This window comes from Balaenoptera musculus, chromosome 6 (assembly GCF_009873245.2).
Source record: "Balaenoptera musculus isolate JJ_BM4_2016_0621 chromosome 6, mBalMus1.pri.v3, whole genome shotgun sequence".
NCBI lineage: Eukaryota > Metazoa > Chordata > Mammalia > Artiodactyla > Balaenopteridae > Balaenoptera > Balaenoptera musculus.
The window spans coordinates 101059450-101342812 of NC_045790.1; the positions used below are offsets into that span (position 1 = coordinate 101059450).

Below are 283363 nucleotides of genomic sequence, written 5' to 3' on the forward strand. Positions count from 1 at the left end.
TAGTCTTTCCAAAAAACCAACTTTTGATTTCAGTGATTTCCTATATTTTGTTCATTTAAAAAATATTACCACTCTTTATTATTCTTTATTTTTACTTTCCTTGGGTTTACTTTTCCTCTCTTCCTCTAGTTTCCTAAGGCAGAAGATTAGATAATATTTTTAGACCTTTTTCTCTGATCTAATAAATAATTTAAAACTATAAATTTCCCATATAAGCACTGATTTCTCATATGTCATATCTTCACAACTTTTGATATTTTGTATTTTCATGTATATTTGAATTCAAAATATTTTCAAATTTTCTGTGTAATTTCCTCTGTCATCCATTGTTTTTTAGAAGTGTGTTATTTAAATTTCAAGTGTTTGGAGAGCTTTCAGATTTTTCTCTGTTATTGATCTCAAGTTTTATTATGATCAAAAAACATGCTTTGTATAAATTGATTTATTTTAAACTTATTGAGACCTTTTATGGTCTAGAAAATGATCTATCTTGGTGAATGTTCCATGTGTGCTTGAATAGATTGTAATCTCTTGTTTTGGGACTGAATACTCTAGAAACATCAAGTAAGTTCAACTGATTAGTAATGTTCAATTCTTCTATATCCTGGGCAAATTTCTTTCTGATTGTTCTATCAGTTAATGAGAGACAGGTATTGAAATCTCAAGTATATATATATATATTTTTTTAAATTTTATTTATTTATTTATTTATGACTGTGTTGGGTCTTCGTTTCTGTGCGAGGGCTTCCTCTAGTTGCAGCAAGTGGGGGCCACTCTTCATCGCGGTGCACGGGCCTCTCACTATCGCGGCCTCTCTTGTTGCGGAGCACAGGCTCCAGACGCTCAGGCTCAGTAATTGTGGCTCACGGGCCTAGTTGCTCCACGTCATGTGGGATCTTCCCAGACCCGGGCTCGAACCCGTGTCCCCTGCATTGGCAGGCAGACTCTCAACCACTGTGCCACCAGGGAAGCCCTCAAGTATATTTTTTGTCTATTTCTCCTTTCAATTCTGTCAGTTTTTGCTTTGTAAATTTTGTGCTTTGCTTTGTTGTTAAACATATGTAAAGGATGATTTTATAGTTTCCTATTATAGTCACCCTTTTATTATTATGAAATTTCCCTCTTTTCTCTAGAAATACACTTGTTTTAATGTCTGTCTTGTCTGATATTAATACAACCACTATAGGTTTCTTATACTTACTGTATGCATGATTCCTGTTTCCAGAAACTTAATTTCCACCTATTTGTTTCTTTGTATTTAAAGTATGTCTCCTGTAGGCAGCGTATAGTTGAATCTCACTTTTGTATGGAGTTTGAGAATCTGTCTTTTGATTGGAGTATTTAATTCATTTACATTTAAGGTAATTATTAAATAGTTCGATTTAGATCTAACAATCTAATTGTTTTCCAATTTCCCATTTTTTTTGTTTTTGTTTTATTATTTATTTCTTATTTGTATTGTTTTATTCCTTTCTTGTTAAGCAAATTTTTTTTAGTATGTCATTTGAATTCCACAACTGAATTTTTGGCTACATTTTCTTGCATTGTTATTTTTGTTTGATCTGGGAATTACAATATGCATATTTAAATTATTACCTTCTATTTAAAATCAATCTTGAATTTCTTCTGGTTAAAACAAAAACAGATGGTCTGGCTGCAGTAAATTTCCAATTACTCCACTTCCATCCTTTGTAATATTTTGCCATATATATTATCTTATACATAGATAGATAAATAGATAGATCACTTGATAGATAGATAGAGATAGGTACTATAGATATAGATAGGTACTATCTATCTATCCATAGATATCTACATAAGTATATCTGTCTATACCTATATCTACATCTATATCTATATATTACACAGATATGTTATACTCAACAACACTTGTTGCATAATTTTTGCTTTAAATAGCCATATGTCTTTAAAGGAATCAAGCACGATGACTGTGGAGATGCACTGATTGGATCTCCTTTAGCATACATGCTGAGGGTAGCGTAGTTAACTGACATTTCCAGGTGCTGTTCCCATAAACAATGAGGTCATGCTTCCCCCAGACTGCTCATAGCCAATGACTGAGCAAGCTGGAGATAACTACATTCCTGCTCAATGTGGGATTACTCTGACAGGCCCTCTGGCTGAGATTTTCTTAGAAATGTACTGTGGGCTGAAGCCTTTCCTACCCAATCCATCTTTTGTTCTCTCTATTCACCAACGTTGGACCTGCAATTTAGTTTGAATGCTCTGCCTGCTCAAATTCTCTCCCCAATAATTCTTCACGTACATTTCCTTAAAGTAATCTATCACATTTAAACCCATCTAAGTGTCTCATTCTTGGATGACTTAAACTGACTTGAGAAAAATAATATACATATAGTTGACCCTTTAACAACATGGGTTTGAACTGAGTGGGTCAACTTGTATGTGGAATTTTTATAAAAATATTTTAAAATAAATATGTACAGTACTATACGGTCCGTGTCTGATTGAATCCAGGGTTGGTTGAATCTGTGTCTGAGGAACAACAGATATGGAGGGCCAACCGTGGGACTTGAGTATCTGCAGATTTTGGTATATATGGGGGTTCCTGGAACAAATCCCCTGCTGATACCAAGGGACCAGATGACTGTGTATATGATTTACAGTGTTCTTTATCCCTTCCTGTATATACAAGTCACTATCTGATTTTACTTCTTTTCAGCCTAAAAGATTTCCTTTAGCATTTCTTTAAATTGTGTCTAGTAGCAATGGATTCTGTCAGTTTTGTTTCTCTGAAAATGTCTTTATGACACCTATAGTTTTTTTTTTTAATTCTTTCAGTACTTTAAATCTCTAAATCCAATATCTGGCTTTCATTCAGATGTTTATCATATTATTGTGCTCTTCCTTGTAGTGTGTTGTTTTTATGTTGATGCTTTTAATTTGTTTCTATTATTTTTGGCTCTCAGCAGGTTTACGAGCTTATGTGTTTTTGGTTTGTTTGTTTTTGTTTTTTAAATTGTTTACAGTTTTACTGAGTTTTTTTGTTTTTCATCCATATCCTCTTTGGGGGTTGTTGAGCTTCTTGAATCTGTAAATCAACAAATTTAGGGGAAATTTGACAATTATATCTTTAAATATTTTTTTGCTCCATTCTATCTTCTCATTCTGGGAGTCCAATTGTTGGACTACTTGACCTTGACCATGGGTCTCTGTGGCCCTTTATGTATTTTTTCAACATCTCTCCTTTCTGTTATTTGACTAGAAAATTTCTAGAAATCTTTCTTCAAATTCACCAATTATTTCTTCTGCCATCTCAAGTCTATTGTTGAACCCATCTAGTAATTTCTTTTTTCATCTCAGTTGTTACGCTTTTCAAATCTAGGATTTTAAAAATTCCTTTTCAAAGCTTCTGTTTCTCTGTTAACATTTCATTTCTATTCACTCATGAATACCATCTTTTGATTTTTCAAATTTATTTTCCTTTAAATCTTTGGAAACATTTGTATTAGCTGCTTTGATATCTTTGCCTGCTAAATCCAAGAGCTAGACATACTCAGAGTCAGTTTCTATTGACTGGGTTTTACTAGTTTGTTTTCTTGCATAAGGGTCATACTTTCTTGTTCTTTGTATGTTTGGTAATTTGGGGTTAAAAACTGAACGTTGCAGATAATATGTTATAGGCTTCTGGAATCTGTTGTGTCAGTTCTAATAGGCGGTTAACTTGGCTGTACTCACACTGAATTCCCTCTCGCTGTGGTGTACAGCAGCTGATATATCTTTGTTCAGTTTTTTGGCTTCAAGCTGTTGCTTTTTGAGACATGTGTTCTGGATATCTCCCATATCTACATAATTTAGTGGTCAGCCAAAGTTTGGTGCAGACTTTATACTTAGATTTTGTTTGAGGGTCACTCTCTGTGATTCCCATAGATTAAGCTTTCTTCCTTAATCTTCTGGTTCTTTTTAACAGCTCTCATGCCTGCCCTCTAATACCTTGAGAGGCTTCCACTTCTCTGCCATCAGAGATCTGTGTGGGGTGGGGTGGGCAGCTCTCTTAGGTAAGAAAGTCCCAACATCACAGTTCTTTTTGGTGCAGTAGCAGTCTTTGAAATACAACCTCTTCTCCAGTTTTGACCTGCCTGCTCTTTGTTATTTTGCAGTGTTTTCAAATGTTTTTTAAATAATTTTGTCCAGTTTTTATCATTGTTATCTGTGTAAGAAATCACCTGTTCTCATCATGTGGCCATTACCAGAAATCATGGTCCTGATTTAATAGTATTTTCCTTATGCTAGTTTCCATTTATGTGTAGGTAAAATTATATGCTATATTTCTCACATTTTGGCATATAGTGTTCATTACAAATTAGACAAATAAATTAAAAAGCATCCCTTCTTTTCATGTGCTTAAGAACTATTAAAGTTACTTAGAAACAGTGTTTCTTAAAGGTTTAAAAATCTCTCCATGTCCTGGCTATTGTAAATAGTGCTGCAATGAATATTGGGGTACATGTGTCTTTTTGAATTATGGTTTTCTCAGGGTATATGCCCAGTAGTGGGACTGCTGGATCATATGGTAGTTCTATTTTTAGTTTTTTAAGGAACCTCCATACTGTTCTCCACAGTGGCTGTATCAATTTACATTCCCACCAACAGTGCAAGAGGGTTCCCTTTTGTGTTTGGAGGTTGTACCTCACTGCATAGCCTCCAGGTTTTGCTCTTTCCTCCTCAACAGAGTTTGTGAGCTTACAGTTACTTTTAAAAATAAATTCCTTTATTTCTATTAAAAAAAAATCTTTCCATTAAACACTCCGGGCTCTGTACTGTTTCTGTATTATTATATAATACTTGGATGATTTTCACGTCACATTCATGATCACTGTGCATTGTAGACTTTCAACATATGCTTATATCAATCTTGATCATTTATATTTATTTAGAAAGCAATTTTCTACATATTTTAAAGTTTATTGGCAAAAGTGTACATCATATTCTTTCATCTGTTTAAATGACTCCTCTCGGAAAATGAAACTCTCATGCACCGTTGAATGAATGTAAATGGGTGAATGAATGTAAATGGGTGCAGCCACTATGGGAAGCAGTATGCAGGTTCCTCAGAAAACTAAAAATAGAACTACCATATGAACCAGCAATTCCACCCTTGGGTATATTTCCAAAGAAAACAAAAACACTAATTTGAAAAGATACATGCACCCCAATGTGCATGGCAGCATTGTTTACAATTGCCAAGATATGGAAGCAACCCAAGTGTCCATGGACAGATGAATGAAGAAGACATTTTATATATATATACACACACACACATATACACACACATTACTTAACCATAAAAAAAGAATGAAATTTTGCCATTTGCAACAATATGGTTGGAAATGGAGGGTATTATTCTTAGTGAAATAAGTCAGACAGAGAAAGAAAAATACTGCATGTTTTCACTTTTATGTGGAATCTGAAAAATAAAACGAATGAATATAAAACGAAATGGAAACAGACTCACAGATACAGAGAGCAAACAATTGGTTACCAGTGAGGAGAGGGAAGAGGAGAGGGGCAAAATATGGGTATGGGATTAAGAGGTACAAACTATTGATACTATGTATAAAATAGATAAGCTGCAAGGATATACTGTACAGCGGAGAGAATATCACCTATTTTATAATAAATTTAAATGGATTATAATCTAAAAAATATAAATCACTATGCTGTACACCTGAAACTAATATATTGTAAATCAACTCTACATCAGTAAAAAAATTAATTAATTAAAATAAATAAATTAAAAAATAAATGACTCCTCTCTGTCCGTAGTCGTAAGTTCTTTTTGTTTTCTAATGTGGCTTATTTGGGTTTTCCCTAGTTTTCTGTTACACTCACTTAAGTTGGCTATTTATGTATCAACCCTGCTCTTTAGGCTCTGACCACCTTGAAGTCAAGAATCCTGCTTTGCTCACCTTTGTGCTTAAAACACCTAGTACACCTTGTAGGTCTTTTCTGATTGTGTACTTAAACGAACTGCAAAGACTCTGGGTTATTTATGAAGAAACTACCAATTAAACCGATCTAAGAATTTCATTTTCACCGATGGTGAAACTAAGAGGAAAGCGGACTTGCCCAAGGTTACATAGCAAGTTTGTGGTAGAGCAGAAATTTCTTCTTCCCAACAAACCATGCTGTCTTGCTAAAATGGATTAAACCGAAGACAGCTTCAATTACCACCTCTTCCACACACATATATTCAAGTAAAATATGTACTTATTCCAAAGCAATTTAAGCTCTAAAATTGTGAAAGTCTTTCCATTAATATTCTGCTTCGTAAAATCATTTTTGGTTATTAATGACACCTAAATTCGGGGTTTCTTGTTCTTGGTGTTATGTCATCCCAGGAACATGTCAGTGTGTGATGGATGTTGCTAATTTAGTGATTTTTTGCAACTTTGTAGAGAATCACCCTGCCAGTTTTTGGCAAGAAGATTTGGTTTATTCAACTTGGAATGCACCATCCAGGATAAATAATGTCTAGGTCTGTCCCACTTTAGGAATGTGTTCCAACTGAGGAAAATAAATAAGCTTTCTCTTTTCTCTCAGCTGTAGCTATTCATTTTCGTATGACGATAAACATAGAATATTGAAGGAAGGATTAAGCTGGCAGTCAGGAGACCTGGGTTCTTAACCAAACTCTACCATTAACTTTCTAATGACTTATTTCCTTTCTAGGGATCACAGATCCCTTATCTTTAAATTGAAGCACTTAAATGTGTACACAGAGTCTGAGCATACCTCAGAGATGCCTTAGAGATCTCTATTTAATGCATAAGGCCAGAAAAGCTTTCAGAAGCCAAATCTTTGTCTAACCCCTGAATATAAAAAGGACGCCCAGTTTTTTTAGAGAAGCATTTCCTTTATTTTCTGCCATTAATCAGGAATTCAAAAAATTGCACCCTTATTGCGATGGAAGCCAGCCTCCAAAACCTTCACAAGGGAGATACAGAAACTATGTTCTAAATAGTCAAAAGACTGAGAAATCACTTTCAGCACTTTTGTTTTAAAGTTGTGGGTTAAAGGAAGCAGAAGACAAAGACTTTATAGGGGAGGTGGCATTAGAGATGTTCCTCGAGGAATGAATAAGATTTTCACATTCATTCGTTAATCCTTTTATTCCTCTAGTACTCTGTTTATTCAGTGTGTAATTCTTGGGATCCTACTGTGGACCAGGCACTGTGCTAGTCACTGAGGAGACAATGGTGAGCATCATTAGGGGGGTTATTGTCTAGGGAGGAGGTAGACATTAACCTGGTGATAATCGCATGAAAGTGTCATTACAACTTACTGTAGCTATTATGCAATAAGAAAGCACAGTGTGACATGATATAATTCAGGGAGGGTAGTGAAGGATGTCCAGAAAAGGCCTGCTTGTTGGATGCAGTGACCCTTGGGCTGATATCTGCATTATAACTGGGTTAAGGGGAGGTGTGGGAGGGGTAGAGGAAAGGTTCTGAAGAGGGAGGGAAACTGGTGTCCTTATAGAATGGAAACGAGGTCGGTGAGGCTGGTGCTGAGAGTCAGGAGGGGACGTAGGGAAAGGATATTCTGGGCTAAGAGCAGATGTGGAAAAAAGCACAGCCTGTCCTGAGAATTACAGGTAATTGCATTTGGTACGAGCTTTCCATACCTGAGGAAAGGAAGTGGAAGTTTTTGAGGGAAAAGTAGGTTGAGTTTGTATTATAGAGAGGTTTAGCTGACAGGTTAAATAATCCCTGCTTAGGTACAATGTGCTAAAGAAAGTCAGAAAAGTTACTGTCCTTGGAGCATGCTTTTACAAATGTATATTTTTTGCTAGGTGAGGAGATTTAAAAAAAAAAAAAAGGAAAGAAAAAAACCTCACTCTAAGAAAGGGGGTCTGCGAGGGACACCATGTGTGTAGACAACGGGATGAGTGTCTGCACTGATATTACCACACATCTTGCGGGCCCTTTTATGTGGCTAGTTGCAAAAATGTGTGAGGAATGGAAGCCGAGCCTCTCCCTTTTCATCACCGATGCCATTTGTTGTTGCTTTCTGCCTTTTTTCTTCCTTGAGGTGTCACCCAAACTGTACATAATGACACGGGGAAAAATAAAAGCATCTCTTTTTCATAGTTGGGTTATAGTAACAGATGGTCATGTTCACTCTGCAAAGACAAATAGCTCAAGTGATAATCACAACAGGGTTGAGAGGTGCGGGAGGAAGATTTTTGCTGGGATCCCCATTCACAGCTGACTCTGGAAAGAGAACAACGTGCTTTGACAGCTTTTTAGCCCCTGCAAAGAAGAAACACTTAAGTACCTGCCCTGGAAGGAATAGAGGGCTGAGGAGCGGGCTAGGATACAGGAGTCATCACACCGTGGGGGGCAGCACCCACTCACACCCCCTCAGCTTCTACACCAAACTCTCACCAAGTCCTGTCAAGTTTGTTTCTTAAATTGCTGTCTGTTTCTCCCATCTTCTACCTATTTATTCAGGTCTCTATTATCTCTTGTCTGTGCTATTTCTTTTTTTTTTTTAATTTTGAATCTCTCCATTGTTTATTATCTTTTTAAAAAAATTTTATTTATCTATACAGCAGGTTCTTATTAGTTATCTATTTTATACATATTAGTGTATATATGTCAATCCCAATCTCCCAATTCATCACACCACCACCTCCTCCGCTTTCCCCCCTTGGTGTCCATACGTTTGTTCTCTACATCTGTGTCTCTATTTCTGCCTTGCAAACCAGTTCATCTGTACCATTTTTCTAGATTCCACATATATGCGTTAATGTATGGTATTTGATTTTCTCTTTCTGACTTACTTCACTCTGTATGACAGTCTCTAGGTCCATCCACGTCTCTGCAAATGACCCAATTTCATTCCTTTTTATGGCTGAGTAATATTCCATTGTATATATGTGCCACATCTTCTTTATCCATTCATCTGTCGATGGACACTTAGGTTGCTTCCATGACCTGGCTATTGTAAATAGTGCTGCAATGAATATTGGGGTGCATGTGTCTTTTTGAATTATGGTCTTCTCAGGGTATATGCCCAGTATTGGGATTGCTGGATCATATGGTAATTCTATTTTTAGTTTTTTAAGGAACCTCCATACTGTTCTCCATAGTGGCTGTATCAATTTACATTCCCACCAACAGTGCAAGAGGGTTCCCTTTTCTCCACACCCTCTCCAGGATTTGTTGCTTGTAGATTTTCTGATGATGCCCATTCTAACTGGTGTGAGGTGATACCTCATTGTAGTTTTGATTTGCATTTCTCTAATAATTAGTGGTGTTGAGCAGCTTTTCATGTGCTTCCTGGCCATCTGTATGTCTTCTTTGGAGAAATATCCATTTAGGTCTTCTGCCCATTTTTGGATTGGGTTGTTTGTTTTTTTAATATTGAGCTGCATGAGCTGTTTATATACTTTGGAGATTAATCCTTTGTCCGTTGATTAATTTGCAAATATTTTCTCCCATTGTAAGGGTTGTCTTTTCATCTTGTTTAGAGTTTCCTTTGCTGTGCAAAAGCTTTGAAGCTTCATTAGGTCCCATTTGTTTATTTTTGTTTTTATTTCCATTACTCTAGGAGGTGGGTCAAAAAAGATGTTGCTGTGATTTATGTGTAAGACTGTTCTTCGTATGTTTTCCTCTAAGAGTTTATAGTGTCCGGTCTTACATGTAGGTCTTTAATCCATTTTGAGTTTATTTTTGTATATGGTGTTAGGGAGTGTTCTAATTTCATTCTTTTACATGTAGCTGTCCTTTGATTTCTTTCATCAGTGTCTTATAGTTTCCAGGTTGTCCATTTTATTGGCATAGAGTTGCTTGTAGTAGTCTCTTATGATGCTTTGTATTTCTGCAGTGTCCGTTGTAACTTCTCCTTTTTCATTTCTAATTTTATTGATTTGAGTCCTTTCCCTGTTTTTCTTGATGTGTCTTAAAGGCTTTCTTGAGGCTAAAGGTTTATCAGTTTTGTTTATCTTTTCAAAGAACCAGCTTTTAATTTTATTGATCTTTGCTGTTGTTTTCTTTGTTTCTATTTCATTTGTTTATGCTCTGATTTTTATGATTTCTTTCCTTCTACTAACTTTGGGTTTTGTTCTTTTTCTCTAGTTCCTTTAGGTGTAAGTTTAGATTGTTTATTTGAGATTTTTCTTGTTTCTGAGGTAGGATTGTATTGGTATAAACTTCTCTCTTAGAACTACTTTTGCTGCATCCCATAGATTTTGGATCGTCGTGTTTTCATTGTCATTTGTCTCTAGGTATTTTTTGATTTCCTCTTTGCTTTCTTCAGTGATCTCTTGGATATTTAGTAACATATTGTTTAGCCTCCATGTGTTTGTGTTTTTTACGTTTTTTTCCCTGTAATTGATTTCTAATCTCATAACGTTATGGTTGGAAAAGATGCTTGATATGATTTCAATTTTCTTAAATTTACCGAGGATTGATTTATGACACAAGATGTGATCTATCCTGGAGAACGTTCCATGTGCACTTGAGAAGAAAGTGTAATCTGCTTTTTCCAGATGGAATGTCCTATAAATATCAATTAAATCTATCTGGTCTATCGTGTCATTTAAAGCTTGTGTTTCCTTATTAACTTTCTGTCTGGATGATCTGTCCATTGGTGTAAGTGAGGTGTTAAAGTCCCCCACTATTATTGTGTTACTGTCGATTTCCCCTTTTATGGCTGTTAGCATTTGCCTTATGTATTGATGTGCTCCTATGTTGGGTGCATATATATTTATAATTGTTATATCTTCTTCTTGGATTGATCCCTTGATCATTATGTAGTGTCCTTCCTTGTCTCTTGTAACATTCTTTTTTTAAAGTCTATTGTATCTGATATGAGTATTGCTACTCCAGCTTTCTTTTGATTTCCATTTGCATAGAATATCTTTTTCCATCCCCTCACTTCAGTCTGTATGTGTCGTTCGGTCTGAAGTGTGTCTCTTGTAGACAGCATATATATGGGTCTTGTTTTTGTATCCATTCAGCAAGCCTGTGTTTTTTGGTTGGAGCATTTAATCCGTTCACATTTAAAGTAATTATGGATATGTATGTTTCTACTACCATTTTCTTAATTATTTTGGGTTTGTTTTTGTAGGTCCTTTTCCTCTCTTGTGTTTCCCACTTAGAGAAGTTCCTTTAGCATTTGTTGTAGAGCTGGTTTGGTGGTGCTGAATTCTCTTAGCTTTTGCTGGTCTGTAAAGCTTTTGATTTCTGCATCGAATCTGAATGAGATCCTTGCCAGGTAGAGTAATCTTGGTTATAGGCTCTTCCCTTTCATCACTTTAGACATATTGTGCCACTCCCTTCTGGTTTGTAGAGTTTCTGCTGAGAAATCAGCTCTTAACTGTATGGGAGTTCCCTTGTATGTTATTTGTCATTTTTCCATTGTTGCTTTTAATAATTTTTCCTTGTCTTTAATTTTTGACACTTTGATTACTATGTGTCTCAGCATGTTTCTCCTTGGGTTTATCCTGCCTGGGACTCTCTGTGCTTCCTGGACTTGGGTGGCTATTTCCTTTCCCATGTTAGGGAATTTTTTGACTATAATCTCTTCAAATATTTTCTCAGGTCCTTTCTCTCTCTCTTCTCCTTCTGGGACCCCTATAGTGCTCATGTTGGTGTGTTTCATGCTGTCCCAGTGTTCTCTTAGGCTGTCTTCATTTCTTTTCATTCTTTTTTCTTTATTCTGTTCCATGACAGTGAATCCCACCATTCTGTCTTCCAGGTCACTTATCCGTTCTTCTCCCTCAGTTATTCTGCTATTGATTCCTTCTAGTGTATTTTTCATTTCAGTTATTATATTGTTCATCTCTGTTTGTTTGTTCTTTAATTCTTCTAGGTGTTTGTTCTTTAATTCTTCTAGGTCTTTGTTAAACATTTCTTGCATCTTCTCGATCTTTGCCTCCATTATTTTTCCGAGGTCCTGGATCATCTTCACTATCATTATTCTGAATTCTTTTCCTGGAAGGTTGCTTATCTCCACTTAATTTAGCTGTTTTTCTGGGGTTTTATCTTGTTCCTTCATCTGGTACATAGTCCTCTGCTTTTTCATTTTGTCTCTCTGTCTGTGAATGTGGTTTTTGTTCCACAGGCTGCAGGATTGTACTTCTTCTTGCTTCTGCTGTCTGCCCTCTCGTGGATGAGGCTATCTAAGAGGCTTGTGTATGTTTCCTGATGGGAGGGACTGGTGGTGTGTAGAGCTGGATGTTGCTCTGGTGGGCAGAGCTCAGTAAAACTTTAATCCGCTTGTCTGCTGATGGGTGGGGCTGGGTTCCCTCACTGTTGGTTGGTTGGCCTGAGGCAACCAAACACTGGAGCCTACCCGGGCTCTTTGGTGGGGCTAATGGCGGACTCTGGGAGGGCTCATGCCAAGGAATACTTCCAAGAACTTCTGCTGCCAGTGTCCTTGTCCCCACGGTGAGCCACAGCCACCCCCCGCCTCTGCAGGATACCCTCCAACACTAGCAGGTAGGTCTGGTTCAGTCTCCTATGGGGTCACTGCTCCTTCCCCCGGGTCCTGATATGCACACTACTTTGTGTGTGCCCTCCAAGGGTGGAGTCTCTGTTTCCCCCAGTCCTGTCAAAGTCCTGAAATCAAATCCCACTAGCCTTCAAAGTCTGATTCTCTGAGAATTCCTCCTCTTGTTGCTGGACCCCCAGGTTGGGAAGCTTGACATGGGGCACAGAACCTTCACTCCGGTGGGTGGACTTCTGTAGTATAATTGTTCTCCAGTTTGTGAGTCACCCATCCAGTGGTTATGGGATTTTATTTTATAGTGATTGTGCCCCTCCTACCGTCTCATTGCTGCTTCTCCTTTGTCTTTGGATGTGGGGTATCTTTTTTGGTGTGTTCCAGTGTCTTCCTGTCGATGATTGTTCAACAGTTAGTTGTGATTCCAGTGCTCTCGCAAGAGGGAGTGAGTGCACATCCTTCTACTCCACCATCTTGAACCAATCTCTCTGTTTATTGTCTTTTGATTTCAATAGTTAAAAGTTCAAGACAATATCCAACACATTCAAGTGAGCACAGATAAACTGTTAAACCTAAATTACTTCTTTTCCTAAGTCTGTTCTAAAGACAATTCCTTTAAGTTTCAGCTTTATTGTGGTATAATTGACAAGTAAAATTGTAAGATATTTAAAGTGTGCATCATGATGATTTTGATAGATCTATACGTTGTGAAAGGATCCCCCCGATCTAGTTAATTAACACATCCATCTCTTCACATATTTATCTCTTTTTTGTGAAAACAGTTAAGTTCCACTCTCAGCAAATTTCATTTATACAATACGGTGTTATCAAGTGCAGTCACCATGTTATACATCAGAACCTCAGACCTTATTCATCTTGTAACTGCAAATTTGTACACTTTTACCAGCTTCTCCCTATTTCCCCCACCTCCAGCTCCTGGCAACCACTTTCTGCTATTTTCTACTGTTTCTATGTGTTTGACTTTTCTCTTTAGATTCCACATATAAGTGATGCCATGCAGTATTTGTCTTTCCTCTCTGACTTACCTCACTTAGCATAATGCCCTCAAGGTCCATCCATGTTGTCACAAATGGAAAGATTTCCTTTTTTCTCATGGCTGAATAATATTCCATTGTAAAAAAAAACCCCACATCCTCTTTATCCATTCATCTGATGATGGACACTTAGGTTGTTTTCATATCTTGGCTATATTGTAAATAATGTTGCAATGAACATGGGAGTGCAGCTATCTCTTTGATATCCTGCTTTTATTTCCTTTGGATATATACCCAGAAGTGGGATTGCTGGATCACATCTATGTTATTTCAATAGCCTCCTAATACTTCCTTCTCCTTTCTATTATCTGTTCTGCTAAAAAGATATCTTTCTAAAATACAAATTTGACCATTTTACTTTACCATTTAAAACCCAGTGAGGATTCCCTGTTGGTTTCGATCTATTGTACAACCCAAGTTCTTGAATTTGGTGAAAAATAACCTCTAGGAATCAGCCCCTTCCTAACTTGGAGCCTCATCTCTGCTCAATACCTCTCCATCACAAGCACATTTTTACACTTCTGTTCAATGACTGATGGCCTTATTTTCAGTTCCATGGATGTTCTGAATAATCCAAGCCCCATGTTTTCCCTTTCCGGTTTGCTCTTACTGGAGTAGTTTTCCTTGCTCCTACTCACCCATCAAAACCCTATTCAGCATTTCCTCTCTATGAGGTCTGCTTAAAGCTTGCCTTCAACAGCACTGAATAATTAACTAACTACTCTCTTTTAGCATCTACATATCTTTTACAGATCTCTGTGATTTCGCCATTAATAATTGTAACATGTTATAATTAACTATTAATGTGACAATCTCCCTATTATTTGGGGGCTTCCTGGAGAAAATGGGGATTCTTCATTAGTCATCATTTGTCCTCAGAGGCCATTATGAACTCTCCAAGCAGCAATACTAGCTAATGTTTATAGAAGGTTGCTATGAGCCAGGAATTGTGCTAAATCATCCTTTCAACAGCAGGGTAGTAGGGGCTCAATACAGTCTTTTGGATTCCAAGTTCCTCATCAAATAGAGTTTGATCCAATTGCAGATTCACAAATAATGGGGTAAAGAAATTACGTCCTTAAAGCACAGACTCAGCTAAGGACCTGAGATGGAAGGGACAATTAGGTGATGGATGAATAAAAGAGTCATACGTTTGCTATCCAGGATGTTCAGTTGGACTCAAAAAGCATTGATTAAATACCTGCTGCATACCCAACCCTGTACTGAGCAATTTACCAAGTGTTTGCTTCAATAGAGGTGCTCTACCTTATTCCAAGTCAATTTTTCTAATCTGTAAATGAAAATATATTAGTATTTTGATCATTGTGTTTAAGTTCCATGTGCATAAAAGATCTCACCAGGGACTCAACGCTGAGCACATAGTGGAAAGAGCGAGCGCTGGCTAGGAGTCAGCAGGGCTCGGGCCCTGCTGTGTGAGCTCAGGCCAGATGCCCCCTCTCTGTGTCTCAGTTTCACCACCTTGAAATTGAGAGAAGTGATCTGGTTGGGCTCTTTTGTCTCTTCCATCTTTGATGCAATCTGTGGCTTTATGGCTCCCTCCTCAGAAGTTTCTCTAAAAATTCTGTTTTCTTTACTTCCAGTTGAAGGAATTCCCCTTCTAGCCTTGTAGGTATAAATATCAAGAGAAGCTGCCAGTGGCATTAGGGCTTCTCTCCTCAAGCTAATCGTAAGGGTTTTTTGGAGGTTAAGATATATCCCTAGAACTAAGAAACAGACCAGCAAATAGCCTGTTTCTGGGCCCCATATTATTCTGATGCCATGTGTTACTAGGTAAGGTCCTAGAGAAGGTAGAGAGGCAACCCTGAAGTTGCAATGTCTGATATCACATCTCAGCTCTGCCAGCGGTGTGACCTGGGATGAAAATCTCAAAATGGGGACAACGTTGTACTTATTGCATCAGCTAGTTTTTTAGTAAACCCATGTATAATGTTTAGAATGGTTTTGGCATATAGTGAGAGCTCCTTAAATATTATTATTATTGTTCATATCATTAATCAAAGTGCTACTTCAGGGCTTCCCTGGTGGCGCAGTGGTTGAGAGTCTGCCTGCTAATGCAGGGGACACGGGTTCGAGCCCTGGTCTGGGAAGATCCCACATGCCGCGGAGTGGCTGGGCCCGTGAGCCACAACTACTGAGCCTGCGCGTCTGGAGCCTGTGCCCCGCAGCGGGGGGGGCCGCGATAGTGAGAGGCCCGCGCACCGCGATGAAGAGCGGTCCCCGCACCGCGATGAAGAGTGGCCCCCACTTGCCGCAACTAGAGAAAGCCCTTGCACGAACCGAAGACCCAGCATAGCCAAAAATAAATAAATAAATAAAAATAAAAGTAGCTATAAAATTAAAAAAAAAAAAAAAAAAGAAGCAACCATCACTCATATTGGCTGGGAGAGGGGGATGGCTGGTATTTAAAAAAAAAAAAAAAAAAAAAAAGACAAAGTGCTACTTCATTTTACATAGAAGAAAACTAGGACCCAGGGAGGTGATGTGACATTTCTATGGTCACAGAGCAACTCCTTCAGTAAGAAGAAACTAATAACAAATATAAAAGAAGGATCACTATCACAGCAACTGATATTTGTATATAACATTTTAGGTTTGCAAGGGTCATCAGATAGGAACACTTATCCTCACTCTGCAAGAGAAGAACCAGGCGCAGAGAGGTTAAGTGATTTGGTTACAGGGGTAATTCATAGCAAAACTGGGATATGAACCTGGATAATTCAGCACCAAAGCTTCCTCCCATTGCATTAAATTCACGAGGTTGATAATCAGTTTAAGCCCCTAGCCCCTTGTGCCTCCCTAAATTCTCGGCACTTGAGTCAGTAACATAAGAAAAATTCTGGAAGTTTGGAGTTGAGAATATACCAAGGTCAGTGTATCTGTCAAAGTGTCTGTTCAACTGCCTATCAATCATCTGTCTTCTGGTCACTCCCAGTGGATGGGGGGGGGAGGAGGGAGAGGGGATGTTAAGCCCCCATTGGACTTGACTTTGCAGACATGCCTGTTCTTTCTCTCCAGAGTCCTGCTAGAGTCTGCCTCCCCAAGTGCTCCTTTGAGCCCAGTGGGAAACCTTGAAGTTTCCTTTGACACTCCAAGCCCCAGACCCCCAAGCAGATGGGCAAGGACGTTTGCTCACTTACTTAATGGCCCGCTCAAGACGTTTGAGGATCCGCACTCTCTTCCTATCAGCCTCCCCGAAACATGCATTATCCATCCGTCCTTGAAGCAGGTCCCTTGGTGCAGTGATTAAAACAGTCCTGTGTTGGATAAACCCGATGCAATTTTCCAAAAGTCATCATCTCGGCATTTCCCCTGCCACTGTGGAGCACCCCACCTCCAATGTGGGGGCTTGCTCATTTGTTTTGCTTCAGACAATCTTGGAGACACTCTTTCCAGTGACCTCTGCTAAAGGAAGAGAACAGTACACTCTTATCCTGATATTATGCAGACACGGTGACAAATTGGTCTATTTTGTATGCTTGACAGAAATGGTAGAGGTAGGAAACAGGAGAGACATATGAACTCACTGTATCTTTGACCACTTGTAGATAGAGTTTGGAAAAACTTGTTTTTTCTTTTTTTTTTTTTTTTATGTTTCTCTCCTTATATCTGTTCTCATATATTCTCCCTTCAATTCGTCCTGGAATGTGACAACATTTCCAAAGTAGGCTGCAATTTGAGTAGATTTTTGAAGGCACTATGACCGTGAACAAATTTGTCATGATTTTCTTGAAACAGCTTCCCCTAACCTCTCTCCCCTGCCCATCCTTCTTAGAGACACACTCTCCAACTTCTCTGCTAGTCAAATGCTGGATTTGTTTTTACTCTACCCTCTTTTTCATTGTTCATGTCATTAAATCTTATCAAATCTCCCTTAAAAATATTTAGTTTGTTCACCTCTCTTTGCATTTCTACCGTGTGTCCCTTGTATGGGTCTATGAGAGGGTGACTTTCCTACCTCTGCGTTTGTGTAATTTTTGTTACTTCCACCGCATTTTCTTACACTGCATCATCATCTATTGTTTTGCATTGAATTGTAATGAATGTAAAGCATGGTTGCCTCACCCATGTGAGTGTTGTATTGGTGTTCTCCCCTGAGCATTCCCTGGCACTCAGCGGGTCGTTGTCTATCTACTATGTCTCTGAAAACAGAAAGCGACAAATGAATGAGTGATGGATGGAATGAGGAGAAATTATCTCTTGATCATGGAGGGGGTCCAGGTGGCTGGAAGATAATTCTACAAAGTGAATTGTAAGATGGAACTGTTCACTTAGAAACAGATCAGGAGACGCAGGGAGAGAAACCAGGAAACTGACCTGCTGAACGTCTCCTTCCCCCAGCTGCTTCTCTTCCTTACTACCTGTACTATTCCTGGACCCATCCCTCATGACCTCCTTACTCATCTGTCACCTACACAAGACTGTAATCTCCTTATGAAGAAAGAATTCTGCCTTTACTCTGAATGCACCTTCAGCCCCCAGCAGAGTTCTCAGTGTTTCTTAATAGATGCTTAATACATTTGAGTTGAATTATGACAACCTTTGGGGCTGGAGACTTTAGAAAAACTTTCATTTGAAAATATAACTTTTTCTCTTCTGTGTTGATTTTCCATTCATTCTTGCTTGGTATTTTTAAGTTTCGTTTGTTTGTTTTTGGTTTGTCATTGTTGTTTTTAATCCTAACCAGTCTAATCTCTGTTAATAAAAAGCTGAAGGAAGGAGCACTGTCTGTCCCCTGGTAGGCCAGGGAATTAAATTGGAGGAGAATATTGCTTGGTAACTATTGCATTCCAAGCAAGAGAACCCATAAAATAAGGTCAAACTTCTGGATAATTGTGAGATCACTTGTTCAGGGTTTTAGTTGGTATGAATTATGTTGGCAAGTGAAAAAGAAAACAATCTGATGTAAACTGACATACACAAAGATGGTATTTATTACTTCACATCATGAAATTTCCAGAACTGGGGTAGATTTGAGGGTGAATAGATTCAGTGTCTTCAAGAACCTAAGTTATTTTCATCACTCTTCTCTGTTGTCTTTGAAATATATGCACTGTCCTCAGATTCATTCTTCTAAAGTTCACAACATCGTGGCGGCAGCAAATGGGACATTGTGTTTCCTTATTCACATTGAGCAGGAAAATGAGATTCCCAATCCTGAAATTTGTTCTTCCTTTTAGCCAATTTAGAATGTATGAATAATAGGATGACTAATAGGCACCAACAGAATGTGATACACTCATTGGCTTGTGGCTAGATTCCTGGACCCATCAGTGGCTAAAAGGGAAGAGTTACCATGGTTGGCTTAGACAAAGGTTTCCTAACCTTTGCATTATTGACAATTTTGAGGCCAGATATTTCTATGTCCTGAGAATGTTATCTTGTGCATTGAAGGAACAGCATCCCTCCCCAATTGTGGCAACCAATAGTATCTGGACACATTGCCATTTGTTTCCTTGGGGGTAAAGTCACCCCCAGGTTGAAAACCAGTGGCTTAGAACAATAGATTTGAATATTTAAGAATCAACCACAATGTCTGCCTTAATCAATTACCCCTCCGCAGATTTTTCCTTTGAGAAATAAACCTTTGAAGTTGTTTTATTTTTAAATATATGCTTTACTTACAAGATCTTCATCATACTATGCCCAGACTATTACACATTCTAACAAGTCTCTCTCATATTTGCTTCTTAAGAGTCAGAATGTATGGGAATTCCCTGGCAGTCCAGTAGTTAGGACTCTGCTCTTTCAGTGCCAAGGGTGAGGAAACTAAGATCTCACAGGCCACGTGGCCAGAAAAAAAAAGAGTCAGAAAGTAGAATCTGCACTGGCTATGTGTTAGCTGACTGTCTCCTTTCATACTAACCGTGCTATTTCTTTTCTTTTTTTTTTTTTTTTAACATCTTTATTGGAGTATAATTGTTTACACTGATGTGTTAGTTTCTGCTGTATAACAAAGTGAATCAGCTATACATATACATACATCCCCATATCTCCTCCCTCTTACGTCTCCCTCCCACCCTCCCAGGTGGTCACAAAGCACCAAGCTGAACTCCCTGTGCTATGCGGCTGCTTCCCACTATAACCATGTTACTTCTCTAGTACGGTACCTCTTTATTTATTTATTTATCTATCTATAAACGGTACCTCTTTATTTGTTTATTTATCTATCTATTTATTTATTTATTTATTTTTTAACATCTTTATTGGAGTATAATTGCTCTACAATGGTGTGTTAGTTTCTGCTGTATAACAAAGTGAATCAGCTATACATATACATATATCCCCATATCTCCTCCCTCTTACGTCTCCCTCCCACCCTCCCTATCCCAACCCTCTAGGTGGTCACAAAGCACTGAGCTGATTTCCCTGTGCTATGCGGCTGCTTCCCACTAGCTATCTATTTTACATTTGGTAGTGTATATAAGTCCATGCCACTCTCTCACTTCGTCCCAGCTTACCCTTCTCCCTCCCCGTGTCCTTAAGTCCACTCTCTACATCTGTGTCTTTATTCCTGTCAGTATCCAAATTGGATAGGTAAGATTTAAGGAGGATAATTGTGAGATTAAAACCTGATTTAAGGTAGTTGATATTATTGTAAGAGAAAGGAGAGGGAAGAAATGTGAAGTGTGGTAACGAGCAAAGTTCTCCACACTCAGAATAGCTACATTTTCTTGTCTTTCATTCTGTGAACAGGCATTGTGCTGAATCCGTTATGTGCGTTATCCTATTTAATCCACAATAATACATGAAATGTATGCATTTGTCTATCTATTTTACAAGTGGGGAAACTGAAACCAAGAGACATTTTATTCTTGCCTAAGGTTGCATACTATGGCTTTCATGCAGCAGCTGGGACATAAAAACACAATTTGAACCCAACCCCTTGCCACTCTGAACTCACTATTTTCTAGCCCAATGTCTGTCGATATCTATGTCACTCTTCTTTTATGAGCCCATCCCTCGGATCTCCAAGCTTCCAGGATTTTTTCCTTCATGAGGACAAGCATACTGGACACAGGAAGCAGGAGGAGGCGGGGAGTAGGGGGTGTGAAAGGAAAAGGAGGTTATTGAATGAAAGCCTGAATCTGCCTTACAGACTCATTCCACAAGGCTGCCTTCTGACTCATATGATAAATCTTGCTCCCTCAAGTCACTTTCTTCAGCCACAGCTGCACACAACACAGTAATCACCATCAGAAGGGTCATCTCCAAATTGCGAAGGACAGCCCAGCAGAGGAAATTATAACAGATAACAAACACCGCCTGTATATATCCATCACGCAGACAAGGGCTGCATGCAGAATTCTACTCCATCCCCTGTAGCTCTCCACTGCCTTCCATTTCTTTTGCAATTGCACTGATTTGAACCACATTTTTCAAAAGTCTCCCCACTGGTCTCCCTGCTTTTTCTCTCCCCCTTCCAATCTATTTTACTTAATTGGATTACTTTTATTTTCTTAAGCCACTTAACACTTCACTTCTCTGCTCCTAAAAATGAACAAACCAACTAATAAAGAACTACAATAAAAAGAAACTAAGCCGAAGCTTCTTGCTCACTGTTGCCCTGGCATGGCATTCCATTCCTTCTGTGATCTGGTCCCAGCTTAGATCTCACTGCTGGTCTTTGTACCTACCAGATTCTACCCTACTGAGCCTCTGCATCATTCACATCAGGACTGTCCCCTGCTGTGTCTTTGCTCATGCTATTCCTCCTGCTTAGAACGCTCTCTGATAACTCTTTGTGTCCAGCTTGCCCTGTTTTGGCAATGCCACTATATTCCCAGTGTTACTCAGAGAGGCTAAAGCCATTGTACCCATTTTATAGGTGACCAAAAGGAGAACCAAAGATGTAAGAGACAAAAGTCCAAGTCATGAAGTTTGTAGGTTGTAGAGCAGGGACTGAAATCTTGGTCTTCTGATCTTCTAATTCTTTGCCTAATGTAATAATATTCACTATTTTTCACACACAATCCAAGAGCGAATTTGTATAGCCAAAACCACACCCAGCCCCCTTTCTCACAGCTACTTTATCTTCAGATTTCAGCTGGTAATATCAGCACAGCCCATTTAAGAACATTATCAAGGAAACTACTCTCCTGTTTCCTTTGTCCTAAACTCAAAGGAACCATCTCCATGAGATTAATTCTGAAGCTGCTGTAACATTTGTATAGGTAATGCCATCTGCATTTATCTTAATTGCATATTTGGGAAACCCGCCCTATGCCTGTTTCATATGGCATGCCATTTGGTGTTTATGACCATCATACTGGAGCTAACAGCATATGGGGAGCTCACCCACTCTGAATACTAAGCTGATCCAATCTCTCTCCCAGAACTGACATGAGAAATAACTAATAAAAATGATTATAATAATAGAGGGTCATATAAATGCCAAATGCAATAGCTATTCTTCATTATAACGTTCCTTAATATCTCTTCTCCACCAACATCATAAAAGTAGGGGAGGGAGAAGGCAAGATATTATACATAAATCATGAGAAATATTTCCTCAAGCTTTACTTCAAATCTGTCCATTTAGGGTTAAGATTCAATGTTGGGGTCAACCTGAAGGTGAGACAAAGTTTCAGGGATAATTGAACTAGAAATTGTGTGACCTTTCCAAAGAGCTCTCTTTGTATTTATGCATTTTTCTCCAACCAGCAGTAATAATAATATAAAAATATACAAGAATAACACTTAACTAAATCAGATGCAGATGGCTGTTTTATCAAGCAGAGGCAATTTTTCTCATTTTAAAAGCTTTTGTTTTTGTAAAGGAAAGAAAATGGGCCATGTTCCCTTGCTTTTTTTTAAGAGAAGAAAAAGCATATGTTTCTTAGTTTGAAATGGAGTATTAATGGTGTTATCTACTGAGAATTGCTGCACTAGAGTGAACTGTAGAAAATGTATTTACTTGCAAGCTTTCTGGTAAATTCTTCTCTGACTTAGAGAGTTAGCGGTATATTACATCAGCCTACCTTTCCAAGATAATACTGTACACGCAGTACTGAGAGTCAATTTTCTGAGCCTTTTTTTTTTTACTAGATCATCTTGTTTTCTTTGTTTATATTATTGATTTAGGGAAAATCATTTGGTGAATATTGAGAGTTCATCTAAATGAGAAGATGATAATATGCAGCAAGTAGACAGAAAGGGATATAATCTAACTGGGATAATAAAAACCTTGTTTCTGCACTGCAATTTATGGTTTGCAGTATCCTATTTGAACCTCACTGTACCACCTGAGAGTTATGGGGACAGAGACTATTGCTCTAATTTTATTTTCGGGAAGTCAAAGCGTGAAGGGTTTAAGTGGCTTTCCTGTGGCCCCCCTCCCCACGTGCAGCTACAGTCAAACCAGGACTAGAACCTTTGCCAGTAAATCTGATGTTCCCTCTTCTGCACAAAGCTGCCTCTAGATTAAAAATCAACCAATCTATGCAGAAGCATTTATGGAGCACCTATTGTTTAGCTGGTACTAGAGTTGAATCAGTGACAGACATAACAGTGTTTTCAGGTGCTGTCCCAGCACACAAGGTGCTTACTATTGAGTCTAAAAGACAAGAAAGAAATGTCAGAACTATTTAGTGAGTAAAATATGAGTATGAACAACTGCAGGATCAGTATAGGCTGGTAATGGGGAAGGCCTCATTCGGGAATGAATAGAAAATTAATGATGTTATTAGCTCACGTTTATGGAACATTTACTATGTTCCAGTCACTTGAGTGATAACTTCCTTCACTCATCCTAAAAACATTTTCCAGTTTTGACCCAAAGAAGGTGTTTTGGAAACTTGCAGGAAAGAAAGTCTAGTTCTGATACTTTTAACTAGGAGGACCAGGAGGATGTGACTTCACCTCTTTGGGCCTCATTTTAATCTGAAAAAAAAAGTCTGTTTAAAAAAAGTACCCAATTTTAATATTTCTACAAATAGATTGTAAAATAAAATATTGGCCAATAATAATGACCTTACAATAATTTGGGGTTTTTTGTAATTAGTATAGTTATTTTTATTATTATTACTCTGTGGTAAGGACTGGAGATACAGAAATGAATAAGAAAATGTCCCTAGTCTTAAGAAACTCCATCTAGTAAGAAAGATTTCCATATTCCTCCCTCCCTCCCTCCCTCCCTCCCTCCCTCCCTTCCTCCCTTCCTTCCTTCCATTTCTTTTTCATTTGTCATTTCTCCTTTTCCCCCTTCTATCATTATTTACTGAGTGCCTCTTCTGTGCCCGACAAAGCACTAGGTCCGTGATTTTCAAGAACGTGTTAGGTGCTGACCAAGCCCTGAAGTAGGTCTCTGTCTAGAGGGGGAAATAATTCACAATAGATAGTTACAATGAAGGGTTGGAAGCACTGAGATGGAGTACACCAAGATGCCAGGGGGGTACAAATCAGTGGCAGAGAGGTTAGAAAAAGTTATAGAAAGCTTCTCCGGGAGTAGGAGAACTGTAGTGAATCCTAAAATGCAATTGGGAATTGGCCAACCACATGAGCATTTGCTGTTTCACTAGGAGGGTGAGGCTCAGGGCAGCTTCATGCTGTTCAGGGTCCTGCAGTGACTAGATGACCAGGCAGGATTGCTCTGACTCTACATCCTCTCTGTCTAATCCAAGGGTTATGTTCCTTTGCCAGTTTAGACCAGTTTAGTTTCTCTAGCTGCAAAATCACAGGATTAGTCTAGAGTTTTCTAAGGTATGTTTTACTGTGAATATTAAAATTTTTATCGACTGTAGCAGTCACATAGAGATCTCCATTTGGGGGGTCTCTTCACTCTTTGTATTGCTTCCTTGGGGATTGCATTTTTATCCCAAGGTTTCAAAGATTACTGAAGACTCCTCAATTAGGTACTCAGCCATAAAGCTTCTTGAGTTTGAGACTCATCTATTAGACTCAATAAATCAACCTGAATATTTAACAGACATCTCATAGGTAACACCTCCAAAATCAAGATCTTTATTTTTTTTTCCCCTCAAAGCCCTGTCATCCCCTTATCAGTTAATGGTGCCAACAGTCACCGAGTGGCTCCACTTAGACGTCTCTGCTCCTGCTCCCCTCTCCCATCTAACATCCAGTGCATCTCTTCTCCAGAATGTCCTCTACTCTAATGAAACAATATGGATCAAGGCAGAACACAACCGTGGTAAGATGTTGGTAGGAAACTTCATAAAGAATGAGTCAGAAAAATAGCACCAGAGTGCAAGGATCAATCTTACTATCATTTAAAGAGCAACCACCAAACCATGTGTCCTCTGGGATGCAATAGGAAGTCCCAATCACCATCTATGAAACTGAATGTAATCAACCCTCTAGTATAACTTTCAGATCTTAGGAAATACAGGGGATAGAGGAACATGCATGATGACACTCTGAATATACAATCAGGCAAATACAGAATGTGGAAGTCTACATGACAAAAGACTCAGTCTAAAAAAATAATGTTAATTTCATTAGAGATGGAAGAGTTTCCTTTTATAAGTAATTCAAAGTCAGGCAAAACCAACCTATACTACAAAGGGTAGAATTGTGGTTACTTGTGAAGGATACTGACCAGGAAGGGACATGTGGCTCAAAATTATCTGGTTTATAATCTGTGAGGTTTTTATATGAGTAGGTAAGATTTATTGAGCCGTACACTTAGGACTTGTGTAAATGATACCTCAAACAAAAATATTTTATTAACTAATTTACATAAAGAGAGACAGAAAAATGTTATAAAGTAGACTTAAGAAACATATTAACCTCATTCAATGTGAAAAACTTATTTGGATTCTGATTTGGGAAAAGAAAACACGTAAACAGGAACTTTGTTTTTAATTGAAGTACAGTTGATTTACAATGCTGTGTTAATTTCTGCTGTACAGCAAAGTGATTCGGTTATACATATATATACATTCTTTTTTTTAAAGAATATTTTTTTTAAAGAATATTCTTTTCCATTATGGTTTATCACAGATAGTGAATATAGTTCCCTGTGCTATACAGTAGGACCTTGTTATCCATTCTATGTATAATAGTTTACATCCACTAAACCCAAACTCCCGCTCCATCCCTCCCCCAACCCCCTGCCACTTGGCAACCACAAGTCTGTTCTCTATGTTAAACAGGAACATTTTAGATACAATGGGGAAATATTGAACACAGATTAGACATTAAATAACAATAAGAAGTTCATAATTCTGTTATGTGTAATAATAGTAATAGTAACAAAAATAACAATGAGGAGAGGGAGGGAGAAGAGGAAGAGATTGTCCTGATGTGGTAGAGATACTGAATTAACTGCTGGTAAACATGATAAGATGTTTGATATCAGCCTCCTAAGACTCTAAGCAGGAGTCAACAAACTGTGGCCCACAAGTTAAATCCAACTACCACCTATTTTTTGTGAATAAAGTTTTATTAGAACTCATTCCCATTCATTTACATATTGTCTAGGGATGCTTTTGTATCACAATGACAGAATTGAATAATTGTAACAGTAATCCCTGCCTTCAAAGTTGAAAATATTTACTATGTGGCTTTTACAGGAAAAGTTTAGCAACCCCTGAAGGGAGTGAAAGAGGAGAAAGAAAGAAGGAAGGAAGGAAGGAAGGACAGAAAGAAAGAAAGAGAGAGAGAGGAAGGAAGGGAGAAAGAGAAAGGAAGGAAGGAAGGAAGAAGGAAGGAAAGAAGGAAGGAAGGAAGGAAGAAAAGAAAGAAAGAAAGGAAGGAAGGAAGAAAGAAAGGAAGGAAGAAAGAAAGAAAAGAAAGAAAGAAAGAAAGAAGGGATGGAGGGAGAGAGGAAGGGAGGGAGGGAAGGGAGGGAAGGGCGGGAAGGGAAGGAAAAAAAAAACTCTAGAATGCTGCTCAACTGTGTGATGGCTATATGCAAATTTCTTTTTCTAGTCTCTCTAATTTTATTAATATTTGAAGAGTTCTATAATATTTTAAAGTATATCTTAAATGCGGACATGTCCCACCATGAGTCAAACCATCACCATCACCTAGAATTATTCAGTAGCTTCTAACTGTTCTTCCAGCATCCTCTCCTCTCCTCCCACCCTCTTTTCACTATACTTAAACCAAAGTGATCCCTTTAAAATGTAAATTGAATCATTTCACTGAGTGTATTAAAATCTCTAGTGGAAACATTAAAGTCTGAAAAAATTCCACATTTCAGTCTATAACATGGCCATAAATGAACTGGCATCCCCCAACCTCATGGGCTTCATTTACTAACACTGTCTGCAACAGCCTATTCTTAATATTCTTGGTAAACTCCAAACTTATTTCAAATTCAGGACTTTTTATAGGCTATTTATTTTACCTGGAAACACTCTTGCCTGGCTCTTTGATTGATTTCTTCCATCATACAGGTCTCATCAGAGAAAACTCGTACCTTATTAAAATGGCATCTCCCCCAATTAATCTATATCCCCTATTATCTTATAGTGCTTGAATTTTTCAGAGTATATATATTTATTGTAGCTTTGTATATTGTTTACTCATGTACTAGAAAATAAGCTACATATAAATGGAAACTAACCTCTTATTTATTACTTTGTTTTTACCCCTTAGAGTAGAAGCAGAGCAGAGAGAGTTAAAGAAAAGGGGGAAAAAAGAAAAGAATAAGCTGAAAAAATAATAGGCTCATAGTGAGTACACAGAGATACTATAAAACAAAAAATTCTAAAACATAGAGATTCATGTGAGGTCAAAGAAGCAGAATGCTGATAAACACAGGAAGCTCTGCAGAGCAGAAGTCCAAGAGAGGTGGAAGAAACAGCAGTTCACATGATGCAGCTCACCAGACACCTATGGGAAACTTACTGGGTAAAAGATGTGGTCCTAGGAACTGGGAATATAGAAATGTCTAACGTAAATTCCTTTATACTCAGTCAAATGGGATTCCTGGTGAGGATAATAATAGCTCATCTGCTAACCAGGATGGATCATTTCCTGTATTTCAGGCCCTATTCTAAGGTTTGTGGATGTATTATCCCATGGGCATTTCTCTCTCACAACAACACTCTGGGATAAGTACTATTAGAATCTGCATTTTATGAAAAGGAAATTGAGATGCAAAGAAATAGAGTGACTCACTAAGAGCCAGTAGGTGAAATAAACAGCTACCAATGTAAAAGACAGTATTATGGCAGTATTGAATATTTGCCAAATCCCTCTATTGTAGGACTAGGAGTGATCTATCAGGACATGTGAGAGAAGGCTTCATAGATGAAGCAGGCAGCATTCGGCCTGTGCCTGGTGGTATTAGAAAGGCTTTTTACCTGGAGACTAGGGTGATGGCTCTCCAGCTTGACCAAAGGCCATGAGTAACACTGTAGAGATGTCAAAATACAGTTGAGTGCTTAACTTAACTCCAGAATCTGACAGTGCTCAGAGCTGGAATCCCATTCTGCTAGGTACCAGCTCTATGACCCTATGATCAAGATCATAGTTCTAATTTCCTATTCTGTAAAATGCCACCTGTCTCATTGGGTTATATTGAGAACTAAAGTAAGGCTTACATTTGAAGCACAGTACCTGATGCCTAGCAGTGATCAGAAACTTTTTCAGGTCTTACTCATTCCAGTTTAGAAACAGTAAGTATAGGAAGCATATCACCAAAGATATCTGGTGTGATATGTCTGTAAAAAGTATTCTGAGATCAGTTCGCTGACAGCTAGGAATGTGAGAAGTTTGCAAGTTGATCCATCCGAGGCTTCAGACACACATAAAGGGGTCTGAGTGCTTTAGGCAGGAGATTCTAGGAGTTGTGGTTTTGAGGTGAACTCAGCAGGGCATCTTAAACTATCTTTATTTTTATGATTATTAATAAGCACAGTTCATGCCTAAATAAGACAAAACCTCATTAAAAGTCAAAAGCAGCCCTCTGGCAACTAATTTGAGACTTCTGTAGAAGCAGTGGTGATCTCCTGAAGAAAAGCACACCCCAGTTTATTTCTGGAAATATCACTCCTGCAACAGTGAGAGAGTGCATGGAGGTGGCTGAGATTTATGTTGGCAGGTCATTTGGAAGGTTATTGAAATCAAGTGAGCACTGAGCACCTGAACAAGAGAAGTTACAGAGGATTTTAGAAGACACCGGTGATTGGACAAACACTGCTCAAAAAGAAAAAGTGATGGCAGAACCAAAACTGAAAATTAGAAAAAGAAAGTGCAGACATTGGTTTTAATAAGGATAAAAAAAGAATAAGAATTAGTCCAGAATTACTTTAAAGTCATCCAAAGCAACTGTCAGGGCAACCGGATTTGCTTCAGAAGACCCAGATGTTGCTCAGGGCTCAAAGTTGGTGATGTTGATGATAAGAGTCTGAGAATGAGAAGACCTCCTGTCCCAGGGTGATGTGAGTGATTTTGCTGTAATACATCTCATGTAATTAAGGAGACAGAAAATCAGGCATTAGAACGTCAAAGTTGAGTGTTAGAGATTGACATTCAGGAAAGGTGATGGAGTAACCAATTAAGACTTTCTTCCATAGCAATCAGCTTCTTCTACATCACAACAGAAAAGTCTGTCTTTGAAGCTTTATAAACCTGTGTCTTCCATGGAAGCATTTATTGAAACAATTCTTCCCAACAAAGTACATTGAGCACTGTTGTGCAAATGATTATACTCTGGGCAGTGTGGGTGATTTCAAGGAGAACAAGGTCCAGGCCTTTTAACCTACATGGTCTAGTCCTGCATTGTCCAATATGATAACCGTTAGTTACATGGGGCTAGTGAGAACTTGAAATGTGACTAGTCCAAATTGAGAAGTGCTGTAAATGCAAAATACACTCCAGAATTCAAAGACTTAGAGTGAAAAATGTAAAATGTCATTAATATTTTTATATTTATTTATTATATGTTGAAATAATAGTATTTTGGATATATTGAGTAAAAATATATTGTTAAAATTAGTTTTACCTGTTTCCTTTTACTTTTCTAATGGGGCTACTTGAAAAACTAAAATTTGCAACTGGCTTTCATTTGTAGCTCACTGTATTTCTGCTGCATGGTGCTGCTCTAGGCCCTGACCGATTAGACTTCCGGTTGCCCCCTAGAATAGCTGGCATTTAATGTCCTCATTCCTCAGCCTATGGTCGCTTTTGAAATCTTGCCCACTCCTGAAACCCATCTGAAAGGACATTGCTTCAATTCATCCTTTTCTGAAGTCTCTTCAGAATTCTGAATTTCTGAATTCTCTCTTGAACTTCTAAGGAATTTATTTACAGGCATACCTCATTTTATTGATATTGCATTGTATTGATATCTGCTTTACAGATATTGCATTTATTATTATTTTTTTTTAACAAACTGAAGGTCTGTGGTAACCCTGCATGGAGCAAGTCTATCAGTACCCTTTTTCCAACAGTATTGGCTCACTTAGTGTCTCTGTGTCACATTTTGGTAATTCTCACAATATTTCAAACAGTTTCGTTATTATTATATTTATTGTAAATATAAAACTTTGATGCATGAGGAATTGCTTCTTATGGATGAGCACAGAAAGTGGTTTCTTGAGATGGAATCTATATCTGGTGAAGACGCTGTGAAGATTGTTGAAATGACAACAACAAACTTAGAATATTACATAAAGTTGGTTGATAAAGCAATGGCAAGATTTGACAGGATTGACTTCATTTTGTTTTTTATTTATTTTTTATTTTAAAAAAATATTTATTTATTTATTTTGGCTGCGCCAGGTCTTAGTTGCGACACGCAGGATCTTTGTTGCTGCATAAGGGATCTTTAGTTGTGGCATACAGACTTTTTAGTTGCGGCATGCATGCGGGATCTAGTTCCCCCACCAGGGATTGAACCTGGGCCCCCTGCATTGGGAGCATGGAGTCTCACCCACTGGACCACCAGGGAAGTCCCTCCAATTTTGAAAGAATGTCTACTGTGGGTAAAATGCCATCAAACAACACTGCATGCTACAGAGAAACTGTTCTTGAAAGGAAGAGTCAATTGATGAGGCAAACTGCACAGTTGTCGTATTTTAAGAAATTGCCACAACTACCCCAAACTTCAGCAACCACCACCCAGATCAGTCAGCAGCTATCAACACGGAGGCAAGATGCTCCACCAGCAAAAGGATTACAATTTACTGAAGGCTCAGATGATTGTTAGCATTTTTAAGCGATCAAATATTTTAATTAAGATTTGTACATTGTTTTCTAGACAATGATATTGCATATTTAATAGACTACAGTGCATATAGTATAAGCATAACTTATATGCTCTGGGAAACCAGAAAAATTGTGTGACTCACTTTATTGCAATATTCACTTTGTTCAGTGGTCTGGAACCAAAGCTGCAATATCTCCAAGGTATGCCTGTGTTCATATAATGTGTTTATCTTATCTTCATCTGTATTTTTTAATTTATTTTTTCCAGAATATAAAATTTTTTGAAGACAAGCATTTTATATAACATATTTTATGACCCATAGATCCTAGCATAATGCTTTACATATTTTTTTCTTCTGAATTTAAAATAATTCAGGGATCCTATAATCTGTTATAGAGTCATGATGCTTCAGGGATCCCAGAAACTCTTATATATATAAAAGGGAGACACATTCCCTTGCTCCTGCTTTTGTGATATTGTAGCTACTAATGTAGATAACAGCTTTGGACAGGGAAAAAATAGGTAAAAATGAGTTTCTAAGTATAAGAAGCTGAAACATGAAATAGAGGCCATGAGAGAGGTTGATAAAACATCTAATCATGTACAAGACAATTGAGAGAGAAAGAGAGACAGAGATGGAGAGACAAAGAGACAGATAGACAGAGATTGGAAAATCTTGATCTGCTTTTCCGGCTAGGGAATATCACATAGTCCAAGTGGTCAGATTTCAGAAGTATAATCCAAAGTAGGCTAATTCCTGTAAAATGCAACCCTCAACTTTCAATGGCTTAATGAAATAAAAGGTTAAAGTTAGTTTTCCTTCACAGTAGGATCCGATGTGGAGAATCAGGATTCTGGGGTATGCTGTACTCTGCAGAGTCATTTGGGGACCCAGACTTCCCTCATTTTGTGTCTTCTTCCCCCTCTAGTTCATAAGAGAGCTCTCCATTCAGCTAATACAAGAAGAAAAATAAAGATAAGGAAGTTGATTCATGTATTAGTCCCAGAAGTGTCAGATGTAACTTCCATTCACATCCCATTGAGCCAAACTTAGTCACTTGACCACACCTGAATTTAAAGGAAGGGGAGGAATCATGGTCTAGGTGTGGGTTAGAGAAAAAGGGGAGAGCAAATATGCTGGTGAACACTGGAGTCTTCAGCCCTAGAGAGTACATGTAGGATGGGGCTTTTGATCATTTGTTCTTCCATTCATTCCTTTAATACAGGATTTCTCAACTTTGGCACTATTGACATCTTGGGCTGGACAAGTCTCTGTTATATAGGGATATCCTGTGCCTTGTAGGATGTTTTCCAGCATTTCTGGTTTCTACCTTCTAGGTGTCAGTAACAACCCCCGCCCCAGTCATGTCAATAAAAAATGTCTCCGAATATTTCCATATGTTCTGAGGGGAAGGAGATTGCCCCTAGTTTGATTTACTATTCCTTCCTTTATTGAGTATTTTCTGTATGCCATGAAATATCTCCTATTTGCTAACATGGTAAAATTATACAATTCTTGATTCAAAGACATCAGGAGTTTATTTATTTTTTTCCTGATCCTTTATTCACAGAAGTCCCTCAAGCATCGCATCAGGGAGAAACGAATCAGAGACAACAGATCTTATCTCAGTTTTCAGCCCATTTATATGCCTGCGCATAATATTTACCTCTATGTTCATCTCCCTGGCTCTCTCATCTTATGATCAAAAATTTGTCTCTAGATTATCTTCTATTTTTAATCTCTATTCAGTCATCTTATTCTGTAATACTGAATTCACCTTCCCACAACTCTTGAATCTACAGGCTTAGTCCAAGATTCAGCCTTTCTTCTCTTTTGTAACAGGGAGCAAGAATCATACAAGAACTAAAAGTATCATATCCCAGAAATGTCAAAAAAAAATATGGCACTCATGCTGTAGTTACCACATCCTGCACTCTTGGTAGACATCACTAGTCAATCATGCTAATCTTTCCTCCTGAGCCTGAAGTCCACCTCAGAATCCAGGAAGCACTTAAGGCAGTTACTATCGATTGAACAGGATTGGAACAAGAGATTAGCATTATTTGGTCTACAAGATCTGGTCATTTTTAAAGCCATAGAAACTGAGAACCAGGTGACAAAATGAAGTGCTCAGGCCACACAGAGTTTTGGTCTTCTGGCCTCATGCAGTTTCTTCTTCTGCACCTGTGGTATGACTTAAGGAGGCTTGCCCAAGCCTGGTGGGACTTGCTTGAAAGCAGAGCCTTGAAAAGGGTGCTAAAAGCAAGCGTATTGCTTGGAACAGTGGTTGGGTGAACTTGAGTTTAACCAGATTCTCTTTTCTTTGCTTTTTGAGCAACAAAGAATACTCCAGTTTATTGCACAGAGATTGGAGGGCTGTAATAATCCCCACCACCATGATTTTTAAGAGATCAAAGAAAAAAAGAAGATTCTGAATGGTACCTAAATGCCTGAATTTAAAATTCAAGAAAAAATTAAAAGCATCACATAAAAAATTAGGTTAACTGCAGCAGAATTCATGGTGAATATGGCATGTATATTTGAATGATAGAATTTGACATTCAGTCTTAGCCAGCCTTTTTTAGAAAAAAAATTATCAGAGTCTGGTGGGAAATCAGAAGCTGCTTATGCTTTATTGTTTGTATACAATAAAATACACTGGGAAGAAAAATTGATCCTGGCTTCATTTTCTCATCTGGGTTTTATTTCTCTACCCTCAGCTTTCCTGACTGAGGCTCATACTGTCCATGTTTATGTGAAATGAGCTTATGCTCTCATCTTGCCTTTTGATAATTATAGGTCTCCCCAGGAAAATGGCTTTACAGAGAAATTTTATAAATGTTTTAAAGATTTTATTATGAAGAATTCAGCCCTTCCACAATTATTAGTTTTAAAAGGTGCTCTTGTAGCCATTGCTAGTAGAACAGCTATTGATCCTTTCATAAAGGGAAGACCAACTCTCGTACACCCATGTGAGTGCTGTACCTTGGCATCTTTTAAACTCATACAATAATGTGGCAAAGCAAAACAATCATTTTTCTTGTTGGAGGACCTCTCATTCCCACTAATGGGAACACAATGAACTTTAGGCCTATGGGCAATAATAACCGCAAGTTTCACTTTTGTTTTAACAGTTATATTGGAGGCTGTAATGAACTTCACCTTGTTTTTCATGAAGTTTGCTCAAGAGGCAGTTGCTAACCTTGTTAAAGAGACAACCTTCCAAATATCTCTTGCCTCAGTCACCCCTCTCCATCCTCTTTGCCTTAGCCATCAACTCCCTTCACTACTGAACACTTCCCAACGGCTATCACTCTGACTTGCGTGTCCTCCTGCTGTAATTATTGAATGCCTCTCCCTTGACTGTAGGAGTAAGTCCGAACTGTACTATAGGCGTGCTAAGCCCCTGGGGACCTGGTTCTTACATACTTTGTCTCTTCACTTGCTCTCACACGAACCTCATGAACCAGTCTAACAAATCAGTGATCATATCATATCTCATTTGGTGGAATGGAGAATTATGGCATGTCTTTCAAGGCAGCTGTATAGTCTAATCTATGGCAGAGAAGTTTTACTTTTTATTTTTTTTATTAATTTTTCTTGGAGTAGAGTTGCTTTACAATGTTGCATTAGTTTCTGCTGTACAGCAAAGTGAGTCAGTTATATGTATACATATATCCCCTTTTTGGGGGGTTTCCTTCCCATTTAGGTCACCACAGAGCATTGAGTAGAGTTCCCTGTGCTATACAGTAGGTTCTCATTAGTTATCTATTTTATACATAATAGTGTATGTATGTCAATCCCCATCTCGTGGACCTAGAGATTGTCATACAGAGTGAAGTAAGTCAGAAGGAGAAAAACAAATATTGTATAAAATCACATATATGTGGAATCTAGAAAAATGGTACAGAAGAGCTTATTTGCAAAGTAGAAATAGAGACACAGATGTAGAGAACAAACTTATGGACACGAAGGGGGAAAGTGGGGAGGTGAGTTGAACTGGGAAATTGGCAGAGAAGTTTTAGAGCCAGACAGATATGAGCTTTAATTTTCTTTTCTTCACTTAGTAAATGTCTGTGAGAAAATCATTTAACCCCTGGAATCTTGTGTCCTAAAATAGGCATGATGATAAGAAGAACCAGATGTGAGGGGCCAGGCACAGTTGCTGTCCTATCATTGTTATGCCGAAAGAAAAGGAACTATATTTCCACAGGTTATATAATATAATGGGAAAATATATAGGTGTCAGAGGCAAGCAGATCAGGTTTTAGTTTCTCTGAATCTCAGTTTTATCATCTGTAAAACAGAGATCAGGAAATGGGGCTAGCTGGGTTATTAAGATGAAATATGACAATAGATATAAAATGTCAAGTACATTGCCCAGCATGAAGTCAGTGTTTCAAAAGATGGTATATATGATTACTATTATGCCCTCTATACAATAAAATAGCACTAAAATCATTATTAAACTGCATTCCAACCACACAATGTTAGTAGTGAGTTAGAGGTGAATTCATGCTTGCAGCCTATTTATTCACTCACTTTATTTAATGAGCATTCTTTTAAATTACCATCTTGTTCCAACTATGGTTCCAGGTGACAGAAGTACAAAGATGAATGTTATAGCTCTTGTTCACAAGGAGCTCCCAATCTACTGGAGGAAAGAAGATTTTTCAAAAGGCACGGTGCAATATATACATGTGAGAAATATCCAAACAGTGTTCTGCAAGTATTAAAAAGTGAAAACCAATTGCATCAAAGAAAGTTTTAGGGAAGTACTGGCAATTTGAGCATGAAGGAGGAAGTGATATCTCAAAAGGCAGTGTTTAGAAGCAGGATATTCTGGAAGCAAGTAACACTTTGAGCACAGACACAGGGATGGGAAAGGTCTGGAGAATGCTGGCGCACATTAGGGAAATGTAGGGAACTCGGATGCCACGGGACTGGAGGAATGCTGGCAGGAGATAGGCGCTTAGCTTGGGGGTAACGGGAGATGACCCCCATTCAATGGAAGATTTTTTTGAATGGCAAAGTGACCTGGTTAGAAAAATGCTTAGAAAGATGATCAAATGGAGATTTGGAGACCAGTGAGGAGGCTGCTGTAATAATCCAGGTAAGAGTTAACAAGGGAACTAAGGTGCTTATGACAGAAATAAAACGTCCAGATGTGAGAAAGACTGCGGCCGTTTTAAGGAGAAAAAAATTTAGTTAATTATTACCATGTGGGGAACATTGTACTTTTTGTTAATTATTGCTGTGTTCTGGCTTGTAAACCCAATGGTTATTCTGATGTTTAAGCAAGAGAAGATTGTCTCATCAAAAGCAAATTTCATTAGCAAATAAGGTCACGTGTATTTGCTATGGCCACACCACAGTGGGCGTTGGAACCCAGATTAGAACGTAGGTCAGTCTGGGCCCAAAGTTTACATGCTTTCCATGCCTGTGTTCTACCATACTGCCTTCTGAAGGCATGTGCTTGGGTACTTTGCTCTGCTGGGTAAGGTGTGAAGAGAGCATAAAGTTCATGGAGGAGTGTGATGGGAGATAAAGCCACACAAAGAAACAAGGATTAGATTACACAAAGCCTAGTGAGCCAGAAGGAGTCAGATCCTGGGGCCAAAGGGGAATGCTTGAAGAACTGTGTGAAGTTAAGAAACATGAATATGGGAAAGAATGGTGGCAGGGAGATAGGTTAGGGGTGTTGCAAAGATTCAGGCAAGAGAATATAGTAGCTTGAACTAAGGCATGGCCATGGGGATGGAAGTCTACTTATTGATATAGACAGTATTACCAATGTACTGCCAAGGAGTAAAAGCAGGTTTCCAAATAATATGAATCTCACGTTGTGTTTAGAAGATAAATAGATGTCTGTATTTTCACCTGGGTCTATATCTTTCTCTCCCATTCTCTCTCTCATCTCCCCATACCCCATTCTGTCTCCCTCTCTCTCTGTAATGTCTTCATGGGTAATCTCAGAGTGAGAGGATAGCTGGCATTTTTCGGCTCTTTTCTATTATAGCTAATATACTTTAAAGTAATTACTTGTGTCAGAAATTGTGCTAAGAGCTTTATGGTCATTTGCTTATTTAATCCTTATGATAGTTTTATGAGATAGGTATTAATGTAATTATCACTATTACTACTGCTACTATTTTTATTATTATCCCCATCCTAAAGTGAAATTGAGACCCATGGAAAAAAGTAAGCAGCCCGCCTAGAGCGTAGTTGCTTTGTTGAGTGGATGAATAAATACAGATCGTGCATATTTTAGTAACAGGGTAAGAACCCCAACTAATACTTGCATGCTTCCATGGATTAATATTTTAACCACCATGAAATATTTTATATTTCATCTATTAGTTCCTTTTATTAAAGATAAAATATATTTAATATATTTATAAATTGATTCACATAGGCTATAAAACATTCTTCACAAATAATATTGTTGTCTAGCTCTCACTCATAGGAAAAAATGACCATTTTGTCTCTTTTAAAACTTTTATTACAAAAGAGATACGTGTATATGGTAAAAACCTTAATAGTTTAAATGGTACAATAACAAAAAACAAGTCTCCCTGAAAAGTCAGCCTCACCTCCACACCCCAAAGAACACTACTGTGAACTGTTTGTGTGTGTGTGAACCTTTCCATAAATGCTGAAACCACAAGCAAGCATAGGTGTGTATCCTTCATTTAATTTGTTAAAAACAGATGAGGTCATACTATATACTGCTCTGTGCAATGATTTTATTATTTTTCTCTAAATCTGTATTAAAAATTCTTCCATAAGTGCACATAAGAAAATTCTCAATCTTTTGAATGGCTATAAAGTATCCCATTGCATGGATATGTATACCTTAATTCATTTGAGTTGTCCTTTTTGGACATTCAGAGAAAATTCTTACACATATGTGACCAATAATATGTATAGAATAAATTCTTAGAGGTCACATTGCTGGATAAAAGAATCTATACATGTTTAATTTGAATTGAGGTAGCCAAATTGAATACATATATCCATCAGTAGTTCATGAGAATGTCTGTTTCCGTATATACTTGCTAATGCTTTTTGATCTTTGACAAAAGGATAAATAAAAATAATATGTAATTATTTTAATTTGTTTTCCTTTAATTATGAGAAATTTTGGTAATCTTTTTCTCATATATGTTTATTGGCTATTTGTGTGTGTATATGAGTACATTTTTCTATAAACAGCTTTTTTATGTCCTTTCCAGTTTCATATTGGGCAATAGTTATATTTCCTTACTGATTGGTAAAGGGCACCTTATATATTTTAAGGATTAGCTATTTTCCCTGTGTGTTGCATATCAAATTCTCATTTTTTAAAAATTTTGATTATGATTGTAAAGATTGCACAGGAGTATTTAAGTGTGTATATTAATAATCTATATTTTGGTAGTTTGTGGTTTTAGGTCAAATATATTAAGGCCTTCCCACTTCAAGATTTTTTTTAAATTATTTTTTTGTCCTTATGTTTAGAGTTTCACACTTCAGCTTAAATCTTTGATCAATCTAGAATTTATGTGAGTGTGAAAAATGAGATTGAAATTTAGTTTTCACTCCTTTGCTCATACCAAATGGCTAGCCTGTTGTCCAAGAAAATGTATTCAATAAACTGTTCTTCTCCCTCGCATTTGAAACTGTAATAATCCATTTGTTCAATATACATTTGGGCCTACTTGGAGAAGTTTTATGATGTTCCATTAATGCCATTAATGTGTTAATCTATTCTTGCTACAGCAACACATAGTTTTAAATACTATATCTTTGTAATACAGTTTAATATCTGATGGTGCTAGGCCTCTCACTTTCTCTTTTTGTTCAAATTGTCCTGGCAATGTCTTCATGCTTATTTTCCAGATAAATTTTGGAGTCATATTTTCAAGTTCCAAAGTGACATATTATATTGATATGTTGGTTGGGATGGTTGGGATTATATTTGTTTGACATTAGATTAAAGAAGAATCCTTTATATCTATTTCATATTTTGTTAAGCATCATAAAAAATCAGGTATAGGTAAATTTTATCATTCATCTGTTTGGGTATTAATTAAGATAACCACATTCTAAGTCTTTTTTCCTTTGATTTATTAAGATATTAAATAATATGAATTTAATAGTTAATCTTGAATAGTCCTTTCCTTCCTAAAGGGAAAAAATCCACTTCGTTATAATGTGTTAATCTATTAAGTCACATAAAGATGTATTATCTTTGCTAAGACTTTAGAGTTTTTATATCAAAAACCAGAGATGGGATATATCTGCATTTTTCTATTTTACCCGAATTTTCTCATTTTGGTATCAATATTGTCTTTTCCCAGTCACCTCCTCCCCAGCCCCTGCCTCAACACAAATGAACACAAATACACTTTTTTGAAGTATATAGTTAATGTAGAGTCAATTTTTGTTTCTGAAGCAACTTTGTTTCATTTTATTCATTAATTTTATTGTGTTCTGTTTTCAAAATTGCTAATTTTGGTTTTTACTCATTAATTCCTATCTTTTGCCTTCCTTTTATTTAATTTTTCACTTTCTAACCTTTTTAGTTGGATGATTAATTCACTTATATTCATGCTTTTCTATATAGTAATATGCATACAGCTATGAATGGTTCTGTGAGCATAACTGTATCACACAAGACCCAATCTATGGCATTTTCACTATTGTTATTTTCTAAGTATTCAGCAATTTTAGCTATTATTTTCTCTTTGTTCTAGGGGTCATTCAAAGAAGAGGGTGGTGTGGGTACTCCTTCTGATTTCGTTCCTGTCCTTGAAATCTTATTATGATTTTATTGTGATCAGAAAATATGATCTTTCAATATCTACATTGGATGAATTATTGAAGCTTTATAATAGTAAACAAATAAAAGATTGAGATATGTAAATGTTCCATGGACACTTGTAAATAATAAGTATTTGCTGTCCTCTGGTATAGAATTAATAATACCTATCATGGGTTATGTTATTTAGGTAATATCTCATCTATTTTTTTTCTTCTACTTGATATGTCTTTTTTACGCTGAGAGTTCGAATAAAAAACCCCACCAATGTTGTTTAAAATCCATGGCCATGAGATCTCCATTAATGTATCATTAGAAAGTACCCTTCTTTGTCGTATTTATTTACTCTGATTTTAGTTTTATCTCATGCTTACAACTTACTCCCTGATTTACTTTTGTTTTAACAATATGACTTTATTCAGTATTTTACAATCTTTCGAAGGCACTTGTTTTAACTGCTTCTAACTCCATGTTTTCTTCTGAGTCAATGCAACGGACTTTTTGAATAATCTTTGGGTTTATCCCATTGCAATTAAATAATATGTCTGATTTTCATTTTAATTCTATTTCTTTATTTTATATTAATTTCTTATTTTTATGCCCTTTTAGATTTTCTTTGTTCAGCTTTTGGATACATGCTTCTTTGATTCATTCTGTAGTTCTGATTTCTTTCTGATAAGTGGGAAGGCTCTTTGACCAAAAAACAAACAAACAAAAAGCAACCTATTTGTTACATTTATAGTTAGCAATAATATGTCCAAATATAATTTTCTCAATCTAACAATATAAGTAATATTTATAGAATCCTCCCACCACAGTGAAAGATAAGAAGATAGCATGCACATGCGCACGTGGACACACACTCACTTCCTTCCTATGTCCCTACTTCCCGTTTCTGTTAGTTTCATTTTCATATATATATACTTTCATGGTTTATAGCAGTTACATTTTGCATAGTAACCAACATTCTCACCATTCCTTAACCTTAGTTCTACATTAAAATAAAGTCAGTGCATAAGAACTTTGTTTTCATAGTTCCTCTTTCTATGCATTTTATTTTGCTTCATTTCTTGGTTGACTGGATTTTATGACCAGGCTTTTTTTTTTTTTTTTCAAGAAGGGCTCATGGGTGACATTTCATCTGAGTTCTACCATGTATAAAAATGGCTTTCAGGGACATGTGTGTATGTATAACTGATTCACTTTGTTATAAAGCAGAAACTAACACACCATTGTAAAGCAATTATACTCCAATACAGATGTTAAAAAAAAAAAATGGCTTTCGGTTTCCTTTATGCTTGAACACTGACTTGGCATGGTGGAAAATCCTTGAGTCACACTTCCTTTCCTTTGGATCATTGCTTGTACACATTGCTTCACTGTCTGCTAGCCCTGAACCTTGCCTAGGCAAAAACAGGAGGCTGTCTGCTCCTTATCCCCCTCTTTGGAGGGAATCATGTGTGTGTCAGGAGTCATTCTTTGTCTCTGAAATTGAATAACCTACACAGTTACGTCTCACACTTGATATGATTTTGTCTGTCTATCTGTTAAATCAACTTTCCCAGGATTTGTCGCACCCTTTCACTTTGCATGTGTAGGTATTTGTTTAATTCTGCATTTTTTGTTACATTATAAGAAATATTATTCTTTTGTCTAATTTGTTCTCTTTTTTTCAGGAATGTTAATCATCCATATGTTTGCTCTCTTCTGTATTTCGTAGCTATATTTTTTTCAATCTCTTTTACTATTTATCCTTTTTCATGTTATTTTATATTATTCCTCTAAACCTGTCTTCCCTAACTTTGTTTTGATGTTCAATGAAGTCTTAACTCTACTTTTTTTTTTATACTTCTCACGATTTAATTTTTATCATGGTTTGTTTATTCTTGTCTAATTATTTGCTAAGTCCTCTTCCCTGGGGTCATTCCCCTCCTTAGTGATCGATTTCTCTGTTTCTGCAAGAATAAGTCTCTTGTGCTTCCCTGGAAGCCCTATATGGTCATGGTTTTCTAGGTGACGATTTAGACCTGCTTAGCTTTCTTCAGGTAATTATGCCATGTGAAGATCACAGAGATGATCCAGCAGCAAACCTATGTTCTAAAGAGGTATGCAGGAGATGAATTCAGAAAAGACCACTGCAAAGGGCAGGGTTGCAGGTGCCTAAGAGACGGATCAGGTTGGAGTTTTCACCAGGTGATCTCTCAGACTCTAAAGAGTGAGGATTTTATAGCCTAACTCTGTGCACTATATGATGTACTTTCTCTGAGTTTAAAGATATGTATCAGTCTCAAAGGGAGTTATCTGGTCAATCCAAACCCATGCTTATCTCAGGAATTAAACACTGAAATTCAAGAATAACCAACAAACACTAAAGGTTCTTCAGAGTGCCCACTGCACTGCCTGGAAAGATATCTGAGATAATCAGAATGCAGTCTGGCTGTTAGGCTTGTGCAGATGGTGCTGCATGGTATTCAGGGGCAGGAGACTTGTGTTGGTTGACTGGGCTTGAATATTACCTGTGTCACGTATCAGCTGTGGGAACCTGGGCAACTTATTATTATTTTTTAAAGATTTGTTTTTTTAAATAAATTTATTTATTTTATTTATTTTTATTTTTGGCTGCATTGTGTCTTTGTTGCTGTGTGCAGGCCTTCCCTAGTTGTGGCGAGCGGGGGCCACTCTTGGTTGCGGTGCGCGGGCTTCTCATTGCAATGGCCTCTCTTGTTGCGGAGCACGGGCTCTAGGCGCGTGGGCTTCAGCAGTTGCGGCTCGCGGGCTCAGTAGTTGTGGCTCGCAGGCTCTAGAGCTCAGGCTCAGTAGTTGTGGCTCACGGGCCTAGTTGCTCCGTGGCATGTGGGATCTTCCCAGACCAGGGCTTGAACCCGTGTCCCCTGCATTGGCAGGCGGATTCCCAACCACTGCGCCACCAAGGAAGCCCCATGGGCAACTTATTTGATATCCCTGAACATCCATCTGTGATTATCTGTAGCAAAAAAAGTAAATTCTGTCTGGAAAATCCATGGAAAATTACCTGGCACAAATGAAATATTCAATACAGCTGCAATGATTGAAATGTAACCAGAAGTAGATGGTGGAGTTTTATTGGAGGTAGTTCACACTTGTTTTGGCTTATAAGGCATTGGTCACAACGTCTGCTGTGCTATGTGTCAGCTGCCTCTGTTTGAACATGACACCTGTGAGCTCCTGGAGAACACACACAAAGACCGCATCCACTTCTCCTCCTCACCCAGCACAGTCCTGCCCACAGAATAATAGAGGGCTGCTGATACGTATTCTAACCAGATTTCAGGACCCAGTGGCCTCCAACAAAGGTGGCAAAAGATAAACTTCGGCCCTGTGGTAAGTGAGCTTCTCACTCTACCCACCAAGTGTTTTTATCCGTATGGATAGGATTCTACTTTATTCTGTATAAACCATTTGGGGAAAAAGACCTGTTAACTATTATAAAATGTTAATGATATTTTTAACATTTTGATGTTCATGATAAAAATGAGTTCATTAAAGAAAATACTTACAAATATGAAGCAGAAAATAAAAATCACCTTTCATCCTACCAACCATAATACGCCACTTTATTTTAAGATGTTTCCATTGCATTTTTAATGCATACACACATATATTTATGTCTAGGTACAATATGTCTATAATATATTTAGCGTTATGGAGGGGAGTGAATTGGGGAATATTTTAAAAGATGTTTAGCCGTATTATTTCCCAACTCGACAGAAGAAAAAAACTAAAAGAAGCATTTGCCAAACAGTAAATTATTTCTTGAAGAAAAAGTCTTTAGCTTTAATGAACAAACACAAAGGCAATTGTTTATATGTTGATGGCCCTTCTAGAATCCCTGAAGGGGTTTGGAAACACTGCCTTTTAAACAGGTGAAACCTTCTCCTCTCTCTGCAGTCTTATTCCCACCGTTAATTTATTTAGAAAATCTTTTTACTTCTAGATAACACAAAGTTATGTTTCAATCCAGCCTGAATTAGTGGAGTCTGAATTAATGAGATTTGCCTGTATTTAATTCAGCTTCTTCAAACATGTGTTCCCCCTGATAAAATCACCTCAGGATGCAAGAACAAAACAGTAACAGTTAAAATATGCAACGGCAGAACGCCAACTCTGAGTGTACCTTAGGAAATCAATGAGACACCATTGAGGCTTTAAATCTTGCCCCGCGGCGGGGAAGGGTAAGCTGGGACTAAGTGAGAGAGTGGCATGGACATATATACACTACCAAATGTAAAATAGATAGCTAGTGGGAAGCAGCTGCATAGCACAGGGAGATCAGCTCGGTGCTTTGTGACCACCTAGAGGGGTGGGATAGGGAGGGTGGGAGGGAGACGCAAGAGGGAGGAGATATGGGGATATATGTATATGTATAGCTGATTCACTTTGTTATACAGCAGAAACTAACACACCACTGTAAAGCAATTATACTCCAACAAAGGTGTTAAAAAAAATTTTTTTTTTAAATAAATAAATCTTGCCCAGGAGTGAGTGGATTTTCAGTTTGGAGAAGCTCTTCCAGGGCACAGGCTTGCCATAGAAAGTACTCCACATGCTCGGGGTCTCTGGAGGTACAATTTGGGTTTTGTTAGCAAGAGCCTTGCAGCAAAAGATGCTAAAGCAAGCTGCAAAGCAGGCCCAGCTCAAACCTGAATGGCACTTGGATTTGGTACAGATTGAGCACCAGAATGGTCTTTAGTGGAGCATCTGGTTCAAGCCATTGTGGTTGGTGAGGGATCTAGATACTGAGCATAGTGGCCAAATCATGAGAGGATGTTAGGAATAGTTGGGGAGAAGAGCAAGAAAGAAGCAAATGAAGGTTAGGGAGAAAAGGGGACTGGATGGGAAGGCAGAACAAGAGTAGATGTTTTGCATATGCAAATAAGGATGATTGACCCAGAAATAGACCACTCCCTCATTCCTACCTGACTTTATCCTGAAAACGCTTCTCTCGGATCCATATTTGCATTACTTTTGAACATGCCCCACTTCCTAAACTGAGACTAAACGCTTTGAGGCAAATACTTAGTTGTATCCCCAGTAAATATGATAGCATCTGACACATAGCTAACATTAATGAATGTTCATTTAATGAGCAAATGAAGGAATAAAACTGAGACACAGACCCGTATGTCTCAGAACAGCTTTTTTAGGTCCATAAAAGGGGAGAGAGGTGAAATAGGTTTAGGAAGTGTTTGATATAGCCAGGCCTGAATATCTGGCTGCAGTCTGATGTGATATGGAGCAATTTGAGCTTATGCTTATCTTAAGCATCAGGCTTTGGGAAATAGTCCTGGGTCTGAAGGGAGGGGAGTTGCTTTCCTTAAATAGGTGGTGTTAACTAAGTTCAACAAGGTTACTTAGGGCTTTTTGCATTTTAAACATCTGCAGTACCTTACACCATTGAGACCCTGAGAGCTGCAAGTCAACAATCAAAAGCACAGTGTTTGCAGTGAAGTCAGTGTAAGATGGTGTCAGGAGGATGTGTCCTGGGCTCCAGGACCACTGGGAATTCCATCCCTGGTAGCATCATTTACTTCCTGCAACCTGCAGGACACTTTCTTTCCCCAACTCACTGAATCTAGACAGACAGACATTCATTAACTAGAAGCACGCTCCAGACCGCACGCCACCTCCTCACTCCTCACCTGGAAGTAGAGTGAGAGCTCCAGCAGTTGTGTTTGGAAGAGTGAGTGACGTTTCTTCTCTAGGGTCTGCCTACTTGCAAAGTAGTGCACTGGTCTCCTCCCCGATGTAGGGGAGCAAAATTTGCCACCCCAAAATATGTCCTTGGCATGAGGATTGTTTGGAGCTGGTTATTTTTGAGAAACAGATGACTCAGGAAGTTTTTCTTTTCACCTCCCCCTTAACTGCCTAAAAGAATTTAGATAGGGAGCCTGTACCAGAAAGAGAGCTATTACCAAAGATAACTTCTTTTTATATCAGAAAGATTTCTCTGAATGGCAAGGCAAACATCTGTTTTCTAAACAGTTGTTCTTCCCCTCACCCTGTGAACTGTCTGTCTCTCTTTTGAAGCCCCAGACCCCTATCTCATTCTCCCTAGCTCAGGATGGCATATAAGCCTCAATTGCCTGTTTATTTATGGTTTCATATTCTTATGGGGTCCTTGGACGTACATGATTAAATTTGTTTTTCTCTCATGAGCCTGTCCCATGTTGATTTAATTCTTAGACCAGCAGGAAGAACCTAGAAGGGCAAAGGAAAGCTTTTTTCTCCCCAACACTGATATGCCATACACTTGAGAGGGAAGTTTTATCTTCAAGGGGAGAGACCTATAGTTGTCTAGTGCTGTCTATGATTGGGTGGGCATATCTGTAATTTGGGGGTTTATATTGTCACGCACACCTAAACCACATCCTCCAATCTCTCCTTTATCAGTGTGACAGGTGATATTTAGATTTTTAACACCCTAACCACTCTCACTCTCCACTGGTTTAGAATGCAGGTGACATGGTGTCCTCAAAACATTATCCAGGAAGGCACTTGACCTCAGGGAATCTGAGATTTCTCATTCACACAATGGATATGCCAGTGCAGGGGGGTCTCCCAAGTGTGATGAGGAATAAAGAAAATGATCAGTAGAAAAGTGGATGGTTGTTTCAGGGTCGCCCAAGATGACCCCAAGCCTCAATGATTCACTAGAAGAACTCACAGGACTCAGAAGTTGTTACCCTCACGTTATAGTTTATTACAGCAAAAGGATGCAGATTAAAATCAGCAAAGGTAAATGTGCATAGGATGAAGTCCAAGAGAATCAAATGCAAGCTTCCAGGTATCTGCTTCCTATGGAGTTGCAGGGACACTTAATTCTCCCAGCAATGATGTGTGACAGTATGGGTGAACTGTTGCCACCCAGGGAAGCTCACCTAAGTGCTGGTACCCAGGATTTTCCTGGGATCAGTTATGTAGGCATAATGCAGCGTCCACATGACTGACCTCAGGTACTCTGGCTCCGGGTCCGCAGAGCAAAAACAGATAAAAGCCCTACATCACGTTTGTTAGCACGAACTGTCTGATCAAACTGACAGCATGGCCCAAGGCCCCAGGCGTATAAAAACACTCTTCTCAGGCAGAATATTCCAAGGACTTAGAGCTCATCTCTCAGCAGTTGGCCAAGAGCCGGTCCTGAAGACAAGTCTTGGAAATTTGCAAGATTTGAGCAACCCAAGTAGCTAAGTTAATCCTTTCTTGCATAAAGGTCAATCTTAAAGTACTATATTCATCTATAACATTAGGTTTCTTAGTGTAAAGGAAACGTACTGATAAGAATGAGGTCTATATTTCAACTAGAAGATTGCTACACTAAAGAATACTGTGAAAGCTTTCTGATTGGGGAGGGTCCACCTTTTCTTTTTGAGGCAGCTAAGTACAGTACCAAGTACAACAGCAGGTTGCACTCAAGGTTTGCTAGATGAAAGAAGGAATGAATGATTTCACTAACACGAGCTTGGCTATGAGAGGTGATGTGAATCCAGCTCTTCCAAAGTCCCAAAGCCAAAGACATTTTCTTCGACTCAGTTTTCTCCTCTGTAAAATGAGGATGGCTATGCCTATCTTTCTTTCAGAGTCTTTTGGAGAATTAGAGATTTGAACAGCTTGATGCCAGGCACATACGTAATAAAATGGTCCTGCTTCACTGAGGCACAGTCAGAAGTCAAGCCATCCTAGGGAGACCCACTGCTTACCCATAACTTTATCCCTCATATGCTGAACTGGCATAAAAACAAACCAAGGAAAGGTTTAAATGAGATCATCACGCCAGACCTCTGCTCTGGCAACCGTGAGAAATGTGCCACGATCAAAGCATGAGCATCTTCTAATACAACAGGATTTCCGCTTTCTACACTCAGCGTGATGTTTCTGTTTACATTGCTTCTTATCAGATGTCTGAAAAGTACATATTACGGCTTCAAAAAATTTTATTTTTTAATCAGCTTATTAGAGAGTTCCATGTACAGTAAAGCCGTTATATGGCAGCAAATCCCAGCTGCCATGAAGGGTTCCTTGCAACATGACAGATTTAGGTCAGTGTCATTAACAAACATCCAGACTGATGTTGCCAGCTTGATGATCACAGAAGATGGCAAATTCCCCTCACAAGAGGACAGAGGGAAAGAGGATTTGTCATACTAGATCATTCTGCCCATCCGTTGGCCTGTCCCAGGGAGAATCCTGAACCAGATGCTCTGGAAAAAGGATGTTAAATATCTACATAGTCTTTGAGCAGAACACGGGAGTGAAAGTCAAATGTTTTCATTCCTGCCCTGTATTATGGACTAAATGTTTATATCTCCACCCCTGCCCAACCCCTCTGACCTCAATTCATATCTTGAAACCCTATGTGAAACCCCAGTGTGAAGGTATTGAGAGCCGAGGCTTTTGGGAGGTAATCAAGTTTAGATAAGGTCATGAGATGGAGCCCCCAGATGGGATTAGTGTCCTTATAAAAAGAGAAGTCTGGAGCTCTCGCTCTCCTTCGTGTGAAAAGACCCAACAAGAAGACAGCCATCTGCAAACCAAGAGCAAGTTCCCACCAGGCACTGAATCTCTGGCACCTTGATCTTGGACTTCTCAGCCTCCAGAACTGTAAGAAATAAATATTTGCTATTTAAGCTGCCCAGTTTAAGATATGCTGTTATAGAAGCCCAAACCGACTAAGACACCTTGTGTCTGCTAATCACTGTGTGACCTTGGCTAGGCCTCTTTAACCTCTCTGGGCCTCTGTCTGTGCATGTCTGAAATAAAGAAAGCAGCACATGGGTAGTCCAGTTTTTTCATTCAACAAATACTGAACACATACCTGATGCCAGGTGCTGTACTAAGACTAGGGATACAACAGAGATCAAGATAAATACAGTGTCTTCATAGCTGTTCTGCCTACTTATATATAATGGATATTAGTTTATTTCATTACGTACAGATGTGAGAAATGTTACCTATTTTTTTTCTTTTTAAATTATATGTTTCTGAGTTATCATCTACCTGATTAGCAGAATGACCATCACACTCATTAATGAAATTCCCTCCAGCCCTCTCTTGGATGCTGCTTTAATCCTGCACACATATGGCCGGAAAGAAAATGAGGCAGAGGCCTGGTCCTTGGTCTCTACTGACCACTAGCTTGCAGCTATTACCCGGAGATGTGTGCAGGAATCCTGCACGCTTCTTCTACAGAGAGCATGCTGAGGTCACTCATGGTACAGTCTCATGCCTCGGGGTCTTCACAAGGCAACCTGGATACTTCCCTCAAGGCCACGCACCAGGTGTTCATTCTCCAAGGCATCTAGGCCAGCAGTTGCATCAAAGGTCCTCCTCCCCATGGGGAAGAAAAGTATAGTCTCCTTCTCAGAAAATCCAAGCTACCATGCCATCTCTCAAAGAACCTGTTCTCTCTTCTCATTCAAGTACCTGTCTCTCTCCACCTACTCCATAGTGACTACAGCCTAATTCTTTGATGGACCACTGTATTAGTCTTCTCAGGCCGCCATAACTAAATATCACAGACTAGGTAGCTTAAACCACAGACATTTATTTTCTCACAGCTCTGGAGGCTAGAAGTCCAAGTTCAAGGAGTCAGAAGATTTGGTGTCTTCTGAGGCCTCTCTCCTTGGCGTACAGAAGGCCACTTCTCCCTGTGTTCTCACAAGGTCTTTCTTTGCATACTCACATCACTGGTGCCTTTTTGTGTGCCCAGATGTTTCCTTTTTATAGAGACACCAGTCAGATTGGATGAGGCCCACCCTAACAGCCTCATTTTACCTGAATCACCTCTTTATTTCCAAATACATTCACATCCTGAGGTGCTGAGGATTAGAACGGCAACATATGAATTTGGGGGGATATAACTCAGCATGTAACAGCCATCCACACTCTCGACTACTCCGCAAGATGCCATTCTTAGACTATGATGAGGATGGTCCCCATGCAGCTGTGCAAAGCAACCAGTCTGCTGACCTCCCCAGAGGGCGTCTTCTGCAGGATAGTCTCTGAAACCAAAGGAGCTGCTGGCCTTTCCCAAGGGTTCAGAATTGTCTTGAAGGACAAAAGCTGCATTTTGTGGGTAGTACGTGTGAATTCTCAAAAGGACAGTCACGATGGATGGTGACTTCTGTTCTTTTGGATGATCCCGTATTCAAGTAAACAAGACAGAGTTAATCTCTTAATCAGGATATTCTGCTTCATTAATGATAATAATTAATAATAATAGCTAATACTTATCTTGTGTTTGCTATATACCTGGTGCTTTATACACATAAGCTCCTTTAATCCTCCAATCTTAGGAATCATTGTAAGGATCAAAAACAGAAATGTAAGCAGATAATGCACTTTCAGAGGAAGAATAGAGAGGAATACATATTTATTTTGCTCCTACCATGTGCAAGGTGCTATTCTGGATATTTTATCTCCATAGTCTTTTTTAATCCTCATAACAGCCCCATAGGTGGGTGTTAATATCTTCATGTAAGGATGATGAAACCAGCCTGAGAGAGATGAACTAACTTGCCACACAGCTAAGTCTTGGCCTGGACCAGTGTTCACTTTCAAGGGAAGTTGACTCCAGAGTTTGTGCCCTTAAGCACTATCCTAAAGAGGCCAGTGGGTCAGATGAATTTCTTGCATCATCACTAAGGCTGACCAGAACTTTATATGAGACAAGTTCTTGGAGTGAATCAGTTCCTGGGCAAGTAGTTGGTTCAGACACAGCTGCTGCAGGCTATGGGATGATGACGATTTAGTTGAACTTCACCTGGTAGCAGTGGGATGAAGAAAACAAAAGTGAGTGATAGAGAGTCCAACCAAACAGCATCAGGTCAGCCATAAGGACATGAGGAGGGGCAGGAGGGCAAGCCCTGTGGCTGAGAGTCAAAACAGGCAAAGTCAAAAGGGGGGGCAGGGAAATGGATGATACACGAGTTCAGGTGCAAGAGCAAGACTCTGTGCATTAAGGAAGGGGTGGTGATGTATCCCCTGCCTCCCCACCTCCCCACCTCCAGAGAATGCAGCCTCTCCTTTCTTCAGGGACCGGGGAAACTACGCAGAAGATCAAGCCAGGAGTTCAAGAGACTAGACCAGGGACCCAGGTACTGGGTTACAAGCATAAAGTGGGATAGCCGAAGGGCTGACGGGCTGCTAGTACACTTGATCACATGTTGTCATGCTTGAAGTTCTGCAAGGGCTGCTAGTTGCTCTTAGGATAAAGTCCAGAATCCTCATATGAGTTGCAAGACCCTTCATCACGTGACTATGTAATACTTTTACCTTCTGCTACTCCTTCCCATCCCCATGCCCAATTCATTCCTCTCTCCCCTCTCTTCTTTCCCTCCCCCTCCCTCTCCCCTTTTCTCTCTCTCATCTCCAGCTGAACTGGACCATTGCATGAACGGCCACTCCACATGGAACAAATTTCCCTTCCTCTTTGTTCAACTCTTACTTATCGTTCAAGACTCTCATTAAACATCAGATCTTCTGGTGCTTTCCACGACTTTCCCCCCTTCCCTGTCCAATCTAGGTTAGGGGTTCATGTTGTATACTCCCATAGCATCTTACACTTCCCACTCCTTAACACGTATCACACTTCAAAATGAATGTCTATCTTTCTCTCTAAACTGCAAACTTCAAGAAATATATGTTGAATGAATGAATATAGAGTTGAACTCTGACACCTTCAATCTCGACTGACTAAGAACAATATCCTCTCCAGATCTGACTTTGAGACTGAACTTGTAGGTGGTAATCAAGTGGCTGCAGCTGTAGGGAGAGGTGGCCCACATGAGCCAGGAACCTCGCATGTCCTGCTGGCCTCCATTGCCACATCAACATGCAGTGACGCTGACTCACCAAGCCCTTGGCTTGGCAAATCTTTCTTAGCACATTGTTTCTGCAGTATTTGAAAGAAATTTTTAAGAATATTCGTTCTGTATTTTTTCCACTAATTTAGACTCTTTTCCCCTTTGCCAGCCTTCTGTTCCACCGAACCTCCCAGAAAACTCTCCTCCCAGGTGCTTCCAATTCGCAGGTGTCCCTTGTGCTATAGGCGGGATTTTAAGCAAAAGTTTGGTCCTTTTCAGGACGGCAGTAGCAGCCCTAAATGTACCAGCACAGAGCTCTCTCTGCTGTTCCTGGCTGGGTTGCTAAGCAACATCCCTGCTTGCTTGGAAATGGGGTGAGGCTGTACCAAGCTTTGTCAGAGAGGACTCTGGGAACAGTCACCACTCTTCTTCATTACTTCTCTTACAAACTCAGTATTTCATTCTCTTTTTCCCCAATTCCATTTTTATCATTGAAAAATGATGTCTTCTTCCATTCTACCCTCCCCCTGTGTGTTTTGCCTGTGAACTGTTGGAAGCTAGGAATTTGTCTACCTCTTCCAGTTAGTTTCTGTGCTATAGATGATTGCCAGGGAGCCACATACTCAACGGGGGAAGCCAAAGGGCATAATGGGGCCATGACTTCAAGCTCCAGTCTTGATCCATGCCTTGCCCAAAGGAATTATGAAAGCTAACTTTTATTGAGTGCTTCCCATGTACCAAGGGAGTTCTAGGCAGGCCCTTACCTGCACTAAAGGGTGTAAATCTGTAAAGGGTGTAATGGGTGTAATGTAAAGGGTGGAAATCTGGCAAGAGACACATCCTCATGGCAACTGGATAAACTGGGAGTTATTATTCTCCCCAAGCGACAGATGAAGAAACTCCACAGAGGTTAAGTAACTTTCCGAGGTCACAGAGTTTATAAGAATTGAACCTCTTCAGGCCCCAGATCCCATGCAGCTATCCACTTCATCTCACTGTTTAATTTTGTGCTAAAAAAGTAAATTGTGAAACTGAACTTAAGTTACCAACCTTTTTGGTGCCTAAATTCCTCACCTGCATGATGTCAATAATAACAACTCTCTCCTAGGCATTTATGAGGATTGGATTAGATACATGCTAAGTACCTAGGGCATCATAGAGGAGCAGTAAACATTACATGCCTTCTTTTCCTCTTCTGTAAATGTATGCTGAATCCCATTTCCTAAGACCTGATTGACCTTACAAGGTTAGAAGGTGAAATAGGCATTTATATGCCCCTTTCCATAGACATTGCTTGAAAAAGCACATGTAGAAGTAATTTTTTGGTAAACATCTAAAATTCTTTAATCACAATATAGTTTATTCATTCTGCCTTTCTGTCTTTGTGTCACTGTAAGAGAAAGAAAAATTGGTTTGCATGTTATGGTCAAGAACGACAATTCTGGGACTTCTAGGATAGGCGAGATACAAATAGCTTGAGAAAGTGGGGTGACAGCAGGAAGCTGAACTAGGAACAAGGAAGATATCTTTACACAACCCCCCCCACTGTCTACAGAAGTCATTCTCCATCCTCCCCAGTTATCCCAAAGATCCCATCCAGCTCTGTGGGGGGATGGGCCAGGGATAGATTTCAGGAGCCTTGGATCAGACTGGTTCCAGCCCATGTTGAAATGTAGGAACAGGCCCAGCTGGAGATCAAAGGCCTCCTCTTTGTATGCTAGGCATGGAGAACAGACTATGGCGTTCATCTCCCGCTCACCACCTGCATATTTCACTCCCTCAGCACTGCTTTCCCAGAGAAGAGCAATGCACAAATCAATAGCACTTTGCCCAAAGAGATGGTGGACCTACCTGGAGCCAGTAGGCTTCCCTGAGGTGTTTGAGCAGGAGTATGAAAGGTATCTGGGCTCTGTGCCAGATCCTGCTCTTCCGGATGGAAAATCTGTCCTAGACAGCCCATTCCTCCTGGGCCCCCTGCTGAAGCTCTGATTCCAGGAGTCAGCACATTTAAAGCTATCTGGGTACACTTGACTCTGGCTCACAGAGGAATTGAATGGTTCTGTAATAAAATAGTGGTGCCAGATGCCTCTTAAGGTCTGGATTATGCTTATAAATAACTTTGTTAGGCCACTTATTTTCACTAATTGGGGAAATCGTGCAGCATACTTAAGAGACCTATTTTTGGAGACTGGCAAATCATAATTCCATCACTAGCTGTGTGACCACAGACAAGTTATTTCATCTTTCTAAGACTCAAGTTTCTTCATGTGTAAGCTGAACTGATAGTTCGACCCCCTTCATTGGGTTGCAGTGAAATTAAATGAGTAACTTGCATCAAATTGTTACTGTAGTGTTTGGCTTGTAAAATGAGTCCAATTGATGTTAGCTAGTATTATGAAGAATATTATTTTGCATATCTATCTATCTAAAGTATATTTTTATTTATGTCACCTATTTAACTAACAGATAGGCTTCCTATATGCCAGTCACAGTTTTAGGCTCTCAAACATATGTAATTCTCATAACCAACCATGTTAGAGAGAACCTGTTAAGAACCTCATTTTCACAGAAGAAGAAATTGAAGCACAGAGAGGTTAAATATCTCAGTCAAGCAGCATGGGTAGTTAAGTGGATGAGCTCTATTTTCTCTTGTCTCCAGGCTGTACTCTTAGCTACAGCCCTATGCTGCTAGTTATTTTCTCATGTCAAGAATAATGTTGACTATAATGGTTAAATCACTCACCTGGAAGTTGGGGGATCTGAGTTCTAATCCGAGGTGTCTAATAATTCAGGAAAACCCAGCTCCCGGGTCCAGGCTTTAAGCACAGCAGGCTTTTGCACACTAACAAAATGCTAGGTGATGTTATTATTAACTTATAATTATACATTATGCAATTAACACCATATAATTAGCGATCCCTTGGCAGGGTTTATAATCACCCTCTAATTTGTAAGAACATTACAATTTCCTCAGTGATGCAAGCCTGTGGCAGAGTCAGACCAATCTTGGGTCCCTGGTTAAGGTTTGCAGGGATCACTTGACAGGGAGAGCACAGCCATCCCCGGTGACATCAATAGGAAAATTTATACCAGTAGCTTAGGAATCCTTTCTTTCCCTTATCAATCAGCTCTGAAGCTCTTATTTAAAATTTTTGTCAAAGCCATTTTCTTCTTGGCATAAATGGCTCCATGTAGAAGTTTTATGGAGACTGTGAAATCTTGACTGTGGACAGGCTCCTTGTTCATTCTTAGGATTCTTAGGGAAATATTGGCCCTGGGGTGGAGCCAGTGCTGTTTTGGTGTGGACACTTACCAAGCAAGGAAGTTTGGGAGTGGAGGTCAGATACTCAAATGAGAGAAAGTCAACTTGTGACTCATGAAGCTCATTTGTTTATTCCAAGCTATTTAATGGAGGTTTTCGCTTAAACTGATTTAACACTGTTATAGAGTAAATATCTGTGTCCTCCTAATATTGATACATTGAAATCCTAAGCCTCAAGGTGCTGGTATTAGGAGGTAGGGAGGTGATTAGGTCATGAGGGTGAAACCCTCATTAGTGGGATTTGTGCCTTTATAAAAAAGACCCCCGGAGAGCTCTCTTGCCCCTACTGCCATGTGAGGACACAGTGGGGACACAGCCCTTTATGACCAGGAAGTGGATCCTCACCAGACAGTAAATCTGCAGGTGCATTGATCTTGGAATCCCCAGCCTCCAGAAATGTAAGAAATAAATGTTTGCTATCTGAGCCACTCCATCTGTGGTATTGTTGGAATAGACTGAATTGAGTAGGACAAACCCTCTCTCTTTCAAACTTCATGTACTATTGTACCAGGTTCAGTGAACCAGACTCTCTCTCCACTGATGATGCAATACTTACCAATGCATGCCTGCTCATCCTTTAACCAAGCTCATTACTTTCTGGTTTAGAGACCTCTTCCTTTTAGTTAGTGCTTATACAGAATGTATCTACTTAATACATTTGGGATTTAGTATATTTTGGGTTTTATTAATGTGACCATAACTGTCATTTCCATTAAGGTGTTTACCTGTATGTTAAAAACTGCCTTCCCTAAGGGCAGGATTCAGCTATCTGAACTACATTACCTTGATATGAGATCCTAGGCCAAAATATGCTTGAGATAGTGTAAAGGGAACTAAACCCATGCTCAGTGTTCAAGACTTTTAGGATAACTTTGGGTCAACTCCTCATCTCTGAAAGCTGAAGTGTTAAATTTCGTAAAATAAAGGGTCTAGGCGAGATCAGAGGCACTTACTGAAGGTTTGTAGTATTCTAGAATGTTCAAGAAAGATCATTAAGGGATCTGTGAAATATTATTCAAAAGTGTATGTGAAGGTACATTTTTATTGGGAAAGAGTCCAGAGCTTTCACATTTCTCAAAAAGATCCACAATTCCCCCAAAAGTAACTATGACTTTTGAGTTGATTTCCTCCCCATTGGTTCAAAACTGTCCCATCCCATTCCCTGCATCTGTCTTGATCTGTGAGTTATTCAGAGGAAAGAGGGTTCCAAGCCAGTCAGAGAATGTACCATATGCCTTGATGCAGAATGCTTACCATTAGATCCAATACTGAAAAGTGAGGGATGACCTTGCACTTGTACCTTCAGGCCCTGATAATGATTTGGAAAGACAGGGATATTGAGAAAGGAGAGTTCATTCAGTTAACTTCTTCCATCTGTAGGTTCTCAGGTTGGCAGAGCTGGAGCCACTGGTATTACTCTGTTCTTAGGAAGAGAGTACTTTCTGCTCAGCCTGAGCTCATTATAACCAACCAAAGATTTGCATTGATCTTCAATTGGAAAAATGCCTATATAGAAGATTTTGGTGACATAGAAAAGAAAGATAGAGGAGAGAGAGAGAATATTTGCGTATGAGTTTCTGTACATTATTAGTTTATTAGTTTAAGTGTCATGGAACTGATTCTTGTCTTGGTTAGGAGGTTGGACTGGACAGTCTTTTACTTGGAGGTAGTGAAAAGAGAACTGTAATCATGGTAAGTGTTCAAAACTTGTAGAATAACTTCGAGTATAACTCTTCATCTCTGAAAGTTGAAGTTTTACAGATTTTTAATGACCCCTTTAGCCTAAAGAGTCTACGGTTCTATGTGTCCACTCTTCTCTCCACTTTCCCTGCTGAATTGACCATCTTTAATCCTAATAATGTGTTCTGCCTTAAAGTCCACTTTGCTATTAACAGTACTACACCAGCTTCCTTTTAGTTAATATTTGTCTAGGATACCTTTACGCATCTTTTTATTTTCAAACTTTTCCCCCATTACTTTTAAAAGTTATAACTTGTAGTCTGACCACCTCTGTCTCTTTACTGGCAAGTTTTGTCCAAGTACATTTATTGTGATTATTTGTGTGGCAAGTTTTGTTATTATGTCTGTTTATGTATCCAGCTATTTTAATGATTCTTTTGTTTCTCCTTTTCTGCCTTCTTTTTAATTAAAAAAATTTCCCCCTATTAATTTCAAAGTTACACAATCTCCATCTATTATTTTAGGGGTTAATTGCTTCTCACGCTTTGACTCTCTGATAGCTTCCCCCAATCATTTATCACCATCTAGTGGATACATATTATTCTTCTCACTTTCTTTCCACAAACAGAGAATAGGAGAAAATGTTTGTCATTGAGATAAGTTTATCAACATAGACAACCCAATAAGATACTCTACATTTAAAATATATCCTTGGAATTGGATAATCCCAAAGACTCTTTCCTTCTATCGTGTCAATTTGTTTTACTTCCTAATCTTTCTTCCACTTTGTGACATGTAGTGCCTGTGCAGCTATGATTTTAATCAATGAAGGGAGACTTTGCTGTTAGTATGAACACTTCTTGTCCTCCTCTTTGAAGGGGGCAGATATGCCAGGGCCCAGAATTTTCCAATGATTTTATTTGATAGCTAATTAATGGCCTTCTGTGGTTTCCATGGCAATGCCATGCTTTGCTGCCAGGCTTATCCAAATAGGTACTCTGTTTACTCTTTTACCTTAGCATCAGCCTATTAATCAGACACCATAGGTCCTTGGTTGCTGCATCAAATTGGTAAACACTAACTGAATTAAAATCTCACTTGAGGGCTTCAGGCTTCTCTTCCTCCCAGCTGGAGGGGAACCTTGTTAGCTCAAAGAGCTGGACCCAAGCAAGAGATACTTGGAAATCCACACAACTCTGTGTCCTTTTATAGAAAAGTATTTTCATTTCACCTTTGAACAAATATTTCGATGTTTGAATCTCTGAATCTCTCTGTCCTGGAAAATTTATATATTTCCCTTATCTTTCCAATCATTAGATATTGCTGTATTTTCTTTGTAATATAAAGTGATGTAATTACTATTGTTACGGTAATGGGAAGAAACCTTTCTTACACACACATACACACACACACACACACAGTTGGTGAAGTCTGGGGAAGAACTTGGATTGAATGCTCTAATTGAATTCGGATGAGGTTTAGGTAGCACAGCGCGTATGAAGATTGCCCCGTTATCTGTAAAGCGCTGTGTAAATATAAGGGGTTATTACATTATGAGTATTTGGAACTTGTTGGAAGGTAGAGATGAAAGAGAAAGGAAGAGAGACAATTGAATTCATTCTTTAGGTTATAAGGATTATGGATGGTTATTTCAACTTCTCATTTAGAGTCGAAATCCTCACTTTCCTTGGAAGGATTACCATTTAAAAGGATACCCTTTAACACTATTATTTTAACTATTTTAACTGACCCTCAAATACCCATGCATATTTATTCCTTTGTGCTTTTGCATTCTCTGTTCCTTTGGCCCTTCTGCTCCTTGTTATTTGCCCAAGTCCTATTCATTTTCAACACTCAGGATGAACATGTCCATATAAAGCCTGTACCAACTGCATGAACAGAATTAGTAACTTCTTCACGTCTCCTCCCTGTGTCCGACCCCACAATAGCACTCATCATAGTGTACTGTAATTATTGTTTATTTTTGAATTGGTTCATATGTCTTTGTCATTACTGTGTGAATGGCACAAAAGCACGGACCATTTCCTTCCAAATCTCATTTTTCTGGCATGCCTCATTCATCTACTAGGTGTTGAAGAGATGTTTAATAATTTACTGACTTTCTGCAAAATCTTGTGCTTGATAAATAGCTGCTATGTGACCTCTGGCATGAAGAATTTGCAACCTAAATGAACACCGAATCCTCTCAAAATCTGAGGTCAAACAACTACGTTGGTGTGAAGTGCACATTAAGTGTTAAAGTTCGTATCAAAATATATGCTAATTCATACTAAAAACTGGAACATTACATTTGGAATTTCACTATGCAAAAACCAGGATATACCTTCCCCTCCACTCCCCCCTGCCCACACACACTTAAGTAAACTAGATAATTCTTTACCTCTTCTACACTGAAGCCCTCTCCTTTCATCTTAAAATAAACTATAAGGGGGGTAGGTATTCTCTTTGAGTCATATTATTACAGACTCTGGTGACCCCTGAGATAGTTTTTGTATTTTATCTACAAAAGCATTGACATGAGGAGAAAATGCACATTCTAGAACTGGAACCCGTGAGTGGAAGGTACACAGAAGCTGGTAAAGGTACAGAAGAACCATCGAATAACTAGATCTGTTTTATAACACAAGCTGGAATGAGCACTATTGCTCCCCCCCAGTGAAAGGGGAATCCAAGGAATGTGGACGATAGATCTAATGAGCTTCCTGTTCCTGGAATGGTGCAGTTAGCAAACAGGGGTATCTCCCAAAGATGGTAAAGAGATTTGCACTGGGCAGACGTCGAGACCAGAAGAGTCCTATTTTCTCTTCCAACCCTGAAATGTGTGGTCCTGTTTCTCTGCCAGTTTGGAAATGAAGATTCGAAGCACCTCTGGCTAGTACCACCCTAGCAAAAAGATAAATGCAGAGTTCCTGGAGAACTGGTAAGAAATGGTATTTGCCCAAATCCTCTACAGAAGTGCTTTGAAATGAGTTTTCTTTCTTGCATCTCTCCTTTCAATTTAAACCCCAAGTCCCAGACAAGGCTTCTCAGTTTTCAGCGATGCCCAAGAAGTGGCAGTGTTAGTGTATTTGTGTGTCTGTGTGTATGTGTGGTGTGTATTCTGAGTTAAAGGACCTTTTTTTAGATACCTACTTGGGGAAGTCAGCCTGGCAGACCAATGCAATATTAAAACCTACCCTATTTTATTTTGGTTATTGATTTTTAGTCAAACTAAAGTTTAATATGCAAAGCATTTCTAGGAAATCTGACACCATTTCTTTTTGGAGACGGTAGGTAAAAGGGGTTTCTTGATTAAAAGAAAAAGAACTATCAAAACAACCTGAGACTGAAAAACACTCATCCCTTGGCAGTTTAGTTGGAGTAAACACAAAAGTGGCCGGCATGATTTAGAAGGAGTCAGAAGGCAGGGCTCAAATCGCTATTCAGGCAGTAACCATGTGTAGCCAAGGGCATGCCATTTCTCTCTGAGGCTATTTCCCAAACTGAATCAAGGAGGTCACTAAGCTGATATCCAAGGTTCCTTACTGTTTTTAACACCCTGTGATTACGTGAATGCCTCTCCCCCACAATCCCACCTATTGTCCAGCTTCAATTAGCTTCAGTTTATTCAGCGTGAAAGAAGCTATCTATCTGGGTGAGACAGAATTGTCATTGCATCCCCACCCTTGTGTGCAAATGAATCAAATGAACCACAAGGAATTAAGGATAAAGAGGGAAGAAATCATAACCGAAGAAATATCTTCTTTATCTATGTCCATTTCCTCCCACAAGGAAAAATGGCAGTGTCGGTTGTACATTACATATATCTTTCTTTTTAGTGTTTAATCTTAGCACCTGCACAGCAGAGATCTTTACAATTCATTGCATATGCTCTCTCTCATCTCCCCCCTCAATACAGCACCTGAGGCCTAAGAAGCAACTCCCTCCAAGCTCCTCCCAAGGCTGAGACCCTTCTTCACAACAGAGTATAGAAATAACAAACATGCCCAACGGTTTTATACAGTTGCTAGAATGTTTTCGTTTCCAACGAATGAAGATTTTTCCTCCTTTCCTTTGAATATTAATTACATTTTACAAATCTGTGTTTGTTTTGCTTTGCTTGGTTCTGTTCTGTTTGTACAACAAAAGGGAACGTCCATGGCAAAGAGTCCAGGTTAACAGAGCTTGGCTGTCATCTGGTCTGACTGTTTGAGGATCTCGGTGTTGTAGAGGTCCAGGGCGTGGTTCACCCTGATGATCTCGCTGTTGGTCAGTTTCAGGCGGTGTTTCAGCATACACGAGAACAAGTCCAGCTGCGGCTTCCCCGGGGCCACAGGGGGGGCCAGGCGATTGATTCGGTCCCGAATATCTAACAAGAGGAGCATCACAGACGAAGAGGAGTAGAACTGGCCGCCCTGCGTGTAGGACTGGTTGACCTGCTGCACGGCGCTGCGAAGGAGGTCAGCGTTGAACCTCAGGCTGTACCCGAACACCTGCACATCCGAGATCTTGATGTAGAACTGCCTCTTGGAGGGATCGGACAGGTCCACAGGGCCCTGGCCAGTCTCATTCCGCAGGAGGGTAGGTAGCCGAGTCCGACTACGTAGGTAGATGTGGACCGTCTCAAAAAACGTTTTCCACCGATTGCCCAGCAGGAGAGTCCAGTTGTAGCACTGGCTGTTCTGGAGACGGATCTTCTCCCAGCGCGGGTAGCCGAACTCCCCGAAGGGCATGTTCCAGCCCTCCGAGTGGCTCCCACTGAAGGGGTTGACGTAGACGAAGAACATGGGGTCCAGGCTGCTGTTGCGCATCTGGCAGATGTGCATGGACATGCCAATCACCATGTGGATGAAGTCCATGCGGTTCTTGTTGCTCTTGAGAGTGAGGGACATGCGCTTGCGCCACCGGGGGTCAAAGAAGGTGTCGAGACGGATCTCGTTGCTGATGAAGGTGGTGTGGACGTAGAGGCGTGAGTCCATCTTCTGCAGCAGGTACTTTAGCTCCAGGTCCTGGAAGTCCAGGTCGGTCTCGAAGCTGATGAACTGCTCGCTCCGCTCCGAGTCCACATTCTGTGGCTCGCAGCGGCCTCGGTATAGCTTGTAGCCCTTGTTGCAGGAGCCGCAGAGCGAGATGTTGGCCAGGCTGCACATGGCACAGCTGTTGTTCCCTCCGATGATGCAGGGGATCGGGCGCTGGCACAGCGTGGTGCTGCCGTGGCACACGCAGCTCCTCTGGCTCTCCAGGAAGGTCCCCCAAAACCCATTCTCATTGCAGTAGAGAAGCGACTGGACCCTTGCAAGCCACTGCTGAATTGTCCTGGGGGGTAGAGGGGAGATGGAGAATGTTAACCATCATGGGTGGGCTTGTGGTTATTCAGCTATTAATGCAAAGTGGGGTTATGGTTATCCAACTGCTAATGCAAAGTGGAGCTGCCCAAAGAATGAAAGGACTGGGTAGAACAGTTATCATAGGAAGGGCACCGAACATCAATGACAAGAACTACACTGTAGTTCCTGGTAATGCCACAGAGCAGCTACTTGACCTTGTACTCTACCCTTCTAATGTTCAATGTCCTCATCTGTAAAGGGAAGGGGTTGGAGTGAATGTTCTTTGAGGCCTTTACAGCTCTATAATTGTATTATTCATTCGTCCCACGGAAGTTTGATTCAGAAAATTAAAACGTATGAACTCAGAAACCCCTGCTGGATGACAACAGATTGTAAAAGATCGGCAATAAGAAGAATTAAGGGGTTATTTCTTTTAACCTGCACCAGATGTTTCAACCCTCTTCACAGATTCCTCCCATGAGGTTATATAACATCCAAAAACTTCAACAAAAACAAATTATAGGGCTTCCCTGGTGGCGCAGTGGTTGAGGGTCTGCCTGCCAATGCAGGGGACACGGGTTCGAGCCCTGGTCTGGGAAGACCCCACATGCCGCGGAGCAGCTGGGCCTGTGAGCCACAATTACTGAGCCTGCGCGTCTGGAGCCTGTGCTCCGCAACAAGAGAGGCCGCGATAGTGAGAGGCCCGCGCACCGCGATGAAGAGGGGCCCCCGCTCGCCGCAACTGGAGAAAGCCCTCACACAGAAACGAAGACCCAACACAGCCATAAAATTAATTAATTAATTAATTAAAGAACTAAAAACAAAAACCAAGTTATATTTTATATGACTCTGGAGATCAGGAAGTGCTTCCATATTTATGATCTTATGTGATCCTCATAGTGGCTTTTCAGAACAGGTAAGAAAGATGTTATTTCCCCCATTCTTTCCAGAGCTCCAAGCTCTCAGGTCAGTGAAATTTCCAACACAACATGTACCTCTAGGCCCCCCTCTCCACAGCCCCTCAACACGTTTATAAACAAACCCAAGCCTGTCCCCAGATTCCAGCCTCTGAAACATTCCAGTGAAGGTACATACTAGATCAGATAAGAAGCAACAGAAGAAGAGGTAAAAAGATGTAAGACAGTCAGCTTAGTGGCCTCTCATCTTTCCTCATTTCTGTGCAAGTCCCCTCTTGGCTGTCTTCCATGCTACGAATAATCCCTTACATGTGTCTAGCACTTTTTACCCTGCACAGGGTACATTCACTCCCATTTTCTCACTTGGGCTTCACAATCACATCCCCAAAATAGCTTGGGACTTGAGGTCAGTCCGAGATTGCTTCAAATCCTGGCACCTCCACTCCTGAGCCAAGGGAATGCTGGCAGTTTCCTTCACCTTCCTAATCATTCCCCCCACACCGGGCTGTGGTGAGGATGACATGAATTTTTTTGTGAAGTCTTTGCCCCTAACTTGGTAGGTATAAGGGACTCCATAAAAGTTAGTTCTTGTTATTCCTGCCAAGGGACTCTCAGCTCCATTTTCTAGACATGGCAAGAGGAGCTCAGAGGTGAAATCATACAGTGAGTGAGTAGAGGGATCTCCTGGCTTGTAGCTCTTCAAACAAGAGTCAAGGAAGCCTTTCTTAAGGCTCTCACGTGCTGTGGTGATGTTGATGATGATGATGACCACGGTGGCAGTGGTTCCTGATCCCCATTTTCGAAAACTGGAAATGGAAGCCCTTTTGCATTGTACTGCATCTAGTAGGAAGTGCTAGCGATCTATCTATTCTATCATTTCCACTGCCAAGCCACAATCACCAAGCCCAAGAACCATGAGGTAGGCAGTACAGCCTGATATTGAAAAGCATGTACGTTGGCCCAAGCAGAACTGAGTTCGAGGCTCAGTTCTGTAACCAGGAACAAGATACTTCGTGTCTTTGAGCCTCAGTATCCATATCTAAAAGCAGAATAATAAAGCCCATCTTAGGCAGTGAGGGAGAGGATTGAATGAGATGGTGTATTTAAAGCATTGAGCACAGAGCCTGGCATAGACCAATTATTAAAAAGGTAATAAGAAGTACTCTCATCCCAGACAATAAGCTCTTCCTTTGAAGGTACTGAGACACACTTTTTCAGGGATTTCACTATCTCTCTGGGGTTGGAGGGAAACCATTTGGTTACTTGGGACATTTGAAAATGGATACTGTTGAAACGGCTTCCCAGGATGCTGTGCTTTAAAGGAGGTGCTTATCCGCTGAGAGAAAATGGAGGAATAATTAGAGCGCTCTTTGAAACGGCTCTGCCTTTTAACTCCACAGAACGATCCTGGCTTTGGCAATGAAACCTCCCTCACAACATTCAAAACACTGTAGTGAAACCCCTGGTTTTTTGATCAGTTTCCCCTCCAGACTCTAAGGCTTGAGAGAGGGGACCCCCTCCTTCCCTGAGCATCTAGCTCAGAGCCTGGCTCTAAAGAAGTGTTTGCTGAATGAATGAATGAATACTGAATGAATGAACAGACAAAAATTAATATTTTTCTTATTTTTCACTTAAAAAACAAACAAACTCCTCTTCTCTCTCCCGAATTGCAGAATTAGTTTTCAATACCTTCCACCCACACAGCTCCAGGCCTCTCGGTCTCTGCTTCGTGGGACCAATCCTATTACAGCCTGGAGAACAGCAGCGGGCCCAGCCTTCAGGAGACGAAGCTGGAATGATAATGAGCTACGCGGCTCCTGCCTCCCCAGCCAGAACGTTGACTGAATATCGGCTATGAGTCATCGGGTATTTTTGTGAGCCGCAGGGGCACGCCACACGTCTCTGATTGCGTGGTTCCATCTGACGAGAGCGTCATTTCAAAATGCCTCTTTCAAATGGCCCACACTTGCCCCGTCACTCCCTCTCCAAGTGACAGGACAGTACCCCATTTAGAGCTCCTCTGTTCCCATCTGCAAGGCATTCTATAACCCCGTAGAGCGCCCCCTTTCTCGTGTCTCATCATTGGGACCCTTTGTCAGGACGGCATCCCCCCACTCCTTGAATCAATGCCTCATTGTGGCTGAGCTCTCAGCATCCTCAGGGAGGGAAAGGGGACGATGAACGTTCCCGGTGAGGCTGCCACAGCAAAGGGGCGAGTGGCCAATTAGGATTCCAGCCCTGTCGAGCAGGAGGGACTGGGGACAGAGGCCCTCTGAGGCGCAGCAGAGAGCTGCCTGGCACCTGCATCTCGTGACCTCAGAATAATCGTGAGGTTGTGGGCTGTATCAAAGAAGGCATTAATGATACTGCGAGAGGACTGAGAAGAGGCAGGGCACGGGGAGGGGGGCTGGGAGCGCGAGGCCCAGGGAGAGAAGAAAGACAGAATGGAGGAGAGAGGTGGGGACTGGGGAAGCGGGAGGAGATGGGGAGCGGCCTCAGTGATGGAGGTGGCGGGGGAAACGGGGAGCCTGACCCAGGTGAGCAGACAGGGGCTGTGGCGGAGGAGGAGGGCTGGAGAGGGTAAAGGTGATGGGATGAAATTAGTGTGGGTAGGATGGAAACGAAGACACTCAGCCAAGCCTTCATGTGTCGTAACTCCCAGAATCAGGGAATGTGGACCCCGGATGGGCCACGTGAGGGCAAACCATCCTTTTCTGAAAGGGGGGTGGGGGTCAGATGGAGAGCAATGTTATTGGTGAGCCCCGATTCCCAAGGTCAGTGAACGTTCCTTAGATTTCCGTCCTTCATTTTGAAGAGAAGAGCAAAACCAGAAAAACCAAGTTCATCCCAGTGTTTTGCACGCTTGTCCTTAGCACAAGCAACTTCTGACAATGAGGAGTCCACCTCAATCAGATCAATCTCCTACACCTTCTCCATCTCCAGCCAGTGCTCTGGGTAGTAACTGCCGATATTCAGAAAGCCTGCCATGCTGGAAGGCATGCAGCACCTTAAACCAGCCAAGGGAATCAATGGCTCACAACCACCGAGCACTCGCTGTACACCAGGCATTGTGCCGGAGCTCTCCCGGAGCAGCATGGATAACCGTCCACGGCACAGGTGAAGAGAGTGAGGCCTTGAGAAGTGGGATAACGCGTCTGACATCACAGAGTCACTCCACATTCAAATACCAAGTTCTCTAACTGCAGCACCAGCGCACTTTCCGATGTACCACAATGTAAAATTATAACGACAAAGCCAGCAAGAAGAAGGAAGCAGGCCACAAGAAGAGAAATATATTGAAATAATGGAAAAATACTGACCCTTTGAATGTGTGAAGGGCCTATTATCACATTCCTTGCTTCCCCTGGACCTGCCAGGATCCCTGTCCTCCATTCACAGATAATTGGAGCTCACCGACAAGTGCTCAGGGAGAGGCTGGGGACCAGGGGTAAGAGGGACTGCCATCTATAAATACCATTTCCCAGGCTAGCTGGTGACAGCCCACCTCAACTCTGGCAACAGAGGAGCGGCTTAATAGGCCAGCTCCAGAGAGATGGGGTGGGGGGGGGTTTTCACAAAGGGCTGACACAGACCCACTGCAAGGCATTCAGTGTGTGGCAGTGAGGACCAAGACTTAAGATGCTTTTCTCTGTCCCTGGGGATCCAAAGCATCTTCTCTTTGCAGCCAAAGCTGAACTCCAATACATCCAAATCAGCATCTTTCTGCTGGATGGGATTTCAGTTCATTATGATGGGAGGGGTGGGGGGGAAGCAGGGCTGTGGGGAGGGCAGGAAGCTGCATTTTTATTCCTAAAGCTGGAAAACCCTGGGGCCTGGTAAGTAGGCTCCCACAGAGGCTACACATGAAGCAACTTGGACCACAGAAGCAGAAAACCTTCAAGAAACAGCCTTGGAAATATCCAGCCCATCTCCCTCATGTTTAGACCTGAACATTGAGATTTAGTTGCTTAGGTGGAGGATCGATGTTTCTTGAGTGCTTTCTCTATCATGGCAGTCAGCCTTTATCCTTACATCAGCCCCATGAGAAGACAGGACCCCTCTGAGAGGAGGAGAGGGCATGAAAGACCAGAGAGGGACTGTGACTTTCCCATGGCCACACAGCATGGACGTAGAAGATCAGAGCTCAGGATTTCTGGATCCAAACCCCGTGTTCCCTCCATTCCCCGCTGTACTTTTCCTACCCTCTCAAACCCAGGCTGGAGGAGAAGCTAGGCTCCGGGCCATGGGGACACCTCCGCTGCTCCCCTGCAGGCTCTGTCTTTACCTCAGCCAGGATTTCCTGGCGACCTGACAGGCCTCCTGGTGACACAGCTGGAGTCGCTCATCATTTGGAGGACAGAGGCTATGCCACCCAGGGCTTCCCATCAGTGCTTTCAACAGGGCACGCCTCCCTTTCGGAACCACCCGGTGGGAAGCCCAGGCTGGGATTCCTAATTCAAGCAAACTTCCTGCTGATTTTAATTGGAGGTTTTGCCCAAGACAGGAATGCAGTGCCAGGCCAGTGGCATTTTAGGGAAGATCATACAAATCGAGTGCCAAGGAGAAGCGGGGAACAGATTTAGGCTAAAATAGAAAACTATAATCCGAAAGTCCCATTTGCCTACCAGGAGTGTTTATTTAAAAGGGAGAGGAAAGTTTAAAAAATGAAATTGGAGTTCTGAATCATTCATTTATGCCCTGTGCTTCTTCCTTGGCGTTTCTTTGACATTATAATGGGTGTCTGAGTAATTCTGTGAGACTCTATACAAATTGTGCACTCTACAGACCAGAGACTAGTACTAGACTGGGAAGACGAACAGTTGTTTTTAGGTTTCTGATGATGCACTGTTTAGGGGGTGGGCTGTGTATGACTCTGTGTGTGTGTGTGTGTGTTACAGGAATAGTGCTGATAAAAGATGAATATATCAATGGTGTCAGAATGCTTGGGGCTCTGCTGAAAGAAGCCTCGATTTATGGATGTGCTAGGGTAAATTATAACTGGCCATCAGACCCAGTCTGTGTTCATCATTTTCCCCAGATTCATATTTAGCTTTAATCATTCCCCTCTTTGCGTTTCTATCATTGACTTAATAGTTTGTTTTCCTTCCTTCTGTCAATTCTTCACATGACGTCAGAGCCTCATGGGACAGCTCGTAGCAATGGAAGAAAAAACCCAAAGAAGAATTGTGTGGTCCCTTGCCACGATGAAGATGCTTTCAAAAGGTTTGGAATTGTGGAATGAAGGCAATAGGTCTTATTTGTGGAGGGCAGAGGCAGAGGGTAGAAGGAGGGAGAGGAAGAGCAGCAAAGAGAAAATCCGATGGAGTCTTTAAAATGAGGTTGTCAGGAGTTTAACTGGGGAGGATTATGAAACAATTTTTGCAATTATATAGTCCTGTGTCTGGAAAGAGGTGCCAGGCAACATCAGCTACATGTTCAAATTCAGCATTTTGCTTTGGGGCATGGATGTGCTGAGGGTAAGGAGGAAGGATCCAGAAGCTTCTTTAGGGCTGGCAGAAATGCTAAAAGCAGCAGGAAGCTCCCAGGTGGAGAGCTGCCAGAGGGTTTTATTCTTCCTGGGCGGAAGTTAGGCAGGAGAATGACACACAGACCAAAGGCGAGAGAGTGAGGAGGGGCTAACCAGGCGTAATGGACTTCACCCCGAAGTACAGTGATGGTCATCTAGATCAATGATCTGGGCAGTGAGCGGGGGGTGAGCCAGTTAATAGACATGGGAGTCAGTTAAGGAAACGCTGGACCTGCTCTACCACTATTTTGTTGTGGATATTTGACCTTGCTATTTGACCTTGGATAAATCACTTCACCTCTTTGATCCTCAGTTTCTTTATCTGTCAAATGGGAAAGGTAATACCTTACACTTTATCTTCAGAACGAGAATCAGATACGTGAAGCTCCTGGGAGGTCCACAGTGAAAGGAAGCTATCTATGACTGACCATTAACTATAATTATTACTGAGGGCAGAGGAAAACTGTGTTTTATATTCCTCTCCTCAGTTACTACAACAGCCCAGTTGATTATAGCTTAACGTCCTAGCCTCCCTGGTCACTCACCCTCCACAGTTCTAATGAACGCTGTCACCGTGATGCTTGAAGAAAGAGCTAGATGTGGGCTTTGGAGTCAGAAAACATGGGGTATTGAATCATAGCTCTGCTCCTCATGACTTCACCTTGAGCTAATTGCTTGTCCTTTCTAAGCTTCAGTTTCCTCAACTACAGAATGGAATAATAATACATTACTTGCAGGATTGTTTTGAAGATCAGATAAGATAACGTATGTAGAGCTTCTAACATCGGTAGGTACACACTGTCTCTCATGAAAACAAACTATTGTGTTCCTCTTGAGCTCCCAAAGAACATGGTCCCTTTGAAATAAGTATAGATTTAAAAATCCAGGGAAAGAATTCAATAAATATTATTGGGTCCATTGAATATTGATATTAAAACAGCAACAACAACAAAATCTCTCATTGATACTTAATCTCTTCTGTACCCCAGAATCATTAACAGATGGACTGCAGATCTAAAGGTGAAAAGTAAAATAATAACATCAACAAAACACCTTTTAGAAGAAAACACAGAGGAGCGTCATTATGACACTGGAGTAGGCAAAGTTTTCTTAACACAGCTCACCATAAAGGAAAAAAACATGTTGATTAATAGGGATATATTAGGATTAAAACACATGAATCAAAAGATACCATTCAAAGAGTGAAAAGACAACCCTTAGTTAGAAAATATATTTGCAATATCTTTACCCAAAGACTATATTTATAGTACATAAATAACTCCTACGCTGGCTGGATGCTGGGCTAGTCAAAGGCATTTCATGCTGCCTGAGTTTGCCACTCCTTCCTGGGTCTCTTTAAACCACAGTAGATGCAATTATCACAATTTATATTTTTCTTCAGAAGGTTCTCACTAAACTGTTTAATAAATGTGATTTGTCCCAGAAAAGAAAAAAATGACCAAATGGGAAAGTAGGCAACTGATACGATGATATGAATGGGCATGTCATAAAAGAGGATATTCAATAGGCCAATAAGCACATGAAACTCCATGTCGTTAGTCATCAGGACCGCGCCAATTAAAATTGCGATGGGATACTTCTGCAGCAGGATGGCTAAAATAAAAATAAAAATAAAAATAAAAATAAAAAGGATGAGAAACACTAAGTATGGGCAAGGATGTGGAACAATCGAAACTCTTCTATGCTACCTGCAAGACAGATCATTGGTTCAGCAAGTTTGGGAAAGTGGAATTATCTACTGAAGTATCTGTAAAGCTGAGCAATCCCACCCTTAGGAGATAGATACCCAACAAAAATGCACATAGAAGTTCACTCATAGGCGTGTGGAAGACAGCAGCACTCTCTGTCACAGCCCCAACCTGAAGACTGTGTAAATGACTATCGCACTAGAATGGATGTCTAGAAACACAGTGGAATACTCTTGAGAATGAATGTGCCAAAACCACACAAAACAATATGAAAGAATCTCACAGAAGAATGAAAGGTGAAAAAAGCCAGATACCAAAGGGTCCACACTGCACAAAAAGAGGAAAAACTGAGCTACAGTGTGTGTAGCCAAGAGAGGCATAATTCCCTGGGAGAGAAGGCTGATGGTATCAGAAGAGGACACAGTGGGTTTCTGCACTGCTGGTAACGCCCTGTTCTTTGATCTAAGTGCTGGTTACATGTGGGAATTCATTCTGTGCAAATTCATCTTGCTGTACACTTAACGATATTTTCACCTGCTATATATCTCTAACACTTCCATAAAACATTTACCCCCAAAAATCGTCCTTTAAAACAACCAGAAAAATACTATTAAGGCAGCAATATGTTACATTTTTATATCACTTTTAAACTTTCTAAAGCTCTTCTGTTTGCTTCTCTGATTTAGATCTTCACGACTTTTCTGTGTCGTAGGTTGGGTTGAGGGGTATCAAGGATTTTTAAGGACATGAAAAACTGGGCTCAGAGAGGTGACGTGACTTCCTGAAGGTCACCAGTGAGCTGTCACATCACTAAGATTACAACTCACCCGGGTGTGAGTCTGTTGGTCGATTTGGAGGGTGGAGGTGGGGAGGAGCATAGGGAAATGGTGCTGGATAAAGAGCTACAGAAATCGTAAGAAATTAGTTCTATTTCTGACTCAATCCTCTAAGCCTCTAGATTCTATTCTGAGCAGGAAGCCACTTCTGAGCCCCAGGGAAGAAAAAAAACCCTGAAAAACTAAAAACAACAAAAAGGGTCTGGAGATACTTATTTTCTTGCCTTACGTCAACCAAGGGAGTCAATTCCCTACTTGCTACAAATGTGCAATGACAAACAGGGATGGGCATGGAGACATCCCTGGTAGCGCTGAGTTGAACAAACCCTGCGTATCACTCATGGTGAAGCTCAGTTGCCGGCGTGCAACTCCCTGCCCCTCACCCTGATTGTGCATCCTTGGGTTGCCATGGGGTTGGGCCTTACTGCCTTCTTTACCTCCGTAAATAGAAAAGAAATGCACAAGATACTCTTAGTTAAAAGCTCCATTGCCCCACGGTTGGGAGGGTACTTCCAGGCTCCTGTGACCGACAGCAGGCTGCCCCGAGCTAGCCAGGGTTACCTGCTGGCTTGTACCTCTTCCTCAATAGGACAGTTTAGTACACGCTCAGAAGAGGTCCTTGCCACGAATCTGCCACCCCTCCCAGGGTGCGTGCACCCGTGTGTGCACGTGCACACACACACACACGTCACTAGGTCAGGGACTGTCAAAGTAGCAATTAACTCTGGTAGGTGGAGCTGTCTGTATGTTTAGCGTGGCAGATTTTCAGAATTCTGGAGTGGAATGATGCCTAGACAAGGCTTGGTCCACGGGAAGCAGAGAGGTTATGTGACTTGCCTGAGGTCACACAAATAGTACCCGGAAACCCAGAGGCAGAATCTTTCCCTTGAGGAAGGAAGGACCCTGCACATAGCCACAAATGTAGACCATTCATCTTTCCCCAACCTCTCCCAAGGGGACCGACAGCCTTTTACCTGGGTGACTGTGCACTGGGGGAAAGGAAATAGTCATACTTTTCAAGGATTACTGGACACTGGCTTTGAACTGATAGTATTTCTAGGAGACACAAAATGTCACTGTGGTCTACTAATCAGCACAGGTGTTTATGGGAGGTCAGGTGATCAATGGCACTTTGGTTCAGGTTCTTCTCACAGTGGGTCTGGTGGTTATTTCCCCATTCCAGAGTGCATGCTTGAGATTAATCCATAATTGGAATACTCTGCAACTGGCAGAAACCCCTTCCTTCCCACTTCTGGTATCCCCACCAAATAATAAAACTTATATTATGGAATATTCTCTCCCTTTAACCAGCTTCCAAGAAAACAAAACAAGACAATAAGAACAATAACAAAACATGTACCTAGGCTGAAGCATGTTGCAAGGGGCATAAACCATACGATAAATCCACTAAAACAAACTTTGTCTTGATTGACAAAGGTTCAAAAGGGCAATTTTGTATTACAAGATATTTCTTCATAAGGTCTCTGAAGAGCGCACTAACCTCTGTACTAAAATGTATCACAATGGAAAAATAAACAAATGACAAACCCACAATGTGCAGCGGGTGGCCACGGACCCTTTGACACTCCTCCCATAGACAGGAGATCTGTTCCCCTCCCTTGAATCTGGGCAGATTCCGCCACTCCTCTGACCAATACAGTAAGGCAGAAGTGATTCACTTAGTTTATGGACTCAGCAGCAGCTTCTACTTCTTGTCTCTTGGAAAACTTCCCCTTAGAGCTCTGAGGCCACTTATAAGCAGGCAGACCACCCTGCTGGAGAGACCACATGAAGAGACCCTGAAGAGAGAGCGCTGCCCAGCTGAGCCCAGCCTTTTGGTCATCTCTGCTAAGGAACCAGATATGCGAGCGAAGCTTTCTTAGAACCTCCAGCTCAGTCCAGCTGCCACCTAAATACCAATGAGTGACTTCAAGTAACCTCACGTGGAACAGAAGTGCCCAGCCAATTCTGGCACAAATTTCCGACTCATAGATCAAGAGCATAATATAATGATTGGTGCTTTAAGGCCCTAAATTTGGGTCAATGTGTTAAACAGCAATAGATATTCAAACTATTATATACCATGAGCCCCCAGAAAGAACTCAGGATCTCTCTTCCGCCTTCCATTACTACCAAGCTATGTAACTGTACCAGGCAGAACTTGAAAAATGTCCTCCCTCCCCAAGATTCCAGGCTCTAACCCCCAGGACCTGTGGATGTGGTGAGATATCACTCCCAAGACTGTGTCCTGTTATTTGGCACAGTTGATGTAAAGATAGTGAGATTATCTAGGTGAACCTAATTTAATTAGAGGTGCCCCTTTAAAAGCAGAGAGTTTTCTCTGGCCGTTGGCAGAAAGAGAATTCAGAGAGATCCAAAGCCTGAGAAAGACTTGCTGCACGTTTTTTCCTTTGAAGATGATGGAGTGGTCCATGTACCAGGACTGGAGAATAGTCTCTAGGAGCTAAGAGTGAACTCTGGCCAATGACCAGCAAGGAAAAAGTGACCTCAGTCCTATAACCATAAAGAAGTGAATTCTGCCAACAACCAGACTGAGCTTGGAAGTGGGTTCTCGACATCTTCATTTCTGCTTGTGAGACATCAGCAGAAGATCCAGCTATACCAGGCCCAGCCTCCCGACCCATGGAAACTGAAAGATAATAAATGCATATTGCTTTCAGCCTCTAAATGTGTGGTAATGTGTTACAGAACAATACAAAACCAATATAGTTACTCTGGCCAAGACACACTCTGTTCTATTTTATTCTTTAATAAAATGACAGGAATCGATTAGATGATCTTTTAGGTTCCCTGACAGCCATGACATCTTATGATTTTGTAATTTTAGGCCATTTAACCTTCCTGAGCTTCAGATTCCTAAGGTAAAGCACAGGTGCAGGCCCAGTCCTGTGCTGGTTTTATTTTACCTGCTAGAGCTCAAGATCTCTGTAAACGGAGGCGCCCCTGTCTTAGTCACCATCTACCAAGACCTTATGCATAATGCCTGGCACTTAGTAGGTGATCACTAAATATCTGCTGGATGAAGGAATGCATGGATAAATGAATGAAGATTCAGTATAAATATTAATGTACATATTCTTTGACAAGAACAAAGGGCTATGCCTATATAGGATTGCAACAGAAGAAGGGGTATTCTTTCATAATGTTGGACGAGTCATTAATTTCTGTAAGCCTTAGTTTTCTCACCTGTACATGTGGAACCTAATACTTGTTCTAGCTCCCCCCAACCCCCAGGTTATTATAAGAATCAGCCCTTTGCAAAATAAAATAATCTATACGTAAGGTATCTGTCTTATACATAAGGTATTTGTCTTAGTAATAGTTTACTTTTTAGAACTGGGAATATACCTAAGCCAAATGGGGTAAATTTATTCTCTAATTATACCAGAGACTGAGTACCTTCCTGCTGTTATTTTGGCCGCTGCTGGTTAGCAGTCTTGCCACCTCTCAGCAGGAGTTCTACCTGCTGGGATACAGAGCCATTAGCATCTGTTTAAGCAGAAGTGTTAGAAACTCAACTCGAAGAAGTCTGGCTGAACGATGAGGATCTCTATTGTCAGGAAATCACAACCTGTGGTAGCACACCAAATAATCTGGGTCACTGCCTCTTAACCTGGAGTAAATCATTCTTTTCCAAGGCTGTGTGCTGAGGAACCCAATCCCTTAAAAAGAATTCAAAAAGAATGGTTCTATGGCCAAACAAGTTTTAAAAAAAAATGCATATGACCCCTTCTCTATTTAATTTTTTTTTTAATTCAACATTTCCTAAACTTATTCAATCAAAGACACCACTTCCTCCCCTCCCCCCATCCCTTCACGCCTTCCCAATATCCTATCAGTTCCCTTAAGGGAACTAACTTTTGCCTGGTTTTGACCAAGTGCACATATTGTGAGATGAGGCCATATTTATGGCAGTGAAGAGAGGCTTCTAATCCAAGGTTAGTTCGGTCCCCAGACCAGCCACATCAGTATCACCTAGGACCTGGGACCCATCCCAGGCCTACGGAAGGAATCAGAAACCTTGGGGTGGGGTCCAGCCATCTGTGTTCAAAAGGCCCTCCTGGTGGCCCACGCCAGTTTGAGCACCACTGCCCTAACCCGTAGATCTGCGGCAAAGCTCGTGTCAACACAGGAAAGAAACACCGAATCCCTTTACACCTGGGAGAGCAATTCCATTGATTCTCTAGGTCATATTTGGAATGGCTACCAGAGAGCACTCCCTAAGTGCATTCCTTACATATTTTTTCCAATGGCTACTCATCACCTAAATGATAATATACAAACTCCACAGCTAGGTATTCAATCCCTCCATAATTTCATTTCAAAATACTGGTCTAATCTCATTCAACAACAATAAGGACAATTATTTAATATTTGTTGACCATTTACTATATGCTAAGAACACTGTATATCTTTTTCTTGGGTAATCCTCGCAATAACTCTGGGGAGAAAGTACTGTTATTATCCTCATTTTACAGATGAGGAAACTTAGGGCCAGCAGCTCTAGCATACAACTCACCAAGATTTTACACCTGACTGTCTGGTTCCCAAGCCCATGTACTCGATCTTGATTTATGTGCTTTCTCTGATCTTCTGATTTCTCATTTCTGGATGAAATTAGTCTCACGTACAATTCATCCTAAGTATCTGTTGCTTTCTTAAATGGAAAACCATTCTCCCTACCCCAAGTTCAAAGGTTCATCATCCCTCAACTTCCATCTCAAATGGTCCCTCACTTCAGTTCAGCAAATGCTGTGTCGTTCTATGCCAGGCACTTTACCTGTTACTGGGGCGGGGGGGGGGGATGCACTGGTGAACAAGAAAAACAGAATCCCTGCCCTCACAGAATTTGTCGTCAAGTAGGGGAAGTCTAGGATCAAACACACAATTGCAAACGTGCCGGGTGGTAGAAAAAACTTCCACGCAGGATGCAGTAAAGACGTACTGTTGACAGTGCAACCTGGCCAGTGTGTCAGGACAAGCATCACTAAGAAATGGGGGTTTGATCTGAAATTTAAAGGATGAATAGAATAATCCAGGCAAAGAGAAAAAGGGATTCTTATAGTCTTCCCGACAGGAATTCATTTCTCTCCTTTCTTAGCTTTACTGCTATTCAAATTCCATGTTTATACAATGGGAAGCATAACAGCATCTATTTTACAGGGTTTTTGTAAGGATTCAGTGAGTAAATTACGTAAGGCATTTAAGGCTGTGCCTGGTACATAATAAATAGTCATTATACGTTAACTATTATCATCATTATTTATTATTATCGTGGCGAGTTAGTAGGAACAAGAGCTGCTGTCTCAGGACAAGCTCCGGAAATTGACCTGCCTGTAAGTGACTTGGCACACAGCTGGCACTCTCCCTTCCATCTGATCAGAGTGGTGTGTGATGCTCTTGGCACACTGAATAGTCATGGCGGGTCGGTTACCCTCCTACAAAGCCCACGTGCTTCTGGTCCCTCCAAGTAACAAGCACATTTACCAAGGGTCGTTTTGTTTGTTCCCAAACCTGCTTATGCCAGTTGTATTTGCTATTATGTTCCTGAGACCAAAGTATTCTAGGAATGTGTCTTATACTTTATGAAAAGTACGTTTAGACCTCTATTTTTGTGTTTGGACAATAATTGTAAAACACTACACAAAAGCATAAAAATGTCTAGGGTGAGAAATAATATTAGCTTATAAATTGTATTTGCTTAAACACTAAAGATGTAAGCAAATTAGCTTTAAGTACGCCATTTAACTATTGCTCTCCTTTTTTCCAAAGCGATTAAAAAATTAAACTTTTTGAAATAAAAAAGAAGTCAAATGAATCAATGAAATGCGAGCTTTTTTCTGTGGGAACTCATTTGAATTCTGTGGGAGAGGGCGCGCTTGGGGGACGCCGCGCCGCGCGGGGACGCCGGCCACGAGGGTGCCTGAGCTGGAGCTTACCCGAAGATTCTACTACAGGCTAGAATTTGTATCTTCAACAAAGAAGAACAATCTCAGAGCCTCATGGAAAAGGACCGTACCAGCTAATCCTTCAAGATTCATCAGAGGTGCAAGTTCCTCCAGGAAGCCCTTCTCTGACCCTTGTAAGGTTGGTTATGTTTCCTGACCTTGGAGAAGTGGCCTTTTATAAGGTACATCCTATAAGAAACCTTACCTGAGTTTCCTGCTGGCTGGCCTGCCCTGGAGATTTCAGACTCAAGACTGCAACATTAACTGTTACCTGAATTTCCAGCCTTCCTGCCTGCCCTACAAATTTCAGACTTGCCAGGCCCCACAATCATTACATGTTCCAGTTCTTCCTGTGAGTGAATTGATAACTAGGAGTGCTTCTTATAATCCTTTAAAGAAAAACCCTTTTGTGGCTCTTGGTGCTCCAGCCAGGCATCAGGGCCGTGCCTCTGAGGTGGGAGAACCAAGTTCAGGACACTGGTCCACAAGAGACCTCCCAGCTCCACGTAATACCAAACGGCAAAAATCTCTCAGAGATCTCCATCTCAACACCAAGACCCAGCTTCACTCAACGACCAGCAAGCTACAGCGCTGGACACCCTATGCCAAACAACTAGCAAGACAGGAACACAGCCCCATCCATTAGCAGAGAGGCTGCCTAAAATCATAATAAGGCCACAGACACCCCAAAATACACCACCAGACGTGGACGTGCCCACCAGAAAGACAAGATCCAGCCTCATCCACCAGAACTCAGGCACTAGTTCCCTCCACCAGGAAGCCTACACAACCCACTGAACCAACCTTAGCCACTGGGGACAGATACCAAAAACAACGGGAACTACGAACCTGCAGCCTGTGAGAAGGAGACCCCAAACACAGTAAGATAAGTAAAATGAGACGACAGAAAAACACACAGCAGATGAAGGAGCAGGGTCAAAACACACCAGACCTAACAAATGAAGAGGAAATAGGTAGTCTACCTGAAAAAGAATTCAGAATAATGATAGTAAGGATGATCCAAAATCTTGGAAATAGAATAGACAAAATGCAAGAAACATTTAACAAGGACGTAGAAGAACTAAAGAGGAACCAAGCAACGATGAAAAACACAATAAATGAAATTAAAAATACTCTAGATGGGATCAATAGCAGAATAACTGAGGCAGAAGAAAGGATAAGTGACCTGGAAGATAAAATGGTGGAAATAACTGCTGCAGAGCAGGATAAAGAAAAAAGAATGAAAAGAACTGAGGACAGTCTCAGAGACCTCTGGGACAACATTAAACCCACCAACATTCGAATTATAGGGGTCCCAGAAGAAGAAGAGAAAAAGAAAGGGACTGAGAAAATATTTGAAGAGATTATAGTTGAAAACTTCCCTAATATGGGAAAGGAAATAGTTAATCAAGTGCAGGAAGCACAGAGAGTCCCATACAGGATAAATCCAAGGAGAAACACACCAAGACACATATTAATCAAACTGTCAAAAATTAAATATAAGGAAAACATATTAAAAGCAGCAAGGGAAAAACAACAAATAACACACAAGGGAATCCCCATAAGGTTAACATCTGATCTTTCAGCAGAAACTCTGTAAGCCAGAAGGGAGTGGCAGGATATACTTAAAGTGATGAAGGAGAAAAACCTACAACCAAGATTACTCTACCCAGCAAGGATCTCATTCAGATGTGATGGAGAAATTAAAACCTTTACAGACAAGCAAAAGCTGAGAGAGTTCAGCACCACCAAACCAGCTTTACAACAAATGCTAAAGGAACTTCACTAGGCAAGAAACACAAGAGAAGGAAAACACCTACAATAACAAACCCAAAACATTTAAGAAAATGGGAATAGGAACATACATATCGATAATTACCTTGAATGTAAATGGATTAAATGCTCCCACCAAAAGACACAGACTGGCTGAATGGATACAAAAACAAGACCCATATATATGCTGTCTACAAGAGACCCACTTCAGACCTAGAGACACATACAGACTGAAAGTGAGGGGATGGAAAAAGATACTCCATGCAAATGAATTCTGTGGGAAAATTCTATAAAGACCAGTTGATGAAAGAATTGCCATCAATTTAAATAAAGGAGAAGTACCTGAAAAAGATTGAGATGGCTCATAAAAATCTACAAATGTTTAGGTTGCTTCTTAAGAGTCTTTAAGCTATTGCTCCACTTTAAATAAACCAAAGTTGGAAATACTATACAATTACCGGTGTGGTTTATGCAAGAAAGCCAGGAAAACGTCAAATGGAATATATTATACAAACACCCTCAAAAAAGATTTTGGCCCTACCTCAAAAGGCTGGCCAAGAAATATATATTTATATATTTTAAGTTAAAATAAATTGTGTTTATACATGTGCAGCATTGCATACATTTTAGTGTTCCTTATTTTAACTTTTTCTATTAATTGAGAAATTATTGGTTTCGAAATTTGTCTGATAAGGAGCCTGTGCTTGACTTCTTACTATGTGCTAAAAGTGGCATATATGTTCTTTTGTTGATTTTCCAATGGTAGGTATCATTTTTATCCCCACCATGTCAATTGGAAAAATTAAGTTCAGATAATACCGTACCAACGTTCCATTGTTAGTAAATGGCAGTCTACACCTTGGTCTGTCAGATTCCAGAGTCCAAAGTCTTAAGTATCTGAAATTTCATTGCCTCTCTACTACGTTATTACATTTTGTTGGGCTGATGAATTATTTTCTCCAATGGAAAGATCTGTCTCTTAGAAGCAGAAAGTGTCTTCATCAAACATCTAGCATCTACTACAACTGTGCTCTTGATTATATTAACATTGCATCTGTGCATTTCTTTATAGGTTATGAAGAGTTTTCACATATAGCATCCAAACTGACTGAGACATCAACTCCATAGGGTAGCTTTTCTTATTATCCTGATCATACAGATGAGGAAACACAGGGCTCAGGAAGGTTTCGAGATTTTTTGAGGTCACACATCTAATAAGTGGGAGAGCAGGGACTGTCAGCCTAATAAACTGACACTGACTTCAGCTCAATAAAAGATAAGAAGTCACACCCCTCTGCCCCACAGCAGGAGTCTGCGGAGATTAAATCCAGAGGCAAGGAAGTATAGGGTTCAGAGAGAAGAATCAAAATCAGTGTGCGTACTGAGGGTTCTCATAATAGAGATAACGATTATCCTGGTAGCTGGACTCTTTCCATAGACACCAATTAAACATTGTCTGGAGCAGGAAGTTTGTAAAAAGCTGACATGGGCTCAGAAGCTACGGCCCCAGGATTGAAGCCTGAGGTGGATGCCCCCAAGAGATTTTCATCTGAACGATGCATAATTACACTGTGCTTGGCTAAAGCCTGGATGCTGGGTCAAGTCCATGTGAATATGAGAAGTAAAAATAAACCGAAGACCAGGAGTCACTGGAAAAATGCCAATAATTGTACTGCCTGCCCTCAAGTTCAAGTTCCATGAATCTCCTTTGTCTTACAATACTATATAACCTCTACAAAAATCGGGACAGGGTGTGGGGAAAAATATCAAATCACACTGTCCTTAGGCACCTAGTTGGTGCTAGGAAATTTTTTTCATTTCACTGAATTTTGTAAACTCTTGGAAGTGTCTATTTTTGTCCTTTTTTTTTCACTAGGGCGCATTTCCCAAAGTAGTGGACTTAACAACAGATCCTTGCAGAATTTGGACACAGGTCAATTAAAGACAATCTCAATTTGCAGTTTCCATTTTACTGCCTGGACTGTCACAGTCAGAGGGCCTGAATTTTAATCACGCTCTGTTCACACATTCCCGGAGTGACCTTGAACGCGTCACTTAACTCCCTTCCGCCTTAGTTTCTTCCTTCGTAAATGAGGAAGACAATTTGAACCACATACAATGTAGTCTGTGAAAAATCTGTAGATTATTTGTATGGCAATGCATACAATTTAAAAATACTGTGTCAACATGTTTTTGGGACCCCATTCCAAGTAGAAAATAATTTATTTGCCCATTCATTGAGCACATTTTTAAAAATGTGTGCCAATCACCATGCTAGGAAGTTATACTGCTAAAGTGATAAAAAAACATGGGTCCAGATGCGTACATGGGGCTGACGGTCTCACAGGAGAGACAGGTGTTAATAACCAGGTAAACAAAGGTACAGTGGTAAACTGAGATTTGGGCTTCATTTGGGAAATCAGATTGCTAGGAAAACATATTAAACAAGTCCCGATACAGCCTTTCAAGGCAAGGAGCACAGGCTTTTGAGCTGAGATCTGAGGGATGCATAGATACTACTGCAGATAAGGAAGAAGGAAGAAAGCTTCAGGGAAGAGCCTGCGTGAAGCCTATGGGGTGGGAGGAATGTGCACACCTGGTGAGCCGAAAGGTTAGTGAGTTGCAGCTGAGCGAGCCAAGAAGAGGTGTGAACACAGAGTAAGAGGCAGGCAGGGGCCAGAACACGACAGACCCGTAGGGCATCTTAAGAGTGCGCCCCTCTCCTAAGAGCAGGGATTGGTCACCAAAGGCTGTCAGCAGGGCTGTGACAAGATCAAATTTGCTTCTTAAGTAACAATTCTGACGGCCTCCTGGAACAGAGATTGGAAAGTGATTTGAGGAGATTTTGGGAGGCTTAGCTAAAAGGCTATTGTCATTTGGGGCAAAAGAAGATCTTCGTTTGAACTGGAGGCTACTCATGAAAATGGACTAGCTTCATCAGAAAGCAATATGGCTCAAAGATGCAATGACCGTTCTTGTATCAATATCTTGGAGTTGAACGGTTACTCTCTCATTCTCTGTGAGTGATATTTCTCCTAGGAGTTGGGAAGGACCTCAGAGATAACTGAGTCCAGTTGTTTTCAAATTGTTCTAGCAAAAATTTAAAAATCGCCTTATTGTCCCAAATGAGTTTTAATGCAGAATTCTCATAAAGAAAACGGCTAAAGAGCTGCTCTGGTTGAAGGTGAAGTGCAGCTGTTCTCTGCTCAGCCTGTACCCACCCCTGCAAGGCTCCTTTTTTGCACCCAGCCTTCTCATTCTGGAATATATGCTACAGACCCAGTGTGGACTTAGTCGGGCTCACACAGGGCCCAGCCGGGGGGGACTTGAACTCAGGTCTTCCGGTTCAAACAAGTGTCCTTCTCAAAAGCACATCCTGAGGCTAGATAATGATGCTTTGAAGACAAAGACCCCTTCGCTTGTATCTTTAAGTGTCTTACAGTGTCTGGCATAGGACGGGAGACCAGGTAGTTAGTAAACATTTATGGAATTGCACAGAAGCCAGCAGAATTCACTGCTCAAGCTGATTTTGTGCTTTTCTTTTTTCTCTGCCTCTCTCCCTTCCTTTTTTTTTTCCTTTCTCCCTCTCTCTTTTCTTTCCTCCCTCCCTCCCTGCTTCCTTCCCTCCTTTGCAATGAGAGGTGATTTCCATCACATTGCAGTTTGTAGTTTAGGCAGGTCATCTGAACACCTTGGATCATCCTGCCTCGGGGGCAGGTAGACTAGCAGAGATGTTACGGGAAAGGACTCTGCCGGGGTTTGAATCCTGCCTCTTACTTGCTGTGTAACCTTCAGCAAGTCAGTTAACATCCCTGGATCTTAACGTCCCCATTCATAACATGGGATGAGCCGGTGCAGCCAGAAGAGTTGTCGTGATGATTAAATGAGGTGAAAGTGTGAGGGCGGTGCCCGGGGCAACAGAAATGCCTTAGAGTGTTGCCTTGAACCGAAACTCAGCCCCATTCTCTCCCTGATGAATTTAATTCCAAGTTCACCCTGCTTGCAGAGCCCCCTTTCACAGAGCACTCAGAGTTTACACAGTGCTGGCAGACATACCATCTCAGGTGAGCCAGATAGAGACCCTCTGAGGCAGGAAGAAGAAATTATGCTGCCCGTTTTACAGATGAGAAAACCAAGGTTCAGAAAGTCTAGTAATAGTAGTGACCAAACTCAAAGCCCACTTCCCAGTCTTTCCGCCTTTTTAACTGCAAAACATAAGGATATCCTGGTAGCGAAACAATCCACAGGAGCCTTCCCTGTGGGTCCCGCCTTTCCTTGACCTGTCTGACTGAAGTCCTGTGGTCTGACTCTCGGGCCAACTCCTGCACAAGCTAAAAGAAATCCACCACAGCACCCCTGGGACCCCCCAAATTACCTAATACGTGATGGAAACCCAATCTGGTTGGGTGTTGAATTCCCCATTGGCAGGTGTGGTCTGGAATGAGTCCTGCTACCATCATCCCAACAAGCACTGACCCTTGGGGGTGGGATGGGTCTTATTTATCTTAATGCTTCCAGAGCCCCACACAGAGTAAGTTCTCAGGAACTCCTTGCTAAGCTGACCTGCACTGAAGCTGACCTCGTCTCTGTACTTACAGGGGCTGTGTCTGATGTGTCTGCCTGGGCTCCAGAGTTGACTCCGGGTTGTACAACTGGTGCCATTTCTTGACTCTCAGCACACTACATTAGGGTCTATACAACTCTGCTCTTGGTCTATCATCACCCACATGACCTCGAGGAGCTAACCCTGCCTGTGACATCATCATACACTCACACCAAGGTGCCCCAACCAAGCACAGCTGTCCCTCCTGCCTCTGCTCACCTCCTAGAGCCTGCACAGGGCTCTTGACCACCACACCCACCCATGGAGTCAGCAAGACCATTGCAGTCCTGCTGCTTATCTGCCCTGTGACCTTGGACAAGTTAATTCCATCTCTGCCTCAGTTTCCTCAACTATAAAACAAATCCAATCGCATCAACTTCATAGAGATAATGTGAAGATTAGACGAAAAAAATATACGTCATCATTATCATCAACACTCAGACTCACTGAATATTACTGTGGGCTAAGCAATTTGTATGCAAAAATCAGTGCCTGGTAAAAATAAGAAAAATAGCTTAACATGTATTGAGTGTTTTCTATGTGCCAGGCCCTGTTCTAAACAGTTTATGTGGGTTCAAGCATTTAATCCTCAAAACAACCTTATGAGATTGGCACGATTATTAGCCTCATTTTATAGATGAGAAAATTGAGGCTCAAAGGAGGTAGTAACTTCCCCAGGGTTATAAGGTGAGCAGGCAATAAATCTGGGATTTGAACCCAGGGAGTCTGACTCCAGAATCTTCATATGTAGCCAGCTCTATTGCCTATTATAATAGCTGCTCAGTTAAGTGTTTGTTATTGCTCTGTGATTGTGATTATTATTATCATTCATCTTATTTGCCCTACATATAGGATAGTCACCTCTACCTCCAATTATACTCAATTCATCCTGTGGTGCTTAATCTCCAAAAAGATTCCCTCTGCCCCCAGTGACCTACACCTCCTAGTATTCACCCGCTTGAATCTGGGCTGGGCTTTTGGCCAATAGAATATGGTGGAAGTGATACTCTCTGACTTCCAAAGCTAAGCTGTAAGAAGCCTTACCGTTTCCTTTTAGTCTCAGGAGGCTGTCATGTTTCAAGAAGCCCAGGCCACCTGGAGAGGGTACGTGTAGAGCCAGCACCCTGCCAGCCCTGGGAGTGAGCCATCTTGGACGTCCAGTCAAGGCCCCCTGTGACCCCAGCCCCAGCCAACCTGAGGGAGCCCCAGCTGTGCCCAGTCAGTCTACAGAATCCTAAGAGTTGATAATAAGTGTTGTTTTGAGCCCAGAAGTCTTGGGTGAATTGTTTGGCAACAACTGATAACCAGAACCCCCCTTTTGCCGTCCAGCTCAATATTAAAGTTCCAGTATGCCTTCAAACCAATTATCTATATTTGACTTCTCACTAGATTTTATAGGTAAACACCTCTTTGAAGTAACCATAAAATAATATTTATTGCCCTTGGGTACATTATTAAACTGTCTGTGCCTCAGTTCCCTTATCTGTAGAGTAGGAGTAGTAAGATAGTACGAGTACCTAGTTCGTAACGTTGCAGTGAGGGGGAAGTGAGCTCATTCATGTGAGATGCTTAGAACAGCGCCTGATCTTTCGAATCCATATACAGGTGTCCCCTGCTTTTCAAAAGTTTGCTTTATGCCTCTTCGCTTTTACAAAAGATCTTACAAGAGACATGTTTTCATTAACCTAAAGAAATCCAAAGATTTTAGCTTTTATGAAAAAAGGTAATTGCTTCTTTGCTTTATGGCATTTCAGCTTATGAAAGGTTTCACAGAAAAGCTCTATTTTCGGATAGCGGGGTAAACCTGCACTAAGTGACAACTCTCTATTAACTGAGTCAGGCTTTTTGAATTTTAAAATCTTAATCCTCATACTTAATCTGAAGGCTAGCTTAATTATCCCACGTTGCAAATGAGGTGCAGGGACTTACAGAAAGCCTTGTGGCTAGTAAATGCAGCCAGGATTTGGATCCAGTCCGTGTGCTGCTAAAGACCCGGGCTCTTTCCTTCTCCCACCCCCGCCCAACAATGCCACCCTTCTTGACACAAGTGATGGCATCTGCTTGGTGGACTCAGCCCCCATGGAGCCCAGGACACAGACAAATCGCAGCAGAGCAAGTGGTTCATTTGCAAATTCCAGCTTGCTCAGCTCAGGTGGCCCAAGGTCCCCAGTGTTAGCACCTCTGTCTGACACTGCTTCCTGGCAGGGAGGTGCCCTGCCTGCTGGTGTGAGAAACGCTCATTCAAGCCTCTGGTTCAGATGGCAGAAGCAGCCCACAGCCAGCAAGGAGGTTCAGTTCTCCTGGGAAGGCTTCAGACGAATCAGCGCAGAGCTGCATTTCTGTGTCTCCTGCCCACCCCAGTATCCAAAACATACTAAATGACATGCCAAAGTGGAATTCCAGGCACCCTCTCCAGGTGAGTGAAGGAGGGATGTAATGATCAGGGCAAGTTTTCTCATCTCAGGAGGAGAGATGACAACACTGCGAGTTCTTTCTTTGCAGGTCCCAGCGCTGGCAGGATATTTCTAGCTGTCTGTGCCTTGCAGAGGAAGAGCAAATTACAGATGTGGACAGATTTTGCACTCAGAATAGTGAAGCGACCTGCTCAAGGTCCACAGCTTGCTAAGGTTAGGGTGCAATCTCATCTAACCCCCGATTCTGTTCCGTGTTCTTCCCGTTACCCGATTTTGTCCCTCCTGCCTCCCTTTCTAAGGCCTGTCCAGCTCCTCTCTCCTCTGGAGCCCTCCTGAGCCTTCCCGAGACCCAGTGTGCCCAATGGTGCTCTCTACTCTGTGCCCTGGACGCTCTGCTCACCTTTAATAAATGTGTCTTCCCCGTGTCTTTGGGCTTCTGGACTTTCCACTTCATTCTCTGGAGTGACAACCAGCAACACTGACAGGTGCTTTTGTTTAAAGTCTGGTCATGGTTAAGTGTTAACTCTTTTGCCCAGGTGCACAGCCAGTGTGCTCAGCCTGGGGATGCACCATTTCTTCACTTAGGGATCTGATCAAAAGCCACCTCTTGTGGTGTCTAGGCTCAATTATATCCCCCCAAAATCCATACATTCAGGTCCTCACCTGCAGTATCTCCGAATTGACTCTATTTGGAGATAGGGTCTTTAAAGAGGTAATTAAGTTAAAATGAGGTCATTGAGGTGAGCCCTATCCCAATAGGACTGGTGTCCTTATAAGAAAGGAGGATTAGGACACAGATACAAAGAGAGAAAAGACCCTGTGAAGACACAGGGAGAAGATGTCCAGCTACAAGCCAAGGAGAGAGGCCTCAGGAGAAACCAATACCTCAGTCTCAGACTTCCAGGCACCAGAACTGGAAAAAAATGCATTTCTGTTGTTTAAACCACTCAGTCAGTGGTAGTTAGCTATGGCGGCCTGAGCAAGCTAATATACATGGGGAGCTCTTCCTGACTGCCAACAGAACCCCTCCTCACTCCTCCTTTAAGAGACATCTTTCACGGCACTGTTACCGTGTTCACTTCCGAATCTCCCCCAGTGCCCGATGCAGGTCATGTGACTGATGCCCAGTGGGTCTAAATGGAATCCACTTCAGACCCTCACTCATGGTGGCAGTTTGGGCAATTGTCACAGATGACAAGGGAGCTATTTTGTGACTGGGCCCCTTTCCTAGTCCCTGGTTCTGCAGCATTTCAACAAGTAAGCCACTGCCGGCTGAAATTCCATTTGTTTCACAATGATCACAAGCTAGATGAAAAGAAAGGGGCTCCAAGTTGGAGGGAATGGGGAGAACAGAGATGAGCATGGATGAGTGCAAAAGGAGAAGGTTTTATTATGGGAAATAGAAGAAAATCTGCTGACTAATGTGTGGGTTTTAGGTTAATGGGAACTTAAAATAAGGGGCCCTCCATATTGGCTGGTGTAATCAGGAAAGACTTCCTGAAGGAGGCAGCATTTGATCTGAGTCTAGAAAATCAAGAGGAAAATGAGTGCTTGGGTGAGCGTGGTTGGGATAGAGGAGGACTTTTTAAAGAGTTTGGTGCTTTTTAAATTTTGAGTGCATGTAGAGCAGGGTGAATAAGAACACAGTACTTAGAGTCAAAGAGTCGGGGTATCTTGTCTCTTCTTCTTATTTCAGCATTGTCGACTTTTGGGGCCAGATCACTGTTTGCTGTGGGGACTGCAGTAGCACTCACATGTGTTATGACACTCAGAAATGTCTTCAGACCTTTCTAAATGTTCCCTGGAGACAAAGCCACCTCCATTAAGAACTACTGACTTACACTGCTGTTTTGGACCAATTCCTTGCCCTCTCTGAGCTTCAGTTTTCTAATCTGTACAATGGGGGTAGCAATTGTGGATAAAATATGTGGCTGACACAGAATCTGTTAAGTGAAGGTGACTTAGCCTCAGTCTTTTTAAGAGTGGATCTGTTTTCATTGAATAAAGTTGAATGTGGAATCCCCAAATATGAAACAGATGAAAGCATCACTGCTCTGGCAGAAGCAGGGTGGATAGACCCCAAGCCTGCCTTCTTGTTCTTCCATGATGCCTTCATGGAAACCCTGGAGACACAAATACAGAAAACCCCCAGATGTAGCTCGTGAATGCCCTGGGAGAGTGGAGTCTGAGAGACTTGGATTTGAATTCTAGCTCCTTCTCTGTGGGTCCCTGAGAGAGTTGATAAACCTTAGGTGCTATGAAGGCATGAGCCCTGTCTTGTTCACCCCTGCGTTCTCCATCATTCTTCAGAATACCTGGTACATTGAGAGCAGCGCTGGGACTAGGGTGAGGCCAGTGAGGCAGGCAGGCCTTTGAGGGGGCACGCCCTCTCAGGTGAGGACCCGGTCCTCGCGTGACCGGGGAGGGAGTGCTTCCTTCATGGTAGGTGCCTCCTTTGCTTCACTCTACTCCAGCCCCTGAGCAAAGGCCCTCAGTCAATAAATTGTTTGATTCATCAATTAACCCAGTTTCTGCACCGTTAAGATGGGGATGCTAAAATCTGCTTTGCCAAGTAATTTTAAAGTTAGATAATACATTTAAGCAACCAGAATAATGTCACATAGCAGTCAGGGCTACTGCTAATTTCCTTCATCTGTCAGATGGATTAGACAGACTACAGAGGCTGAAAGTTCAGGGTATTTTCAGGAAACAGAAATCCAGTGCAGCCAGAGCCAGTAGGGGAGAAGCTAGAGACAATCCAGAAAACTGTGGGTCTAGACCATGCAAGGCCACGAGCTCCAGACACGTCTTCTGTAGTGCATGTGCCCCTGCACCAGGTCTGAGCCTGTGGAGGTGGCAGGCGGGCCAGCACTTACCTCTCTCTAGGCAGCTGGTGGTTGGGATTGTGGCGGCAGCGGACGCTGAGGCCGAAGAGCTTGCGGGCGGTGCGCTGGATCTTCTGCCTCTGGGCCTCCGCGGCGCTCTGCAGGAGCTTGTAGCGGTTCTGCAGGTCCCAGTCGTTGCCCCAGTGCTGATGGATGCTCCCAATGCTCAGGAAGTGGTTGCTAGGGAGACGCTTCATGAACGATTTAAACTCATCTAGCAGGAGACAAAGGCCAACAAGGCGGGCTGAGCATGACACAGCCCCCATCTGAGGCTCAAATGCTTAGCCCCACCCACAAGCAAAGCAGGCGCACAATAAAGCCAACTTGTTGGTGGCCTATAAACATGGCACTGGCCTGCTCCACTCCTAGCAGGCCGTGAAGAGGCCACTGTGTTTTCACTGACGGGTCTTTGACTTTGCTACCGCAGGTGTGAACCTGCATCCCGCATCCTTGCTTCAGACAGGGCTGCCCAAACTTCTGTCATTTGAATGCCAACTTTATGACATTCACATATCACTTGTACTTATATTTACGTGTAACTTATCTTTGAATCAATTAAACCAAATTTTTATCCAATCCAAGTAGAGAATCACTATCAAATGCCCTCGGTAGAACAGGAGCTATAAAAATAAAGCTGTAAAAATAAATATAATGAAAATGATATTAATAAATTCTAGCCAAACGCTGTGGCCTGCTAAATGACCGAACCCCTGTGCCTGCTCTCACTTTGAAATTTAGGGAAGGAGCAAGTGATAGATGTGAAAGGATATTAGCAGCAACTGAGACATTCTCTTTGATGTAATCTTCAGGATCGACAGAGAACTGACGTCGATCACCCTCCCCACTGTGTGCCCCACTCTCATTGGAAGCTGCTTGTGTGGACCACCTTACATCAAGTCACATTTTGGGAAACTCCAGCTTAACAGATGGGGACGAACTCTTGGGTCTCCTGGGTGAAGATTTCTGCCTCAGTTTATAATGCTGAGTTTCAGTGTGTCAGCATGTGCTACAAGGTGACACAGCCTTAGCAATTATCTAGGTCAGCTTTCTTGTTCTACATTTGGAGAAACTGAAGCCTCGAGTGGGAATATCATTTTCTGAAGGTAGAACAGTCCATGAGTAACAAGAGACAGGACTAAAACCTGAGCTGCTGTTCTCTGATCCAATACCTCCTACTCAACCCCCCACTCAACTACTGGGAAAATTAAAAAATTAAGGGGTTGATCATTTTGCAGCAAAAAAAAGGCTAAATGGTTGGAATATCTATCTATCATCTATCTATCATCTATCTATCTATCTAATCTATCTATATCTATCTATCTATCTATCTATCTATCTATCTATCTATCTATCTATCTATCTATCATCTAGCTAGCTAGCTAGCCATCATCTGTCTATTGATATCTGAAGCTTGATACTTTCCATAAAACCTACAAGGAAATTTCAGGTATATTAGGCATTCTTTTTTTTTTCTAAAAAATGCCTTCAAAGCTCTCGATAAGCACCAGGGTCAGTCTTAAACATCTACAATATATAAGTGATTTTATAGCAAACGTACCAGGTGGGTGCTTTTAGTGCCCCCTTTTATAGAAACTAAGACACAGAGAAGTTAATTAACTTGCCAAGGTCACACAGCCAGCAAATGGTAGAATTAGAACTCTAGACTGGCTCCGAATCTTATGCTCTTATGTAGCATATTACACTTACTCTCAACACATAAAGAGGATCAGTGAATTGAGAGGAAAAAAACTATATATTTTTTAATATATTAATATCTTTTATGTTAAGGTGCTGAAACAGGAGTCTCTGACTCCCCAGAAACCTTGTTACAGACAGTCAGACATGCTTGAGTTCAAACTGATTCTTGACCCTTGGATGGCTGTATATGTACTGGATGGCTCAATGCCTCAGTTTCCCCATCTGTCAATAAGAGCATCTAATTCAAATCTTGAGAGACGCTGTCTGCCTAAATAGCTTTCGATACCCAGAAGGTGCTGAGTGGATGGCTGTGTAAGACTGGGAGCATCACACACGACGGTACTGATGGATTTACTCAGTGGGCTGGCTGGGGGCAGGGGACTGGCCCTAATGACGCTGCTGCTTTGGCCAATCCAGCTCTCCCCGCCCCACAGCTCATCCTGCAGAGGGCTCTGCTGACCTCGGAGGAGATAACAGTCCTTTGAAAGAACCAGAATTTGGGTCAGATACGAACACCTAATTAAAAAGTGAAAATGATTTCATTTTCTTGACTGAAAGTAGAAGGGTTCCCTCCCAATAAAGGACGTGTAGACCCCCATTTATGTGTGTAAACTAGGTCCTATGTGACCACTAACTCTCGAGCCATGAAGGAATCAATGGCTTTAACCTTTGGCCAGTCATTAATTCCTCCAAATTACTTGGGGCTGAGTCATTAAGGTTATGGGTTGCAAAGGAAAAGGAGGAAAGTACACATGTACAAGCCACATACACGTGTGGATGGATGGCTTTGTTTTCATGGGTACAAACATTTCAAATGCAGAGTGCAGGATATCTAGAGGAAAGGTGTGCTTTTGTGGAGAGACAATCGTGACACAGAAATCATTTCTGGGGCCTTTTCAGCTTACCCTGCAGCATCTCAGCTTTCTGCATTTCCTCCCCCACCTACCCACTCAAAGTGGCTTCTCTTCCTTGGGAATAAGGATTCTGTGCTAGGGATCCCTACTACTTGTGCACCCAGCCTACACCAACCCCCCCCTGCTTTTTAGCAATCAGTAGAATCTCTTTTCAAAAGTATTTTATCAAATGCTTCTTTTGTTTGAGGCCAAATAATCATCATAATACATTTCCATCAAGAACCTCTCCTCTTTCATGGATTCCTAGGATTTTAAATGGACTAATGGGTGCAGGTTCCTAAGGCATCACAGCTCCACTCGATGACCCCGTGAGAGCAGAATCGTGGATGCATTCTGCGCTCCCAGAACTGGTGGGGAGCCTTGAGATCATGGAAACCAGTGGTTTTCAAACACAGCGCTCTACAGCTCAGCCTTTATCTGCGGTACACAGTGGCTCCAAGGTAAGATTTTGTTTGATCAAAGGGTTTCTTGGCTAAAGATTTAAATAAATTCAAATATTAAAAACACAAACATGTCCTCTCATTTATCAGATGAGGGAACTGAGGCCTGAGGGTGGGTAAAGTAGAATTAATAAGTTACAAAAGCTGCTATGAGCAGTGGATTTGGAATCAGGCATTCCATTACCAGCGCTGTCATTTACTAACTACGTAACCCAGGGGAAGACACTGGGTCTTGGCACGCTCCCTCCTCTAGAACACAGGAATATCACTACTCACTTTAACTCAATCTATTAATGTTGTAATAGATTTAAGGGATATAAGGTTGTGTTAAAAACAGAAACGCTCTCTACATACATCCATTTATTTAACAGATCTCTGAGCACATATTAAATGCCAAATATCTACTTGGCATCTCTTTTTGGAAGTCTCAAGGGTTCCCAAGCTTTTCATGTCCCAAACTGAGTACACAGTCTTCTTTCCAAACCTTCCAGGGTGTTCTAGCTCTGTGAATGGTACCAGCATTCATCAGATTGTCTAGCAAGCATACCTAAAAAAAGTCCTTGGAGCTCACCTCGACACCCTTCCCTTCAACTCTCAGAGTCAATCTACCATCAAGCCCTGCTAATTGTTCCTTCTAAATACCTCAGCATCTCTGCACGTTTCCCATTTTTACTACCTATACAACCCCTGTAACTCACATGGCAACCATCTCTCTCCCAGGCGCCTCCCACTGGCCCACCTGCACTCACCCTCTGGTCTCTGCACACACTCAGGTACTGAGACTCTCCCTCGAGGTGGCCTCTCCTGACTCCCTGGCCATACTGCCCTCCAGCGCCATGAGATTTGCTCACAGGAGCTCCTCGCTCCTTACACACATATGATTAGCATGTCACTATTCTCTGCAGGGTTACATGATTGCCTGGATTGCCCATTAACTAGAAGCTCCACGAGGCAAAAATCCAACTCTGCACCTCACCTACTTTATGGCCTCGGGTGACTGATGCTCCTCCCCTGAAATTCATTTTTCTCAACCACAAAAACAGGAAATAGCTAAGTTACCTGAAAAGTGACTTCCAGCTATGAAAGTCTGTGAATTCGTTGGATATCTATAGCAATATCTACCTATGTATGTACATATATATAGATATATACATACCCATATTTACACATATATGTGTGTTCATTTATTTAGGGAGACAGGTACACACACGCACACACACACACACACACACACACAGACTCAGGAATCAGTACAACTAGCTTTGACTCCCCTCTCCAGAGGCTTCCTATGTGCTATGACGCATTATTCTCTCTGTCGTCTGGGTACCACAGAAGCAATACGTCATAGGACCACAAACTTGATTATGTTATTCAGTATTCCACTCGCTGGAGAGTTACTGAGTGCCTACTCTTTGATGGCTACTAGGATGGCTCTGGACCCTCCAACGTGAAAGACTTGGGGGGGTCACTGAATGTTCCCCTCAGCCATACTAATTCCACTGAGATCATTTTCTCGACTTGGCATGGCACCATTCACGCAGTAGTAGCATTAGGCTCTCTACCTGAATTCTCCAGGTCCTTGTAAGCTTCGGCCCAAGACTTGGCCATGTTGGCCAGCGTGTACTCCATGATCTGGATGTCAGTGATGGGGCAGTTGCACTGCGGGAACTCCTCGGCACACTGGCATCTACACTGGCTGTTCTGGCACACGTATTCCCCCTCACCGTTGCACATGATGTAGCTCAAGGCTGATTGGACAAATTTCTCTTGCAGATACTGAGGGAAGATGATCTGAAGACCTGATTGAGAATAGCAAGGAGGGGAAAAGGAAAAGTTAGAAAAGGTGTTTCATTAACAGTTTCGAGAGGTGATGCGTAGGACTCCGAAGCTGCTAGCTTTCTCTTTGTGTACTGTAACCAAACTATTTCTGGGCCTGCCTAGATCCACACAGGGCATAATTGGCGAGGCCTCCAGTTGCCTTGCTTCTAGTTAAACTTCTCAGGTCATGACCTTGGCCATCTCTGCACTGCGTACTCTGTTCCGTGATATTAGGACTGAAGCTAGAGCCAGATCTGTTAATATACCTTTTCCATTTTGGGAGAAAACCCTTATTGAAAGCACAAGATTGCTGTTTATTTTTCCTTATTTCCTTCTTTTCTTTCCTTTTCCTTTCATCTAATGTTTATGAACCCTATTTATGAAGCACAAGTCCTGAGCTAGGCACTAGGTCTATGGAGATAAAAAAAGACATGATCTTTGCCCTTGGGGAGTTTGTAACATAATCAGCAGGGGTAGACATGGACACACATCACCATAACATAGCTTTACAGACCCAGAGCAGAGGCGGCCGTACGAGGTAACTGGAGAGCAGAAGGCTGCAGAAAGCATTGCTGGGGTAGCAGGGGAGCTTCTGCAGAGGACACGGCATTTGGGCCGCTTGAAAAGCGAATGAGAGGTCACCATGTAAAACAGAACAGGGAGCATACTCTAAAGAGAGGGGTAGCGACAACTAAGACCTGACATGTCTGGGAGTTGCTGGTGAATGAAATGAATTTGACGGGTGGGGTTGCAGTGCTGGAGGAGAACGGGTTTTAGAAAAGGGCAGATGCCAGAGTGCAAAGGTCGTTATTATATGCTAAGGAACTTGGACTCCATCCTGTGAATAATGGGAATACTTTGGTAGTTTCCTGGGGAAGAATGATATAAATAGAGTTATATAATTTAACAGGACCACAGTATCACTCACACATACACATAAATATCAGTGGAGAATGGCATCAAATTAAATTAATTATCTCTTCTTTGCTTAAAAATGAAGAAGGCAAAGCCCACCAAGAGGAAATGAGTAGCTCATGGTTATAAGATGAGTACTGTTGACCACATCTCATGATTTTTTCTCTATACTTGACTAATCAAAGTCCTAAGCCAGAGGGCCAATGATGGAGAAGGATTTATCTCGGCATGACCACCCCTCTTGTACCTATGAAATGTCAGCACAGCAGGCCATTGCCTATGGTGCCCAGAAAAAAGGACAACTCTGGGCTAAATTAATTAATTCAAGCACTTTTGCCTGGGACATTTCTCTCCACCTCATTTGGAGCTGCCAACAGTTTTTGCCACCAATGCATATTGGGGTAATGGTTTTACTACCCACTGCATAAAAGAGAACTGTGCTATTTGGATTAAATTTTTTTCTCATTCCTGCTTCAGGGACATCCCTAATCCTACTCATCAGGGATCTGCTGAATAAACTCAGCATTTCTTTCACTCTTGACTTCAAAGTTGTGTTTCTAGATTTTTATCTTTGTTTCTCTTGCTTTCAAATTATTTTAAAAAAACGAAGCCCATCATTTCAACCTGTCTTCATATGGCAGCTAAAAAAAGACTATTTTCAGAGGGGCCTTGTGAAAAAGAAGACTGTGCTTCTAGTATGCCTTCTGGTAGGAAACCATAACACAGTAGTTAAGAGCTGGGCATTACTAGAGTCAGGCTTCTCTACTGACGACCTAAGTCATCTCAAGTTAGTCAACCTCTCAAAGGCTCCACTTTCTCTTCTCTAAAATGGAGATACTTTTAGTACCTACATCAGAGGGTTACTGAGAGAGCTAAGTGAAATAATTCTTGAGAATTGTCTAGAACAAGTCCCTGGCGCATAGCAAACAAACAAATGTGATTTATTCCTATTTTTGATGATGATGATGATAGGGATGCCATTTCTCTGATTAAAATTTTTTTAAAAGTTTCAACAGAAACTGCAGGATAAACAAAGGAACAATAGCTGTGAGTATCTAATCAGAAGAAGAAAATATCCAGAAGGCAGTGTTTGGGTATTTGGAGAGTTTCCACAAAAAAGTGGGGTTTAGAATTATGTGTTTGTTGAACCAGCACTGTGGGAGGGCTATTCGGAAAGGTGGATCCTTTGTCAACATGCACAGAAGACATTCTAACAGACAGAGCTGAACAGCCAGGGGCGCTGATCCACCGCAAGGCTGGGTGAGCGCCACCCCAGTGAGCAGAGGGTCCAAATGAGTGAGTCACTGCTCAGAAGGGCTCCTGTACGGAGGGGTATGATACAAATACCAAAAGGTAGAGCAAACCAAATCAAGCAGTAAAGTCCTTCTAAACCAAGTCTCTAATTCTTTCAGAGTATGCATTATTGAGTCACTTTATCTGTAACACCATTTTCACTTCCAAAGCAAAATTTATTTTTAGCTGATCCCAATCCCCTATAGGCATGAGTCTATGGATTGGGGTTAAGTTTCTGTTCCTTAAAGAAACTGTACAGACTATACTCTCCGTCCTACTTTTCTAGCTTTCTCATCATTTTCTTTCTCCCCCTTTGTAGGGGATAAAATATTCTATTCTTGGTCCCAGCCCAAAAGGAATTTGGGGAGAGCATTTTTCAAAAATTGCATTAAATCATTTCTCCATCTGGCAAGGATACAAAAGGCAGTATTACCTATCCCATTTAATGCAACTGAAAACAGATGAAGTTTGGGGTTGGGGGGTTTCTGGGAGCAGCTGAAACACAAAACTGGTTGCTCTTTAAAAATGGAAACCCAGAACCTGCCAAGCTGTCTTTGAGGCGGAATCTCCTGGGCAAATTTGAAAGAGAATAATGAAGACATAGCAATTAAAAAGCACTTTTCTGCAAAATGTCATTACTGTTTAAAGTTACATAACCATTTCTCCAGCAGCGGAGGTTCACATAGCAGTCACCGGCAGTGTCGTCTCCCAATGACCTGTGTCCAACAAAGAGGCCCATTGCTGAGCACCTCCTACATGGGCGCCTGAGTCCTGCCGGCTTCAATGGGAGCCATAAATAATTTGGAGGGGGATTTGGCCTGGGGAACCACAGTTTGAAAGATATACAGCTGCCGGCTGGGGTGGAATCTACTGTCCCCAGAGTTCCCAAAGATACACACACACACACACACACACACACACACACGGAAAGGAAAACTGAGAAAATGAGAGAGAGAAAAAGGCCACCCTTGGTGCCAAGCATATAAATTTGGCCTCACAAAACCCAGGAAGGCAAGAGTTGAAAGTTCCATTTGCACAGCGACTCACCCATGCTAAACATATGGAATCTGCTCACCCCGCCCAGTCTTGTTATACTTAAAAAAAAAAATCTTGTTGTACTTTAAAATAGAACGTTCCACTGTTCCACAGAGGGCACGATGTCGATGTGGGAACCCCCATGTCATCTGCCTTCTCTTTTCCTGATTTCTGCCCCATCTTCCTCAGTCCCCCCTCCTGCCTCACCTTCAACACGCATGTCGCACGATATCTTTTGTATTTTACGTACAGTCTCTGTGTGCTGTCACACGAGAGCGTACCTCTATTTCGTTGACCGCCTCCTTCCTCCTCTCTCCTAATCCTCTCTTCTTTTTTTTCAGGACACACAGCCATCCTGCTCTTTTTCAGTCCCTCTTTTGTGCCAGTCTTATTCTTTCTACAGTCTCTGCACTTGTCCTCCCCTGTGCCTAGAATATTCCTTTCCCAGATCTCTGCCTGGCCCCCTCGTCCTTCCATCCAGACTTGCCCAGACCACCCGAGTTAAAATGTCTCTTCTATTTGCTTCACAGAATTAGTTTCTGAATGAAATTATCTTATTCATTTGTCTTCATCTTTGTTCCATCTCCCCCATTAGACAGTGGGCTTTAGGGGGACAGCCCACTGTCTAATGGGGGAGATGGGCTTTAGGGGGACAGAGGCTTATCTGTCCACGACAAGCCCCCAGAGTGTAACTTAAGGCCAAGCCCGGTGGAGGTTTCAGACTCTCATTTGTTGAATGAAAGAAGCATCCTCTTTCTCATCCCAACTGAAGAGAAAGTTGTCCCTAAAACCTTTGAGGCCATTAGAATTGAGGACATGTCTATAGCTCCACAACTATAGTAAAAGACTCAGGACTTAAATCTGGGAATTCGGACTGAATTCTGAAACATTCGCGGTTCCTTCCGCGTCTCCAGTGGGCAAGTGTGGAAACTGAGACGAATGCCTGGCTTGGGGCCTCTGTGGTACTTACGGCACAGAGTGGCCTCTGGGAATGTCTTAGCCCCTCTGAAACTCAGTTTTCTTGCCTGTGAAGTTAAAAATCCCAATAACCACCTTCCAGGGCTGTTGAAAAGGGTAAACGAGGGGGGAAAAGGCATAAACAGCACTTTAGCAAACACCTGACTCTTATGGGCTGAATGTTTGTGCCCCTCCCACCCCAATTTCATATGTTGAAACCCTAACCCTGCCCCCCCTTGTGATGGCATTAAGAGGTGGGGCCTTTGGGAGATGATTAGGTTTAGATGAGGTCATGAAGGTGGGGTCTCCATGATGGGATTAGTGCCCTTATAGGAAGAGGAAGAGATGGGAAGGCATGCACGCTTGTGCTCTCTCTCTCTTCCTCCCTCTCTCCCTCTCCCTCTCTCCCTCTCTCTCTCCCTCTCCCCCTCCTTCCCTCCTTCCCTCCCTGAGCACACACTAAGAAAAGGCCACGTGAGCACACAGTGAGAAAGCAGCTGTCTACAAGCCAGGAATGTGCCTTAATCGGACACCAAATCTGTTGGCACCTTGACCTTAGACTTCCCAGCCTCCAGAATGGTAAGAAATAATGTCTCTTGCTCAAACCACCCAATCTATGGTATTTTGTTATAATTAAGTGTTCAATAAATGTTAGGTTCCTCCATTTACACTCTATTAGAACATAATCCATTACCTGGACCAAACTTGAGCCCTTCTTGGAAAAAGCCTTCTTGAGTAGCCCCATTTGGGCTAGTAGGAAACATGCCAAGAGTACATTTTGTCTTAATAGCGTTATAGTAATTATTGTAGGTGTTCATTATTATCGTTCCATTGTTTGTACTTCAATGAATTTTCCTTCCTTCCTTCCTTCCCTCCCTCCCTCCTTTCCTTCCTTCCCTTCTCCCTTCCATCTATCTTCTTCTTCTCTCCATCTCTCCTCCCTTCTTTCCACACATATTGCTTAAGCTCTACTGGGTGGCAGGCACTGTGCCATGGATACCAGTGTGAATAGAGCAGGCAACTCCCTGCCCTCGCTGACCTCACAGTTAAGGAAGGAGACAGACCTGTAAACAAGCTGCTTGGATGCAGTGAGACCAGTGCTTTAGCAGAAGCACAAGATTGCTCGGGGAACACACGGGAAGAATACCTAGCCCAGCATGGAGTAGGGGTGGTCAAAGACTCTCTTCTAGAGGAAGCAGCATTTAGGCTGAGACCCAACGGATTAACAGGAGTTAGGGGATGGGAGATCCACAGGAAGAGTGTTCTAGAAAGTAGAAACAGCATGTGCAAAGGCCTCAGGAAATATTACTCTTTCCAACTAAGAACCAACTTAGCCATCACCTTTCTTTCTGATTAAGGTTCATCTTTTTTTGTTTGTTCGTTTACTTCCAAGTTCCCTAGAGAAGAACAACCTCCGGCACCTCAGAGAAGATCACAACTCTGAAGGGAAGAATGACACAGAGCAGAGACCTGTCAGCTCATTAGAGGAACAGCACTTCTTACAACAACAAAGGTCAAGGATTCTGGTCTCTTACAGGCAGGGAGTGAACCTGAGATTCAGAAAAAGAAAAGGCGGCTCACTGTGCTGCTGAGTTTCAACCATTGGGGGGCGCTAAAGTAACAGAACTTTCAGGGTAACCTTACATTGGATCCCTGGAGACCTTTGAGGACATTGTCAATATTGCTGTGTAAAGCAGGCACCTGGTTCAGGTGAGCTAGGGAACATGTCTGGAAAAGAGGACACTATCAACAAAAGCCAAGGTGCTCCTGAGATCTGGAGATTATAATCCAACCTTCATCCCTGACCCTGCTCCTGCTCCTGCTCCTGCTCCTTTGCTGACAGGAACTCTTAGCCTCTTTCTCCCTCCTTCAACAAGCAGTACCTGAGGAACTGCTGGAGGAGATGTTTCCTACCTTCTAAGGACACAGAAGTGCTACCTGGAGATTCAAAACTAAAGTTCAGAATCCAAGAGACAAAAGCCTTAACTGATGATTAAAACATAAAAAAGTTGCATGATGTCTGGTAAACAGTAGGTGTATATATTTCAAATATTGAATAAGTCAGTGATTTATTATGAAGATGAAAGAAAATAAGCCTGGGCACGATAATTATGGAAGACTTTGTGATGTGCGTAGGATGTGGGTAGAGTCTTGAGACACGAGCCTGGTCTCAGTAGATAAAGAAGGGCATCCCCAGCGTTCCATGGAGAAGGCATACGCTGCACAAAGTTGGGTCAGTGTGTGCATACCTTGCATCAATCTAAGTCTTGTTCAAGGCAAGAGCTCTATATCTTCCTTTTGTTTCCCTCAGCTTTGTTTTATTTTATTCTATATCCTAATTACCTAACAGTAATATTTTTGATGGATTTGCTCTTTTCTGACCTATTTCATTAAACATTAAATGCACGATCTCTTACAGTGCTAAGAGGAAGAGGGAAAAATACAGGTTCTGTTTTGGTTGAGTATAAATATTTTTCTATCCTGTTCTTGCATCAGAATGGGGCCCCCTGTAGATGTCTCTGAGCCCTATAGGAGTCCCAGCTGTTGTCTTTTACCTGCTAAGTTCTGTTTGTCAAATTCTGTCCATTTCTGAAAAGCACGAGGTGAGGAGAACGACAACGAGGACTGTACCTTCTGCAAAAAGTCAGCCTGACCCCCTTCCTGTGAAAGCCCAGGGATTTCAGACGGGCAGATAAAGGACTTTATGGTTCCAGCAGTCATTCTGAACCTCAGTGTAATGAAGGCATGCAGGTCAATTACCCATCTGTTTGTGCTTCTATTGCCGTGAATTACAGTATCTATCGCTGACAGCTCATTGGAGTGGAATGGAAATAAGACGATAATTCACCGGGTGAAACTGTGCAGAAAGGGCAAAAAGGCTATGATCTCATTCAGAAGCTCAGCCCTGTCTCCATGACGGGTCATTTGCACTCCGGGAAATGAAGAAAGGCAGCTACCTGGGGGGAAAAGTGGGTGGGTTCTGGCTCCCCCTTCTGGATAGAGTAACCTTTTGTTTTCCCAGGTATCATCATCTATCCTGCGGGATCTTGAGGAGTAGACATGGAACTCTTGGAGGAAAAATACAGGGAAACGATATTCTGCACAATAAAATGAAAACCTTTTTAACTGGCAGAAGTTTTGAGGGGTGAAACAGGTTGCCTTAGTAGGTAGAGGGCTCCTCATCACCGGCAGTATAGAAAGGGGACCCTGTAGGGATGCTCCAAAGAACCTATTAATGCATATTCAGTGCCCCTCCCTGCAGTGTCCTGCCTTTGAAAAAATTACACACTCCCACCCTCTGAACTCAGATAGGTTCCCATGACATGTTTTGGTTAATGAAATGTGCAAGTGATGTTTGCAACTTCCAAAACGGAGCTATGAGAACCAACACGTGGATCCATCGGGTTCTCTTTTCCCATCACCACAAGAACAACCATGTTCCATCCAGAGGCCACTGCTGTTCTCCAGATAAATGCCTTCTTCATTCTGTGAAGCAGAATCACAATTGACTTGTGATGATGTAGCGTCAGTAAGAAATGAGTATTTACATTTGCCAACCACTGAGATTCAGGGATTGTTTGTTAGCACAACATAACCTAGCCTATACTGATGGATACAGGAAGTGGCAAACTGGGGCCCATGGGCCTATTTTCACAAATTAATTCTCTTGGAATGCAACCACACAGATTGAAGTATTGTTTACAGCTGCTTTCACATTACAATGGAAGAGCTGGGTAGTTGCAACAGAGACTGTGTGTGACCCACAAAGCCTAAAATATTTACCATCTGGCTCTTTACAGAAAAAGTTGGCCAGCCAGTGTACTAGTTGATCATGAAGATTCTTTCAACCTTGATTTTCTGAGTCTATTCTGTGCTGGTCTTATTTCAATTATTAAGCAAATAGGCATCTATTAGGTGCCGGGTACTCTTTCAGGCACTGGCGAAAAGGCAAGGAACTAGAAACAAAATCCTGGCTCTCATGGAACTTACCCTTCAGTGAGGCAGACAATCAGAGGAGGATTTAAACTGGCAAAGGGGAGTGGGGGCAGGGAGACTTCTAAATGACAATTTTAACTTTGAAAAAGAGAATATGGTCTAAACTATGAAATCGCTAACGATAAGGAGGCTAAAATACTTCTTTTCTCCAACATAATTTTAAAATTCAATTTCATAAAATTGCAACATGAAGATGCCCTTGAAGCTTTAAGAAGAGGCTGAGTCAATTTAAACCTAAGCTTCTTCATAGAATTCATGATAAAAACCAAATGACACCTCTAAGACTCTGTGTCACCTGATCCCTAGATCAGCTGATGTCTGCAGATTCTCTTCTCACCTAACTCCCTTTTTTTGCTACATCCTGTACCACTACCACCTCTGTCCCCCAGATGCACCAAGTTCTCTTTGTTCAAATTTTGGCTCCAGCTCTTATTAACGGCATGACCTTGGGAAGTTAAAACTAAGAGGCTTAACTTCTCTGATTTTCAGTTTCCTCATTAAAGCTTCCCATGTAGGGTTTTTGTAAAAGTTAAATGAACAATTTTATATCTTGATTGTGGTGGTATCTTGATTACATGATTGGATATGTTTGTCATATTCATAGAACTGTTCACCTCAAAAGGGTGACTTTTTCTGGATGTAAATTATATCTCCATGAATGGGAAAACAAAATCAATTATGTAACCCATGTGAAGCTCTTAGTACGTGGTAGTTATCCAACTAATGTCATTTCCTGTGCTCACCCTGTTTTCTATTGCTTTCTCTGGAAGCCTTTGACAATCTGAGGCATTCTCTCTGTGGGCAACCAAAACACCTTGCACATACTCAAATTCTAATAGAACACGTATTGCATCATACTATGTGTGTCTATATTCATGTTCCTCCTGGTCTGTAAGCCCCTTGAAAGCAAGAGGCAGTACCTCATTCACCCTCCACTTCCTTGTTATCTGGCACATTAGTGGGTACGCAGAAAATGTGTTTGAATGAAGGTGAACTTACTTAGAGAGGATGTGCTTCACAGAGGACCGTGCTTCTCTTTTCTGGGCTGAACACAGCCCCCCTCTCGAGCCATCCCTCATGAGCAGGACCTGTGCCACCTTTCCCAACATCATAGCTTGAAACCTGAAGCTACTTTAACTTTAGCTCAATAGTGAAGGGGACAGGTGCTCAGAAACATCGGAGTGAAAAAATGCACAAATTGAAAAAACATCCTAAGAGAACAATGATGCTAAAGGCCTTGACCACTAATTTCAGCACATATTTTGTTTGGGATCCATTGCTACAAATTATGATTCTTGAGAACTATAACTGCCTTTTCATTCTTTCCATGCTATCAAGCACAATACTAGATCACAGTAGGTGTGTAAAAATAAAACTATTCAATTCAGCCACTCTTAGGAAAGTCCTTTCACTCACCATGTTATTGAGGCAGGCACTGCACTAGATGCTAGAGATACAGTAATGAATAAGACGGTTTCTGACCTCAGGGGGCTCCAGTTGGGTAGGAGAACAAAATTCATAAATGTACAATTAAAATAAAATATACACACGTTTCAGCAAAAAGGAATAAAGAAAAGACCTCTACTTTTTTAAGAGTAGAGGAGTTTGGAATAGTTATTGTGGACAGGATTGAACCCAAGTGAAATTATAGTCCAGCATTTGCCAAGTTGTATAACACAGAATCATAGATCTGCAGATGTAACCAAGATCAAATACATTCAGGAAACTCTGTGTATTTAATCCAGCTCTTAGACTCCTAATACACATTAGCCCAGTTAAGGCACTGAGAAGTCCTGCAGTAAATAAGTGTGGTTTATGTTATTTAATCCAGTGTTTCAGTATTATTGAGCTTTTGCTACATTTCTGTTTCCTAACAAACAGCCTCCAAATCCCAGTGGTTTACAACCACAAAGGTTTACTTCTTGCTCATGTTTCATGCTGGCTGGGCTTTGGCTCTGCATCAGATGTCTTCTTCTTTTGGATCTATACTGAAGGAGTGGCCTCTCTCAGGTATATGCCATTCTCATAACAGAGGGAAACACGTAAAAGCCAAGCCAGGCAATGTCTCCTCAAGTGTCTTCTAAGATGAGGCATGCATTATATTCTCTTACATTCCACTGGCCAAAGCAAATCATATGTCCAAGTGCAATGTCAACTAAGTGGGGTGTATACATCTCCCACAGGACAGCATTGCCTGTCACATGCAATGCACTGGTATCTATAATTCTCTCAGGGAAGAGAGCGATGCAATCATGCAACCTACCACAAAATAAACTTATATTTCCACCAAAGCTTATTTTTTAAAATTTAATTGCCATATGATCCAGCAACTCCACTCTTAAGGTATATACTCAAAAGAATTGCACAGAAGTATTCAAATAAAAACTTGAACACACTGTTCATAGAAGCAATATTAACAAAAAGGTGAAGACAACCTAAATGTCCATCAACTTATGAATGGATAAACAAAATGTGGTCTATCCACACAATGGAATCTTAACTCAGCCATAAAAGAATGAAGTACTGTTACATGCTACAACATAGATGAAGCCTGAAAACATTTTGTTACATCAAAGATGCCAGAAACACACACAAAAAAGCATATTGTATGATTCCAATTATATGAAATGTCCAGAATAGGCAAGTCCATAGAGACAGAAAGCAGATTAGTAGTTGTCTGGGGCTGGAGGGAGTGGGGAATGGGAAATTACTTTAATTTTATTACTTTAAATTACCTTAATGAATATGGAATTTCCATTTGGGATGGTGAGAAAGTTCTGGAACTAGATAGTGATGACAGTTGCACAACACTGTGAATATACTCAATGCCCCTGAATTGTGGATTTAAAATGTTTAAAACATTAAACTTTGTGTGATATATATTTTATCACAGTAAAAAATTAAGATTCAAAGCAAATTGATTTGACAGTTCAAATAAATTTAAATCAGTAAATATTTATTGAGCGTATACTACAAACTAAACACTGAAATAAGAAGTGAATAATGAACACATTAAAAAGGATATGATTCTACTTTCAGGGAATTTAATTGCAATTTAGTAGAAATATGAACAATTGTGCACATGAAACAAGGTAGAATGTATCTAGAACACAGTAGAAGTGCATCGAAAGTGCTATATTTGCAGTGCCAAAGAAGAGCTTAATTCTGCCTAAGATGTACTGTGAGGGAAAAAAATAAAGATTGACTTAATAATCTTAAAAAATAAACAGGTACCGTGTTTGAAGAGAGTCAATGTATAAATTTCCATGGGTGATTTATTTAGGTTTTGGCCATCCTGACGCCTGATTTGTGTACAATCAGAGATCAACAAGGAATCGAGTGGGGTGTGGTGGTTAAAGTAGGTCAAACTGTCACACTGATCACGGATCAGTCAGGAGTTCCATGCTGCACACTCGGCCACAAGTTTATTGAAAGATATAGCCCCACGTGACCACATACCAAACGATAAGTCTTCTGATATTCCCTCCGCTCAACACCAGCTTCTGCTCCATTAGCATTTCCACCTCTTTCTGTACAAGTCTGAGTCTTGAGTCACCAAATTATTCCAGATTTCCCCCGGTCAGAGGCAGCCCTTTTTATAGTCATCTATACCTGGAATGTTGCGAGGCTTTCGTAATCGTCTGTTATAAAGGTATTTGATCTTTCTGGTTCTGGATTCTTTTCAGAGTATGAGAATAGCTATGGAAATGGCACACCTACGCACATCCACAAGTTGGCAAGTAATTTTAGGAAAATCATAGACTTTCTAAAGTAAATAGCAGAACCTATCAGCACATAGAAAGCGCTATACAACTACCTCCTCCAATAAAAACCATGATTATACGTTCCAGGTTGAGACACAATATGCTACACACTTTAAGAGCACTGGCATTGAGTGGGCCTGTGTTCAAATTCTTGCTCTGCTGGCTACAAGAGCGTTACTTAACTTCTGTGAGCCTCAATTTGCAAATCTGGAAAATGGGTCTGTGTTGAGGTTTCTGAGAGATTAATATAAAGGAATGAGCTGTATACCTGGCACATGAGAACTATCCAGGAAATCATAGCTATTATTTTGTATCAGCCCTCTTGGGTTTTAGGTCAGGTGCTTTCAACGTATTTTTCAGATAAATGCAGAACCATGACTCCGAGGCAGTGGTGTTTTTATTCCCATTTATTAGAAGACCTAGAGAAGCCCAGAAAATTAATTAACTAGTCCAAGGACTTATCACTATCACATGTGCTCTCGGACACTCCCTATTTGTTCTCTGACTGAGTTTTAATTGCTATCTTCAATCCACTTCCTAAGAGGAGCTTCACTTCTCACAAGGCAGGGAACATGATGCTCCTTGGCTCATAAAGGAAAACCAATATTTGGAGTCAAGCAGTTGGGTGGAAGTCAGCAATCCCATTTGTCGTGAAGGTGCTGCTCTTTTATCCAACAGGCTTTACAGACAGAGTCACAGGAAGATGGAAACACGGATTCCCCTCAGTGCCTCCTAGGCCCCTGCTCATCGACAAGAAGGGCCTTATATGTCCATGCCACTCTCTCACTTTGTCCCAGCTTACCCTTCCCCCTCCCCATATCCTCAAGTCCATTCTCTAGTAGGTCTGTGTCTTTATTCCTGTCTTGCCCCTAGGTTCTTCATGACCCTTTTTTTTTTCCCCTTAGATTCCATATATATGTGTTAGTATACTGTATTTGTTTTTCTCTTTCTGAGTTACTTCACTCTGTATGACAGACTCTAACTCCATCCACCTCACTACAAATAACTCAATTTCGTTTTTTTTATGGCTGAGTAATATTCCATTGTATATATGTGCCACATCTTCTATATACACTACCAAACGTAAAATAGATAGCTAGTGGGAAGCAACCGCATAGCACAGGGAGATCAGCTCGGTGCTTTGTGACCACCTAGAGGGGTGGGATAGGGAGGGTGGGAGGGAGGGAGATGCAAGAGGGAAGAGATATGGGAACATATGTATATGTATAACAGATTCACTTTGTTATAAAGCAGAAACTAACACACCATTGTAAAGCAGTTATACTCCAATAAAGATGTTAAAAATAAATAAATAAATATTTAAAAAAAAAAAATAAATAATGTGTTTATAAAAAAAAGAAGGGCCTTAGTCGCAAGCTGTTGCCTGTGACCCCGGGCTAATTCTTAATGAGGATTCAGCCCGAAGCTGCCGACTAGAGCAGGCTCTGGCAACAATCACTCCGCCTTCCACTGGGGTCACAAGGCCACGTGGGGTGACGGGGCTTCATGAAAAGAAGGCCTGATGACGTTCCTTCCCCTCTTCCTCGGCTACTGCAGCTGGGCAGGGACTTGTTCCCATTCTACCCACATCTAGAATGTGTTGTGCTGACTCAAGGCTCCCTGAGAAAAGTAATCACGGATCCCAGGCGGCTAGGAACCAAAAACCGGGGGATCTTGGGAAAGTGACTTCACCTCTTGGGGCCTCAGTTTCTTCATCTATGTAATGGGGAGCATGATCCCCATCTCTTAGCTGGTGGGAGGGATAAACTGGCTCATGGATATAAGCACAATATGCCTAAGAAGGAGTAACAGCTCAAAATAACGTTAATTTTAAACAGTTCAAATACTCTGTTCCCCTCTCTCTATTACTTGTTGCAAGAGGATTTTAAAAATCATTATCTTCACTCCATTTATAACGCCTGGCTACGGAGGAAAGGGATTATTGATTCTACTTCTCTTCCTCATCCTCCCTCTGCTTTTCCTCTACTTCCTCCTCTATCCCCTCCCTCTCTTCCTCTCCCGCTCCTCCATCCTTTACTCTTCCACTCCCTTTCCCCTTCCTCTTTCTCTCCTTCCCCCATCCTCCTTCTCTTGTCCCTGTAACGCCAATCCTATGCAAAAATCTCAATTCAGCAAACACATATTGAGCCCCAATGTCCACAGCATTCTGTTGAATACAATGAAACACAAAGTTGGCAAAATCCCATCCTTAACGAGGCCAATCATCAAATCTAATAGAAGAGGTAAAACCCAAATGCAAAAGAACATGTTGCAAGGTGAAGTTTTAAAAAATGCTGTACAAGAGGTCTTAAAGAGGCTTCTCAGAAGAGGTGGCATTTGGAGGAGTAAAGGGGCATGACTCTTGCCTGAAAGATGGACACATCCAACGCAACAGAAAAGGCACATGCACTTTGAAGAATGCTATCCACGCAAGAAGGCTCCTGGCATAGAGTAAGCCCTCAGGACATTGTCCTTAGGTTGAACTGGATCCAGCATGATGGAGGATGAAAATCGTAAGAATTCAGAGAAAGGAGCTCACTATAGGCTGGGTGATTTATTCATTTAATTATTTATCCATTCATTTATAAATTCATTTAACAAATACCTTCTGATCATTCTTTATGCACCAGGTTCTATACATCACGCTAGAGATAGAGATGGCTCTTACCAGTGAGGAATTTATACTCCAACTGGGGAGTCAGATTAATAATAGGATGATTATACTATTGCATGACAAATCCTAGGGAAGAAGGTGGGCAGGGTGTCTAACAACCAGGGCAGAAGTATTAAGAGACGTTTTCCTGGGAGAGGTGAAAGTCCAGGAACTGGAGAGATGATGTACAAAAGTTTGAAGCAATAAAAAAACAAAAAAAGATGCCTGTAGTAAAATGTAAGAAACTCCACAGGCCTGGAGTAAGGATATAGTATGTATTGGATGTTGGAATATGACAAAGCCCAGAAAATTGGCAAGAGTTTGATTATGAATAGCCTGGTGCCCAGGTCTATTCCTTATACCCATATCAGAGATTGTGAAGGGTTTTAAGCAGAGAAGTGACAGTATTTGATTTGATTTTAAGAAGAGCACACTGGCTGCTTCAATGGGGATGGACCAGCAGGAGTGATTAGAATCAAGGAGGCTGGTTTGACAATCACTGCAATGATCCAGGAAAGAGAGAAATGATGACGGGAGGAGGTGAGCCAAGACAGGGGTAAAGAAGGAAGGATTTCTAATGAGGGGATGGATATTAATGCTGGGTATGGAAAGACGGACTGAACTCAATAAAAGAGAGAAGGGAAGTCATTTAGGGCGTGAAGAGATTCTGAGTGCATAAGTGATAGGAGATAGAGACTGGTCTGGAAGAAGCTGAGGTTTCAAGAAGAGACACAAGGAAAGAAAAGAAGGGGTAAGGGGGAGGAGGAAGAAGGAGGGATGAAAGAAGAAGGAGAAAGAGGAGGAGATATAATTTAAGATCAACAAGTGAAATGGGCCATTTGAACGTGAATATTAGGAGGAGGCTTTCAAAACACAGCAGAGTCTCGGGTGGCCTCTCTGGAGGTGCAGAGTGTAGATGATGCCTGGAGTCTTTCGTCCCATATCCCCTCACTGCCTAGCATCCCATCTTTTCAAGATCTTGACTGTACTCTTGTCCATCTTTCTCTTTTGGAAACTGAGAGTGGGTTAGTGACTTCACTCCTTTTTCACTGAGGAAAACACTATGTGTCATTGAATCTAAGATGCCATTTATTGTAAAACATATCATTGTTTTGCATACACTAAGAAAAAAAATAACCTGCCAATTAAACTATGACATACCATCAGTTATAAGAAACATTCTAATTTCAGAGATATTCAAATCTGAAAAATCTTGTAACACATCTATGAAAAGTGATCAGAAGTAAAGTTTAAGAGAATGGTCCCATTACCACAACTGTGAATTGTACCCACCCCACCTATGGGTCCATAGGTTCTCCTTCCCTTCACTCTGTATGAACTTGCAGGAGCTCTTATCTAAGGCAAATAATTCCAGTCATATACAAGATCCTATTCACTCTTCCCTGCTCAACTATGACCCTAAAATAATCCCTCTTACTCACAGAATCAATGTTTCCCTCTCTGAAGAATAAGTCCCATCAGCATATAAAAGTTTTGTTGCTTCTATGTTAAAAGAGAAGAAAAACTCATGCACTCCACGTCACCTTCTGCTACTGTGCCATTCACTGCAAGATTCCTCCGTAGAGTTTGCTAAACCCCTACCTTCACTTCCTCTCTTCTTATTTTCTCTTGAACTCACTCTACTCAGGCTTCCACTCCCATAATTCCATTGAAGCATCATTGTTAGGGTCACCCATGACCTCCATGTTGCTAAGCCCACTACTCTGTTCTCATCTTCATCTTACTCATCCTATAAGTGGCGTTTGACACAGTTGACAACGACCTCTGCTTTGAAAAACATTCTTCCCTTGGTTTCCAGGATACCACACTCTCTTGGCTCTCATCCCACGACACTGCCACCCGCACCCCTGGCCACTTCTTAGCTTCCTTTCCTTGTTCCTCATTAGTATGCCTTTACCCCAACTCTTCAATATTAAATTCCCCATGGCTCAGTAACTGGATTCCTTCTTTTCTCGATCTACACTCTTCTCCCAAGGTAATCTTGTCCAATTTCATATCATTAAATATCATCTCTATGCTAATTTATATCTCTGTTCTCTCCCCTGACTTTCCAAATGTCCACTCAACATTGACATTCGTATATATAAGATACTTCTCAAACCTAGGTTCAAACCCAATTAGGTTCGAACCCAATTCCTCATATCCCATCAGAATGGATCCCTCCCACAGTATTCACCACAGCAGTAAGGCAATTCCATCATTGCTGTCGCTCAGGCAAAACTTTGGGAACATCCTCGGCTTCTCTCTTTTTCTCACAAGCATTTTCTCAGTCCATTGCCAACTAATGTCAGCACTACTTAAAAATATATCCACAATCCGATCACTTCTTACAACCCTCATTGCCACTGTCATGGTCCAGGCCGCCATTTTCTCTCACCTTGATAAACACTATAGCCTCCAAGCTGGTTTCTCTGTATGTGGTCTTGCCCTCTACAGTTCTTTTCTACATAACAGTCATAGTAATTCATGTAAAATGTAAGTCAGCTCCAGTTACTCCACTGCCTGAATTTCCAGTGGCTTCTCATTTCATTCAGAGTAAAATCATGGAAGTCTGTTCCATGGTCTACAAATTTCTAGATGACCTATTCCCACACTATCTCTCTGATTGTAAAGAAAATATATTTCTTTCTTTACTTGTTTCTTTCTTTCTGCTCCCCCAACACCCACACACAAAATATAAACTCCAAAATGATTGTGACTTAGCTTATTCACGTGTCTACATCCCGCTCTTAAAACAATGTCTGACATATAGTTGATGTTCAATAAATATCGCTAAATGAATAAGTGAATGTGTGAATGAATACATTTCTGGATTATCCCTAGATTTCAGCAAAGTATTTTCTCCGCGTCTGTTTCCACTTCAGTGAGCTACAGAGGCAGAGGTCTGCTCTCCGTACATCCATCTCACCAGATGGATACTAGATTAAATCACATGACAATGTCGGTAAAACACTCAATGGGCTTCTTGGAGAAAGAAGGATAAAAATAAGAAGTTATCATTATGCCACTAGCATTATTACAGCTAGTTTAGTTCGGTGGTTGCTGCTTTGACTACTAATAGCCTCTGTTCATTTCCATGATCCTTTCTTCCTCATTTTGAGTCTCCTTCTCCAATCTTCCTCTTTCTGTTTCCTATTTCCCTCCATCTTTGCCCTGTCTTGTGAACCTTTTATGAAACACCACAAAGTGAATGTCATTAGACTGTCATTCATATCATCCTCAATCTACCCAAATAAGCCTCTGCAGAATCTCACGCCAGCCTCATTCAGAGGCTTTAGGAGGGGAATAGAGGAATACAGAGCAACCCGTTTTGAGAAGGAGAAACTCTGAAGTCAGGTCGGGTTAAAATTCTGGCTCAATCACTTATTAAGACACCTCTCTCAGCCTCAGTTTTCTCACCTGCAAAATGGGGATGTTATTTATGCCTTCCTTATAGGAATGCTATGAAGATTAAAAATGCAATAAATCCAATTATACAAAACAAATAAATAAGAGTTAAAATAAAAACAAATACATAAATGTAAATATAATAAAAATAAATTAACACAGTCCCTGGCACTCAAGGAAGTGTTTTATAAATAGTATCTATTATTTCTGGTTCCTCCACCCCTCAGTCCATGCAGTTTCCCTTCTAGCTGGGCTGGATCACCTCCTGATCATTTGTCTCTGCTTTATTCATGTCTTCTCTTTGCAGAGGATGTGAAGATAGAGCACATTATTAAATAAATTTTTAATAGCTGCATATTGTATACACAGAAATGTATACATATAAATCTTGTGTGTACAGCTGCATGAATTTTCACAAAGTAAACACATCCATGTGTGGCTACTGCGATCAAGAAACAGAACATTACTAAGACTCCCAGAAACCTCTCTCATCTCTCTTCAGTCACTTCCCCATTCCTCCTCCACAAAGGTTAATGCTCTTTGGAATTCTAAAGCAATGTATTTGTTTTACTGTTTCTGAGCTGTGTAAGAATGGAATCATACAGCATTTCCTCTTTCGTGCCTGGCTTCTGTTATTTAATGTTGCATTCATGAGATTCTTCTATATTTTTGCATGAAAGGGTAGTTGATTCTTTCTCATTTCTGTATTGTAGCCCATCATGTGAATGTATGATAAGTTATTTACCCATTTTTTTGTTGATGGGCATTTGGGGCTATTTCCATTTGGAGGACTATTTTGAACAAAACTCCTATGAACATTCATGGTTTTTGGTGAACAAAGGTAACATTTCTGTTGGGCATATTCCTAGGAGTTGTAATTGTTAGGTCATAGGGTGAGGACATATTGAGTTTTCAGTAGAAGCTGCCAAAAAGAGTTTTCCAAAGTGGTTGTACTAATTTATTCTCCCAGGAGCAATGCATGTAAGTTCCCAGTGTTCAACATTGTCACTCCTTGATACTGTCAGATTTTTCAGATGAGCCAGACTGATTGGTGTGTTATGACACTGTTTTAATTTACATTTTCTGAGGACTAGTAAAGTTAATCACCATTTCAAATATTTATTAGCCATTTTGATATTCTTGTTTGCGAAGCGCCTGTTCATGCCTTTTACCCATTTTCTTGTCTTTCCGGATTGTCTGCCTTTCTCTTATTGGTTTTAGAGGCTATTTACATATTTTACACATGAGTTCTTTGTCAGATACATTTATCGCCAATATTGCCTTCCAGTCTGTAACTTGCCTTTTCATTCTATGAATAGCATCTTCTGATAAACAGAAATGCTTAATTTTAAAGTAGTCCAATTTATCAATCTTTTTCTTTTACTTAGTGCTTTATGTATGCTACTGAATAAATATCAGCCTACCCAAAAGTCATGAGATATTCTTCTGTCTTATATTTAAGAAGTTTTTTTTGTTTTACCTTCCACCAGGAGAATATTTTTCCTCCTTTCTGTTTCCTCTACCTAGACAGATAGAATGGATTACCTCCTTTTCCACATCTCTGTAATAGTACACATTACTTTTACTAGCTCTACTACATTATACACTACCTTGAATCGTATGTATTTTCCTGTCTGTCGGCTCTATCTTATTCCCACTCTCCATTCACTCAAATACCTAAATCTTTCATGGTCTTCTCACTAAATCCTGGTAATGACACCTCCTAAGTAACTCCAAAATTGGTCTGTTTCTCTCCATCCCCACTGTTGCTTCCATGGTTTCAGTCTGTGACATCTCATCTTGAATACTGCAGTAGCCCTTAACTAACCGGTCACCAACCTCCAAACTACTCCTCTCTAATTAATTGACCACACAGTAGCCAGAGTGATCTTCCAAAACATTAATCTCTTCCTGCTACTTTGTTTTTTAAAACCCTTTTATGGTTCCCATTACTCTCAAATTAATATTCAACTCATTAATGTGCTACAGAGGCCTTCTAGGATATGACATATTATTTTGCCTTTCTCACCATTGATATCTCTGCTTTAATCTCTTAAGATCTTTTCAATTTCCTTGAATGCCATTCACTAGGACTCTGCTCCATAGCTATGTCCCTGCCCCCTTCTTCACTCTTCAGGTCTCATTCTGTGCATCTTTTTATCAAGAAAACTTCCCTGATTCTCCAGTAGGTGAAATCTCCATACTACAGGGTATCAAAGAACCTTCACAGTTCTTTTCCATCCAAACTCATCGCACATTATTATTTGTCTAAACCCATGTTTTTTGATAGAGTGTATATTTCCTTGGGGCAAAAAGTATGTCTGTCTTGTTCACCACTGTTTTCTGTGCCTAGCTCAATGCCAACATAAGTTCTTGAAAAATATTTGAATTGAGTTGAACTGATTTGTGCTCATATGCCCAGGATCTAGCACTGAATTTGGCACATAGTCAGTCTCGATAAAGGTTTGGTGATTCAGCATCTTCCTAAGCATCAGTATCAATTCCATCACCAACACAGTGGAATGATGATTAAATAGTTTCTATAGGGGCTTCCCTGGTGGCGCAGTGGTTGAGAATCTGCTTGCCAATGCAGGGGACACGGGTTCGGGCCCTGGTCTGGGAGGATCCCACATGCCGCGGAGCAGCTGGGCCTGTGAGCCACAACTACTGAGCCTGCGCTTCTGGAGCCTGTGCTCCGCAACAAGAGAGGCCGCGATAATGAGAGGCCCGCGCACCGCGATGAGGAGTGGCCCCTGCTTGCCGCAACTAGAGAAAGCCCTCGCACAGAAACGAAGACCCAACACAGCCATAAGTAAAATAAATAAATAAATACTTCCTTTAAAAAAAAAATAGTTTCTATAACATCCCTACCAAACGTCACCAACATATAACCCTAATAACAAGAGAGTCACTATATACTTCAGCAGGACATTCCAGGTTTGGACATGAATGTGCATTAGAAGATCTATTTTATACTGAGTTTAAACTGAGATCTAGTTTAAACCTGGGATCCTTGTAGTTTCCTACATGTAGATCAGGTTTGCCCCATTTTATCCATATTATTGAATTTGACTAACTTTTCTGCAAGACAGCCCTTTAGGTATCCACAGACACATCCTTTTGCTCCAAGTCCTCCTTCATCAGTTATGTACTATAAGACACTCTCCTTCAGTTTCTTGATGTCCCTCTTGAAATGTGTTGCCCACACTTGGACCCAATCCTCCAGGTGTGCTCTGACCAATCTAGAACAGAACAAAGCTGTCATGTCCTTCTTTTGTGTGAATAACCATACTGCTAATAATGTAACCAATGGCAGATCTGGGTTTTAGGACTGAGGCTTAGGCTACAGGTGCTTAATGAGAAAAGGAATTCAAAATTACATGTGAACATGAATATGTAGAATGAGAAAATTTAGGGACTTAGAAGGTGAGGGAGCCCTGGATCTTAAGCTTCCTTAGCTTCACTGTAAATCAGCTTCTAAATGGCCCTAAGATCTTAATAAATTCCTAGTGACATCCTGTTAATCCTGACTAAATTTACTCTGATTATAACTCACCTCCTACATGCACAGCAGGGTGATCAGACACAGACCGGAGCCATACTTCCTGGGTTCAAACCCTGCTCTCACTCCACAAGCTCACTGTAGGCATCCCAGGAGCTAATATTGAAAATCCTGGAGCACCCAAGGTAGGTCTGTCTTCCTTATTCATTTCTTATCAGGCATTACCAAACTCATGTCTACTCTTTTGTCTACTAAAGGGGTGTAGGATTATTCTTCATGTATTTGAGGTTTTGTTTTGTTGGCTTTTGTTTTAACACTAAACCACTCTCTTGGCCTGAATTTTCCTGATGGGTTTTCATTCATTGCTCCCAAGTGACACTACCAAGCTTGTTCTGTACCACTTTCCAGCCATCTTCTATAACAGGAGCATGAATCAAAGAGTTGCCAAGGAACCAGAATATAAAAGTCATATTAGGCTCTGTTTAGCTCGACCTGCCAATCTCAACCCAACTTTCCTCCCACTGACATTCAGAATCACCTTTATCAGATACCTTTCTAAAAGGTCACATTCTTAGTTCGCTCAGAGTTAAAGCATATGCCATTTTTTATGACTACAAAGTTAATACATGATCATTATAGAAAAGTTAGAAAAGGAATTGGCAGACTAAAATAAATCATCTCTAACCTAATCATCCAGAAGTAACCTCTTTTAACATATCGCATAATTCCTTGCAATGTTATTTTTCCTTATCCTTTTACATTAAGATCATGCCATACATTCAGTCAGAAACCATCCACTTTTTAATTAACATTATAGTAAATCATTTTCACGTATCTTGAAAATTCTTTATAAACAACATTTTAGCACCTGCCTAATATTATGTTGTATGGATGCTACATAATTCATTTAGTCTCCTCATGTGGAAAATTGAGCTCCTTACGTTGTTTTTTTCTTTGCTATTATAAATTATGCTTTTTAAAACAGCACTATCTATACTTAAAGTCTTATCATTTTTCCCCCTACAATCTCCCCTCCTCTTTATGATGAATGAATCAGGATAAAATGACTATTTTAAAGAGTATATTTTCTTCAAGGTCTTGAGTATATATGGAGCACATAACATGTGCCTGACATATAACAGATAATAAACAAATACAAATATGTATGTATTTCAACAAATTAATCCTTAGAATTGTTGCAATTTCACTAGCCATGCCTAAGAGTATCTGTCTTTCTATATTCCAGCCAGCATTGAATGTTCTCATTTGTAAACTCTGCTAAAAGCACACACACATATACACAAATACATATGGGTGTATGAATATACTGAAGACCACTAATGATTTATTTTTATTTGTTAATAAGGAGAAGGAAGTTTACATAGAACCAAAAATTCTATAAAATGCCCTATAGTTCTTGGAATTCAAATAATATCTGCCAAAATACATTGAGAATCAAACACAATAATGTAGGAAATTCAGAGGCTATGATATGAAACTTTAATATATATTAGATCTGGAACATCTATAAATAACATTGTTTAGACATTTTCATCAAAATAATCAGAAAAAGCTCACATTTCCATACTTTATATCTGAAAACTAATTAATAACCATGAATTTAATGTCCCATATATGTTAAAATTTTTAGAAAGACATCATATCATAACTGTCTTAATTTGCATATTTTTATTTTTTGTTGGTTTCTCTGCCTTTCATCTTAGTTTTCATTCTCCCTCCACATCATGCCTCCTGATACCCTCTCATCCCTCCTCCCCCAGGCTTCTCTCTCCTCCCCCTCTCTGTTCCCATCATTTCCACTGACATCCTACCTTGAAGGTGCAGTTTGCTCTCCGTGCTTTGCAGAAGGACGGAACTCACAGAGTCCAGATTGTCATAGCTGTTACAGCCCAGAGGCCCAGTGCGTGTCTCTGTGACCTGGAGGGGACATCAAGGGTGACAGATGTGAGACAGATGCCCTTGTCTGGGACAGATCCTGCAGAGTCAGCCCCCAGCAGAGCTCAGGCAGCAGAGAAAGCCTGACCTGAGCCAGTGGCCACTTCTTGAGCCCCTTGCCTGTGTCAAGGACCATGCCTGACTGTTGCCAAGCAGACAACGGGATAGCAGGGCAACCGAGCAGACTGGAACCAGGACGCCCACGTTCTATCCTTGGTTCTCACTGCCCAAAGCCATTTCAAGTATTATATGAACTAAAAATAAGTGGAAACACTATAGTGTATTTGAAAAGCATGGGCTTTGGAATTAGGAGAGTCAGTGTTAAATCCTGGCTGGGCCCTTTATTTGCTGTGTGCCCTCAGGCAGTCACTTCTCTAAGCTCCTGCAACCTGAAGTTGGTAAATCCTTCCAGGAAGGTGGTGAGACTAAACCTGATGGGTGTAAGTGCCTGACACATGGCATATGTTCAATAATTGACATCTTATTACCAGAGTCTCTATAAATTGTAACGTGCATTATCGATGAGTACATATGCATTATCATTAGGCAAGAACAATAAAATTATTCCCATTTTCCAAAAAAAAATTAGCAAAGAGCACAGTCAGCTCCACTGCAGAATGGTCACCCCAGTCCTCTGGTGGTGTGTTTCTAAAACACTGTGTTAGAATAACTGAGGTGGTGGACAATAGGGAAACAGCTATTCTAAAAGATAACCTTGAAATATGAATGGTTTAGTATGTAAAGTGGTTTCTTCATGTCTTTAGCCCTTACTTTCCATTATTTAACACAATCACTTGTAGGCTTGTTTTGAGGTTTGCATCCAGCTGTAAGGACACAGCACTGACTGTTGTCGGGAATGATGACTTGGGAAATAGTCACACAGATCTCCCAATGCCAGCTCTGCCCCTGTCCAGCAGCAGAGCCTTGGATCACTAACTCCCCTTTCTAAGCCTCAATTTCCGCATCTACACAATGTCAGTAATACTGTTACCCACCCTAACAGTAAAGGGATCATATTTTTGAAGTATCTAGCACTTAGGAAACAGTACAAAAATGGAAGGTTATTAGGCTTTGCTTTTAAAAAATAATTTATTCTTTTTTGTGTACAGAATAATGACATCATTATTGTTAAATGAGATTCAAAACTACCAATCCATCTTGCTAAAGATGCTCAGGAAGAGAAAACCACGGGCAAAACTTCCCCACCTGGGTCAGCTGCTCATCTTAGACAAAGCTGGCAGGGAGACCAATTCTAGCCAGTTGGGTCTTGAGGTAGCGTCAAGAAATGGCTAGAAAAATCCAAGTGCCAGATTGAGTGTCGAGGATGGTGCCATTGCAAGAACGGCTTCTTGAGTGGCCTGTGTGCAATTTCTCTAAGAAATTCCTCGTAAGGAGGCACACTGCACTTCCGGGATGCACAAAAGAGGATTACCTTCTGACAGAGCTTCAGTATCTCAATTCCGCATCCCATCCCGCGTGGAGGGAACCATTTGGTGATAATGCAAACCAGGCCTTTGCTTCACTCAGACTCCGATGACTTCATCAAGCTCCGTCTCTCGGCGCTGAGTTCCCTAACACCATAATCCCCCCAATACAGGCGATCCTTCTCGGATAAGCTGGCTCTTTGTTGATCTGATTTATTTCTCCCCTTCCTCCCTCCCTCCTCAGCAAGTCTCTCCCCTCCCACATTTTTTCTCTTCCCTTGGTCAGTTTCTGACTCATCTGCCTGACTTCCACCAACACTCCCTGGCAACCCCTCATCCCTTCACACACACACACTTTTTCCCTAGAGATACCTTTTAAAGTCTTGATATAAGACTAGGTCTGCATTTTATTCAGAAGAAAGATGCTCAGGAAGAGAAAATAGACTGAATGATGAGAGGTAAAATGCGGGTATAATCTGGTTTAAGAAACTTTGAGATGCAAAAAAATCTTCATTGAAACCCTCCAAAGAACTAATCCTTTTTTATCAAAAATGTCCTCCTTTATTCTCTTTATAAAGGTAATCCTTGAATTTACTGCATTTAAAGTGGAATTTTTTTAAGTACCTGTGCTCTAAGGCATTGAGTTGAAAGTCCACAGCTGCTCTTACCAATGTGGCTATTTAAACTTAAATAAATTAAAAAAAAAAAACCTTACAAATTTAGTGTCTAAGTAGCCACATGTCACATGCTCCATAACCCCATATGACTAGTGGCTCCTGTCTTGGCCAGCACAGATACAGTCTCTCCATTATCTTGGAAGGGTCTATTGGACAGCGCTGGGGTAGATGAGCATGGGTCGGCACATGACAGACTGCCTGATTTATAAATAAAGTTTTATTGGAACACAGCCATGCCCATTTTTTACACACTGATTGTATGGCTGATTTTGTGCTATAGCAGCACAGTTGAGTTGTACTAATACCGATCATATGACCTGCAAATCTTAAAATATTTATTATTGACCCTTTACAAAAAATACTCGTGGATCCCTGGTCTAGAGAGTAGAGTTCTAGCCCCTGTTAATGTACTGGCTAGGTGTGTAACCCTGAGCAGAAGTCTTTAACCCTTGGACCTGAGTGTTCCCATCTGTAAAATGGGGAGGGAGGATGAAAAACACAGGTGTTAACCAATTACTGACCTAGGCATAATCTGACTCTTGAGAGCTCTGTGACCTTTCAAAAATGATTTACCCACTGTAGCCTGTTTCTTCATCTAGAAAGGGAGGCTGGAAATCATCCACACAGAGCTTTAAGAGTGAAGGAGAGTAAGCTGGGACAAAGTGAGAGAGTGGCATGGACATATATACACTACCAAATGTAAAATAGATAGCTAGCGGGAAGCAGCCGCATAGCACAGGGAGATCAGCTCGGTGCTTTGTGTCCACCTAGAGGGGTGGGATAGGGAGGGTGGGAGGGAGACGCAAGAGGGAGGAGGTATGGGGATATATGTATATGTATAACTGATTCACTTTGTTATACAGCAGGAACTAACACACCATTGTAAAGCAAGTATACTCCAATAAAGATGTTAAAAAAAAAAAAAGAGTGAAGGAAAGTACTATGGATAATTATGCCATGATTACAGCCAGGGCTGCCCCAGGAAATCAGTACATGTGGTCACCTTAATGACAATGCTCGGGATATTACGGGGCACTTGACAACCTCAGGCAGAGTGGTTGGCAGGGGGGCACTGTTAGCTCCCTGGGTCAGAAGCCAGGGATTTCATCTGCCCATTGACTCGCAGACTACCTTTGTGCAGTGCTGTTGTCTTAAGAGCCTGCCACCCGAAGCCACCCTCAAGCCGTACCTTGATTGCTCCAGTTGATATCTGGATCTCATGGAGCCTCCTCATGGTGCCATCACGGTCGACAAAGTAGGACGATGCCAGCTGGTGCAGAGCTTCAACACTTTGAGTGGCATTCCCTGACTTCCTGTCCAGGCGACTTTTGTCCATGTACATGGTCAAGGCCTCCTCCCCTGCACGGAAAAGGAAAGAAGCTCAGGCAGCCCGTTGAGCTTTGGGATGGGTAGAAAGCCTTCATGGCTTGGATGCTGAAAATAGCTTCAGACCTCTCATTAATTTTGCCCAAATTTCCTTCTGCCTCTGAATATCAAGAGCACAATGAAAGCAAGACAGTCCAGAGGTGTCTGTAAGCACCAAGCTCCATCAGGACGAAGATCATGAAAGACTCTTAGTCATCAAGTCCAGCTCTTACTAATCCACTTCATAGTTCTCACCAGCATCATCTCATAACACAACTCACTTCCTCTCTTCAAGGCTCAGCCTTTTCTGTAAAATGATGGACTTGCCATAGATGGTCCCTTCCCATTCCTTTCTTCTCCTCCTCTGTTTCCTCAACATCATCCAATTCCACCTATTCCTCCTCTCATTTCTCCCCTCTCTTCTTCCCTCGTTCCTTCCTCTTTTCCTTTCTCTCTTTCTCCTTCTGCTACCCCTTCCCAGACAGATGGATGTACGGATGAATGGATAGATAAATAGAGATATAGATAGAGAGAGAGGGAGAGAGAGAGAGAGATAAGACATAGTTTAAACACAGATACAGACAGATAGATAGGAAAAACTAAACTGTCAGCCCTGTGAAGTCAGACACTGTCTATATAAGCCACTGCTGTATCCCTTGCACAAAGCCCAATGCTTGGCATACAGTAGATAGTAAATAGTTAATCCATCAATTTTTTTCATTCATTCAATAAACATTTCTTAAGTTACATCTTGGGGAGAGAGGAGATGACATGAAAGATAGGCATAGGGTGGAAGAGACAGACAGAGAGAGAGAGAGAAATAGAAAACCTTATATAATTTACCATGAAGTTTTCCTTAGAAATACATGCATAGATTACTAACAGTACTAACTAATGGTGCATTTTATTTTGGATAACAAGATGTTTCACCAGAACTTCATAAAGGAAGCTCCAGATATGCCACCTAAATAGATCTGATCATTGTACCTCTGGTTTCACTCTCAACTAACTGTGAACTTGGGGACATTTCTTAACCTCTCTGATTCTCAGTTTATTCATGAACAAACTTAGGAGAAGAATAGCACCTACTGCATAGAATAATTAAGAAGAATAAATTAATTAACACATGTAAAGTCCTTATATCGGTGTCTGTTTGTTGGAGCAATCAAAAGTCATCTGGAGTAGTAGTAGAAAGCAGTCTCTAGAACTAGACTGCCTGGACTTGAACTAGCTATGGGAACAAGTTACCTGCACTCTTTATACCAGGGCTCCCCAACCCCGGTCTGCGGTCTGCGGCCTGTTAGGAACCAGGCCGCACAGCAGGAGGCGAGTGGCCGAGCGAGCTCCCCGTCGCTCCCGTCGCTCCCATCGCTCCCCATCGCTCCCCATCGCTCGAGTTACCGCCTGAACCATCCCCCCGCCCCCATCCGTGGAAAAACTGTCTTCAACAAAACCAGTCCCTGGTGCCAAAAAGGCTGGGAATGCTGCTCTACACCGCAGTTTCTTCATGTGTGAAATTGGGAGTACTAACTGTACTTACCTCCTACGGTTGTCATAGGATTGAATCCGTTAATGACATAAAGCACCTGAGCCCTGCCTGGCACATAGTGAGCCCTGAGGAAGGGTTAACCACCGTTATTCGATTACCACAAAATATCAATCATATGAGACTTATCCTTACTTCTAGTCAACCCAGTACAACAGGATAGTCAGAGAACAAACATTACCGATACTTTCTGAGGACAAAAGCCTGATATCTAAGATAACTGAAATTTCTTTAGAACGCTGATGATTTTTGAGTTGAATGGAAAAAACAATTTACTTTCGAAAGAACAGTGGTTATCCTAGGACGTGGGCAAAGTCCTGATCCCTAGGCTAATTCCTCTGCCTCGGACCCCTCCATGACTGCTTCTAGAAAGTGGTTTCATTGTCATTCAGAGTTCTCCACGTACAGCCTCCAGCCTGTCTTTTCAGCCCTGTCTCCCTCCCTGTGTTCCAGCCAAACCATTCCTTCTGCCTCCATGGTTTATTCTTGCCAATTCCTCTCAGGCTTTCCTCAGACTCTTTTTTATTCTGCTTGGAATACCATTCTGTCCCTCCCCTAAATGGTGGACTATTGAAACCCTATCCAGCATTTTGGGACCAATTCAAACATCACCTCCTCTTACTGCCCTGTGTCCTTGACCTGGCATCTCCTATACACTCTTCAGAGCCTGCTCGGCTGGCCATCACCTTACTGGCGAGGTTTCCCCAGCTACACCCTCCCCCCGAGAGAGATGTCATCACCTCCCTCTATCACGCTCTAGTGTGTCCATTACGTTTAGCTCAGCATGCATGCACTGGGTATTCTGTGTGTTCTGAGCACTTTGGCAGGCACTGGGTGACAAATGAATAAGACAGTGTCCCCATTCTTAGAGTCACCCAGTGACTACATGCATGCTGTCCAGTACAGGAACCACTGGCCAAGTGTGGCTACTGAGCATGTGCAATGCAGCTGGTCCAAACTGAGATGCACTGTACCTGTAAGTTACACAGCAGAGTTCCAAGATCTGGAAAATGTAAAAGAACAAAGTAAAATGTCTCATTAATTAATGCATGCTGGAGAGGGTTTGGAGAAAATGGAACCCTCCTACATTGTTGCTGGCAATGTAAACTGATGTAGCCACTATGGAAAACAGAATGGTGGGTCCTTAAAAAACTAAAAATAGAGTTGCCATATGATCCAGCAATCCCACTCCTGGGCATATATCCAGAGAAATCTCTAATTCGAAAAGATCCATACACCCCAATATTCATAGCAGCACTATTCACAACAGCCAAGACATGGAAACAACTCAAACACCCATCAACAGATGTTTGGTTTAAGAAGATGTGGTATAGGATCTTCTTAAACCAAACATAAAACCAAGCCATAAAAAAGAATGAAATAGTGCCATTTGCAGCAACATTGATGGACCTAGAGATTATCATACTAAGTGAAGTAAGTCAGACAGAGAAAGACAAATATTATATGATATAATTTATATGTGGATTCTAAAAAATAATACAAATGAATCTATATACAAAAAAGACTCACAGATAGAAAACAAACTGATGGTTACCAAAGGGAAGGCGGGGGAGGGATAAATTAGGAGTATGGGATTAACAGATACAAATTACTGTACGTAAAATAGATAAGCAATAAGGATTTACTGTATAACACGGAACAATATTCAATATCTTTTAATAACCTATTGAATATAATGGAAAAGAATCTGAAAAAAATGTATATATAACTGAATCACTTTGCTGTACAAAACTAACAGAATATTGTAAATCAACTATACTTTAATTAAAAATAAAAACAGAACTGTAATGGAAAAAAGAAATTAAAATATCATTAATAGCTTATTCGCTACATGTTGAAATGATAATATTTTGGATATATTATGTTAGATAAAATATATTGTTAAATTGATTCTCCTCTTTTTCTTTTCACTCTTAAAAATGTGGTTGAAGGGCTTCCCTGGTGGCACAGTGGTTGAGAATCTGCCTGCCAATGCAGGGGACACGGGTTCGAGCCCTGGTCTGGGAAGATCCCACATGCCACGGAGCAACTGGGCCCGTGAGCCACAATTACTGAGCCTGCGCGTCTGGAGCCTGTGCTCCACAACAAGAGAGGCCGCGATGGTGAGAGGCCCGCGCACCGCGATGAAGAGTGGTCCCCACTTGCCGCAACTAGAGAAAGCCCTCGCACAGAAACGAAGACTCAACACAGTCATAAATAAATAAATAAATAAATAAAAGAACGTGAATTTCTTAAAAAAAAAAAATGTGGTTGAAGAAAATTTTAAATGGCATATGTGACTCACATTTGTGGCTCACATTATATTTCTATTGGACAACACTGGTCTAGGGAGACAGAGACATAAAGGGATCATTTCCATACACACACCAGATGAACAGTGAAGTAGAGGGATGCATGGAGTGGCATGCAGCCTGGAAGAGGGTGCCTGCATCCCTGTGGATAATGTGGGACCCAAGATACTGATGATCTGGTCTCTCCAGCTGCATCCCGTGCCGCTCTCTAGCTGTGCTCTATCCTGCACAAATGTGCCCTATTTTCTTTCATGGTTGGGACTCTGCTGTTCTGTTTTTCTCCTGGCTAACTTCTACTCATCCCTCAGGTGTCACTTAAGACACCTCCTCTGGGTAGCCTTCCCTGAATCCCCCACTGTTTACTTAAACTAAAGTAAGAACTCTAACCACCTGCTCCCACGATCTCTTTTATTTCTCCAATATGTTACCTGTCACATTTCCTGGTGATTTCTTGTTTAATAGCCTCTCTCTTTTACTAGAGGAGAAGCACTGTGAAGTCAGTGAGTATGTAGGAGTCTTTCGTCATTTCACTGTCTTTGCCTAGCACAATATGGGCATATATTATGTGCTTAACAAATGATCAGGGTATGTGTGGGTAAATGGATAAATGTGGAAGTGGTCCAACTCTACGGTGCTTGTTGATTGACTGAAATCTTCCAGTAAGAAGATTCATCATTTTCAAAATTAATCTCTGGGTTCCACATGCCTAGACTCAAGTTGAGTTCAGAATAAAAAACTCATATTTGCACCTTCCCATGAAGTCTTCGCCAGTTATGCAGGAGGACACGATTGTCCATCCTTTGGACTCTGCAGCAACCTGAATAGATTTGGCTTAAAAACGACTTTATATACAATTAGACATTGAGTTCCAGGTGTGGTGAGTGGTGGCCTGGGGCAGGAAGGACTCTGATTCTTCTTTATAACGTTCCCAATGCTTTTCCCAGGTCAGACAAAGAGCAAATGTTCAGTTATCATTTGATGGATAGATGGATGGATGGATGGGGAGATAGATGATTAAATGAATAGGTGAATAGATAGGTGGGTGGAGAGGTAAATGATTAAATAAGTGAATATATGCTAGAAGTTAAAGCCAGGAAGCAGAGGATATAAATATTACAAATGTCAGCTCAGGCTCACCAAGGGGCCTGTGAAAGAGAAGGTGAAACAGACCAGTTCCCTCCGGACTGAGAACTGGAAGAAGCAAACCTTAGATCAAGAGGGGTTAATGGGCTTCTTGCTGCATTATTAAGACTTAATTTCTTGTTTATTAAGAGAACATTCTGTTTAGAGTCGCTTTCCCATTTGGGCATTCCTGCAAATTGCCTCTTCACCCCTTTCCTCAATCTTTCTGTCTCTGGGGGCTTTGTCTCACTCTCTGTAGCACTTCTTTCAGAGGGGAACAAAGTGGGACACATATGAAATGGGGGATGCGGGGGCGAGTCAATCATCTTATCTTTTGAGTCACCTGGGGACACTGTTCCCAGAAGAAGGAAGGGGATGTCTGGATTTCAGGCCTCTGGGGCATCCCTCATCCTTTCCTTCTGAGCCCCTGTGACTTTGTTCTTAGCCTTCCTCTTAGCCAAGGGGAGCTCTCCCAAAATACAGGGTGGGGAATGAGTATACACACAAACATACATTTACACAAGCACAAAAACGTGAATGTTCACACATCAACAGACATTCATGCAATATACATACATTCACATACATGTGCAAACTTACATATACGCATATGTGTACATTGTACCCATATACATGGGTGTAAGATGTATGCGTGTGTGCACTGCATATGTATGTATGTCTGCATATAGATTAACTTTCACGCAAGCATAGGCAGGCATCTGTGCACATCCATCTGTGCAGGGAGACATGCGTTCCCATGCATGTGTGCAAGCTTAGTTGTATATATCACACAGACACCCACCTCCAAGGTGTTTCCTTTAATCCAAAATATGATCTTCAGAGGGACTAAGGGAAATTGCTATCCCTGTATTTATGTGTGTCATTCCAGACCCCAATTTTTTCCCTTTACCACCATCCATAAAAAAATCACTCATACCAATTATTTTGAGTTTAACAGATTTCACCCCAAGAGTGAGGATCCCATGGAAATGTCTTAGATGTCAGCCCTCCTGCCAGCTCCACTTCCTCCTTCTCACTCCGCTTCCTTCCTCTTCCCTAAACACATTTACTTGTCCTCTATGTGACAGTTTAAGAATCATGTTTTGTTGTTTGAGCACGCCCTCAGGAACTCACCTGACACCTCAAATAGCTTATCAAAGCATTTCCTCTAAGTGAATATGGTGTTCTCCTTAGGAAAAAATACAGTGAATACAATTCTCTGCACCTCCTTATATTTAGATGAAAGAACTGATAGCCAGACAGGAAAGTGAATTTCTCAATGTCTTCCATTCATCTAGTGAGTGGTAGGAATGGGTTTTAATCCCAAGTCCCCCAATTTTTTAGTCTCACTAAATGATAACAATAACAATAGTTATAATAAAAACAATAATAATAATAATAGCTAGAACAACAATAGCAATGATTTGTTAGGTGCCAAACACTGCACTAAGCACTTTCAATGCATCATTTTATTTAATCTTCACAATATGCATTAAGTATTAGTATTATCTCTAACCAAGGCTGAAAGTATTGAGTAACCTGCCAAGGTGACCCAAAACTGGTGAGAAACAGGCAATCAAACTCCAGAGCCTGCCTTTGCATGCCCTACAACCTTCCGCCTCCATTCTCTCCCATTGCATGGGAAGGCTCTTAAGAAATACTTTTCCACAAATGAGTGAATGAAGTGATGATGTAAGAAGGACCTCACACAGTTGCTGGGTTGCTGCCACACTGTGTCCATCAACAGTAAATCCCCCACCATCACCCATGTTGAGGATTCAGGGAACATTTAGGGCTTGCTGTCCAATACCGGAACTCAGTCCAAAGCTTTGCATATTTTAAAATATTGTGCTGTAAAAACAGGAGAGGACCAAGGCTCTGTGAATAATTCACCACCTCGCCTCAGAGAAATTAAAAATACATTTCACTGCAAAAGAAAAGTCTGTTATTTGGGGCTTCCGGGGACTTGGACAGAACACAGTTCCTAATGGAAGCACTGCATTGATCTCAATAATTGTTTTTTTCAAGTGAAATGGGAGACGGGGGAAATTTAAAGAAAAGGGTACAGGTTAATGCCACACTCAGTGTAGAAGTGAGTTCATTTTCACTTTACAATAGAGCAGAATTTATACTACATGATTTAACACTCAAATGTTAAAGAATACATGCTGGCTGGTTGGTTGTTGGATTGGGTGGGTTGGCAGGTGAGTGAGTTGGTTAAAGAGATGACAGATGTTGGGTCAAAAAAATAATGCAGGCTTTGTGGACAGAAAACCCTAAGTTAAAAACTTATTTTTGTCACTTATTAGCTATACCTCTTGTAAGTCTCAGCTTCCTTATCTATAAAATGGAGATAATATAACTTAACTTGCCATTTTTTTTTTTTTTTTTTTTTTTTTTTTTTACTATTTGAAATGCATCCTCTTTATTTATTTATTTATTTATGGCTGCATTGGGTCTTCGTTTCTGTGCGAGGGCTTTCTCTAGTTGTGGCAAGCGGGGGCCACTCTTCATCGCAGTGCGCGGGCCTATCACTATCGTGGCCTCTCTTGTTGCGGAGCACAGTAACTTGCCATTTTTGAGGACTAAAGACTATGTACAATGCCTGCTATGAGCAAATACTCAAGAAAGTGTAATAGGAGTAGCTAAGTAGTGGATACGAATGAATGAATGAATTTGCCCAACCAATTTCTCCATCCAAATTCTCCACATCATTGGTCTTCCCTGAAATGCATACCTAGAAAGCTCCACCACCCGCCTCTACCCAGCCAACTCCTACTGAGCTAAACTGCCACTTCCTCCAGGAAGTTTATACTGACTGCTCCAGCTTGTAGCACTCACCCTCCTCTAAAAAAGATCACTTGTTATAAGCATGCCTCAGTCTACCCACCTGCCTTTGTCAGTACAACAATCTTGTTCAGCTGACATGGGCCTTATCTAAATGCATAACTTTGCAGCTCTCTGAGCAGGTGGCATGGTGCTCCACCACCAAACGGGCTTTCTCAAAATTCAGTGGACTTAGTCATTGTGGCAGAAAACTGATGGCCAAAGGACTGTAGCTCATTATATAAAATGATGCATGTGGGCAAGGTCCATAGCATCTAAGTGCACTAGTCTCTACCATTTCCCATTTTCTTTGCATTTCTTTCCTTCCTTTTATCCTCGCCTCTTATCTTCACTCCCTTAAAGATGAACTGGACATGATGGGGAGGGATGGGTAAAGCTGAGCTGGGTGGAGCAATTAGTCTGCTTTCTTACTAATCTACTCCAAACCCATATAAGATACAAATGATATCCCATTTGTAAAAAGATAACCTCAAGTTATCAATCCCTAAAGCAGACTTCAATAAACAAAGGCACTTCTCTAAACGTCATCTGAAGTTATTTCCCCAGATTAGACTGCATTCCAAAGGAACTAATATAATAATACGATTAAACATTCCCAACGAATTGAGCTAATTCCAAGGTGAAGCCATATTTCCACAAAAGTTAGTAAACTCTCAAGTTAGACTGTCCCAGAGAACGGAATCAACCAAGACAATGTGGCTTATCTGGCAACATATACTTTTGAGTGACATACGATGGCGGAGACGTTAAGATGGCTTTGATCCTAGGCCATCCCACCGTCCTCTCCATCTCGGACTCAAAGTCATGACAGGGCTATGGCCCAGTGGCTGTTGACCTACCTCCCAAGGTAGCGGAGATGAGGAGGTGGGTGCCGTACTTTTTGATGATGGTATCAATGAACTGCTGAGTGGTGGGTCTCCTGCCAAGCAGGCGGATGCTCCTTTGAAACTCCGGCATGAGGGGCACTGGATGACGGACCAGGTCTCTCCTCTCAATGGCTGTGTTCCTCACCTTCCAACGGGCAAACTCCCTGGGCAGGAGAGATGAGTGAGACTTTCCACTTACCACCTCTACCCCAAGCCAAAGTCCACCCAACCATCCCATCCAGGCATCTATCCTTAGCTGAGACAGTGCCCACAACTATTTTTCATATTTGTGAACTGATACTTAGATCTGGAGCCCTCAGTTTAGATCTAAGTTTTGGGTACTGTTCTCATCACTGGGATACTGCAGTGAACCAGACAGATGCAGTCATGTTCTCATGATGCTTACAGATCATCAGAGATACAAAAATCATTGTCATCTAGTTGCTTATTCATCCCCCTCACTAGACTGTGAATGAAACCAGAGAGATGGGATCTTCTTAGGTACACGGTACATGTTACATGGTGGGAGACACAAGTATGCTAGCTGGATGAATAAATAAGCAAAAGAATAAAAGGAAGGAAGGCTGTGTACCAATGGACAAGACGTAAGGCACAATGCAACTTGAAACCTGTTCTAAGACAATTCCACAACCCAATAATTAGTCCAGAACTCAGTTTCACTCCAAATTTTCACATGCATTCACTGAGCAAATACTGTTTGGAAGAAATTAAGCTTTGTTCTGATCATGTAAGGGAGTTTACACTCTTCCCTTCACTAATGACAGAGAAAATCAAGACAGAAGAACATTGAACTTGGGAGTCTAAACTCAGGGTCTCGCTCTGCCTCTTGTAAATTACGTGGTGTGATCTTGGGCAGAGGATGTCACTTCTCTGGATCTACATTTCCTTATTTATAAAATCCAATTAATATTATCTATTTCCTATTGCTGGTGCCCGGATTACATGAAACATAGGGTGTGAAAACACCATTGGAAAATGCCAGGCACTAATCCAATGTGAGAGTTTTATAACTTTTATTTCCTCACACATTCACAGATATATAAATCATTAAAGGTTCATGTGTAATGAATGAGGAGAATGCAAACCAAATACAAGTAGACATTTAAAGGGCCTTGGTTCAGGTTGTTTTTGCTTTAATAATGACCTCTGCTCCTACCAAAGATGGAGCTCCCCCTGAAACAACCAGCTCTCCAACCTGTCTGAGTTACAAGCTCCAGGTCCCTTGAGAAAAACAGACTAGCCAAGAGGACTGTAAGGTCAGCCCAGATAAATGATGGGAACGAGAGTTTAATGAAAAGGTCTCTCACTCCTGCCACAGATGAGAGAGATGAATAAAGGAAGGGGCACAGAGCAAGAAGAAGCAGAACAGGGTGGGAATCAGGCTGGAATATGTCTCGGTAATTCAGTGGTGGAGTCTGACCCCTGATGCAGAGAAAACTGTGTCTGAAGAAAAAGCTTTCAAATTGGAATGCATTTCCAAGCCTCAGAGCTTATAGTCTGTGGCTGCTTAAGAAATCTCTGTCCATAATTCATAACATAGTTTGAATTCTAAATAAAATCTCAGTACTCTGCACATCTTAGATATGTATTAAGTCAATCAACTGCACTCAGTGAACCTTGCAGGGCACCTACTAAATGCAGAATATCATGTGTACAGGAGGGGAGTGGACACATCCCAGTCTCAGAAGCTCATAGTCTGGCAGGAAAGGCAAGACATGTCCAGCTTATTGTAAACCAAAGACGACAGGATGCAGAAGAAGGAACACAGACTTCTGAGGTCTCTAGGGGAAGCTTCAGCGAGGTCATATCTTAACTATAGTTTTGAAGTTCACAAGTGATTTAAAGAAACAGAAATGTTGTTTAACATTTAAACAAAACCCAACAATCCACATGGATGAAAGGGCAGGAGCAGAGTGAGTGAGAGGGGGATATATAACACATTATGGGAAGAGCTGAACAGGAGGGAAAGTGTGTGAAAGGGGACAAAATGGAGCAAGTGGGGTGACCAGACATGAGGAGACAGTGGGGAATGCGAGAGCCAGCTGAGGGGAATCTTATAGGTGAGGTAGCTGGTGACACAACTCCCCAAGATTACTGCTCCCCGAGGTTCACACCCTGTGCAATCTCCTCCCCTTTAGTACGGGCTGGACAGGACCCAGTGATTTGCTTCTAATGGACAGAATTTGGAGGTGATAGCATGTTAGTTTTATGATTAGGTTACAAAATAGTTTTGTGATTAGTTTACTTCTTACTCAGCCATAACAAAGAATGAAATAATGCCACTTGCAGCAACATGGATGGACCTAGAGATTATCATATTAAGCGAAGTAAGTCAGAAAGAAAAAGGCAAATACCAGATGATATCACTTATAGATGGAATCTAAACTACGGCACAAAAGAATATATCTATGAAACAGAAACAGACTCACAGACATAGAGAACAGGCTTGTGGTTGCCAAGAAGGGGGTGTGGGGGAGGGAGGGACTGGGAGTTTGGGATGAGCAGATGCAAACTAGTATGTATAGGATGGATGAACAGCAAGGTCCTACTGTAGAGCGCAGGGAACTATTGATATATTCAATATCCTGTGATAAACCATAATGGAAAAGAATATCTATATCTATAACTGAGTCACTTTGCTGTACAGCAGAAATTAACACAACATTGTAAATCAACTATACTTCAATAAAATTTAAAAAAACAACAACCCATAACCCCAAAATATGGCAACTTCCATTTTGCCCCTCCCCTCCATCTCTCTCTCTGTCTCTCTTTGTCTTTGTCTTGCTCTTGCTGCCATGTTGAGAGATGCACTGTTGAGAGATCTATACCGGGAGGAGCTGAGGGAAGCCTCTGGCCAATAGCTTCTGAGGAACTGAGACCACACAAGGGACTGAGTTCTAACAGTAACCATGTGCATGAGCTGGGAAGCAGACCCTTCCCAGTGGAACCTTCAAATGACAATAGCATGGCAAGAGCAAGGGCACCCCATTGAGCCACAGCCAGATTCCCTACCCACAGAAATTTTGAGATAATACATAGTGTTATATTAAGCTACTAACTTGTGGGGTAATTTGTTACTCAGCATTAGATGACCAATAAAAGGCAATGAGAATCATTAGATACTTCTGAGGAAAGAGTGTTTCCTCATCAGCTTATCCCTGAAATTTACAAAGCTATGTACGTGTAGTTATGAAAAAAAAATATATGTATATATGCATAGAAACATACACATATTTCAGCATAATAGACATATAGTTCTATACTATTATGTTATAAATTATAGTTATGTTATATACAGGGATATTTATAGAGAGATAGATATATACATATAGAAATATGTAACATTTATTTATAGCTTACAACCTTGGGTTACTTTTTTTTTCATGTGAATATGTCTACATTCCTCAAAACTGACATGCATTACACTCAGAGAGGTGAAGTAACATGTCAAAAGTCACACAGCTCATTAGTGGTAGAACTGGGAGTAGAGAACTTGTATCCTGACTCTTAAATCACATTTTTAATGTAGATATTGAAAAGTAGACTATAAAAACCATAGTAAAACCAGTACTGACACAAAGGAACAATACCACCTCCACCATCAAATTATAAGCCCATGACTTAATTCCTTTTTCTTTCTTTCTTTTTTTTGTTTTTTTAAACAGCCTCCACATTCTTTCTGATGTTCACTAGCTATACACCCAGGGCCTGCCATCTGTGTTGCTTCCTTGAAAAAACTAAGGAGGAAGCCAGTGCTGGGTTCCCGGTTCCTGCCTCACAGGATGGATGCAAGGCCTAAGTAAGGGGATGCATGTGACCCACTGAGCACAGTGCTGGGCACTTGGGAAAAGCTCAGTAACTGAGGGATGTTATTATGAAGTGCTGACTCTGCCAGGCACTGCCTGTTCAGCACCACAGACAGCTCCCGATCCTAAGGAATTTCCATCTTACCGAATGATGTGCTATTTGCAACAGTCATCTTAGTCACAGAGGAATCAGACAGGAGGATCCCTGACCTAGTCTGGAGGAGCAGCTGGGGTGGGAGCGGGGATGTCAAAAAATTCTTCTGTACAAGTTGAATCTTGACGAGAGCATAGCATTTGGCCAGACAAAGATAGGGGAAGGATATTTCAGGAAGAATGAGCTCCACGTGCAAACATGGAGAAAAATAAGAAAGAATAAGACAGTTGGAGAGAAAGGGATGTGTGTGTGTGTGCAGTATTCATGTGTATTGAGTGCATGTGATATATAAATGATAAGAGGTAAAGATAGAGAGGTTGTCAGGGACCACACGATGAAGGGTCTTGTGTGTTGAACTGTGTTATTAGATTTCTATCTATAAACTCTGTTCTTAATGGCCAACAGTCCAGACTAACAATGTTCTAAAAATGAGTCTATGTGACTCTGTGACGATCATGAGAATGTTGGAGCTAATACTGTAATAGCCACAAGATTCTACAATTTTATTCTCTTCAGTAAAAAGTCTTCACAGCACCTAGATCTATTCAGAAGTAGATTTAAACAACATTAGAACTAAAACAGTTCATTTATGCTTTCAAAATTTGAATGCTTATTATTTTTCCAGATCTGAGTATACAGCAATAAACAAACTAGATAAAAGTCTTGCTATCAAGGAGCTTACATTCTTGTGAGAATGGACAGATAATAAAAGGACAAATGTGTAAAATGTCAGAAGGAGAGAAGTGCTATGAAGATAAATAAAGCAGAGGAAGGAGGTAGGGATGCCCTGGGGTGGGGTGAGGGCATAGTTCTATATAGGTGGTCAGAAAACGCCTTCCTAATTTGATGACATTTAAGGAGACTTGAAGGAAATAAGGAAGAGACCATGCAGCCACCTGGTGGAAGAGTAATCTAGGAAGAAGGAACAGCAGGTGAAAATGTCCTGAGGTAAGAATATGTTTGCCAGGTTTGGGGAAGATCAAGGAGGCAGGATGAGATAAGTAGATGAGTAGAAGAGATGTTATGAAAGGAAGGGCAAAAAGAAAAAAAATAACATCAAAACATGGGATGGAGTTGGCACCAATCTCAAAAGGCCATTCTAGATTTGGTAAAGACTTTTTATTTTTAAATTCTAAGTAATATGGAAAGTCAAAAGAAGGTTTTGAGTAATGACACCATCTGATTTATGTTCTAAAAGAGGAGTAGGCAATCTTTTTCTGTAAAGGGCCAGATAATATTTTAAGCTTTGTAGACATAAGGTACCTGTTACAGCTACTCAACTCTGTCCTTGTAGTGTGAGTAGCCACAGACAATAAATGAATGAGTGTGGCTGTGTTCCAATAAAACTTTGTTTATAAAAGCAGGTTTCAGGCCTGATTTGGCCCACGGTGAGTATGACTCCTGTTCTAAAAGCATCACTATGACTCCTTTCATAGAAGTCATCCAATCCAACCCACTCTGTTCATAGATGGCAAAACTGAATTTCAAAGACATTAACTTATTTTCCCAAGATCGCACAGCAAAATGATTGGCAGGGCTGAAATCAGAGCCTAGGGCTTTTGACTCCAAGTGCAGTGCCCTTTCCACTGCAACGTGCCACCTTAAAAAAATAGTAAAAGAAAATAAAAGAGAGAAAAAGCCTGCTTTTCATGTTGTCTAACTACTCTGCTGACCCAGGAATAATTTTATGTAAGTTCTCAGTGAACTGAGCACAACATAAAATATATCTTTCCTTCTGAGCCCACAGAACAAGCAAACTCCCCTTGGAGGATAAGGCAGAACTCACAATGGCATAGGATATGTTTATGCCCAATTAAGCATCCCAGCAGGGCGGGCAAACCAATTAGACTGAGATTAAAAAAGGATCCTGGATGGAAGGCATGGGGTGGCTGCAGCAAGGCCCATCCCACTAGGGGAGCAGAGGGTGGGAGGGTGGGTGAAGACAGAGGCGGAGGATGGATGGAGACTGGATCCAGGGTCACAGGATTTAGGATGAGGGTACAGAGAAAACCACAAGCCCAAGGCTCTCATTTCAGAGCATTGCTTTTATAGTAATACTCTCTTGTCCCCTTTGCTAACCCTCTGTTTCCTAGACACACACACACACTCAATGACACATGGAGAATGAGGTTGCACTGAAGAAGACAAGATTGTGAGACAGGTAGGAGAACTGGCTCTGTGCCCTTGTGAAGGTGTGTGTTTACTCTCCTGGGAAATAAGCTGATAGTATTAGATGATCTTCAGCTTTGTATCTCTCAGCCAGGGCCCCGGAGATAGAAATCTTGGGTTAAAACCTGACCCTGCCATCAATTAGCTGTGAAATCATGAGTTTGCTTATACTCCAAAAAAATGTAGATGTAATCTAGGGGAAGCATATCTACCTTAGAGGGTTTAGGTTTATATTAAATCATGGAGCACGGTATCTAGAACATAAAAACCCTGAATAAAGGTAGTGTTAAATTTATTATCAATATTACCATTGTTGTCATGGTCATAGGAGGGGATCCAATGGGAAGGTGGGGAATAGTGGATGATGGATGGTGGGTAGAAGACAAGAGGAAACAATCCTGCTCTTTTTAAAGCTATCAGTAGGTAGAACTTTTTTTTTTTTTAAAGAACTTTTTTTTTTTTTTTAAAAGGAATTCCTTTATTTTTATTTTTTATTTATTTATTTATTTTTGGCTGTGTTGGGTCTCCGTTTCTGTGCAAGGGCTTTCTCTAGTTGCGGCAAGCGGGGGCCACTCTTCATCGCGGTGCGCGGGCCTCTCACTATCGCGGCCTCTCTTGTTGCGGAGCACAGGCTCCAGACGTGCAGGCTCAGTAGTTGTGGCTCACGGGCCTAGTTGCTCCGCAGCATGTGGGATCTTCCCAGACCAGGGCTCGAACCCGTGTCCCCTGCATTAGCAGGCAGATTCTCAACCACTGCGCCACCAGGGAAGCCCAGTAGGTAGAACTTTTGTGGAGGGATTTGATTTCTGATTCCCGTGAAGTATGATAAAGGTACTGACTGCCTTTAAGAAACGGACTGACAGTTTATAAACTTCCTCCTATTCTATCTCCTCATATATGTGATGAAGACTAAAAACATGCATCTCCCAGATTGTTCTGAGAGTTAAATGAAATAATGGTTAGAAAACCTCTTTGTAAACTGCAACAGGGTATGGACAATTGTAAGCTGTTGTTGATATTTATTATTATTATTTAATATTATTATTATATCTATATTTAATATGTTTAATATTATTATATCTATATATTAATATATATTAATAATATATATTATTTAATATTATTATTATTATTTGCATAGGGCACAGTTATAATGATATTATTATTCCTTAAAATGTTCGCTTTTGTTTCGTCATGTGTAAAACGGGGGATCACAATTTCTACTTCTCAGGGTTATGAGGAGAACATCTCCAGTAGTGTTGGGTCCTTAGTAAGTGCTGGATAAATGTGAGTTTCCTCCATTGTTTTCTAGATAATCAGAGTTACTAATTACCTCTAAGGAAGTGAAGGGTTGCTTTACTCTTCTTTATGAAACAAGTTTTGCAGCTTTTTTTTTTTTTTTAATTGAATCTGATTGCATAGCAGAACCAACTGGAGGTGGTTTTCAAAAACACACCTATTGTATAGACTTCAAAAAATAGAACAATGGAAAAATAAAGGGAGGAAAACAAAATGAATTTGGAGTTAAAATTAGCATGCAAAAGCAATCCTGTAAAGTCCTGAACACTTGATAGAAGTGGACAACAAATGTCTCTGAGCTTCCTTGCAGCCAAAGGAAAAAGGGAATCACAGACCAAAGAGCCACACAATCAAGAAGAAAACAGAGCAGCTGCTGTTCAAAGTTGTTGGAGATACAGAGTTCCTGGATGCTACGATAAGATACAAACATCTCCTACGGTTTCTCATAAAGAGAGGATGTAGTTGATGCCGGTGGGGAATGTCCTCACCGACAATGTTTGATTGGCTCAATGTAGCCTAATGCATACGATGAAGCACCACTTGGTAATGCAACTCCATGAGAGACAAACATTACTGTTTAAACAGGAAGCACTATAGTGATCTGACTTAATCCAAGGATACATTTTAGAATATTTTATAGACATTGTATCCTCAATAAATGTTTGCCGAAAGCATAACTGATTAAGGTTACAGGATGTTTGCATTTGTTTATTCCTGGGTGGCTTATTCCGTTGGTTGCATTTATTTGGAAGTGAAATAAAAATAAGCCTCTGAATGTCTGGGGCTGGGGGCTGAGGAGGATCTGGGACCACTTCCATTATTGTTAGCAGAAAATTATCCCCATAGATGAACAAGGGAAATCATAGAGGAGGGGACTGAGGAGGTGAAGTCATTGAGCTGAGAGAGAGAGAGAGAGAGAGAGCATTTCTCTTGCCTGCTGTTCCCAGCCTCTCCCCACATGTTCCCCAGTCAGCTCAGGGAAAGGTGAACCCAAGGGCACATGTGAAGTGGAAATGATGCATCTTAACAAGTACGGTGTCCTCAACAAATCCCCTGCCTGTCTCCATGCCTCAGAACGTAAGTGAGAAAGCAGCTGAGGAATCCCAGCATCCAAGTGGTTCTCCAGGGTAATTTAGCTCTAGAAGGGTAAGGAGAGGAAAAGCAGAAAACAAATAAACGAACAAACAACCAAAAAGAGCTGTCTCTGAAAATGTGATTATGAATAGTGCTGTTTTAATTACTAGTAAAGACACCGACTTAACTATAGAGAAAATAATCTTTGCTTACAATTTGTATATAAGTCTTTCTATTTTCCAAAGTGTGTTCATTTAAGTAATGGCCTTTTTTTTTTTTCTACTAACCCTAGTAGCAGTTCTGAAGGCTCCTATGGGAATAAAGTTCAGAGAAATGGGGGCAACTAATCCAGGGTAAGCATCCTGGAACTGGGCTACATGCTTCTTGTTGAGTGGAAACTTGAAAGGGAAAAATAGAAACACAACAAGCACACTTGAATGGCCCAGCTTTGATAGAAATGGACCATCTCCAGAAAAGCAAGTGGGATTCTTCGTGGAGCACGGTTACTGAGGACAGGGACCACCACGGGGGTTACGGGAATTCATCATGGGGAAAGCAGCTTAGAATGTTCTTGCTTTATTTTACTCGGAGCAGACAGAGTTCCCTTAGATACCCTCAGTCACCTGAGCTACCTCGCTGCCATACAGACTCCAAAACATCAGAATGAGGATGAAAGGGGTTTTGGAACAACCATCCAAGGATGTTGCTGTCATTTCACAAATGAGGAAATTGAGACTCAGAGAGAGAAATGGACTTGCCCAAGGCCTCAGAACCTTTGATGGCAAGAGGGACTAAAATCTGGGTTCCTGATCTCAGGTTCAGTGTCCTCTATCCTGATCTGCTGTCCCATCCCATTATCTCAACACTGTGGGGTCTGTACTGCACTTGGTCCTTTACAAATCTCTGTCATCATATACATTATCCTCTCGATAACCTGGAAGTGGGGGGCACTTCCAGCCCCATCACAAGTGGGGGAAACTGAGGTCCAGGTCAGTGAAGACCACATGACAAATCCATGTCAGAGCTGGGACAGAAACTCAGCTTCCATGATTCTCTGCCTGGGCTCTTCCCTGCTTCTTCCTGCCCCCTCATCCTCTGCCCACTCTGGCGTCACCAGGCCAGTGGAGGGCAGGTGTTAACTGTCCCAAACTGCCTTGTTAGGAGCACCCGAGACGCTCTGCAGAAGAACGAAATATGGCATATGGAGAAAAAGCAAATGATCCACTGAGTACCTGAAAAAGCGGCACAAAACAGGTCCTTTCCTGACATTGTGGCAGTGTGGGAGGCGCTCAGAGTTTACAGCCAGAAAGGCCTGGCTTTGAATCCCAGCATAAAGCCACTCATTAGCTGAGTGATCCTTTGCAGATTGCTCAGCCTCTCTGAGCTTTCTTTATCAGTACAATAGGAATCCTAGTACTTACCTTGCAGGGTTACTGGAAGGATTAAGCATAATGAATGCAATTAATCTGGCAGTAGTAGCTACTCAATAAATGTGGGTTATTTATCCTTTGGCAAGGCATTCTAAAAGGGGAGTTTGTCTCATAACACATAACTTTTAACGGATATTTTAAATGATCTTAATATGCCCATGGGCTCTAGGGATTACACAAACTGCATACAAATAAAATATTTAAAATTCTGTTTACTCGATTTGTCTCTCTGCTTATTTCCAAAACATCTATTGTGAAAGCATGAGTCATAACTAAATATAGATTAATAAAAGTTTGGAGCAGCAATTATTTTCCAATTATCATAAATCCCATTAAACACTGCAGTTAGATGAATTTTCTTTTTCAGATCACAAAGTTTGAGAGCTCCAAGGGACCACAGAGAACATCTTGGTATTGCCTTCGATCTTTAGATGGAAATATGGAAACTCTGAGAGGGGAGATCATTTTCCCAGGGACACACAGCTATCAGTAGCTGGTTTTAAAATCCAAGTCTTGCACATGCAGACCTCTGCTCATTTTCCTCTGCCACAGCACATCTTTCTAGGAGAAAAACGAGCAAACTTCTTCCCCAGAAAGCAGTATTGCATTTAATTGCCAATTTTTTTCTCGTTAAAATATTTTAGGATTAGCAAGTATGCTGCCATCTGAGAGCCTCCCCAAAATCCGCATTCCCAGCTAGGTCCTTCTTTTGTTTCCCTATAGAGAAAGCTTTCCTGTCCCTGCTTTAAACTTATTAAGAAATACCTTTTTCTTCAATCCAATCAACACACATTCACTGAATTTCTGGTCTTATACTAGGAATTGGGGGTCTAAAGCCATCCTTTACTTAAATGTATCAAAGTTCTTAAGAATGATTTAACTCAGGGGTCGACGAACTATGGCCCACAGACCAATTTTGTCCCTCTGACTGTTGTGGAAATAAATTTTTATTGGAACACAGTCTCACTCATTTGTTTACGTATTATCTATGGCTGCTTCTGTGCTATAATCTCAGGGTTTAATAGTTGCAACAGAGACCATAGAGCCCATGAAGTATAAAATATGTACTATCTGGCCCTATACAGAAAAAGTTGGCTGATCCTGATTTAACCCATTGAGCTGGCCAGTCAAATAATGTATTTTAAGGAAATAATAAAAAATGCCAGATCAAAGATTTATAGATTGAGCTACTCAATAGAGATAGCTAGATCATTAAATTCTGTGTGTTTTTAAAAATTCCTTTGCCCTAAAAATATTTTAAAAACATTGGGCAAAAGAAAATTAGAAAATGAGGATGTTTCCCACACAGCCTGCTTGAATCTCCTTTAAAGCCTAAATAACAAAGTCATTATTTACATACAAATTAGAAGGAACTGATTTTCTTAAAAATGCCCAGATCACACCTGAGTTAAGAAAATAAACACGCTTCAAGTGGAATTTATGATTTGATGATTAAACAAGCTAATTGACTTAATATACACAATGATGAAAAAAATACCTTCTGGGGGGTCTAAGGCATTCTCAGAGGTATTTGATTGCCCAAGCACTGAACGAAGAAGGAAGATACCGCCAATTTTCCTGGTTGGTGGAATGTGGTGCGTTGTAACGCCATGAAAACCTGGCTCCAATGGCTAGAACTGCAATGACCAGGAAGAACTGACAGCAAGATAAAGTCCCACTCAATATAGCAAGCTTTTTCTGACTGTCAGAATGAATCAGGATAGAACAGGGAAGAAGGGAGCCCTTGTCTAAAGATATCAAAGCAGAGTCTGAGTAACTGATTGACAGAGATGCTTATAGAAGGGATTCAGAACCCGCACGGTCATCGCAGAGTGTTGCTGTTGCTGTCTTGACCCAGTCGGAGACCCTATGTGTTTCAGGAAAGAACATGAGGGGCTGTCTTCTGAGTGCCCAGGTGAACTGAAAATGTTTCCTTGCGATCACTGACAGCTATACTGGTCTCACACAGACGCCAAGATGAACGAAAGTTATGGAAGAGATGACCTATTTAATTTTTTTTTTTTTTTTTACCTCTGAGTTAGTTGGATGATACTCCAAAACACGCTGAGAGACGTCAGCCCTGTGCTCTATCCCATGGCTACCCCCAGACTCTGAATTTTAATTTTATTTTTTCTCCTAAATACGGTTCCTCTCCATCACATGATCCTTCAGTTTCTCTCTTTTGTGTGCCCATAAACGACTAGCAAGTGTTATTTTTCTTGGGCATAAAGGTATTTTAATGGCCATAGGCTACGAAAGTCACTGCCAATCAACCATTCTCCTGCAAGTTCACTTTACTTTCCAGAAGAGCCTAGCTCCCTCTCTCTCCTACACAGATGCTTATCCACCTAAATCCATAGACTCAGCCACAAACAATCTCTTTTCTAACACTGGACAGGCTTGATTTTTCAGTTCCATATGCCTAAGCATAAATATATATTGGGCACTGAATATGGACCAGGTGCTTTGCATTAAAGCACAAGCACCCTGGGAGGTGGTTATAATCATCCCCATTTTACAGATGAGGAAGCTCAGATTCAAAAACCCACCCAGGTTTAACTCTATCACACTATGTGCACACCAGATGTGACTTATGATTACTTGCAACCCAATATTCTGTCTAGCAAGCTAATTGCTTGTTATGACTTTATATGAACTATTCTTAAACTAGCTTGTATTTCTTACTTACCTCTTGCATTTTCAGTGAGGGACTGCCAACATTTTGGCCTCCTTAAAGGCTAACATTGGGTCTAGAAGAATGAGCTCTGGCCTTCGAGCAAAGGCATCATAAATCTACCATCTACTCTACCATAATAAGCTGGGCTACCTTAGACAAGCCATGATTCCTCCTTGGATTTCACTTTTCCCATCTGTAAAATGGACAGCTGGGTTGGACAACTGGCCTTCAGACTTTTGTTTAGACATGAAACATTTGATTCACTAATTCATTCTTTCAAATAAGTTTTTGTTTGTTCGTTTTAGAGGATTTACCATGATTCTGTCTCTATTTTAGGTGCTAGGGCTCCAGAAGTGAACAATACAAAGAACTTGCATTTTTCTGGGGAAAACACAAATAATAATTTTCCAATAAATGTTTTACAAAATAGGTAAATTTGATATAAGTAGAGCTTCTCCAGGAATGGGGATGATTGCAGAATCTTCTCTCTCCCTTCACCACCACCCCCCTTCAGGCTAAGCTCAGAGCCCAATTTGAAAACTCAGACTCAGATTCTGTGCTTTGTGAAACGGGATCCATAAGTCACCTGCACCAGAATTTGGTGGGAACCCATGTTAAAATACAGAAACAACAGCTCACTCAAACTTAGCAAAGAGTCTCAGCCTCTGCCTTTCTAACAAGCTCCCAGGGGACCCCTCTACAGAGCAAAACTGAGAACCTCAGGACTGAAGGGCTCTGATGTTTCCCCTTCTCTGGACAATCTTCCCATCATTCCCTCCTAGTAAACTCTTTCCCTACCTACTAGGTCTCAACTGAAGGTCACTTCTACAGGAAACTTTCCCCATCTCCCCAGCCAGCTCTGGTCCCCCAGACCACTGAACTCAAGTGGCAATCGTGGACATGTGTGATGATTTATTGTCATCCCCTCCTCTCGACAGTAACCTACGTGGGGCGGGGACTATATTCTATATTCTACTGGAACTATAAAGTGCCCAAATAAATAATTCTTAAATAAGTCAAAGCAGTACAAGTTTGTGAATATATTTTCTCTCCTTTCCAGCATTAAGAAACTCATGTTTTTGAAGTACCCTCGGCAACCAGATTGTTTCACTGCCAATGCTTAGCCCCTGGAGTCTGGCACGTTACCTTAGGACTCTGTTTCCAAATTGCCCAAGTCTTCTGTGACTTCCTGTTTCTATTTATTACTGCACCCTGTTCCACACGTAGGCAGAGGTGGCAATTTAAACCTCAGAAGTGAGGAATTTTGGAATTAATCTTCAACACCTTAGTGGTTTCATTTTTCCCTTTTCCAATCAGTAGCACATCTACTAAGTCCAGAGATCTGCAGGAAAGGACTCTTATGGGATTAAATAAAATGAGGTTCTTAGCCAAAACACATGGAGGTGCAAACGCCGCCCACCTGACTCCCCTGCTTCCACCTCGACAACTCTGTGATTCTTGCTCAAGATCACAGCCAGAATTCTCTTCTCAGAGTGTGGACTGGCTCATGATGCCGCCTCCACCTTGTTGGGAAGCCACCAATGAGCCCTCACTGTCTACAAAATAAATAGGACACTCTCTGAATTCCTATTCAAGAGTCCTCATGACCAGAGTTAAACCTGAAAGTCTCAGCTCCTTCTATTACCCTATCCTTACTCCAGTCAAACTGAACTGCTCTGTGGACCCATTCCTAACTAATATCATTTCCTTACATTTTTCTTTTCGTTTAAATTTTTTTCATTTTTTATTGAAATATAGTCCATTTACAACGATTTAGGCGCACAACAAAGTGATTCAGTTATGCATACATATATATATATATATATATACATACATATACATATATATACACTCTTTTTCAGATTCTTTTCCATTATAGGTTATTAAAAGATATTGAGTATAGTTCCCTGTGCTATGCAGTAGATCCTTGTTGTCTATTTTATACATAGTAGCGTGTATCTGTTAATCCCACATTCCTAATTTATCCCTCCCCACCCCTTACATTTTTATGAACATTCCAGACACCAGACACCACCTAAACATAGCCCAGACCTCTTACTTCTGAGCGGAATGCCTTCCATGCCTACTTAATTCACCAGCTTCTTCTTGATTCCTAATCTCCCCCTGGCCCTGGCCAGTACACAGCTTTATTTTTTATTAAGCTCCACCAAGTATACAAATCTACTCTTACATCCAGGCTTTCCTACCTTCACGTACTATTTTCTGCTGGAAAAAATGATTCCCCTACTTTACCTGGTTCCTTCTTACTCACCAATAGAGAGCACTCTGCACTTCTCAATCAAAGTATGTATTACCCTGTACTACAACTACCTGTTTACTTCTTTCTGTCCCTGCTCCATGATGCATTCTGCCTGAGAATGGGAAGAAGCTAGCTTGTTCAGGCTATTCTTAGCACTTATCTTAAGACCTGGCATATGGTAGGTTCTGAAATAATTGAGGTGATTCCATGAATTTCCATCTATTCATTCACTCAACCAATATTTTTTGAGCACCTATATGTTCGAGGTAGTTTCTAAATGCAGGAGATAAAGCAGTGAAAAGAACAGGCAAACTATTAAGCTCACATTCTGGTAGGAGAGCCAATCAATAAATGAAGCAATGCATATGCAGTAAAATGCCAGACCACGGTAAGTCTCATAGAAAAATGAAACAAGGTAAGAGGACAGAAAATGACACAGGTAAAGGGGGCTCACTTTTGTATGGGGGGACTGGAAACTCCTCTAATGAAGAGAAATGGGACCAGAGACCTAAATGAGGTAAAGAAGACTTAGATTTGTTTCAGGCAAAGTGAAAAACAATGGCAAAATATCCAATGCTGAGAGTGAACTTAGAGTATTTGAAAAATGACAAGAAGGCCAGTTTGGAGAGGGAGGGACAGGTGGCAGGGCCTGCATAGAGTCAGTCCTAGTGGACCATGATGAGGGCTTTGGATTTTCCATTAGGAGTAATGAAAAGCCACTGGACACGTCTGAGAAGGGTGATAGGATTCGAGTTAAGTTTCAGAAAGATCACTCTGGCTGCTTTGTGGATGAGAGCTGAAGATGGAAAATGACACAGCTGGAAGCAGGGGTGCCACCAGGTGGCCACTGCACTGGTCCAATGGAAGCTGACAGTGGCCTGGATGAAGGTAGCAGTGGTCAAGATAGCAATAAAACTGGAGATGTATTTTATAAGTAAAATCTATAGGATTTGCTGATATAGGGGTGTGAAGAAAAGAACCATGGATGCTTTGGGTTTGGAGTAGAAATAATGGGGTCGATAGTGATGTCATTAGACAATAATGGAAACATTGGTAGAGGAGCACATTTGAAAAGAGAAACCAAGAATTCTGACTTTGATGGGACACATTTAAGAAGGCTATTAAACGGTTGAGTATATGAGTCTGAGTTCAGGGAGAGGTCTAGGCTGGGAATATAAATGTGAATCATCGGGAGAGATTCTATAAAGCCTCGAGAACAGATAAGAACAGATGAGATCATCAGAACATGGACACAGGAAAGGAGGTCCAAAGACTGAGGTCCCAAGTGTTCTAATATCTAGAGATTGGAAAGAGAAGCATCCAGCAAAGGCACTGAGAAGGTGATCCAAGTGAATAAGGAGGAGCAATGGGAGAGAAGTTGAGTAAACACAGTGATTTAATTAACGTAAAATTGAATCTCTCTACCATAGCTCATTGAATCTGCTTCCCTCTCTAACTTCACCTTCTACCATTCTTCTCCCATTAACTGCACCGCTAACCTCTGTGGCCTTCCTCAGACAGGCCTGGATGCTTTGGCCCTCAGTGTCTCTGTAGCCTGCATGGGGCACATTTCCCTCAGGTGTCCACAGTGCTGCCCTAGCCACCAGCTCAGAGAGGCAATCTCTGACCACCAAAGCTAAACTAGCCCCCATCCCATTACCTGATTTTCATTTATTTAGGACAAGTGTGTCACTATCTGCAATTATTTTATCCATTTGTTTACACTTTGTTATCTTCCTCTATATACTGTCCAGGCCCAGCCCTTTTCCCCACTACAACATAAACTCCAGGAGGACAAAGACATTGTCTTATTCATCGGATGGTTCACTGCATGAGCCTATTAACCCTGCCCAGCACTTATAAGGTGCTCAATAAACATTTGTTAAACCCAAAGAATTCACCTGTCCAAATGCCATCCATCAAGATCAAAATAAAATCCTACTTCACTTATGGAAACTTCCATAACACCTCCATCTCAAAGCAGAATGTCAGAGACAGTAATATACAGCAGAAAGAGGACAGGCCTGGAAATCAAGTCAGAATGGGGTTCAAGTTCCAATTCTGCTTCTAATCAGCTGGGTGGCTTTTCACCCATCATGTAAATTCTCTGGGCTAATTTCCTGCACAGTGGGGATGATGAAGGCCCTTCTTCCCCAAGTCTCCTGTTGGAGATAACAGATGTAAAGGGTTGGCCATATAGAGGGCTCATAAATGGTGAGCATTATCTTATAATCATTGTCCTTCCCTCCCCTGCTTTCCCAATGCAGGTACCTAAACCTCTCATGACCCTGGATTACAATTCTTTTGCATTTGGGATTTGTCCCCATAAAACACCATGTGATATTATCAATACCAGCGCAACTCTGTCTGAATGCAGTGACTTGCCATTTTCTAGATTCCTTGTAAATGCTTGTGGAATAATTCACCCTCCCCTTCCTTAGGGGCATGAAGCATTTTTAGCCTGAGTTTCTTCCACTTCATATTTACTAGTGTCTTATCCTGTCCAGTACTTGCATTGGGATTGTGGGAGTTTGCCCATATAATCCCCTGCTGGACACTCTTACTTCATGGTTTCTTTCCAATTTTTTAAATTCTTTCTCCCTCCCCCCTTTTTAAGCTAACATTTATACAGTGCCTTCCAGTTTGCAAAGTACCTTTCAAATACCTGAGTTTAATCCTCAAGGCCGCCCGCTGGGCTGCGATTTTTATTTGCTCCATTTTTTAAATGCTGAACCTGAAGCTCCATAGGTATGTGACTTTGAACACTCTGCACACTTTGCCACACTATCCACTCATCCATTCAATTTTTCATTCACTCATGCATGCATACATTCACTCAGCAAATATTTATTAAGTCCCAGACACTGTTCTAAGCACCTGAGATCTATCAATGGACAAAACATTCACAGATCTTTCCTTTTTGAAACTTCTTTTCTAGTAGGAGGAGACAGACCAAAAAATGTAAATGGTTTAAGCAAGTAAAATAAAAAATGCTTAATACTATGGAAAAAAAAAAAAGGTAAGGTGGAACAGGGTAAGGGAGAGGGGAAGTGCTGGCAGAAGGGGGCGCGGTTTCAAATAGGACGGTCAAGGTCAAGGTCACTGATAAAAGACCTGCAGGAGGTGGGGAGTGAACTATGTAGATTTCCAAGCAGAGGAGACACCAGGAGAGCTGGTGACTGCAGAGGAATGAGTGAGGGGCAGGGCGTAGCAGCAGGTAATGTCAGGGAGAGAGGGTCTGACCATGGAAGACCTTGGTGAGTACCGTGATGTGATGATGTTGGTTTTTATCCTGAAATAAGTGGGCAGCTACTGCAGGTCACTGAGCTAAATAATTGGCATCATCTAACTTACATTTCACTCAGTGTTAATAAGAACGTGGTAGAGCAAGAGGAGAAGCAGGGGGATCATACAGGAGGCTTCTGCCATCATCCAGAAGAGAGAGAACAGTAGCTTGAACCAGGGAGGAACAGGAAAGGGGACAAGCAACGGTCAGGCTCTGGGTTTATATTTTCAAGTTAGTAAACATAGGGTTTCCGAAGAAATTAGATGAGTGGTGTTAGAGAACAAGGGGAATCAAGGAAGAGCAAATGGCTTTTGGCTTGGGCAACTGGAACTATGGATCTTTCATGAACTGATATGGGAAAAGCTATGGGTAAGATAGATCTGGCTAGTGATGGGGAGGGGCAGTCAGAAGTACAGGTTTGGACCTGATATATTTGAGATATCTACCCGAAATACAGGTGAGAGGTCCAGTGTGCAGCTGTGTATACAAATCTGGATTTGAGAGGGAGTTGAGCAGGAAATATTAGTGATTCGCCCCACTCACTCTCAGAAATAATCTGAGTGAAGATTTATTCAACTAACCAATATGTGCCCACTATTCACTAGGAACCATGCTAGAGATGGGTGTTCATATGTCTGGGAGAAAATGGACATAGTTCCTGCCCTGCAGTGTTTACAGTCAATCAGGAAGACAGAGTCAGTATAAGAAATAAATAATTATGATAATTAATTACATTATGATATGATAAGGTCTTTGGCGGAGCAAGTACAGGAAGTAATGGTATTACATAGCTGTGGCATCTGACCTAATCGAGGGGTTTTCCTGAAAGCTTCTTGGAGGAAGCGAAAAGTAAGATGATGCCTGCAGAAATATTTAGGCAGAAGCACAGGAACAAGAGGAGTATTTCAGGCAGAGGGAAGAGCCCAGAGGTGAGAGAGAACATGGTGTATATGAAGGAATAAGAAAAATTTAGAGGGGATCAGGTAGGTGGAGGGTGGAGGGGTTGGTGGACATGGTGAAAGAAGATGCTAGAAAAATGGATGATGGGCAGATTATAAAGGGATTCATCTAGAGGATGACGAAGAGGAGAATCACATAATAAGAGGGCGGATTTAGAAAGTTTAGAAAGAGCTTTCTCTGGCTACAGATTCCCCTTCAAAGGGAAAGTCTGTGAGATGTTTAGCAAAAGGATTTTGTTCGTGCCAGTTGTTGGCAGAAGCTCTCTGATGGCTACTCAAGACTCCATTTACCTAGGGAAGGGAGGAATGGAGGGAGGAGGGAGGGAGAACAAGAGATCCCTCTGGAAGGCCAGGATGTGGAGTTACTGTGGGAAGCTCAGGACCAGTCTTTCTTATGCACTAACTGAAGCTAAACCCAAGCCTCCTGGGTTTGAGCAGAATGTGAGCAGGCAGATTAGGCACAATGGGAGCTGGGAGGACTGCCACCGCCGGAAGCCTCACACTGGGCAGGAGGGCAGGAGGGCAGGGGTGCTGGGACAACCTCCATATGAAGCATGTCACTGAAAACCTGCGAGGGAGAGAAGAGGGACTGCTCACTAATGAGACAGATTCCAGGAGAAATCATGAGGTGAGACTGATGGATTTTCACCCATTCATTCAACCTGTGGACACCAGCTGCTGAGGGTGACACGAAGCGGGTGATATTAAGATAGTATTTGCCAGGAACACAAGGGTCTACAAACCCTGCCTTAGATCAGGATCTCTTCCCAGAGACACAGCCTCTGTCACCAGTGGTGCTTCTATTCTCAACGCACCTGAATTCAGCTGGTCCCCCATGTTGAAAGTTGTTTCTGAGCCAGATCAACGTCAACAGCCTTGAACCAAAGCTGATCTGAGGGCCTCCTTTCCCCACCTCTACTCCACAGCTGAACGCAGTCTAGAGCTTCCCATTCCATTTCAAGAACAGGATGTCCGTGCCAGGGCAAAGCAGAAGGAAGCACAAGAGGCCATTTCCCAGAACAGGCTGATCTCTCCTCTGACGCTCCACCCTGGAACACACCAATCAAAGTCCATGACTTTGACCAATCCTGGGTAAAGGGAAGAGGACAGGTGGGAACTTCTCAGGCTGGTCCAGCTGCTGCCCAATGTGACTTGCCCAGTAAGTTCTTTGCTGGGTGCTGGGGACCTAACGGTTAACAAGATGAACTCTCCCTTTCAAGGAATTCGATCCAGTGGAGAAAACTTAAACTCTAAGCTCTGTAACGTCAGGGACCACCAGGAGTTCTCTATTTACTGCGTCATCCCCAGAGCTTAGCCTGTGCAGACCTTCAGTATTAGTACTTACGGAATATGGCACACTCTAAACTGGGGAGAAGTGTGAATGGGAATTCATACTGGGAATTCATATGGTGTCTTCTGGAGGTGGCGGCAGTGGAGATGGTACTTTCAGCAGATATGAATGTGTAGCACTGGTGGGTGAGCAAAGGGATGGATGGGTGGTTAGGGTCACAGAGATGCCCAAAATTATTTACAGTCTGGGAACTCAAGTGCCTCGTGTTCTGGGATAGAAATCACTCAGTTCACTCTTTGAGAGTTGCCTGAGGGATACCCAAATGCCTGAAGCATTTGTGTCCAGAAGTCCACACACTGTAGGAGAGGTGATGTCATGAGATGAAATGGAAGAGCCCCTACCATGCATGCTGGACACTCACAGCATTACCCATGAAGTATTATGGCCAAAAAGATGTATCCTGTATCTAATCAAGAGTCTAGACCCAACCTCCAGCTTACAGGAAATACAGGGGACAGAAGGGTAGGTTAAAGAACACCACAAAAAAACAATCAGACAAATCCAGAATGGAAACACTCTATAAGTATTGCTCTGGAGTCTTCACAAAGTCAGTGTCATTAAAAAATAATAAATAAAGGCTGGGATGAATGTTTTTGGATTAAAAAAAAAAAAGCAATGTATGAACTTTGATTGGATCCTAGAAAGGAAAGAAAAAAATAGCAATGAAAGAGTCTTGGAGAATATTGAGACTATATGAATAAATATATACTATTTATTAGATTGTATTATGGAACTATTGTTAATTTTCTGTGGGGTTTTAATAGTATAATTCTTTATTCGCTATGAAATGTATGCATTTATTATTTATAGGAGAATGTATTATTTATATGAATAGATTTATTTATTTATTATTTATGCACACACTTATTCCTAGAAGAAGCGTGCCAAAATATTGCGGTGGGGGGATGTGATGGCTGCATTTCTGTTATTTCAGAGAAGGAGAGAGAGAACAAAGGGAGAGAAAGCAGATGCAGCCAACGTGAATGATTTTCAAATCTAGGTAAAGAATAGATACAAAACAGAAACAGATTCACACACACAGAAAACAAACCTCCGGTTACCAGAGGGGAAGGGAGAGAAGGGTAAATTAGGAGTATGGGATTAACAGATACACATCACTATATGCAAAATAGGTAAACAACAAGGATTTACTGTAGAGCACAGGGAACTGTAGTCAATATGTTGTAATAACCTATAATGGAAAAGAGTCTGAAAGAGAATATATATATATACACATATATAAAATTGAATCACTTTGCTGTACACCTGAAACTGACACAACATTGTAAATCAACTCTTGTCCAATAAAAAAATTTAAAAATAAATAATTTTAAAAAGCATATATAGCTGTTGATTTTCCTTTCCATTTTAAAAATTTTTCAAAATTTACTTTTTTTGAAATATTTCAAAATATATATTAAAATTAATATTTGGGGGAAGTTATTTTTGAAGACAGTTATATAGAATATTACACTTTGCTACATATTAAATATACATGTATACATGTGTGTATGTGTATGCATGTGTGTGTGTAGATAGATAGATAGGGAGAGTGCTTCAAAGTGGCATCTTGTTGGGTGTGCTGATCTGGGGCATCCATGTTGAACGGAGTGTGTCAATGCTGAATTCTTAGAAGCAGATGAAAGCATTCTCTCCCAGAATACTGTGGAACACACCTCAAGGGTCCCACCTGCAAGTCCCAACAGGCCAGCTCCCAGGAGAAGGAAAGCCAGCTACCCAGACACAACCTGGGTTGTAGGGGCAGCCCGGAGGGGACACAGGCCCCGTGTGTGCTGAACTTGCTACTCCCAGGCATTTTCTTTCCACACCTTTTCCTGCTCTAGCGACAAACATCAAAGACCAGCTTCGCTCGGGGCCTAAAGGGTCTCGGCGGCCACACTGTGCAAGTAGACGCCTCTCTGTGACAGCTGTTTCTGTACCAGTGCCCTCTCTTTTTCATTTAATAACTCAGGGTAATCTGCATTTATGTTGTATTTACTCATGTTTATAAGTAAAAATGAGAGCAGTTTGAACTAAGCCTTGTTGTGTAAGCTCTCTGTCCTTAGAGGTGGTTGTCAGGTCAGAGAATGTGGACCTGGGAGAGAAGTGTGTACAAAATCCCTGGTCCCCTCGTACATGCAGGTGCTGGAAGCACACCAGCAGCGGGGGGGCTTCAGGGCGGCTTCCTGAGCACAGTTCTAGCAGCTGTCAGCACCCACTGCCTGGGGAGTAGAAAATAACGGTCACTCTAGACATTGATAACCTACACAGGAGATAAAACTCAGAGAACTCTGGAAAACAGAATGAATGTAGGATCCTATTTCTGGCTCTATCATCAAAGAGTTCTGTGAACTTGGGCAAGCTGTTTCTCTTCCCTGGACCTCAGCTTCCCCATCTATAAAGTAGAAGGTTTGGATAGTCCTTGTCATTACATACTATGATTCTTTGCAACAATTAGAGGGCAAATGAGTGTAAACCCTGGCTAATTTTTTTTTTTTTTTTTTTTACTGAGGTGTTTGAAGTGATTTACAATGTCATGTTAGTTTCTGCTATACAGCAAAGTGATTTGATTACTTATATATACATATTCTTTTTCAGATTCTTTTCCATTATAGTTTATTACAGATATTGAATGTTGTTCCCTGTGCTATACAGGAGGTCCTTGTTGGTTATCTATTTTATTTATATTAGTGTGTATCTGTTAATCCCAAACTCCTAATTTATGCCCCCCCAACCTGCTTTCCCCTTTGGTAACCATAAGTTTGTTTTCTATGTCTGTGAGTCTATTTCTGTTTTGTAAATAAGTTCATTTATATCATTTTTTTTAAGATTCCACATATAAGTGATATCATGTGATATTTGTCTTTCTCTGTCTGACTTACTTCACTTAGTATGATAATCTCTAGGTCCATCCATGTTGCTGCAAATGGCATTATTTCATGTTTTTTAAATGGCTGAGTAGCATTCCACCGTGTATATACACCACATCTTCTTTATCCATTCATCTGTCAATGGACATTTAGGTTGCTTTCATATCTTGGTTAGTGTAAATAGTTCTGCTATGAACACTGGGGTGCATGTATCTTTTCAAATTAGAGTTTTCTCCAGATATATGCCCAGGAGTGGGATTGCTGGGTCATATGGCAACTCTATTTTTAGTTTTTTGAGGAACCTCCATACTGTTTTCTATAGGAACCCTGGCTGATTCTTAATCTGAATCCAAAATGAGGCCAGAGAAGCAGGGCAAATGGAAGGGCAGGACTTTGCTGGGTGAGTGGGGTGGTGAGGATTTGAGTGAGAAAGAAAAGGGATAAAGGAATTCCAGGGGTGAGGAGCCCTGTGAGCAGGGGAGGGAGGCTGGACTGAAAACAGCATGAAGGAAGGGTGGAGGGGGGAAGGGCATGCAAGCATTGGCCCACTGAGTCCAAATTATCCTGCAAGGCCCAGTGCCAGCACTACCTCCTCCAGGAACCTTCCAGATCTCCAATATCCACCCTGCCTCTCCTGCCTGAATTGGTTGGTCCTTTATAATGCTCTCCTTAGTACTCATGAATAGATACCAATTACTGACCACTTACTCTGAACTACGTGTTTCAAATACTGTCTCACTCAACTGTTTCAGCCAAAGGCCAAGGTGAAGATGCAAAAATATCAGGCGCAGAGAGGTTATGTTACTTGCCCAAGGGCGCCCAGCTAGACCAAATCTCTTTGCCACTATTTCATTCTATTTGTCCATTGCTTATATTCCCTCTGGATGAAGACAAGGATGAGTCACCTCTACCTCTGTATTCTCAGGTCCTGACACAGAGCTGAAGCTGACTATCAAAACGCAAACTCGAATGCCTTGGCCTAGATACAGACGGTAGTGGGCCAGGAAGCTAAAAGTGGAGAGTGAATGCCACTGGCAACCTTACCCTACTGAGTCAATCATATTCTATTTCTCCTGAGTCATCCCCCAGATCACCCAGCCAAGGAAACCTCTGCCCTCCTCTCTCCTCCCACCCACCAGCTGTGTTCTCTAAACGGCAAGTGCTTCCCAGCTCAGAGGAACAGAGAGCACATCACAGGAAATGAGGACGTCCTCTCACAAACTTCCACCCTTTTCTCTTTTCCTCTTCACCCCTCCTACTCCCCTCTAGTTTCTCTGTTTCTTCTCTCTTTTTCTTTATTGCTTATCTCCTTTATTTCCTTATCGGTTATCTTTTCTTCCTCACTCCCTTCTTCTTCCCTTCTCTTCTACGTTTTCTCCCTCCTGGCAGCCAGACAAAACATCTTTACTTGAGGACTCATTTTCCTGAATTATCTATAGCAATAATCTTAATTGTGTACTTTCCTAAACACATCTAAAACAAGGTCCATAAGTTTCCGTCATAATATTTCCTAATGACAGTTCATTTATGTTTAATTATCTAAGCACCACGTGAACAGTTTCTTTGTTTTTTTAAAAAAAAGGTTTTAATTAAAGATAATCACCATTATCAGGGTAAAACCTTCCTGATTTTTTTTTTACATTTACAACTGTATAAATATACTCTTGGAAAACCTAAGTATTGCTGTGTGTGTGTGTGTGTGTGTGTGTTTAATGTATGTGGGAACATTACCCTGTGGATAGTTCTCTAACTTGCATTTTTGTCCCCACAAGTCCCCTAAAGAACTTTTTTTATGTCAATGAAAAATATGCTTTATTCTTTTTAATTGCTTCAGAGCATTCTACACTATCAATAAACTGCAATGTATTTATGCATTAACCTCCTAGTGGATATCTAGGCCACTTCTAATATTTTCACTATTATTTTACAAATCATCTGGCAATGAACACCTTGATCCATGCCTCCCAGTACAGGCGGAGCACGTTTTCTCTAGGGAAGATACTAAGAGAAGCATTGCTGGATCAGAGGATTTGCACATTTTAAATGATACAGATACAGCCCAATTGCTTCCCAAAGCAGCTGTATAAACATATATTTTTTCCTTCTTAATTTCCTTTAAAATTTTCTTTGGAGGCCCCGTAGTTTGCTTATCCATTCACCTGTTGAAGGACGTTTGAGTTGTTTCCTGTCTTTACGTTTCCCTTCTTTCTATATCACTCCCTCTTTTCCTTCCTTCTTCCTTCTCCCAATACATTAACTTCTGCAACAAACTAGAAGCAATGAAACCTCTATAAATGAAACTGAGAAAGCACTTCCAGGCACTGATTTGCAAAAGTCAGCTCCTAGTGACTGAAAGCTGATTCTGTGGCCCTCTTCTTAATGCCACATTTAGCGACATCGAGCTGGTAGCTTGACGGGGAGAATATTTCCACCATGGAAAATGGCAAATACTAATCATCAGAGCTTTTGTAGTGCAGGAAGGGTACACATTGTCAATGGCTGTTAAACACTGGGAACAGTTGTTAAACATCTACCAGCGTACCACTGATTCCAAGAGAAGAGCCTGCCATGACAGAACTAGAGAAAAAACCCAAAGCCAGTTAAAAGGTCCCAACTGAGTGGTACAGCTTAATACAGATGAATGATGAGTGCCTGATGGTCAGAATTAGGTGCCTTTCATATTGAGCTAGGACAAAAAGGTTATAACTTTTCAGGAAAAGAGAAATGTTCTTAGAAGTTTAAGCCTCACGGGAACCTCTCAAGGCAGGAAGTATGGCATCTATGATAAAGGCCTTGAAGACCATTGTGGAGGCAGCTCACCCTAACTCCCTTACTCCCCGATCCCCTAGTCGGGTGTATTTTCAAAATAGGTCACCAACCTCTGCTTAAAGACCTTTCATAGAAGCAGAGAGTAAAATGGTGGTTGCCTGAGGCTGAGAGATGGGGGAAATGGGGAGATGTTGGCCAAAGGGTATAAAATTTCAGTTATTTATGATGAATAAATTCCGCAGACCTAATGTACAGCCTGATGACTACATTTAGTAATACTGTGTTGTGTACTTGAAATCTGCTAGGACAGTAAGTCTTAATTGCCAAACAAACAAACAAAACATGGGAACTATATGGGGTGACAGATATGTTAATTACCTTGACTGTGTAATCATTTCATAATGTATACATATATCAAAACATCACGTTGTAGACCTTAAATACATACAATGTCTGCTGTTAATTTTATCTCAATAAAGCTGCGGGGGAAGAACCTTCCAGTAGCTGGCAGCTCACCACCTCCTCAGGACTGATCCTTGTCTATGAGGAATCCAGCTGCACCCCATGGCCTCTGCCCACTGCTCCTCTCCCCAGTGCCTGGGCAAGGTAGACAAATCTTGTCCCTTGTTCCTCACCTTCTCTGGGACGTACTTCTGTATTTACAGTTCAGGGTTTGTACTGGATGATGCCTCGTGTCTCTTCCAGGACCCCTGACGCCTCTGAGTCCCCACACGTGTCCTTTCACAGACCCCTCTCGACCTCCCTGCATCCCCTTCCGCAGCCCTGCTGCACCCAGGGCACTGGCTGTATTTAGAGCCTAACTTTCCTGAACTATTTCCCACACAGTTAGAGGCTGCGTTGCCTCCCTGACTGATTGGTGATTTCGTTTGGCTTTTTTTTTTTTTTCTGGCCTCATATAGAGCTTATTAGGGAACCATTTCACATTCCATAGATTATATTTGTGACTCCGCTCTAGTGGGGAGCTTCAAACTAAGAGATGGATGAGGGACCCCTGAAGAGCTAAGGGAGGCCCTGTAGGAACTGAGTAAATAAGACAAATTCATCCACCTCCCATTTTTTTTTTAATTTAAAGCATTTTTCTGTCAGTTGACTTTTATATACTCATAACACCCCAAATAAGGAAACAGATATAACTCTTCATTTCCATTTCATTGATGAGACAACTGAGTTTCAGATATACCCACTGATTTGCTAGGGCTCAAAGCGAATCAGTAACAGAGCCAAGCTTATCTCTGATCTTCTTAGGTACTCTCCAATGTTCTTTGTAGAGAAGAGAAATAAAGCAACAACTTCAGGCTACTTGGGGAAAGTTCAGTCTGCCTTAATGAAAAGGCTGAGTAATTTAATATTTGAAAACAACCCAATACCATTTAGTACATATAGTAACTAGAACACCTGTCCTTATTTAAAGTCTTGGGTTGGTAAACTCCCAGTCCTTTGAAACTGAACTCAGCTCTATGATTGAACCATTGGAATTCTGCCCTGGCCCCTGGCTGTGCAAGCTGCCCCCCGAGGGGCTGCCCGCGTCTTATGAGACATGGAAGCCTAGAGAGAAGGGGCTTGTGTCTTATACATTGTCTTCAGCACCTAAAATAGTATGCAGCAAGTAATAGGTGATTAACACATATGTATCAAATGAAACCAGTGGGGGACTCTTCACAGGTAGCCAATGCCGCATTCACATCAATTGTGCAGAAAAAGGTGGAAATTAGTTAAACAAGTGTTGATCATTGAAACCTGCACTAATGAACTGATGAGAATAAATTATAATTAACATATCAATTCTGTATACAAGAAAATGATGCCTCTAAAAATGCTTAAAATGTTTGCATGGAAGATTGTCAACAGCACTCTGGAAATGGTGTTCGTGCCAATTTATTATTTAGCAAATTTCCTTTCAACGAGTAAATAAAAGAAAGCTCGCTACCTGCTCAAATCAGCACAAATTCTGAATTACTGGGGTCAAAATTAATGAGGCTTATAAGAATGTTCATATGCTTTGACCTAATAATCCTTCTCCTGGGAATCTATCCTAAGGAAATAATTCAAAAGAAGAAACGTTTTATGTACACAAAGAGGATCCTAGCAGCTTTGGATATAATTTTGAAAAGATGGCAGTAAAATAAAATGTCCAACGTAAGGAAAATGGTAGATGATCTCGGGAGAGACTTCTTGGGACCAGGCAAGTGTTGAACATAGAAAGAGAGAGGAAGGATGCAGTGTTTTAGATCATGAGAACATGAGTAAAATATCTCATATTTGAGATGAAGTTGAATTAAGCCCAATTGAGATTTAATAGTAATCATTTAGGAAGCCTAACTGAATCAGGAATCGCACTACTCAATTTATTGCCTGATCATTCCCCCGACCCCAGTCATCCTTTATGTCATTTATTGAACATCTACTATGTATGAGGAGGAACTCAGGAGACCAAGAAGGGACATGATTCCTGTCTTCCAGGACAATCTGGCGTGAAGTATTGGCCCCAACTGAGTGTAGTACAATGCAACATCTAATAACTCTTCCAATAACAGAGTAAGTGAAGATTGATTAATTCTGAAAGAGCAGAGATGTATGAAAGAAGATTTTTCAGAGGGGGAAGCATTCAGCCAGGTCTTGAAGACTGCTTAGGAGTTTAACCAATGGCAGAAACATAAGTAAAGCCACAGAATGTGTGTCTAGGAAATGGGGACACACTCAGAGCCACCAGCACGAAGGTACAGGAAAGGGAGGTGATGGGGATAATTGTGGTTTGGGGATGGATGATGGAGAGACCTTGAGTGCCAAGCCAAGGAACCCAGCCAGCACTGCTTACACTGGTTCCCTGAGTGCAGAAATGAGACAGGCTACTGATAGGTCAGGAATTACATACAATTCTCATTGCTCACTGCCTTTCATGCCTGGCCTGGCAGAGATACTTCTCCTCATATGGGATGTTTTATTCTGTTTTCAAGAGCTCTTCATTTGTCATTTGGGACAGAAAGTTGGAGCTGGTTGCAATCTATAATCAATCAGCCTGCCTTTGTGGAAGAACTACCAGGAAGGGAGCATTCTTCCTCTGCAGGTCTTTTAGTGTTGATGTAAGCATTCAAAACTCACTTAAGCAGTGTGTATGAGGAGAAAAGGAGGGAAGGAAGAGGCAGGGAGAGACAGAGAGATACAGAGACAGAAAGAGAGATTAAGGATGAATGGGATTTTCTATGAGTATGTGGGAATAAATCACCATTAACAGGGAATATGAAGACTGGGGGAGGGGCATTCCTTTTTGAAAAATATTAAAATCACTCATTGTTCTACTAGTTTACTATATCTTTGTACTTTTATTTCTTTTACTTATGCTAATATAAATCTAGCATCACTGCCTATAGACACATAAAAATTTTTTTAGGCAAAAATTGGGTCATGTGAGTATCTGCAACTTGCTTTATTTTTCACGTGATGATATATCATTTTTTTTTCCAGATGAGTACACAAAGATTGCCTCCATTCCTTTTAGTGGCTTTGTGGTATTATAAGGATGTTCCCTAATTTATTTCACCAATCCTTTTTGATAGATATTAAGGTTGTTTCAATTTTTTGGTTCTTTTTTGGCTAGTACAAACAGTGCTGCAGAAGATGCCATTGAAATGCACCTCTGTACACATTGTATTTCTTGAAGATGATTGCTAAAGTGGAATTACAGAGCCATAGGGCATAGACATACTGAATTCCCAAAAATACAGATTTAAGCTTCTATCAGTCAGGTCTGGAAGTGTTGGCTTCTCCACATCCTCTAAGGGTTTGAAGAGTTTGGTCAAAGCCATTTGCTCCCTTGCCTCCTTCCCACCCCATCCCTTGCCTGAGAATTATTATGCGTAGCAGAGACACTGCTGCTGAATAGTGCGCTAAACTCGAGGAGAGTGTTGAGATGGAAAGTGGTTGAGATTCACTCCCGAGAGGAGGCACCATGACACTTGGGTCCAGTGTGGCCCTGCAGTTAGCAGTGCCCAGACGCTGGCCACGGCCCCTCCTATAAGACCCAGCAACACAGGGTTGAGGTGCTCTGGACCTTGGTTTTCCACCTGAGAGACAAGCAACTTGGTCTTGATGATTGAGGGTCTCTTTTGACATCCAGTGATTCCAGGAAAGGAGGAATGGAGGGAAGGAAGGATACAGGGAGAGAGGGAAGAACAGAAAAGTAACGAGGAAGAAGAAGAAAAATGGGGAACAAAAGAAAAAGAAAGAAACCAAAGAAAGGATGCAATGAAGAATAAGCCCATCTCCACTCACTGTTACAGAAAAGCCTTTTAAAAATTCAATATTTAGCAACACCTGGAAGAAAGAGGAAGGGATTACGAAAGGGAAGTGAGGAACAAGAATGCTGTTTTTTTAATTTTCAAAACCCCCAAATTTAAATTTGTCCAGAATTTTTTTCTTTTTTTTCACGTTGAATGAGAGAGAGAGAGCACAGGGGAGAGAGTGAGGTGACAGATGACCTCTCAGGTTGTGTGTTTCCGTGTGCACCACAGACACAAAAGCTCTCTGCCCCTGGGAAGAAGGCGCGGTCTTTTCTTTTTAATAGTATATTAATCACAGCTGCCCAAGGCATCATCCTCACTCACCAGCACTTCTTAGATTCCTCTTAAACCTTTTTCAGGACAGAAGCCGATGCTAGGGCCTGACCCATGATGCAGAGCTATGGAGAAGTAGAAAAGGAACTGGACTAGAGGGTAACAGAGATAGGGGCCAAAATCTGCCCCTCACTGGCTCTATACCTGAAAGTGAAGTCACTTCGTCTCTCTGGGCCTCCTGTGACGTTTTCTAAGATGAAGAGGTTGAAACAGTCGTCCTCAAAGTCCCTGGATGGACCAGCATCACCTGGGAATCTGCTAGAAACGCAAGAGTCTCGACCCTGCCTCAGACCTACTGACTCAGAAACTCTGTGAGTGGGCTCCGGCGAGCTCAGCAAGCCCACCAGGTGATTACAATGCAGGTTTAAGTTTGAGAATCACTGAATCAAAAAATCACAAAGGTACCTGCCACTTTCACGGGACACAAGCTTAGCTCTAAGGATTAAAAAAAGGGGGGTGAAATTAAAAACCCCTTTCCTAGTTTGCAGATCCCCCAGGTCAAGGGCTACACAGACACGTGACGCTATCACCCCTCCTAGCCCCTCCTTAGGCTGTTCCTTACCACCTCGCTGCTTAAACTGTAGTCCTCGGATCAACAGCATCAGTGACATCTGGGAGCTTGCTAGAAATTCACAGTCCCAGGTCCCACTCCAGACCTGCTGAATCCAGATGGGTATTTTAAATAGGATCTTGAGCTGCTCTGAATGCACCTTAACATTTTCAAAGTCTGCCACCAGATCTCTTCTTTTTCTCTCCTTCCCTTCCCTTTCTTGATGCTTCCACTCGCTCATTTTGCATCAGTCTTCTTTGTCTTATAATTCCCTTGGAAATGCCCTTGCTTTCTAGAGGCACGTCTTAGATCTAGGCTGACCATCAGGTTTAACAAACTGCCACCTACCCAGACACTTGCGTATCAAATTTCATATTCAGAGCCAATGGCTAATGAAGCTGCACTTTCCTTCTCTCCCTGTGGGAGGCAGTGTGGGACAGGCAAGGGTCTTGAACTCAGCCACCATCCGATCAGAGTTCCAGCCTCTGCTCACCTCTGGGCTTGACAAAAACATTTAACCTTTGGAGCCTCGTTTCTAAAATGGAGACACTCATCCTTTTTTCTTGGGTTGTTTGCGAGGATCAAATGAGATCAGGGGAATGAACGTAAAAGACGCAATTCAAATGCAAGGAACTGTAATGCTGATTACCAAAGCCACACTTTCCCTCCCCCTTTCCCCAGAGCTTTCTCAAGAGCAGATCTGAAACTCTTGCCCCCTCACCAGATGCTGCTGAAAAACAGGCACCAATTTCCACATCCCCTGTCCCTGGGTTTTTATTAGGAAAGCAAATACTGGATTGTTCTTCCCCCTCCTTCTCAATAAAAGTGTTTATCACCCTGTAAATTCCAACATATCCGTAGCTTGTTACAGAGAGAAAAGGTCGCCGCCAAGAAAGATGTGTCATTCCACAGGAAATTTGGGTTTAATATGTACAAGGGAGCCGGCACATGGAAATCTCTTTGGAAATGATAAAGTCCTATAATGAAAAATACCACTACAATACTGGGCTCATTTCAGCAGATAAATATTTAATATAGATCAGCCAAGATTAATTGCCTACTGAAACGCTCCCGTCCTCTGGCTGGTGAGGAAAAAGAGCATCTTTGCGTTAATTTATGAGAGAGTTTTTGAAACAAGCAAAGCTTAGCTTGTTCCAGGTTCATTTCACCTGCCACTGAGAAATGCATTGCCTGGTTCCCAAGGCCTCTGCCCTGCGCTGGGCTCCAGCTGCAGTGTGGCGTGTACCGGCCTCTCCTTCGCATACTAATCAAGTTCTTGCAGGCATGGGAAAAAAAGTTCTAGAGAATCACTGAAATCAGGACATGGAACAAACCAGTGAGAAAGACTGTCCTGGCGTTCATAGGACTGGCGCTGAATGGATCTGCATGTTCAAAATAGATCAGGGACCACAAAGGGAATCCACCAAACGAGGGAAGTGCATGCATGTGTCAGGAACTGAGGAATTTGGCTTTAAGCACTTAACTGCATTTAACCCTCACCAGCTGGAAAAGGTAAATCAGAATGTCCCCATTTTATAGATAGGGGAGCACTGAAGCTCAGAGAAGTTAACTGGTTTACCCAAGGTCCACACAGCTAAGTGGAAGAGGTACAATTTCAATTTAGAGCTTTCTGACTCTAAATTTAGAGCTTTCTGTGTCTAATTACTCATCTGACTGCCAAAGTTTTGTACTTCGGGATTAATACCTCCCAGGAAGCTTCAAGTTCAGACTTTTGGCTCCAAGACTCTTTTTATACCTCGCCCTTCTTAGTTTCTTTCTATTTATCCATCCTCTCTCTCTTTACGTTTCCTCCTCTCCTATCCATCATCTTTCGGCAAAAGGCGAGCAAACTAGAAACAGAGTAATACTTCTCCTCCTCCTCCAATTAGCAGCACCTTCAAAATCATCATCCCTATATCTTTGTTATCATTAAAACATCAGCATTGGAACCAACTGGAGATACTGTTATCACCAACAGAATTGTTCTCATTGACCTTTGTCATTGCCAACATCACTATTATCAGCAACTTTTTTCACCATAAATTATATACCCTCTGCAGAGCTGAAGACACCAAGAGTGTCATCACCATCATCATTTTTAACAAAGAGCAACAAATTTAATGTGTACCTACTATGTACCGGAAATACACAGAATAAAGGGTACAGCCTTTGCATATATGAACTTTTGATGTAGCTGGGTAGACAAGATAATTGACAATACAAGGCTCTGATTTTAAATGCCAAAAGAGCACCATTTGGTATTTTGAAGGATCAGAGACAGTCAAACATGCTACAAGAGGCCACATACAAGAGGACAAGGGAAACTCACTGGGCAGGGAATTCTAGCCTTCTGTCCATCATTAATACATGCATAATTTTGACCAAGTCAACTAATCATTCTTACGTCAGTTTATTCAACAGAAAATGAGAAGCAAGTGCTAGATAGATTTTCAAACCCTCTTCTAGGCCTAAAGATTCTTTGAACACTTGAATTGTACTACCATGTGGTTGCCTGTATTTTTTTTTTTTTCCAAATAGCTAAATAGTCTGGTTGATTTCACCTTGAGGAAATCAAAGGCAGTGAGAAAATTGAGATGGGGGGAAAAAAAACCCTACCTTGCAAATCTCATCTGATTTATCTCTCCTCTCTGAGGACCCCATCTTGGATTATTCTAAATGCTCATTTACAGGGGTACAGAGCACTTTAGTTTTAAATAATTCACATGGTGCTTTAAGCTTTCCCTTTTGAGAGTATTCCATCATTAAGAGAGACCTGGTTCCAAGGAACAGTTCTTGAATAGCATCCTTAATACATCATTGCAAGATGAAGTTTCCTCATTATCCCTACTCAGAGACAGTTCACAGTTTTTACTTTTGTCCCACATAGTCTTCTGGGAGTAGATGACTCTCGATTTGAATCCCAGCTCTTCTCATCATTGTCTGTGTTACCTGAGGCAAGTTCATTAACTTCTCTGAACCACATACACCTCACAGTAGAAATGGAAGAGTCACATCTTTATGGTGGAGTAGTTGCGATAATCTGACTGGTGACATACATCAGAACACTGAGCCTTCTACGCTGAATTTGTTCCCTGAAGATCACAGAAACAGGCATATAAATAAGGCAATATAAATGACCCAGGGAATCAAAATCTCAGAGGTTTCCAGGGTCGTGGAAGTAATGTCTTAGTGGTGATGCTTGAACAGCATCCACATCTGACGACAGCAGCTGTGACACAGTTCCAGCCCACTGCTGATCTATACAAATGATGACAAAAGTTTACCAGAATTATCTATTTTTCAAGAAAAAAACAGATATTTGAATTTTTCTCTGAAATCTTCCTTATTTATTTGTTTGTTTATTTACTTTTAAAGACAGAGGCCCATCCTTCTGTTTAAAAACTCACTATAGGCCAAGTAAAAACACGTCTTGTCTTTGGACCAAGATTTATATATCACATATCCGTACACAGAACAGATGGTAGGGGTAGTTGTTAAATGTCTGTTCTATTTGCATGCAAGGACTTCTTCCTACCATCCTTTTTTCTTCTCATCTCCCCTGAAGAGACTCATTTCAGGAGGACAAATAACTTCAACCTCATAGTCACTTTCTGTAAATAATTCACTGAATGATGCTGTCAGTACGTGACTCTTGGAGCCCAGATATATGAGGCAACAGTCACCACTCAGGCTTTTTCTTCCCTTTTTTGGGGGTAACTTTGCTGTATCTCAGACATGAACTGGTGACCTGACGCATGCAAAATATAGTGCTGAATGCTTTGGAGACAGAATGGATGACTAGAACTTGGGCCTTGACTTCATCAACCCATAGACTCCTTGTGATGAGAAAAAGTGGGGAAGAGTGGCAGAAACACAATACAGAAAGCAAAAGGATGTCTTTCAGCAGTCATTGAATTAAGCAACATCCAATGAATGCCTACTATGCGTTATGCGTCAAGGGTAAAACAAAGGCTGGGAGTAATAGGTTTGGAGGAGAAAATTGGTAAATCTTAACAGGATCACACCATTTGTTGGTGATACCGTTAGTAAGGGGTGGGAAAGGCTTCTTACTCAATCTCATAGCCTTAGGATATAAGACAGTGCCTGGCACCCAGTAAGTGCTCAATAAAAAATATTTGAATCAATGAAAAGAGGTGAATGCACCAAAGAGGAGGTGTCATTTAAACAAAATCCTTAAGTCTGAACATAGTTTCAAAAGGCAAAGGATGAAGAGGAAGGAGAAAGAGCAAAAGAACAGGATGAGAAAAAGCACAGAGGCAGGGCAGTGTGGATGAAATTCAGGGACTGATAAATAATTGGGCGTGGCCTTGCCCTTGTGAAGAAATACATAGTAAGGAAAAAACTGGAAAAAGAAGCTAACATATCTGGATTTTAAATCTGTGAGTACTGGAAGCCATTGAAGATGATAGAGAAGAGGAAAAAATTGGTCTGATTTTTATTTTAGGAAATCAGTTATGTCTCTGTAAGGGAGAGATCTAATTAGGAGACAACCGCAATTATGGGATTGAGAGAAGCCGATGGTGTGTATTAGGGAATGGAAATAAGAGGGCAGAAAGGATAAATCAGAAACAGTAGTGTCTGATGACCCATTTGATATGTGGAGATGAGAAGAGACACATCTAAGATCCTCCATTAAGCTGGCTGAGAAACCTCCTTAGGGATTTAACCTCATCCAGAGCCCCAATCATTACAGATAATGTCTGAAGAGAGCTGAGGAGCCCAACAGTTACTTATTCTAAGTTCTCATCAGCTTAGACACCTAGGAGGACCCATGCATTGGCCAATAACTCACTGACATGACTCAGAAGACTATGGTATTTTCCATCCTTGACTGACCACATGGCTTGGCACAATCCTTCCATCTTCAACCTCCTGAACTGGATGATTTCTCACAAACTCCATTACAAACCATTACTATCTCTTGCCTGGGGAATTCTGATAGCCTCTTTATTGGTCCAAGCTTTGCATTTTAGTGTCCCCTACAGGTCAATCCTACAGTGATCTTTAACAAGTAAAACGGGAACTTCTGGTAAACGTATCAGAAGATTGTGGTCAAGCAAAACCTCCTACAGATAACAATTATAAAATCCAGATAAGTTTTAAAAGAACAACAACAACAACAACAACAATTTAAAGATAATGAAAAGCACCCCAAAGCAGAGAGAGACCAAAGGAGACTTTAACCATGAAAAACTACAGCTGAAAAATGTAAGAACTACAAGTCTATAGATTTCTAGCCTGAGGGTGCTTCCCAACCCCAAGGCAATAAACAGTGGTGGAAATCTACAACCTCACAGGCTTGGAGCAGCAGAGAACAGAGGTCAGGAATGGAAGAACAGAAGAAAATCATAAGGGAGAGTCTTGGTAGCAGGAGAAGTGCAAAAAGAGTGAAAACTAAATTCCTGAGTTAAAAACTCTGCCCAAATCACTTGTTGGTGGCTAAACTACATATGGGTAGGAGAAACTCAGAGAAGTTTCCTACCCAAAGAGAAGGCAGAGGAAAGAAAAGAATCTACCCATCAGCTATAGAACTGCATAGGAAAAAAGTTCTGTGTTTGCTACTTTAAAAAAACTGAGTGCAGGGAATTCCCTGGTGGTGCAGTGATTAGGACTCTGTGCTTTCACTGATGAGGGCCTGGGTTCAATCCCTGGTCAGGAAACTAAGATCCTGCAAGCCCCACAGCACAGCCAAAAAACAAAAACAAAAACAAAACGAAATAAAAACAACAACAAAAAACCTGACTGCATACCCTAAACGTGCATACTTTGGGTGCCAAAGGTTGAATCCTTATGGGATTGAAGTTTTAGAAGACAAAACTCAAGGTAGGAAGGTTAGCTGAAAGTTAAAGGGGTAGGGGGAATCCTTAGACATAAGAAAACCAAAGAAAGAGATACTCGAAATTGGATTATAATCTCTCCCCAAATGTTTGGCTGACCACAAAATTGCATAGGCACAGAAAAGACCTGCATGGGCCAAGCTGAAAAAGCAGCAACTGGAAGTCATGAAAACAAAGCAGAGATATCAGTGCCTGCATCGCATGGCTGAGACAAATTTAGCAGCAATAAGTCCAGGCAAGTTAAGTGCATACTAAGACAGCAGCAACAACAAATATTCAAAAAAATACAGCATACTCCAAAGGCACTGTGTCATATCATTTACAATGTCCAGTTTTCAACCAAAAATTACTATACTTGCAAAGAAAAAAGGAAATCCATAAAAAGGAAGAAAAAGGCAGACAATAGAAACTGACTTCAAATAAACTCTGATGTTGGATTTACCAGACGAAAACTACAAAACAGCTGATATAAATATGTTCAAAATACTATATATATATATATATATATATATATATATATATATTAATTAAATATATATTAAGTATATATATTAAAGGAAATAAGAAAACATGAATAAACAGGAAAACACAACAGATGAGTGGAAACTATATATAGAAATTAAAAATTCTGGAGGTGAAAAACATACCAATTAACATTTTAAAGTTCATAACACAGGATCAACAGCATAATTGAGAGAGCAAAAAACCCCAGTAAATTTGAAGATAGAGATAAGAAATTATACAACCAAATGAATAGAGAGAAAAAAACCTGAAGAAAATGAACTGCACCTTAGAGACATGTCTGATAACAAGCAGTCCAACACATATGTAACAAGAGTCCCAAAAGAAAATAAGAGAAAGAATAGGGAAGAAAAATATCTAGTGAAGTAATAGCTGAAAACTCCCCTAATTTGGTTAAAAACATTAACTTACATGAAGCAGGTAAAGCTCAAGCAGGATAAAAACAAAGGCCTCAATTAAAAAACCCACAGCTAACATCATAGATTAAATATTTTCCCTTCTCTAAATCAGTAACAAGGCAAGGATTTACATTTTCAACGCTTCTACTCAACATTTTACCAGAGGTTCTTGTCAGTGCAATAAGGCAAGACAAAGAAATAAAGGGCACAGAGATTGGAAAATGAGAAGTAACACTCTTCACAGATTGTGTGATAGTGCATGTAGAAAAACCTGAGGAGTCTACAAAAAAGCTACCACAAGTAATCAGTGAAGGTGGCAAGGAGAATACAATACGCAAAGTTCAATTGTATTTCTAACACAGCAACAAAAATATTTAAAAGTAAAATAAAAATTAGATTTTAACTTGCAATATCTTTCAAAAACATGAAATACTAAGAGACACACTTAATGAAGTATTATGCACAATACCTACACACTGGTAACTGCAATTTATTACTGAATAAAGTTAAATATCTAAATAAATGGAGCAATAAACCATGTTCATAAGTTAGAAGACTGGATGTTGTTAAGATGCCAGTTCTCTCCAAATTTATATATAGATTCAACAAAGTCCCAATCAAAATTCCAACCAGTAATTGGTAAAGTGTAATATTAGTGTAAGGAATATAATACAGTGTTCACACAGAAATGGTCAATTGATTTTTAAAAAATTTTTAAATTAATTTTTTATTGGAGTATAGTTGATTTACAATGTTGTGTTAGTTTCTGGTCAATTGATTTTTAAGAAAGATGTCAGTGCCGTTTAATGGGAAAAGGAATGTATTTTCAACAAATAGAAATGGAAAAAATGGATATTTATATTGGGAAAAAATAAACATTAACCCCTTACCTCACACCATACACAAAATTTAACTTGAAATGAACCGTCCCAGGTACCATGGGTCTACAAGTAAGTATCTGATATTGGAAAAGATAGATCTCAGAGGCTCTTCTTACATATCTGACCAAGAGGGGTGGGCAGTGACACCTTGGCTCATCTTTCTGTTTTCAGCTCATTGCAAGCTATTGCAGTTTACCTGTGCATGGTCAAGTGGGATCTGTGAATTCTTTACCTAGTATTAACTAAGCCAACACTCCTAAAATGGACAATTAGCTTTGAAAGTTTACTGCAAAGAAATTACCAACTGAAGATAAGACCAATAACACAAGCAAAAGAAAATGGCAGAGCTGATATTTCTCCTATCCTTGGGGAAAGTACTTCAACAATCATGGCACAAAGTAAAAAAATCATGATAAAGCTATCATGTCTGTCAATTTCCTTCCCCAAACTTAAAATAATTAAAAAGACTATTTGACATTAAAGTTTCCATCTATCCACAGTTGCTAATAATACACTGTTAAGTAACAATGAAAATAAATTTTTAAAAAATTTAACTGTTCTTATTTATTCCTTCATATCTTTTTTTTTAAATTATGTTAGTTTTACTTTTTTTTTTAAATTAATTAATTAATTAATTATTTTTTATTTATGGCTGTGTTGGGTCTTCGTTTCTGTGCGAGGGCTTTCTCTAGTTGTGGCAAGCGGGGGCCACTCTTCATCGTTGTGCGCGGGCCTCTCACTATCACGGCCTCTCTTGTTTCGGAGCACAGGCTCCAGACGCGCAGGCTCAGTAATTGTGGCTCACGGGCCCAGCTGCTCCGCGGCATGTGGGATCCTCCCAGACCAGGGCCCGAACCCGTGTCACCTGCATTAGCAGGCAGACTCTCAACCACTGCGCCACCAGGGAAGCCCCTCCTTCATATCTTTTAAAATGTCTATAATAGTATAACAGTGAACATTACAAAATAGTTCTTGTTTATAATATGTAAATGAACATAGGAAATAAGATAGAAAAAAGGAAGCTCAAATAGGGAAAAGTACACGAATTGGAAGACATATACAAGTTGAGAGAGAGGGAGAATGGTGAGTAATTAGATATGAAAGTAGTATATATCAAGGAGATTAAGAACACAGATTCTGGAGTCCTGAATCCTAGCCCCTCCACCTACTAACTGTAACCTTGGGCAAGTTACTAATTTCCTCCATTTATGATATGAGGCAATAGTCACAGGGTAGTAGAAGGATTACATGATATCATCCATGTAACGTGGTTAACACAGAGTCTGAAACATGGTAAGCACTCAAATATTAGCAGTTACTATAATATTATTATTGTTTTCTTATTTTTACTATTACTATTACTGGATAAGAAAGAGAAATGACTCGAGAATACTGTCCAACCTTCGTTCTCACTTGGACCTCTGACTGATGCTGGTGCCATTATTTGAGACAGAGAACATAGGAAGAGAAGTAGATTGGTAAAGAAGAGAAAAGTAAGGATTCTGAGATTTCATGAAAAAATCCAATGGAAATGTCCATTTGGCAGTTGTGTGAAAGAATTTTTCAGTCTGCAGCAGAGATGAAAGCTGAAAACAGGTATTTTGGAGTTGCCGGAATGGAGGATAGTGGAAGACAGGGGAGTGAGTGTGATTACCCAGGAGGAGTGGAAGGAAAAGCAGCAGTCGACTGACATCTGGAAGAGGAGTGGCTTAGAGGAAAGATCCACAGCACAGCAGGAGCGTCCCCTAGCCTGTTGATCAGACGCTCAGCCCCTCCATTCATGCAACAGACTCAACATGAAAATCAGAAAAAGTGCTCTCTCCAGACAGGCAAATGTCAGGAAAGCATTCCTTGCAGGTGCAATTATGCAACCTTGGGTTGCCAAGGGTATCAAAGGTCGCTGAAGCCCATGTCCCACCTGTGTTCACATTCTCTTTAGGTCAGACTATGCTAAGTAGGATAGCTTTGGTGATGGAGAGTGACTGCCCCCTCAGTTCTGTCAAGGTAGTCCCTCCCATCTTCTAGCAACTCTGACCATTAGAAACTTCTCAACTGCAAGATTGTCCTCTAGTAACCACTACTAATTCTCTCTCTGGCGCTAACCCATGAGGAACTTCTGATGCCCAGTGCGGCCTCTGTAGGCATAAGTTCATGAGCTTCCTGCACATAATAGATATTTGTCCAGTGTCAGGGGCCACTTTCTCTAGTTTTCTTTGAGAGACAGGCTTCTAAGTTAGTACTGAAAATCCAGCACCCAGTGAGTGACAAGCAGATGAGGAAGTTGAGACATCTGAAGATGTCTTTCACCTGGCCTTGTCTCCCAGAAGTAGGTGGGTGGTACTTAGCAAAAGAATAAGATCCAAAAAAAGGAAGTGAATTATAGAGTAGACTGAAATAGAACAGCATAATAGGTACAGCTATGTCTCTTCTCTCTACCATCCTCCATCAGCAGAAGACAAAAGGATCTCTACACTGAAGTGTGGTGAGTTGGTTGTTTTTAATGATACCACATCAATCTGCTAATTTTAAGAGAACAATCTTTAAAAAGTACTTTGTTCCCAGAGTCAGGAAATAATACTCAATGAGAGTTAATTTTCTGAAATCTTTAAGAAGCTGAGGGACCCACAGAACCACACCATGTAAGAACTGCATATACTTCATTTCTCCTTTCAAATATCACCTCTGGAATCCTTATGCATTTATAAGATGGAGTACTGCAATGTTTGCACAAATCTTCTCCATTCTCTCTTAAAAAGTATTGCCATCAACAGGAATGATGTTCCTAAACTGAGTCCCAGTGATAAGGAGGGGCTTATCAAACAAAAAGGAGCTGTGGGCGGACTTCCCTGGTGGCGCAGTGGTTAAGAATCCGCCTGCCAATGCAGGGGACACGGGTTCGAGCCCTGGTGTGGGAAGATCCCACATGCCACGGGGCAACTAAGCCCGTGCACCACAACTACTGAGCCGGCGTGCAACAACTACTGAAGCCTGTGGGCCGAGAGCCCATGCTTTGCAACAAGAGAAGCCACTGCAATGAGAAGACCCCGCTCGCCGCAACTAGAGAAAGCCCGTGCGCAGCAACGAAGACTCAACGCAGCCAAAAATAAATAAATTAATTTTAAAAAAAAAAGGAGCTGTGGGACAGTTAAAATGAGCATTGAAAGATGTGTCAGAGGCTCAGAAGCAAGTCAGTGTCCCATCATTTACCAGGTATATCACACTAGACAAACTAGTTAGCTGCTCAAAGTTTTGCCTACCTCATCTTTAAAATGGGATATTACTACTTACTTGTTATGGGAAAGTGTCTTATGACTTTTAAAGCATTACATAGGGAAGGTATATTTCAATAGGAAGAAGAAGAGCAGGAAAAAGAAGAATGGAAAAAGGAAAGAAAAAAAGGACATGAAGAAGGAGGAGAAATGAAATTGTGGAGTATTAGAAAAGGAAACTTTGCTCCAGTCACAAGGTGATTCAATGTCAACAGTGGAGTAGGACACAGGCTCCTTGAGTCCCAGGGCTGCTGTCACTTCACCCCCGCCTAGCACTCTGTAGAGCCAGGGGTTGCAAGCACAGAGTCTGGAATCAGATTGCCTGGGTTTGAATCACAGTTATGTGACTTCCCAACTGTGTGACCTTGGGCAAAATACTTCTGTGAGCCTCCATTTCCTCATCTGTAACGTGGGATGAAAGGTAGTAGCTGTCACATAGGATTGTTGTGAAGATCAAATTACTTATTAAGGTTGTTAGGTTATTCAGCTATTAATATATTCAGTATCATGTCACACTAGTTCACTAGTTCCATTTTGTGTGTGCTTTGTTTTTCAACATTGTTCTTGGTTCTGGAATGAACTCCAACTGGATTCTGTTTTGGAATTCCTCCCATTATCTTATTCACTTCAGCTCAACTTGAAACATCACGGGTGGGAGAGTTACATGGTAAGGAGGTGCCCCTTCCTGAACATTCTGTCTTTAGAAGCCCCTGCTCCCTAGTAGTCCCTTCCCTTGCCCTTACTACTGCTGCTGCTACTACTACTATTAAATTTAAAAGCAGGTTGAGGGACTTCCCTGGTGGTCCAGTGGTTAAGACTCTGAGTTTCCACTGCAGGGGGCATGGGTTCAATCCCTGGTCGAGGGACTAAGATCCTGCATGGTGCGCAGCAGTGCCAAAACTTTAAAAATCAAAATTAAAAAGAAAATAAAAGCAGGTTGAGCCGAAGCTGTTAGTGAGAACTCAGTGCTGTCTAAAGGAAATGCAATACAATCTATATTTCCCTTTTGCTGACAAGCATCCCAGGCCTGAGTGCCTCAGTGCTTTTTTTGTAAATCAAAAGAATATTGAACTCATTATGTTGAAGCACAAGTTATCCTTTCATCGGTCAATTTGTCTGGGTCAACTGTACTCGCGCATTTATTCTAGACATCTAAAAGATAGTACATCTAACAGCCCGTCTCCAATACTACAGCTGCCGTTCACTCTGTTATCCTAGAATGACATTCTGAAATCAGGCTATTCAAATGCACTGATTAGGTACCAAAGCACAATCTTGCATCAGAGCCGTGAAAGGAATCCAAAGTCAGTCTCCCAGTGCGGTGCCAGTAAACAGAAACAATAGGGCCCATATTTACATGAAGGTGCAGGGTTTACCAAAGCACATTTACTTCCTCTTCCCCTTTTGAGCATCAATCACACTCTACATCTCTGTCGGGATGTAAAGATTGTAAGTTCCTCTTTAAGAAGGAGGAAATCGAGGCTCAGAGAGGCTAGACATTATTCAAAGATCTAATGGAGAAGGGACAAAGACTTGAATGAAAATCTTCTGTTACAGATTTTCTCCTCCACCCCATCCTCTGCATTCATTTCTTCCTTGTGTTCAATAACCAAATTCCGAGGTATTCTATCATGTTAATTGAACACTTCAGCATCTGATTTTCAAACTATGTCTTCACCCCAAGTCCTGTCTTTATCCCTAACATCCAATACCCTCAGCCTCACAGCCTCTTGACCTACTTCACCTCAATGATCTTCACCCCTGCTCTCTTCCAGCATCCTGCTTCCTCCCATGATGACTACTAAAATGTGTCAGCTCCCAAAGTTCCTCTAACTCTGACGCATTATGTTAAAACCTTCTAGTCTCCGACTTGTCTATCACAACACCTGCTCCCTATGTCTTTAAGACTGCTTGGCCCATGACCATCTTCTTTCCCTTTATCCGCTATCGACTCTCTTCACTTCTTTTTGGATTGACTGAAATCCAATGATCCATCCCTATATTTACCTTTGACCCATACCCGTAACTCCTTTACCCAACTGTCCTTCCACCTCATCCACTTGGCAAACCCCTACCCTGTCTGAACCCACATCCACTATCCATGATCCTACCTCAAATTTTCAGTTCTTTGGGAGAATAATATCCCAGCTGCACAGACTACAACTGTTATAAAATGTGATCACAGACATGGTCAGAACCCTGACTGCTTCCTGGTGATCCTTCTATATTTCCTTAATCAGCTCTTTCTACCATTCTTCAGATTAACTATTTCATAACATTTTTTTGCACTCCCAAGTACCCCCTTCCTCAGCAACTGGTTTCACATCCTACTTCACAAAGACAACAGAAGCCATTGGAAGTCCCTTCAAATCACCAGGAGTGAAATCAACAGCTCTATCTGCACCCACACCTCTTTCCCTTCTCTCTTCCTATTTCAGCTTAAAGGCATCCCTTCTTTTACCTCAATCTAAGCTCTTACCCTTTCCCTCCCTTCCTCTTCAGGACTCGCCTCATCAGAAATAACCCCCCTCTGCCCCTCAGCATCAGTCTCTCCCTCTTTTCACAGTCACCTCCCTCTTAGAAACCAAACAAAAACACCAAAAAAGCCTTCTTTTTATTTCACATCCCTGCTGCCTTTCAGAGCCATGCTTCTTAAAAAAATATATCTACTCTCTTGCTTCTCCCTTATTTTTCAACCCACTGCAATCTGGCTTCTGTCCCCAACATTCCATTTAAATAGTTCTTGCCAAGGTCAATATTTTAAGTATAAAAGACTACTTTCAGTTCTTACCTTAAGTAATATATCAGAAACCATGGCTTCTGATTACCTTCTCTCTTAAACATTCATTTATTTTAGTTTCCATGGTACCAACTGTCCCTGATTTTGCTCCTTTCTACTGGCCATTCCTCAACTTCTCAATGTTTTTCTCTGCACATGTTAAACAGGCTCTTGCATAAGTGAAGACTCCCAAGGATGTTTTCAATTACCATTGGTAACCTGATGAGTGTTTTTTTTTTTTCAAGCACTCTCTTTTGAGGGTTAGAACCATCTATAAAACAACTACCTACCAAGTCTCTATTTGGATGTTCCAGGTAGTTTAACATTTCCAAAGTCGCCTCATCATCTTCAGACACAAACAACGCCCCAAAACCCTCCTGCCCTTCCAAGGCTCCTTATCTTAATAAAAAGTAAAACCACCCACCAGTTGACCAAGTTAAAAATGTTCCCCCATTCTTTTTCCTATTTAACCTAGATCAAGTGATTCATCACTTAAAGTATGACCTTGCTAAGCCCTTTGCATCTTTAGTCTTCCCTCTCTTTCAACATTCACATTCAAATACTGAGTCTTCGGTCTCCTTAAAGTATCTCAAGTTATGATTTTGTTTATATGACACTCTTGAAATGATGCAGTTACAGAGATGGGAAACAAATTAGTGGCTGCCAGGGGTTAGGGATGACAGGGAAAAAGGAGACTTGTGACTCTAAGGAGATAGCACTAGGGAAATCTTTGAGGTGATGAAACTGTCTGTATCTTGATTGTGGTGGTGGTTACATGAATCTACACATGCGATAAAACAGCATAGACTATACACACACAGTGTACCAATGTCAGTGTCCAGGTTTTGATATTGTACTATAGTTATATAAGATGTAACCCTTGGGGGAAACTGGGTGAAGGGTACATGGGATCTCTCTATACTGTCTCTGCAACTTCTTGCCAATCTATAATAATTTTAAATTTTAAAAAATTAAGAAAAACATATCTCAAATCCCCATCAATGTTACTTTACTCCAAGATACTCTCCTTTCTCACGTGGGTCACTGCCATAGCATTCTATTTTCTTGCCATACATTTTTGCACCCTCTCCCAACCTTCCCCCATCAATGCATTCTCTCCATTTTAGCAGAAGTGATCTTTGTAAGATGACAACCTGAACATGCTTTGCCACTGGGCAAAATCCTCTAAAGAGCTCCCTTTTGTCCTTAGAACCTGGTTCCTAAATTGTGTGCTGAGATGCTGCAAAGTACCATAGCAAGCCACAGGAGCACAGTGGGATATTTTTAATGTTTAAGCAAAATGAGGGATACTTGATATTTATTGGGTATCACAAAAACTACTACCCTGAGGTAGTTCACAGTTTCAACGTGAAAACACGCTACATTTCTTTCGATAATGGCATATCTTTGTTAAGGTGGGTTTTTGGCAGTTGGTACAATTATAAAACTGCAGAAAAATTAACAAGGAACAGGAAAGGAAGGTGGTTGTATCGAATTGCAAGGGTTGAGCAGTAGTAACTGTGGTTATTTAAGGATAAAATAAAGATACTGTTTTTTCCTTAGATTCACATGTGTTATTTTCCAAATGGCTACTAAACTTTTGGGGAAATAAATACTTCATTAAGTTGTTTGTACTTAAGTACTTAATAAACAGAATTATTAGTATTTCTCTGGACTAGGGAAATAAAATCACTGAGACTTTAAGAGCATCTTGAAATGAGAAAGTGTGGGAGCCATCACCTTAGGGTAAAGTTCAAAGTCTTTTATATAACATCCATAGGGCTTCATGACCTGAACCCCTTCTGATTTCTCTGGCCTGCATGCTAACATTTTCTCTGCCTATCACTTACAATGAGTTATCTGCAGGTCCCAGAACAAGTCTACCCCTTTACAGATACCCCCTCCACACACACACACACACACACACACACACACACACACACACACAGCGCTAACTTCCTTTGCCTAACTCCCACCATCCAGATCTCAGAAAAATTTTTTCTTCTTTAAAGGCTTTCTTAATCTTGCAAGGTCAACTTCAGCACCCTTCCTTCACACTAATACTGCATTTTATACTTCTTTCCCTGCACTCCTTATACGAGGTAGCAATGTGGTTGCTTATTGTCTGTTTCTCCCCAGCTACATTCGGTGCTCTTGAGGCCACAGATCAGTAACACTTTGGTGTCAGCAGAGGCTAACACAGTCCCTGCACATGGTAGGGATTCAATAAATCCTTCCTGAATTCATGCACAGGTGAGCAGTTCCTTCCCAAATCAGAGAATCCCAAACCATTTGGCAGTGCAGAGACTTCCATATCATTTATATTCACCTCCTTTTTTCTCACACAAACCACACTCCCCCATCAACGTGGTGTAAAGCCGGGTGTCATACTAGAGTCACAGAGAGCTTGTCACAGCGCTCAGGGATGGAGGCTGCTGGCCTTCTGTCAACAACAAGGCTGCAATTTGAGAAAAAGCAGAGTTACCCTCACCACTGTACACACCCCATCCTGAAATGTTGCTGATTACTGTGAAGGTGCTGAGGTGGGAAGCCATCTCTGGGGGCCCAATGTCTCCCAAGCAATACACATCAAAGACAACCTGGCAGGCACCGAGAAGATGAGAGGTCGCAGACTGCTCCTGTCACCTGGGCTGATTAATAAATTAGACGCTTGCAAATCATGGGACGTGTACTGTTTACAGGAATCAATGCGTGCTGATTGCTTAAGGATGCTTTGCCAGTGTGTAGACCTCTGGATTCCTGCCACATGTGTCACAGGGCATCAGCAATCTTCCTCTCTCTTGTCCTCTTTCTGTGTTTTCCTCCAAATAAGTGTCCTCTTAATATGAGACTGGAGTTATGCTGCCTTCCTAGAGCACCTGGGCTACAGTGCACACAGGTCAAGCACCCCTCTTATGGTTGGAGGTCTCCTGCAAGCTTTCGCAGAGTTCTTAGGGATCAATTTGCAGGTAGGGGTGTTTCAAATACAAACGGGTAACTTGTTTTAGTTACTGGTCCTCAAGCACTTGCTCTCTGCTAAATGGGATCATACCTGGCAGAGCCAGGATTCAAACCAAGGTCTGCCTGAGCCTAAAGACTTGCTCTTCATTGCTAAGCTTCAGCGGCTGTGTTAGGGTTCACATCAGCTTAGACACTGACTTGCGCCTGGAAGTTTCCATCAAGGTTTGCAGAGACAAGTCAGGTGCAGATAAAGGGTGGGATGCAAAGCCTTCCTCCAAGCTAGTCTGGGAATCTACTGCTAATGAGACCTAGTAATTCTCATGCCCAGAAGGAAGGCCTTGAGAGAGAAGGAAATAGCCTGGAGGCAGAAGCCTGGGCATTCTGGTTCCTTTCTTAAGAGACACCAAAGTATCCAGTGGCTGTAGAACTCTCCATAAAAGAATGCATCCTGCCACAGGGTGTCTAGAATGGAACTAGGGCAGGTAAGCCTGGATGCAGCCCAGGAAGGGAGCTGCCTGACAGGTAGGTCCCAATCAGCTTTGTTGGTGGACCTGAGTGGTACTTGGGAGTTAATGAATTCCGTCTTTATAGCCTTTGTCTTGGCTCCAGTGTCCCCTTCCTCTTCCTTGAATTACCGCCTCAGCTTTCTAACCCTTCTCTCTCATTCCCTTCCACCCAGTCCTCATGATGCAGCCAGAGCAATATTTCTAAATGTGTATCGGACCACGCCAGTCTCACGTTTCAAACCCTTCACTGTTTTCCTGTCGCCTCTATCAGACAAGGCACAGGTTCTAACGTGAACCCACGGCAAACTCTGCTTCTCAAACATGGCACAATTTTCCTCTGAGCCAAAACGTAACCACAACATAAACTCAAAGTCAGTGTTTTTCAAACTGCAAGGTCTACCCCGTTAGAGGAGGCTGAAATCAATGAAGCCAGTAGACACCGATATTTTTAAAAATAAATGAATCAGAAAGGAATAGGTTATATTAGAACGGAATAGAGTAGAAAATATCAAGATGCATCACATGGAGTAAGGTTAAGTATTTTTTTCATGAGTTTTCATTTCAATTACATATCTTCTTATCTCTAGGTTTACTGAGTGTCAATGTGAAATGTATTTCTTAGCATGAGTGAGGTCAAGAAATGTAAAAATGAAACAAACAAAAAAAACCCCACTGCTCTAAAGAGGTAAGTACTAGTACTCTGACAATTAACTGGAGTTTGAAGGTTGTTTGAAATCAATTTGCCATCCTAAATTCCTTTCACTGTTGGCTCCAAGCTGCCATCCAGCCTTATTTCCTATCATCACTACAGTAGGACCACCCCATTGGTGGAGGAAACGTTCCAAGACGCCCAGTGGATGCCTGAAACCATGGATAGTACTGAACACTATGTATACCATATGTTTTTCCTATACATACGTACCTTTGATAAAGTTTGATACATAAATTAGGCACAGTAAGAATTTAACAGTAACTAATAATAAAATAGAACAATTATAACAATATACTGTAAAAAAGTTATGTGAATGTGGTCCCTCCCCCTCACCTTTCTTTCTCTATAAATACCTTATGATAAAAATGTAATGCCTTTTCCACCTTAACTAAGCCCTTATCAAGCACTTTGGCCATAACTTTTGCAGTTTGAGGTGTGACAGCAAAGCTAGCATGAATTTCTGTTTCCTTCTTCACAATCTCACAGATAGAAGATTCATTCTTACCATAGATCTTAGCAACCTCAGCATATAAGTGTTTTTCCTTCCTTATTAAGTTGAGAACTTTCACCTTTTCACTTCAAGGAAGCACTTTACCATTTCTCTATGGCACATTTGAATTGCCAGCATCACTACTCTGGCACTTTGGGGCTATTATTAAGTAAAATAAGAGCTACTTGAACATAAGCATTGAGATCCCGAGACAGTTGATCTGAAAACCAAAACCGAGATGGCTACTGATTAACGGGAGGGGATACACTGGACAAAGGAATGATTCGGGTCCTGGGAGGGGCGGAGCTGGACAGTGCAAGATTTCATCACACTACTCAGAATGGTGTGCAATTTAAAACTTTTGAGTTGTTTATTTCTGGAATTTTCCATTTAATATTTTTGGACAGCAGTTGCTTATAACTGAAACCACAGAACATGAAACTGTGGCTAAGAGGGGACTACTATACTACTTAAAATACACACACACACACACACACACACACACACACACACAGACATAGTTCCAGGCTTTCTTCTGTCTCTTTGCCTTTGCAGGCGCTACCTCCCTTTATCTGGGCTGCTTTTCCCCCCACTGCCTTCTCATAAAATCCTAATCCTCCTTGAAGACTGAGTTAAATACCCCTTCCTCTAGGATGCCTCCCTAGATTTGTCTTTTCCCCCCATCTTTCCCCACATTCATGATCCCAATGCCAAGGGTAGTTCCCATCCCCACCACAAACACAGCACCCAGCGTATTGATCAATCAGGGAACTGAGCCTATGGCATTGTGGTTATCTGCCCATCAGTCAGTTTTCCCCAAGACACTTTGAATTCCTTGAGGTCAAGGATCCAGTCTTTCCTCTCCCTCTCTCCAGGGAACTGTCGTAGAGACTGGTCAGTAGGAATTCGGAGATCAGTAAACATTTTTCAAATGAATGAATGAGTGGCAGGTGCTCCAGATCACAGATCTGGTCCCTTTCTTTCTTCCTTAGCCAAGATTTGGGGCATAGAGTCTGAAGCTCCAAGGGCTTGTCTTCATTCTCCTCCTAATTTCCCCAGTCATAACAATCACCGTATCTTATTATGTCAGTTTTAAGACCCCGTGCCAGTCTGTCCTGTGGAGGGAGGTGTGCAAAAGCCAGTCCATTTTCAGACATGGCTCCTGACTAAAGCTGAACAATTGCTCTGCAGAGATTGCAGCAAACTAAGCTTAGCAGCTCACAGAAGTCAGTTTGGTAATGGAATGGGAGCAAAGAGGTAAAGTACTGCAAAGGTACCAATTTGGTAGCAATAAAGCTATTGGGCTTAGAAGTGGAAGATCAATTTTAAATAATCAACACAGAAGATTATCTCTGAATTGACACCAAGTGGCCCGGGAGATGTTTGCTGACTATCCCTCCCCATCCCTCTCTATTCAGGGAGAGCTTGATCCAAAATTTGGATTGAATGAGGGATAAGGTAGGGGCAAGGGCACAGGGTATTGATTCTCCCCAGTGATGCCAACCTCTAAGTGGCTGAAATTGACAATGACAAACGTGGGACACCGTCCCAGTCTCATCTTCTTTTGAGCCCACTTAAAGAAAAAAAAAGTATCCCTTAATGCACTTTGTCCAAGCTGGTATTTTATGACTCAGGCCATGTGTATCTGAACCTAACAGTGGGTGCCTAAACATCTTACCTCCTATAGAATACTACAGTCAGATGAGAAACTCACCAAATCTCCCAGAACTCCTGGAGGAATGGAGGCTGGTTATTTCTGGGGTAGAAAACTAGTTTCCCTTAAATGCTACTTCTCTGCAACAGGAAGCAAAAATCAATTCACCTTCCTTAATGCATCAACTGCCACCCTGATCTGAGGGCATGTCTAAAAACATGGAAAATCCCTTCCCCTTTGGTCCTGCAGCCAGATTTTTTTTGGGAACCCAGCCACTGCACTGGCGCTTATACTTCATTCCAACTCAAACTCATGATGACCAAAATCTAAAACCATTTTTTCTAATATCCTTCCCACCGTCCCTTTTCCTTTTTTCCTAAAATCCTTGCTTTAGAGCAAAGGTGCTCAACCTCTATGCTACTGGCGTCGTGAGCCAGATAATTCTTTGCTGCGGAGGGCTGTCTCTGCATCGTAGGGTGTTCAGCTGTATCCCTGATCCCTGGCTTCTCCCCACCAGATGCCAGTAGCAAACCGCCTCCCCACAACCAACTGTGACAACCAAAAATGCCCCCCTGACATTTCTAAGTGTCCCATTAGGAAGCAAAATCACCCCTAGGTTGGTGGTTCTCATGTCTACCCTAGACCAATTACAGATCCAAATATCTGAGGAAGGACCCAGGCATCGGAATTTTTTAAAAGCTTTGCAGGTGATTCTGATGTGCAGCCACTTCTTTGCACATTAAATCAAGGTTTCACCTTCCTCTGTAACTGTGGCTCTGGCCTCCGAAGTTTTCATCCCCATACCCACAGGGTGAAATGCCAAATTTAGGAATAAGAAATAGTAGTGCAGAAATTTAAGAAATGAGAAGGAGGAGGAACAAAAGATAAGGTTATTACTTGTGATAGGAAAACTGAAGCTGTTAATTCCATTTCTTTGAATTATAAACCAGGAAGTAGATGTAGATCGAAGTGTTCCAAGCAAAATCTGAGGTAGGGTGGCTTCCTCAGCCAGGGGCCAGCTCCCCAAGTGGAAGCGATGTCTTTTCAGATCGCTTTGACACAGGCTGGCATCCAAAGAAGCAACACTCAAGCTGCCAAAGCCAGGTAGAGCCAGTGCCTCCTGAAGCCTGCTCACCCGAATTCCCGTCTCTCTGAGAAAAAGAGGTTGTAGGGTCAAAGAGGTTTGGTTAAACATTGTTAAACAGTCTAGGAAAGACCTTGAAAAGCCCTGTGGTAAGGAAGCCTGTATAACTTTGCTTGGTTTTCCAAACAAATATATCTATGTCATTTGGGAGGCAATATAGCATGGTTAAACATGCAGACTCTGGAATCTGCTTGTTTGTGATACATTCTACTCTACCATGAAGTAGCTCTCTTTCCTTGGGCAAGTTATGTAAATGGGGATGGTAACAATACCTAAGCACAGGATTATTATAAGGACCAATCTGTTGCAGTAATTTATACACTGTGTGTCCATGCTAGACGCTTGGTAATCTTTCAACGTTAGCAACTGACTTATCCTTATTACGGTTTTTATTATTATTTATTTGACTATGGGATTTTTTTTTTTTCTAGAAATGCCTTTTAACATCACATTGAACTCCAGCTCCGTGTGAGATACTTTAAGAAATGCTGATTTAGACTAATTTGAGCCACACTAATAGAAATACAACCCTTGCACCATGTGATATCAAGATTCTATCTGGAATCCAGAGGTTGGGGGGGGGGTCTCCTTTCAAGCTCAACCACGGCATCCTGAATGGTGTGGTGGTGGACTTCGCCCTCACCACCCCATGTCTGTAAGCTCCTCAAAGCAGGGACCTGTCTACCTTATATATCATCAATTCCCCAGTGCACAGCATTCTGACAAACCTAAGCACCCAATATACACTTTTTCTTTTTTAATTAATTAATTTATTTTAACATCTTTATTGGAGTATAATTGCTTTACATTGTTATGTTAGTTGCTGCTGTATAACAAAGTGAATCAGTTATACGTATACATATATCCCCATATCCCCTCCCTCTTGCATCTCCCTCCCACCCTCCCTATCCCACCCCCCATCCTACCCCTCTAGGTGGTCACAAAGCACAGAGCTGATCTCCCTGTGCTATGTGGCTGCTTCCCACTAGCTATCTATTTTATATTTGGTAGTGTATATATGTCTATGCCACTCTCTCACTTCGTCCCAGCTTACCCTTCCCCCTCCCTGTGTCCTCAAGTCCATTCTCTACGTCTGTGTCTTCCTTCCTGTCCTGTCCCTAGGTTCTTCAGACCCTTTTTTTTTTTTTTTTTTGGATTCCATATATATGTGTTAGCATACGGTATTTGTTTTTCTCTTTCTGACTTACTTCACTCTGTATGACAGACTCTAGGTCCATCCACCTCACTACAAATAACTCAATTTCGTTCCTTTTTATGGCTGAGTAATATTCCATTGTATATATGTGCCACATCTTCTTTATCCATTCATCTGTCGATGGACACTTAGGTTGCTTCCATGTCCTGGCTATTGTAAATAGAGCTGCAATGAACATTGTGGTACATGACTCTTTTTGAATTATGGTTTTCTCAGGGTATATGCCCAGTAGTGGGATTGCTGAGTCATATGGCAGTTCTATTTTTAGTTTTTTAAGGAACCTCCATACTGTTCTCCATAGTGGCTGTATCAATTTACATTCACACCAACAGGGCAAGAGGGTTCCCTTTTCTCCACACCCTCTCCAGCATTTCCAATATATACTCCTGAATGATTTCTGGACAAGGACCACATCTCATTCATCTCAGCAGAACCTTCCACCCAGTCCCAGCCCCATTCACTTAAAGAAGTATCTTTGCCACAAAACCTACTAAAGATATTTTTGTGAAACACACGAAGGAACCATCAAGATGGTGGATTAGAACAAAGATTTATGCAACTCTGATAAATGTGCAAGATGGTTAGGCAATCAGACCGGGTTTACCAAGATTTGATTTACATTCAACTTTTACGTACTTATTTAAGGGTCAAAGGAAGGTGCACCATAAGCCACAAACCACTTGCTCTGAAACCTGTAGGGAAAACCACTCAATATGAAACCACGTCTTGTGGCATAGTGACCACCATTATCAGTGCCCCTCTCCCCTGCCCTGACTCTCCAAAACCAAAGCTTACAAAGGGTACCACAATTCTCCTTTTAAATCCACCTCTGAAATAACTGCCAAATTTACGGCAACTACTGATGATCTCAAAGTCAGGAAAAGAGAAACAGAAAAATAAAACACAAAAAGGCAGTGGGAACACAGGAAACACTCTTTGGACCAAACTGAATTTTAAAATACCACGAGAAGAAAAGAAATCATTTCCAGCAATACCATCAGCTGTCTGAGGTCAAGGAAGGAACAGCTCCTGCAAAATTCCAAGCTCTCCATGATTGATAGCTAAATTATTTCTTGCCACAGCTACACAAGGCATTTAATATTATCTCCATTTTACAGATGAGAAAACTAAGTCACAGAGAGGTTGCAACTTGTCCATGGTCAGCGGAAGTCTCTGGGTATTTGGTCATACACTAGGTAACTAAGAACTAAGAGAGGGTTATGACAACATAGAGTTAAGGGCTCACACTGTGGAATCTCAGAGGCCTGCTTTTATTCCTAGCTCTGCCACATCCCAGATGTGTGATGTGGACAATCTCCTTCACCTCTTGATGCCTGAGTTTTCTCATTCGTAATATGGACAATACTAGTATTTCCCTCACACACTATTTAGCGACTAATATATGTATGGGCTTACCAGAAAGTGAAACTAAATGATTTTATTAGAATGATGATTTCGAACCTTAATGAAAAAAATTTTCCAGATATAAGAAAATTTAAATTTTACAAAGCATCTCACACCAAGCTAATCTCATTTGACCTTGTAGGTGGGACAGACATCACTGTCCCTTTCTACAGAGGAGAATATTGAGTATCTGAGCGGTTACTTATTCATACCTCTCTGTGGAATGATAATTGTTTGCTTATTCACTCTTTTTTCCCTCCATCTTCCACTCCCACCTCTGAGCTTGGTGAAAGAGGGGATGGACCTTGCAGGTTGTGGTGGGGGGTGTGTGTGTATGTGTGCGAGCTTTGTTGTTTTCTTTTGGTCATCTCTATATTACCGAATCATAGCACGGCTTACAGTACATGATTGGTGTTAAATTCTAAAGCACTGGATGTACGCTTGAGTGAATGATGCATGAATACATTTGCCCAGGATGAGGAAGCTAGTAAGCAGCTCCAAAATAAACAAAACCTGAGTCTGCAGACTCCAAGTCCAGAGTCCTCTCCGATATCCCATGCTGTATTTCCAAATGACAATATTTCGTGGAATCACAGACCTTCAGAGAAGGGAAGGACCTTGGAGACCATCTCAGCGAACATTCCCCTTCCACAGATGAGAAAACAGGAGCTCAGAGAAGTCCCATTACTTGGCCTAAACCACACAGCGGGGAGGTGGGCGGATTGAGCCACCCTGGCTCTCTGCCTCCAGGATCAAGGATGCTGTCCCTGTACCCAGGCAGATTCAAGTTCAGAAAACTCCCCCAGCCTCCACATGTCAGCTCAGACTTAGGAGTGGCAGAGCACGAACCTCGTGCACCCAGACTACTGTTTGTGCACAGTTTATTGCTCAGCGTGCAAAGCAACAGGAGAGAGGACTTCTGCTGGGATTTAATTTGAAAGGTTCTCATCATTGCCAGTGGCGCAAACTCCCCACCACGACTCTATGAGCTGAAGCCAGCCTCTGCCTGCAAATGAATGAGGACAGAGATGGCCTTAACCCACTTAAGTGAGGAGAGCAGACTCCCTCCCAGTTTCTGAAGCTCCCAGATCACCCTGGGCTCTAGCCTGGATTCTAGGGTTGGGGGGACTGGCCAAAGCTTGAGGTCTAGGACACTTCAGAAAGGCTGGCTCTGTAGCCTCAGATAATATGGCACATGCTGGTAGTAAAGACTTTCTTTCATGATGCAAATGTCAATTTTCTAATGTGCTATGTCCATGTTAGCACACAGGAAGACACACTTCGAATCACCTGTGGACATGCTTTAGTGTTTCAACAAAGTAGTGAAGAGAAAATGTCAATTGACAACAGTCCTGGAGAGCACATCCTTGTTGGCTTTTGCTCTGGTCTGAACCTGGCCTAGATGAGCACACAAATCTCTGGGTACCTATTTGCATGTGTGTCCAGGTGAAGATTACAACAGGAGCCCCACCTAATCTTTCACACAATAGGTCCCAAATCAATGTTTATGATCTTCCAATTATGCCTATCCTGCACTTTCTCTTTTGTAGCACTTATACTGTGTGTGTGTGTGTGTGTGTGTGTGTGTGTGTGTTTAATTAATGTACTGCTATGAGAGCAAGGACCATGTTTGTTTTACTCGCCATCGTGTCATCTGCCTTAAACACAGTGCTGGGCCTCTAGCTGGTGCTTAATAATTATTTGAGGATTAAATAAAGGAAGGAAGGAATAACTTGATGACCAGGGGCCTGACTTCTGGATTAAACTCCATCATTTAATTAACCATGTGACCTTGGTTAAATCTTATATTTAATTTTAGAGCTAGAAAGGATCTTAGAAATCAGCTTGTGGGGTGACTGCAAACTTTTGTTTTAGCAGTGGAATCCAAGGAAAAGCATAGGTGAAATATGAACACAGAAGCAGATGCAAACTTTCCTTTGTATAAGGGCCAACTTTCAAACTCGGATTTGACTATTCAGCACAGAATCACAGGCATCTGCAGCTGGTAGCAAATTCATGAATCATCCATCCCTAGTCCACAATGCCACACAATGTGCAAAGGAGATATGCACATTTTCATGTCAAATACATATAAGATGTAAGACCTGAATTCACGGCTTCCCAGTTGCAGGTTAGGATTTTTTCCTCCACCATGCTTCCTCGTCTCCTATTCCAGTTGGCCCAGAAGTGTTCCTTGACCTTAAGACAAAGCTTAAGCTGTCTTAGAGAGAGCTCTAGAGAGTTTTTTGCATTCTCCAATTTATTTAAGTGCACATTTTTCGTGTCCTTATGATACAAGGCAGAACAGAAATCACTCTGGGGATCCAGAAATGAATTATATATAAGTCCTGGCCTCACAGAGTTTCCAGGTGAAAGAGAAATACAAGAATGGTATTTCTCCAAATGGTTGACAACTAAAGAGGTATAAGTGTAGAGAGCTGTGGAAATATCAAAGAGAGGGTGATCAAGTGGAGTGGGGAGAGTCCAAGATGGTTTCTTAGACTCTCAAAGAGGAAGAATTTGGGGCTAAGTCCTTTTGGGATGAGTAGGATTCCAAAAGGCCAAAGACCAGCTCAGACTTGCTCAAGAAAGAGGTTTTCACTGAGTGTCCCTACTTGTTTCCAAATGTGTGAATATGTTTGGGTAGGATATTTGCTATATTAATAGCATCTGCAAAACAACACGGCCTACACCTGATGTAACTGACTAAAAATACTGTCTGTGACTATGGATGCAGATAAACCAGGGCTTGAATCCCAGTCCCACCACTCACAGACTGTGTGACTTTGGACAAGTTATTTCGCCTAGCAGAAGCCCAGTTACCCCTTCTATAAAGTGGAGAAAACAAATAGATGCTATCTCTGATGTTACTGTAAGGTTCAATGAGATAGTGTACAAAGTACTAAGCACCATGCCCAGCACACAGTAGTAAGTACTCAAAAAATATTAGCTATTCTCACCATTGCTAATCTCTTGCACAATGTAATAAATTAAATAGATGGATAAATAAATAGATAAATTAATAATGAAAAAGTGCATAACAGCCTTGGCCCAGACACTCCTCCATACAGCAAGGCCCATGCCAATGTGTGACCCCCAAAAGCACTCAGTGAATGAAAAGCAAAGGCAAGCTTAGCCCAGCTCTTACCTGTATATTTTATATCTGGTTGTAAATCCTTGACGGTGTCTTTCCACAAAGGATAGGTAGCTCCTGGAGTGGTGGAAAGGCCCCCTGTCTGAAATAAGCCAATCAAATTCCTTGGAGACATGTTGGTCTGTCCCAGCTGGTTCCTGGTGGGAGGGCTGCACTGAGATACGGCCCCATACAAACAGGAAGTAGAGGAGCTCAACAAACCTCCAGTTCATGCTTTTCTGCCGGCCTTTTTCCTCTCATTCTTGCTCCATTCTGTGGAGTCCTATGAAGAAAAGAATAAAAAAGAGAGAGAAAGAAAGAGGAAACAAAAGAGGGAGAGAGGAAAGGGGGGAGGGTGAAGCAAAATAAAAGGAAGAGAGAGAGAGACAAAGGAAAATTTTTTAAAATGCTCTTAACACATCATCATAATCCTTTACATCAGTAGAGTGTGTCAGGGTTACAAAAATCAGTGCAGTTTCTGGTTAAGAGCATGGCATCTATGGACATCTGGGCTTGCATTCCTGCTTTGTTGTTCACATGTTCTGTGAACATGCATGAACATGTACAAACTGCTGAATCTCTGAGGGATGCAGTTTCCTCATCCGTAAAACAGAGGACGGGCTTAAGCGCCTGTATCTTGGCACCTGGCACATCGTAGGTATTCAAGGCATAAGTGTTGAAAGAGTGAAATGAATGAATGCAGAAACAGAGTCTCTTACAGCCAGGAAGGAACTTGGAGATAGAACTCCAGTATCCATCCCACCCGCTATCTTCACAAACAACCTGAATCTCACAGCAGGGACTCGGTGAACGAGAATCCCTTTCTCTCCTCCTCTCCCACAGACATGCACCAACTGAACACAGGCTTTGCTTTTGCATCATCAGGTGAGCACAAAAAGTCTTGGGATGCATCATGATCATGACCATCCGGGTTGAATACCTTACAGATGGAGAGTTTATGGAGCTCATTTGAATGCACTTCTACAACGTTTAGTGGACTGTCTCCTTCACCCCAAGGAAATGTAACTAGAGGATCCACCCATCAGTGACTCTGAGCCTCGAGGTTCTCTCGTACTCAGAAGGGGAACTAAAAGCCAAGGAACAAGTAGGGTCTCGCCCGCCTCTTTTTTCGGTGGTAGCACAGCACAGGGGTGCCATGTTGGAGAAATGCTTAAGACTAAGGGAGAGCTTAAGTAGGGGCTCCTTGGAAAATTTACGAGTTTTGTTTTTATCATCACAACATCATTCTACTTGCTAGTTTAACACTGTGCTGTCTGTGTCCACCACCCCACTTAGTCTAGAAGAGCTTATCTTACTCTACACTGAAAGGTAGCTGGGAATGCAGGTTCCATCAATTATAAACTGTATTATTTCAGGCAAGTGATTTCACTTCTCTGGGCCTCAGTTTCCTGGTCTGTAAAGTGTAGTTAACAATAGCACCTACACCCAGAACTAGCATGAGAATGAAATGACACCATTCATGTCAAGTGTCCCATGAAGCACCTGATGTTTTCAGGAAGTGCTCAATAGGTGGCATCAGTGATGATGAGGACACAGATGATGACAAATCTTGATGCTGGTGATGCCCACCCAGTCCCTGCCGGGGGCGCCTTTGCTCCTACTGGCCCCACTGCCCCGCCAGATCCTGTTTATCCTTCAGTAGCCACTTGAGGTCAGGTCCTCAAAGGTCATTTCCTTTTTCTATTCCTCTCAAAAACTGTTAGTTGTTCCTTTCTTTCAGCTCTCGTTGCTCCTTTATATAACTGTATGTTAGTACTTACTATCTTTTATTGTACTTATTTGTTTGTGTCCATTTTGCTCATGGGGCTGTGAGTCTTTAACTGGCAAGAATCTTTAAAAGACTGTTTCTACATACTGCTGGCTGTGTGACTCTGGACAGCCATGGCCTCTGTCTAGATCTCAGATTTTTATGTCTAACATTTAAAAACATGGTGAGGGGCTTCCCTGGTGGCACAGTGGTTAAGAATCTGCCTGCCAATGCAGGGGACATGGGTTCGACCCCTGGCCTGGGAAGATCCCACATGCTGCGGAGCAACTAAGCCCGTGTGCCACAACTACTGAATCCCGTGCGCCTAGAGCCTGTGCTCTGCAACAAGCCACGACAATAAGAAGCCCACGCATCGCAATGAAGAGTAGCCCCCGCTCGCTGCAACTAGAGAACGCCCGCACACAGCAACGAAAACCCAACACAGCCAAAATAAATTTATTAAAAAAAAAAAAAAACATGGCGAGGACAAAACCAATTTGTTGAGTGGAAAACCACGTAGAAACGTGAAGAATTATGATCCCTTACTTGTCTACTCTTCCAGCTGAAAATGGGAAGAAAGTCAAGCTAAGAAAGAGAGAAAATCAAAAAAAAGAGAGATGTGAATTTCCGACCCAATTGGCGATTTCTTTCTGTGGTCCAACTGCACCATTTTATTATGAGTAGCTACAAAAATCTACTTGGCACTGCAGGCCCCAGGTATCAGGGGCAAAGGAAAAAGGCATGTGAGCAGAGGAGTGGGCTGGTAGAAGCTGTGGCCTCAGGTTTTGTTCAGAGCCTAAAACAAAGACATACATGTGGAGTGCAGAAATGTAACAGCTCCAGCTGCCAAAACTGTCTGCCGGAGCCCATCTGAGTGGCAAGCAGGGGGTGGAGGCGATTGTTCAGAGATCCCGGCGGGGAGCTACAGCACACTGAAATCACAGCGTGTCACCCATCCAGCCCTTCTGCGTGGCTTCTGCTGTAAGTGGGTGCAGGGTGGGAGCCTAGGAGAGAATGCCCGGCTGTTAGACTGTTTGCAAGGAAACAGGATTCGGAACACTGCAGCTTGCAAAAGTGAAACAAGGCTAGACATGGAACAGCAGCGTGTGTGTGTGTGTGTGTCTGTGTGTCTGTGTGTCAGAGAGTAAGACCTCAGCCCCGAGTCCTAGAATTTGCTGAAATTTGAAAGATGGAATCCAGTGCTTTCATTCTGGCAGCCATTTCGCCACCTAAGGGACATCTTTGCTTGTCACAGCGGAGGGGATGCTAGTGGCATCCAGTGGGTAGAGGCCAGGGAGGCTGCTGCACATCCTACAGTGCACGGGATGGCCCCTCCCCCCACGACAAAGACTACTGGACCTAAAATGTCAGTGGTGCAGAAGTTAAATCCTGCTCTAATCCAACTCCTTCTTACAAGATCAGGACCTGAGTGGCTGACTGGGCTAGACTCCTGTCTTCCAGCTCCTGGTTTTCATGCTGCCACATTGTCTCGGCCGGGCAGTGGGCCAAGACGGGTCAGTAGCTGTGTCTGAACCTCCTTTGTAGTTGGGGTCTACGATACAATCTACATCTCAGCAAGTACACATGAGTGCTTCACGGAAGCAGTCTGAATATATCTCTGTTGGCTCAGAAAATCACAATAATCCACAGAACACTAAAAATGAACATGGAAGTTTCTATGAGGTGCATTTGAATAGAAATGGACATTTTGTTGGGCAAGAGCAAGGATTAGTATGTATGTTACCTAAATATTGTCATATCATGACAGACACAGTGATTCCCATTCTGTAAACAAGCCCAAATTAGCACCAACTGTACTGGAGACTTGGGTTAATATAAGGGTCCCATGACTGATATTTATGGAGCATCTATTGTGTACTCGTATCGAAAAATGTCTGTTCTCTTGGCAGTAGCCAAAGCATCCAATTCAGACTAGATGTTAACAAAGGTTTCTTCCCCGAGGTGGGTACAGCTCTCCCATTTAACAGATGAGCACACTGGAACTTGAAGACATTAAATAACTTTCCCAAGCTTGCAGGTCCTAAGTATTCAAGAATCTAACCCATGTATATCTCATTACGGGTATAGTTTCCACTACATCCCCACCCTCACCCCACCCAGCTGAAATTAGATCCTGCCCTCTAGAGATTCAAAATATTGTGGAGAAGTCACACCGAGGCCTGAGGAATTCTAGTATGAAATAGGCTGTCATAAATACTATAAGCAAAGAAAAATGTCCTGTGGAAGAATAGAGGCCAGAGATAATTTTCCAACCAAGAGACCTGGAAAGGATCCTTACAAGAGGTGGTATTTGAGCGGGGCCTTCATAGCATGTAAGGTTTTGGTGAGTAGAGATGAGCAAAAGGGAATTTCAGCAGAGCAAGTGCCATACAATAAGTCTTGGGGGTGGGAGAGGGCAGAGTGATGGAGTGTGTGCCCAGAGTAGCACCCAGGTGGCAGAGGCTTTAGTGAGATTTTAGGACCCATGTAGGGCCTTCAAGCACCTGTATCTCCCTCTGAATCCCTCATCAAGCAAGGACTGTATATTTCATTTCTGTGCTATCCACCAAGGGCAAAGCACTGTAGATGTTCAATAAATTCACTCATTCATCCATTAACGTGTTTAGTTGGAAATCAAACAGTGAGCAGGGCTTCTTTTCTGTTGGGTTGGGAGAAGTAAACAAATGAGCAGTAACTATATGTGTGATGGTGAGCAGTGCTCTAAAGAAAACCAAAGCAGATAAGACGGGATTGAGAGTGCGGCTGCTGCTTTACATACAAGGTGTTGAGGAAAAGCTGCTCTGAAGAAGTCACCTTTGAGAGGCGACCTGAAGAAAGTGAAGGAGTGAGCAATGCAGAGCTTCAGGGAAAAAGAAATGTCAGTGGAAGGAAAGGAAAGAGAGGGTCAGCAACGGTTTGCATTTCGATATAGTCAGAGGCCAAGTTGTATTTCAGTCTCCTGCAGGGAGCTTACAGTTTAGTTGCGATGCAGTCAGTATGAGGAAGGAATCGCCAGTCAATTAACTGAGCATTTACTATGTGCTGTTTTACACATGTGACCTTGTTGCAATACGGAGAGGTTATGGTCCCCATTTACATGTGGGGGGAGGGGACACTAAGGCCCGGAAAGGATAAGTAACCGGCCCAACATCACAAGCTGGCAAATGGCAGAGTTAGAATTGGAGGCTGTGCTGTCCACGTTGGGAGCCACTGACCACGTGTGGCTATTGAGCACTTGAAATATGGCTCGTCCAAATCGAGACGTGCTGTAAGTATGAAATACACACCCACCAGATCTCAAACACTTAGAGGAACAGGATGTAAAGTATCTCACTGATATTTTATATTGGTTACATGTTGAAATAGTACTATTTTGGATGTACTGGAGTAAATACAATATATTATTAAAATGCGTTTCACCTGTTTCTTTTTAATTGTTTTAATGTGGCTGCTAAAACTTTAAAATTACACATATGGATGGTATTCTATTTTCACTGGGCAAGACAGGGCTCAAACGAACCTTTTCTGCTCTGTGACACCACCTGGAAAGGTCACTCATCCATCTCCTTTTGTTTTGTTTGTTTTTTATCTTGTTTTTCAAGTATAGTTGATTTACAATGTTGTGTTAGTTTCAGGTGTACAGCAAAGTGATTCAGTTACACTTACATGTATATCTATTTTTTTCAGATTCTTTCCCCTTATAGGTTATTACAAAATATTGAGTGTAGTTCCGTTCCCTGTGCTATACAAGAGGTCCTTGTTGGTTATCTATTTTATATATAGCAGTGTTATATGTTAATCAAAACCTCCTAATTTATCCCACCCCCCTTCCCCTTTGGTAAGCATAAGTTTGTTTTCTATATCTGTGGGTCTATTTCTGTTTTGTATATAAGTTCTTTTGTATCATTTTTTTTTAATTATTTATTTTTATTTATTTATTTATGGCTGTGCTGGGTCTTCGTTTCTGTGCGAGGGCTTTCTCTAGTTGCGGCAAGTGGGGGCCACTCTTCATCGCGGTGCGCGGGCCTCTCACTATCACGGCCTCTCTCGTGGCGGAGCACAGGCTCCAGACGCGCGGGCTCAGTAATTGTGGCTCACAGGCCTAGTTGCTCTGCGGCATGTGGGATCTTCCCAGACCAGGGCTCGAACCCATGTCCCCTGCACTGGCAGGCAGACTCTCAACCACTGCGCCACCAGGGAAGCCCTGTATCATTTTTTTAGATTCCTTCTCCTTGTTTTTATTAACATTTGGAGAACCCAATTCACTCCCCACTATGACTGATTGAGCACTTGCCCCCTCCCTTCAAAATCAACAAACAAACAGACAATAAATACATTTCAAATAAAAGCTCCCACGCTCACGGCCACATCTCTCCATCCCCATATCCCAGAGACAGCCCTGGATATCCACCACCATGCATTTCAGAACTGTTGCTTTCCCCACATTCATAAAGGGAACATCCTGCCACTGGGTTTTAGAGCCTGTGAAAGAGAGGCTGGTTCTATTTCCGAGCACCGTCCTTGACCTGACTGTGACCTTCCGTGAGTCACAGGCCGGCTGCTGTGAGGGGCTCTGGTCGGCGTGGAGCTGCGGACGTGGGCTGAAGCACGGAGAGCACGTCGGCTGAACCGTGCTACATATACGCCTGCAGAGTCATTAAGGGAATGGGTTCATCCCACACAGAGCACATTCTCTAATTGTTGCCACTGTAAATTATTTACATCCGAGGAGCACGCAGGAGACAGAGAGGAGAGAAGTGCCTTCCAGTAGCAGTGTCACCAGCTTCTCCTCTGGAGTTTTCTACAGGGATTGCTAGGCTGTAGCTCACATTCGGGCCAGAGAGTGGAAGGGGATGCTTGCTCTGTCCCCATCCCTGGGGCCCTGAGGCTGATGACCCGATCTGAGATCACCCACAGTGCCTGCATCCTAAGCCTGGGTCAACCTGAGGAGCTCATCCAGGCTTCCAGATAAGACATCTCCCAGGAGATACAAACCTACAAAGCTGGGTGACCTTGAGCACATTAATAAACCCCTTTGCCTCAGTTTCCTCATCTGTAAAATTCAGGCAGTAACAGGAGGATAAGTACCTCCTAGGGTTCAGATAAGAATTAAATAGGACTTCAAATACAATTATTTTAGTCTAGGTTTGAGCCAAGACCAAGACAATAGCTATTATATTCTAAAGAGGGGTGCCTGACCACTATACAGGACGTATAAAAAAGGGAGCCAAAAGGCACTTTTTGAGATTCTTAACCTCTCACGCACAGGACAACATAGAGTGAGATGTCAGGATCACCAGTGGAGTCTGAGGGAGAACGGCCTGCCTGCTGTGAATCCCCCTGCCCGCCCCCACACAGCTCCAGGGGAGGGTCAGGGGCGTGGCCCTGCACCTCAAGCTTCAACAAGACCCCACAAAGAACATGATAAATGTCCCACAAGCTTGGAGGAATATGGCAGATTGGTGTCTGACTCACACGGCAGAAATCTAAAAAAAGAATTCTAAAGAGGGAATTCTACAGAGGGCTGAAACCTGGCGGCGGAGTAGAGGCTGCAAATTGGGAAGTAAGTGCTGAGCTCCTGTGTAAAAGGAATGTTTCCCTCATGGATCGGAGGTGGGCCACATGCAAGAGAAAGCTAAAGTGGAGGGAAAGGGCACGCCGGTGTGAATGAAAAATGCTGTCTGCCACGTCAGTAAACGAAGGATGTTGCGGCCATCACGCCACTAGGGCCCCTCAACTGAAGGTGCGCCCTGAGGGACTCAGGGTGGGAGAGCACAGCATACCGGCCCTAGACAGCTAAGGTGCATATCAAAGGAATGATTCCAATGAGCCCAGGCTCTTGCACCTTGAGATACCTCAAGTCAAATTCATTAACTTGAGGTATCTGGTTTTCTTTGGTAATCAGTCATCTTTCGAAGTTCCAACCACCTGTTCTTTGTTGCAAAAATTCTTATATAACCTGGTTCCTCCCTTACCTCTTTGGAGCAATCTCTCAGAGCTCTCTGAGGGGCTGTGTCCCCGCTCAAGTCCTCAGTTTTGTCCGCCAAATAAAACATGATTCTCAACTTTTAGGTTGTGCATTTTTTTTTTTTTCAGGTGACACCAGTAAGGGGAAAGTGGGATTGGCCTGACATTGATCAAAGGTCCAAGGAATGAGTGGTCAGCAAGCAGTGGAAAAGACGTGTATTTTCCTTCATCAACAGAATCACAAGTGAGAGATCTCAGGGAAGAAGAAAAGCTCCAAAGATACCCACCAAATGTTGTAAGTTAAAAAGGTTGGAACTAAACGCCTGCTAAGCCCACAGAGAACTGATGCACAGTTGTCAAAAAAGTACTAGTCAAGGAAGATTCTTGCTACCTCCTATCTCTCCATCCTTCACCAAATCCCACACCTTGAAGACATCAAGATGAAGGTTAGCAAGAAGGAGGAGATAGGACAAAATCATTGGGAAAAGACAGGAGAAACTGGAGGAATTAAGTTTCCACTTTAAATGAAATTTGATTTATTTTGTAACACACTGAACTGGAAACTTTAACTACTGAACTGAGACTATATGTGAGAAGTAGAGGTGAATAGAAAATTGTTGAACATAATTTGGAAAAATCATGGACTTGCCTTAACTTTCATCCAAATGCCAGAGGAAACCCGATAAAAGTAAGTTTAAACAGAGTGAGAGAAGAATTAAGTTTTTTTATTTGTCTTTGCTTTTGTTTATTTCCTGATCTTACTCTGTGAATCCTATTTGGTCAAAGAAAAGATTTCACGAATTAAAATGCTTAACTCAGTGTCCAGCTCAATGCAAAAGTTCAATGAACTCCAATTAGTATTTACTAATCAGGGCACAGAAGCAGGAAAAAATATCAGAACTTCTAGTGACGTGTTTATTATCTACTTTCAATGTCAGCCCAAATATCAGACAGTCACAAGTCACCAATGATACTGGAATGAAGAATGGGAGCCCTACAGCATGAAGAAGCTGGGCTCCATCTTTCCTTCACTTTCAGTGTCTTGTGATGCCCTGGCATTTATCTGTGCCTAGTGATATGCTGTTTACAATTATGTTATCTGATTTTAACTAAACCAACTCTCACAAAATAAGTAAGAGGCTTAAAAAGAATCTGTGGATGATGTTAATGACAATAATTCAACCCAATGTGAGCAAGAAAACAGCAGAGGACCAGCCACATCACAATGCCAAACCAAAACAATAAGGATCAAATCATATTTTTCAAGAATTGTCCAGAAAACTCTAATTTGAAAAGATACATGCATCCCAATGTTCACAGTAGCACTATTTATGATAGCCAAGGCATGGACACAACCCAAATGTCCATTGACAGATGAATGGATAAAGAAGATGTTGTATGTGTGTATATATATATATACACATACATACACACACTGTATATACACACACATATATGTGTATATATTTATATACTGACATATATATATATATAATGGAATATTACTCAGCCATAAAAAAGAATGAAATAATGACATTTGCAGTAACATGGATGGACACAGAGATTATAGTATTAAGTAAATCAGAAGGAGAAAGATAAATATCATATGATATCACTTATATGTGGAATCTAAAAAGATGACACAAATGAACTTACTTACAAAACAGAAATAACCTCACAGACACAGAAAACAAACTTATGGTTACCAAAGGGGATAGCAGCATGGTGGAGGGATAAATTAGGAGTATGGGATTAACATATACACACTACTATACATAAAATAGGTAAACAACAAGGAACCTATATAGTTCCCTGTGTATAGCACAGGGAACTATACTCAATATCTTGTAATAACCTATAATGGAAAAAAATCTGAAAAAGAATATATATATGTGAATATATATATGTATAACTGAATCACTTTACACTTGGAACTAACACAACATTGTAAATCAACTATACTTCAATTTTTAAAAAGTCATTGACAGGGCTTCCCTGGTGGCGCAGTGGTTGAGAATCTGCCTGCCAATGCAGGGGACACGGGTTCGAGCCCTGGTCTGGGAAGATCCCACATGCCGCGGAGCAACTAGGCCCGTGAGCCACAATTACTGAGCCTGCGCGTCTGGAGCCTGTGCTCCACAACAAGAGAGGCCGCGATAATGAGAGGCCCGTGCACCGCGATGAAGAGTGGCCCCCACTTGCCGCAGCTAGAAGAAGCCCTCGCACAGAAACGAAGACCCAACACAGCCATAAATAAATAAATAAATAAATAAATAAATAAATAAATAAATAAATAAACCCAAAAGTTAAAAAAAAAAAAAAGTCATTGACAAATTAAAATTATCATCGAAAAAACCCCAAAAGAATTGGCCAAAACAATTTGAGATGATCAAGAGGACTAATTAAAATATGGATTTACATATACAATTATTAATGCTGGTCCTTGCCCTAAGGGAACACTGAGCACTGAGGAGCTGTGATATTAGCTAGTGAAGGTAATATGCATAAATAATTCAGGTACATACATTAATAGGGAGGTACATAGTCAAAAAATTTTACTGGGTATATGTGTGTGGTTAAAAACAAGCCTAGAAACCACTGGAATGAGTGTTCATTATAACGTGCATATTTTATATTATTATTTTCAACCACATAATCAATTTCTCTAGGAAATCCCACAGGCTTTTCAAAATCAAAGTATCCCAAATGAAAGCCATCATCACTCTCTCAAATTTCCTCTTCTCATGGTCCACATTCAAGTGAATCATACAGTCTCCCAAATCATGCCTGTGATAAGACTTTTCCCAAATTCCTCCTCTACCCTATTCAACCATCTCCACCACCAAGACCACCATCACCACCATCTCCGCATCCTGTCAATTTCCTTTGTTTTCATATTCATCCACTTCTCTTGACAACTTTATCCTTCTCCTGTCTTCCCTGTAAACCTCAGTGTGATCCTTTACTTCTCCTCCCTTCCCTTATATACTTTGCTTCAGAAATCCATTCTCTCTTGCTATCTGCCATTCAAACATAGCGCTCTGACTTGGACTATCACAATCATCTTCCTACTGGTCTTCCTGTTTCATGTATCAATATCTCTGCCACCTCCATCCTAAACACCACTCTAGTTGCCAGAGTGATCTTTCTAGATACAGATATGACCATGACACTCCCCTAGTTAGACAGATTTAACAATTCCTTACTGATCGCCTTGCCTCTTAGTCTTGCATTCAACATTCATGAGCTGGATCCTCTGTATACTAAGCTTTTCTAATTAACTTTTCCACCTCCCACCCTCAAGTCACCCTGTTCTCTAGATTCTCTCCCCAAGAGCACTGACTGAATACACTACAAATCATCATACTTTACTACCTCTGCGCGTTCTGTTCCTGATTCTTACAATGCCCATTCCCAGTGCCCACCTTTACAATGGGTTATTCATAATTTACATTATATTTAAATGCCTGAGTAAGAGTGAGTGAATGACTACCCTGCACCTACTATATGATAGATAATGTGCCAGACTGTTTCATATGCTCCATGGCATTAAATCCACAGAACTATCCTTTGAGACAGATAACATTATTTCTATTTTGCAGATGATAAAATGGAGACTCTTCTTAAAATATGTAGTTATTTTTGCAATGTCAAATAATTTAAAATGGCAGAACTGAACTTCAAACTTAGCCAGTTCTAAGTTCTATGACTCATTGCTTTAATATACTAGCTAAAGACCCACATCATCCTTAGTTGTAGTTTTCCTGTTTTGACAATTATGAACAACCACATTAATAAACAGAATGGCTGAGAAGTCAAACTGAGGCATAAAACTTCTGGAAATGTTGAATCTAAGGAAGGCCATGAAAATCTGAATGAAAACGGAAATATGTGGAATACTTAGTTTAGTAATTTTGGGGGATCCTAAATACCATTTTTTTAGTAATTAATAATATAAGTTATGTATAGCATCTTTTTCTTCATAAATATTTCATTTGGAGCCAAATGAAATATTTGGAAATGTGAAGATCTAAATTCAGTGAAGCTGCCTTTTAAGTGTTTCTTCAAAATTGTCAACAGTCTCCGCAGGAGATATTTCAAAAAGGAAAGTGAAATTAACATTTTAGAATGTCTTTTCTAAGCCAGTTGGGAAAAATCCAAGAAATATTTGTTGAGTCCTTATATTTTAATTAGCTCTCACAGCCCAGAGTAGGAGGTGGGCACAAAAATGGATAAATTAAACATAATGGGTGGAACCAGAGAGTTGGCACCACAAGCAACACCTTTGGGGAGAGACCTTCAAGATGGCGAAGGAGTATGACGTGAAGATCACCTTCCTCCCCACAAATACACCAGAAATACATCTAAATGTGGAACAACTCCCACAGAACACCTACTGAACACTGGCAAAAGACCTCAGACTTCCCAAAAGACAAGGAACTCCCCACTTACCTGGCCGTGTGGCTGACAGGGTCTTGGTGCTCCAGACGGGTGTCAGGCCTGTGCCTCTGAGGTGGGAGAGCCAAGTTCAGGACATTCGTACACCAGAGACCTCCCAGCTCCACATAATATCAAATGGTGAAAGCTCTCCAAGAGATTTCCATCTCAACACTAAGACCCAGCTCCACTCAACGACCAGCAAGCTACAGTGCTGGACACCCTATGCTAAACAACTACCAAGACAGGAACACAACCCCACCCATTAGCAGAGAGGCTGCATAAAATCATAATAAGATCACAGGCACCCCAAAATATACCACCAGATGCGGTACTGCCCACCAGAAAGACAAGATCCAGCCTCATCCACCAGAACACAGGCACCAGTCCCCTCCACCAGGAAGCCTACACAACCCATTGAACCAACCTCAGCCACTGGGGTCAGACACCAAAAACAACAGGAACTATGAACCTGCAGCCTGTGAAAAGGAGACCCCAAACACAGTAAGTTAAGCAAAATGAGAAGACAGAGAAACACACAGCAGATGAATGAGCAAGGTAAAAACCCATCAGACCAAACACATGAAGAGGAAATAGGCAATCTACCTGAAAAAGAATTCAGAGTAATGATAGCAAACATGATCAAAAATCTTGGAAATAGAATGGAGAAAATACAAGAAATGTTTAACAAGGACCTAGAAGAACTAAAGAGCAAACAAACAATGATGAACAACACAATAAATGAAATTAAAAATTCTCTAGAAGGAATCAAGAGCAGAATAACTGAGGCAGAAGAACGGATGAGTGACCTGGAAGATAAAACAGTGGAAATAACTACTGCAGAGCAGAATAAAGAAAAAAGAACGAAAAGAATTGAGGACAGTCTCAGAGACCTCTGGGACAACATTATATGCACCCACATTCGAATTATAGGGGTCCCAGAAGAAGAAGAGAAAAAGAAAGGGACTGAGAAAATATTTGAAGAGGTTATAGTTGAAAACTTCCCTAATTTGGGAAAGGAAATAGTCAATCAAGCCAAGGAAGCGCAGAGAGTCCCATACAGGATAAATTAAAGGAGAAACACACCAAGACACTATTAATCAAACTATCAAAAATTAAATACAAAGAAAAAATATTAAAAGCAGCAAGGGAAAAACAACAATTAACATACAAGGGAATGCCCATAAGGTTAACAGCTGATCTTTCAGCAGAAACTCTGCAAGCCACAAGAGAGTGGCAGGACATATTTAAAGTGATGAAAGTAAAAAAACTACAACCAAGATGACTCTACCCAGCAAGGATCTCATTCAGATTCAATGGAGAAATTAAAACCTTTACAGACAAGCAAAAGCTAAGAGAATTCAGCACCACCAAACCATCTTCACAACAAATGCTAAAGGAACTTCTCTAGGCAGGAAACACAAGAGAAGGAAAAGACCTATAATAACAAACCCAAAACAATTAAGAAAATGGGAATAGGAACATACATATCAATAGCTACCTTAAATGTAAATGGATTAAATGCTCCAACCAAAAGACACAGACTGGCTGAATGGATACAAAAACAAGACCCGTATAGCTGTCTACGCGAGACCCATTTCAGACCTAAGACACATCCAGACCAAAAGTGAGGGGATGGAAAAAAATATTCCATGCAAATGGAAATCAAAAGAAAGCTGGGGGCTTCCCTGGTGGCGCAGTGGTTGAGAATCTGCCTGCTAATGCAGGGGACACGGGTTCGAGCCCTGGTCTGGGAAGATCCCACATGCCACGGAGCGGGTGGGCCCGTGAGCCACAACTACTGAGCCTGCGCGTCTGGAGCCTGTGCCCCGCAACGGGAGGGGCCGCGATAGTGAAAGGCCCGCGCACCGCGATGAAGAGCGGTCCCCGCACCGCGATGAAGAGTGGCCCCCACTTGCCGCAACTAGAGAAAGCCCTCGCACGAACCAAAGACCCAACACAGCCAAAAAATAAAATAAATAAATAAATAAAGTAGCTATTAAAAAAAAAAAAAAAAGAAAGCTGGAGTAGCAATTCTCATATCAGACAAAATAGACTTTAAAATAAAGACTATTACAAGACACAAAGAAGGACACTATATAATGATCTATCCAAGAAGAAGGTATAACAATTGTAAATATTTATACACCCAACATAGTAGCACCTCAGTACATAAGGCAAATGCTAACAGCCATAAAAGGGGAAATCAACAGTAACACAATCATAGTAGGGGACTTTAACACTCTAGTTTCACCAACGGACAGATCATCCAAAATGAAAATAAATAAGGAAACCCAAGCTTTAAATGATACATTAAACAAGATGGATTTAATTGATATTTATAGAACATTCCATCCAAAAACAACAGAATAAACTTTCTTCTCAAGTGCTCATAGAACATTCTCCAGGATAGATCATATCTTGGGTCACAAATGAAGCCTTGGTAAATTTAAAAAAATTGAAATTGTATCAAGTATCTTTTCAGACCACACGTTATGAGACAAGATATCAATTACAGCAAAAAATCTGTAAAAAATACAAACACATGGAGGCTAAACAATACACTACTAAATAACCAAGAGATCACTGAAGAAATCAAAGAGGAAATCAAAAAATACCTAGAAACAAATGACAATGAAAACACAATGCCCCAAAATCTATGGGATGCAGCAAAAGCAGTTCTAAGAGGGAAGTTTATAGCAATATAATCCTACCTCAAGAAACAAGAAACATCTCAAATAAACAACCTAACCTTACACCTAAAACAATTAGAGAAAGAAGAACAAAGAAGCCCCAAAGTTAGCAGAAGGAAAGAAATCATAAAGATCAGATCAGAAATAAATGAAAAAGAAATGAAGGAAATGATAGCAAAGATCAATAAAACTAAAAGCTGGTTCTTTGAGAAGATAAACAAAATTGATAAACCATTAGCCAGACTCATCAAGAAAAGAAGGGAGAAGACTCAAATCAAAAGAATTAGAAATGAAAAAGGAGAAGTAACAACTGACATTGCAGAAATACAGAGGATCATGAGAGACTACTACCAGCAACTAGATGCCAATAAAATGGACAACCTGGAAGAAATGGACAAATTCTTAGAAAAGCACAAACTTCTGAGACTGAACCAGGAACAAATAGAAAATATAAACAGACAAATCCCAAGCACTGAAATTGAGACTGTGATTAAAAATCTTCCAACAAACAAAAGCCCAGGACCAGATGGTTTCACAGGCAAATTCTATCAAACATTTAGAGAAGAGCTAACACCTATCCTTCTCAAACTCCTCCAAAATATAGCAGAGAGAGGAACACTCCTAAACTCATCCTATGACGCCACCAAAACCAGACAAAGATGTCAAAAAGAAAGAAAACTACAGGCCAATATCACTGATGAACATAGATACAAAAATCCTCAGCAAAATACTAGCAAACAGTCTCTAACAGCACATTAAAAGACCATACACCATGATCAAGGGGGGTTTATCCCAGGAATGCAAGGATTCTTCAATATATAGAAATCAATCAATGTGACAAACTATATTAACAAACTGAGGGAGAAAATCCATATGGTCATCTCAATAGATGCAGAAAAAGCTTTTGACAAAATTCAACACCCATTTATGATAAAAACTCTCCAGAGGGTAGGCACAGAGGGAACTTACCTCAACATAATAAAGGTCATATATGACAAACCCACAGCCAACATCATTTGCAATGGTGAAAAACTGAAACCATTTCCCCTAAGATCAGGAACAAGACAAGGTTGCCCACTCTCACCACTATTATTCAACGCAGTTTTGGAATTTTTAGCGACAGCAATCAGAGAAGAAAAAGAAACAAAAGGAATCCAAATTGGAAAAGAAGAAGTAAAGCTGTCACTGTTTGCAGATGACATGATACTATACATAGAGAATCCTAAAGATGCTACCAGAAAACTATTAGAGCTAATCAATGAATTTGGTAAAGTAGCAGGATACAAAATTAATGCACAGAAATCTCTTGCATTCCTATACACTAATGATGAAAAATCTGAAAGTGAAATTAAGGAAACACTCCTATTTACCACTGCAACAAAAAGAATAAAATACCTAGGAATAAACCTACCTAAGGAGACAAAAGACCTGCATGCAGAAAACTATAAGACAGTGATGAAAGAAATTAAAGATGATACAAACAGATGGAGAGATATACCATGTTCCTGGATTGCAAGAATCAACACTGTGAAAATGACTATACTACCCAAAGCAATCTACAGATTCAATACAATCCCTATCAAACTACCAGTGGCATTTTTCACAGAACTAGAACAAAAATTCACAATCTGTATGGAAACACAAAAGACCCCGAATAGTCAAAGCAATATTGAGAAAGAAAAACGGAGCTGGAGGAATCAGGCTCCCTGACTTCAGACTATACTACAAAGCTACAGTAATCAAGACAGTATGGTAGTGGCACAAAAAAAGAAATATAGATCAATGGAACAGGATAGAAAGCCCAGAGATAAACCCACACACATATGGTCACCTTATTTTTGATAAAGGAGGCAAGAACATACAATGGAGAAAAGACAGCCTCTTCAATAAGTGGTGCTGGGAAAACTGGACAGCTACGTGTGAAAGAACGAAATTAGAACACTTCTAACAGCATACAAAAAACTAAACTCAAAATGGATTAAAGACCTAAATGTAAGGCCAGATACTAAAAAACTCTTAGAGGAAAACATAGGCAGAACACTCTATGAAATAAATCACAGCAAGATCCTTTTTTACACACCTCCTAGAGAAATGGAAATCAAAAGACAAATAAACAAATGGGACCTAATGACAATTAAAAGCTTTTGTACAGCACAGGAAACCATAAACAAGACTAAAAGACAACCCTCGGAATGGGAGAAAATATTTGCAAATGAAGCAACTGACAAAGGATTAATCTTCAAAATTTACAAGCAGCTCATGCAGCTCAATATCAAAAAAACAAACAACCCAATCCAAGAATGGGCAGAAGGCCTAAGTAGACATTTCTCCAAAGAAGATATACAGATTGCAACAAACACATGAAAGGATGCTCAACATCACTAATCATTAGAGAAATGCAAATCAAAACTACAATGAGGTATCACCTCACACCAGTTAGCATGGCCATCATCTAAAAATCTACAAACAATAAATGCTGGAGAAGGTGTGGAGAAAAGGGAACCCTCTTGCACTGTTGGTGGGAATATAAATTGATACAGCCACTATGGAGAACAGTATGGAGCTTCCTTAAAAAACTAATAATAGAACTACCATACGACCCAGCAATCCCACTACTGGGCATATACCCTGAGAAAACCATAATTCAAAAAGAGTCATGTACCACAATGTTCATTGCAGCACTATCTACACTAGCCAGGACAGGGAAGCAACCTAAGTGTCCGTCAACAGATGAATGGATAAAGAAGATGTGGCACATATGTACAATGGAATATTACTCAGCCATAAAAAGGAACAAAATTGAGTTATTTGTAGTGAGGTGGATGGACCTAGAGTGTGTCATACAGAGTGAGGCAAGTCAGAAAGAGAAAAACAAATACCGTATGCTAACACATATATATGGAATCTAAAAAAAAAAAAAAAAAGTTTCTGAAGACACTAGGGTCAGGACAGGAATAAAGACACAGACGTAGAGAATGGACTTCAGGACACGGGGAGTGGGAAGGGTAAGCTGGGACGAAGTGAGAGAGTAGCATGGACATATATACACTACCAAATGTAAGATAGATAGCCAGTGGGAATCAGCTGCATAACACAGGGAGATGAGCTCGGTGCTTTGTGACCATCTAGAGGGGTGGGATAGGGAGGGTGGGAGGGAGACACAAGAAGGAGGAGATATGGGGATATATGTATATGTATAGCTGATTCACTTTGTTATAAAGCAGAAACTAACACACCATTGTAAAGCAATTATACTCCAATAAGGATGTTAAAAATAAATAAATAAATAAATAAATAAATAAATAAATAAATAAATAAATAAATAAATAAATAAATAAAATGTAACAGGGCAAAACTAGGGTATACCCAGTATTCTGTGGAGCATGGAGCCCCAAGCTAGGGTCTCGAAAAATGCTTCCTGGAGATGACATCCAGGAGAGGAGTTAGAAGATAGAGGTGCATCTGTGAGGTGACTAAATGCGGGGCTTGCATTTCAGGCCAAGAGAGAAGCATATAAAAGGAACAAAAGATTCTGTTGTGAGTATAAAATCTACAAACATTTCAAAGTTACTGCAGTGGCAATTTTGAAGCACAGAATAACAGGAGATGAAGCAGAAGAGCTAAATGATGCTCTTTTTTTATAATCATATCTTCATGCACAACCAGTTTCTTGAAGACATACATTCTTCTCCCCTCTCCCCATGTATGCCCAGGAACTGGAACCAATCATATGGTAGGCACTAAATTCAGTATTTACTGAATGAATGAACTGAACAAATCAAGAGCTAGGGTTAGCCCTATAGGATCACAGTGAACCAATGAAAGCTTTGAAACAGAGCAGTTCTATGTTAGAGTTTCATTTTCAGTGGGGTAGTAGATAGATTTAAGAAGGGACAAGGAAAAAATTGAGGAGGCTATTATAATAGTCTAGGCCAGATGTGGTCTAAAGAAGATATATTTGAGAGACAGAAAGTTAAAAAAAAAAAATTGAAAGGCCAAATTAGCAAGATTTGGTGACTATCTGGGAGAGTGGGATGAAGAAAGAACAATGTCTCTGATGACTTCTACTTCTGGTTTGATGATTAGGCTGATAACGGTGTCATTCATGATAATAAATGATAGTGAAAAATCAATGGATTTAGAGTGAATAATGACAAGTTTCCTGTTAGACCTGTTGAGTTTGAGGTGTCTGTTGAACATTCAAATCAGAATTTTCAGTAGGCTATAGAATCCTTCAGTACAGATCAGAAGAGAGGCCAGGACTAGAGCTAGAGGTTTGTAAATCAACATGAACTAGTGGTAGTGAGAGCTCTGGAATTGGCTGAGAATACCCAGTGAACACGTGTGAGACAACAGTCATGGAAACAAATATGGAGCCGTGCTCACAGTTAGGCGAACTGAAGAGGGAAGGCCGCTATGAAGTACAGTGAGAAGGGATGGTAAGGGGGCAGGGGAAGAATCATGAGAGGATAATGTCAACAAAGTCAGGGGAGCAGAAATATTTAAGAAGAGCCTCAAGTTTCGAAAAGCTACAGAGTGGTCCAACATAAGGAATGAAAATGCCTCTTGGACTTCAGAATACAGAGGTGGTTGGCAGTTTTCATCGCCCTGATGGGAACGGAAGATTCATTGAAAGAGATGAAGGCATGCAGGGACATGAATAAATGGAGCCATAACGTGTAGGGTACTTGGCAGAGGAGGAAAGATCAAAAAACAGTAGTCAATGCTTCTCCCTTCACTCCACCAAGGAGGGAAGCAAACAGTCAACGAAAGGATGAGGATTTTTAAAATTTATTTTGTTGAAGTATAGTTGATTTGCAATGTTGTGTTAATTTCTACTGTACAGCAAAGTGATTCAGTTATACATATATACATACATATATATATATATATGTATATATATATATATACACACACATTCTTTTTTTTCATATTCTTTTCCACTGTGGTTTATCACAGGATATAAGCTATATATTGACTATAGTTCCCTGTGCTATACACTAGGACCTTGCTGCTTATCCATTCTATATTTAAAAACTCAGAGGACAGATACAGAATTAAAGAAGAAAAGAAAAATATGGGAGGGAAAGGAAATTAGTACTGACTGAAAGAACAGCATGAGGGCTGGAACTGGGGTGGAATGCCAAACTCTGCACTGGCCACTGGGAGTCAAAAATAAAAATAAAGAAGTGTCTATGGCTTTAGGGGGCCATAAGCTGGTGAGGGACCCCAAATTGCAAAACAGTGTACCGAGTTTTATCAGACACCTAAATAAAGGGTTGTTGGAACAAAGGGAGGGGAAAAGTTAACTCAAACATACCCAGTTCAAGAAGACTTCCCAGGGGTGCTGAGATTTTTCTTGGGCTCTGATGGTTCAAGATTTTCCAGCTGAAGGGAGAATAAAGGACTTAATAGAAGAAGGTATTTCAGATAGTGGGACTAGTATGAGGAAAAGGCATGGAACCATCCAAACCCACCTACTGGGTGCAAATCACTAAACTAGATGCTGCGTGGGGCACAGAGATGAGTAAGAAAAGGTTGCTCTCCCTACAGAGGCAACTGAAGATCCTGGAGTCAGAAAGGGATGCCAAAGAAGGGAACCGGCACTACACAGGTGCTCAAAATATAATTATTCAATAAATAGTGTTCTGCTGAGTTGATGGCTGAATTCTTCCTTGTGGCTAATCTATTCTGAATACTCAGTGGAGCAAATAAATAAAACACGTTTCCATCTGAACCTAAATTTCAGCACTTACTCTTCAAAAGCTCTGACCCTTGGCTTCATGTTTCCAACAGGTCACTAATAAAAGCAGATGAAAGTTTCCTGGTGGATCCATTTGGATAGAAGCTCCTGGGGCTCCGCTAGTTCTTGTGCAATGGCTTCATTCCTGTACATGGTGCTTTTAAAAGAATGAACTAAAAGGACTGTTACAACTCCTGCTTGTCCATGACAATCATGGAACCCAAAGAAGAAGGCAGGGGACACACATCTGAGGGTTTAAGCAGGTGCTGGCTTGGCAATCACGGATTTTAAAAAGCATGGTCAGTTTGGAGACTGTAAGTACCTTCTCTTTTAAGGTACCCCTCATTCCATCCTTGCATTCCAGCAAGACCTCATGCTGCAAAGGGATAGAGCTTCCCTTTGATCTCAGAGGCACTTTTAACATATGTAGGGCAGAGATTTATACCTCCCATTCCAGAAATGAGAAATTAACATTCAGCAAGGGAACATCAGTAAACCATTTTAATACAACATATATAATTCATTTAGCCCTCAAAACAAACCTCTGAAGAAGGTATGATTATTATTCCCTGATTATTATTCCCATCTAATGGGAGAGGAAACAGAGGCCAGAAAGGTTCAGTAATTTCCCATGGTCTCAAGGCTAGTGTGTTATTCTGTTTTGCTTTTTTTGTTTATCTTTTTAACCTTAATCCAGGGTGAGTTTGGTTCTCTACCGCTAGCAACACACAAAGCCCTACCAGATAACAGCAATTTCTCAACACAAAATGCATTTTTAATAAATGTTCCAGGTGAATATTATGCATACTAAAGACCCACTGTGTTGGCAGGGGAGTGGGGTAGGTAGGATCCTCTGAGGCCATTGCTTAACCTGAGGAAATGCCTTACTATTGTTGGAATGTTAAGTATCACCATGAGCTAGAATCAGGATCCTTCCTATTGTCCTTCAAATCCCAAATTAAAAAAACATTGCACTGTCTGACTTTTAAGGGCCCAACTAGTCCCATCTGTGTGATTTCGAGAAAGCTTCATTACCATTCTGAGCATCTGTCTTCCTATCTGTGTTGCTATATTTAGGAAATCTGGATTTAATCATTTTAGCCACCATTTCTGAGTCCTTCCTATACTGATGATCACGATGAAAATAATTTATAAACATCTAGTATATGACGGGAGCTGTGTCAAGAACTTTACAAACATTATTTCAGTTGACATCCACAATACCAATGGGGTAGATGTGGTAGATTATTTTAATGGTCCCAGATCACCCCTCCCTATAATCAGGTACTTCCTCATGGAGTTTTCCAGCTCTTCTGCTAAAGGGGTGAAGTCTACTCCCCATTCCTTGAATCTGGGCTCATCTTTGGAAGTCCCTTTGGTCATTAGAATGAGGCAGAAGTGATGCTGTGCTAATTCTGAGCTTGTATCTCAAGAGACCCTGTGGGTTTCTGCTTAACTTCTTGTACTTCTGTTACCGCCACAAAACAGATGTGACAGGTGTTTCAGAAGGAGGATGAAAGACAGTCCAGCTAACATGCCTCAGCCAAGCCAAGCTTAGAGCAGGGCCCCAGCTGAACAGCAGGAGCAAGAAGAGGTCAGTCTAGATCAGTGAGACTGGGTTAGATGAGTGGGCCCCTGGCTGACCCACAGATACATGAGCTTTTCCATTATGGCTTATTACAAGATACTGAATATAGTTCCCCATAGATGCATGAGCTTAATAGTAAATGCCAGTTATTTAAAGCCACTGAATTGGTGATGAGGAGGGGGAGGGGGGTGAAGGGGAGGGTAGCTAACAGACACACTAGGGAATATTACTATTCTCATTTTGTACATAAGGAAACTGAAGGTCAGTGAAGTTCAGTAACTTGTTCAAAGTCACATCATGGGTAGTAGGAGTCAGAGTTGAGATGGGATTCGAGGTGTCTCCAAAGTCTAGGCTCTTAACCCCACACTGCACTGTCAGCTACTGGGCTGAGGAATCTGGTCCCCAAGCCAGTCATCCTTAAGCTAGTGTAGATTGTTGAGTCCTGAGCAGTCTTTTTAAAATGCACTTTCCCTTCCAGACTTCATCATAAATTCTGAAGGTGAAATCCCAGAAGCCTTAGTCTTAAAAAAACCCAGATGATTTTAATGTGTTTCTATGGATGATTGGCCCATATTGGGAGTAAGACAGGAGGGCTAGTCCTGAAAGAGGGGGGCACTAAATATTCACAGAGATTCCCTCCTTCTCAGAGGCTGTGAATGTGTAGTGTAACTTAATCCATCTATGCATAAGAAAGGAGGCTTGCAAGTTTTAAGCCAGAAAGGAACAAGGTGTTTCATTGGGAGCTTGAGGAAAGAAGAAAAAAAATTGCATCTTTTGGATGAAAGGACCCTTAATCTTCAAAACACAAACCATTTTTCCATACCAAAGCCCGTTCAAGCCTAGGAAGTCTGCCGAGGCCTCAAGTCAGGCAAAGAGCTTGTGTTTTGCAGATTAAGGAGCCTTTGACCCAAAGGATCCATTTTTGTGAAACTCTAAAGGAAACGCCTGGTCTGTTTCTAGCTGGCACACTCCCTGACAGAGGCGGCTTTAAATGTGGTCCCAGAAGACAACTGGCTGCTGCCCTGCTGGCCCTGGGGCCTAGCACACAGTAGGCAGATAGTCGAATGGGAAAGCTCCTAAAAGAGATCCTTTGCCCCAAAGTACCATACCTGCTTCCTTGCCAGGATGCCCCAAATGCTCACTACAGAATAAACACAACTTTGAAATATTGAAAGTCCCTGTTCAAGGAAGAAGGCTAATAACAGCCAGCAGCAGGAACCGGCATATATCTAACACTCTCGAACTGAGGGGGCACTTTACCTCATCTGAGCCTCACAACAACACCATGTCACCTGCAGGATGCGGAACTGAGTCCTCACTTCATAGACAAAGAAACTGAGTTCCAGGGAGTTGAAGCGGTGAACCTAAGGTTACCCAAGCATGGTGTCCCGCTCCTTCCTAGATTCAGCCTCAGGCCCGGAACCATCAGCCCAGATAAAGCCTGAAGCAGGCATGTTTACGGAGCATAAATTAGAGGGTGCTACGAGGTTTAACTGACCCTGGCTGAGACCCGAGGCTGAGTCAGGATGCCTGAATTCTAGCCCCACTCCTAATACCACTGCAGAGGCAACACAGGGTAACTGGTATCCCCATGTCTCTGGAATCTGGTCTCTGCACCTATAGAATCAGGAAGTGTGGCTTGGGTGTTTTCTTAGATTTCTTCCAAATTTAATATTGTCTTGGGCTATGATTCTATGCTAGTGAAATGACGAAGAAACTTACACAGAAAGAGAGAGAAAGAAGAAGAAAAAGAAGGAGGAGGAGGAAGGGGAGGAAAGAGAGGGAAGGAGGGAAGAAATGAGGGAGAGAAGAAGGAAAAGAGGAGAGAGAGAGAGAGCACACCATGTTCAACTCTGGCTTGCCTTGGATGAGGGGAAATTATTCCAGACAAGAGGGATGGAGTTTGAGGAAGTGAATGGATTTGATTTGTGTAAGCCTTAGGAAAGCAAATATTACTGAAATGTTGGCTGACCGCCACTGACTTCCAAACAGAAAATGGCTTCCAGATATACTGTGTGTGCTCAGCAGGGTCTGTTAGAGTGAGTGATGGGGTGGTCGTGCACTGCTGGGGAACAGGGAGAAAATTATAATGGTCTCCTGACAGAGACCAACAGGAAGAGCCAGCCCAGGAGGAGAGGAGAAAGCTCCAGCTGGGCCTCCCTCAGAAGGCTCAGATAATTTACACAAAACCCACAAAGCGCTCTGGAAATGGTTAACCTGAGATTGTTTGAGCCAAGTCACCATTCTGGATGCCATGAGAGTTGGTCGGTACAAAAGCACTGGTTTGGGAGTCAGGATGCCCGGGCTCCAATCCCAGCTTGGCTTCTGATTCATCGTGTGATCTGGGTCAAGGCTCATCCTGACCATGGACCTCAGTTTGTCCGTGTAGGAAACAAGTGGGGCTTTCAAATGATCCCTAAGGGCCTTTCTGACTCAGGCATGCTATGACATACGATGATCAAATATCAGTGACTTTCCCTCATTCAACAGGTCCTTACTGGACACTTTTCATGTGCCGGGCGTCATGCTTGAGGATGAGGTAACTGACATCCATAAACCTAAAACTGGCTTTCTGTGAGATCATCAACACTCTACTAAGGCAGGGAGGGACCCAAATGTGTCATCTGATCTAGCCTTCTATCTCCAGGGAGTACAGAATCTTAATGTTGCACGGTCTGATGTGCATCTTATTCCTGATGATCCACAGGGAAGGGAAAGAGCTTTCCTTAAGACCCACTAGGATCTCACATAATCAGGAAGTTCTTCCATTGAGTCTTACCTGAGCCTTGCCTGCCCTCCAGGAAGGTAGTTCTTACTAAGGCTGAAACATATGGGTAAAAACCTCCTGGTCTGCATATCAGTATGTCATGTACATGTTGAAAAGAACACCCATCAGAAATGTCCTCCTAATCCTCTGAACTATTTTAGGTTGAATGGTCCTTAAAGAGAATCAAGTCCAGCTGCTTCATTTTATGAAAAAGGAAACCAAGGCTTGCCCAAGGTCCCATAGCCAGTTAATGGCAGAAACCAAGAATAAAGACCAAGTCTTCTTGCCTCCTCCTGCATATACGTTTTACTACTCCAAGCATCCTCTCCTATTCCTACAGGCATTGATTTTTTTGGTAAGGTTTTGTTTTGCTTTGTTTCAGCATAAGGACCATTTCCAGTGAAGCCAACTTCCCAAATTCAGCTCCTCATTACTCTGAGAGCAATCATCCTGTAATGTGTGTGAGGGATGGAAAGACATTTGAGCCTTTGGGGAACACACTGGGGAAGTGATGGAAAGGGTGGGCTCTGAGGGTGGGAGCGCAATGCAACAGAGAGCATGCATGCTGTACTGGGCAGCAGAGGGAACAGGAATGCCGCAGTCAAATGCAGAGGTGGAAACAAAGCAGTTGTAATGATTTGAAAAGGCAGCTCACTGAGGCTGACACTGCCTGCCTGGCTCTTCCTGGTCTGCCCTCTGCCAGGCAGATCTCTGAAGGCTCATGCCCACCCTCAGAGGTTCAGAACTGTCTACTCAGTATGCAGGGGGTAAATTGCAGGCAGGCAGGACCAGATGAGATGTGTGCATTTGACAAGATGAGAAAGGGAGGGAGAGAGAATATGAGAAGGAAAGAGGACGGATCCCTTTTCTCAGATGAATGTAATATAAAAGAAGCCAGGTGAAAAAGTCTAAGAGGACAGGTACCTGACTCTATGGAAATGGGATGGGGCAGCTTTGTCTTTAAAAGGAGGACTATGAAGATGGAGGAAGAAGGGTCCAACCTCTTTCCCATCACGATGGATGGCTCTGTTCCTAAGCAGTTTTAATATTCTCTCATCTGAACCACTTGACCGGCCTCCTAATTCATCTCCTGAACTCAACCTTTCCCTTCCAGAGCCTTGCAAGAAATAGATGCTCAATAAATGTTTGATGAGCAAATAAACACCCTCTAACATTGATCTCATCAGATCTGTGATGACGAATTTTTAATGTATCACCACTTCTTCAGGGAATGTTAACTCAACAGCCTACAGAGTCCAGGCCATAAACGTGAGGGAATGAAGTGGTCTGGTACAGAGTTTAAGAAGGAAGCATAGTGACAAACGGTAGGCGCATTACCCAGTCTAGGACAGCAGACTGCTTCCACGTAGCAATGGTATTCGTAAGCTGCCATGTCACCTGATTTCTCAGAAGTCAGATGGAAATCCAGATTTTTATGGGAAATCTCTCCATTTTAAGCACTGACAAATGATCTCTCCCCTACCCTTTACCTGTGAGAGTCAAATAAAATGCATCCCTGTGCTAACAGATGCATCTGGGTTTAGAGGATCAAGTCCAAATATCTTAATTAATCTCTCCCTTAACTAGATCTAACTTAATTCCCACATCTTGTTATCCCTTTCTATACAACTGTATAGATCCTGAAACCACAATAAGTCCAATTTCTGGACACTTCGGGAAATGTCCTGCTGTCTTTATCAGTGCAGAACATTTTCTCTGACCATTTTGTTCCACCTAAGCCTTGCTTCCTCCAGGAAGTCTTTCCTGACTGTATCAGCCCCTTTGCAAATCCTAAAGCTTGCAGGGGATATAATTGTTCTTTGTCCTTTAAAACATATGCCACTATTCCATGTTTACTTAACGAAATCCTGCAGTGGAAAGAGAGTTTGGGAACCTAGGATACCTGGGTTCCAATCCTGGCTGCCCCCCCCTTACTCTGTGGCTTTGAGCAAGTTAACTTCTCTCTGAGTTACCCAACTTCCTCCACTTTTGAAATAAGGACACTGGCTTAAGGTAGCCATTTTTAAAATGGATTCAGAGGTGGCCATGATGCAGGGAGGGATGGTGGGGTTCAGGAAGCTTTCCAGGCCGATCTTGCTGGTGCCTTGAAAAACACCAGTCTCTAAGGCTCTGACTAGTTGCTGGCATTTGGATTGTGAGCATATGATTTTTGCCTCTGCAATTAGACCGGGCTTTTCTTGAAATCAGCTAAGCCTCACTGATCATTTATTATGTGCCACGCACTGTGCTAAATGCTTCTATATTTTTATATCTCTTGTCTCCTCTTAGCTCCTAACCATGTTCTGTATATATAGTGAAGGACGCTGGGAAAAAAACACCAGCTGAGAAGTGGTTGTCCCTTCACGGCCACTCTCTGGCCACCTTATCTGGGCAGTCACTTCCAGTCTCTAGAGTTCAGTGTCCTCTTCATTAACAGAGAGGAATGGACTAGAAGGAATCTTTTGGCTCAAAATAGGAGGAGAGGAAGGAAAGAAGGTAGGCAGGCAGTCAGGAAGGGAGGGAGGGAGGGAAGGAGGGAGGGAGAGAAAGGAAAGGTAAGGAAGAAGAAATTAAGGAGGAAAGGAAAAATGAGGCACTAAATGAAGGGGGGAGATAAAGAAAACTTTAGCTTCTTTTTTTATACCTGGACAGTGGCTTCTACTAATCTTGTTTTCCTCTAGATAGGGAATACAAAACTTTCTCTTTAAAGCGTCAGGTAGTAAATATTTCAGTTTTAGGGGCCATATTGTCTATGCTTCAGTTACTCAACTCTGCCATTATAGTATGAAAGCTGTCATAGACAATAAATTAAAAAAATGGGCATGGCTGTGTGCCAATAAAACTTTATTGGCAAAAACAAGAAGTGGGCCAGATTTGGCCCCTTTCCTAGTGCCTTTGTGCTCCAGAAAATGTTCACCTCTCCAAGTCACATCCTCAGAGACAATCTCAGCTTCTCCATCCAGAAGAGGACCCAAGAGCCATTCTCCCTCTACAGATATGACACTAAAGCGATTTTACTGATTTATCTAAAACTCATACCCCACCTACCTCCAGACACAGCTAAAGTAATATTACAAAGTTAAATAAGATATAAATCAGGATAATTAAAAATAAAAATGGAACAAAGAATAGTTAAAATGAGTGAAGGAAGAGATGCTACCAGGCACCTGGGAAGAGTTAATTGATCTGGATTTAGTTCTGAGGTTCCTGGCAGCTGAAGTAAAGTGAAGTTAATTGGCCCCCAAGGGGCTCACATCCATGAGTAGGGTCTCATTAGCATCATCAGTCTATCAGTGAATAAAGAAAGGCTGAGCGGAGAGGTGTGACAGGTTGCCTTACCCCCAGGGTGCAGGGACAGTCCAGAAACGGCCCCCAATCCAAGCACCCCTTCTTCCCCAACCGAGGAAAACCTTCAGCAGCTCACCACCACAGAAAGAAAGCACAGGATGTGAGACAGTCGGACTCTACAGGCCTCAGAAGCTGAGGGACTTAACTGAGTTACCAGTATTCTCCGTATCTCATCTTCTGATGTGCCAGATGAGACACTAACTCTCGCTGCTTTCACTGAGCTGTTGAGGGAAGTGAAGGCACATTTGCCAAATGCTCAACCATTGATGAGGGCAGAGCAAATTCACGGTTCTTGTTAATTGCCCCTACAGAACTGTTAAGAGGCAAGGGAAAGATAAATTAGGAGTTTGGGATTAACATATACACACTACTATATATAAAATAGATAACCAACAAGGGCCTACTGTGTAGCACAGGGAACTCTACTCAGTATTTTGTAATAACCTATAAGAGAAAAGAATCTGAAAAGATATATATAACTGAATCACTTTGCTATATACCTGAAACTAACACAACATTATAAATCAACTATACTTCAATAAAAAAAGGAGATTTTTTTAAAAAAAGGCAAATCCTCATTAGACATAGCTCTTTACATTGAAACCAGTCCTTTCCATTCTCAGGCAAACAAGGGAGAGGCAAGTAGGTGAGACTCATGGGAAGGGCTGTAGAGTAGGGAGCTAATGGGCATCAAGGTGAAACGATAAATGAGTGAAAAGGTTAGAATGTGGCTCTGCAAACAAGTTTCCAGCACTGAGCTTTTTATGTACTCTAATCCCTGCCTCCCCTCAAGATGTTTCAGGATAACTGTAGTATAACAACAGCTCTCTTTTTACTTCCTTCTTCCGCAACTCAGTCTAGATTCATACCTCCCACTTAACCATCCAATCAAGTCTCTCAAACTGGATCTCTAACTATTGGAGGAGCCTTTGAACATTCTTAGAATTAAAGAATGCAAGAGCTGGAAAGATGCTACAGATTCTCAGGTCCAGCATTTCATGCTGGCCAGAGGAGACACGGCTTTAAGTAGAGACCCAATTTTTCATAAAGTAACTTTAACTCATGCAGTGAAAAAAATTTCCATTTTCAACTTTCTCTCAATCCTGGTTAAGTTGTGGAGAAAGATTCATTTTGGTGCTACTATGTCTTTAGCATCTCTCTAACATTTTTAAATATTCCTTTTTCACACAAAGAAAGCAGGCCTAAAGATTAGAGATTTGGGCGGGCAAGAACATAGCTGAATGTAATATAAGCTAGAATATAAACTAGAATATCTTTACACCGTTTTTGTTTTCATTGTATTATCTGCACAGTTACCATCTATTTAGTGGACATAATGCTTTTTAAAAAAGAAATTCGTGAGAGTGATAGGGTGTTTCCTTTGTGAATGTATGCATTTATATAAGAAGTGGATTAATTTAAGGAAAAATACTAAGTAGCATAAACGGAACAAAAATAGAGCAGAAATTGTTAAGGTGGTACTGACATTTCAGAAACATTGATCTAATTCAATTCCTTTGTTTTAGGACAAAAAAACAGAAACAAAGAGAAAGGAAATGGCCCGCACAAAATCTCCTGTAAGAACAAGGACTTTGGTGCCAGATCAGCCTCAATTTGAGCCCCAAATCTGCCAACTACTACAAATCCCTTGGGAATATTATATCACTGTCTAAGCCTCCATTTATGTATCCACCAAATGGGAACCTTACTTGCGTTTGCATCATGGCCTGGAACTAGACCCAGAGTTCATATGTTCAGCACCTGGGAGAGCTCCAGACATGAGACCAATAAGAATCCCCCATGTGTGACTAGTGATTTGTGAGCAAAATTAGCTCAATGGTATTAGTGATGGCCTGATATTACTTTCATTCCTATTCCTAAGACGTAACTATTATTACAGCACTGCCCCCTAATGCCCCTATGCTTGTGTGGGAAAATCTATGCACAGCAGCCAGCATACAATATAGTAGAGAGATTAAGCACAACGTTCTGGAACTGAGACATCAACAGTTCAAATCTTAGGTTTTCCATTAATTACTTACATAACTCTGGCAACTTGCTTGATTTCCTTTTGCCTCAATTTACAAATCTATAAGACAGATTAACATAATATATTGGGCTGTTGCCTGGATCAAACCAATGAATGCATGTAAAGAAGTTGCAGCGTGCCTGGAACACAGGAAGTGTGCAGTAAATGCTTCTGACAGTTATTAGGGCACGGTGTCAAGCTGAGCTTCCTCCAGGTCATTCAGCGAAATGGTACTTTGGCTGCTGTGCTGTGTCCAAGGTATGACCCACCAGGTGTGATGAGAGAAGGACCCACAGCTGTACAAAGTGCAGATATAAATACACTGCTCCACACTGCCTCTGGGGAATAAGGTATGGAGTCAGTGAAGGGTGAATTTTGGAAGAACATCCGATTAAAAAGACATCAGTAAGAGAAAGCTGGCTAAATGGGTCACGTTCTTTAAGTCATAAACCCTGAGCTTAACAACCGCTCCACTCCCCGCCTGGCAACAGGCAGGCTTTCTCCCTACTTATCTACTTGCATTTACACATTCACTGCATTTACATTGAACTCGATGGATCTGGCTTTTCTGCAATGTTTACTCTGCCTACACAGCAACCGGTTTGAAAGCCGCCCATGCCCCTCAGAGGAGTTCTTAAACCTGGAAGCCCACCTTTCTACACTTAATACGTGCTTCCTCCTTCTTTATCTCTGTAGGGTGGGTCCTAATCAGGTCAGTGAATTCTTCCTCTCTCACTCAGTCCCTGAGAAGTAAGTGGTCTTTGGCAGATACAGTCATCGTCCCTTGGTATCCGCGGGGGATAGGTTCTAGGACTCCCCCGCGGATACCAAAATCTGCGGATGCTCAAGTCCCTTATGTGAAATGGCACGCTGCAGTCGACCCTCTGGACCCATGGGCTCCACATCCTTGGATACAGAGGGTCAACGGTACCAAAATCCAAGACACTGTTCCCTGCCCAAGGCTGTGCCGTGTGGAAGGATGAGATTGTCCTTCTCCTGCTTTTACTCCTTGGCTGTCCCCAGCCCATCTACTCAGAGCTAATTATTCTTCCTCTACAGTCCATGATGGTTCAGACCACTTTGTTCTCACACCCTGAGATGCTCTTCCTGAATGTGTCCTCTTAATGGACTCTCACTAGACCCAGAGCTTAAGCATTTTTCCCGCCTCCACCCCATCTCTCCAACCCAACTGTGTTAGTTACTTTTTCCTCCAGAGCCCCTGTCACGTGTCAGGGAAGATGGGACAGATGGGAAGAAGCTAAGAGGAAGGGCACTGAGGTCAAAAGGCATCAGTTTGTTTCCCATTCTGCTGCTATTCTTTTGTTTCCTTGGGCAACTTATTTAACATCCTTGAATCCATTTTTCTTTTGGTAAAATTTGGATAGTAGCTGTACTCTACTTATTTCAGAGGTTATCAGGGAAAGTCATTTGAGAAGTACATATAATAAAATGTTTTAGTACTGTGCCTTGCACAGAGTAAATGCTCAATAAATATACATTGTTGTTATTATTATTATTTGGCATACACACACACACACGCGCGCGTGTTCCAGCACACTCATATCGTACTCTATTTGCTTAATAGTAATCTTTCTCCTAAATTATAATCCCTTTAAAAGTAAAGTCCATACTGTCTAGTTCATTTTTGTATCATATTTAGCACAGAGTAGGTGTTTATCAGTTGATTAAACTCCTCCAGAGCAGAGGCATATCTACTTGATCATTTTAACCGCAGCCTTTAGTACAAAGAGGAGCCTTTTCACACATGCTCATTGCATGAATACATGAATGGGTAAGTGGATAGGAGGACTGTCAAGATGCTCTAGTTAAAATACTTACCCAGTGCTGAGGTTATGCCTTTACCTCCAACCTCCCAGTTTTGGGCCATGCAGTCAACCTCAAATGCCACAGCTCCCATCCAGTTGTGCAAACACCTCTGTTTTACTAAGAGGGACACTCAAACAGATTATCCATTCAGCACCCTCTGCTCATGCTTGATTTTTTTTTTTAATTCAGCCCCTGCTGTGGCTTACCAAGATCCCCCAAGCACTGAAAAAATTGAGCTTCAGACTTCCTGCCCTCACCCCACATGACCAGTCTCTTCTCCTAACCTTAATGTTCTAGCGTTTATTTTTTTCTCTGCATGAAAATAAACAAAAGGCATTGTTGACAAACTTCTGAAAATCAGCAAGAATCCATGCAACATCTTGGATGCAGGTATTATCCAGATGGCAGCCTAATCTCTGGCAACAAGCAAAACCCAGAGAGGCGGAAGCACCAACAACCTCTGCCTCATCGAATATTCACAAACACACATCTGATTCTACTCACGTCACACAGAAAACCTTTCCAGATTGATCCCATCTTAAGTATACTTGATAACAATTCCAGTTCCTGAACACCAGTCTAACAACTTGAGTGCCCTTAATTCCATTTTCAACTTTATTTTCATCATTTCATTAACTCCCTTGTAATAAGCAGGGTCTTCATCAAGGTAGTGAATTTGCGGAGGAGAATGGAAATTCTACCTAAAGGTGGCTCCATGAAAAAGAATGTCCCATCAGTTGCAATAGTTTCAATATCCCCCACCCTAAGGAAAAACAATAATCTTACAAATGCTTCAAAGAACTTTCCAGAAAGAGGAAAGTAGTTGGCTCCAAATCTTTTCCATAGGCTACTTCACCTTTTCAGCCACCCATCTCACTACCTTCTTCATAGCAATATCCTGCTGCTCATCCTTTAAGGTCCCTCTTCATGGAGTCTTTTGCAACTTCTCCATCCTACGCTCATTAGCTAACTAAAGTCTTACTGACTATTCTGAATTTGGATGTATACAAAGAGGTTAAGCGACTCTTCCAAGTTTACTCAACTAATAAGCTATGGAGCAGGACCATGTACCCTGGTCTGCTGAATCAAGGTCAACCTGGGCTCCCTACTCCATCATTTCTGACAATGTAAGCCTCAATGATGACAGTTAACATCTACTGAGCAGTTCTTATGTATCAGGCACTGCTCTAAAATCTTTACCTGGATAAACTCATATAATCTTCACAACTCTATGAGGCTTTTATTATACCCACTTTACAGATAGGGTAAGTAAGGCAGTACACTGTCAAGTACACTGCCTAAGGTTATGTAGCTAGTGAGTGGGCTCACACCCAGGCAGAACCTGAGCCCTTAACCACTAAGCTTACCCAACTCCTGTAAGCTTTGTATCAGACTGAAATTTATTTATACTATTGTGTATGCTTCTACTTTAAGCAGCCCTGAACATAGAAAAGATACTCAATACATTTTTGATTACCTGAAGATTCACATACTTATCCCGCATTTAATGATGACCCACTAGGCGCAAGACATTACCAAGGTATTACAGGAGATGATGAAATATACAAAGATATGATAACAGTATTCTGTAGTCAAATATGGAATGAGAAACAGACTTATTCTGTGTGACCTATAGCATCAACATCAACCTTTCAGATTCCATGGCAGAGTCAAATTTGTAAAAACAATTTTGGGGACCAACATGAAATTATCAACATGTTCTTGTTCAAGGAAAGAACATTTAGCTAAACAGAAATCACAAGTACTACTACCAGCATTTTATAAGAGAAAGTACATTTTAACAGAAAATAGGGAGGGCATAATCTCAAAATAAAAGATGGCCCTTCATATTTAGACACCAAATTTTAGATCAGCATTTGAAAGACATCAACCTATAAGTTTTGACCAAAGAAGAATGGCACATTAAGGAATATACATGAAAGAAAAGCCCGACAGGCAGAGATTTCAGCAATAGAAGGAGGTCGAATTGAGGGCAGTGGGTGTTGGCATTCACAGATGGAGAAAGAGGCTGAAAATCTCAGAGACATTTCAGACCACAGAGTTTGTGATTCTATGCTCTTTCTTCAAGGAATTTTAAAATGCTATAAAAATGTAATTATAGAAGGAGAAAAAAATAAAGTTTATGGGTTGTTTTATGGTCTTTTCACTTTGGGGTTCTGTCTCTGGTAGATTGCCAAGGAAGGCAGCTTCCATGACATTATCCAGAATGTTAGGTGTTTCCTAAGAACCCACTAGAGTTGATGTGAAGGATGTTAATTAACAGAAGCCAGAGGGCCTGACTTCCTCTCCTGTTCCCATCTCCACCCCTCGGTGCCCCACGAAGTTGCCCACATAGACTTTCCTCCTTGCTTCAAAGTTCCTCCCTGAAAAAGCTGGGAATTATGCCTGGAATTCCACCACCAGAGTGACTTCTTTTTAGAGTTCTAAGGGATTTTCTTACCCTCAGGAGTAACCACAATTTGTTACTTGTTCAGCCTCTTCCTCTTTACCGGCTCCTTCCCAGAGCTAACCAGGTATTCCTAAAATGCCAATGTGGATAGTGAGGCAATCAAGAGTAGAGACTACAGGCAGACAGATCTGGCTTTGACTCAAGCTGTGGGGCCCTCTCTATGTGGGCAAGTCATGTCCACTCTTTTAACCTGTTTCTATATCAGTTGAATTGCACCTCGTCCATAGCATCTTAGTTTTCTGAGCATTCAATGAAATGAAGTGTTCAGTAAAAAGCCACCTATCATTATTATTGGGTCTTTTGGTGTTCTGAGAACAAAAGATGAATGGGTAAGTGGATAGGAGGATTTCCAAGATGCTCTAGTTAAAATACCTACCCAGTGTTGAGGTTATGCCTTTACCTCCAACCTCCCAGTTTTGGGCCATGCAGTCAACCTCAAATGCCATAGCTCCCATCCAGTTGTGCAAACACCTTTGTTTTACTAAGAGGGACACTCAAACAGATTATCCATTCAGCACCCTCTGCTCATGCCTGATTTTTTTTTTTTTTAACTCAGCCCCTGCTGTGGCTTACCAAGATCCCCCAAGCACTGAAAAAATTGAGCCTCAGACTTCCTGCCCTCACCTCACGTGACCAGGCTTGGGGACGGGGAGTGTTTCCCACAACAAGAAGCAATGCTCAGACACCAGCTGGGTGTCCCACAGTTCAACTCAGTTCTGACACTATCTACCCAGACACTGTGCCCCCTGTCACACACACACACTTCAGATGCCAATCACAAGCCCAGGTCATCACTCGTGTTTCTGACCCATCGGCGATAGACTGGAGGTTCCAATGACCTTGGACTTCAGATGCCTATCGAAAGCCCAGGGTGTTACCTGTGCTTCTGAACAACTGGCTACAGATTGAAGGTTCCAATGACCCCCTCTAACTCAGGGTGTCAATCGCAAGCCTAGGTTATTACCTATACTTCTGATCCACTGGCTGTAGATCAGAGGTGTCCACGACCCCCTCTTGGGGTTTAATTTGTTAGGGCAGCTCACAGAACTCAGGAAAACCATTTACCCACTAGATCATCAGTTTATTATAAGAAAATATAACTACAGGAACAGCCAGATGGAAGAGATGCAAAGGGCAAGGAAGGGGAAAGGGCACAGCGCTTCCATGCCCTCTTGGAGTGCCACTCTCTCCAAATCTCCACGTGTTCACCAATCCAAAGCTCAGCAAATCCTCTTTTTGGGGGATTTGATAGAGGTTTCATTACATAAGCATGCTTGATGAAATCATTGGCCATTGGTGATTGATGCAGCTTCTACCCTCTCTCTCCCTTCCCCAGAGGTTGGGGGATGGGACTGAAAGTTCCAACCCTCTAATCACTTGGTTGACTCCACTGGCATCCAGCCCCCGCCCTTAGGCGCTTTTCAAAAGGTACCTCATTAACATAACAAAAGACACCTACGTAGCTCTCATCACTTAGGAAATTCCGAGGGTTTTCAGAGCTCTGTACCAGAACGGGGGGATGAAGACCAAATGTATATTCCTTATTATAAATCACAATGTCACACTGGGCTACTTCCTTGATTACATCTATCAATGGCTTCCTCCCACCTCTAGATGTCAACTATCAGCTATTGTCACTTTACCTCATTATTCCCCATATCTTACTCTCCGTGTCTTGTCCCAGAATCTCTGCCTTACTTTCTAGATTCCCTGCAGATATTTTCAGCATGTCCCAATCTGTTTTACCCCTCTGTTACTTTTTCTGAAGCCAATTCCTCCGCCAAGAATGCTCTCTTTACCCTATTCCCATCCCAAACCTAATGCACCCTTTATTCGTTAATATTCAGTTCAAGGTCATCCCCTCTTTGAAGAATCCCCTGACTTCACAGGAAGAGGAAACCACAGCCTATTCATAACCATGTGCCGACACTTATGTTGCCATACATGTGGGCTTTGGAGGGTGTGGCTTTTGCCTTATTCATGTCAGTATCACCCACACCAAAGCAGGACCTGGTGTATAGCATTCATTCAGCAAATGTCCCATAAATAACTACGTAAATGAAAGAATGAACAAGCAAAATAAGCTGACAAATTACTGGCATGACTGGGTACGTATAGCATGAGTGCAGCATTTCACAATCTGCAGAGCATTCGGGCTTTAATTAAACCATCTGATCCTTACAACGTACCAGGGCTTTCCCAGGAAATCTAGGCTCAAAGAGTTTGAGTGATTTTCTGGGTTAAAACATGGAAAAGTAGGGACTTGAACTCAATCTACCGATGTGAGTCCAAAACCCCTTCTACACCAAGCATAGTCCTTATTATTAAGAACTAAGGATAGTTTGTTAGAAAAACCCCAATGTTGGATCTAGCTTGGAATAAGGGACAAAGATGAGAACAGAACTGATGGTTCCATTGTAAATGTGAGTGGAAAAACCTAACTGTGGGGTGCCCAGCCACCCCCAGATGCATACAGGGGAACATGATGGCACTGGCTGGGCTCATGGGAGAACCTTTAGTTTGGGGAAATGATCATCCAGCAGATACTGGAAATAGATGTTGCCAATTTCCTGATTTTGCCGATGGTCAACTCCATTTCCTGCATTGCATTCCTTGCTACAACTGAAGTTTCAGCCCTTGGAGAGAAGCCGAGAAATTTCTGCAAATGTTTTCTCTTCAACAGATGGAGCAGAAACTGAGAAGCATTACAAGGAAGATGGATCGGTGCATCACATTTGCAACAATAAAAATACAGCAACAGTTAAAAGCAGTCGCAGTTAAATAGAACTGGGAACCCAGGGTTGGCCTAAATCTTTTTTTAATTAAAAGTGAAGGAGAATTTCAAAGTTCTATTTCAGCCCCTTGGAGCATCAGTGCAGTGAATTTGGAATGTTTATGTGGCTTGACTGGGTGTCAGACAGCTTGAGATTTATGTGGGTTGAGGTTGGGGTCTGAGAAAAACCCCAGCACAGGAAACAGCGACAGGAAGTGCGGGGGTGGGGGGAGGCCGCACGTGGCAGGAAAACCTGGGTTCCAATCCCAGCTCTGTTCCTGCGTGACTTCAAAACAATCACTTAAGCCCGAACCTCAGTCCCATCATCTGTAAAACAGAAACACAGCCTGCCTCAGAGTTCCTGCAGGCTCTTGCTGAAATAATATTAGTGGAACATGGGGGTTTTACTTTTCCTGTGCCTTCCAAAGTGACCACACAAGAGCATCCTGATACCTTTCCCAAGTTCTGCATTCCCTTCCTCCCAATTCTTTCTCTCTTTCTCCTCCTTCAGTTTCTGTATCATGAATACCCTCTGATATTTGCTTCCTTTGGCTCCCTCTTCTTCTATCTTTAGAGCCTACCTTAATATTTCACTAACTGTGGTCTCGGGATCACCTGAAATGGACACACCTGATGCATTTCAAAAGCATCTTGGGTCCAGACCATGAACTTCTGAGTCAGGCTCCAGGACTGTGGAGGCTGGGATCCTGCCTGTCAATCAACCTCCCCAAAGATGGTGACACACACCAGCCTTTGGGTACTGCTGTTGGATGAAGGCTGCCAGAGAGCAGAGGTTGTCAGTCAAGGATGCTCTTCAGAACTGCTGGGGGAACTTGTTAAATACATTCAAATGAGAGCACTACCAAAGAAAATCTGACTCAGTGGGTCTGGGTTGGGCCTGGGTATACTTATTTTGAAAAAAAGATCTCAGGGGTTAATAACTTGTAGTGAAAAATCCCTGCAAAGCACATAGTCATGTCAGCACTGTGGATGAATTTATACTAAGCTGTCTATCCTCTGCCTCTTGGATGTGCTTCCCCAATCTCCTTCGACCCCCAAAACCAAAGATATAGATTTGCTCTGTTGGATGATTATGGTTTCAGCCGGTGCATACGTATTTACTACATACATATTCATATATATATATATATAAACATTTTTCCCTATATATTTCATATATATATACATGAACTTTTTTTAACATGCATTTCTTAATACCTGTGGATGCCTATATATATATACAGGCATCCACAGCTATTAAGAAATGCATGCAAAAAAATGTAAATTACCTACATGCCCATGAACAAATGCACGCACACACACACACACACTCTCCTGTACTCACATACCAAGCACTCAAACACAAAAACATATAAATAAAAGTCTTTCATATAGAGACTCCATTTCAAATACCAGCCCTGATCACTTCAATTCTTCTTTTTTAAAAATTAACTTATTTATTTATTTATTTATTTATGGCTGCGTTGGGTCTTCATTGCTGCTCACAGGCTTTCTCTAGTTGCGGTGAGCGGGGGCTACTCTTCATTGCGGTGCACAGGCTTCTCACTGCGGTGGCTTCTCTTGTGGCGGAGCATGGACTCTAGGCACGCGGGCTTCAGTAGTTGTGGCACGCAGGCTCAGGAGTTGTGGCTTGTGGGCTCTAGAGTGCAGGCTCAGTAGTTGTGGTGCACGGGCTTAGTTGCTCCACGGCATGTGGGATCTTCCCAGACCAGGGCTCGAACCCGTGTCCCCTGCATTGGCAGGCGGACTCTTAACCACTGCTCCACGAGGGAAGTCCCTCACTTCAATTCTAAGAACCTTAGTTGACAGATTTTCGAAACAGAAACTGTAATACCTATTTCATAGTTGTAAATGCAATAGATTTGCATCTATGAATGGACTTACTTCATTATCAGATATGCAGTAGATGCTCACCAAATAGACGTCAAGAACCACATAATCATTTTACACATCTCACTTATTCAGAAGCACATTCATTTCACACAAGTTTAACCACACAGGAATGCACGCAGGAATTCATGAGCACATTCAATTGCACACTCACGTGAAAAGCAACCAAACTCACATTTTATGTGGGTGGCACATACGCACACATGTGTGTGTGCGTGTGCACACACACACATACACACACACACACACAGCTTCCGTGGTATAAAGCAAAGAGCCCTACATACTCTCTACACTTCCTTAAGCCAGGTTCTTTCTGTACCTATGAGAGATGTGGAGGAAACAACTACCCCACACGAAATGGACGCCAGGTGGTTTTTTTTTTCTAAAAGAAAAGTCTTAGGCATATAAGCCAGCACTTCAGAGGAAACATAAGCAAGGACACAGACCAACAATAGTTGACCTTGAGTGAACAAGAGGAAGTTAAGGAGGGAAAAAAAAACAATAAGACTGGAGGCCTGAAGGGTCCAGCAATGCGAAGCACTTTTCTAGAAACCTTGTATAAGCCATAGACATGCATTTGTCACTCCCAGAACTTATAGTCCTAAGAAAGAAGACCAATATTTAGGGGACTATTTTCTAAAATGACAACATGAATGGTCAGTGAGCAAAGTCATGGATTCCTATTTTGCTTCAAGATTTCTATTACTTGAGTGTCTCGGGTATCAGTAAAGTCAACGATTGCCCTCCCTGGCCCCCACCAAGAATTTTTATGATGTTCGGAAACTCCACCTGTCTCCACCATCAGTGTCCCTTGACCAAAATATTACCATTAGTGTTATTAAGCATTGCATTTCCTTCAAGGCCACCTTTTTCCTGTATAAAGGTTCTCAAGAATGTTTGTAGTTTTAATGCTATATTAGTATTTTCCATGAACTAGGAAGGAGGGTGGACCAGATAACCATAAAATGCTATTCTCTTCCAAGAAACTCTAATTTCATGAGTCTACGATTTTTAAGATTTGGTGGTACTCACAGTTGATTTTTATATTCCATAAATATTACATTCTATGTGTCCATGAGATTCTGACTCTCAGTTTGTATTATCCTAAGATTCTAAAACTATCATTCTAAGATGCCAATATCATAAGAATCAAGACACTTAAAGCTTAACAGGGACTTCCCTGGTGGTGCAGTGGTTTAGAATCTGCCTGCCAATGCAGGGGACACAGGTTCGAGCCTTGGTCCGGGAAGATCCCACATGCTGCGGAGCAACAAAGCCCATGTACCACAACTACTAAGCCTGCACTCTACAGCCCGCAAGCTACAACTACTGAAGCCTGCGCACCTAGAGTCCATGCTCGGCAACAAGAGAAGCCACTGCAATGAGAAGCCCACGCACAGCAGAAACAAAGACCCAACGCAGCCAAAAAAAAATAAAGAGAGAGAGAAAAAGCTTAACAATTCCAAGCCACCATCACCTTGATGTGAAAGTGGTGGTCAGACTGTGTTCCCCATGAGACGAGTGGAACCTACGTCAGGGTCACAGCATCTGTACTTGATCAGGGAAGGCAGACTGGTTGTGAAAAGAGAGAAGAATGTCCAATTGAGACAAGGGCTCCTAAAACACATCTTGAGGCTTTCCAACCACCTCCCTTCACCCAATCTTCCTCCTTGACTCCATGCTATGGCCTAGAGATTGAGAATACTGATTGCTAGAATAGAGGTGCCACAGAGGCAAGGCTCAGCTGTTTCCTGCCATGGTAGCCCCCAGTGTCGGCACGTAGAAGGCTCTCAAATCCATCCTGCATGACTGAATGAGTCACTGGACTCACTGCAATATTCTTCCTCCTCTTTCTTTCCCGTTGCCTCCTTCTAACCTTCCTCCACCTTTTCCTTCTTCTCCTCTTTCACCTTCCCCCTCCTTCTCCATCATCTCTTAACAGTATGTTAGAATTTCCATGTGTATTAATTATACAATCCTCATAGCAACACAATAATGTAGGGATTAGTATCCCCATTTTACAGATGAGGAGACTGAGGCTAAGAAATGGAATAACTCACCAAAGGTCACATAATTAACACGACAGAGAAAGGATCAAACCCTAATTGTCTGACTCTATGTTCAGCACTCCTTCCTTTATTCCACAGCTGCCTTATAATGTTCCTTTTTTTTTTTAATTGAAGTACAGCTGATTTACAATATTGTGTTTGTTTCAGGTATATGGCACAGTGATTCAGTATTTTTGCAGATTCTATTCCATTCTAATGTTCTTAATAATAATAAAAATAATAACCTCATGAGAGATTAAGAAAACCAATGCCTAGAGAAAAGGCTTACACTTCCCATTCCTGAATTTAACCCCAAATTAATGTCCTCAACCAACACCAATTCTCATTTCAGAATTTTTAATAATTGAGGGCCTACCACACCCAACTGTTCATTTCATTTTCTAGCTTTTCCTCCTCCTCCGGAGAGTGCTGTACATGGCATGTGTTTATTTTTCAATTAAAGCAAATTAAACAATTTTGTTTTGAGAACTTTTTTTTTTTTAGAATTTCACAGCCCACAGTGAGATAATTGAGACCCTGCTGTTTCTGGACGCACTATTTAGAGAGCACAGGCCTAGATCTGGCACAGCCTCGGAGGAAGTTATCCTTAACCCCTCCCTCTCCTGTGTCCCACCATCACTGTTTCTCCAATCCACTCCCTTGTCACTACCCTAGCCTAGAAGGACATCTTCTATCAGTCATCTGAACAATTATGATAACCTGCTACAGGGCCACCAGACTCCCCCCTCCCCCTCCCCGTATCCCCGTCTTTGTCTTTCTCAATCCCAGATCTGATCAAGTCCATCCACTTCTTAAGAGTTACCGACAATGTTCTAAACACAGATTACTTAATAGGAGTTCTAAGGTTTTATATGTTTCATCCTTAGATTGTCTCTAGCTTTGCCCCTGAGCACGCTCTCCAGTCAGACTGAACTATTTCATCTCCCACTCTCTACTTGGAATGCCGTTCCTCCATCTATCCATCCTTCATGGCTCACGCAAACAGACCTCCTCTCTTCTCCCTAACCTGCTGTGATGCTCCAATTTCAGCACCAGCTACTCTGTATGACCTCATGATGCACATCTGTCTCCTTATCAGACCAGCAGAACTTCAGATCAAAAAAATGTCCTATTCATTGGAGATCGGAGAGAAAAAGGGCAGGAAAGTAGGATGGTAAAGGCAGAAGGAAGGAAGGGAGGGAGGAAGGTGAAACTTACATTAAATCTGGGAAACTTCCCTTCTTACTCTTCTTTGATAATAATTTTCTTAATATGACCATCATCTCTGAAATAATATGGACCATCAAAATTGCTTATATAAAATTTTTCCATACTCATAATATTCTTATTTTTCTATGGAAGATAGATTTGTCTAGTGCAGAGTTTCCTCAAGTAAGCTATATAGAACATTATTATGAATTAAATGAAAAATATAAAAAGTTGAAACTATGTAGTCAAATTTTGAGAAAGATTGAATTAGATTTTAAAATCTCTATGACAGGACTTTGTCAGGAAATGTGCTTATACATAATTTGATTTCCAGGAGAGGGTAAATCATTGCAGCAGCTCCCGAATTTATTTGACCACACAACACCTTTTTCTCAGAGTTTCAGAGGAACTCGTGCACCGTGGGAAATGACATGAAAATGTTCAGTCAGAAGAATAACTGTTGCCTTGGAATCAGGAGTCGGGGTAGGTTTAACAACCCCACTAATAAAGATCGTGGCCTTTGCCATAACATTCCCCCATCAGAGCCTTAATTTCTTTATCTGAAAAGAAGAGGGAGGGTCAGATATGATGCATCCTAAGGTCCCTTCTAGCTCAGTTCTAACATTCTATGGTTCTGTGATGAAAAACAGACACAAACTTGGGGTCATGTCTTCGTGCCCACCATTTCCTCTACATGGAATGCCCCCTTTCCACTTGCACGAGGACAGATCCTTCCCTCCAATGCCATTGCCTGTCCTAAGCCTTTCCTGGGCAACTTGGATTAGCATGCTTTCACTCCTGAGGTTTCCTGTGGAAATATTTCATTTTCATACGAGGCTGCCTTGAATATAGCTCATACCTTCTTGAATTCATTTAATCTTTGAGGGCGATTATATGTCGTGCATTGTGATTACAAAGGTGGGAAAGACACAGTCTTACATATGCCTTCTCTTCCCACTCAGCCCTTGGGGATATGTCAGAGTCATATGCAGTCTCCCAAAGAGCTCAAGAAAATGACTTAATCTAGGACAAAATCTATCATTTGTAAATCCCCATTAAAGACCATTTAATGTTTAAACCAATGATTTCAACTCATTTTTTAAAAGACTTGGAACCCTTTACTCAACTCTTACACAAAAGTAATAAAGCCAAGAAGATAAAGTAGATCTGCTCTAGGTAGATGGCAAGGTGAGGATGGATTCTGAGGCAATCTCACCTGCTCAACCCCCCTACTCCCCCGGTGCACCTCCAAAGGGTTTCTTAGGACCCCTACTGAATCTCAAGCCCTCATTTTACAAGCAAGGAAACTGAGGTCCAGAGAAGGAATGTGATTTATCCAAAATTAAAAGTGACTCTTAGAGTCAAAGCTGATTCCCAGGTGGCAGCCACTAAATCTGTGTTTTCCAAATCGTGGCACACAAAATACTACCAGTATGTGAAATGATTCCAGATGATTCAGAGGTGGTACAGCTTGTCTTTCAAGGGCATGATAGCTATTTTAGTGTATATTGCAAAGTATAAATTACTTATCAAATATTTGGTTTTTATGAGTATTATTGCTCAGGCCAAGGTCAAGGAAAAAAAAGGAAAAAAGAAAACTGAGTCCATTTAAATTTGATTTAGGACAAATTACTTAGAAATTTAGCAAACTCTGCATTAAAGCACGTGTCTCTGCTTCTTCAGGTCTTTTTTCTACCAAGAACTGTTCACTGGTCCACCATATCTTACTACTTAAAATGCTCATTACCCAAGTAATGCACATTCATTAAAGAAATATTAGGCAATACAGGTAAGTATAAAGGAGAGACTGAAATTCACTCATAGCCTATCGCCCAAAGATAACCACTCAAATATTAGGGTGCACCTTTCAAAATAGCATGCTATACACAATATTCTGTACCTTATGGGTTTTTTTTTTAACTTAGTAGGTTACCAAAAAATATACCCATATCGATAAATGTCACCATGAGTGCCATTGATTCAGCACTTAACTGTATATAAGGCATGTTGCTAAGCGCTTTACACACGTGATAGTCATTCTCACAGCCAAACTATCAGGGAGGTACTGTTGCTAGCCCCGTCTTACAGGTTCCTTATTTTCATCCCACCTTCTAACATATAAATGTGCTTCTCTACTATCATTCCGAATGACTCTAGATATTCCATGATATGCTTTGTTTTGGTGTTTCTTTTTTCTCCCAAACACTCTGAATTCCTTCTTCTCACACAAATAATTAATTTACTTCTTGGAATGGGGAATTTCTTAAAATGGAAGGATTTGCATCTTCTTTTAAAGAACAGGGACAGAGACAACGATAGCGGTAGAGATGGAAAGAGATCTGATCCTGCTCTAAAGCATCTCCTCTTTTCCCCGCCTTCCTCTTGATCACCTAACTGCAGCCACACTGGTCTCCTCACTGTTCCTCTAACCCACCAAGCACAGTCCAACCTCAGAGACTTTATTCTTGCTGGAATGCTCGTCCCTGGATGTCCTCATGGCTCTCCCATGACTTCAGACAGACCTCTGCCCAACGTCAGCATCCCACTGAGGATGTCCATTGCCCATCTATACAAAACAACCCGCCCTCTCCCACCAGGCTGCCCTCCACCTCCATGACACTCCTCTCCACCTGACATACTATATGTTTGCTTGTTTATTTATGTCTCTTCTCCCTCATGAGGAGGTCAACTCCAAGCAGGCAGGGGCTTAGTCAGTTTTGCTCACTGCTGCATTTACAGCTCCTAGAACAATGTCTTACACAGAACAAGTGTTCAATAAACAATGTCTGTTTCTTAAATGAAAGAATGAAAGTCACATTTCATAAAAGGTTGCATTCAATAAAGATTTCTGCCAATGCCCCAGGAGAGTGTCTTTTTCCTTCATTCTTACCAAGACTGGATGCTGGCATTAAAAAAAACCACACATATCTTGACTTTGTTGTGTGGCATCACATTCCTATGTTCATTTGTTTGATTACTAGGGAACCTGAATATTTTGGTTTTTTGTACAGGTTTATGAACCAAGTGTGTTCCCCATCCCATTTTTAGCTGGAAGTTCCATCCCCAGATCATATTCTGGCAAAAGATGATCTTATGACCATATCTGGGCTCATGTTCCATTAATAGAGAGAACTCTGCCTTGGACATTTCCCCCTATATCTATTGCTCTTCTCCTTTCTACCTATTCTCAACTACATTCAATATTCCTTTATACACTCACATGTGTGTCTCTGTGTGTGTGTGTGTAGAGAGAGAGAGTATATATAGATATCTATCTATATACATAGAGAGAATATATATACATATGTATTCTATATATATTTTACATAATATATATTCTATCTGTCTCTATATATCTTTTCTCTTGCAACATTAGGCTGTCACAATTCATGCCACCTCCACCCTGCTATTTCCTGAGCCTCTTTTAAAAGTGCTACTGTTACCAGAGGTGGCTTTGGTGATTCTATTCCCAAGAAAAGTAAGAGCTTGGCTCTTGGCTGGGGCCCAGAGTCAGAAAGTAGCTTATTCTATGACCACTGGTCCTGGTCTCAGCAGCATTGGAGCTTCCACAACTTAAGGGTGCAAATAAACATGCTAAGCTAAGGTTTCCTGCTGAGGCATTGTGAAGTTAAATTACTATTTTAAGAGGCTATGAAGTTGGCAGCCAGAAAGCACTGGAAGAGTGGAAGATATTCATGACGCTGACAGATAAAGAAGGAGAGAAAGCAAAATGCAGGTTATTAAGGAGATTTAAGAAGTTTCCCTCCAGTGACACCATTTATAACATCTGCTGGAGCACGTAAGATAGATGCCTTCCTCATTTAGGCATACACAAGACTGGGATTGAGGGCAGGGACAGTATGACAGAAGGCTTGAAGATTTGCAACAACGTACCTGGCCTAAAATAACAGAGACCAAACAGCAAGAATCCACCTTGATTTGGGGAAGCCACCAAGGTTCTAGGGGCTGGACCATGCCTTAGGGGTGTGTGTGGATGGAGGGCAGTTCAGTGGAAAGAGGTTATGTTTAGTGTCTGATGATATGGGTTTGAGACCTGATGCTATCACTCATTTTTTTATCTTGGGGCAAATCCTTTCACCTCTGAGGCATGAGGTCCTCATCCAGAAAATGGGGAGAAGAATTCCAACTTCAGAATGTGACCATGAAGGTTGAATAAGATACACATGTTAAGATATACAAGCAGTTGGTAAGATACATGATGAAGACGAGGAAGAGGGGAGTCGTGAGGAGGAGGATGATAAACAGGGGTCACACGAGGGCATGCAGCCTGCTGTCAATCAGCTGCTCTCCCATAGGTACCTGCTGAACACCCAGGTCTTACAGATGAGGACACCAAATCAAGAGGTACAATGACATGGGCTGCAGGGGACTAGGGTACCACGACCAACTCAGATACAGTTGGATCCTAAAGAGGAAAAAGTGTATATGTAAAAACATGAGACAGTTGACCCGGACCATATTGAAGATGACTTTTCAGCCCTGATTGGCCAATGATCGTATGGCTATATCTGGTTTCTGACACATGGTAATAGAAAGAATTAAAAACTCTGCCTCAATCATTTTGAATCTTTCAAGGCCTTTTCCCACTCTTAATCTCTCGCCTAACTGCTGGTATCACATTGCCATATGAGGGGACAGGATTGGTAAAAAACGATGGAGAGGGGCTTCCCTGGTGGTCCAGTGGTTGGGGTTCTGTGCTTCCACTGCAGGGGGCGCGGGTTCAATCCCTGGTCAGGGAAGCTCTGCATACCGCGAGGTGCCTCCAAAAAAAAGAAAAGATTCAGAAAGCTCATCTGCAAGGTAGTGCCTCGAACCTGATAATAATCTCTTTCCTACAGGACATTTCCAGTTGGGGAACATACCTGGGGCCTGGGTGACATTTCATCTAATGCAACAGGGTGTAGTAATAATAAAAAAAAAAGTTATAATAGTTAACATTTATATAATGGTGATGATCTGCCAGGCACGATTCAAAGCACCTATTGTATAAACACATTAAAACCCCACAATATCTCTATGAGGAGTGACAATTGTTATCCTCATTTTACAGATGAGGAAACTGGCAGAGAAACATTAGGTGATCTGGCCAAGGTCACAGAGCTAGCCAGTGGCACAGCTGGCACACAAACTCTGGAGTCCACGCTTTCAACCACTACGCTTTCAAGTGAGACAGAAATAGTACAAATCCTCACCACATGATTGACTCAGTGTGTGGCCTTGACCGAGGGGCATCACTGCACTGAGCCCTAGTTTCCTCACCTCTAGCATGGGGGATGATACTGCTTATGCACGTGCTTGTTGAGAACATTCAACAAGATATCTATGCCAAGTACCCATTACAGCTCAAAGAATTGGTGACATTCTTGGCATACCCACTGCTCCACTTCAAGAATGGTTCTCTAATTGTGATAGTTCAGCCATCTCTAAATATTGTGGGCGAAGACCCTTCCAGAACTCCTCAAGTTCTATCCTATGCTCTGCCTAAATGTATAATTCCCACTGTCAGGAATGAGAGGAGAGGACAGGTAAAACTGTGGCTGATCTAGTAATATTTTCAGGAACCATTTGCAAGGTTTCACTGGACTTTGAATGATGCTGTCCTGCTGATATGCATTCAGAATAAATTTCTTTATGACCCCTCATGGCCCTCCCTTGCCTCGGCCATCTCTGGTAATGGCACCTGACGAGGACCACGTCACCTCAGAGAGTCATGACTCCAAAATTGGTCCCAGTAGGAAAACCATATTACCACCCCCTGCTGGGTAACCTACTTTTCAATCTTTCCCTCCATCCCCAAACATATCAAAGTGCTGATTTTCTTTTTTTAATGGCTCCTGTGCTTTGTGCAGATGTTTTTATAGTGCCAGGTGAGGCTTCTTGTGGGTCCTTCCCCTGATGTGCCTGTAAACCCAGAGCCCATCAAATTCCATGAGAAATTTAGCTTATCCACTACCATGTAAACCAAAACATAATTACTTAAGGTAGATATCACGGTTCTTGGAATGTCTTCCATATCGATCTTGGGGGTTTCTGGAGTCTCTAGGGATTCCACAGCCCACCAGAAATTCACCTACATAAGAACTGACCACTTGGAAGTGTGGGTCCTCTAAAAAGCAATCGTATCCTAGATGTCTGCCCTTCGCCCTCCTGAATCAGCTTGTATCTGTAACTCAATTGCTCCACAATACCCCCAGGATCCATTATTTCTCAGAGAGGTTCCTACTGGTTCATTTGCAGGACTTCTGAAAGGCTAGATAAATTATGCCTCAGAAACCCCTCCGGGCCAGTATTGGGTTAACCCTTACAAAGGGTTCTAGCTGTTCAGATGGGCCATTTACTTGGAACCCTGCTGCTCTGACCTTTGCAATTTACACAAAAACCACAGCATCTTGCTTTTGTTAATTGCCTTATGCATCTACCTCCTCACCCTTGGGGGGAATACAGTCTCTTAGCTGTTCCCAAGATGGCCCTGACACTGTTGTATGCAGCTCTGCACCCTGTGAGATAATCACAAACTGAGAACAAGATTTGTTCAGAATGATGTATTTTGTGTCCACCCCAGGCTTTCTTTCCTATGTGTGTCCCCCAAGGGATAGCAGACAGGCCTGGTAATTTACCACTCTTAACTTTCCCACACCCTGTCTCTTTCAGTCTGTTCCCCTTAAGGCCACCTGCAATCTCCAAAAGACAGTTCCTTTGAGAGATAAAGATGCCCCTCACCCTCATATGCAAAAAAGAAATTAATTTCACATTTCCTCAGCCTCCTTATCTTCTTAATTGTCTTCTCCACCCCCTCAGTAGCAAGGGCTGTCTATGGATTTCTAGGCAGCCTTTCTAGGCTACTATGTTCCAGGAGGACAGTGGGTTTCCTGCTAACACGTAATCCCTTTGATATTAAGAGTTACAAGAAAGCCACCTCTATCCCACTCAGCAACACTTTGTTGAGTCACAATCTGTGCCCTGAGGTATGACTTCTTTTTGATTTGCTTTTTTGAGAAGACATCTAAACCTTATGATGAAATGTGGCTATCGCGTGTGAGTCTCTCTCTGCTTTTACAAGAATTTCGTCATGCACCATTTCCGCAGAGCTGGACAAATCCCTTCAGTAAGGCAGGCCACCATGTAGTCCTTCTTAATTGGCAGAAGGCAAGCCCACAGAAGGGCAGATATGTTCTCAAGGTGGTCCACATATACGGTGGTAGGAGCCAGGACTAAAATCAGGTGCCCTGAGTCTCTGTGCTCTTCGTACACTTGGAATTAATGAAGATATAACATGAACAGATGTCATCTCTGATCTCCAACACTTCATAATCATAGCCATCCGCCTCCTTCCTCTACCATCACCATCTCTGTGTCTTCTTTTAATCTTACCCTTCCCCAAACTCTCACAGAACTTCTGAAATGGCAATGATCAGTCTCCATGAATGCTAATTATTTATGGATTTGCAGACCTCCTCTAGTCTTGGCACGATTCATCGCCATACCCCCAAGCCATTTTGTTTAAGGCCTTTCCCAGACAAGAGACGCAATAAATATTTGTTGATCCAAACTGATTCCAGCTTTCCTCCTTTTTCATCAGACTTCATTTCAATTACTTCTCCCCAGGTATTCATTCCTCTCCTCCTTTTCTAGCCATTCCCCCCTCTCCAGGTCCTCCCCCTCCCTTTAGATTTGGGTATTTCCAGAGTGTGTAGCACTCAGAGCAGGACTAGAAATTAAGAGTAGAGGAATTCATTGAAATGACTGATTAAAAATGGACACGAAGAAAACCCACAGAGAACACGTAATGATGAGCTTCTGTCAATCTCCAAACTCTCCTCAGCTCAGTCCTCAGACTACCTACTTCCTAGACAGGGAGACTGCAAAGGGGAGATGTCTAGACTTCTCATCCTTCACCTTGTACAAGACCTTTGTGATCTGGCCTCTCCCTACCTTATTTTCATCTTATGACATTCCCTTTCTCATGCAAAAGCTTCAGTCACACTATCCCTTAGATTTCCTAAGCTTGACCCTGCTTAGTGACGTCATCACTGTTCTTCTCTCTGCCTCTGATATGATATTCTTTCCCCACATAATCACAAGGTTGGTTCCTTTTCATTTAAATCTCAGTTCTAATAACACTCCCTCCGAGAATTCTTTTCCTGACGACCCTATCTAAAGTTCTGTGACCTACATTTCTTTCTAGCCTATTACCCCCAATTTTTATTTGCATGACATCTACTATTACATGAAATTGTTTTGCTTGTCTATGTCTTTACTCATTTATCAGCAATCTCTCCCCACTGGATTATGAGCTCCATGAGAACAGGACCAGGTTCATGCTACAATTCTGATGTCTAGACCTGTGCTGTTCAGTAAGTAGCCACTATCCACATACAGCTACTTAAATTAAAATAAAATGAATAAAAATTAAATAAGATAAAAAACCCAAAGTAACACTAGCCATGTTTCAGGGGCCCAGCAGTCACATGTGCTTCGTGGCTGCCATACTGGACAGCATGGGGAGCATATCCAGCATCACAGAAAGTTCTATTTGACAGGACTGGTCTATAGCAATGCCTGAAAAATAGTAGGCAGCCAATAAATATTTGCTGAATCAATAAATGAATGAATGTCCCTTTTAAGCCTCACTCAACTTCACCTCTCCCTTTTGTGGCTTACCCCGTAAGTCAGATAAACTAGACGATGCCTATAGGACAACATACAGTTTGGTGAGGGGCCTGAACGGATGTTACAGGAGAACGGGCTGTGAAAATAGGCCCATCTAGTCTGAAAGAGAATATCTGCGGTTATAAGATTGGAAGAGAATTATACTTGTGTTATATGATTTTAGAGACTTATGGATGGAAGGCAGATTTAGTGTCAAGGTGAGAAAACATTCCAGCAAAGCTCTCCCTAGACAACACAGGCTGCTTTGTGTGGCAAAGAGTTCACTGTTGCTAAAAGTACTAAAAATGAGACTGAGTGGCCATGTGTTATGGATATTTAAAAAAAGGATTCTTGGTTCTTGAATAAGGAGAAAGGTTTGGTTATAGTGAAACCTTAAAACACTGAGATTCTTTGATGAATGTCATGAAACATCAATTTCAAAGAGTTAATAATATGCCCCCAACTGTTCCTAGCAACTACTGAACAACCCAATCCTCTTGGCCATCCACAACAGTTACCATTAACTCAGAGGTACACTGGAAAAGGCAGAGATGCTGAAGCAAGGAGGACTTAGGTTCAAATTCTAGCTCTGCTGGTTATGTGAAGGGACCTAGCCATACCGAGTTTCACTCTCCTCTTGGGCAAGGGACCTATACATCCTGCATTTCACTTTCCTCTTCACTAAAAGGGGCTGTGTCTGCCTCACTGCGTGAGAAGCAAGATTAAATGAGAACAAAACTAAAGACCCAGGAACACAGCAGGGAAACTTTCACTTCCAAGTAGGACAGAAGTTTACTTGTCTGTATCATCATTGGTATCCCTACATTATTGGTATAGGTGGTATAATTTTGAAGCCATGATTGCATTGCTTTGAGTGAATATGAAACAATTATCAGAAAGAGAAAGAGGGAAAGAGAGAGAAAAATTACAGCTGCTGATCAAACTGGGCTTCAAATGTAACAGCAAACATTTCTAGAGCAACTACCCTGTGTCAGTCCCTGGGGATAAAAAGATGCTCCTAAGATCTTAGACCATATTGAAGAGGGCAAGTGAGACACAGGCCCACAGAGGTATGAAACAGGGCAAAGAGAGACACAAGCTAAAATAGAGTTTCAGACAAAATTATATGAAAGAACAGGGTAGAAAGAGATTAATTACAAAATAAGATTTGGGGAAGACTTCTTGGAAGGGTCATTTGAGCTGGATGCTGAAATACAGGAAGGATATTAAAAATGTGAGGCTGACATTGTGAGATGGAGGAGAGAAAGACAGAGGTACTCCTTGCAGAAGGGGTTAGAATGGAAAACAATGAGTGGAATTATTTGGAGAATGACATTTGAAGATTCGTCCTCTTCACATGACCCCCATCTTGTCTTTAATATGATTACTGGGAGTTCAGTGGCCAGTCTGTTAATCTTTCGATTTTAGCAAGGCGGACGCAGGTAGAGAAGATGAGTAGGATATGACTAACTCTAGTGGCCTGGTCAGGTGATAGGTACTGGTGATTTCATCTAAGGAATCGGGAGGGGATAAGCTAGAGGATGCAAATCAGAAATTTTCTCTTCCCACAACTGAAGGTCCCTTGGGCAAAGACCTTTCCAGAGAAACAGAGGACTTTTTGGTCAAAAGCATAAACTCTTGTAAGCACTAAGAGGGAGATGTTTTATTTGGACTGACCAGGGGAGAGTGTTTTTAAGGTCCCCACCTGTACAATTTCAAATATATTCATTGCAGTCTGAGCTGGGCTATCTAAACTCAACAGGGGCTCAACAGCTGATTTGGAATCTCTGATCTGTCTCTTCTTGATTGAAATGGAGTCACAGCTCCCCCTTCTGGGAGCTAAAGCGCCATCCAGCCCCGGAAAAGCCTGCGTGGAAAGGCTCTATTGCAGATGGGCCTGAAACACCCATGTTTTTTTTCTCCATGCTCACCTGCACCCCAAAAAGAGCATCTAGGAGTCCGGGAGCACACTTTTGCTTGGACATGATTCTAAACTTCTTAAGAGCCCATCTTTCACAGGGCTTTATACTTCCCGTTCCGTGGGACTATGAGTCCCAGTCTTCTTGTGGGCGATGCTTTTATATAGGGGAACGCAATTTGGTGCAGAGGTTGCAATTCTCTTCTGGGAAATATACCAAGTAGAAAAGATTTCTACATCTGCGTGTGTCCATGTGAGTGCATGTATGCATGTGTGCTTGTGCATGCTCCCGTGATGGCAATGTGTATGATTGTATAGGGGTAAGAGACTCATTGATGTAAAGAAATGAATTTGCCTGAAGTATTTGCATTGTTAGATGGGTGGACACTTGGCTCTGGGGAAAGCAAAGCATTTCTTAATAAAGAGCTCAGGTACAGTCCAGATGCTCTGCTGGCTTCTGTCTACTAGGCATGGGCAGCATTAGGTCCCTAGCTGTGTGTAATTCTCTGAAGGCATTAGAGAAGGAATGTATGTTCTGTGCATGTGTGTGTCTGTCTATCTGTTTCTGTCTGTCTAACCGGGAGTGTGATTAAAGCGTTGGACCCTTTCTCTCCAGGTCATGTTTCCAGATGGAACAGCTTTGAAATGCATCTCTGAAATGAGAAGTTTGATGAGGGAAGATAATCGATTATCTTGGATGGGAACGTGGTGGCAGGGTAGGGGTGGAGAGCAATATATAGTCCCTGGGCAGTGCGGCCAAGAGGAAAAGACATTGATCTGGCTGTCAGGCATCATAGGTTCTAGCCCTGGGCATCCCACCAACTCGCTAGAGAATGTTGGGGACTTCTCATGTCCTCTCTGGCTACAGACTCCTGCCTGTCTGCTCTTCAATATTCCATCCAGCTTCTATTGTCTATGTATTAAAAAAGAGAGAAAATGAGAGCAGTTCCTAACATGGGGTCTCCTCCTTTGCCTTCACACACCCCACCTGAAGTGAACTGGGGACCTCTGCTCTGACATGAGTTTCCCGAAGCAGATCCCTTGTGGCCGTGTGAAGCTTCAGCCTGAGGTGTCAGCCTCTGGCCAGAGAATGGTGTGTCTGCAAGTGCCTGCAGGTAGCACCGTCACCCACCCGCCAGGGCAGGTTCCCGCGAACACATGTTTGCTTTTATCTCTCCCCAGAAGATAAATATATACATATAGGTTTTTAAGACAAGTATATTTCTACTTTTTTCCCCTAGAAGACCTTTCCACTGGCCCCTTCCTGCCTAGGTAGACAAGAGGCTGTGTTCCCAGCATCTCAGCCCTTGTCCTCCGGAGCCTCATTGCCTAACAGCAGAACGGCTGCCTCTTACCTTGGGAAAGTAACAGCTGCCGAGTCTGGAGGCCATGCTAACAGCAGTAAAACTCAGCATTTTTGCTGAGTAGGGCAAGCCTTTAAGACGCATCCGGGAATCAAATCAATGGCTGGCCCCAGAGTCCAAACCTAGCAGGACCTAGCCCGGGAGGCCAAAGGACTTACCTAGACAGCCTCCTAGATGGTGGAGGAAAGAGGAAAAGGGGGGCTTGACCCGAACTGTCTTCCTTACTGAGATTCTTCCCACCAGCCCTGTGTGCCCTTGGCAGTACGTTGGAGCCAAGCAAGATATGCGAGGTGCAGATCAACAGCAGTTTAAGTCAATTACCGCCACACTCCGCCATGAGTTCTCCACCCACAACCAGTTCCCAAATTGTAGGTCTCCTTCAGTATTGAAGCACACACACACACACACACAGACACACACACACACACCCTCTCTACCTTCTCCCAGGATCCTCCTAAGCCCAGTGGAGCCACGAGGAGGCACAGTATAGGAAAAGATTCCCTTGGGTCTCCCCAAGCCTGAAATGGGGAAGGGAAAGAGGGATCTGTCTTAGGGAAGTGCCCCATCCATCTCCTACCATATTTCTCAGAGCTGCCCCCAGATGAAATTTCCTCTGCGATTCTATGTAGCTATGATGGATGAGCAAGTCCCTGAGGACCCTTTCTCCTTTCCCTGGAGGGGGATCCATACAGACTTGCCCAGATCCTCCCCCAGAGCACAGAAGCAGGAGGTGCTGTAATGCTGTTGGGATTACAAACAGAGAAGCAGGGTAGACTCTATCCCAGACTTGCCCCACATGAGTCCACCTTCGACTTCTCCCAGTGACTCCAAATTCCCATCAGAATCCTGGAATCTGCCCAGTGTGGAATTTAAAGTGACAGCCTCTCATTGCCTCAGGGTTTGGCCATTTCTCTTTCATATCAAACGGTGAGTCCAAGTGTAGCAGATCTCCATCCTTTGGAGAAATCTTCCTTCAAAGGTACCAATATTGGGCTAAATAAGGTACCATGCCGAACCCCGGAATCCTCCCCAAATCCCAAGCCCAGAGCCCCAAGGGGAATCCACAGCGGGTTTCCCGATGGCTACGTGATCCTATAGTAAGGATCCCATTCCCTGTACACTGGAGAGACCTAATTAAAAAGACACACGAGCGCACACAAACATACACGTACAAACATGCACACACACATCGTGCCTTAAGTAGGTTAGAGGACCTCTTCACCCCCTCCCCTATACACACACACACACACATCACAAACACACGCATCGAACGCAAACGACGCCGCACACGCAAACACACACTAGCACCATATCAAGTTCTCACCATGGTACACACGTCGGGAGCGCGCGGGGAGCACACACGCCACTTCCTAAGACCCGCATTTAACCCTCTGCGCCCCAGAATACAGAGACCCCCCCCCCCCCGCCCCGGGAAGCTGAGAGGACTTGCAGGCGTCGGGGTGGCCGAGGGAAGCGCGGAAGGGGGCCGGAGGGGGAGGGGCCGGGCGGGCGGGAGCGCCCCGAATGCGGTCCCGGGCGGTCTCCAAGGGCAGCGAGGCTGCCTGCCCGGCGCCCGGCGCCGCCTTACCTGGAGTCAACGTCCGTCTTTGGCGGAGAGCTGCGCGCGGACGCTTTTTATTCGGCTCGGAGGGAACTTGGGAGAGCCCTGCGTCCAGCTCGCATACCGGGAACGGCGCGGGCACTGCAGGCGTAGGGGTACCTGGCTCCTAGCAGCCTGGCTCATACTCAGCCGTCAAGTCCCCTTCGCTGGTCCCGAGGACAGGCATGAATCCCGGCTCCGGAAGGCGGTCCCTGCTGCCTCTGCCTCCCGGCTCTCCGGCTCTGGCTCCCTCACTCTCGCCCTCTCTAGCCTGCGCTTTCCTCCCCCCCCACCCGCGCCAGCTCAGTTCGCAGCCCTGGGGCCCGGGAGCGAGGCGACTAGCGAATGGAGAGGGAAGTCCAAGTGCGTCGCGGTCTCCGGGCGGGGAGCAGCAGAGGCCGGGCTACGCGGGGGGAGGGACTTACCCGGCGACCGGCGAAGATGAATGGGGGAGCGGCTGCCTAGGGGCGGGCAGGGAGGAGCCAGGAGCCGGGGTTTATTCTGAGGAGTGTTTTGTACATCTTTAGGCGGAGGAGGAGGAGGAGAAGAGAGAGGACGAGAGAAGGGAGGCCTCCTCGGAGGGAGGGGCGGCCTGGGTGGGCTGAGGCTGAGCCACTGGGGAGTCTCGTGGGTCTGGGGATGGGGTGGCGTCTCTTCGAGTCTGAGCATCCAAAGGGACCGTGTGCGGTGGGTACGCGCAGACCCCCGCATCGTGATGCTCTTAAGCGTGTCTGTAGCTGTGTGCGTCGCGGGTATCTGTTTCTAGGTATGCGGGTGCTTGTGTGTCTGTGCGTATCTATTCGAGTGCGGTTTTGTCTGGGGAGGTGCCCGTGTGGGTCCGTTTGTATCTGCGTGGCTCTCTGTGAGTACTTCAGACTGTTTGTTTCTCTGTATGTGTAGGCATGAGCCCACGTAGCCTCCCAGAATTAAGCAAGTGCTTCTCTCTACGTGGGCAGGATGTAGGAGTGAGACGCTGAGAGGACACAAAGTTCTCTCCATACCACCAGAGGCAGGAAAGGGGCGACGGTACGGGGGCTAAGGCATTAATACAAAGAACCAAAGACTCCCAATTTAGCCTGAAATGCAGGCTGGGGTTGCTGGCACGGGGCCTCTGCCTAAAGCGGAAAAGAAGGCCAGAACACATTCTGAATTCTCACACAGCGCATATTCTGTATTTTTGCTTACTTTGCTTCCTTTTTTAATTTAAACCAAATCAGCAATGAGAGTTCCTAGTCCCTGGAAGCTTAGGCAAGTGTAGGCACTGGCGAAGGTACCAGATGAAGGGGCAGGGAGCAATAAGGAAAAAGTGATGAGAAATTTAAAGGAACCCAGATTCAGTAAAAGTGCAGGCTCTAGATGAGTAAGAATCCTGTAGGTATGTGATCTTGGTCAATTCACTTACCTCTTAAGCTCTAATTCCTCATCTGTATAACAGGATAATATAACTACCTATCTAACATGGTTGGTGTAATATTTAAATGAGTTAATGTATGTAAGATCATTTGGAATACTCCCCGGCACCTACTGAGTGCTCAAAGCATGTTATCTTTAATTACAGTTGCTATTGCTACTAATGTTATTATTACCCAAAGGGTGATAGGAGAGAGATGTGATACTTAGACCTAAAAGGATCTAGGGGCTAGTGAATTAATTAGAGGAAGAGGAGCCTTGAAACGGACCCACACGGGCACCTCCCCAGACAAAACCGCGCTCGAATGGAAAAGAAATTCTTGAGTGAGGAATTAAGAACTTGAGAAAAAAAATATTTAATTGGCAAGGAGGAAAGGGAAAAGAGATGAAAAGAGAACGAGCCTGGGTCTGGGAAGTGCAGGACTGAGGAGAGGAGGCGGGGAAGAGAGACGCAGTAGCCAGTTCAAAGTTCCTCTCTCCTCCTCCTGTCTGCTCCAAATGACGGGCAGTCAGCACCACGGACAGCTCTCCAGCCACTGACCAAGGAGGGATTTTTCTCTCTCTGCCTGCTAGAAACACCTCCCTTTTTGCTTGGACAATTTTCTCCTTCCCTCGGCTTCCGGCTCAGGTTCAGATCCTGGCCCATGATTCCTGAGACAGTTCTGCCTTTGATTCCAACCACAAAAAAATACACTCACCACACACACTGCTTCTCCCATCCATCTCAGTATGCAGCCCCAGGTCGCTATCTTCTCTTGCTTCTTCCTTCTTCCTTTCTTCTTTCCTCTCTTCTGCCTTTTTTTTTTTCTTCTCTGTCTCTTTCTACTCCATCTCTTCCTTTATTTTTTCCCTCTCTTTCTCTCTGCTTCTCCATCATCTCCCAGCTCAAATATCCCTCCTTGAGTGATTTTAGGCTACAGCAGGCCTGCTGGGAATGAAGTTCTGAAATCAGTCTGAAACATCTAGCTAGGCAGCTTCAGAGGAGGATCAAGGTATAGACTGATTCCTCTTAGCTTTTCTCTCTTAATCAGTCTCCCAAGATGGCTGTGGTCCAGATGACTTAGAAAGAGGGGACTTAACACTATGGAACATTTTCCTATCTTCCTCTCCTACACCTCACACAGTCAGTATTTCCCCCAGGAAACACAGAACCCTTCCAAGTTCCAATTACTTACTAAACAGAGAGAAAGAGAAAAAGGAGACAGAGAATTTTTGAACTTTTACTATGCATCAGGCATTTCATTTGGGGCTTCCCTATATTATCTTTTATAATTTTAAAAATGCTATGAGGTATGAGATAGGTAATAGCATGCCAAGGTACAGCTAGTAGGTGATGGAGTCAAGAATTGCACACCCAAATCTAACTCTAAAATCTTTACTGTGTCCCCTGGGAATAATGGGAAAGCTTCAGGGTGATTGAAAGAGCTTAGGATTTAATGCGGTCACTGCATCCAACCCTAAATATCAACTTAAATGGCTGAGACCATGGCATCCTCTGTGCCAGTGGAGTATTTATCAGCTCTTGTCCCTGGAGGAGGAGGTGTAGGCTTTGCATGGATATATTTAAGACTCACCCAAGTCTCATGGTTTCTGAGTTTTGAATAAAACTTCAACCTTTCCAGGTCTTAGTTCATTTGCATTTGACTCTGTTTAGCTTCCTTGTTTCTATGAAGAAAGGCTAAAAGGGCCATTTTTAAAGCCTCCAAAGACTCTTTGGTCATCAGAAAAGTTCTCAGTGCAAAGCATTCCTAATGACTTATGGAGGAAGCAATCGGAACCATATGGATAACATTTCTGCAGAAATGCACACGGGTGGGAAAAGGTTTAGAGGCCAAAAATATATTTCTTTTTTTTCTTCTTTGCCAAAGAAAGAACATTTAAGGCAGCTTGAGATATGTGAGAAATGTCTTGTTCTTTCTTTGGGGTGGGTGTTGGTGAGCAGCTGTTTGCTATTTCCACTGAATTTACCAAGGGCTTGCATGGGGAGGGAGGTGCCAAAGGATTAGGATAGACTTAGGAAAGAACTTCCTGTCTGTAGATCTTGGGTGATATTAGAATGGGACCTTTTTCCAAGGACATTTAGTGAGACAATGGGATGTTTCCTTAGTCTTCAAGACATGATGGTTTGATAAGCACTGGATTATAGTTTTAGAGTCATGGACTCCTTTGAGAACCTCACAATTTCTATAGACCCTCTCTCTTGTGAAAAATATGTTTTTAAAATGGCCACAAAATTTTGCATGGAATTTCACTGAATCCCTCTTTGCCAGTCTCATTCATGGAGGTCTACACCTGGACCCCAGATTCAGGACATACAGAGTAGATGACTTTTACGGTCTTCAGCCTGACCTTAGATTTTATAGATTGCTTCATTTAGATTTGAGATTAAAAAATTGGAAAAGGAAAGCCAACAGAGAAAACAAAACAAAAGGCAAACAGCCTTTTTTTTCCCCTAGAAATAAACAAGAAATATAGATAAAGGTTCAGGGTTGAACTGGAAGTTTTACTTTCCTCTTCTTAAATAAAGATAAGTTTTGGCCCTATTTGTGCAGGACTCTGAGCCACCTGCTACTGCATCAAAAGCTTAAGTTTACTACTCTGTCAAATCTCAAAGGAGTTAAAATCCCTTAATCTGGGGTGCTTTCGGTTCAGAATAGACTGAACAAAGGCAGGAAAAGTCCACCTTTGTTAAGTGCCTACTGAATGTGAGGTGATGTGAAGGATTCAGAAATAAATATCTTCCCTGGTCTCTGTCTTCTAGGAGTCTGAAGTCCATTGCCAAGTCAAACTTATCTCTAAACAATCACAATGCACCACAGAAATTAGTGGCATGTGCAAGATCTATAGGAGATGCTACAAGAGCTAAGAGGAGGAAAAATTTGCCTCTATATGAGGTATAACATTTGGCACCTATCGAGTTATTTTTATTTTGTTTTAAAAGCAGTTGAATTAATAAGAACTAATATTTACTGAGTGATTTACTTTGTATGAGCAACATTCAAGCCTTCCATGTCTTTCATCTAGGTTTTTATGAGCATCTCCTAATTGAATAAAATTAAAATTCATTTTCATTCTCCCTCTCCCTCTCTCTCTCTCTCTCTCTCTCTCTCCCCCTTCCCTTTCCATCCTTACTTTTTCCCAAACCTCCTGGGACAATATGGTCAAAACACAACTCTTATCCACCATTCTACTTATCCAGAACCTGGAGGATGTTTACTTATATACCAAAATATCAAAATCAGAACCTTTCTGCCCAGAATTCAGTGCCCTCCATCATCTGGCCTCTGTGTTCTTTACTATCTTATTTATATCTAATCATCACCTCTGTACCTTCTCTGTTAGCAAAAATTAATGCTCACCGGCTCCTGGTTCCCAGTGTCCCTCTCTCTGTGCCCTTAATTAGACAGGCCCCTCCACTGCCATGTCTTTTTCTCCCAGCAACCCTTCACTTCTGCATAACCAAATCTGACCTCTCCTTAAATATTTAGTTCACATGTCATATCCTCCATGACTTCAATCTGGATAAAATATTTTAACATGAAGTGTGCAAGGATGCACATGATCTTTCTCCCTAATATCATGTCTCCTCCTCCACTCCAACCACACTGACCCCCTTCCAATTACTAGAGTTTACAAAGTTCCTTTATGCCCCTAGGTCTTTGTGCTAGCTGTTCCCTCTGTCAGAAGCCACCTTCCATTACTAGCCAAGTCCTGCTCACCCTGTAGGTATCAGGGTAAATGTCATTTCTCTGACCTCCAGACCAAGGTAGGTCTCCTGATATCAATTCCCTCACAACCCTTAATGTCTCCTTTATAACATGTATCATCATTGTAATTAAACAATTATTGGTGATATCATTGTTTAATGTATATTTCTTGAGCTAGAACTAAAACTCAAAGGCACAAAAAATACCTTTGTGATGAGATCTTGGTACATACAAGTATGGTGGATATGTATTAACTATGCCCTATGTCCTAGGAACTACTCTCTGTGCTTCACAAATAATATTTCATTTAATCCTTCAAACAGTCCTGTGACATCAGTACTGTTATTATGACTATAACTCCCATTTTATGATGAGGAAAACTGAGGAGGTTAAACAAATTGCCCAGTGTCGCCTACCAGAACCAGGATTCAAACCCAGTCACCTTGCTACAGAAGCCAAGCCCATAGTCACCATGCTACCTAGTCCTTTGCATGGGAGGAGTCGTATATATTTATTGAATAAACAGGAGTTCTTCCTAAGCCCTTCAATCTTTAAGTCTATTGATACTCTTCACTTTCTGCCTCTTATGAAGCTTATTTACGTATGTGAATCATGCTCTTGGTATCTCAGCTATGGCTGCGTTCTTTTAGCAAACACACTGAAATTCTGGAGCCATGTCATCACCTACGAACACCCTGACAAGGGTATGCACCCTTCCTGGTCTACCAACTGGCTCCCCCAGGCACGAGAGTGGATGTCTTCGGACATGAGCACATGCAGATTGGTTTTGCTAAACATGCTCAGCTCTCTCTCTCTCTCCTCCTTGTTTCTTTCGTGTTGCCAAAGTTTCAGCTGCCTTAGGTCTGAGCTTGCCCAGGCCATTACCCTGGTGGAATATGACTTCTAAAAAGGGTTTTAGAAAGGTATTCAGGAACATACTATCCTGTTGGCTCAGGCTCAAGGGATAACATTATTGCAAATTTCAATATTCTACTTGAATTAATAATTCAGCATATGTAAGCCTTTTTGAAATCTCAGATAGTCTCTCCCTTGTTTTGCTTTGTTTTTTTGAAACCTTATTTTTTGCAGTGACTGAAAGATGAGGTAGGCACAGCAGGTAGCCCCACTTTACAGAAAAGAGAGTAGGCTCAAGGATTTAGTATGACTTGCATAAAGATAATACTTTATAATAATGGACCCACAACTTGAACCCAGGTATTCAAACTCATCAAGACGGTTCTTTATTTTTCTGTTAAACATGGTTTTGGTGGTTTAATGATAGAACAATCTATTCCTTCTCTTCTCTGTTCTCACATCCCTCTAATAGGCCTACCCTACCCCAGCTCTCACTCTCTGCCACATTCCACTAGGGGGAGCCCTACATAGGCTATTGGTAGCATTTGACTGCCTGACATCCATTTTCCTCTTCAGCTAAAGGATCTTTATTCTCCTTTGGGAAACCAGCCTTCTACATTTCTCAGTTCTTTTGGTCCTACAGGTGCTGATTCTACCCCCCAGCTCTAGGGCATATAACCAAGGCTGGCCAATCAGGGTGTTCTATCCCAATGGTCACTGTGATTGGATGAGAGATGAGTATTGACACAGATTGGTACAGAGTCAGCCCCAGAACATTTACTGCAACCATTACTAAAAAGTACTCCTAAAACCAAAATAATAATAGTGGACCTACTTAGCTGGCAGAATCGAAGCCTGGAGTTCTGGCGATTACCTTTGCCACCGCAATGAGGAGGCCTGACTGAGACTGAGGGCAACATGGAGGAACGCTTACCCACAAAATAGATCCAGAGGTGCCTTAAGTCACAGACAGATACTTCATCCTATAAGCCAATAACTTTCCTTTCTATTTAAGCCAGTTTCATTTGGGTTTTGTCACTTGCTACTAAATGTATCCTGAATAATATAGCATTATAAATCAGGATGATTGACTTTTAGATACACAACTTTGAAGTATTTGATTTACAGAGAGCAGAAGTAGAGAGATGAACTTGGAGCCAGGTGAATGGCCATTAATCCAGTTCTGTCACTAGTTAAGCTCGTTCCCCAGACAAATCAAGTCTGTTTGTCCTCTGGGCCATGTGTTCTCAACTTATTTGGTAGGCAGAATTCTACTGTTGACCCCCAGTGACCCTTGCCCTTGTATAATCCCCTCTCCTTTAAGAGAGACTATAACCCGTGAATATGATGCACTAGCACTCTTGTGATTACGTTATATTATATAGCAGAGAACAAGGGTGGTCTCTAGGAGCCGAAAGTAGTCCCTGATTGACAGCTAGCAGGAAAACAGGAACCTTAGTAACACAGGAAAATGGGTTCTGCCTATACCTCTGAGCTCAGAAGAGGACACTAAGTTCCACATGACAATCACAGCCTCAGCTGATCCCTTGGTTTCAATCTGATGAGACCCTGAGTGAAGAATCAAGTCACCCCATGCCTGGAATTCTGACCTACAGAAACTGTAAGGCAATAAATATGTTTCTTAAGACACTAAATTTGTGGGAATTTGATGCACAGCAATGGAAAGTTAATATAGTCTATTAATTAGGTGGTTGGATCGAACCATCTCTCCAGTCTTCTCTTCAGCTCTGACCTTGCATGATCAGGTGGCAATACCTGCTTGTGCTAAATGTCTGGGGATTCCTATACTACATCTCATTCCCTGATAGCCTACCTCATGTCCATTCATAAATACCTCCAGGGCTACAGAATAAGAAATCCCTCTCACTCAGCTTGCAAATCTATTCCATCCAGTGATTTATTTTCTGTACAAAGCCTTGCCCTGTTAATGTATAGTTTTGAAGTTAATACCATCTAGATAAGCATGATTATTGGGGGTGGGGGATGGGAAAGATGAGTTCACATTTGTCCCACAGCTTGCTCCCAGTAAGATGGTCTTCCATTTGGGTGACATCATTTTTTTCCTGAGGTGTGAATAAACACTAATTATTTTCAAGTCAGTGATCACAGTGGATTTGAGAAACAGACTTTGGAGTCAGACAGATTTGGGGCTAAACCTGGCATCACCACATCCCAGGAAGACACACAGTAAGTCTTACCAGGAACACTATACACTTAACATTAACCCCTTCAAGTCTCAGTGTCCTCATTTGGCAAATGGGGATCCAATAATTTATCCAGAACTTATTTATTGAGCACCTTTTCTGAGTCAGACATTGAGTCTATAGCAGTGACTACACCATGGCCCTTGGGAACATATAGTCTCCTTAGGAAGTAACATTTATCCCAATAGGGTAGCTGTAATGATTAAATGAGATAAGCATTTAGCATGAAGCCTGACACGCAGTAAGCCTCAGTCAATTGCAGGCATGCTTAGAGGTGTTATACCTCTGAATAGGAATTATATAATTATTGATTACAGCATTTATTGACCACTTACTTTGGGTCAGACATGTCTCCAACTACTTTCCACGTACTAACTCATGTAATCTTTAATCGTCTCAAAAATCCCAATAGGTAGATGCTATGATTGTCAACCCCAATGAGAAAAGAATTAGTAAGTATCAAACTGAAATTAAAATCATACAGTTGAGCTCACAGTTCAATGCACTTAACCATGATTTCCTACCACCTCTAATTAGATGTCATTAAAACAAAATGGATGACACAAGGCAGAGAGCTTTTGTTTGTATGTTTATTTTTTGAATGGTGAAACCTTCCCTATACCCCAATTGTATATGCTACTTCTACACTGTGAGTATCCCATGCTGACAAATTCTAACCATGCCACCATCACTGATGGGGTTAGACAAAATGATATCACTAGCACTGCTGTTATTTTTTGCCACTTGTTTCATGCTTATAATGTGCCAGAAAGTTTGCTAAGAGCTTCACAAATACTATTTAACAATTAATTTTAAAAACTTCCCCAAAAAGCCATGAGTCACATGTTGTCTCCACTATCATGAATGAAGAAACTGAGGATCAGAGAGGTAGAATGATTTGCTTAAAAACACAGAGCTAGGAAGAGCTGAAGTTTGGCTTGAAACCCAGCCCTGTAAGTCAGTTCTTAGTTGATGTTCGCTTTTATGCTTGGCCAGGTTGGGTTGCACTTTTGCAAACTGTGACACAAGACTGCAAGCCTCATCTACTTGAGTCCATAGTGATATTAAACTGGCATATAAACACATTTTCTCTCTAGGTTCAGGATTACTGCTTTTGAGAAGGTATGGTTAACTTGTTATTTTATGACAACAATATCCTTTTGTCACTGTTTATAATTGAATTCTATTGCAGTTAGCTTGAGCTTAGCTGGCTAATCTGTATTTTGTTTCAAACCACCAGATATTCTAGATTTTCCATATGTCTCAGTGTCTCCTTGGTGTTACCTCTTGTCTACCTCTTGCCTGGGGCAACCATTGCTGATTATGGAACCCTCTCCCACAATACCCCAAAATTCTTCTTAGCACAGCCCTCTTGGCAGAAACTATCAATCAATTAGATTTTTCACTGGAGATGAAACCTAAGTGTCAGCCCTGCATGTTCTCTCCCTGAGATGGATGAAGTTCCTCTGTAGATGTCTGAGATAAAAGCATGCCTGTCTGATGGCAAGATGAAATAGAAAGAATTATCTAATTGTGAATTAAGGATATCTTGAACTTTCTACTCTGAATGTCAAACACTGCATAACTTTTCTCATCCTCTGTGTTTTATTACAAATATCCACACAGAAAATTGCTTATGGAGCCTGGATCCCTGCTGATCCTGGTGTGAAATACAGTATTTATTAAATCCAGACATATTTGTAGATATCAAATTCTCTGTCATTGATAGGTGCGCACTGCAGGCTTTTCTAGGGACAGGTATCCCAAGAAACAAATTAATGTCTGTTTGATTAAAAAATGAGAGGGTAAACAAAGCGATGGTTAATGAATTTAGTCATTGTTCTCTGCTAGGACTTCTGCCTGTATTAGATCTTGCTGATAATAACACTGTTAAATAATCAGACCATGATACAACCAAGCCATATACTTTTCCATGCTAATCATCTTGCAGGGTCACTACACACTCCAGGGGGTTACAACAACTTCACACAGGCTTTGAACGGGAGTAGTTAATCAAAGTTGCTGTATCAATTAGCACTCTCTTGCTTATAAATGACAAGAGACTCATACGAAACCAGCTGAAGCAAAAAAAAAAAAAAAAATGAAAAAGAAAAGAAAGAAAGAAATTTGTTGGATCATGTAACTGAAAAAAACAGATGTAGAACTAGCTTTGGGTTTGGCTCCATGTCATCAGGATTCATCCTGCCTCTCTCAGTTCTTTCTCTGGGTTGGCTAAGTGCTCAGACAGACTTTCTCCACACATAGCTGGCAGACAAATGTTAACTGCTCCCCCAAATCCCAATCAAAGTCCTAAGACTGTGTCCAATTGGCTGTGATAGGGTTGTATTCCCATTGCTGACTCTCCCTCATGGTCCTCTTGTGCTCCAAATTCAGGGAATCACCTCAACCAGATGGATTAAGGGAAAAAGGTGGCTCCTCCGAAGAAAACTGGGGTGAAATATGGAGAAGAGATAAATGCTCCAACAAATGTCCACATCACCAACCCATTTCACCCTAATCACATCTGGCCATTAGTCTCTCGTAGGAAAACACACACATAAGTCATTTTAAATTTTAAATAATTTTTAAAACTTTCACCCAAAAAGCACTGGGTAACACTCAGGATATTCACTTTCACCACTAACTGTGTCACTCTTAGCAACCTCTTAGAAGCTGTATCTTCATCTTCAATGTGGAGATAATATTTTTCGTACATCTTTCTGAGGTTTGCTTCAGAATCCCAGAATACTTTATCAGAGAGATTCTTAAATACTGCTGAACCTTACACATTTTCCACATATAAAATTGGCCCAATAATATTTAGCTTAGAAAATTTAGTAATAAAAATATTACATAATTCTCAATGCAGTGTATGATGAAATCAGATTGTGTATTATCTCATTGTCAAGGGAATGAAGGTTCAAAAAGTGGCCTAAGCCTCATTACAGTTTCAAGATTAAAACCCAGAACCTAGGATGTCATCTGACATAGAACATGCCCTCAGCAAATGGCTGTTGAGTGAATGAATGAATAACCAATACACCTAGGTTTACCAACAACTAATCCAATCTCACCTTTTCTTTCTCTCTTTTTATTTTTTTCTGCCTACAACAATGAAAAGTTCTAACATATGACGAGCAACCAGAATGTTTTCTGCTTGGTGCATTAACCTGGATTATGAACCAGCCAAACAATGGAAAATATTCCCCTGGTATGTATGCTACCATTTTTTACCATGTAGAGTGGGGAAGGTAAAGCCTATGAGTGAGAGGAGCCCCCTTCCCTACCTTGTTTTTTACATTCACTCTGTTAAAAAAAAATCACCTGTAAGTAGAAATGAACATGGGATCTGGAAAAGGGCCCAGCAAAAGGGCTCCAGCTCTGGCTGGTTCCCCAAACCCCTGACAGGCCACCCAGGGTGGGCCAAGATATGTCCTGCACGCTCTGTAGATCTCCTTTGAAGGCAGCCAAGGGGTTCCCTGAGCAAGGAAGGGACCCTTCATTTCCCATTGATATTTCACAGACAAGACTAGCTGCAAAGTCCCTTGATCAATGAGCTAGAATCAGACCAAGTTCCTTGTTCCTCTTCCTGTTTTCACAAAATGCAGCTTGTGAGCTCGGAAGAAGCACGGAGGTGTTTTTCCAAGCCATTTTCAAGCACTTGCAGCATGCATTATTTTCAAGTCAGAATAGTTACGCTTGTCCATCACAAGCTCAAACAAGGTGGCATGTGCTCGCAGAGAGCTGCGTTGATATTCCACTGCTCTCCAGGGCTCTAGTAGAATGAGAACTGCATTTCTCCTCTGCAAACAAATACCCCTCTAAGTGCTGATCCTATTTGACTGTGCCTGGAATTCATTACGCAAACATCTGTCTCCCAGGAAGTTGCCATCCACCTTAGATAGGATCAGTGTGCGTCCACTGCCTACTAAAGCATCACACAGGCTTCTGCAGAAACATAGGGGAATCTAGACCCTTCTTAGGGTTTCTGTGCTTTTAGAGACTCATGGACACCTTTCTCACATGTTAATAGCTATGAAATTTCAGGACTAACAGATTCAGTTGAGATTGTCTGGCTCTAAGAGATCTTTGGACTAGTTTAGAGACTTGAGATAAGATAGTATTACATTGGTGGATGGATATTACATTGGTGGATGGAGGAATGTCTGTTTGATGTTTGTTTTTGATTTTTGTTGTTGTTGATATTTTTTAACAGCCATCACCATTCTCATCCAATTTAAGCTGCATAATCCTCCATGCCTTAGTGAGCCTGCCAAATTTAGGCTATGGTAGACTGAGCAAGGGTCTGATACACTTGGGCATTTCTGCAATCATGCAGCACAAACAGAACCCTTGGAATCAAATAACATTGCAGCTCTTGAACACTGTTGCATAGTTAAAGGAGAGCGCTAGGCTTCTAATCTCTCTTCCCAGCTTTGTTTATCTGAACAACTGGGGATGCCTTTAAAAGTATCCATGGGGCACTGAATCAGGGCTAACATGACCTTTAAAGGTCAAGTCCTATTTTCAATCTAAACAATCTAACCTTACACCTAAAGAAACTAGAGAAAGAAGAACAAACAAAACCCAAAGTTAGCAGAAGGAAAGAAATCATAAAGATCAGAGCAGAAATAAATGAAAAAGAAACAAAGAAAACAATAGCAAAGATCAATAAAGCTAAAAGCTGGTTCTTTGAGAAGATAAACAAAATTGATAAGCCATTAGCCAGACTCATCAAGAAAAAGAGGGAGAGGACTCAAATCAATAAAATCAGAAATGAAAAAGGAGAAGTTACAACAGACACCGCAGAAATACAAAGCATCCTAAGAGACTACTACAAGCAACTTTATGCCAATAAAATGGACAACCTGGAAGAAATGGACAAATTCTTAGAAAGGTATAACCTTCCAAGACTGAACCAGGAAGAAACAGAAAATATGAACAGACCAATCACAAGTAATGAAATTGAAACTGTGATTAAAAATCTTCCAACAAACAAAAGTCCAGGACCAGATGGCTTCACAGGTGAATTCTATCAAACATTTAGAGAAGAGCTAACACCCATCCTTCTCAAACTCTTCCAAAGAATTGCAGAGGAAGGAACACTCCCAAACTCATTCTATGAGGCCACCATCACCCTGATACCAAAACCAGACAAAGACACTACAAAAAAAGAAAATTACAGACCAATATCACTGATGAATATAGATGCAAAAATCCTCAACAAAATACTAGCAAACAGAATCCAACAACACATTAAAAGGATCATACACCACGATCAAGTGGGATTTATCCCAGGGATGCAAGGATTCTTCAATATACGCAAATCAATCAATGTGATACACCATATTAACAAATTGAAGAAGAAAAACCATATGATCATCTCAATAGATGCAGAAAAAGCTTTTGACAAAATTCAACACCCATTTCTGATAAAAACTCTCCAGAAAGTGGGCATAGAGGGAACCTACCTCAACATAATAAAGGCCATATATGACAAACCCACAGCAAACATCATTCTCAATGGTGAAAAACTGAAAGCATTTCCTCTAAGATCAGGAACGAGACAAGGATGTCCACTCTCACCACTATTATTCAACATAGTTCTGGAAGTCCTAGCCACGGCAATCAGAGAAGAAAAAGAAATAAAAGGAATACAAATTGGAAAAGAAGAAGTAAAACTGTCACTGTTTGCGGATGACATGATACTATACATAGAGAATCCTAAAACTGCCACCAGAAAACTGCTAGAGCTAATTAATGAATATGGTAAAGTTGCAGGATACAAAATTAATGCACAGAAATCTCTTGCATTCCTATACACTAATGATGAAAAATCTGAAAGAGAAATTATGGAAACACTCCCATTTACCATTGCAACAAAAAGAATAAAATACCTAGGAATAAACCTACCTAGGGAGACAAAAGACCTGTATGCAGAAAACTATAAGACACTGATGAAAGAAATTAAAGATGATACCAACAGATGGAGAGATATACCATGTTCTTGGATTGGAAGAATCAACATTGTGAAAATGAGTATACTACCCAAAGCAATCTACAGATTCAATGCAATCCCTATCAAATTACCAATGGCATTTTTTACGGAGCTAGAACAAATCATCTTAAAATTTGTATGGAGACACAAAAGACCCCGAATAGCCAAAGCAGTCTTGAGGCAAAAAAATGGAGCTGGAGGAATCAGACTCCCTGACTTCAGACTATACTACAAAGCTACAGTAATCAAGACAATATGGTACTGGCACAAAAACAGAAACATAGATCAATGGAACAAGATAGAAAGCCCAGAGATTAACCCACGCACCTATGGTCAACTAATCTATGACAAAGGAGGCAAAGATATACAATGGAGAAAAGACAGTCTCTTCAATAAGTGGTGCTGGGAAAACTGGACAACTACATGTAAAAGAATGAAATTAGAATACTCCCTAACACCATACACAAAAATAAACTCAAAATGGATTAGAGACCTAAATATAAGACTGGACACTATAAAACTCTTAGAGGAAAACATAGGAAGAACACTCTTTGACATAAATCACAGCAAGATCTTTTTTGATCCACCTCCTAGAGTAATGGAAATAAAAACAAAAATAAACAAGTGGGACCTAATGAAACTTCAAAGCTTTTGCACAGCAAAGGAAACCATAAACAAGACGAAAAGACAACCCTCAGAGTGGGAGAAAATATTTGCAAATGAATCAACGGACAAAGGATTAATCTCCAAAATATATAAACAGCTCATTCAGCTCAATATCAAAGAAACAAACACCCCAATCCAAAAATGGGCAGAAGACCTAAATAGACATTTCTCCAAAGAAGACATACAGACGGCCACGAAGCACATGAAAAGCTGCTCAACATCACTAATTATTAGAGAAATGCAAATCAAAACTACAATGAGGTATCACCTCACTCCTGTTAGAATGAGCATCATCAGAAAATCTACAAACAACAAATGCTGGAGAGGGTGTGGAGAAAAGGGAACCCTCTTGCACTGTTGGTGGGAATGTAAATTGATACAGCCACTATGGAGAACAATATGGAGGTTCCTTAAAAAACTAAAAATAGAATTACCATATGACCCAGCAATCCCACTACTGGGCATATACCCAGAGAAAACCGTAATTCAAAAAGACACATGCACCCGAATGTTCATTGCAGCACTATTTACAATAGCCAGGTCATGGAAGCAACCTAAATGCCCATCAACAGACGAATGGATAAAGAAGTGTGGTACATATATACAATGGAATATTACTCAGCCATAAAAAGGAACGAAATTGAGTCATTTGTTGAGACGTGGATGGATCTAGAGACTGTCATACAGAGTGAAGTAAGTCAGAAAGAGAAAAACAAATATCGTATATTAATGCATGTATGTGGAACCTAGAAAAATGGTACAGATGAGCCAGTTTGCAGGGCAGAAGTTGAGACACAGATGTAGAGAATGGACATGTGGACACCAAGGGGGGAAAACTGCGGTGAGGTGGGGATGGTGGTGTGCTGAATTTGGCGATTGGGATTGACATGTATACACTGATGTGTATAAAATTGATGCCTAATAAGAACCTGCAGTATAAAAAAACAAACAAAACAACTAATACTAAACTTTCATTGGGTTATTTGTATGGAAATATGTTAATATAAATGTTTCAGACATTACATGAAATTTCTAAAAATCTTATATTTGTATTTGTATGGAAATATGTATGGAAATATGTTAATATAAATGTTTCAGACATTACATGAAATTTCTAAAAATCTTATATTTGTATTTGTATGGAAATATGTATGGAAATGTGTTAATATAAATGTTTCAGACATTACATGAAATTTCTAAAAATCTTATATGTTCTGGTATAATGTTATAAGTAATAATCCTAGTTATTACTTTAAAATGTATATCTCAGAAATAACTAATTTTCTTGTCAACTGCATTATTATGAACTTTCATCAAATCTTTAACCGTGGTCATTTTTAAGTCTTTTGTCATTTACAGACAGTTCTGGGTGTACTCTGATGATTTTGCAAATATGTTCCTATAAAACGGTTTCATCTTCAAGAAATTCATGGAAAAGACTCTGACAAGTACAGGTTTCTGGTAACTGACTGTACTGCTGAACTGAATGAATAAGCATTTTCAGAACTCTAATGAAAAACTGATGAACTCATAAAAGTGCTAACGAAAGATCAAGATGAAAAAAAAAATTAATTACATGGGACTGAGTGAACTGATGAGGATGAGTATAATTTTTGTGACTTTCTGTCTGAATTAAAAAAAAAAAAAATCCCACAAGGACTCAGAGGCAAAGAATATACAAATCAATTTTCACTGCAAAGTAAAGGAGCTGTTACAGTGGAGGATTACTGGACTGAATGTCAATATTATGACATAGTATGAGTGTGTTTCATGTTTGGTAATTGCAATCATTGTTGCTTTTGTTGTGGTCATCCATGTACAATGCTTGGTGTCAGTCTATTTATCTCTTGTAAAAATAAAATACAGTGTGTGTGTGTGAAAAAAAAAACAAAAAACAGAGAAAGGGCACATAGGCATAGTGAACAAGAAGAGAATTAATTTAAATGTCAGTTAGATGTTTGTTTGTTATTCTAAAGGAGTAAAACATTCACACTAGCTACGAGGGCTCCATTCCTAGTGAATTATCACATAACAGGTAACCTAATGTCCATAGCCGTGCATTACTAACTTTGAGTTTCCTCTACTCTTTCTGGGTGTCTCAACTTCACCCATGGCTGTACCTAAGCTCCTCTCCACAGAGGTCCCACATCTCTCTCCAGCTCACACGACTCTTCTGAGCTCCACATACATTGCCTCCTGGACATCTCGAGTTATATTCCATAGACCTTCAAATTCAACATACTCATAATTTCACTTCCAAATCGTCTTCTTCTATATGCTAATCTTAGTAAAGGTCACCATTGGTTACCCAAGCCAGAAACCTGAAAATGATTCTTGACTCTCCCATCTCTCAAATTCTCTCCCCGCAATATCATCAGCCTCCAAGCCCTAAAGGATCTTTCTCCTAAGTAACTCTTACGGTCTCTCTCTTTATCTGCAACTCATTGTTAGTATCTGGGCTGAAAAACTCTTCCTATCTCAGCTGGATTACTACGTATCTCCTTACTGATCTTCTCAAAGGAAGCGCTTCCTCTCACCCCAACGAACACACTCTCCTCCACCTTACCTGAGTGACTTTAGAAAACGCAAATACCTCTCTCCACTCACTCACTCAAAATGCTTCAATGCCCATTAGTTTGGGTTAAAGTCCCCCTTGCTTTTGGATTAAAGTCTGCACTCCTGACATGCAAGGCCCAGCTGATGGCTCCTTTCTAGCTCATCTTCCCCGACCCCCATGCTCTGCCAATGCTTCAGCCATAAAAATGACCTTCCCCCGTTGCCACCATTCCTTTGCTGATGCTCTACTATTGATCTAAATACTCTGTCCAGTTTTCTCCACCTCAACTAAATCTCCTTCATCCTTTAAAAACACAGCTTAATCACAACCTCCTTCTTTTCTAATCCCCTCCCTTCTTCGGCTAAGTTACAGGGCTCTTTCCTGTGTTCATAAAGCGCCCTTATGCAGGCATCAGCATAGCGTTTACCATACTGAATTAGGATTTCCAGTTTCTTGTCCACATCCCCCATTGACTAGGAGTTCCGTGAGCACAGAGAAGATTGTTCATGTCTGTACTCCCTATGGCTAGCATTGTTGAGGTTCAATCAATGTTTGTTTAGCATGTGAATAAGAGAATGAGTTTCCAGTGATAAAACTGGCTTAGTGGAAAGGAAATACACCATCTACTTCTACATTAGAAATAATTTATTAGAAAAGGTAAGAAAACTAATACTTTTTGTGTAACTACTTATACCCAGCATTGGATCTATTGGCTAGGAGCTAAGGTCAGAGAGAAAGAGATATTGAAAAAAACAGAGACAGAGAGACAGAGAAATCTTTAAAAAAAAAAGAAAGACTATATGCTGTATGATTCTGTTTATATGAGTTTTCTAGAAAAGATAACTATAAAGATAAGAAGCAAATCAGTGGTTGCCTAGACTAGAGATGGGGATTGAGTGTAAATGGACTCAAGATAACTTTAAGGGTGGTAAAAAATTTTTTTGAAAAATGGATTGTGGTGATGAATGCACAACTCTATAAATTTACAATGGGTGAATTTTATAGTATGTAAATTATATCTCAATAAAGTGGTTAAAGAAAAAAAAAAAGTATCCATGGGGCACTGAATCAGGGCTAACATGACCTTTAAAGGTCAAGTCCTATTTTCAATCCGATGTTTGAATCTCAGCTATGAGGAAAGTTAGTTAAGATGATCAGAACTCGAACACTAAGTTGGTATTGTAGAGTCTCCCCCAGGTCACTGGATACTTGTTGCCACTCAAGAACGCCCTTAGAAAAGCATACAGTCTACAGAAAGGAGGAAAGTTGTTTTCTCTTGGACTAGTTTTTGGGAGTGGCAGTGGCTAGCCACACGTGGTTGCTGAGAAACTGAAATACGGCTAGTCTGAACTGATATGTGCTGTAAGTATAAAGTACCCACCATATATTGATAAGTATCGAGAAAGGAATGTAAAATATCTGTAATATTGTTTATATTAGCTGCATGCTGAAATGCTGGTATTTTTGATATGTGGAGTTTAATGAAATGTCATAATAAATTTCATCCATTTCATTTTACTCTTTGTAATGTGGCTACTAATGGTTCTAAAGGATTTAGGAAGAGGAAATGGGCACTTTAGATGAAGGACTTCATCATGACCCTGGAGAATGAGTAGAAGGTAAATATTAAATGCTACCTAAGCAATCTCATATTTATTCTACATTAATATCCAGAACAACTTTACGGTGACATCAACAACTGCATTCTCCTTTGAAATGTCAAGTAACTGGGGCCAAAAAAGGTGAGGTGGTATGCTAAAAATCTAGCCATGGGAAGTGGTAGAACTGGGAGCATAAACACAGGTCTCTCTGCTGTCAAGCCCATGCTCTTTCTCCTATACCAAACTGCACCTCTCTAAAATGTATTTACTTTACTATAGCCAGTGGGCTGAAGATTTTCAGCTCTGATTCTTCGTCTTCTCTTCTTATCTCCTTTTACCCATCACTCACAGAACTGTGAACAGGATTTAATATTGTTATTTTATTTACTACAACCATTTCTGGTCCCTGCACTCTGCTTGATGCTGTACAAAAATAGTTTGCCTTTTGGGAAAGAGAGTCCTGGGGCTGTGCACCTCCATGCCTGTATCCGTGTTTATGAACCAGGCAGGGTAGAAGGAGATAGCAAGTTGGCTAAGTATGGCTCCAGGGGGAGTGGATTTCTGGCCGAGTTGATAATGGAAAATGGAGAATTTCATCTCCAGGTCAGTGACTGAATCTGGTCCAGACTTTCACTGTCTGCTCTATGTGATTACTTGGTGGATAGAAGTTGGGATTTGGGACCTCCCCCAAAGATGCCTCTAGTCTCCAAATACTCTCCCCTCCCTCCTTCTAGCCCAATTCCATGCCACTATTTTAGGCCAACTTTTCTCCACAAACCTCCCCTTATTAATTGGAAATGAAAAGTTAATTCCCACTGACCTTACTTTCTCTCGTACCTGAAATGAAAGAATTAAAGGCAAATGATAAAGAAACACAGGATTAAATGTCATCTATATATTCTAACATGGTTACAATTTCATTATTAAATAGTATTAATTTAATAAAATATCTTATGTGATTTGTTTTGGAATCTACGGTTTTAATCATATTATGAAAGATTTTTTGAGTTAATGGCAGTTATTAGGCTGCTTGATGATGTTGTCCATATATATCAGGCATAAAGTATCATTTTTCAAAGGGTAGGACACAGTGGTGCAAAGGAAAATTTGATTAGATTCAAAATGAGGAAACCTGCATTTAAATTGTACTCCTCTCTATCTAATATGGGCTCTTAGGTGTGTGTCTTACATATATAAGCCTCAATTTCCTTATATATAACATGTGAGTGATAACTTTGCTCCTTTTTGAGTTGCCATAGATGTCAATAAGTCCATTACCTTGCCTGTCCATGCCATATTTTATACCATTTTATATTTGAGAATAGCAGTCTCTGACATGGGTAATATACATCTTAGAGATGCAAAGATAATCCATTATGAGTTTTGAGAAGAAGATACTAGAATTCTATTTCTATCTATTTTTTATTCTTTGGAGCTTATTTTTCTTATGTATGTACATGATGACGAATGAATTCTATAAGTATAGACATGTATAACATTTATGAATAAATATATTACATATAGATATATATATTTGTGATATTTTTACTGCTAGCGATGCACTATCAAAAGTACTGTCAAGACCCCTGTTTTAAAAGAGCCCTTTAACATTTTTCTAAGTCATGGAAGTTGAAGATGAGGAAGGTGAAGGTAACTGAACTAAATTATAATGCAAGGCCATGCCTTAGGAAATAAATTTTAAAATTAATAATTCACATACATTCCGTGTATGTCCCTTTTTTTACATAATTTTAAATATTGTTAAAGGATAATTGTCTGTTTAAAAGAAAACATGTTAGCAGTGTTTTGTGGAGTTTGTAACATATGCAGAAGTAAAAATTTATGAAAACAACAGCACGAAGGCCAGAATAAGGGAAATGGAAGTATGCTATTGCAAAGCTTTTATATCATATGTAACTTGATACAGTATTACTTGAAGATAAACTGTAATAAGTTCAAGATGTATACCATAAACCCTAGAGCAACTAATCACTAAAAAAATGAAAAAGAAGATTAACTGGTAAACAAATAGTAGAGGTGAAATAAAATCATAGAAAATGCTTGATTAAAAAAAGAAAAGTAAACAAGAAAAAGCGAACAAAGAACAGATGGTACAAATAGAAAGCAAATAGCATAACATTAGCTATAAAGCTATCCATATCCATAATTAAGTACAAACAATCAAACTCCAAAAAAAAAAAAAAAAGACATAATAGACTGTATAGCAAATAGCAAGCCTGAACTGTATGATGCTTACAAACAATTAACTATAAAGCCAAGATAAGGTTAAAGTAAGAGAATGGGAAAAAAGTATACCATGGTAACACTAAACAGAAGTTTGAAGTATCTATATTAAAAATCAAATAAAGTAGACATCAAAGGAATATTAGCACAGGACAGCAACAGAATCCATATTCTTTCAAGTAAAAATGTAGTGCTAGGTAACATTCTAGGCATCCCAAAAATCTAAATAAACTTAAAGTGATCAAAAATTTACAGGGTACATTCTCTGACCAAAATGAAATTAAACTAGAAACTAGAAAACAGAAATGTTTTCCAAAAAATCCTCAAATATTTGAAATTAAACAACATACATCTGAATAATCCATGAGTCCAAGAAGAAATCACAGAGGAGGTTAAAAAACATTCTGAATTGAGTGAAGATAAAAAAAAAAAAGACAAAACTGTAGGATACAGGTAAATCAGTGCTTAGACTGAAATTTATGGCATTATACACTTATTTTAGAAAAGAAGAAAGGTCTCAAGTCAATGCATAATACATAAAAGCTAAAAAATACATTAAAAAAATACATGAAAACTAGAAAAAGAAGATCAAAGAAAATCTAATGTAAGTAGAAAAAAAAAGGAAACACTCAGGTTAAGAATGAAGATCAAAGAAATAGAAAGCAAGCAAATAATTGAGAAAATTAATAAAACAAAAATCTGATTTTTTGAAAAGAGCAAAATTTGACAGAACCCTAGCCAGATTTAACAGGAATGTAGAAGGACAGAAATGATCAATATCAGGAATGAAAAAGGGGACATCATTATAGATCTTGTAAGTCATTAAATGAATAATAAGAGAATATCACATCATAAATAACTTTGTGACAAAAATTTTGACAACTAAGATTAAATATATTAAGTACTAGAATGACACTAACTACAGGCTCACTGAAGAAGAAACAGATAACGAGAACACTATATCTATTTAAAGTTCTTGAATCCATACTTAGAAACTTTCCCACAAATCAAAGTCCAGGCCCATGTAACTTTAATGATGAATTCAACAAAATATTTAAGGAAGAAATAATATCAATCGTACACAAACACTTCAGATAAATATAGAAAGAGATAACACTTATCAATATGTTTTATGAATATAGCCTTACCCTGACATCAAAACCATTAAAACACATTAAAGGAAAAGAAAGATATAGAACAATATCTCTCATGAGTGTAGATGAAAAGTTCCTTAATAAAATGTTAACAGAATGAATTCAGTGATATTTTAAAAGGATAAATATTTATGAGTAGGTGGAATTTTTTTTTTCAGGAATAAAAAATTAGTTCAACATTTTCAATATGACAATGTAATTCTGACACTTACTACCCTGAGTTAGCACAGACTTCACAGGTTAAGAGCACAGTCCCTAACAAGACTGCCATGACTTCAGACACATGCCATAAATTGCAGGCTCCCCAGGCTACCTGTACTTTTGACCAACTGGCTGCAAATTCAAGGGTTTTCACTATCCTCTTGGGTTCAATAGTTCATTAGAATGACTCACAGAACTCAAGAAAGTGCTTTTCTAATAATTTCAGTTTTAGTAGAAAGGATACAAATCAGGACCAGCCAAAAGAAGTGACTTATAGAATGAAGTCTGGAGGGATGCTGAACATGAAGATTTCATGTTCTCTCTCCATTGAGTCAGGGCATGTCACCCTCCTGGCATACTGATGTGTTAATTAACCAGGAAGCGCAACGAAACTTTGGTGTCCAGAATTTTTATTGGGATTTCATTAAATAGGCATGATGGGTAGAATCACTGGGCATGTGATTGAACTCAATCTCCAGCTCCTGTTCTCTCCCCAGAAGTCAGGCTGATATCAGCTGGCTTAAAACCCCAAGCCTCTTAATACCATAGTTGGTCTTTCCATCAAGGCCAGCTTCCACTCTGAAACTATATATCTAGGAACTCCTCATGAATCACCTCATTAACAAAAATTCAGGTACATTCCCAGGGACCCACCATGAATAACAGGACACTTCTATCAATCAGGAAATTACAAAGGTTAGAAGTTCCATTCCAGGAACGAGGGACAAAGATCAGACAAATTCTTTATTGTGTAACAACATTCCAAAATCTATCAATGTTATCTATCATCTTAATATACTAACATTCTTGTTAATATACTAACAAGAAAATCCATGCTATCTTGACCAATGTAGAACAAGCATTTGAAAAAATCCAATATTTCTTGGTGATTCAAAAAAAAAACTTTCAGCAAACTAGGAAAGAAATATAAATTTCTTAATCTGAATAATACCAGATAAATGTCCAAAATAGTTTTTATTGTTTCTCTATACACCAGCAATGAACAATTAGGAAGTGAAATTTACAAAAAAATGTGTGTGTGTGTATATATATATATGTGTGTATATATATACATATATATGCATATATATATATATACACACATGTATAATTTATAATGGCATCAAAAAGCATGAGTGCTTAGAGATAAATTTAACAAAACATGGAAATGTCTATACACTGAATATTAGAAAATATTGCTGAAAAAAATTTTTTTAAGATGTGAATAAAGGGAGATATGTATCATGTTCATGAATCAGAAGACAATATTTTTAAGCTGTCAATTCTCCCCACACTAATAAATAGGTTCATATAAATCCCAATAATCATTTTTTGTGGAAATTGCAAATAACACAAATAACCTAGAATAAGCAAAACAATTTTGAAAAAAGGTTGAAAGACTTAAACTACTTGTTTGGACGCCTTATAAAGCTGCAGTCTTAAGACAGGACTGTTTTGGCATACGGATAACATTTAAATCAATGGAACAGAACGGAATATCAGAAATGGATTCAGACATAATTGGTTAATTGATTTTTGACAAAGGAACCAAGGTAATTCAATGGGGAAAGGTATTATCCTTTCGAACAAATGGTACTGGCACAATTGGATATGTCCATATTAAAAAATGAACCTCAACTCTTACTTCATACCAGTCACAAAAATTAACTCAAAATGGATCATAAAATTAAATGTAAGAGCTAAAAAATAATTCTAGAAGATAATATAGAAGGAAATCCATGTAATCCTGGGTTAGGGAAAAATTTCATCCATAGGCTATCAAAAAGAGAAACCATAAAGAATTTTCAAATGGGGCTTCATCAACATTAAAATTCTTTGCTCCTAAAAAGACACTGTAATGAAAATGAAAAGGCAAATTTCACACTGGGCAAAATATGTGATAAGTACACACCTGATAAAGGACTTGTAACCAGCATATATAAATAACCCATTCAACTCCATTACAGAAAGATGAACAACTAGATTTAAAAAAAGAAAAAAATAATCTGAACAGACACTTCACTAAGAAATAATATACAGATGGCAAAATAAACACAGGAAAGGATAGTCAACATAATTAGTCATAAGGTAAATACAAATTAAAACCACAATGAGATACTTCTACATGCCCATTTAGAATGACTAAAATTAAGAAAGACAACAGCTAGTTTTGCTCTCACACACTGCTGGTGGGAATGCAAAATAATACAACCACTTTGGAAGACAGTCAACAATTTCGTATAAAGTTAAAATTTAATTCTGCAATTCCAGTTCTAGATATTTACCCAACAGAAAGCAAAACATATGTCCATATAAAGACTTGAGCAGGAATGCTAAGTGCTTCATAACAATAGTCAAAACTGCAAAGTTCAACGTCCATCAGCTGGTGAATGGATGAACAAATTGTTACATAACCAACAAAGGGATCAGGGACAAACTAATGACACACAACAATATGGACGGATCTCAAAGGCTTTATGCCATATGAAAGAAGCCAGATATAAAAGACTACATACTGTGTGATTTCAGATTAGTTTGAAATCAGATCAGTGGTTGCGAGGGGCCAGAAGAAGGGAGAAAAGATTGACTACGAGTGTCACGAGATTTACTGGGGATGAAGAAAATAATCTTGACTGTAGCTGTGGTTGCATGATTGTATACATTTGTCAAAACTCATTGAACTGTACCCTAAACTTGATGCCTATTATTGTACATAAATTATACTCAATAAAGCTAATTTTTTTAAATGAATATGTATATGTTTGTCAGTGAAAAGTCTAGGTGGAGGTACACTTCCTGTTAACAGTGCTTATCTCTGTGGTTCAGGATTAGGTGTGTTTATTTTTTTTTCTTCTAGCCAGCATTCATTTACTTATTCATAAATTCAGAATCTATCTATTAATTAGTCCCAGACGTTCTACAAATCACTGGAGATACAATGGTTGGCAAGATAGACATAGTTTCTGCTATCGGGGACTACACATGCAAGCTGAGTGTTTTTTCTTTCTTCTCTGTCTTAATCTTTCTATGATGAAAAGGTTTTATTTTTGTCATACAAGGGAGAAAAATTCCTGGTAACTTCAAGAATTGTAGTGTCTTTTGATTTTCTTTTCATATAGTTTGCTTCTATGATCCTTTACTGCACTACCTGCATGATCACCAGCATATGTTCAGTATACAGAATGCACCGTGTAGGTCAACTGCTATCACCATGAAAAGTAAGAAGAAATGAGAATCAGACTGCTTCCGATACCTGTTAGAGAAAACACATCTTCAAATTTTACATAAAATGCGTCAATATTGGCATTTTAAATAGTTATGTTGTTTATACAAGTAAATATCCTATTTAAGTAACCTATCTGAGTGAAAAAGAGGAGAAAAATGTACTGGTCTATCAGGATGGAATATGCCATTATATAAGAGTGTGCATGTTCTAAGGATTTAGTCATTATAAACTTCCTATAAAATCAAAGACTATTTCAGCTGGATAAAACCTTATCAATTATCTACTATAATACTCAAATTTTACAGACTCATAATGACCTTTAAGAAGGAAATGACCTTTTGAAGACCATGATGCTCATTATTGGAGAAGTCAGAAATAGGATCCCGGTGTCTCAGTGACTCAAAATCCAGATGACACAGATGTCTAGTACTTTGGAACTTGGAATTTCCCAAGTTTTTAAATTATACGGCATGTGTTCTGCCTTTTTACCACCACCATGGCTAGTTCCCTGACAGACACTATTGATCAATCAGCATTCTGGCTAAACTCTGACACAGCCTCAGAATCCTTCCTAACAGTTCAGTTCTGTCCACAGTTATGACCAATAGATCAGGTAAACACTTGAGTTGAAACCCATGTGAAATACACACACACACACACACACACACACACACACACACACATTCCTTATGGTACATATAGCAACCCAAGAGTCTTCCCAAATAGGTCTTTACTTTCCTGTTTGTGTCCTACACTCTTCATCTAGAAAATGCAGATGATAAGCTTTGTTCCAGCTTGATTTGAAGATTAGATGAGACAATATACATAAATGGACTTTGGAAGTTCTGACCTAAGACAATGGTAAATTTTCTATTTCCTGACCTCCATCTCCCTCTCTCCCACAAAGTTTACATGGCTGTACTGTAATACAAGTTCATTTTTTCTCCTGGAAATCAGCTTGCATGTTAATTTAGGACTAAGGTACATTGAAAGGGACTTACGTTGATTCCTTTTAATTTTAGGGTTCCCTTTCCATTACATACAGTTTAAAGAAATTAACTACAGGGACTTCCCTGGTTGTCCAGTGGTTAAGACTCCACACTCCCAATGCAGGGGGCCCACGTTCAATCCCTGATCAAGGAACTAGATCCCTCATGCCACAACTAAGAGCCCACATGCCACAACTAAAGATCCCACGTGCTGCAATTAAGACCCAGCACAGCCAAATAAATAAATAATTAAATATTTTTTATAAAAAGAAATTAACTACAAATAGAAGAGCTGAGTAAGAAGCTCCCAGAGAGGATACCAATGGCAAAAATAATGTCAAGTAGTTGGATGGAGAAGTTAGTGATTCGAAATCCTCCTGCCATATTCCCTGATCAATCTGACCAACTGAGCAATGATTTTCTCCAGCCATGAGCTGGAGGAGACAGAGAAACAGTTGCTGCTCTTTAAATTACATGCCAGCATGGATGACAGATTTAGAAATTACTCTTGAACCCTAAACACTGACATTTGTAGTAAAACCACTGTGAGTAACCCCAAAATCTCTCTTTTGCAGGGGTGATGATGCATCTGAAGAGAATAGTCTCCTGGGGGTTCCACTACACATTCAATGTTATGGCTAATATTGCACTCCAATGGAGAGGACTAGACACTAAACCCTTATACAAATGAACAACAGCAGAAAGCACATAGTAGAGAGTTGCAAGAGATACAATAATATAGGAAAACGTGATAAAAAGTGGCAGGTTAGCAGAACAGGTCCAGCTGAGAAGATGTTGTTTGAGCCAAGACCTGAGAAATTAGAAGCCAGCAGCAGAAGAGCTGATAGAAGAACAGTGTGAGAAGAATGCTCCTGGAGATGGGAAAGAACTTGGTCCAAGTAAAAATCCCGGTGTGGCTGAGGGCAGAGAGCCCAGGTGGCTGAGGGAGCAGGCTGGGCAGTGTGGGTGAGAGATGTCCAGGGTTTGAGATGAGACAGGCTATTGCTGAAGTAGGACTTCACACAAGATGGTAGGGGTTTGCGTTGTATTCTTCTACATTATTATGGGCAGCCTTTGTACAGTTTATAAAAGAAGCATGGACTCCTTAGCCCTGGAGAGAAGGAACAGGAGAAGTGAGCTGTAAAAAAAAGATGCAAACGCTTGGTTCGTCGTCAAAACTGCAGCGAGAATACAAGCTCCTGTTCCAACATCACTGGTATGGACCCAACAGATCTGCGTGGGCTCCCAATAATCACATGGAAATGTAGACACATAAATAAACATCATTCCCTTTCTCTTAACGAGGTCTGTGCTACCTTGAGCAAAAGGCTTGGCATAGCTCAGAGACGATTAATTGTAGCTGCTCAGAGGACGGGGCATGTTGTGAGTGAATTAATGTGTTTCAAGAGCCCTGCATGTCTGACTTTTCATGTTGTCTAAATTTGTAACCTGTAAGACTGCATTTCCATAAGGTTTGAAATGCAGTGTGTTCTGTGGTGCTCAGAACTCCATCAGGATGAAAAGAGCTTTAGAAAGTAAGATGTTATTATTGTATTTGCCTTCACAAGAGAAAATAGTCAAAGGAAGACAAACAGAGGAGAAAGAAAAAGATTCTATATAGATTAGTACTCCCACACACCCTGCAACCTGGGGGGGAGAAAAAGAAAAGGGAAAGAAAACCAGAAAACCTGGTATAAGAATAAACCTTATCAAAGACTGAACATTACAATCAGGTCTCTGTGTGGGGAAAGTTTTACCTCTTTGAACCCCAGAGAAGAAAATTATACTCACTAGAGGAAGAAAAAGAGTTATTAACAAATCAGTTATCTGATGCTTAAATAATACACCTGCTAAAATGAACCTTCTAAGTAAACCTACAGCAGCGCTAATTAGTTCAGCATTTGGCAATAACCTCATTTCCCTTCCCTTTAGCTTAAAAAGAAAAAAAAAAAAAAAAACAGAGATGGGCTCAAACTATTAACACGTAACACAACTGTTTGATAAAACAGGTATTTTAAAGGAATAAGCTTGGTAGGTGGGTCTTCAAATCAGACTGCTTTTCAAAAATGTAGTAGGTGAACTCGGAATTTTCATTAAGGATTCTGAGCAAAGCCCTGTTTGAGAAATTGTCAAGCCTGAATTCCAGACTTCGCTCTGCCATTTGCTACTTGTGTGGCACTAAACTAGTCATTTAACCTTCCTGAGCATTAGTTCTGCCATCTCTACGATGGGGATGTCAACACCTATCCAGCCTGTCTCATCAGTGGCTGTAATGTGTCAGCAAATAAACCATCGCAGGTACAAGTATTTTGAAGATGTTCAAGTTCAGCATACATATAATGGCTATTTTATACGGAAATAAATATAAAAGCAACATAAAATGCTAGACCTGTTTTCCAATATGGCAGCCGCATGTGGTTATTGAGAGCTTGAAATACAGCCAGTGTGATGAGGAATGGAAATTTTTTATTTTATATAATTTAAATTTACATTTGAAAGGTGATTCAGTTTAGTTCATGGAACAATTTTAAGGATGTTTGAGAAAGTCAGCTATATTAATTTACTTTTTTAATTGTATAAGGTTTATGAAATCTAAATTTCAATCACGTTTTTCTAGGGAAATCTAGAGTTTGTACTGAGATATGCTTTAAAATATAAAATTCACGCTGGATTTTGAAAATATAAAAAAGGGAAACTATTTCATTAATAATTTTAAATTGATTACAAGTCGAAATGAGAATATTTTGGAGATAACAGGTTAAATAAACTATATTATTAAAATTAGGTTTACCTATTTCTTTTTATTCTTTTTTTAAAAAAAATGTCTCTACTATAAAATTCAAAGGACCTAGGTAGCTTGCTTTACATTTCTATTGGACAGCACCGGGCTAGTGTGTGAAGCAGAGTTTTTCGTGAGCCAGATTACAAATGCAAACGTTTCTATGACTCCAAGCTGTGCATCAACCTCATTTGCTGAAAGGCGTAGACTGGGGAGGATGAAGCTCTTGGCATGAACTCACGCAGCCCCAAGTGTGCAGCTGGGATTCGAACCTATGACTTGTTTTCTTACAACAAGCCTTTGTTATAAGAAAGCCTTTGTTTTCTTATAACATCAGACGGAGGCACCGAGTTCACCACTGGCTGCTTCAACAGCAGAAGAATATGCTGATAGAGTTTTGGTCTCAGAACCAGCGAGTCTGGGTGCCAAGCCAGCTCTGCCCCCAAATCTCTGTAAGACCTGCCTGGTGACAGACAGAGCGTGCCTCTCCCTGAGCCTCAGTCTTTTCTCTGTCTGATGAGGGTGCTGCCCTAGGGGGAAAAAAATGTTCTAAAAGTGAGACATGTATCTCTGGTGGAGGCACAGTTGGTTTTAGGAGACGCAGAGAGACTGTATGGCTACATGGAAATATTAAATATGCTTTGATTACAGTCACATAGCTACATATTTATTTTCATATGGAGTATATCTGTAATATGCACGCTTGTGTTTTCAAAGCTATTATTGTTTTCCTTCGGAAATAAATCTATTTAACTTTAGAAAGCAGAAAGCTTTAAAGGAAACAAATCCCTGGTAACGGGAGGACGGCAACAACAAGATCATGAGGGGATATGCAAATACCTGAAGTCTGAGAAACGGCTTTAGAAGACGAGCAAGATGCCTTTGAACTCAGACATTTTATAGCTATGAGTTATTTGATTCTGAGACACAATAATGCAGTCTCGCTGGGAGACACAGTGGAAACCAGTAAGAGCAGTTGGAGAGATGGGAACTCTGCTCTGTCTCAGCCAGAGGAGGAAGAGGGGTTCCTCCCTGCACAGGACAGATATGGGAAGCGGTCACAGGGGTTCCCCTTTGTCTGGGCCCTAAAGGATGGGGAGATGGAGACACATAATGACGAAGGGACAGCGGGTATCTGAGGCATGCTTTCCCAGCGCTGACACCCTGTGGCTTGGAGTCCAGGGAGCCCCAGGTACATCCCAAAGCATATGTTTGTTTGAAAGAAACCAGGGAGCAGGCTTCTGTCTTCTATGTAAATGACATCCAGCATCCCAACTGCCGGCCAATTCAGGTCCCAACACAATGAGTTCCGACTGTGCCCACTGGACACATATTCACAAAGAAATTTAAACGGTAATCGGTGCCTCGGCATCCGCACCCCGCTGCACCCTGCAGCAGGTCCTTGATGCAATTGTTATACACTCTTCCAGGTCCCGAACATAAATCAATTTTCATGACAGCAGGATACAATGAAAAGAGCCCTGGGCAGGAGGCAGGAGCCTCTGCTTTCCTCTGCTCTCTTACCAATTAGTGAGGTGACCTTTCCCTCAACACACATTTACTGGACACCTGTTATATGTCAGGGTTGTGCTGAGCAATGGGGTAACCACGGTCAAGGGTAGGCCAGGCCTGCTCCCTGGCTGGGTGCCACACTTACTTTCTAGTCCTGGAGGAAGGCAATTGAGTGAACTACGACAGAGTGAGTCACTGTATCCTCTTGCCTTGTTTCCCCTTCTCTGACACTATTGGCCTATACTAGGGGATTGGTGAGGTGGGCCTTTCCAATCCATTCATTCATTCAAAAATATTTTTTTGAGTTCTTACTATGTGCCAGGCACTTTTCTAAGCCCTAGAGCTGAACTGTGCAATATGGTAGCCACTGGCCACATGTGGCTTTTTTGCACAGAAATGGAACCACCCCAAACTGAACTGTGCTGTAAACATAAAATACACACTTAACTATAGTAGCAAAATTAATTTTACCTGTTTCTTTTGACTCTTTTCTCAAGTTTTTTTTTTTCAAAAACTTAGTATGAAAAAAAGAATGTAAAATATCTCATTAAGGTTGTTTTCTATTGATTGCATATTGAAATGATAACATGTTGGATATATTCATTCAAATCACATATATTATTAAAATTATATTCACCAGCTTCTTTTTACTTTTTTAACGTGACTACTAGAAAATTGAAAATTATAAATGTGGCTAGCATTTCTGGCTCACATTATCTTTCTATTGGACAGAGGTGTTATAGAGATACATCAATAAAAGACAAAAATCCTCCAAGGATGAAAGCGCATACCACCAGATGAGAAAGAAAAGCACTGAGAATCACAGCCCCACTTATACTGCACTTATACTTGCAATATTCATACTGAATCGCACTTACAAATTCATACTGAATTTAAGCCTGTCGAGGGCAAGAGTAGTGCTTTGCTCATTTTGGTTTTGCTGGTCAGTTGAGAAACACTGATTTTGTCTTTGGCTGGGTCTTATGTCAACACCATTGCACTGGTGGCCGTGAAGACAGCTGAAAGTCTAGATATTGAGCTCTTTCCCGCTCCGTCACTAACTACCTTTATAGCCTTGACTAAGGCACCCCACCTCTGGGGCAGTATCTGTACGATAAGGGGATTAAACACAGGGACTTCTAAAACCCTTCCCAGGTCTGAAATTGTATGAAACTGGAGTGATGATATCCAGGTGCAAACTGTCCCATCAAACGTCAGCCTTGAACTACCTTCTGACTTAGTAGGATTCATTAGACAACATTTCTACAAACACTTTCTCCTTCCCAGAGGGGTGTTTAGGGGAAATTAGAATGAATGAAGAATCTTCTAAATATATTGTGTCAAACTTTAAAATATGAACCCACAGAGAATGTGGAAGGTACATCCTTCAAGAGAAGGCCTGAGTTGCTGTGCTGCCACCAAAGCTGTGTAGAGATCTACTGGAATTCCTTAGGAGACTATGATTAGGGTAATTCCTCAGAGGTCACAAGAGGCAAGCAGCAGAGAATCCTTGCTCAGTTAACGAAAGACCAGCTTTGTGTATGAACTGTAGCCACAACCGGGCTTTGGCAGACCAGGTGTGACGTGTGGTGGTGTCAGGAGTCCCGGGAGGGGCCTACCCCTGGGGCCCAATGGACGGTTCAACCAGCAGCCTCATGTTTATAAAGGGCCCTGGGCTTCTGACGTAATGCACAAATGAAGTTACACATGAAGTCATCCCGTGTATGTGTGTGTTGACTTTGCCAGTGTGTCTATGTACTAAAAAAGGCCACCATTTTGTTTCAGCACTGTTTGGGCACTTCGCCACTTGGTATATGGCCTTGGCCCCTCGCTAGCTCTCAGAGGTGGTGGTCCTAGAAGGAGGTCTTTTTCCAACTCTCCAGGCCCTCAATACTCTGGAAGTTGCCTTCCAGGTGTGATAAAGAAATTCAAATACAAATACCATTGTAAAAGGAACTCAAGGATGGGCCAGTGTGAATGACGTTCACACTAGGCTACAGAGGAGAGATGGATTAGTGATGAGAATCAAGAAACTTAGGTTATGGTGTGATCTTAACTAATATCTATCTCTGAGGTTTGGTTTAGCCATTTTTAAAGTAAGAGTGGGATTAAGTCTAAATTCCCATCTAGTGTTAATATTCCCTCAGTGTATTCAGCCTTTAATACACATGAGAATCACCGGGAGTGAAGTATTTAAATCAGAATCAGTTAGGGTTAGGTTAGCATTTCCTCTGGTGATTCCAAAATTAGGAATCTCTGCTCGAGGTGAATCAACACTTTCTGATGAACTAGTTGGCAAATATTAATAACTAGAAGGTCCTTCTAAGAAGGAGGAACAGTGGATATAGGTCTCAGGGTAGGAGGGTGCCCCATGTATTAAAGGAATAGTAAGCAAATTAACCGTGGCAGAGGGATGGCCCAGAGCAGTGTAGTCCAGTAGAAACAGAATGTGAGCCACATATGTGATCTAAAATCTCCTAGTACCCACATTTAGAGAAGTGAAAAGAAACAGGTAGAGTCAAATTTAGGAATCATTTTATTTAAACTGATCTATCCCAAATAGGTTAACATGTAATCAACATCTGTAACTTACATTATTGTAGTCACATTCAAAAAGTAAAAGCAGGTGACATTCATCCTAATGACATTTTAACCCAATATATCAAAAATTTTACCATTTCAACATGCAAGCAATAAAACAATTACTAAGAGGACATTTTTACATTCCTTTTTTTTTTTTTTTCTATCAAAGTCTTCAGAATCTGTGCCTACTTTACACTGTGGTTACATCTCAGTTTGAACCAGCCACGTTTTAGTTGCTCTGTAGCCACATGTGGCTAGTGGCCACCAGGTTAGATAGCACAGTCTAGGCCTTCTTCCTCAGGTGTGTTCTGTGGTCCACTCCTTGGGCATCGCCTGAGAGCTTGTTAGAAAGGCAGAATTTCAGGCTCCACCCCAGATCTACTGAATCAGAATCTGCTTTCCTCTGGGGATTTATTTATACACAAAAGCTTGAGAAAGTCCTCTCCTTTCCCACAGCCACCAGCAACTCTCACCTGTACTGTCACAACAGCCTCTTAACTCCGTCCCTTAACCCCCTTGAGGTCTAGCCATTGCCCAATTTGCGGGCCAATTTACTACCAGTTTCCCCTCCCTGCCACAATGAACTGCTCTCAGAGACTCAAGTCAGCATGCCCTCTTACACTTCTCAGCATTTGTACATGATATTTCTTCTAGAAAACTCTCCATCTCCTCCCCTGCTCATAACTGATCCCCACATGAACTTCAGCTTTGATGTCATTTTCTTAGGAAGACTTCCCTAACCCATCCCCCTCACACCCCCTCAATTCTTCTAGCTCCTTGTATTTCTCTGCTCCTCTATTTTTAGAAACACCACCCTGTCCCTCCTGCTAGACGAATGGGAAGCTCCGTGATGACAGGGACCACATCAATCCCCACCTGAGATGCTCTATCCCTAGCATCCAGCACAGGATCGGCACATAGTACGTAGTGCGGGTTCAAGAAATTTTTGTTAGGAGGGAGAAAAGAAGGAAGGCAGGAAGGTAGGCTCCCCTTCATGTGAAACAGAAATCATGTTTTCTGTTTAGAAAATTCTCACTAGAACACTGAAAGTTTGAGCCAGAGGATGGAAAAGAAAAGAGAACCAACATGGATTAAAAGCTACTGTGGCTCCTACTTTCCTGACCACAACTGCCCGGAGTTGGGCCACGTGGCGTCTGGATGAGTCACTTGACCTCTCCAAGCCTCAGCTCCCCCTCTAGGAAGTAGGGACCATAATGCCCACACCAGGGGGCAGCGGTGAAAATTCAGTGAAAAGATGCATGTGTGAGGCTTTGCAAACTGTAAAGTGCTGCAGAACAAGAAGGAATTGCAGTTCAGGTCCCCGACGTCGCACCCCCTTCCCTGCTCCTCTCCGGGCACTGAGTTTCATTTTCCACTTGAGTTTAGAAGTCAAATATTTAGCTGTGCTAATGGGGTATTGGATCTTTTTATTATGGCCCACCACTCAGTGTGTGCAGTTTTGCCGAGATAATAAAAGATGTTAGATCTGGTCTCGCAGCTGCTTAATGCAGAAATGCTATGGGAACACACCTGGGGTGCGACTTCGAACGGAATCAGTGGTAAAGTCAGCCATGTCCCCAGCAGAGATAAAAGCATTAATATCCTATTTCACCCTCAGCCTGCACTGGCATGATGCTGATTAAAATTATTTTCTGCAGTTTGACTTTTTTAAAAAAGAAAATTTGTAGAGGGATGTGTGTGTGTGTGTATGTTAGACAGAGACAGAGACAGAGAGACAGAGGCTTGAATAGGAGTTGGATTTGCTACCTTTGCTTGAAGTCTGGTTTCAGATCTAGTTTTAAGGGCATACATTTCACAGTCCCCTGGCTTGGATGGGACCACCGGGAGGTTTTGTTAAGTGCACTGGGCCTCCCTCTGTGTCACACTCCCCCCCATCCTGTCTTCTCGTCCTCAGTACTAGTGTGTGTTCATATGTGTGTCTGTGCAGGCCTGTTGGTTTGCACCTGTCTTATGGGATAAAAAAGAGAAAGCCTCTGCTGCAGAGCTGACGTGTCTCAGGAGACAAGGTGCAGGTGAGGGGGAGCACGCTAGGTCTCTGGGCAGGTGTACACACACAGGTATACCTACGTGAGTGTGGGTGTGGGATCAGGGTCGGGGGGAGGTGGAAGCCACTAAGAGGACTTAAGTGTTAAGGAAGCAGTGAATTACATATTAGGTAGAATGAGGCATGTACATGTAAGGTGTAGCTTTACATTAGAATCACAATCTAAGGGTGCGGGGTCCTGCATATGGAAGAATGGAAGTGGCCATTGGGAGGGAGGCTTGTATGAGCATGAATTTGTTCACAAGACTGATCCAAGGGTGTGTGGGTGTGTGTGTGTGTGTGTGTGAAAAGTCCACAGATATTTACTGAGCATCCACTACAAGCCAGTCCATGTGCTTGTGGCCCAATGCAGGAAGTAAGGTTATGAAAATAGCAGCCAAGGTCTCTCTCCCTATCAAGCCCACAGTCTATGGCCAGGTTTCTCAACCATGGCACTTTTGACATTTTGAGCCAGATAATTCTTTGTTGGGAGGGGACTGTCCTGTGCGTTATAGGGAATGTAGCAGTATCCATGGCATAGTACCTACCAGTTGTGACAACCAAGAATATCTCCAGATGTTGCCAAATGTCCCTTGGGAACAAAATCACCATATGTTGACAACCACTGGTCTATGGGGAAAGACAGATATTAAACAAACAAAGTTACAAAATTGATTCTATAAGCAGCTCCACGTTGTGAGGGAGAAGGACAGGGAGCCAGGAGAGCTTACCCGTAGGGTAAGCTGGGCAGACTGTCGGGGTGAAGGGTTAGGAAAGGTTGCTGGGAGGATGGGCTGAATGTGGGGCGGGCATGAAACACAAGTGTGACTCAGCTGGGTGAAGTGAGCAGGAACAGATGTTCCAGAGACAGAGAGAACAGTAAGGGAAGAAAGGTCCCAACGGAAGAAGGAGGGAGAACATCACTCAAAACGAAACCAAACAAGAAAATGAAGAGAGCCTTGTGGGCATGGAGTGAGTCGGGGAGGGGAGAGCTTGAGAGATGAGACCAGCTCTTGGCGAGGATGCAAGCTCCTGTCTCCAGAATTCGCAAGCAGGAAGGGGCAGGGGATGTGGGCCAGTAGCACCCTAAGTGGCATTCCTGTCCAGAGAAGCTCTGTGTCTCTGAAAGAATCTTCTAATTATAGGAACGAAAGTGTGGATGAACGCTCCATACCCTGCTTCCACCTGAGGCTTCTGCTCAAATACGAGAACTTGGGGCGGTGTGGAGTCCGCCCAGCTCGTCTTTGGGATGTTCTCCAGGGAGGAGATGGTTTCAGGCTTATCAAGAGCGAGAATCAGGCTTTTCAGTGGGGAGCGTTTCCACGTACCTTTGAGCTACACCTGGGGTCGCCTCTATTTCTCAGGCCCACCCACAAAACTGCACAAATGTTTCGCCATCTACACACACACAAACACATACATGCATGTACATACACACACATACACTACACACAACTTCAACTACTTATAATTAACCCATAAATCATAGACAGACAGCATATGAGTGGCCTTTTAAAATACATCAAGGTTTTTCACAATTGATACTCCCAAGGCCCCTTCTTCAACTTTCAAATGACAAAACTGAAGCCCTGAGAAATGACAGAAGTCACCCACAGCCATGAGAGAGTGCGGATGTCACCCATGTCTGGAGACCCCAAGACTCCCGCTCACACACCTATGACTCCCTGGGAAGAGGGGCACCTACACCATCTTCGGTCAAGTCAGCCCCATCTTCATAAACCTCCAGCAGCTCTGCAGAGATTTGCTGGGTTCCTGCTACCAGGCGTCCACCCCAATCCAGGACCCAGACTGTCACCAAACTCGCCAGCCAATTCCCTGCTTAAAATCAGTCAATGTCCTCTTCCAACAGTGTTCAGGAAAAGGCAACCTCCTCAAGGGACCATCAGAGTTCCTTTACAGCCTCTCTTCTGCCCACGTCTGCAGCCTCGTGTCTGCGCTTCTAAGAACAGCCTTTCTCTTGCATCTTGAATCTTCACGTATGCTGTTCCCATCCTTAGGAATTCCCTGGCTCCTTTTCCTCCCACCCTTGGCTTTGAGAACCTCTACTTATCTTTAAAGACCTAGCTCATTTGTCACCTCCTCCAGAGCCTCCCTTGACCAGCCCCACGACAGGTACTCACACCTATCCTCTCTACCCAGGCCAAGTTAAGTTAACTCTCACTGCCTGCCCAATACCCAGTGTTTCCTCCACCAAGCTCAGGGCTCCCTAGAGCGTAAATGTCGGTTTACAATGCTGTTTCTCTCACAAATCTGGGAAGTCCTGCAGGGCAGTGGTTTTATCTCTGTATCCTCGGCCCACAGTAGCTGCTTAAGAGATGCTTTATTAGTCTACTCCTATATGACTCTCTTGAAGTGGCTTCACTATCTTTGAAGAGTGAACACCCAATAAAACCTTCTAGGTTAGTCACATGTCAAAATCATTAGCTGCCACTCAACAGAGAGAATGGCGTGGGGGGAGGGTTGGGCAGAGGGAGAAGGAATGATGTGTGTACGTGTGTGTGTGTGTGTAGGATAATCATCAACAAGTGGTCAACAGAGGCTTCTGTGGGAAGAGCCTATGGACATTTGTCTCCTTTGATTCGTCCCCACCCACTAGAACTGGAAGGGGTATGATCCACTCCACCAATTCTGCTTTCCAGGGAGAGTGAACCACTGGAGCTGATTCAAGTCCGTGGACTTTCTTCAGGGACCCACAACAGGAAGTCCAGGCACTGATGACTACCTCAGCTCCGAGATCAATATGGCAGAACATGCAGTCATGCAGCCACCGCAACCTTCTAAATTCTTACTAAGTGCTCCACTACCAACAGAATTGGCCTGTTTCTCTGTTTCCAACTAATCCATTTTTTCTGTCCTTCCAGTTTGACTTCTCAGAGAAGAAATCTGATGGATTCAGCTCACCCTCCAGGACAAGCTATTTCATGCTTCACTGCCAGCTAACACGTAAAGTCTTCTCATGTCAGGTGACTATTCCTGTTCTGATTAGTATCTGCCCCCAAACAGCAGGGAACTGTAAGTGAGGCACTCTTGTCTAATAGGGGCAGTTGGATCTAGCAGACACAATAACCCGTATGTTCCCAGCAGCCCGATTAACCACATCAGGATAAGGCAGGTTCAGTGGGCTGGAGCATGGAATGGTCCCAACCACTGGAGTAGAGCAGATACTGAGGACAAGATCCACACTTGGAAGGGCATTCCTTCTAAAGGATAAAACAAAGTAGCCAGAGGCCAGGATAATATGCAAGGGGCTCAAGACAGTGGACTTAGGGTTTATACTGAGAGGAAGGTGGTGTTGAACAAGCATGTGACATTTGGTGTGTTAATTATAAAACTTCCCATCGTCTGACACTCTCCAAACATCTTGAAAGCCTGGATCACGTCCTCCTCCTTTTTATTTCTCCAGGCCGGACACAGTATCTAACACAGAATCAATGGTAAAAGGAGTTTATGAAACTGAACTGAATTCCTTAATATCTATTTTAGGTCCACCTTCTCCCCCACCAGCTTGTAAGCTCCTTGAAAGCAGGACTGTGCCATCTATTCATTCTGGGATCACCCTATGAACCTAGCACAGGACCTGACCAATAGTACGTGCTCAATAAACACCCGGTGAATATGTTTTTTAAAAATCACACTGCATACACTACCAAATGTAAAATAGAAAGCTAGTGGGAAGCAGCTGCATCGCACGGGGAGATCAGCTCGGTGCTTTGTGACCACCTAGAGAGGTGGGATAGGGAGGGTGGAAGGGAGATGCAAGAGGGAGGGGATATGGGGATATATGTATACATACAGCTGATTCACTTCATTATACAGCAGAAACTAACACGACATTGTAAAGCAATTATACTCCAATAAAGATGTTAAAAAAAAAAAATCACACCGCAGGCACACGCCTCTCAGTTACTCCTAATACCCACAGACCCTTTCTATATACACGGAAAACATCAGTTCTGAAGTCACTTGCCCAGGTACAAATCCAAGTTCACCACTTAATAGCCATGAGACCTTGGGCAAGTTACTCACTGTACCTGAGTCTCCCTTTTACAATGAGAATAACAATACCTACTTTACAGGGTCGTTGCATGTTTTAAATGAGTTAATACATGTAAAGGGTTGAGAGCACTAACTGACACATAATAAACACACACTAAATTAATTGTGATTTTTTCCCTCACATACAAACATACTCTACAAATAGTTCCAAATATACGTGCACTAATCCAATAATTATTTTGACCTCCTGCTTTATCTGGAATGGTTTCAAAGCTTTTCTTTGTTCAAACACTCTCAATTTATAGCTTCCTAACAGAATCAAAATGGCCCATGATGTTGTTCTCACAAGCTGACACAGACCCTCTTGCCTACAAGTATCCATCTAGGTAAAGGACTTTGTGTTTTCTTACGTTTTCACAGCT

General features: G+C 41.3%; 1 protein-coding gene across 1 annotated transcript; it reads right to left on the reverse strand.

Annotated features, from left to right (window-relative positions):
* Positions 1-60084: 60084 nt before the first annotated feature.
* On the reverse strand, positions 60085-243510 carry BRINP1 (BMP/retinoic acid inducible neural specific 1). Its single transcript, XM_036856811.1, has 8 exons — positions 243162-243510; positions 187059-187326; positions 128781-128971; positions 119939-120108; positions 116525-116630; positions 92914-93150; positions 88291-88513; positions 60085-61655 (listed from the first exon to the last, which is right to left on the reverse strand). The coding sequence occupies exons 2-8, from the start codon at positions 187274-187276 to the stop codon at positions 60515-60517; spliced, it is 2286 nt and encodes a 761-aa protein (XP_036712706.1). The 5' UTR covers positions 187277-187326; positions 243162-243510; the 3' UTR covers positions 60085-60514.
* Positions 243511-283363: the final 39853 nt, after the last annotated feature.

What these genes read in the sequence shown, in the direction of transcription:
- BRINP1 (XM_036856811.1), bottom strand. Translation starts at nt 187,276, where the DNA reads ATGAACTGGAGGTTTGTTGAGCTCCTCTACTTCCTGTTTGTATGGGGC. An exon ending in ACCAGATATAAAATATACAG is followed by an intron (nt 128,972 to 187,058) that starts GTAAGAGCTGGG and finishes TCTCCTGCCCAG; the next exon opens with GGAGTTTGCCCGTTGGAAGG. An exon ending in GAGCAAACTGCACCTTCAAG is followed by an intron (nt 93,151 to 116,524) that starts GTAGGATGTCAG and finishes ATTCTCAATCAG; the next exon opens with GTCTTCAGATCATCTTCCCT.